This window comes from Muscardinus avellanarius, assembly GCF_963383645.1.
Source record: "Muscardinus avellanarius genome assembly, chromosome: 1".
Lineage (NCBI taxonomy): Eukaryota > Metazoa > Chordata > Mammalia > Rodentia > Gliridae > Muscardinus > Muscardinus avellanarius.
Window position 1 is genome coordinate 186,046,195 of NC_137786.1, and position 288,358 is coordinate 186,334,552.

General features: G+C 44.6%; 4 protein-coding genes across 6 annotated transcripts in view; 1 reads left to right on the forward strand and 3 right to left on the reverse strand.

Moving 5' to 3' along the window:
* LYVE1 (lymphatic vessel endothelial hyaluronan receptor 1) overlaps window positions 1–11,817 on the reverse strand; it is a gene marked incomplete at its 3' end in the record, with an annotated part of 15,316 nt that extends 3,499 nt beyond the window's left edge. The window contains exons 1-3 of the mRNA XM_080705962.1: window positions 11,724–11,817; window positions 7,679–7,850; window positions 7,418–7,557 (exon numbers count right to left, since the gene is read on the reverse strand). Coding sequence (XP_080562088.1) covers window positions 7,418–7,557; window positions 7,679–7,850; window positions 11,724–11,808 — 397 coding nt within the window. The 5' untranslated portion in view covers window positions 11,809–11,817. The remainder of the gene's footprint in view (window positions 1–7,417; window positions 7,558–7,678; window positions 7,851–11,723) is intronic.
* Window positions 11,818–21,570: 9,753 nt separating this feature from the next.
* Window positions 21,571–141,824, reverse strand: IRAG1 (inositol 1,4,5-triphosphate receptor associated 1; the record flags this gene model as incomplete). Of its 3 annotated transcripts, none has more annotated exons than XM_080711860.1 (21): window positions 21,571–21,805; window positions 25,998–26,138; window positions 27,834–27,953; window positions 36,721–36,785; window positions 37,811–37,918; window positions 38,469–38,518; window positions 45,130–45,271; window positions 47,598–47,729; window positions 48,498–48,638; window positions 51,263–51,293; window positions 55,224–55,347; window positions 71,252–71,330; window positions 73,339–73,962; window positions 75,575–75,619; window positions 75,805–75,857; window positions 76,994–77,071; window positions 78,098–78,271; window positions 80,582–80,652; window positions 82,061–82,161; window positions 99,998–100,155; window positions 141,758–141,824. In XM_080711860.1, 21 exons carry the CDS (start codon window positions 141,822–141,824, stop codon window positions 21,571–21,573), a joined length of 2,739 nt encoding a protein of 912 aa, XP_080567986.1. The 3 variants fall into 3 exon arrangements, with proteins under 3 accessions (XP_080567986.1, XP_080567985.1, XP_080567987.1); XM_080711859.1 differs by having other exon boundaries at window positions 75,575–75,622; XM_080711861.1 differs by lacking the exon at window positions 73,339–73,962.
* A 48,649-nt stretch (window positions 141,825–190,473) lies between these two features.
* On the forward strand, window positions 190,474–222,616 carry CTR9 (CTR9 homolog, Paf1/RNA polymerase II complex component; the record flags this gene model as incomplete). Its single annotated transcript, XM_080705487.1, has 25 exons — window positions 190,474–190,518; window positions 191,948–192,046; window positions 194,493–194,732; window positions 195,128–195,245; window positions 195,700–195,789; window positions 200,137–200,285; window positions 202,452–202,559; window positions 204,050–204,157; window positions 204,256–204,492; window positions 204,702–204,791; window positions 204,902–205,030; window positions 205,134–205,317; window positions 208,702–208,790; window positions 209,730–209,915; window positions 210,229–210,316; window positions 210,496–210,644; window positions 212,976–213,092; window positions 213,242–213,387; window positions 214,583–214,654; window positions 215,956–216,091; window positions 216,235–216,381; window positions 217,418–217,575; window positions 218,798–218,894; window positions 219,101–219,213; window positions 222,172–222,616. 25 exons carry the CDS (start codon window positions 190,474–190,476, stop codon window positions 222,614–222,616), a joined length of 3,540 nt encoding a protein of 1,179 aa, XP_080561613.1.
* Window positions 222,617–247,063: 24,447 nt separating this feature from the next.
* Window positions 247,064–257,193, reverse strand: EIF4G2 (eukaryotic translation initiation factor 4 gamma 2; the record flags this gene model as incomplete). The annotated part of the gene is made up of 23 exons (XM_080690191.1): window positions 247,064–247,129; window positions 247,956–248,077; window positions 248,170–248,381; window positions 248,507–248,711; window positions 249,263–249,521; window positions 249,604–249,819; window positions 249,911–250,015; window positions 250,155–250,280; window positions 250,859–250,972; window positions 251,332–251,492; window positions 251,581–251,722; window positions 251,946–252,044; window positions 252,134–252,217; window positions 252,366–252,476; window positions 252,965–253,116; window positions 253,407–253,473; window positions 253,556–253,687; window positions 254,645–254,747; window positions 255,308–255,448; window positions 256,031–256,096; window positions 256,367–256,493; window positions 256,587–256,628; window positions 256,854–257,193. 23 exons carry the CDS (start codon window positions 257,191–257,193, stop codon window positions 247,064–247,066), a joined length of 3,192 nt encoding a protein of 1,063 aa, XP_080546317.1.
* Between the last annotated feature and the right edge of the window lie 31,165 nt (window positions 257,194–288,358).

The following is a 288,358-nucleotide window of genomic DNA, read 5'->3' on the forward strand; positions in this document are numbered from 1 at the left end:
TGCTTAATGAATATTTGATAAAGGGAGGAAGAAAGGAAGGAAGGAGGGAGTAGATAGGGAAACCAAAGTATGCATGTGATGCCACTCAGGAGAGATCTGACAAAACCAAATGTCTCTGTTGTTATCAACAAGACGAAATCAAAACAGGCAGGGGGCGGGGGCCAAGGGAGGGATGCACTCTTGTTTTTTCAATTTGCTAATGGTGGTGGAGAAGAAATTAATATTTATTTAGCCTCTTACTCTGAGTCAACCATGGCACTAAGTGTTTAAATAGGTATCTCATTTAACGATTTTATCAAACCCTTGTTTACACAGGAGGATACTGAGGTTCAGAAAACTCAAATAACTGACTCAAAGTCACAAAGTTTGTAAATGGCAGAGCCATGCAATATATTAAAATATATATTTGCATCTATTTTAAATCTCTGATTATTAGTGATGGTGGGTAGCTTTGGTTGTAAGGTTAGCTATGAATAAAATGTTATTGCATTAATGTGACTTGCTTTTAAAAATTAAATAAATTATAGTCAAGGCTATGAATACTACAAGTGAAACATTTTGATGATACATGCATTAAATTGAATGATATACTCTATTAATTCTGTGTTGAAAATACTCTTATTCAAACAGATATCACCCTTGATTTAACCTTCTCTTCCCTGAATTTTTAATCATATTCCCATTCTGTAGCACATACAATATTCTTCTCATAGAAAATGAACATTTTTTAATATCAGGAGGGAAAAAGACACTGAGCTCAATAGATTGTGTGAGGCACTAAAAATAGAAATAAGGTGTGGTTCCTGCTTCCAGGACAGACAAAGCATTTTCATAAAGGTTGGGGGTGCTGGCCGAGGGTTTAGAGGAGAAGGAGTTTGTGTGGAGTGTGGAGAACTTTATACATGTTTGTGTGAATGTGTTCACTCAACACATATTAATGGAGCGCCAACTCTATGCCAGGCACTGGTCTAGGTGCTAGGGACACCAAATGAGATAAAATCCCTGCTCTTAAGGGACTTCCATGTTATTGGAAGGAGATTTTATATTTTATAAAAATATAAACAAATAGCTAGAAATTTCAGAGGCTGATAAATGAAAAATGTCCAACAGGGTGTGGATTAAACTGGTAAGGGTGGAGGATGAGGAACAGATATTTTGGGTAAGGTGATAAGAGAAGGCCTCTGAGGGAGGTGATACTTAAGCTGAGACCTGAATGATGAAAAGCAGGCAGTCACTGAAGATGTAGGGCAAAGACACTCGAAGTACAGGGGACAAAAAGCACAAGAGCCAGGAGCTGAATGAACTCAGCTCATTTGGTGAATAAGAAGGCCAGGCTGGCTGGAACAGAGCAGTATCTCATCTAGTGTAAGAGAGAACAGGATATCCCATGATCCAAGGAGTATGATCCAAGGAGCCAGTTATATTAGACAAGGAGCCCAGTGTGGCTAGTATATATGGTGTGTGTGTGTGTGTGTGTGTGTGTGTGTGTGTGAAACCAGGAATATGAAAGACTGCAGGCAGGAGATTATACAGGTTGGGGCCATGGTATCAAGATTTCTAATTGCCATTTTCAATAATTTGGAGTGTATTCTGTAGGTGAGGGAATTTTCAACTGGGGTCCATAAGCATCCTAAATTATAGACAGATTTTCTTATATATGTCCACTTTTATATGCAAAAGACCTCACAACTAGCCAGGTGAGGGGGAAGAAGCTTGTAATTTCAGTACTTGGGAGGCTGAGACAGGAGAATTGCAGGTTTGTGGCCAGCCTCAGCTACTTAGTAAGGCCCTCTGCAACTTAATGAGTCTCTGGTTTGAAATAAAAAGAATAAAAAATCAGGCTAGGAGTGTAGCTCGGAGGTAGAATGCTTCTGGGTTCAGTTCCCAGAACCACACACACACACACACACACAAGGGCCTCACAAGTCATATTCTCAAACAGAAAGTCATGCATGGCTGTGGAACAGAGGAAGGTGTGGAGGATGAAACTCAGAGGGAGGGAGTGCAATCTGGGAGCAAAGAAGGAGGTTACTGCATTTTCACAGAAATAAGAGAATCCAGGAATATCTGGCTACCTAAACTTAGAAAGACTAGAAACTGCCCCAAAGTCCATCAATAGGAGGCTGGTTGAATAAGCTACAATGGAACCGTCCAATGAAGAACTGTACAGCCATTAGAGTGAGAAATATCTCTGAAAACATATGAAGTAATTTCTAGGATTTAAGTGGAAAAGCTCAGGCAAAAGTACTGTACATGGTATGCTAGTTTTTTGTAAGAAAGGAAAATAAAATAACACACCTTTTTATACATATAACTGCATGCAGGGATAAAGTAGAAATGAATAAAAATGCTAAGTAGAAACAGTAGAAACAGGGTTAGGAGTAAGATTTCTCTGAGTAAAAACTAACTTCAGACCATTGAATCATGTAAGTGTTCTACCTATTCAAAAAAGTAAAAACAGAACAAAAAAATCAAACTTAAAATTGATCACAAACAGGAGTAAATGAACCTAACTAATTAAAAAATGATAATACAACTACAATAGTATACTGATTTTTTTTTTCAGTACTGGGGATGGAACCCCGGGGCATTCTACCTCCAAGCTATACCCCCAGCCCTATTTTTTATTCTTTATTTTTGAAACAGGGTCTTACTGAGTTGCAAATGGCCTAAGTAGCTGGCGCTGTCTGCAAACTGCGATCCTCCTGTCTCAGCCTCCCAACTGTTGGGATTACAAGTGTGCACCCAGCCTGGATTAGTGATTTTTGAAAGTTACTTTTGTACACAACTCCCTGACTGTACATCCTTGCAAGGATCTCTTCTAAGGACTAAGAAGTTTGCAAAGAGAGCCGGGTGTGGTGGCTCACGCTTGTAATCCTAACATTCGGGAGTTAGAGACCAGAGGATTGCGGTTCACAGGCAGCCTCAGCTACTTAATGAGGTCCTTCTCAACTCAGTGAGATCCTGTTTCAAAAATAAAAAGACTAGAGCCGGGTGTGGTGGCTCATGCTTGTAATCCCAGCATTCAGGAGGCAGAGACCAGAGGATCACGGTTCGCGGACAGCCTCAGCTACTTAGTGTGGCCCTCCACAATTTAGTGAGACCCTGTTTCAAAATAAAGAATAAAAAATAGGCAGGGGGTGTAGCTCAGAGGTCAAATGCCCCTGATTTCCATACCCAGACCTGCAAAATAAATAAATTAATTTAATTAAATTAAAAGACTAAAAAATAGGGTTGGTGGTGTTACTTGGAAGTACAATGCCCCTGGGTTCCATCCCTGGTACTGCAAAACAAAACAAAACAAAACAAAACAAAACAAAACAAAACAAAGCAAAACAAAACAAACAAAAAAAAAAAAAGAAAAGAAAAAAGAAGAAGTTTGCAAAGAAATCTTAAATTTTACTTAAATTTTACTTAAATGTTATTCCTAATGATTTTCATCTCATAATTTTGGGACTGTTGTAGGATAAGAAAATATATTGTTTACAGGGACCTAAGATTTTCAAGATAGAAGAAAAAAGATAAAAATATTAAAAACTAAAAATGAATGGTTAAACTTGAGTTAGAAATATCAATATAAGCTCATAATTTATACACATATTTGCACATGCGCGCGCACACACACACACACACACACACACACACACACACACGCATACACACAGACTATTGAAAAGGACTGAGAAGCAGTGAAACCCCAGTAGTATTGAGAACAACTTGTATGTAGATCTTGGATTCTAATTCACAATCTCTATTAAAAAAAAAAAAAAAAACAGGGCTCCTTGGAGAAATCAGTAGCTGTTCTTACATTTGGAACAGAGACAGTACAAAGTGAGTCTGGAATGTGTTTTAGAGCTAAGAAGCAAGCAATGACTAAAAGTGAAATAGGATAAAGAACATAATAGTCAACTAGAATGTGCTCCCACTTGCCATTTTAGAGACAATTCAAGCATAAAAAGAATAATAATTGTAAGATTGACTACAACATACTCAATTGAACACACTGAATGAGTGAAATGTCATGAGTCATGGTAGTATAGAACGGAGAGATAAAGAGTGCGTGCGTGTGCGTGGGGGGGAGAGAGGTTAGTTAGAGCCCGGTGTGGTGATGCAGGCCTGTAATCCCAGTACTCGGAAAGCTGAGGCAGGAAGATTCCATATTTAAGGAAAGCCTCAGCAAGTAGTAAGACTCTTATCTCATCTCAGTTTTATCGAAACTCTGTTTCCAAATAAAAATAAAATAGGGCTTAGATGTTGCTCAGTGGCAAAGTGCTTGCCTGGCAAATGCACTTCCCTGGGTTCGATTCCTACTCCAAAAAGATAAAAATAAAAAACAAAATAAAAATATAAAATAGGGCTAGGAGTATAGCTTGGAGGTAGAATGCCCCTGGGTTCAATCCCCAGTGCCAAAAAAAAAAAAAAAGCCAGCTATTAAATATAGAAGGAAAGACAGATTTAGACAAATCGCCATTTTGCAGCTCCCCATATAATCACTGATTCTAGGAAGGATCATCAATGGCTGCTTAAACTGTTAGGTAAAAGGTAGTTTTGAGTCCAGATATTTGCATGGTACTGACAAATCACATATAGCTTACTAATTGCAAAGGGAAGACATATCATTATAATTTCATTAGAGGGAGCCAGCAGTCACCACCTTAGTCAAATGATCAAAGTTATCATGATTAATAACAGTATATATGGACATTTGTGCCTTTTATTATGATGTGATTAAAGGACACAATATCATCTACAAAATATTCCTGCCCCAAATACTGAACATGAGTCTTATCAAGCCTCTTGACTTTCAGTCTGCAGAAATTACAGAGGATGAGAGGACAAGTCAAACGAAACCACGAGGAAACAGACAAATCCAAGTCCTCTTTCCTTTCTGCTTACTTGGTAGGGTTGGGTAGCATATCATCACCCGGATAGCTGGCAGGAAGGCCAGGCAGCTAAAAGGCAGGGCCACCTGACAGCTAGGGGTTGGTTATGAGCCAAGTAAACAGGTGAATCTCCATGCCCCAGCTCCAGATGGCAGCCTGAAGAGGCAGAGAGGAGGAGGGTGGTGAGTAATGCGGGAAGAAGCTCTGCATTGCAGTACTGACCCTGCCACTGATCCACTACAGGACTCATACGAGCTAATCCCCCACCTGAACTACAGTTGTTTCACCCACCAAGTGAGGAAATCGGACAAGCACTCCCTAATGGCCTTTCCTATGCCAAATCTGCTGGCTGAGAGAATGCCTGGCTCCTGTACTGCCTTTCTGGGTTGCTTTTTACTCTTGTCGACTGGTGAACACATCTCCTGCATCTTAGAGAATGATTTTGAAGTCTATCTTGTGTGTGATGCTCAGCACCTCATCTTTTAGATTTACACATAAATCTGTGTAAAAGAAATGAATCAGACAGTGGTTCCTGTGGCAAACTGAAAGCAACTGAGTACTTAAAGAAAACTCTTCTAAGAAATTACTTAGGTAAATCACTTGAGCCAAGGCAGCCAATGCCTGCAGGCAAGTTAGTGGGATGACTGCATGACCATGCGCGATCAGTTCTACTACGTTGCATTCCGTTTCTTCCTTTGTGAAATGGAGATTGGGCCCTGCTTTTAAAAAAATGTCAAATGTGGCATCCGAGTTTCCTCTCCTATAAAGGTATGTGGGTCAGTGCAGAGCATGGTGTCAGAGTTAGAGCTGACTTTGAACCTTTATACTAACGAACTGCTCTGGTTTGGATATGGTTCAAATGTATCCTTTAAGAGGTGGAGCCTAGTGGGATGTCCTACTGGGTGCTGCCCTCTGAAGGAGTTACTGCAGCTCTCCAGAGAGGGCTGTCATCCTGAATCACTCTGGCTTCCTGTCTCACCGTTTGATTTCTGCCTCTTGCAGGCATTCCCACCTTTGTGATGCTGACGTCTTTCCAGAGCTGAGTTCATGCTGGTGTTGTCCTTGAACCCACAGAACTATGAGCTAAATAACATTGCCCCTTTTCTTTCTATAATACTTGGTCTTGGGTATTCCATTATAGTAATGGAAAAATGGATAAATATAAAGAGTTTAGGCATGCGATTACATTCTCTGAGCTAAATTTCTGTATCTGTGAACTAGGGGTGATAAAGTGCACTTCACAGGCAGTTGTCAAGGTTCAGGGAGGTGGCTGCCTACATGTTGTTCATCCACAGCAGATGTGTCACATACACAAGTACATTTGCTCCCTCCCTTTCTTCCTGTTTATCCTATAGGAAATGGGGGTGATGGAAGTGGTAACTGAGCCTCTTGGGGAACCCAGGGGCATTCAACCTCCAAGATACATCCCCTGCCCTGTTTTTTATTCTTTATTTTGAAACAGGGTCTCACTAAGTTGTAGAGGGCCTCACTAACTGGCTGAGGCTGTCCAAGAACTGCGATCCTCGGGTCTCAGCCTCCCGAATGCTGGGATTACAAGCGTGCGCCACCACGCCCAGCTTTGGAATGCCCTCTTTTTAAACTGTCATTCAGTCATATTTTCCCTACCTTTTTGCTCCAAGGGACACATTGCCCCCCGCCCCCAGCCTTGTCAGAAACAGTCTTGGGAGAATTAGATGATCATTGTTGTGATTGCTTTTGCTGCTGCTCGGGGTAACTCTTCCCAGACAGGTCACAGTGCTAGAGACATCCAGAGAGGACTTGAAATGTGAAGAGGCTACAGGTCTAGTGCCGGTATTGGGAAGAGGCATCAAAATGTACTAAGGTGCTGGTATTGGAAAATTGCTTTGATAATTTCCAAAGTGTAAAATATAGTCAGAGCCTAGGTGCTGTGCAGGCACTCAGGCAGGGAGGGGGCTGCAGAGTTCCTCTCTGTCTTTGCCCTTCATTCTAATCATTAACCTATAGTAAAAGCCTTAAGAATCAACTGAAGCCATTAGCCCTAAAATTACAAGAGAGGCAACCGGTGCCTCTGTTTACCTCCTCTCCTCTGGGATCCGGCTTGGGCATAGGAAAGGTAAACTTTGTGTGCTGCTTCAAAGCACCCTAGTTGATGAGCAACCAATACTGCCCAATACAATAGACCCGAGGGCCAGGTAGATTCTTGACCCTTGCACTTAGGAAGTGCACTGTCTGGAGACAAAGAGGCACCACCTGGCTAAGGAATAAGTAACTAGCCCATTGCCTTGGTAATGCTGATGAGAAAGATACCAATACAAAATCTATTTAAGGGTTGGGGTCCCCAAAAGGGGCCGGAGTTCCATTTTCGGGCTCCCCAGCATGTGGGTCAGCATGCTGCTTTTTCTCCTATTTCCTACTGATCTATTTCCTACTAATTTTGTAATAAAGATTTGTTAAAGCTGCACTGAGCTGCCTGTTCATTTTTCTATTCAACTAACCATAGTTGAATAAGAAAAAGAACCCCACCATTTCAAACCGTAACAGGTCTGACTCACCAGATGAGTTGTAGCAGTAGGCCCTGAACATTTGGTGGACTGGAGCATTCCATCTCAGCAAGCCTACCCCATTCTTTCCACATTTGGGGTTCGCGAGGATCCGAGGGATGACAGTGTACCCTTCTTTAACCCATCCGTAACTGTGAAAGAATACACACTAGGTGAACAGACAAATGATGAGAAGACACCCTGTCTACTGCAGAACAAGAACACAGAGACCAACTTGCTCCCGGAGCTTTGGGGAAGCCAGTTGTTTCTCACCTGCAAGTTTCAAAGCCAAACTTTAAGGATGCTTCAACCTGGTCTTTGCTGGCCAAAGTCAGTCCCAGCAGCCTACAGGCATCCCTGGCTTCTGTGAAATTCAGCTGCTGGTGTGCCCTTTTGCTCACGAGGGTGACCCCCAGAATTCTGCATGGCACCGAGATGGAAAGCTCTGCAAAGAAATCACACAGGGCCTCAGCTTGTTGCGGTCTTTGTTCCGGACCTCAGGCTCTCCTTCCTTGCGGATCGTAACTGTCTTTATGTGGCCGTGGGGAACATGTGCTTGGGACAGAATGTAGAAATACAGGACACGGGCCAGGAATTTTCCACAAAGACAGCTTACTGGGTAAAATAGATGTTTGCTGGGCTCAAACTGTAAATCTCACCAGATCAAAGTCCATCTTATCTGTGATAAGGTACCTTGCTCATTACACAAGGGCTTTGGCTACCAGTTCCTGGGGTGGAGTCTAAGGGATAGAGTTGCCATCCTTCTTGGAGTCTGTAAAATGAATCACCTGAGACTTTGAGAAATAGTATTCAGGGTTCTGGTTAATAAACTAGTTAGCAAAATCAGTAATACTCCCAACCAATGTGGTTGGGGACAGCATTATTTCTGAAATGGGCTGAAAAGTGTTGGTTATAACAAAATGTGAGCTTTCTGGGTTTCAGGTCTTCTCTGACCATTGGGGGGCAGGCTTACTCAGAAATTCCTGGATTTCCTGGACAGTCAATCTTGCATGGCAATGAAACAAAATAAAGGAAAGAGAAATTTAGAATTAGACCTGGGCTTGGATCTAGACTATGCTGCTTGGTAACTTTGTTTCCTCAGGCTACTTTATCTCTTTGAGCCTCACTTTTCTTTCTTTCTTTCTTTCTTTCTTTCTTTCTTTCTTTCTTTCTTTCTTACTTTCTTTTTTTTTTTTTTTTTTTTTTTTTTTTTTTTGGCGGGTCTGGGGATGGAACCCAGGGGCATTCGACCTCCGAGCTACAACCCCTGCCCTATTTTTGGTGGTACTGGGGTTCCTGGAAGCCCTTCTACCTCTGGGCTACACTCCCAGACCTATTTTTTTTTTTTTTTTACATTTTTATTTGGAAACAGGGTCTCCTAAGCCAGTGTGTGTGGCTGGCTTCAAACCTGCGCGATCCTCTTGTCTCTGCCTCCCAAGCGCGGGGATTACAAGCGTGCACCACCATGCCCAGCTCCTATTTTTTATTCTTTATTTTGAAACCAGGTAAGGATAGACCCATTCTGTGTGAATAGACCTAGCTGTAGATATTTCTATTTCTTCTATTGCTAACTGGCTGGTAGAACATTGCAAAGGTCAGTGCTGTTATCTGTAAAAAAGAAATGGTTATTTATTTCCAGGATTTTTATTTGGAATTAAATTAGATAATTTGTATCTAACAGAGGCTAGATTCATTGAAGACAGTCAACAAATATTAATTCTATGCTTTCCATTTATTATTTATTTATTTATTATTGTGGTGCCAGGGATTGAACCCAGGGGAACTCCACCTCAGAGCTATACCCTCAGCCCTATTTTATTTTTATTTTGCAACTGGGTCTCACTAAGTTTCTGGGGTCCTTGCTAAGTTGCTGAGGCTGGCCCCAAAGCTGTAATTTTCCTGTCTCCGCCTCCCAAGTACTGGGAGTACAGATAAGTACCACTGCATCCTATTTCATTCAGAGATAAAATTAGGGAGCTGGAATCCAAGGGTGCATTCTAGTAACCCCTTCCTTAAGATTTCTTAGCAAACAGCAAGTTGGAAGTATCCACCTAGGAATCACACGGAGCTAAATGCAACCCCAAGTTTTAGTATTTACCACGTACCTAACATTGGATACGTCATTTGTACTGAGCCTATTTTTCATCTTTAAAATGTTTTCTTGAGAGGATTAAATGACACCATATATATATATATATATATACTCACATTCAACTCTATATCTCTACATAATGAAGCATGTAAAAATTTCCAGTCCTTACCCACTTCATCACCACCTGATTTCACAATCATGATTATGTTTATGGTAACTTTCAGCTGTTTCCAAAAATTTAATTCCCTTAGGAAATTTTTGCCATTATTGAGGATGGTGCAAAGAGTGTGGTAGTTATTGTCAAAGGACAATTTCTAAGATAGTTTGAATAATGGCAGCATTGCGGGGAAAATTGAATAGTTTCCCCAGGGTGATTTCAAAGAGCTCTAAGCTTATTGAAAAGTAATCGTTTGGAGCTTGGTGTGATGTGCCTGCCTATAAACCCAGTACTTGGGAGGCTGAGGCCGGAGGATTGCAGGTTTGAGGTCAGCCTCAGCAACTTGACAAGGCCCTCAGCAATTTAGTGAGACGCTGTTTCAAAATAAAAAAAAAATAATAAAATAAAAAGGGTTAGGGGTGTAGCTCAGAGATAGAATGCTCTTGGGTTCAATCTCCTATACAGCTGGGTGTGGTGGCACACGTTTGTAATCCTCACGCTTGGAAGGCTGAGATAGGAGGATCGTACAGGTTCGAGGCCAGCCTCAGCTACTTAGTGAGGCTCTCAGCAACTTAGTGAGACCCTGTTTCCAAATAAAATATAAAATAGGTCTGGGAGTATAGCCTGGAGTAGAAAGCCCCTGGTTCCATCCCCAGTACAAAAAACAAAAAACAAAAAACAAACCAAAAAAACCAAACAAAAAAACCCTCTAATAAAAAAAAAAAAAAGATGACAGTTTAATATTTGAGGGGGGGAACCAATCATACAACTCCTATTTCCCTTATAAAATTAAAAAATTAAAATACAAAGTATGTGAATCAACTCTACGCATCAGTTCTTTTTTTTTTTTTTTTTGGTGTGTATTGTGGATGAAACCTAGGGGCCTTCTACCTCCGGGCTACACTCCCAGACCTGCTTTATATTTTATTTGGGAACAGAGTCTCACTGAGTTGCTGAGAGCCTCAGAGGCTGGCTTCGAACCTGTGCGATCCTCCTGTCTCAGCCTTCCAAGTACTAGCATTACAGGCGTGCGCCACCATGCCCGGCTAGCATCTGTTCTTGACATATTTTTATGCCTCAGGACATCTTCCAATAGAGGAACAAAATTTCCCTTAATAAAAACTGCTCAGATTTTCATTTGCCCGGAGCTGTAATAAGTAATTTGTGGTTATAATATTTATTTTTTGCCTACAGTGCAGAATGAGGTTTCCATTTAGGCATCTCAAAAGACCAGAAATCACTGTAAGTCATTTCTTTGGTAGCGAGCTGATGGTGAGTTTTCTTTTCTTTTCTTTTCTTTTTTTTCTTTTTCTTTTTCTTTTTTTTTGTACTGGGGATGGAACCCAGAGGCCTTCTACCTCTGAGCGACACCCCCAGCCATAATTTTTTATTCTTAATTTTTTGAAACCGGGTTTCACTGAGTTGCAGAGGGCCTCGCTAAGTAGGTGAGGCTGTCCGCGAACCACGACCCTCTGGTCTCTACCTCCCGCATGCTGGGATTATAAGCGTGCGCCACCACGCCCGGCTCTGATGGTGAATATTCAAACTTATACTTTCACATATCTTTTTTTTTACCTGATATGCTGCATATAAAATTTACTATGTATTAAAACATTCCATTCCATTTAGAGTATAATAAACGTGAAATTAAAATAATCATGCAGAGACTTCTAAAAAATTAAGCAGGTCAATATTTAGTGACATTTACACACTTTTCCCAGGCTTAGACATTACCTGGAATTTTTCTTATAGTTTTGTTGGTTGCATGAAACACTTCTAAAGAATTCCAAATTATTTCTCCTTGATATTTTATGTCAACATATTATTGTTTAAAATTCCATGACAAAAAAATAAAAAAATCAAAGTGATAAAATGATAAACAAGAATCATTCTTGGTTAAGTTGACAGATGGTGAAAACATTTCTGGCTGGGCAATGCTATCAAGTAGCTATTCCATTAACTTGAGGGTTGCCCCTCTTTTCAGCAATCCATAGTCAAGAACACAGTGGGTTTAGGACAGCTTCCAAGACCTTGATTATCTCAGTGCGTGAATATGGTAAGAAACCTACCTTGGACTCGGACAGAGCCTTGGACCAGGAGCCTCATGGTCCAGATGGAGACAAGAAGCAACACCAGGCTGAGGCACTTGGCCATCGTGCAAACCCCTCGGAGTCAGGGAAGCACTGCAGAGGGCCACCGGCAGTGAGGAGGGCAGATGCTCACTCACCAGGCTGGATGGAGAGTTCTGGAATACGCTGAGGCCACTGCTCCACTTGGTAACTGAGACATCCGGATTTCCCTGCTTTCAAGCTCCTGACTTGCCAAGGCCACTGGGGGAAATGAGTGACGTCCTTTGAACGCCCAGGCTGTACTCTGTGGATGGCTTTCTGGAAAATTTAGCTAATGCTGACTCAGAAAAACACACAATTGAGGAAGGCAGATAGCACAGTGTGAGCTGCTGAAGGTTTTCCTAATTCCCATACCCCCTGCCACTCACCACCCCACAGCCCCCGCTTGGTTCTCACATCATTCTTTCTTTTTTTTTTTAAGTTTTATTTCCTTTTTTTAACTTTTTATTGGTGCATTGTAGCCATACTTCTTAATGGAGTGCGAGATGGTGGAGGCATACGCGCACACATCACCCAATCTCACACCATTCATTGCTACTGCCTGTGGAGCCCATTCACGCGCATATTCTCAGGAATGCCTTTGTCTCCACAGGAGACTGGGCTTGGGTTGTGCTTCTCTCCTTCCACGATCAGTGATTTCCACCCCCACCCCCCTGCAGCTGCATTGCCTTGTAATAAGCAGAGGAAATGATGGAGAGGCTCATCAAAGTAAATGCTCATTTCAATACCATGCCTCCTTTGGAACTTCTTATCAACACCGCTAGAGGAGATTCCTTCTTTCAAGAAAGGAGACACACAGAAACATTCATATCCACAAAATGCAACTGGGGGGCAATCGACACCATTAGTCATCTTACACGTTATAAAAGGGCTCGTGACTTTGCAGTAGTCATCATCATAGCAGGTTTTTGGTTTGGTGTAGTTTGTTTTAGATACTGAGGACTGAGCCCAGAGGTGTTCTACCTCTGATCTAGACCTCTAGCCCTTTTGATTTCTTACTTTGAAACAGGCTCTTTCTGATTTCTGAGGGTCTTGCTAAGTTGCCGCTGGCTTTGAACCTGCCATCCTTCTGTCTCAGCCTTCCAAGTAGTGATATTACGGATAGGCACCACCATCCCTGGCACAGCAGTTCTCTATATAGCTTCCTCTTTAATAACTTATATTATGGTCTGTTGGACTAAAATTCAATTTAGACTCCCTCTTTCTCATTTGAGGAATGTGAAGAATATTTGTACTGTGTATAAGCAGAATGCATTCTGTTTTCCCAGGTGGATTTTCAGTGGTTTACCCTTCATGGTAATTATGAAGTTCTGGTTCACAAATGATGTCTTGAACAAAGATTTATAAGTCTCCTCTAAAGTGAATGTCTTTTATAGGAAGAGTATGGGGATAACTAGTTCTTTTCTATAAAAGTGGTATTGGCCATAAAGTTATATATTCATGCATAAAAAACCCCACCAATAATGAAAAGAAAATTGGTTCTGCACAAACACAGAGAATTGTTAAGAGACCAGGAGGAAATAGCCCCTAAATATCTCCCATGCAGACTTGTTAACTTGGGTGAGTACAAGCCCTAGGCTCCTAATACCTCAAACCATATGTGACTCATCACAGCACCAGGGAGGCCGACAGGCAGGAACCATGCCCTCTTCATAACTGTCCTTAAGGCCTAGCCCCATGCCTGAAAGAAAGCTTGTTTATTTGGGAGGCTGAGACAAGAGGACCATATGTTCAAGGTCAGCCTTGGTAACTTAGAAAGACCCTATTTCAAAATAAAACTGAAATAGGTCTTAGGGTATAACTCAGAGGTAGAATGCCACTGAGTCCAATCCCTAGTATCACACATAAAAAGCTAATCTTTAAGAATTCGTTAACTTAATAAAAAAAAAAAAAAAGAAAGACGCAAGGAAGATAGGGAGAAAAAGATCAATCATGTAAGGCAGGCATGGAAGAAATAAATTATGAAAAATGAGAAGACACTTGATTTTGGAAACAAATGGCCAGAAGGGGAATTATTGGATAAAAGTATGATTGTGCTGGTGCATAATAGTGAGTTTCTGGAAGAGAAAATAGTTTGTTTTTTTTTTTTTTCCTGCTGGGGATTGAACCCAGGGGCATTCTATCTCTGAGCTTTCCTTACATTACTTTTTAAAATTTTTATCTTGAAACAGGGTCTTGCTAATTTGCCGAGGCTCCTGACTCAGCCTCTCAAGTACTGAGATTATAGCCATGTACCACCACACCCAGCTTCGAGTGCCACAGCTGTACTTGACAGGGAAGACTGAGCATAACTCAGAGATCATTGATTTTGAGCTGGATAAGACCTTAGACTGCCTATTTAATCTGGCATATGGAAATACAAATGTAAATAGATATTTTGAAATGTAGCAAGGAGAAAGGGAAAAAATGGTATAATCTACAGTATCGGACTGAGGGTAATGTCTAAATTTTAGTTTAAATTCTAACACTAATAATCTGTTTAACCTTTAATAAGTCATTTAAATTCTCTAGATCTTAGTGTCATCATCTGTCAAAGAAAGAAAGCATTGAATTATATGAACTTAAAAATAACATAGCAACATAATTCTACGATACCTGATATTATGAAGATATTTTAAAATATATATAGGTGAGCAAATGTATTAGCATAGTCTGGCTGCTATAAGCAACAACCCCAAATCTCAATGACTTGATAAATTTAAAAAATTATCTCATGTTACAATCCAATGGAGGTGATGGTGCTGCGTCCCTATTGGGGAGATTCTCCCACATGCAGTTATTCAGAGATGGGGACTCTTTCCAAAAGTCTCGGTGTAGCTCTACTATCACCTAGTTAGTAGGTGATCTTGGGTTCCCTCCAAGATCTTCATGTTGAGTCAGCAACCGAAGAAAGAAAGTATAGAGGCTGGGGCTAGGGATTGTTTTAGGAGCCAGATCTGGAGTATATCCACTGTCCATTGGTTAGAACTTTGTCACATGTTCTTATCTAACTGCAAGAGTCATAATCTGCCACATGTCCCAGAGTAAAAGGAAAAATGATTTTTGTGAACACAGAGTGGTCTCTGCCACAGTTTACCATTTTTTGTCACCCTATATTGGGTTCACTGTTCTTCCCACATGTTGTGCACAATATCCTCATCTCAAGGGAGGTTGTCCAAGGTTTTACCCAGCTCAAAGTCCATAATCTCTGACTTATACTCATTCTCCCTATGAGATCCAGCTATGGCACTTTGTGGTCTAGTGACCTATGAACTAAAAAAGTTGAACACTATTCCCAAATGTAATGGTGAAGCAGGATTTGGATGACCTCAATAAAAAATTCCCATGCATACAGGGAAAAAAGTCACAGCGATGCTCCATAGTTATCTGGAGTATCAGTGAAGAGATTCTGCAAAGATCGCTGCTATGGACTGGGTGTGGTTTGAGTGTCCAGCCATGGTCCATTATGATTAAAGGCTTGGTCTCCACGGTGGTGCTGTGTTGGGAGAAGGTGGCACCTTTGAAGTGAGAGATCTTTAGGCTATTGGAGGCGTGAGGTATTTCTGATGCAGCCCCTTTGGTAGTTCTTGTGGAGAGAGTTGTTACACAAGGAGAAAGCCTAGCACTGCCTGTCCTCCCTCTGGCTGCTTTTTGGCTTGACATGTGATTATTTGCTCCAACACACATGCCTGCTATTGCCACCCATTATTTACCATGAGGTGCTCACTAGAACGGAGACAATGTAAACACCATGCCCTTGAACCTCTACCACTGTCAGCTCAATAAGCTCCTTTGTAAAGTTGGGCATGGTGGCAAATGCCTATAATCTCAGTACTTGGGAGGATGGGACAGAAGGATTGCAGGTTCGAAGCTAACCTCAGCAACTTAGCAAGCCCCTGTTTCAAAATAAAGATTAAAATAGGACTGGGGATGTATCTTGAAGGTAGACTGCTCCTGGGTTTAATCCCCGGTACCAAACATAGACAAAAACCAAATCAAAACAAAACAAAACCCCCCAAACTCTTTCATAAATAATCTGCATCAGGTATTTCATTATAAAGATGAAAAGCTAATAACAGCCATTGTATTGGCTTTTTATTACTACACAACACATTTTCACAGACTGAGTGGTTTGAAACAATACCCATTTATAATCTCATAATCCTTGTGCCTCAGAAGTCTGGGTGGGCTAAAGCTGATCTTTGCTCTGGTCTCTCCTTGATTCAAATCAAGGTGTCAGCTGGGGTAGGCTCTTAGCTGAAGGCTCTGGAGAAGAATCTACTTCCAAATTCATTCAGGTGGATGGCAGTATTCATTATTCATGGTTGTGGAAATGAGGTCTCTGCTTCCCAGAGGCTCCTTCATTTTCAAAACAGTATGACATAGAGTCTTTTTTTTTGGTGGTGGTACTGGGGTTCCTGGAAATCCTTCTACCTCCAGGCTACACTCATATATATATATATATATATATATATATATATATATATATGTAAATTTTTTTTGGAAACAGGGTCTCCTAAGCCAGCGAGGCTGGCTTTGAACCTATGCAATCCTCCTGTCTCCGCCTCCCAAGCACGGGGATTACAAGCGTGCACCAGCACAGCCGGTGACACACAGTCTTTCTAATATTGCACATCTCTTCTACTTCTACTGCCGGTCAGAGCAAGCCTTTGCATTTAAAGGCTAATGCAACTATAATGAGCCCACCTGAATAATCTGTTAAGGTCAACTGTACCATAAAATGTAACATAATAATTGGAGCAATATCACATATTCAAAGGTTTCAGGGTAGGGATGGGGCATCTTTGGGGGACTATTTTAGAAATTCTGCCCATCACAGTCACCTACCCTTGATTAGATCCTGATTCTGCTTTTTTGGAGAAGCCTCCATGCCAACTGTTCTCTGTGGCCCTTGTCCCCCTCTAGGAAGTAGAGGCATGGGGTTTCATTGTATAAAATCTTCCTTGTTCACATTTAAAACAGATATTAGGGAGTACACCCTCCTTGTAGGGAGCACAGCTTTTGTGGTTTGCATCCCGTGGGTATAAGCAGAGAATCCCAAAAGTTGTTTTCCAACTTGAACAATCAAAAGAGATTTTAGTCTTGGCTTGTGTTGCTTTGTAAATACCATTCCCTCACAAACTTAAATTTATATTTGTTTCCACGTACCAATAGTCATACCTTGAATTTTCCGTCATCATTCTGAGGCGTGTTTCTTTGCTTTCCCTGCCCCATGCTTTTCTAAATGGTGGCGACACTAGGTTCATTTGGAACCACAAATAGAAGGGCTACGTCCTCAAAGAAATCTATTCTTTGCCATAGGATGAGTTGATCTGTTCAGCTGAGAAATTTGACCAATTATCTCAAAGTTCGTTGGCTCTGTTTGGGACTTATTTATTTTTTATATTGGGAGCTGAATCCAGGGACATTTTTCCTCCAGACCACATCCCCAGCCCTGTTTTATTATATAAATTTTAGAACAGGGTCTTGCTAAGTTTCTGAAAGTCTCACCAAGTTGCTGAGGCTGGCCTTGAACCTGTAAACCTCCTGTCTCTCAGGTTTTCTAACCCTTCAATCCCTAAATATTCTGATTTTATATCCTTTTCCATTTCTGGTGCAAAATAGCCAATTCTATCCCAAGGGTTGCTTTTTCTTGTAGTATCTTGTCAAAGACAGTCAATAGAGGTTCACATACCCCAACACTTCATTCCTTCCAACCACTTTTCAAGTTATGAACTACCCAGGGGGTGCCTTTCAAATTATCACAGGTGGGGTTGGGCATGGTGGTGCACACTTGTAATCCCAGCATTTGGGAGGCTGAGACAGGAGGATTATAGTCCGCAGCCAGCTTCAGCTATTTGGTGAGACCCTTAGAAACTTAGCAACTTAATGAGGCCCTTTGCAGCTCAGAGAGACCCTGTTTCAAAATAAAGAATAAAAAGCAGAGCTGGGGTGTAGCTTGGGGGTAGAATGCCCCTGGGTTCTATCCCCAGTACTACCAAAAAAAAAAAAAAATCACAGGTAAGATTCTACGAAATGTTTTTGTTTTATTCACAGCATGAATCATTATCTTTCTAGCCCCTAATATTTGTTTTTGATACTTGACTCCTAAGGCACTTCCTCATAGTGTGAAATTTTATTATTAAGGCATACAATTTCCAGTGCATATGTGTGTGTTAATCCAGGTAGACTAGCAACTGTAATAAACATTCCTGAACCTCAGTGGCTTAACACACTAAACGTTTACTTCTTCCTTGTGCCACAGTTTGATGTTGTGTGTACCTATCAAAGACCTGCTCTACCCAGTGGTTCTATCATCTTCTCAGGCTTCAGCAATTGTAACAGAATCCTCTGTTCTTGGTAGGCAGAAAAGGGAATAAAAAGAGTGTGGGATATCAGGTGGGTGTTCCATATTCCCTTGCACCTAGCTGTAAGACTAAAAAATTTAGGCAAGGCTATGGAAAAGAGGGATGGTAAAAACAAAAACAAAAATGAGTCTTTATCATTGCAAACTATATTAATTTTAAAAAAGCATAGACCAGGAAGTTATAGGAAACTAGGATCAGGAACCAGCAAGGAATGAAGGAGGAAATGATTCGGCCTGTTCGTGCCCCATGGTACAGGGATCCAATGGCCAGGGACCTCTGGCTTGGTTCTGGGAAGCATTCCTATCCAAAGCTATCTCACTCTAGGTTGGAATAAGATTGTGGCTTAGCTCCACAGAATGAAGAGGCATTTGGCCACTGCCAAAAGTTTAGAAATGTGCTTTTATTTTCAAACTCAGGCATGTGACACTCTACAGTTCAATGCTAGCACACCTGTGTGAGGCTTAACAACACTAGGAATTGGCAGCCAGTGATACACAAACTCAGCATCTCCCCTTCCATTCTCTGTTGGGCCGTTCATGGGAGCAATATGTATAGTTTTGTGGCCGCCATAAGTGAAGGTCGTTTCAAGAGGTGAAGTTGAACACATAGGAGCAAATAACACATCACTCTGCAGCTGAAGGTGGGCAGCCAGACCTATAGCACTGAGCAGAAATGTCAGATTTCAAAAGCATCTTGAGGGGAACTTTATTTCAGATCCATATCATGTTGGAAATACAGGGTCTGTTTTCATTTCACTTCAGCAGTTACTCTTTCGCTTCTTTTTAGAGCATCCTTTCCCTCTACTTTTCTTACTCACAAATGGTGTAGTGTGGGCAAGCACCTGTGCCTGAAGTTCCCTCGCAGGCTTTTCTGTGGAGCAGCTGGAAGTGTAGGAGCCCCTGACACCTGCTCTTCTTGCCTCATCTCACCTGGAAACAGGGTTGGGAACCCTGTGGGCAGTGGACATTGAGCCAACTCAACCTGGTCCTTCTTTCAGGTAGGCTGAGACTGGATATTGGCTACTTGGAGTCCTACTCGCAGCCGCTCTCTCTAGATCTCCATTCACAGCTTCTCTGTGGCTCTGAGGGGCTTGTATGGCTAAAGCTTCTTGTCCCCTCACCCACCAGAAGAGGGGAAACCATTTGCCCATCCCCCAAAGTCCCTCTGCCTTGCTTTGCACCTCTTTACCTTAACGGCACATCCTTGGTCAATGCTGGTTAGGGCTTCTGTCTCTGTCACTCTCCAGCCACTGTAAAGGATGCCCCCTATGAGGTTTCAAAGTGGGGTCTGCTCTAGGGGGGTCTATTTGAAGGGAGTGATTGTATTGCACCCAGTCCTTGAGCTTGGAAACGATGTGGCTGCTGGTCTAGTTTCATTCCCACTCATTCTCAGTGTAGACTGAGAAATAATAAAACAAGCTGAGGTCATCAAAGACATGATTTTTCTCTTGGAGATGGGGAGTGGCAATGGTGCTGGGAAAACTGCAAAATATTAGTGTCCCGGGCTGCTTCTCACCACCTTGAATGTTCGATTCTTCTTTTGACCAGCATTTAATGACACCTTCCTAAGCATCAGCCACCATGTTACCCAAGAGATGGGTAAGACATGGTTCTTGTCTCTGAGGGAAAAAAAATGCTTGGAGAGACAGACACATAAATAAATAATGATGAGAGACCGCAGGTACAAGTCAATAATGAAAATACCGAACAAGTGCCAGCAAGCACAGAGGAGGGTGTGCCCCATTATGTTGGGTATGATGGAAGTGGGGAGAAGGAGGTTATCCAAGCCTCTATGGAGGGGAGATTTTTGCACTTGTTCCTCAAGAGTGACCAGAACAAAGGAAAACAGCAGGAGAATAACTAGCAAGTGGAGGTACGGAGCAGCCACTGAAAGTTTAGTTTGGGAACCAGAGATGGTTTGTAGTAGTTGAATAGGGAGTGAAACTGACATGGGAAGCATCCAGCGAGGGTCAGGAGCACAGCCCTGGAGCAGGCCACCGGGTCTGAGTACCAGCTCCATGATTTACTAGCTACGTGTCCTTGGCAAATTGTTTCTTTTGTGCTTCAGTTTCCCTGTCTGAAAAAGGAGAGAGCAATATCCATACCAGATTATTTTTCCCTTGAGGAACTAAAATGAACCTATCTAATACTGAGAACAGTACTTAACACATAGAAAGTTCTATAAGAGCACCAGCAACAAAACCAAACAATTGACAATACAAAGCCAAAAACAACCACAAGAGAACCTGTGCAGAAACCAATATCCCTCGCCCCCAAATGATGAGGACCAAAGAAAGCAGAAGCTAAAACGGGCGGGGGGGGGGGACATCACTGGAGATGGGATGCACTCCTTCAGTTTTATGTCGAACAACTGGGAATGCTCTGAAGCATATGTTTGGGTCAGAATCTCATTTGCACTGAAGCTCTAAGGTGCAACTGCGCCCCTGCATATAGAGTGAGAGGCGGGAGCAAAAAGCACTTCTCCTTGTTCCCTCGAGAGGGGGGTTAACTGCTTTCCAAGGGAGAGGACACAAAGGAGACAGACTGTGCTATATAGCAGCTTGGAACTGCCATCTGAACTGGAGACCAGCACATCTGTCACTGAAGCCATGAGTTTTCAGTGTTTTCCACGTTTCCCTAGCCCACGTGGGTAGCTCACTGTACAGGCGCCTACTGACTGTCCCACATCCAGTGAAAACCTGTGAGTTGGCTGGACATGCATCCTATTTATCCAGAACACACATCCGAAGCACACTTTTGGAGGGCTGTTGGCTTTGTGCACATGTGTGTTGTATGTGTTGTGTGTGTTGTGTGTGTATGTGTATAGAGATACGTATTAATTCACATCTTCCCATTTCATTTCAAGAACTCAATGAGCTCAATTTGGCTTACACATTTTTCTGAGAAATCATTCATATTCTGTGAAAAGTAACTCTGATTCCAAAGGTCAGAAGGGGAAGCTGAAGGATCGTCATGGAAAATGAGATGGGAATTGGAAAGACAATTCATGTTGTGACTCCAAATTTCAGGTCTGATCCTCAAGGTCAGTATCAGCCATTAAGCACAATTCTTCCTGATAACCTACTGCAGAGAGGACAAAGGGGAGAGCGAGCTTCTTACTGTCCCTTGGTGACAATGTTTTAGTTCTCCCCAGCCACTGCGTGAGGGGCAGGAGCCCTTTTCTTTGACTAAGGTTTCTTGAGAAAGTCACTTCTTCATCTACTGGATGCTTTCCTAGGGCAGTTTTGTTGATTCTTCAAGACCACCAAGGTTCTGTGTATGAACAGCTCCCACGGAGTTATCAAGCAGGGAACGAAGCCCTCTTCTTCCCCTAATGGGATGCGTGGCAGGGTATCCACACCTGGGCCTGGCACACTACACTGGGGGATGAGGTGGTGAGCTGGATGGACTGGAGCAGGGCACTGGCGAGGAGTCAGCTTCCTATTGCTCTGTAGGCTGCTGGTGCTGGAGTCCCGAGCTCCACCAGGAGTCCCTCTGGGCTGCTGAGCAGGTGGATTTTCCATCGGCCTGCTCTACACAAGAGTCATAGGAACTGTAGAGCCCCAGCACGACAGTCAGGACCAGCATCACTGCAGCCATCATCCAGATCACTTGCCAGTGCCGACACAGCTTGGGGTACAGGACTTGTAGGAAGTGGACCAACTCGTCAAGTTTGCTGTCAGTGAAAAAATAGGCAGAGGGTTTAGTATTCTGGGTGCACGTATGATGCCTAGACCCATACTTATCTGTCTGGAGATAGATACCTGCAGTGCCGTTAGAGCAGAGGTTCACAAACTTAGCTGTGCATAGGATCACTTGGAAACAATTATTCAAACTACCCCAGGCCTGCTGAATGAGCACCTCTAAAGTTATGGTCTAGGAGTCCATGGTCAAATCTCCCTCGGGGTCTCGATGCCTCTATTCCCCAGCCTTGATCCTGGGAACTGCTGGCCTAGAACACTCTTACTGGATCAATCATTCATCCATTCACACATGGCCTCCCCTGTTCATGGGGAATCACTAATAACCACACTCTCCTAAGCCTCAAGGTGCAAACTGGCTGATCCACACTCTCGTAGAGCCAGAGAGGACCAGTGTGCCGCCATACTTAGCTACAGGTGCGATCACTTCCAAGTTCTAACCTGTCCCCTGCATCAGTACCCAGGTGCACAATGTGTTGCTCTCAGTTCCACCCCTACCTTATACTTCATGTCCAGAGTGAATAAACTGTGCTAAACTCTCAGAAGCAGCTTGATTGGCAGTGACAAATGACAAACGGCTGGATCAACCTCAGCAGTTCACTTCTAACTACCCCAAAGTCAAACAGAAGATTCTGGCAATCTCTGGGTGATTCTTCTTCCTCCTTTTCTCTCCTCACTCCCAATCTCATCATTTCTTCTGTTCTCCCCTTTTATCTCTCTGTCCTTTGTGCCTCTCACCCTCCATCTTTGGCACTTTTCCCTCTTGCTTCTTTCCCATCTGCCTTTCAATCTGTCCTCTCTCTTTCTGGTTTAGTGAAAAGAAATCTGGTCCAAGATCTATTTCATAGCTCTTGGTAAAAGCCCTGGATGCCCTTTTCAAGCTAGAATCTCCTCCTGTTTTTAATCCCAGATCTATTTTTGAATGAAAATACCGAGGATTATCAAACCAAAGGGGTGAGGAAAATGCAGAAGGGCTTCCTGAAGACCCCAAGTCTCACACCAATACTGTGGTACCCAGGCCCATGCTGGAAAGTGGGGCACTCTAATACAGAGTCAGTAGAGAATGGATAACTTGCCATTGGTTGAAAAACTCAAAAAATACGCTTCTCAGAAAGGGGCCAAGCCAGGTGTGGTGGTGCATGCTTGTAATCCCAGGAGGATCGTGCAGGTTCGAAGCCAGCCTCAGCTACTTAGTGAGGCTCTCAGCAACTTAGTGAGACCCTGTTTACAAATTAAAAAAAAATACAAAACTAGGTCTGGGAGTATAGGCCAGAGATAGAAAGCCTCTGGGTTCTACCCCCAGTACCACAAAAAAAAAAAAAAAAAGAGAAAAAGAAAAAGAAAAAGAAAGAAAGAGCCAGATGCTCAGAGTGCTTGTCTCAGGTGCAAAGATCACATGGAACAGTGTCTGGTTTCTCGTCCATGTGAGAACCCCAACAGGTCATTTCAGGCACAATTTAACAAAGCAAAAAAAAAAAAAAATCACATTAGCTGATATGAATGTCACTGGCTATTTTCACAACTGTGGGGAAGAGATTGCTTAGAAACAAAAGCTTATTTCCTTTTGGTCCTATTTAGAGTCTTCAGATTCTATTTAGATATAATTGGATGTCATAATGGAGTCATTCTTTGGAGTCATTTCCATGCTCCAGAACAGGCAGCTGAGTGGGAAGAGTCCCACTCTAACCCCACTTGCATATATATATATATATATATTCATTATAATTATACATTATAGTGGTGTTCAAAGTGATACAAACATACACACATATAGCACTTGTATGTCTCTCTTTGAATCCTACCCTGTTTCCCCCCTGCCCTGGACATGTTAGTAAGGTTGGTAGTGACACCTTCATATATAGACATAAAGTTATATGAATTGCTTTTTTAATCAGTTCTCCTCCCCCCCCCCGTCCTCAACTCCCACCCCTCACCCCCTTCCACGAACTCTCCTAGTCTCCCTCCACATCTATCTCAACTCCTTTTTGTTTCCTGTTTTCTCTTTAGATCCCATAAAACATATGACCCTTGACTTTCTGAGACTGGTTGATCTCTCTTGGTCCTAACCCTACTCTTAAGTGAGACTACAAGGAAGAGATCAAGATCTGGTTTTGTGACCTTTCGCTTATCATCCATTTGTAGCCTGTAAGAGAGGTTACAAATGAATTAGGTTAGATTGATCAAATCATGTTGAACCAATGGTAGGAGAAAAGACAAAGGTTTATGTCACAACTTATGGATCTCACTGGTTCAATGTATTATATAAATGTCAGAAGACTATGTACTTTAATATTATTAAAATATTGTGTTGATTCACTCAAAGTTCCTTTAAACAAATCCTCCAGAGAGCAATATTTATAACAGATTACATTATTACATGTAACAGAGAAAAAAACTAAGACTCAAAAAAACCCCACTAGTATTTGATATTGTGTCTTAAATAAAGTACAAGCTGCTGGGCTTAGCTCCATGTTTTAAAACTACATTATAAAGAGCCAGCATGGTGGTGCATGCTTATAATCTCAGTACTTGAGAGGCTGAAACAGAAGGATCAGGTTTGTAGCCAGCCTCAGCTACTTAGTGAGGCACTCCACAACTTAGTGAGACCCTGTTTCAAAATAAAGACAGCAACACACATCTAAGAGACTCAGATGGATAAGGAGTGCCTGGCATTGTAGACTACAGCTCTTGAGGCCAGTCTGGCTTGGGTTACAGGTAGGGAAGAGATCTTATCAGCCTGACCGGGCAGTTTATATGATAGGAATGTCAGCCCTCATGGAGAAGATGATGCCACACTGCTGAGCTTAAAAGGTGAAGTGATACTCCTGTGCAGAAGGGCAGAGGACTCTTCTGATGGCTCACGCCTGGTATCTGTCACTCCAGGAAAGAATACATTTGAGGTGTGTTCACAAAACCAAAAAGTCAATCCAAGAGGGAGCAAACAAGGCAGAATAGGGCCTCTCAGGAGCAGCAGGGCCAAGAGGGCACTCTTGAGAGATGGAGGCACCACCAAGTGCCAACAACAGCTGGACAGAAAGGACCCTGGCAAAGCCTTGTTTTCCTCCACGTTTCATGAAATGGGAGGGAGCTGCCAGTTGCCTAAGATCAAATTACCTAGATAAGTCCTGTGCTTTGTAAACCAGACTGTTTATACTCCACATACTCTCTGTTTATTTCTCCTTTGTTCTTTCTCAGTGTTTGGAAATGTTAGAAGTTCTAGCCTGTCTTAGCTGTATTCAGGGTGCCAAAGGAAGGGCTTTTGTCAGGCCTGGGCTTGACATTAATGGGGAGGAAGGCAGTGTGGTGGTCTGATAAATAAGATTCCCCCAGGAGGGAGACAAGACGTGAAGAGAACAGGATCCAACTGCTTAGAGTAAGGATTGTGCTTTTATTGTGAAGCTTGGAAGTTCTCTCCTTAGGAGAGGCAGTGTACACCAGCACAGGCATATTTTCAGGGGAAAAGCCTTTTGCCCAGCTCTCCTAGATGGCTCTTCCCTTGAACCTGACAGGCTGAGACCTCTCCCTCTCATTGAATCCTCCCTTGGTCTTGGCTTATTCCTGGCAATGGTTGGGAATGGAGTGAGTCCTCTCTTCTTTTTCTCTCTTTCTCTTTTTTTCTTTTCTCCTTTTATCTTTTTCTTTTTCTCTTCTCTTCTCTCTCTCTCCCCTCCTCTTCTCTCTCTCCCCTCCTCTTCTCTTCTCTTCTCTTCTCTTCTCTTCTCTTCTCTTCTCTTCTCTTCTCTTCTCTTCTCTCTCTCCTCCTCTTCTCTCTCTCCTCCCTCCTTTCTCTCTCCTCCCTCCTTTCTCTCTCCTCCCTCCTTTCTCTCTCCTCCCTCCTTTCTCTCTCCTCCCTCCTCTCTCTCTCTCTCTCTCTCTCTCTCTCTCTCTCTCTCTCTCTCTCTCTCTTTCTCTCTCTCTTTCCCCTCCCCCTCTACAAGCCCTTGATTGTCCTCTTCCCTGTCCATGACCACCTCTGACTCTCATGGCTCACAAGTGTCCCACAGCAATTCATTCACTCTACCTCCTCCCAGTATAAGTTCCCTCTTGGTTCCTGTGGTCACCAGACCTACCATTGCCCTGATTGGCATTTACAGAGATTTTAGGCAATTCAATGATTAAATAAATTGTAACTCATTTTAGCAAGGGCTCCACACGCAGGTTTCCCACCTGCTTCTCTGGCCCTTTTCCTCTTCCTCAGTCTCTTCTGCCTCTTCAGGTTCCTCTGGACCGTCCCTCTTCTGCTCTTCCTCCTCCTCCTCCTCCTTTAGGTCTTGAAGTTCTTTGGTCTTCTTTAGACCTTCCTGGTATCTGGAGGACAAAAAGGAACCACTGAGTCTGGAAGAGACATGGAGCATCCTCTCCTGATTCCTAGGGGAGGACTTGAGCACCTCCAAGATGACGCACTTCCTATGGTCCACACAACAGGAAAAAGCTGGAGCTCCACTGAACCCCAACGCAGCTCATGTCAGTACAATTTCCCCTCACTCCTCAGTCATCCTTCCTGTTTATGTGACAGTATGACAAACTGACAGGGAAAAAAATGTGGGCACAGGGTCTCCTGGGTTCTCATCCTGCAAAACATGCTGCAGAGATAAGATTGCATTTGTTCTCTGTGTAACCCTGGAACCTTAGCTTTTCATCTGTAAAATGAAGAGGGTAAACCCCGGCTCACAGGACATCAAATGGTTTTTTTGGAAGCGTCAGGGATTAACCTAGGGAAGTACTCAGAAAATGGTCACAAAGGCCGGGCGTGGTGGCGCACGCTTGTGATCCCAGCATTCGGGAGGCTGAGACCGGAGGATCGAGGATCACGGTTCGGGGACACCCTCAGCTGCTTAGTGAGGCCCTCTGCAACTCAGTGAGACCCGGTTTCAAAAAAAAAAAAAAAATAGGGCAGGGGGTATAGCTCGGAGGTCGAATGCCCCTGGGTTCCATCCCCAGACCTGCAAAAAAAAAAAAAAAAAAAAAAAAAAGGTCACAAAGCCAATGGGGGACTTGCCCACAAGCATTCTGAGGTCAGATGGACTTTTAGCTGGGCGTGGTGGTGCGTTCCTGTAATCCTAGTAGTGCTAGTGCAGAGGCTGAAACAGTAGAATCACAGGTTCAAGGCCAGTCTCAGAACTTATCAAGGGTCTTAGCAATTTAGAAAGACCCTGTTTCAAAATAAAAATAGAAATAAATAGGGCTGAGGGTGTGGCTCAGAGGTAGAATTCCCCTGGGTTCAATTTCTAATAATACACACACACACACACACACACACACACACACACACACACACACACCAGTCTTTCCAAGAGACACCTTTCCAATTTCCTTCTCCCAGGTTCAGTATTACCCTGAATGTGCACTATTTAGTTGTCCTGCAGCATGGCATTTAACTTCAGCAATCTGGCTGGAGCAACCTCACCGCTGTGACTATCACACAGGAGCCCCTGGGTTCTGGTCTTTAGGAAGCTGCATCTCCCTTGGGAGCCATGGGGGCACCATGCCAGTTTGGCGGTGCTTCTCTGCTTCAGGGCCTGGGCTCAGTGCTCAGTGCTATCTTCCTGGTGACTAAAAGTTACCCATAGGTTCTCCTGAAGCTCAGTCAGAGAAGGTGATGGTTGGATGTGGAGGGGACTCAGTTTACAGGAGAAGGAGATGACCAAGGGAGTTCTAGGAAGCAGAGTTGTGCCTCCCTGGGGCATTGCTGGCAACAACATGGCCTCTCCTTGCCACCCAGAGGAACCTAGCCCAGGCCCTGACTTCCAGACCATCCCCTGTAGTAGTGTTGGTGGTTAAGAAGAGAGCAGTCGAATTAGTGTCTAATCACACCTTCTGACCCGGCTTCCTTCTGTCCTTCCTGTTCAACAGTCTTGTTCTTTCCTATGTCACTCCTTCCTGGGGCCAGGGGGCCCTGGGGCCACTGGTTGCCTCCCTAAAACCACTAAGAAACTGGAAAGGCCGTGGGAAGGTGTCTGCTGAGACCTGCCAGGTGCCCTCTGTGGCCAAGGTCTGACTCACCCCTTGTTGTAGGCTTCTTCCTCCACCCTGGCCTTGGTCTCTTGGCTCATTTCCTCCAGGCAGCTCGGGGGCGGCATAGGGGCAGAGGCTTCACAATCTGGCTCCCCACTCGGCTTTCCACTAGTGAGAAGAGGAAAGTTCAGGGAGTCATTTCAGGGAGAGGTTGAGAGTCTGCAAACAATACCATGGTTTTGGCCTGACTGCTGATTAGAAGTGAGGAAATCCAGGTTTTTTCAGTAGCCTGAAGGTTTTTAAAGATCTTTCTAGAGCCGGGCATGATGGCGCGCACTTGTAATCCCAGCATTTGGGAGGCTGAGACCTGAGGTTCGTGGACAGCCTCAGCTACTTAGTGAGGCCCTCCGCAACTCAGTTAGACCCAGTTTCAAAATAAAGAATAAAAAAATAAGGCAGGGGGTGTAGCTCGGCAGTCGAATGCCCCTGGGTTCCATCCCCAGACCCGCAAGACAAAAACAAAAACAAAAACAAAGACAAAGACAAAGACAAAGACAAAAACAAAAACAAACAAACAAACAAAAAAGATCTATCCTGAGACAAGATTTTATGAAGTCTTTACTCCATGAGTCTTCCCTAGACCATTTATACCACACCAGCTCCCTTCTCCCCTTGCTTCCCAATCCACCTTTATTCTGATTTCAGGAGGTTCTGTGAGGGGACAGACAAGCATTAGAAGCTTCACAGAGCTTAGTTGAAGAAAATAAGGGTGGACATTTTGCCTTGCTCCTTTTCCTATAGTTTATTTTGGTGCATGACTGCCACTCATTCTTTTGAATATCTACCAAAAATGACTAAGTCACAGGCACATCACAACGTGCTGGGGACACATTAGAAAATAAAGTGTTTTGAGCCAATATGGAGATTAGCAGAAGAGTAAGATCCCTCCCTCAGCTGCCCTCCCCCCCAGAAAAAAGGGAAAAGAAAAAAAATGTAATGATTACAAATTACAATGCTTATGGAAATAAGCTGTGTAATTACAGAAAATAATGAGAAAATATGTTTAGGGTGCCTGGGGTTCCAAAACTGAAGCATGGCATGAAAGACGAGAGGTCAGCTGTGTCTTAGCACAGAAGACCACCCCACATAGAGGATGCAAGATGTGTAAAGACTCTGAGGCAAAAAGGAGTTGGGATGTCCAAGGAGCTGAAAGCATGGTGGGCCAATTTTGGACAGGATGAATTTGCTGTGCATGTGAGGTATCCAAGCATAGGTATTAAGTATCACAGCTGGATACACCAAAGCGAGACAGAGAAGAGATCTCAGCTAGAGATATTCATTAGATACCATTGGAACATAGATGATATTGCCAGATGTGGTGGTGCATGCCTATAATCCCAGTATTTAGTACTCGGGAGGCTGAGACAGGAGGATAACAGGTGTGATGCCAACCTCAGCAAGTTAGTGAGACCCTGTTTAAAAATTGAAAAAAAAAATAAAAGGATTATGAGTATGAATACGAGGTAGAATGCCCCTGTGTTCAATCCCTACTAATGCAAAATAAATTAATTAATTAAATTTAAAAAAACATAGATGATATTGAAAACAAGGAGAATGGGAGATGAATGAATGACAAGAAAATAATAATATTATGAATGATAAGATTGCCTAGGAAGACAGCATGAAGAAAGACAAAAAGAGGACCCAGGTCCAAGGGGGAGCCTCCAGAAAGGACAGAGAATTAGCAGGCAGAGAGGTCAGAGGAAAACAGGGGAGCCAGGAGCCAGGGGAGGAGAAGGCTTGGGGAGGAGGAGTTCATTTGACTCTGTTTTCTGAGAGTGGGAATCACACGGGGAAAAGGTGACTATTAGACTCGACAGTGCTGACATCAAAAGGGACCGTGAGGGGACGTGGGAGCCTAGCGTGGACTGAATGGACTTAGTGAAGAAAGAGAGGTGCAAAGGGGGGGAGAAGTATTGGAGGGAACACCTGGCTAGCAATGGGTGGAGGGATAAAGCCACGTTTGAACAACATAAAAATGAACTGCTAGAGAGATGAGAGGAAGGGGATGACCAAAGTCATTGACAGGAAGTCTTTTAAAGGAACAAAGAAAGACACCTGTCCTTGGTCCCAACAAAGGGAAGGAGAAAGTGAAGGTAGCTGGGAGTTTGGCGAAAGAAGGCAAGAGGCTCCCATCTGACTGACAACTGAACGTTTCTCTGTAAGGTGGAAGCCAATATCATCTGCTAGAGTGAGAGGTAGAGGGGCCTACGAAGCTTTGAGGAGAGAGTAGAAAGTGTAAGCGTCTTGCGGGGAAAGCTGGAAAATAAACATACTAGAAGATTAGAGTTAAGTTGGCTAGACAGTACAGGGAGCCCATGGTATGGGTGGTATCATGAATTTAAAGGAAATGTCCTAGCCCAGCTTGGTGGTCATGCCAGTAGTCCCAGGACTTGAGAGGATGAAACAGGAAGATCACAGATTCCAGGACAGCCTCATCAGCGTAGTGAGACTCTCAGCAATCTTATGAACGACCTGTTTCAAAATAAAACCGAAAAAAGCCTTGGGAGTACAGCTAAGAGGTAGAATGTTGCTGGGTCCAATCCCTAGTATGGGGTTGGGTGGGGGAGAGTGGTAGTGCACACCTGTAATCCTAATACTCGGGAGGCTGAGATATGAGGCTCACAGGTTTTTAAGGCCACCCTTAGCAATTCAGCAAGACCCTTGGAAACTTAGTGAGAACTTGTTTCAAAATTAAAAAAACAAAAAACACAGCTGGGCGTGGTGGTGCACACTTGTAATCCCAGCATTTGGGAGGCTGAGACCAGAGGATTACAGTTCATGGACAGCCTCAGCTACTTAGTGAGACCCTCTGCAACTCAGCCGGTTTCAAAATAAAGAATTTAAAAAAAATAGGGCTGGGGGTGTTACTTGGAGGTTTAATGCCCCAGGGTTCCACCCCCAAACCTGCAAAAAAAGTTTAAAAAAAAAAAGGTAAAAAAGAATAAAAAACACTAGGGGTACAGCTGAGGGGGTAGAACACCCCTGGGTTCTATCTCAGTACCACTAAAGAAAAAGAAAAAAAGAGAGAAAAGGAAGTGCCCCAATGGCATGCCTTTCCCACAGATCCTACCACCCACCCAGACATCCAGGATCCGGGTGGGAGGGATGCTGTCACGGAGGAGCGCTCAACAGGCTCAACTGCGAGCAGGGCTTCCCAGCCAGGACTTAGCGCACAGCTGCCAGCCCTCCTGGCCTTGCAGCCAGGGCTGAGGAGCGACCTCACTACCTGCTCCTCCTTCTTGGCATCGGTCTCGCATCTCTGAGTTTTCCCTCAGACCTTGTAGAATTTACATTTCATCAGGCTGGAAACCAGAACCCATTGTGGACGAGAAAGATAACACTAAAAATACCATCTATTCATAACACTTCTCTTTTTGCAAATTGCATTATCCACTCCCTTCCATGTGACCTTAGCCTAACATGCAGTTTCCTATTTGTCCAAACGACTGGAGCAAGAGAAGAAAAACATAGCTACAGCCAAGGGCAGGGTCAGTAATTCTTTTCTGAAACATATTTATATATTGGAAATGAAATATTGTTATCACACTTTTAATTTCTTTCCTTTACAGCTGTCGACCTTAGAGGCTCCTTAATGTTAAACAAGTATGACGGAGGACAGGCAGCAGAGAGGGAAGGACTTGCCCAGGGCAAAGCTGGGTTCCAATCCCAGCTCTAGCACCTGCAAATTGCTTAACCTCCCTGAACTTCAGATGCCTCCACTACAAAATCCGGGATAATACATACTTGATGCTAGTGGTATAGGAACTACTGAGGAAACATAAATAGACTTTGTGGATTATGGTACACAACAAATGATATATATTGTTATTGTTGTTGTTGTTACTGTTATGTAACAAATGTATTGGTAAACATTGGGAGTAATGTGAGCTTCCTTCAAACCTGATTAATGGGAAAAAAAATCCAAGCTGATACATCACCAGGCAATTATATCTTCAAGGGTGAACTTGATGTAGATGATCCTAAAACTTCAGAGTCAGAGGGACCATAAATGTGAACTCAAGTATGGTATGATTTGCATGAAATGTACATAAATTACTTTTTATTTTTCTCAGTGCATGTCTATTATGTACCTAAACACTTAAGCACCTTAGAGTTTTGCCGATCACGTGACCATAAACACAACTTGCATGGTCTTTGAGTCTCTGCTCTCTACACTAACACTTTTCTGTGGTAGAGCCAGAGAGCTCATTTTATCCACACTTCTACACATGGACCTTCCGCCCATTGCAGCTCTCCTGTGGGGCTCTGGCATACATTTTTTCACTAGATCTTCCCAATGACAAGAAGAGCTAACACTGAGTGAGGCTCTGTTCTAAGGTCTCCCTTAGGGCTCATGGATGATCCTATAAGGTATTACTATTCTCAGTGTGATGGGTGAGGAAATCAAGGCTCAGAGAAGTTAAATAACAAGCCCCAAACCACAAAACCACTGTGGCAGAGTTCAAGTTTGACCTGTGTATCCCAACACCCTCGCATGCTTTTGACTGCACTATCTACCACCCATGTGGGGCGTTGTATCACCTAACAGATAAACCCAAGCTCAGATTGAGTAAGTTACTTGCCTACTACTTGCTGTCTCTCTTGACTTCTAGACTGAGCTTGTAGAAAATGGTATTCAACAAATGACATCTATTATTATTATTGTTACTATTATTGTTACATATATTTTCCAAACACCTGGAAGTTTCTCCTTATATATACCTTTCAGACTCAGCTCAACATCTACTCTATGAATGAAACCTGTGCATGTTCTCCCCCTCCCACACCCTCTAGTTAAAGTTGATCTCTCCCTCTCCCTATTCTCTCCCTACACTTCTGTAACAGTATGAGTCAGAGAGAGGGCATTTATTTTTAGATACCTGCCCATTCCTGCATTCATCTGTGACCATAAGGTCACTGTGCTTGAATCAGGATGGTGCTTGGACCCAGCTGATCCTTTCAAGTGTTTGAGTTTTTCTGGCTTCACTGTAACTTTTCCAGGCTCAGCCTACCAATCTTGTGAAATGGGCTGGCCCTCTGTGTTTCCTAAGAGTCTGATGCTTGGACCTGGCTAAAGGAATCTGTTTTCATGTCTATAAATTAGAGCTGAGCACAGCCTGTGCCTGCCCCAGGAGTTTCTTTGCTAAACATTCATGGATCTTGGCAGCTATCCCCAGCCTGAAACCCTATGTGTCTTCTTTCTGGGATGATTCATTAAAATGAGGCTCATTGTTCTCACATGGCCTCCAGGTCAAAAATGTTTGTCCTTGTGCTCAGCTCCTAGTAAGTGAGGGGCTGTTTAGTCAAAATGTGTTGGACAAGGAGGCATATTAGATTCAATATTCCCCACATGGTAAATGACATTTAGGAGTGACTACAGTCCTTTCCAGTGGACAGATTTTACCTTCTTGAGCTCAGCAATATTTCTAAGTCACCCCTCATGCCATGCTCCTCCTGATAAGCCCAGCTGAGAAGACCCTGAACTTGAGGACCTTCTTTCTTCTAGAATTCAGTCCCAGATTCCTGGGTCCATGTGAGTTTAATGAGTGATAATTCACTGTAGAATACTATCAGTAAGGGGGAGGTTTCTTACTAAAAAATGTCATGTAAAATGTTTAAGGAGTTCACCCTAGCTGTTTTAAAAGTGTTGGAAGATGGTGATTTTTAGAGATAATAGTTACTACTGTCAGCTAGGCATGGTGATGCATGCTTGTAATCCCAGTACTTGGGATGCTGAGACAGGAGGATCACGCAGGTTCAAAGCCAGCCTCAGCTACTTAGTGAGGCTCTCAGCAACTTAGTGAGACCCTGTTTCCAAATAAAATATAAAATAGGTCTGAGAGTGTAGTCTGCAGGTAGAAAGCCATCCTCAGTAACACACACACACACACACACGCACACGCACACGCACACGCACACACACGCACAAAGTTATTACTGTCCCACAATGCATTAGTATAATGGCCCCTTTTATGGAACTAACCCCGTGCATCTCTCACACCCTAGCCTTGCTAATCCTTCAGTGAATGGTCCACGCGTAGCCTGCCTCCCACTCCACTCCGCTCCACTCCACTCCACTCCACTCTCCATGCCCATCCAGGTTCTTGCCAAAAATAGCTCTTCATAGTCGCACTAAACTTCCCCTGTTCTTCTAGTTGGAGGGTCTGCTAAAAGGTTAAGAGCATGCGCTACACTAGCTACAGCTGTGTGAGCTCAGCCAAGTGATGATTTCTCTGAGGACCAGTTTCTTCATCTATAAAATACGTATATTAAGAGTATTCCTCATTTGATGAGGGAAACAGTTCAAATGATGCTATGTACATATATGAACTTCTCAATTCCAATCCAATAACATGTATGGGAGGGAGAGGAGGAAGCAGGGTGAAATCTGAAGGGAAACACACCAAACACTGTGCGCATGTCTGTTTCTATCACACTGAACCTCGTTATGATATGCAATTACAATGCACCCGTAAAAGTATACTTAAAAAAAGAGTATCCTACCTCATGGGTGTAGTCTAAGGACTGAGTGAGATTCTTAGGTAAAGCAATTAGTAAAGCACTTGGCAGACAGTGGCTGTGCAGTGAAGAATAGCAATCATCACCATCATAGTTAGCATTGGTTTCATCAGTGTTATGATCACAATTCCTTGAACACCCACACTGCCTTGCTTCAGAACCTCTTATTGACCTAACGATATCATGTGTAGGTTTCACTTCAAAAGTAACATTTCCCTCTAGGATATACACTGAAAGTAAGTTCTGAGCTGACTGTGGTGGCGCACGCTTGTAACCCCAGCATTCGGGAGGCTGAGACAGGAGGATCGCAGTCCGCAGCCAGCCTCAGCTACTTAGTGAGGACCTTTGCAACTCAGTGAGACCCTGCTTCAAAATAAAGAATAAAAAATAGGGCAGGGGGTGTAGCTCGGAGATCGAATGCCTCTGGGTTCCATCCCCAAACCTGCACACACACAAAAAGAAAGTAAGAAGTTCTGGGGGGGATTCTCTGAGTCCCCACCATTCCACACCTGCACTGGGTTAGCTGCTTGTTTTCTTGGGCCTTTCTTCCTTATTGAACAGCACTCCTTACATGGTTAGGAGGAGTAGGCACTCTTCACATGCTACACTAATAGGCTTTTTCCTGTCTTTCCTACTAGACTGCAGCTCCTTGAGAACATTCTGTGTGCCTAGGCCTCGGTTATTAATTGCCAAAATAATGAAAAACAAAACTATGAAGCCCTTCCTACATGGGGAACTGCTCTTTGAGCTTTGCTCTGATTTAGTCTTTAGGGGTAACTTTAAATATCACTCTCTACCTTTCTCTCTCTGTTTCTTTAAGTCCACAGGTTCCTAGACCCTGGCTGGGTGAAGAGCAGTTTATTATGAAATGACTGACAAGAGCAAAGCTCAGAATCCTCACATTGGCTTGGTCAGCTGTCAAGTGTGTGTGGACTAGACACAGGCTATTTGATCTTCCTATCATTCTTGGCCGACCCCTTCCTGCTCAGTTACTGAGTGCTTGCAGAATCATTTTAACATGAGTTGAATACAGCCATGTAGAAAGCAATGACTATCAAATTATAACACATTATTTATTAAAATGGAGCGGGTAGTTAGGCTCTATCTGTATATGCAACAGAAGATATGAATTATTGTCACTCAGAAATATGTCTCAGTGTTTAGTTTCTTGGGAATCTATTAAATGTTTCTATTTTCATAAATTCAGATGGAAATCACTTAGCATTGTTTCTAAATCCAGAGGGAGGAACTACTGTTAGTCCTAGAGTTCTCCTCGGAGTCCTCCTTCCCTCTTCCTAAACATCTTTATATGGGTGTATTCCCAACAAGTGAGTCAGCCCATAGCAAACAATGGCGCTCTCTCTTGTCAGCCGCAGACCCTCCCCAGGAACCTCTTGGTTGACTTACCTTGATTCTCACTCTGGCCTTTTCCCTCCTTGTTCTAGATCCTTGGAGAGGTGACTTCACCAGTGATGTCACTCATTGGAACTGTAGACTTGGGGCTCCTACCTGCTGTCCCAAACTTTATACCCCATTTTTCCTACTAGAGACAGCTCATGTTCTTGATTTCCACTGCCTTGGACAGAAACTCTTGACTGGCCTGAGCACTGGTTCTAGAGTCCACAGGCCTGCTCCATTATGATTAGTGTGTTGGGGAGACAGAGGACATAGATCTTTTGTCCTGCCTGGCTCTGCAGGGCTGAAGTTGGGAATGTGGCTTTGATGAGGCCCTCTGGAGTGGGATTGGTGCACCCAAAGGGAAGAGTGACAGGAATCATTTTAGTGAGCTGCTCAGAGCATCAAGTGACCATTTCTGGACAGATTCAGAGAACATGGGCTGGGCACCATGACTCCCAGGACTTGGTAAGATTCCGTAGCATTGGTTACTTTCACGTGGTGGTTGTCATTCCTTTACCGTTTCTCTACAGCGATCATAAAGAGAGAGGAGGGGGGAGGACACACTCCACAACATGATGGGCCTGGAAGCTTGTAGAGGGAGCGGTGGTAAAGGGAGGGAATGCTGGGAAAACTTAAGAGACTAGCCTGGGGGCGGTCACTGGTGAGAAGTTGGTGATTTCAGACTGTATAGATATCTGTAGCCCAAGAACCCCAACCAACAGTAAATGCTGTCATCTCTCCTGGGCTCTTCTTAAGTTGGGTGCACTTGGCCTTCGCCATAGCATCTTCCTGCTCCAAGAATTTTGCAAAGTGAGTCTGAAATATTTGTGGATCTCAGAGTCTTACTCATTTTCTTTCTACTGAATTTTGGGATTGAGGGTGGAAGGAAAGAAGATACATGGGGAAAATTTTTCTTAGGGATTCCCACCATTAAGAGGAAAATTGACAAACTTACTTTTCCAAAAGCGCAGGCAGTGCTGGGGTGACAGGTAGGCTGCTTTTCCCACTGGATGATTCCGACTGGATGGGAAACAGGACACAGAATGGAGAATGAGCGAGGAAGACGCCAGGGCTGCTGGGCCTCAGATGACGCTGGCGAGGGAGGGATGCTGCCCTTCCCTGCCCTCCCTGCCCTCCCTGCCCTCATTCCCAGCTTTCCAATCTGCACGGTTGCTCAGGTGTCCATTCTGTCTCACAGGCCTTTCCTGACTCCTTTCCTCAGTGTCCTTTACCTCTGGGGCATCTGGAATTTGCTCCTTTTCCTTCTATTTCCTTGAGTGAAGAGTTTATATTCTGAGGCGTTATTCTGGAGCCATTGGTTTTTTCTCTATCCCATTTCCTGACTATGACTGAACACCAGTGAGTCTCCTACCAGATGTAGGTCCCAAGTTCCCTGTAATGGCCTCACACAAGCCCATCACTTCCCCTAGAAACATGGCTCCAAGGACAGCCCCCAGGAGATGCCGGCCATTATACATGCTCATATCAGCAGAAAGTGTGTATCATCAACTCCTCAGGGCTCCCACGTGGTAGTGGATGGGGTTTGAGCAGTGGCTCTCAGCTCTGGCTGTACTTTAGACCTACCTGGAATACATGTGGCCTGGCAGAGATCTTTTAAAACTACTGAGCCACTCCAGAGGCACAGGCGGGGCTGGGCATAGAGTGTTTTCGAAGTATTTTTTGTGATTTTAAGGTATAGCTCTGGTTTGTAAACCAAACATTTATACGCCTAGGTAGAGTTTGGGAAATAGGTCTGTTAAAACACATGAACAGCCACCCCCTCCCTTAAATTTTTTTTCAGGTTTCTTGGTATTAGTGATTTGGGGAACATCTTCTGAGTTGCCTACACCTCACTCAAGGGCACTGAGACCTCTTTTCAGAGCAGTGGAATGCATGTGGCCTTGTCTACATTGAGAGTTTTGAGCCTACCACCCAAATTCCTTGCTGGAAATTTTCTCTGTTGACCCTGTCCCCACCTGGGTGTCCTTCATGGTAGTGAGTTGAAGGAAAGGTTGAAGAAGGCTGGGAGGCATGGGCATACTCACCAGGGCTGGCAAGGAGGGGATGGGTGATGAGCTGGGAGACTGGCCAGGCAGGTTCAGGGCATTAAACTTGGGAACCACGGCAACGCTGACCCTCCGGCGGGGCATGTTCTATAGGAAAAGAAGGAATCAGGCTCACTTTCACGTGGGTAGCAATAGTCCTATTCTGAAAGGCATGGCAAAGCCTGCCAGTTCCTGGTGCTCTAATGACATTAGCTAGATATTTGAGCTCTGGGATGCTGACGGTGCTATGAATTGGTGTGCAGCAAGTAGCCAAACTTGACCCCAACTTTCTATTAGTGATGAGTGCTCTCTCAGCATGCTCCTACTTCAGATTATGAGATCCTGGAGAAACAGAATGGAAGTGACACCCTAGTCTCTGAGTGACATCCTAGACAGTGTGTAAAAACTGCCTGTAGCAATACCAAGGCTTATGCATCCATTCATGTCCTTTTGAAGGATGTATAGTCAGGGAAACTGCACACACACACAAAAGGTGAGATGTTGGAGGCTAAAGCTGGCAAGTGTGGAAGCTGAATAGAAACCCTCTTCAGAGGGCCTACGGAATCTAAGGATCCAAGAGTGAATGATTTCTTGGGTGGCCATGGAAATGTCTATCATACTTCCTCTGGGAGCCCCGGCATTCCTTGAACACGCGTACCTTTCCCATGGTGAGGGACATGGACCGTGCCGTGCGAGGGACTCCATCTTCTACAGCAGGAGGAAACAGAGAAAATTCATGTAAGTTTCAGACTAGTCTCCAGCAGGAAACGGGCAGCAGAAGCTGAGCCAAAGTATCTATGGGCCATAACTGGCCTTCAAGGGGTGGTATAAGGGCCTGGATGTTTGGGACACTGCGTTTGGTGCTTTGCTCTCTGAGATGATCATCTATGGAATGGGGACTCTTTGGACAAAACCTTTATTCTAACTCCACTGGATTCAGTAAGAAGCCCCAATTTTGGACCTCTGGTCTTCATTGAACCTCACTACACAGTCTCTGGTTATCACCCTGCTAGAGCATGAAATCTACTCATAGCAATACCAAGGTTTACTGGGTCATTTCACACTCATCTAAGGGCGGTATAATCAGAGAAAGTACGAGCAAGACAGGTGTGGTGTTGGGAAGAATAAAAACTTGCTAAAGAAGTAGTTTCAGTATGTCACATGCACAATGATTCAGAACCAAGGAAGCCACCACCCTAGGATTTTCTTCTTGGTCTGTATATTAAATGATATAATTTATGCAAAATGTTTAACATCATACCTGCATAATAGTGCCACCAGAAAACATCTGAATATGTACAAAGAAAGGCATTTGCAAGGTCAATTTGATTTCAGTTTGACCAATATCATTTAACCTGTGTATCCATCTCTTTCGTATCTATATATTTTAGCTACATTTCTTGAAAAGGACATAGATACATATTTTCCTGAATCTAATTTGAAATTTTCTATTAACCAACAGCCTTGCTGTGTTTATATTTCTTATGATTACTGATGTAATTTAGTTCCACCATCTAATGGTTTCTATTTACCTAGAAATTCACTGATATTTTTCCTAATTCCTCTTCCATCCAACACATTGGTTTGAAAATTATTTATTCTAGCTCTAACCTTTAATGTATTTCTTCAACTTCTGAAAATATTACTTGACTTTAAATTAAGATCAATCAAGATCTATTATTTTCCTTTTTTAGTGATATATTTTTTCACTATTTCAATTTCACCTTGTTTTATATTCCCACACTATTCATTATGATTATTATTTTCTACATTAGATGCTTATTTAGATCTACCCACATGCATACATATGTATTTATCACAAGTGTGTGTGTGTGTGTGTGTGTGTGTGTGTGTGTGTGTGTGTTACAGAGAATTGACCAGGGTCACTCGATCACCAAGAAACATCCCTGGCCCTTTTTCTTTTAAGACAGGGTCTCGCTGAGTTGCCCAGACTGGCCTAGAACTTATGATCCTCCTGCCTCAGCCCCCCAAGTATCTGGAGTTCCAGGGTGCACCATCACATTTTTCTTGTATCCTAGTCCTCTCTCTTGAACTGAGTTTCACTCTTCCCTGAGTACACCTCTTAGGTGTTCTTTCAACAAGGACCTGTGAGAGGTAAACTTTCTCATGAGTCATTTAAATGTCAGTGTCTTTACCTAGCCCTCAACCTTGCATGATAGTTTATGTCTAGCTCTTATCTCTCTATATCGACAGTTATTTTCTCTCTGCTCTTTGAAGAGGTTGCTCCATAGTCTTCTAGTGCTGTTCTTGTCTTTTAGAATTTTGCCATTTCTTTGTAAATTCTCTCTCTGGTTACTTTTTAAATTTTTAAATCTTCTCTTTTTCTTTGCTCTTCTATAGTTTTTCTTTTGTGTGTGTATGGTACTGGGGATGGAACCTAGGGGTTTTATATCTCTGGGCTACACTCCCAGACCTATTTTTTATATTTTATTGGGAAACAGGGTCTCAGTAAGTTGCTGAGAGCCTCACTGAGTAGCTGAGCCTGGCTTCGAATCCGTGTGATCCTCCTGTCTCAGCCTCCCAAGCGCTGGGATTTCAGGTGTGCGCCACCATCCCTGGCTCTACAGTTTCTCTTTCCGTGTGTTTGCATTTCTTCTGTGTGGAATTCACTGTGCTTTCTGAATTCAAAATTTAGATCTTTAGTTCTGAAAAAAAACTTACCTATTTTTCCTTTGAATATTTGGGCCCTATTTTTCTCCTTATGAATCACCTAATAAATGGATTGCAGATATTTTACATTTCATTGATTGATTGATTGGTCACTGTATCCCTCTTCATTGCATTTTGGGTAACTCACAAATCTATCTTTCAGCCAAGGTGGACCTTCTAGTATTCTGGGGCAGTGATGGTTGGCAGGTCAGGAGGAAGCAAAGCAAACAAACTGCATGCCAGTTCTTAATGTCCTCAGCTCAGATGTGGCACACCTCCTACACCAAAGCCAGCCACATAGCCCAGCCCAACCTCAGGGGTACGGGAAGTGTATCTAGAAGGAAGAGATCTGGAATACTGAGGAAATGCTTCATCTACAGTAATGACCATCTGTCACTCCTAAAGTGCTATTCCCATGACTATTTTTCATTTTGAAGAGTTCCATTTTATTTTTCAATAATTATATCTGGATATCTTCCATCACATCTTTTTTTATCCCCTTTATCATTTAAAAGGTATTTTTTCTAAATTTCAGATTATTGTCAACATGATCCACATTATGATATGGGACTATAGTGTGCCAATAAAAAATAAAAATAAATACAAAATTAAAAATTAAAAAATAAGAGTTGGGCATGGCAGTGCATGCTTGTAATCCCAGTGTTCAGGGGGCAGAGACCAGAGGATGGCAGTTTGCAGACAGCTTCAGCTACTTAGTAAGGCCCTTCACAACTCAGTGAGACCCTGTTTCAAAAAATAAAAAAAGACTAAAAAATAGGGCTGGGGGTGTAGCTCAGAGGTAGAATGCCCCTGGGTTCTATCCCCAGTACCACAAAATAAATAAATAAAATAAAATAAAAAATAAATTTTAGATTATTTTACTAGATAATGTTCTCAGGACAGTCCTAGTATTGGTGGGTCTGGTGCTCACTCATGGTATGGTTTTCTGGTGCATTTATAATTTTATATTGTGAACACGTCTTCGGTGAGGCTTCATTTAGAGGGGTACTATGTGTCCTGGGTGCAGGGTGTGTCTCTCCGGAGTGGCTGACACTGTTCCTAGAGGCACCATCTTGCTGTTCTTTTAGATTTTCCGCATATTGCATTATCGTGGCTGTCTCCCGGGGCACGTACTTTTCCTATGAGGAAGGAGAAAGTACTTTTTCCTACTAGAGTGCAGGATGAAACAGACAAACTTCCTTATTTCTCTGTTGGCTGGTGACTGTTTTTCTTGTCCAAACTTTATCTAAAGATACTTGCTCAGTGAATCTCAGGGTCAGCTCTATCACGAGTGTTTGTCTCAGATTTTAGGGGGCAAGCGCAGCCCCTCAGTAACTGTGGCTGACTCTGTCCCTAAAGCTGCTGCAGGGTGAGCGTGGTTTCAGTTCTCTTTTCTTTTCTTGTATTTGGTATTTCAATTTCTTTTCATGCGGATTCAGCTATTCTGTAAGACCGCTTGTTTTATTTTGTCCAACAGAAATTTCTAAGTATTTATGGTCAAAGGATTTTCAAGTTTTCCAGTCAGCCAAAATAGCAGAACAAGAAAATATTATTTATATATGAAAAGCTCATGCAGATTAATAAAATGCCAATCTCATACATGGGCAAAAGTTGTAATTAGAAAATTTACATGAGTAGAGGCAAGAGTGTTTATTAAATATTTGGAAAAGCACAAAAATAAAAAATAAAATTATGAGATAAAACAATTTTGGCCTATCAGAGCTATATATATATATTTGTACCACTGGCACAGTGAATAGAGCATAATGGTAATCTATCAAGTGGAAATATCAATGAGTTGTTTGAAAATAAGTTGTTTTAAGAGTCTTATTTTGCCAGGCGTGGTGGCGCACTCTTGAAATACCAGCATTTGGGAGGTGGAGACTGGAGGACTGCAGTTCATGGACAGCCTCAGCTATTTAGTGAGGCCCTTTGCAACTCAGTGAGACCTGTTTCAAAAATAAAAAGTCTGCCGGGAGTGGTGGCGCACACTTGTAATCCCAGTACTTGGGAGGCTGAGACAGGAAGATCACACAGGTTCAAAGCCAGCCTCAGCAATTTAGTGAGGCTATCAGTAACTCAATGAGACCCTGTTTCCAAATAAAATATAAAATAGGTCTGGGAGTGTGGCCTGGAGGTAGAAGGCCTCTGGGTTTCACCCCAATACCACAAATAAATAAAGAAAGAAATAGTCCAAAAAATAAGGCTGGGGTGTAGCTCAGAGGTAGAATGCCCCTGGGTTGCATCCCAGAACTGCAAATAAATACAAAAATAAATAAATAAAATAACAAACAAACAAATAATTTACTAAGAGTCTTATTTTTTTCTGAGCCAGTATTCATACTGCTAGATATCTGTCTTAAAGGAAGAATAAAAATATAGATAATCTGCATATTGCATATTCAGAAGAAAAAATTTTTTTTTGGTGGTACTGGAGTTCCTCGAAACACTTCTACCTCTGGGCTACACTCCCAGACCTATTTTTTATACTTTTTAATTTGGAAACAGGGTCTCTTAAGCCAGCGCACGCAGCTGGCTTCAAACCTGCGCAATCCTCCTGTCTCCGCCTCCCAAGCGCGGGGATTACAAGCGTGTGCCACCACACCCAGCTTAGAAAAACATTTTTTAAGGTGTAACATCTTTTTTGTAACCAGAAATAATTATTTTCTAACTGTGGTTGCCCAAGTCTTAGCCATAGACAAAGATCGCCAAAAGTCATGTAAAGGCTTAAAAAGCAAGCACTCTGAGGGAGTGGTTACTGTGCATCTAATCTCTATTTATTCTTCTGATGTTGGTATATGTGCTGCCAGAGCAAGCACTGGTCATAGCATAGCTTATGGACACATCTGCTGGGTGAGTGCTGGCCCTCTGCACCAGCCCAAGTGGTGGAAGAGCTTAAAAAAAAAAAACAACTGAAGTGGGGCCAAATGTCCCCAAACCACTTATTCATCTGTCAAGACTCATCCATCATGTCCTTTCCTATTGTAAACACTTTCTCATCCCCCCGGAGCAGATGCGGGACTCTGCATCCTGCTCCCCACGGGTCTGCTTACTTCTGCCGCAGCACAGGACACACCGCCCTGACCTCCCCACAGGCTGGGAGCTCCTTTGCATCTGGGACTGTGTGCCTTTTAACCGTATGCTCCATTATCATGTGGAACACTCTGAAGATGCTCCCTAAGTGTCTGGAGAACGGATGAATGCATGAATGAATGAAAGCTGGGTAACCGTTATCTCAGGAGTCCCGGATAAGTCACACTGCCCGAGACCTTGAACCTTGTAAGGTAATTAATTTGAGAAGCCAGGTACTAGGATTCCTTGGTGGCCTCTTCCTCTACTTTCAACACTGGCCCAAAGTGGTTCCTTAGAGGCCCAGATGCCCATGGGTCAGGAGCCTTGCTGCAAGATCTAAAGCAGGCAGCCCAGAGCTTGTGTACACTGCCATTGGACTCTGGGAAGTGTCACTGTTGTTCCCCAGGAAACTTGTGAAACCTCCTGTTTATAAAGGTTTCTCCATCTGTTATGCTTTTTGTACTCTCCCCTCTCATGCTCTTCGTAACACGGATGTTTGCATTCCACAGGGATTCCTGGCGCTAAAAAGTCTGTTTTCTCTGCCTAGCCACCCTCATCCGCCAGAGTCCAAGGTCTGGAAGCATCCTAGGAGAGATCCCGACCCAAGGCACTGTCCTCTCAAGGCACTGTGACAAATTTCATTGTCACACAATGAAATTTAAATCGGCCATAAATAAGAACATGATGTCTGTTGCAGGGAAAAAGGTGGAATTAGAGAATATAAGGCTAAGTGAGGTTAGCCAGTCTCAAAAAGTTAAGGATCATATGTTTTCTCTCATTTGTGGGAACTAGATGAAAATAGAAAACAAAAGAGACTGTAATCGAATGAGGAGAAAGAACAATGGAATAGTGGAAGAGGATAGGGGGAGAGATGTGGGGAGGGTAAAAACAAGCCTTGAGGAGGGGAACAGTTCAAATAATACTATGTCCATACATGAAGGCTTTACTACCAATCTCACTAACATATATGGGGAGGGGGGAAGGGGGATCTGGTGGGATATGGATGAAATACACCAAGCAATGTGTGTGCATGTATTAATATACCACTCTGAATCTAAGGTGTATAATTACAGTGCATCTCAGACTCTGCCCTCGCTTGGACTGTTGCGATAGCATCTCTGTGGGACTCCTTGGCTCTGGTTTGCCCCGCTAATGTAACTGGAAGGACGGAACCCTCCTAAACACATATACGATCATGCTGTTTCCCCTATTAAAATCCTTGGTTGAATCCCTAATGCTTTCCAGAATAAAGTTTAAATTTTGTACCAGGTGCTGCCTTAAAGGGAGTCCCAAAGCACAAGGACTTATGGGGCCTGGGGTCGCTCTCACAAAGTAGAGGAAGCTCTTGCAGATACTCTGGGAGTCCGGAGGTCACTTTAGGGCATTCCCATTTTCTGTTTCCAGGGCCCCAGGCTCTCTGAAGCATGCTGTAAGAGCCTTTGGGTGGCACTGGACAGGGACAGAGAGCTTCACCCATCCAGAAATAGGTCCAGGGACAGCTGTCCTCATCCCCCTGCCCAGAGCCATGGGGCGGGGGACTATAGGGCCAAGATGGAGGCAGAAGCCTAGTTTCCTACCAGAGGGGCCACAACTGCGGCTGGAGTTCTGATTTGCGAGTTTCTTAAACTCCATGAGCTCTGCATGGTCCTTCTCGTACGTCCTCTTCAGATTCTCTACATACTGCATCATCACTTCTGTAGCTTTGGACATGCGCTTTTCCTGCAAGGATGGAGAACATGAGTGCCGGGGCAGGAGGAAGAAAGGTGCTGTCACACTTGTCTGCTCTGAGCTAGGCTCTGGGCTGCGAGAAGGCAAGATGCAGGGGCCATCACACTTGGCGTTGCCCTTTACGAGACCACTGCTCACGATGTGAGCCGAGGGTGGACCGACTCAGCCGCCTGCGCCCAAGCAGAATGAGAAAGGTGCAGCCATGGGATGCAGGAGAGGAAGAGGGGCTTTGTTTTTATCTGCAGAGAATGGGTCAGGGGAGGATCCATGGAGATGGGACAAAGTCATGGATGTGGGTATGCGCAGCACCCGGACACACAGACACAGGCAAGGGGGACAAAGAGTGTCCAGGGCTTGTATGTAAGTGAGGATTTATCCTGCAGACAGGAAGCCTCTGGAGAGTGAAATGGGTATCGGTACAAATTGTCCTGGGACAATAGGCATATCCAGGGCTGTCCAGCAAACCAGGACAGTGTGGTCGTCCTATTTATGAGGAATCTGTAAACAGTTGGATTTATTTGTAAGAACAGTTGGATTGGGACTGGGTATATATGATCTTGAATGCTTAATGAAGAAATATGGACCTATTCTGAAGAAAAGGGGGAGCCCTGGATGTATTTAAGTGAGGGGTGACATCAGGTCAGGATTAGAGATGGGATTAAAGGGCGTGAGGCTGAGAACAACGGGGAGAGACAGGACACGTGCCTGAATGAGTCCAGTGAAACCGGAGAGGAAGACCAAGCCGCAGAAGCCAGGACGGGGAGCCAATAAAGAGGGGTGAAGATGGGAAGAGCAACGCAGCAGATGAGGAACACACTTGGGAGGGCTGCACGCCGTGAGGATGGTTTTCCTCTGCTCGTCCCCACCTTGGGTCCCTCAGAGGGCCTAGCCCAGGCCTGTCAGGCCCCACATGATTTCCCTGAAAAAGGACCTCAGAGCCACAGAGAGCTGAAACCAGCCACTTCCCCAGCATCCTCTCAGCGTTGCTGCTCCCAGCTGGGTGGCTTCCTGGGCCACACTGCTGAGTCGGGAGCTCTTTCCCCAGAAGGACACCAGGGTGGGTCAGCCCAGTGGCTTGTCTTTCTTCTCATAGGCGGTATTCAGGGCCACACCCCAGGAACATCCTCACACAACCAGTGCAGAAGGACGTGGGTCCACCATTAAAGCAAGAGTAATAACACCTAAGTAGTTTACCCGTATTACAGTAACCCTATGGCAGACTCCATAATCACCCTCATCTTACAGCTGCAGAAGCTGAAGGGTAGCGAGTTCGGCTCAAGGTCACACAGCAGGCCAGGGTGGAGCCAGGACTAGAACGCGGGCAGTGTGCTCTCTGACACCGTGCTGGACAAGGGCAGAGCTCAGTGTGCAGGAGGACTTCAGCGTGGCCGAGAGGGAGCCCGCCTGGACCTCATCCCAGCTTTGCTACTTGCTGGTGCTACGACAGGCTGAGTGCTCATTATCTGAAATGCCAGGGACCAGAAGTGTTTTGGATTGGAATTTTCCCCAGATTTTGGAATATTTGCATATACATAATGAGGTTTTACAGGACAGGACACAAGTTGAAACATGGACAGGACACAAGTTGAAACATGAAATTCATTTATGTATATATATATAATCTTATAGGCAGAGCCTGAAGGTAGGTTTATGCAATTATTTTTAGTGTGCCCACACTGTGCCTGTGATTTGTCATGTAAAGTTGGGTATGGAATTGCCCATTTGTGGCATCATAGTAGTTGCTCAAAAACATGGGACTATTTCAGGTTTTGGATTTTAGGGCTAGGGATGCTCAACCTGTACTTTTCTAAGCCTCTGTGTCTTCATTTAGGGACAGGACAATTACTTTACAGGACAGGATAATTACTTTACATAATTACTTTACAGGTTAATTAAATGAAATGGAGCAGGTTTTCCTAAAGCTTTTTTTTTTTTTGCCCAATCCGAGTTCCCCGGGACTTCAACAGGTATTTTGTAAGAAAAATACATTTCCGTTAAATACATTTTAAGAAATCCATAGGCAAAGTTGAATAGACTTCTTTTCTACAAAACTTCTCAAAACCAATATGCTTAAAAATCTCCAAGGACAGAAGACAGCACATAGTCATCCCAAAATATACGTGTGCACAGAAATCTTTTTCCAAGAATCATCTCAAAGGTTTAGTGGGTCACCCCAAATACCCTAAAGAATACCTCTCAGCTTACATAGGACTTCGACCCGTCACTGGGTGACATCTGCAGTTGCCCCAGCTCTCATCACGCTAGTGACCGTGTGTAGGGCAGAGCCCATCAGTAAGGCTGGGGCTGGCAGGCTCACCTGGCGGACGGCGCCCACCACTTCCGCGCGGCTGGAGAGGCGGGCAGCCAGGCGGTGCAGGACAGCGATGTCCTCCAGCAGCTTCTGGTAGGTCTCGCGGTGTTCACAGTGATGCCAGAGTGACGCTGAGGACTGAGGAACAAGGAGGACATTAACTGGAGGCCTCGTGCAGTGCTAGGGACTCAGTGTCTGTGCCCCCACATCACATATGCTGGGACCCTCATCCCCACTGTGGGGGCATTAGGAAGTGGGATCCCCAGGGCATGATGAGGTCACCAGGTGCAGCCCTCAGGAATGGGATTAGTGTCCTTATAATGCGGGCCCCAGAGAATCCTCTTGCATTCTTTCCACCATGTCAGGATGCAGTGAGAAGTAGGCGAGCCCAAAACCTTACCATGCTGGCACCCTCACCTTGGGCTTCCGGCCTCCATGAGATATAAATATGTGTTGTTTAAGCCACCCACTCCACGGGCCTTTTTTATAGCAGCCTGAGCTAACCAAGACACACACTGAGCCTGCACTTGCCTCTCATGGCCGAGACAAGAAGCCTCCGCAGGGCCAGGGCCAGGGCCACAGCATCTTCTGGAGATTGAAGAAGCCCAATGTGGACACTGTCTACCTGGCTGCCTTGAAAAAAGGAACCACGTCCAGGCATCTAAAGCCCCCCACCCCAAGAAGCTCCCAAGGGCTCCGAGGCCTTGCCCACAGCCCTGAGGTCACAAGGTCTTCATGATGACTGCCTCACTTTCCTCCAACTCTCTGAAAGAGACCCTGTCGGGATCTTAGTTTACTTTCTCATGTCAGGAGACTTCACTTGGTGACAGAGCTGCGTGACATTTGGCAAGGCCCTTGGAGACAGTTCCTGTTGCAACAATTTCTTAAATCATACTGCACAATTACCGTAATGGAAGCTTTAAAGTTTTCCAGTTCCTTCTCCGTGTTCTCCTCTGTCAGATTGCGTTCCCTTTCAGCCTGGTTGATTCTAGATTCCAGGGTGTAACTGTCATTTCTAAAGGCCAAGGACAGTTGTACAAACACGTTCTGTTGGGAACAAGAGTGTGAGAGAGGCGCTAGCAGGAGTTATTGCAGGGTTGCGGCTGCAGGTGTGTTTCTTGCTTGAGCATCTTACCACAGCCCCTGGAACCAACCACCCAGGCTTCCATGTGCAATCAAAACTCTCACTCACAGTAAACTACACAAAAGATGGAAAATAGTATACCAAAGTTCACACTAGGCTCTTCCCAGAATTAGAAAACCAAACACGTTACCCAAAAAATAAGAGAACAACACTCTGCTCTCTCCTGAATTTGAAGAAAATAACATCCTGTATTTGGGTTTAAATTCAGGCCATTGCAGTTGATTGTATAAGCTGTTTGGATTTATGCTGGGATTTATTGCATTAGGGATTTGGGAGAGTTTTGCATGAAACCTCTATATTTAAAGAAACTCCATTTGAGATTTTAACATTGTTGACTTAAAGCAAACTTCAACAAGCATCTAGCCTGTGTATGCCAAATCCTAAATCAGTAGTAGCTTTAAGTATCTGTCAGGAGATTAAATAAGGCCAGGTATAATTCTGTTGGAATAAGATTTCTGAAATAAATATTCTATGCCAAAAATGTGCATGGCATTCATGAATACGTTTTTAAAGGTAGTATTGATTAGATATGGAATTCCTAGAGCAATAGGAAACCACTGTGGAAGAGAAATAGACTGGCAGACTCCACATAGGAAGGAAGGAAGGAAGGGTCTTCAACTTTACAGCCTTCCTCTATCTTTCCTGTCAAAGTCCAGTGGTAGCAGATTTATGTCCCGTGGTCACTAACTCTCTGGGAGCTTCCAAAGTCCATGTCACACTGGCCCATGACAGGCAGACATCTCCAGACAGAGAACTGAAGGCACTGAACTGACCCCACATGATGAGGATGGCAATATTGAAAACTACTCCTTATTGGACATTTACTAGACACCAGCACTGCGATGAATTGTATGAACCTCACTTCATTTAATCCTACAACAATCCCCTGGGGGGTAGGAATGATGAGCCCATCTGTGGGTGGAGAAACTGAGACCATTCACTTGAGAGGTCCATTAACATAAGAGAGACCATTAATATAAGAGAGGCCATTAACTTGTTCAAGAGGATAGAGCGGGTGACAAATCCAGGGCTTAATCTTGGGCCACCTGATTCCAAAGCCTGCTTTATTTCCACCATGCTGAGAACTGTCAGTAATTATCTAAGGACTAGTTCCAGCCACTGAGCAACCGCTCGTGACCGAGGTTCACAAGTGTCACTGAGTAGGCTTTGAACTCACAGCTCAGTGGTGGGGATTTCCCATCCTACCCAGCCTCCAAGTTTATAAATAACGCTCAATGCTTAGTTCTCCATGCCCTTAAAGGCGGTATGACATAGGGTCCTGAATTCAGTTAGAACACTTGGATCCAAACCTTGGCATTGCTGATATTGGATCTGGGACCTTGGGTAAGTAATTTGATCACTCAGTTTTCTCCTTTACTTCTGCTCCCCCGGCTTTTCAGCTGGAGAGTCAGCTGCCAGGATGGCCACACACATGCTGCCTGTGGCTACACATGCAACCTCTAGTGCAAGGTCACCATGCTCCGTGACAGACATTCTGCACTGTCTGATCCACATCAGTGGTTCTCACTGTTTCACCTCTGATAGGTTCTCTTTTTGCTTCTACCCCTTCACCAGAAATGCAAGGCACGTTCATCTCAGCTCACTCACCACCCATGTTGGGACGAGGTGGCCCCAAGGGCGGATGGCAAAATCGAGGGGGCCATCACCTGAGCTGGCTTTCTCAGAGCTGAAGCCTTCAGCAAGTGGGCACCTTTCCCTTCTAGACCAACATTTAAAACTTGAAATCCAACCACAGTTCAATCTTTTAAAAAATAAATTTGATGCAATTCTACAGCCTCCCAGCTGATATTATACATAAAGTATACATTTAAGAAAATAGGCCGGGTGTGGTGGCACACACTTGTAATCCCGGCATATGGGGGGCAGAGACTGGAGGATCACAGTTCGCAGACAGCCTCGGGTACTTAGTGAGCCCCCCTCCTCTGTAACTCAGTGAGACCCTGTTTCAAAACTAAAGAATAGGGCGTGGTGGCGCACGCTTGTAATCCCCGCGCCTGGGAGGCAGAGACGGGAGGATCGCGCGGGTTCGAAGCCAGCCACGTGTGCTGGCTTAGGAGACCCTGTTTCCAAATAAAAATGTAAAAATAGGTCTGGGAGTGTAGCCCGGAGGTAGAAGGGCTTCCAGGAACCCCAGTACCACACACACACACACACACAAAACTAAAGAATAAAAAATTAGGGCTGGGGGTGTCACTCAGAGGTAGAATGCCCCTGAGTTTCATCCCCAGTACCACACACACACACACACACAAAAGTCTTTGGAGAAATATGGAATTTCCAACTACCTTCTTACCTCTGACCAAATGTATCAAAATCCTCCATTAACTGAGGCAGGAGTGGGAATCTCAGTGGTTCAGTGGGTGTGTGTGAATGTGTACATTATCCCACACTTGCTCCTTCTCATTTTTTGTGTAAAAATGTCAGGGCCGGGGCTGGAGGAAGGAATGTTTTGAATAAACCCAGTGGAGCACAGATGCTAAATTTTACACAGCGCCCCGTCACTTACCTCAACTTCCTTTTCAGTGAGTGGAGGGGTGCTGCGGAGAAGAAAAAGACACAGGTGAACTCAACCCAACTAAGCCAACAAGGGAAGGAGGGACGGGGAGGGAATGGGGTGGGAACTGGGTAGGGGTTAAATCGGTGATGTGTACAGGTATGTACACACAAGTTTTTTACCCCAATATGATGTAAGAATATAATGCACCAATAAAAAATTTAAAAAATAACCAAAAGTGACTCTGAGTGAACAGTAGACCCACACATTTTCAGGAATGGAGTAGGCTGAGTTGGTAGAGTAGAAATGATATGGAGTCCCTTTGTGTTCTCCATCGCCTGTGAGATATTGACCCTTACGGAGGTAACATGCAGAAAAATATTAGCTCCTGGGCCGGTCCGTCAGCAGTATCACTACTCTCTCTGTGACTTTGGGCAAGTTATGTAATCTAAGTCCTGGCTTGCTCATCTATAAACTGAGAATAGCATCATCTACCTTGCAGAAGTCTTACAAGGATTATATGTAGGTGTGTATGTATGAATGTGTGCAGGCATGTATAAATACAGCCAGCCCTCTATATCTCCAGGTTCCATATATCTAGATTTGATCAAATGCAGATTGAAAAGATTCAGGAAAACTGTGTCTGTACTCAACAAGTAGAGATCTTTTGGGGGGTCAAATTCTCTAAAAAATGCAGTATCATATTTATTCACATAGCATTTACATAATATTGGATATTATAAGTCATCTAGAGATGGTTTAAAGTACACAGAAGGATGATGTAGGTCACATGTAAATGCTATGCCATTTATACAAGGGACTTAATGTTTGCAGATTATGATATTCATGCAGAGCTGGGTGGGTCCTGAAACCAATTTCTCCATGAATACTGAGATACAACAATTTATGACATCCACATTTGCCCAGGAAACATTAGTTATTATTCTCTTCACTCACAGGCTTGCACTGAGGAATTAATAAGAAAATGTGTAGTTGATTGTGGTAGCACACACCTGTAATCCCAGTATTTGGGGGCTGAGACAGGAGGATCACAGGTTCAAGGACAGCCTGAGTAACTTAGTGAGGCCCTCAGCAACTCAGTGAGACCCTATTTCAAAATAAAAAATAAAATAGGACTGGGAATATAGCTTAGAGGTAGAGCATCCCTGCATTCAGTCCCTAGTACAAAGAGAGAGAGGGAGGGAGGGAGGGAGGGAGGGAGGGAGGGAGAGAGAGAGAGAAGAGAGAGAGAGAGAGAGAGAGAGAGAGAGAGAGAGAGAGAGAGAGAGAGAGAATGAACGTATGTCATTATAGCTTTTCTGGGGCTACCCAGGTCTGCAAAGGCTGACCCTCCCCCATCTCCGAAGGCTGTGACAAAATCCCATGTGACCACAGAATAAGAGATAGAAAATAGTGTTCAAGTTCTTCTCCACAATGATGGTTGAGTTCAGAGGTGCAAAAGAGCCCCAGCTGGCACAGAGGAGTCCTTCTGAGGGGTTCCTCACTGTGAACAGTTCCCACGGCCTGTCCCCAGTAAGCAGTCTATCTGCACGCCTTTCTGTGTGGCTGCCGCCACTGCTCTTACTGGTAACTAAAGCTGGCCCCATTCTGCAGCCCAGATAATGTAAATAACGCACAGGCCTTTTCCTGTGCTGGGTGGGGAGACTGGGAGGGGTCCAACCAGCGTCACAGGACTTGGCAAGAGAGCGTGCCATCAATAAGCTTCGCAGGAAACACAGCTTCCTCCCTTGGACGGGTGCAGAGAGACCCCCAAGAGCAAAGGTAGGGGTCAGCCATCTCTGCAAAGGCTGGTTCTCACCCTTGCTGAGAGGCTGTGAGAATCTTCCTGTCAGGATGAGGCAGCCAGTCAGCAGAGAGCAGAACATGGGATAAACAGCCGCAAAGATGTTCAGTGCTTACAACCCTCCCCACAGCCCCACCCCGCCAGCCCTTTCCTCAGATGACCAAGTATTCTTCTCCATCCTGTGGAGGATCACAGACTGTCTCATGTCGAAACTCATGGAATGTGCTTCTGGCTCCAAGCCTGTTTGGATATTTTGTGAAATTTACCTGTTTTCACAAATCATTAACCAAACTTCAATGACTCACATTCTGCTTTTCTACTATTAAACACACCCAACCTTTTTTTTTTTTTTTTTTGCAGTATTGGGGATGGAACCCAGGGCCATCTGACCACCAAGCTACACCCCCTGCCCTATTTTTCATTCTTTATTTTGAAACAGGGTCTCACTGAGTTGCAGAGGGCCTCACTAAGTAGCTGAGGCTGTCTTTGAAGTGCGATCCTCCTGTCTCAGCCTCCCAAATGCTGGAATTACAAGCGTGTGCCACCACGCCTGGCTCAACTTTATATATATATAAAATTTGAAAACTGAGAGGACTCAGAAAAGTGTGATTTAGGCAAAGAAGACACATGACACAGCCAGTTCTTGATTCGGAGCTTGAAAACTTGTATGGGCAGCTAGGAGACAGCGCTCCAAAAAGACAGTCTTTTTTTATGAGCCCCTGTGTATCTTCTTTGAAGATTATTTAAATTCTTTGCCCACTTTGAGAAATTGGTTATTATTATTATTATTGTCATCTTTTTTGTGGTACTGAGGTTTGAACCCAGAGGCAATCTACCTCTGAGTTACATCCTCAGCCACTTTTCTGTTTTGTCTTTGAAACAGCATTTTACTAGGTTGCTGAAAGTCTTGCTACATTGCTGAGGCTGTCTTCAAATCTGCACTCCTCCAGTCTCAGCCTCCCAACTACTGCGGTTACAGGTATGCAGCACCACACCAGCACTGTTATCTTTTTATTGAGTTATAAGATTTTGTATATTCTAGAAACAAGTTCCTTAGCAGATAAATGACTTGCAAATATTTCCTCCCATTCTGTGGGTTGCCTTTCATTTTCTTGATGGCAGTGTTAGCAACACAGAAGAATTTGTTATTTTGATGAAGTACTATTCATCTATTTTTTTCCTTGTTCCTAATACTTTTGGTATCATGTCTTAAAAACCATGAACTAACTCAGAAGTCATAAAATATTTTTTCCTCTAAGAGTTTTATAGTGCTATCTCTTATATTTAGGTCTATAGCCATTTTGAGCTAATTTTTGTGCATCATATGAGTTATAAGTTTACTCTTTTGCATGTGACTATCCAGTTGTCCCAATACCATTAATTGAAATGACTATTCTTTTTGTTTGGGAATCTCTTCACCAAAATCTTTGCCTGAATGGTCTGCCTAAGCCATTTGTATACCTCAGATTAATTATTACATTATCGCAGAGGCCTTCCTTGACTCCTCATCCTGTACTTCACTCCCATGTCATTCTCTATACATACTCTGCTTCACGGTCTTCCTAGCAACTTCTCTTTCTCAAGTATCCAAACCATTCACTTTTTCTTTCAGTGATTAAGCGTCTGTTATGTACTAACACTTTCCAAAGTCCTGATCACACAAGGATCTCATTTAGCCAGTGCCACACCCTACCAATGACAGAGCACTGAGGACTCCTATTGACAGGTGATAGAGATGAGGTTCTGAAAGCAAAGGTACTGTCCCCCATGCGTGGAACAGTTCTGGGGGAGTTTACAAGTAATTCTACTTCATGTGACTCTAAATGTTCTACATCTCTGTCTATACAGATATCAGACATAGACTGTCCCAGTTGTAGGTAAGTGGTATCTGGAGCGAAACCTGTATCTCCTATCCCAAAACCCTGCAGTGAGGCTCTTGTGACCTTCCTGTCCTCAAAGGCTACACCCATCGGTGAACCCCACCTGCTCTTGGAGTTGGAAACACCCAACTTGGCCCTTGCTTGTTCTTTTTGGTTTGGGTGTATTACACTTGCCTGGACTACTGTCCTTGGGCTCTTCTGGGATTAAGAACTAGACTGGCTCTCCTCTGTCACACCTAGAACACAGAAGCCACCCATGGGTCTTCTCCAATCCATGTTCTGATTTTACCTTCCAGGGAGAGACTTGTGGACTCGCAGTTTGCGCAGCAGCACATCAGAAATATTGGGCATGACATCCAGACCGCTCTTGGACTCTTCTTCCTCAGTAGTTGGAGAGAGTTCAGAAGGGACCCCTGAAAAACAAAAGTGCTTCCTTATAAATTGTCTGAAATCACAATGCTGCTATTGGCAATTACTTTCAGGAGGCCAGGAAAAGCTTTAACACAAACACCTAGCTTTGTGCCATGAGCTTCAATAATTGGCATCTTACTTCATCGCAATGATCCAATGATCTGTAATTTAATCATCCTGTCTCTTACTGGTAGGTAATTCAAGGCTCTGCAAGGTTAAGTAATTTGCACAAGATTATAAACTTAGTAAGTGGCATAGCCAGACTTCCTAGTATTTGTTGCTCTCTGATACTTCCATGTGACAGATGGCAAACCTTGTGTTACGTCTGACCTCATTGCACACTTATATATCCCCACCACACCCAGAGGGAACCAAATAAGCAGGGGCTCCTGAGAACTCTGTATGATTGATCGATTGATTGATTGAACCCTGTGAAGTCTATGATGTTATGCCAGATTATTTTGTCTAGAAAAGTCTCATATGTTGAGAGAAAAAAATAAGAAAAATAAGAGGAAAGGAAACAAAATTGTGGGAAAGTAACTAGTTATGAATTCTAGCCCTTGTTAAAATAGTTCCCTGAGGGGGTGATTCTAGAATTGGTAGATCCCAGAACCAACTACCCTCCTTCTGAATGCAACAAAATTAACACGAAATTAAAAGCTAACCAAAATTATACCAGCAGTGGTCCAATACATTGAAAAAGCAATGCTCTTTAAAAAATAATGACTAGAGACATTACTATAAATAAATGTCGAGTTTCCATTCTTGATAACTCTTTCTTCCTCCCCCAAAGAATGAGCTGTGAAAGGAAGATGTGAGAGGAAATTCTGGCAAAGACTTCAGTGACAGAATGGGAAGGGAGATGGATGAAGGGCTGGAGAAGGCCGCCTGTGGGGGACAGGCAGAAAGTTTCTCTAGATAGAAGGTTCACCATTCTACCACACTAACCCTTTGAAGGGAGGAAAAAGAGAGAAAAATCCATGTGTGCTTCCATTTAGCTTTTCTTACTGGGTAGAAGAGAGGAAAATCAGAATGATTGTAGTTTTCTCTTAAAGTCGATTATCTTAAACAATCTGGAAAGGTTTACCAGAAAAGGAGAGCAAAAATAAAATAAGCCTCTCTGGAGTCGGGTGTGGTGGCACATGCTTGTAATCCCAGCATTCGGGAGGCTGAGACTGGAGGATCACAGTTCGTGGACAACCTCAGCTACTTAGTGAGATCCTCTGCAACGCAGTGAGACCCTGTTTCAAAATAAAGAATTAAAAAAAGGGCAGGAACTGTAGCTTGGAGGTCAAATGCCCCTGAGTTCCATCTCCAGACCCACAAAAAAAAAATAAAAATAAAAATAAATAAATAAAATAAAATAAGCCTCTCTGAAGGAGTGTCAGGAGACACATAGGAAGCCCCAAGTGAAGCCATCCCTCTCCCCTCTTCTAAAAATGGCAGAGTAACCAAATGCCTTGTATTTTGACTATCTTTCCTTCCCTTTTCCCAGCAGAAGAATAAGTGGCTCCTGGAAAGAGTTGGGTTAAGTATGGAAAATTAACGCCTTGGCAGGTTATCTCTAGCCTTCCATGGAGAAACAATCTAAAAGTCACTACTGCCCACCCAAGGAAACAGGTATACCCTCATTTGATATAATAAGCTCAAGTTTGGACTATAAACCAAGTTATAGAAAAGAGCAGAAACCAGTTCTACAAATACTACCACTTATAGCTCTATCTGAACTTCCCCTTTTCTCCACCATCTAAACAATGAAAAAGCAAACTCAAATACCCAATCTTCAGCTAAAGTGCTAAAGGGTGGATGAAGAGATTTTGGACAAAGAGTCAATGAAAATTAAACTACACAATACATTTGGGTAAAGAGAAAATCCAATCAGAAATAAACAATTTAGAAAAAAATAAAATGAAACAAATGGTATGACAGCTCTACGAAAATATTAAAGTCAAAAGAGGAAGGACAGAAGAAAGGAAGGTGGAAAGGAAGAAAAAAGGGAAATATGTAGGAGACAGATGTCAGGATGGAAACATAGCTGTAAGAAACACGTCAAAAAATGCAAAAGTGCATTTCTGGGCAAATATATACCACAAATGCGTTGACTCTAGGAGAACTTACAACCTGAAAAAAATAAAAGTAAGAAGTAGGAGCAAGATGAAAAGATCATACAGAGATGGAAGACAATTTCTATTTAAGGAAATAAGTCAAAGACCAAAATAACAGAAATAACCAAGAAATTAAAAAATATAGAACTAGCCAATATGTTGGAAAATTAAGAAATATAACATATAGAGCTTTGAATTGAATTGGTAAGCAGGGTGGAAGAGATTGTTCACAAGGGATGCAAAGAATAAAGGAAAGAATGAAGTGTATAGAGATAGAATATGGACCTGGAGTTGAGACGCTGTTGACAAGTCTATGGATTATGTTGTCTGTGAATCCACGAGCCAAACAAATGAGGGAAAGAATAATGAAAATAAAAGTAAGAAGTAGGAGCAAGATGAAAAGATCATAAAGAGATGGAAAAGGATTTCTATTTAAGGAAATAAGTCAAAGACCAAAATAACAGAAATAACTAAGAAATTAGAAAATATAGAACTAGCCAATATGTTGGAAAATTAAGAAATATAACTTTTATACTCAAAGATACAATAGGAGAAAAAATTTTCCTAAAAGTGAGAAGAGAGTTGAACTTATAAGTTGACCCAGTATACTATATTTTTTAAAAACATAGGCAGATAAAGAAATGCTTCTATAACTACCTTCACAGAAATAGTAAGATACCTGATGGGAAGTGCATGCTAAGGGGTGCAGGGAGCCAGCTGGTCTCAGACTTCCCTACAATACTGAATACAGTGGAGCAACATCTTGGAGTTCTAAGAAAAAGAATTTTCCAAGAATTTTTATGACTATATAAGCTGTCCTTCAAGAACAGATAATGTTTTCAAACATATTAAAACTCAGGAAACATAGCATTTCTAATCCCTCCTAGAATAACTATTAGATAATGAAATCCAGATAAAGAAGTTTTAAATCTTATTCATAATAAGCCCAGGAATGATGAGCTATGATGAAGGGACCAGTGATGAGCAGGAAGCCCTTTCACATACAAGTGTGAGACTAAACAACTGTGGAAATTATGGTGGCCGAATGGAATGGAATGCTATAACCTTGACGATATATAAATAAGAATCCAGCATTTGTATAGGGGAAGAAGGAAAGCAGGAAGAAATATGAATAAGGGGAGAAATACCGCCATTCTTATCTTTTCCTGCAGGAAGCCTGTAGGTACCATAGTAGTGATAAAGTTAGTGACCTGTGTTATCCATGCTCTGGTATTTGGAGCCTTAATCCTGGAGAGACTGCCTCTTTCAAGGCTAACTAATTCCTGAAGATAGGAAGTGACTCTCCTTAAAGTGTGCCTTCAACATTCAAACCAATCCAGAATTTCCATCCTCAGTATCTTCTTTAACAACCTCTCACACACTAAGCCAATCATCTCTCCACTCTAAATCACTCCGTTGCCAGATTCTGGACAACTAGATACCTCCTTCTAGCCCAGAGCCTGCCCAAATTATTCAAGTCATCTGATCCTAAACTCACTTAGCATACTTGCTCTGCCTCACCCATTTGTTCCCATGAAAACACTAATAAAGGTTCTGGGATAGGCTCCTCATCCTGCCTCTGCATCATCCTGATCATCCCTGGCCTTTCTCTGGGGGCCCCTGCATGGCATACTGTGCCTCCCGTTTTTAGAGATCTCTAAGTATCAATTTCTTCCTTCATGACAGTCATTTCCAGGCCTGTGTGCCTTTCCATACCTAATTAAAACAAGTGCCATGTACAAAGTTAGAACAACCAACCATATTTAAATCATGCAATGCAAAAGAAAAAAAATTCCGCAATGACTTCAGACCCTTAATGAATTTCTTAATACAATTTCAAAAACTTTTAGAAACTAATTTCTCTTCTTTGGAGGAAGCAATTACCAAAATTCAGCAAGTCCTACAGTTTCACTTCACTTTAATTCAAACTCAATTAAATTATAATGCTTTTTTACTTTGAAAAAGTACATCTTGTCTAATCTCCCTCCTCCTTCCTTCCTTCCTTTTGTATGTGTAAAGAAAGGGTGTTTGGCATAAGCTTTTTTTTTCTTTCTTCTCTGCATTTATCATTATCAGTTGAAATTTTTTATAATGAACATGAACATTTTTTAATCAAAACAATATGCCTGTACTTGTTCATTCCAATAAAAACATTTATTTCTGGCCATCTCTGGGACTTTAAAAAGTAACTCTTGGGGATCTGGTTAAAGATATGCTGAAGACAGGACCGACTCCAAAAAACTTACTGGTTGAGACAAACTTTCTTCACATCTCTCTTCTCAGGAAGAGCTCTTCCCTGTGTAAGATCCCAGCTCTGAGCCCAGACTGTATATCTGGAAGAACTGCCCATTCAAAGTACTTCTCTGCCTCAGCCCACGCCTCTCTCAAGATCCAAGTCCACATACCCACCCATCTTTTAGTCATGGCCACTGGGATAAGAAGCATAAAAACTATTTCAAAAGCCACCATGTATTGAACATCAACTCTAAATGCTCTTTTTTGTTTATTTCTTATAGTACCCTTGCAAAGTAAATGTGGCTAAGCTCATTTCCTGGGGAAACTGCAGCTTAGCAAGTTTTGTACATTCCCTGGGACCCAGCTACTTAACAGTAAAGCCAAGACGCAAGAGCAGATCTGTTGGAGTGTTGCAACCCAGCTGTATGCTATGGCCGCTCAACACACCCAAACACGTTGTCTTCTTCTCAAGCCAGCTCCCCTTCCCGTGTTCCCAGGACTAACGTCACTATTGCCTATACAGCCGTGTATGTATTCCCCTGTGGTCTACCTAGTGACCCTCTCAACTCCACCCCTTCACCAAGTCCAGCCACGCTCGCCTCCAAATGGCTACCAAACTGTCCTCCCGACTCTCTCCCATCTCATCACACTTCTTCAGGCTGGTTCAATCCCCTCCTACGTGGTGCCTCTGTCTCCAGCCTCTCCTGCACCAAGCCAGCTTCTGTAATCTGTCTAAAACCCAGACTGGACCCTGAGGCTTCCTTAGCTGCAGAGTTCTCTGGCTTTCTAAAGTGTCCTAAATGAAATCCGGGCTCATGAATTGGCCCTCAACACCTCCCTCCTCCCCGATCCCAGCCCACTGGTCCAGCCTTGCTGCCTGCCTCTCAGGAACACACTGCCCACACTTGGTCCCCGTGGGATTCCTTCTGTCCCCGGAACATGCCAAGCACCAGGATATACCTACATGCCTTTGTTTCTGCCGCTCCCCCTGCCTGGGATGACTTTCCCTCCCTTAGACCAAAGCTGCCCTTTCAGAAACCTTCTCTGACTCACTCCTACTGAGCAGGCTGCTTCTTCCTCTTTGTTCTTAAGTACTTTATGTTCTGGTAAAGTCATCACAATGTATTGCAGTGATTTGTGTTTCCTCTCTTAGACAGGGAAGGTGAGCTTATTCATTCAAGGAATTTACTTAAGATTTATTGACTGCTTTACTATGTCCCAGGTGATGGAGCTAAGGATGCAGTGGTAAGCAAAACTGGCATGCCACTGTCCTCTGGGAGCTCATTATCTAAGGGGACAGAGATTAATCTGAGGAAAAATGCAAACATTTCATTTTACACTGTGATAGATTTCACAAAGGAGGAGGAATCTGGGGCTGCCAGAAAAGTTTTTCATAGAAAAGTGACATCTGAACCAGGCATGGTGGCACATGCCTGTAATCCCAGTATTTGGAGGGCTGGAACAGGAGGATTGCAGGTTCGTGGCTAGCCTTAGCAACTAAGTGAGGCCCTGTTTCCAAAAAATAGGAACTGAAATAAAATAGGGCTGGGAGTGTAACTCAGAGGTAGAATTTGGGTGTGTTGAGCGTCCATGGCATACATCTTTCTTTCAATCCCAGAAAGAAAGACAGAAAGAAAGGCAAAAAGAGAGAAAGAAAAAAGGAAAAAAGGTAAAAGGTGATATCTGTGCTGGGTATGGTGGTGCACACCACACTCCTAGTACTTGAAAGGCTGAGACAGGAGTATCACAGGTTTGAGGCCAGCCTCAGCAATGTAGCCAAACCCTCAGCAACTTAGAGAGAGACCCCGTTCTATAACAAAATATAAAATAGGGCTGGGGGTGTTGATCAGATGTAGAATGCCTCTGGGTTCAATCTCAGTACCACAACACACACACACACACACACACACACACACACACACACACACACACCGAAAAGTGACATCTGGGAAGATAACTTATGATTAAATGGGAATTCATGAGGGAAAGAGAAAGAACATTCCATGCAGAGGGAATAGCATGTGCCAAGCCTAAAAAGGGGGAGGAATGAGCTCCTGAAAGAAGGCCAAGATGTTAACAGGGAGGGGAGAGTGGTCCCAGAAACCGCTGGGGGAGGTGGGTGGGGTTGACCACACAGGGCCTTGTAGGTCCTACTAAGGACCCAAGTGCTCATCCTAAGAATACAATAAAGACTCTGAAGACCAAAACAGCTTTGTATTTCACAGATTCCTCTTGGCTGCTGTTGGTCACAGTTTGAGGTGGGGGCTGGGAGCGCAGGCTGACGGATTGCTTAGGAAGTTGCTGAGCTGACTAACAATGGCAGCTGGAACAAGGCCCTCTTGATAGTAGGGCCTGAGCATATTTCATATAATACTTTTCCAGCATACATCATGGGAACTGGCCCTTGTCAGCTTCACATCTTTGTCTTGAAATGACGTACAGAAGATCCAAGAGCTAAATGGTGTGTGACGTGGTCTTAGAGAAGGGGACTGGTAGGATTGTTGGAAAGATCAGATAGAGCAGGCAAAAGAGCCTCCCGGTTCTTGCAAACTGAAGGAAAGCCAACGTTCTGAAGAGTCTAGAATATTCTGATAAGGATTTTGATAAGGATCTGTGCCATTTATTTCTCAAAGGAACAGCCAACAAATGTCATAAGAGACTCGAGTTTTCCCCATGAGCTCATAAGCACTGTTGAATTTAGAACCTGTGAATACGCTCTGGGCCAGCACTGAGAGTGTTCCCAAAGCCTTTTGGCATGGAGACTGGAGTGGAAGAGGCTTTCAGAAAGTAAGAGAAGGAAGGTGTAACTCTGCAGATAACAACCCAACATGTATAGTTGTTCGCCACGCCTCCCTCACTGTCCTATGCACTGTGAAATGTCCTACTCGATCAACAGGACAGAGTTCCACAACTTCAGTGATAAAAATTAAAATGAATGTCAGGCTCCTGTTGAACAAGAGACTAGAATCACAGAAAACATTCCACCAGCTCAGTAAGTCGGTGCCGTTATAATCCCTATCTTATAGATGAGCAGACTGAGACACCATAAGGCTAAGAAACTTGCCCAACGCGATGCAGCTGGTAAATGATGAAGTTTGAGCTCTTCGTCATCCACACTCTACGAAATAAAATAGGAAGGAGTGTACATTTTTGAAAGACCTACTATGATTTTCTTTTTTAAATTTGGTGCTTATAGGAGTCAAATTCACTTACCTGATAGTTTTACCTTTATGATCTTGCTTATTCTCTATTAATTTTAGATAATGAAGTTTAGCTATAAGTAGTGGATATCTAAATTGGCATAATTTTTATAAGCTAACTTGGCAGTATGTATATAAATTTGAGTGTAAACACTTTGGGGTCAATCACACTTACAGAATCATATTCCTTGGAAAATTTTGTATTTCAATACACCAAGTGATGGGTGCATTTACATTGTGTTACTTGGAATCTGACCATGGTGTAAAATCGCATTGCACCTATGAGTATGAAAGTAATGTGGAAGAAGAAAAAAATAAGCATTTTTATAAAGATACATGTAGGAAAATGTTCATTATACTACGACTTGTAATAGAGAAAAAGTGGAAACAAGATAAATATTAAGAAATGAGTGGGAAGATATTATCAGTTTCTTATATAATACTACACAACTACTTAAAAAATTTAAAGTTCCATATGTGTTCAATGAGAAATTAAGTATAGTTTTAAGTTTAAAAGGCAGCATGAGAAGGACCCAATCATCCACCAAAATCTGTCCACGTGAATGGAGTCGAAGCTGGGCAAGGGGCCAGCTGTGCAGCCAGCGGCCACGCTTCTCAGCTCTCCTCACTGCTGGCTATGGCCACATGACCATATCAGCACCCATATATTTATAGCTAAAGGGATGTATGCACTTTCCACCCTACTTTTTGCTTATTTGCTTTCTTTTTTTAAGTCTGCTCTGGACTTTCATTCTCCTTCCTTCCCTCTGGTGGGAGCCCAGGAGTGCCCATGGTCCAGCTTTGACCCTGTAGCTCATCTAAAGCTCCGAGTGTGGCAAAATTGCAACAGGGAAGAAACCAGGGTCCCCAAAAGCTTGCCCAGACCAGGGATGGTGGGTATTCCCTTTGAATTTGTTACTAGGGAGCAAAACAATCCTCTCTTTCCTATACCTTATTGTACTGGGTTGGGGTGGGGTCTCCATGTTACAGTAATTTAGATTTTATCTAATCCATGAAAGTTGCAGAATACTTTATTTTTTTTTTTAAGGACCAAAAAAATTAGAGTCTTTATTTTAAAGAGGAATCTACCTTTGGGTCTTTTCTCAGGGAATCCAGAATATATCAAGTCCTAGGCTTTCTAGAACTGGCTTCCTGCTGCCTCTTGACCAGATTTAAATCTTGCCACCAGACAAATGTTTGCTCCTTCTTCCTAATGACAGAGAGATATCGAATGCTCCTAAAGATGGTTCGTTCACATCGGCCTAAGGAGTGTGTTTTAGAAAGGGCTAAAGCATCTGCTAGTGTAGACTGGAGACAAATGCTGGGGTGGGACCCTCCACCCTGTGCAGGGTCTCTTTCAGTCAGATCAAAAGATACTTTGGGGCTCTGTGGGCGGAGTGACCTCAGATTCCTCAGGTTCCCATTGAGTGACTGTTCCACATGGCCTGCAGTGAGGATTCCCTCAGGAGAGAGAGACAGCCTGACCCTGCATGAATTTTTAAGTTTATTGGTGGCACATGTGAAGCAGGGAGCTTAGGGATAAACAAAGAACTCACAGACTGAGAGCCCAAGTCCCTTGGTTGGTAGGACTCGCCTCAAGGTCGAAGCCCAGCTCTCTAATGGCCAGTGACCATGCTGGATATAACCTGTGACCAGGTGCTTGGCCTGCGCTGGAACTGGTCAGAGGAGCCCATTCCTGCTGGACTGTTTATCAGTGCACCTGAAGCCTTATGTGCCCAGGGGCACATGGCCAGATGACCTGAACTAGGGCATGAAGAGCGGCAGCAGGATTGGGACCGCTCTTGAGAGAAAACCTTCCCCTGCAAGGGGGCATACAGGCAGAAAAGGGATCAGTTCCTCCTCAGAAGGGAGGCTGAGGCAAGAGAATACTTTAAAAGATATCGATACACAAAATTTGGCATTACATGTAAAAGAAAATACTCTATGACAAAATTAGTTTATTCCACACCCAGAAACAAGAAACCCAGAAAAGAAAGGATTATTTCTACTTATGGAAAGTTATAAAATAAATTAATTATATAATATACAGGGTTTTTCCTTCCTTCTTTTTTCTTGGGAGGGGGGGCTGGAGATTTAACCCAGAGGCATTCTACCTCTGAGCTACACCCTCAGCCCTATTTTATTTTTAACTCTGAAACAGTCTCACTAATTTGTGGAGGGCCTTGCTATAAGTTGCTGAGGCTGGTAGTGAGTGAACTTGTGATTTTCTGATCTCAGCCTCCCAGATACCGGAATTATAAACATGTGCCACTATGCACAACTTTATTTTTTTTTTCAGTATTGGGTATGGAAAACAGGGCATTCTACTTCTGAGCTACACCCCTATCCCTATTTTTTATCCTATATTTTGAAACAAGGCCTAAGTTTCAGAGGGTTTTACCACTAAGTAGCTGAGGCTATCTGAGAACCTGTAATCCTCCTGTCTCAGCCTCCCAAGTACAGAGATTACAAGTGGGCGCCACCACATCCAGCTCCAGTTTGACTTTTTTCAATAGATATCTAAAGCATTCTTTATAAAATTCATCACAAGTCTTGAAACTTGGAAGGGAAAATGTCTCTGCTTGGGAGGCAGAGACAGGAGGATCACGCAGGTTCGAAGCCAGCCACGCACGCTGTCTTAGGAGACCCTGTTTCCAAATAAAAATGTAAAAATAGGTCTGGGAGTGTAGCCCGGAGGTAGAAGGCTTCCAGGAACCCCAGTACCACCACTAATAATAATAATAATAATAATAATAATAATAATAATAATATCAAATATGAAATGCCATATTTTGTTATTTTAATTTTATAATAAAATTAATGTAAAACAAAAATAAAAATTTACATTTATTGAATAAGACATATTTTTTAAAGAAAAAACAAAACGCCCCTCAATTCAGTTAAAAAGGGAAAGAAGAAAATGTTCTTCTTATTACCATTATCAGAGAACGTTATCAAAGTAATAAAACAAGGCTTGTAATCACAGCATTCAGAGGCTGAGACAGGAGGATCATGGTTCACCAACAGCCTCAGCTACTTAGTGAAGCCCTCCACAACTTAGTGAGACCCTGTTTCAAAATAAAGAATAAAACATCAGGCTAGGGTTGTAGCTAGGAGGTAGAATGCCCCTGGGTTCAATTCCTAGTACCACAAAAAAAGTAATAAAACATACAGGTACACAGAGATAAATGTGTGCATGCACGCACGTGCACACACACACACACACACACACACACACACACTCATACAACTAAGACAAATGGTGAGTTGAATGGTTTGATTGTAAATTTGAGAAATAAAGTCGTTCTGCAAAGTGGTCAAGAGCTTTTGAAGTTAGACACTTCTGGGTTGCAATCCTGGCTTCAGCAATTAAAATCACATGACTTTAAACCTTCCTAAGCCTCATTTCCCTCGTTCATAGAGTATAAATATAAGGTCATTTCTTGAGGTTAGTGTTAGCATTAAATACTGTCAAGTGTTTAGTTTAATATCTGGCTTAGAGTAATAATTCTAGTTAAGAGTAATCACACTAATCACTGTAGAAATTGCTCTATGACTTGTTAATATTTACCATAGAAGAACTATAGAATAAATAATAGCATTCATCTACGCCACTAATCATCAACTAGAAAATCTAGTGAGCCGGGCGTGGTGGCGCACGCTTGTAATCCCAGCATTTGGGAGGCTGAGACCGGAGGATCGAGGTTCGCGGACAGCCTCAGCTACTACTTAGTGAGACCCTCTGCAACTTAGTGAGACCCTGTTTCAGAATAAAAAATAAAAAATAGGGCAGTGGGTGTAGCTCGGAGGTTGAATGCCCCTGGGTTCCATCCCCAGACCTGCCAAAAAAAAGAAAGAAAAAAAAAGAAAATCTAATGAAAAAAAGAATCTTCTTCATAAATAAATAAGCAAAACTCCCACTCACATAGAATGTGCCTCCATAAGAAAAACAAGATCTGCATACCAAGAACCTTAAATCTTTTAGAAGCAAAACAAAAACACCTAAATTGATAGGATAAATCATGTGCCTGAATGAGAATTAAATGCTTGAGAATTAAGTAAATTAAAGGTCTGTAGGTAAACTAGACAAAATTTGGGCAGTTCTTCTGAACCTAATGTGTAGGTTTAGAGCAACTCCAGTTAAAATGAACAAAATGGTACAAATTTCAAATGTGAATGGAGGCCTAGAGAGGCCAAGGGGCAGAGTCAAAGATCCATTCATTGGTTTCTGGGCTTGGTCCTAAACTCAAATGTCCTGGGTTCTTGTCCAGATGCTCTTGCTATTATTTTGTGCCAAATCTCTGTATCTAGAATATTGACGAATATCCTGGAAAAGAAGATTAAAGAAAGAGAGAAGCCTGATGCACAGTAGGACATATTATCATTACAACAGCAAGAAAAAATGGATCTGAATAAAACATAATCAGGAGACCAAGGCTAGTCTGTGGTATGACAAGAATGTAGCATATGACCATATAAGCCACAAAGGAAATATGCACTTTAAAGTTTTATTGCAGTAGCAAGATCTTGTCTTAAAGACCTATATCTTAAAATGAGGTTCAGCAGGATTCACAAAGTAAATATAAGAAAACCAAACTATAGATGAACTAGTAGAAAATAGATGCATTTTCCCATACAGGAAGAATAAATTTTTATAATGATTGGCATAGTGGAGGAATTCTCAAAGGAAAAGATAAGCCAAAATGATTATATAAAAACTTCACAACTTCTCTAAAATAACATACACCTCATTAAGAAGCAAAAAAAAAATAGAATAAAAATAACGAGAAAAATAATGAGTGGAGATCATGTATATAGAGTTCCCATATGTTACTAACAACAACAACAACAACAATAACAACAACAAAAGTTAGGTGTGGTGGCGCACGCTTGTAATTCCAGCATTTGGGAGGCTGAGACAGGAGGATCACAGTTCGTGGAAAGGCTCAGCTACTTACTCAGCCTCAGTTGCTACCTTTGCAACTCAGTGAGACCCTGTTTCAATATAAAGAATAAGAAATAGGGCTCGGGATGTAGCTCAAAGTAGAATGCCCCTGGGTTCCATCCCCAGTACTGAAAAAAAAAAATTCTAGGACCCAAATGGATACATGGGCAAAGAAATGAGTAACTCATTCACCCAAAAAGAAAAAGAAAACATTTAAAATTTTTAAGTTTGAGTTTGCTAATAAACTAATTAAAAACAGTGAAGCCAGGCATGGTGGCACACGCTTGTAAACCCAGTACTTGGGAGGCCGAGAGAGGAGGATCATAGTTTATGCCAGCCTCGACAACTTAGTGAAGCCCTCTGAAACTTAATTAGACCCTGTTTTCAAAAAAAATAAGGATGGGGGTGTAGTTCAGAGGTAGAACACCCCTGAGCTCAATCCCCAGTACCACCAAAAAAGAAAAAGAAAAAAGAGAGAAAGGATATTTCATATTAATAATATATCATAATTATCATTCTTATTATTGATAACTGATTCTTACTACACAATATTCTGGCCAATTAGGATAAAAAAAAACCCCAAATCCAGGGCTGGTCATGCTCAGAAGAAACACATATGTATACACTATACACTGGAGGTAGCTTAATGCATTGGAGGCAGTTTGGTAAATGCAAATGTTTCTTTTGACCCAGTCTCAAGTCTGAGAATATCCGAAGGGGGTAACTTAAAGAAAAAAAAAGCTACAGGTACAAAATTGCTTGTAACAGAGTTTTTAATCAGAGTAAGAGAATTATAAACACCTGAAATACCCAACGATAGATATATCACTACCAATGGAAATATGCTCCCATTAAGTGATAAATACAGAACAAGTCAGAACCTGTAGAATTAGTTATAAAATAGCCTATGAGCAAAAAGGAGGAGGAAGTTATGTCTACACCAAGCCAACTTATGAAAAAAAACTATATAAATACGGATAAATATTGGAAATATAAAAATGTGTTGCCTTTTCAGAATTTATGGGATTGTGGGTGAGATTTTAAGGTAAGTTTTTCCTGTTTTTTAAAATCTGCTTAAAAAATTTTAAAATTAAAAATACAGATACATTCATTTAAAAAAATAATTTCTTTAAAAAAAAAAAAAAAACTTGGGCTGGGCGTGGTGGCACACGCTTGTAATCCCCGCGCTTGGGAGGATCACGCAGGTTCGAAGCCAGCCGCGCTGGCGTAAAAGACCCTGTTTCAAAAATATAAAATAGGTCTGGGAGTGTAGCCCGGAGGTAGAAGGGCTTCAAGGAACCCCAGTACCACCAAAAAATAAATAAATAATAAATAATAAAAAAAACATAAAATAAACTTGGTCCTTTTAAAAAAACGTTGTTGGAAATTTTACATCTGGGAACTTTCTTGTTAATGTTGATAGGTATTTGTTACTGTATTTCAGACCAGGGCTTCCATCTCATGGGTAACCCCCAGGACGCTCGCCTACAGCAGACACTGACTCTGACCACAGATAGCAAGGAGTGGGTGCTCTGTGCAGCCTGGGGCCCCCTGGGTGCCTCAGCACCACCACTGAAAGACAGAGGATTTCAGAAGGCATCTGTACATCCACAGGAGCCCCACTGACCTCTCCCCAATCTAGCCTTACCTAGATTAGTTTGTCTAAAATCTGCATCTTAAAAAATGTTTCAGAGTTGCTCATGTGATGGCAAAACCATGAGATGTGGAGTCAGGCACTCTGTAGGTCTCGCTTTTCTCAACTGTAAGCCGAGGGCAGGGAGCCCTGCTTCTCACGCTTATTGAGAGTCAGTGAAATGAAAGCAGGGTGGGTACAAAATGATCTATACTCTGGAAAATACTATACTATAGAATAATATGCTATAGAAAATTTCATTCTGATTGCATTAAAAGGAGTAGGATAAAATATTGCATGGTTTCATTTATAGGAGGGCCAGAGAATAGTCAAATACAGAGACAGAAAGCAGACCTATGGCTGCCAGGTGTTGGGGGCAGCAGGAAAGGGGAGTTAGTGTTTAATGGCGGCTGAGTTCAACTTGGAAGGATGAAATGGTAGCACAGCACTGTGAATGCTTCATGCCAATAGGAATATACTCACAATGATTAAAATTGTCAACTGTGTGTGTGTGTGTGTGTGTGTGTGTGTGTGTGTGTGTGTCCCACAACAAAAAACTAATCAGTGCAAGTAAAGGAGTCAGGTCTAGACAACGAGACAGGAAGGGGAAAGAGAACAAGAAAAGGCCACTTTCAAGGCTGGTAGGACTGACCCACTGCTTTAAGTGACAGGTGTGAGATGACTCAGAGAGGAGGGGGATGGCCAGGCAGCAGGAACTTGGACAGAGGTGGAGAGGGAAGCGGGTGAGCGATCCCTGGGAGGAGGTCTGGGAACAGGGAAGGATTGCGAGCCTGGCTGGCTGGAGTCCCTTGTCCCTTGGAGGACACCCTCGTTCCTCCTCCCCACCACACAGCACTGCGGCTATAGTGATTTTTATGCACCTGCCTCAATAGCTCCCCTGCTGTGTCTTTTGTCACATCTTGCACAATTCTATTCATTTGTTCACTAAATACAGTGCCAGGCATCGTTAAAGCACTGAGCAGTGGAACTACACGCAGGGAGGTCCAGACAAACACACCAGATTTGGAGGCTCCCAACCTAGGAAGGACACCAGCTGATGCCCAGACAACACCACACACAGGCACGGTTCCAAGGTCTCTACAAGCAGAGCTTATTGACCCCTCCCCCCCCCACAATGGCCTCTGAAGCCACTATGGCAAACCCACTGTACACATGGTGGAGAGGGAGATCGGGTAGCCTGCCCAGGCCAGGTGGCTGGTCAGTGACACCGCAGGGGCTTAAGCTGGGCTGTCCCGAGTCGCAGTGGGGATGAGTGCATTTGTGCAGAGGAATGGGCCTGAGGACCTGAGCAGGGCTGGGTCCCTCAGGCCAGTGGAGGAGGGTAAGGACTCCACCGAGGGAGGCAGGCAGGCAGGCGGGAGGGAGGCAGGCTGGTTTTCAGATGAATGTGGCAGGGTGGCAGGGTGGCAGGGGGTGGGTGGGGTGGAGGAGAAAAGGAGGCTTGGAGGAAGGTACTTGCAGGACCCAGAAGGGCGGGGCTGGGGTACAGACTTGTGGGGACAGCAGATTAGAAAGTAAGCGATGGCTCTGGTATCTGGAAAGGGGAACTGGTCTATCTGGGTGGCTTCCTGGGTGTGAGGGAAAGGCAGTGTCAAAAGTTCAGGCCTGGGGCACGCTTCCTGAACCCCTGCTGCTCACAGGGCTCCTATAAGCAAATGCAGAGTGAGGGTCTGTTCCGGGTGTGGCCACCTGGCCCCTGGGCTGGACGGCAGGACACATGTGTCCTCCTTCCTGTGGGCAGGGACGGGGCGCTGCCCGCTCACCTACCTTTCTCCTGCTCAGCTGCTTCACTCAGTTCAGGAAGCTTGAGCCCCACGAGGTTCTGATTTCTCATCAGGATGTGCTCCTGCACGGGGAGAGAATCAGTGTGTTTCAGACATAGTGTCAGGCTGGACTCCTCTCTTGGTTGCCTCTGGGCTTGTGACCACTCAGCCTTGGGTGGGAAACAGGGGCAGAGGCAAAGGCGGTTGGACGGGGTGAGGGGCGCGGCATGATGAGATCTGAGGGGCATGGGCTCCTCTCCCAGTCCACAAAGGAGCCTGCAACCCCACTGTGAGTGCCACATTCTGTGGGTCTTAAACTACCCTTGGTATAGGATCTGCTTTTCAAAGAAGTCTGAGGGCCTCTGGGCAAGGGAAGAGCTCAGCCACGCTGGAGGATTGATGGGCTCTCCAGGCTCAGGGACAGGAGGGTCCCCTGGGTGTACATGTGGCTGCTCCTGGAAATACTCCTTGGTGACTTCATGGCTGGCTGCATCTTCTGGGCAGAAGAAGCCCCCTTCCCCTCCCCTCAGTTCCTCACAGACTGTTATGGTACCTGCAGACAGAGGAGGCCTGAGAAGTACTGCCCTGGGGCCTTAGCAGGCAGAGCCAGGCAGAGGTGAGGGTAACCCTGGGTATATGACTAGTCCAGCCCACATCTGCTCTGAGACACTGAGCATGAAAACTAAATGGAAATGCCGCAGGGCGCCTTCCCCGTGACTGTGTCATCAATGGACTTTTAGCCTCCTGGGTGGCAGAAGCCACTTGAGGGGTTGGCCCCTGGTGAGGGAGGAAAGAAAGGGGCCAGCAGAGGGTGCTCATGATCCAAGCAGGAGTCGTAGGCGAGGCTCCACCAGTTTCCTCTCCCCAGGCCCATAGCCCATCAGCTCTGAACACTCTAGACTGGGGTGAGGAGTGGGGTGCTCGGCTGTCAGGGTATTGGCTGGTAGCAGGAGGCCTCCGGGTTCTCTGTAACTTTTTTTGTTGCTGAGTGAGAGCATGTAGGGAGCTGGGGTGGTGTGTGGCCTAGGACTTTGAAGGTCATGAAGGCAAATCCTGGCTGTCTGGTCCTTTCAGTTCCACCTTCCCTGAGAGATGTGGGATTATGGCCCAGCATGAGTAGCTCCTTCAGGCCCTCCAGGTAGGGTTTTCTATGTAAAGGGCTCACATCAGCAGCGAGACTCCAAAGGTCCCTGTGCTTCCAATATAAAGCATCACGAAGGATGTCTGAATGGGACAACACCAGCATCAGAATGTGTCCTTGTTAGCCCAGAAGCATCCTGGCTGAGCTATCAGGTTCTTCACCTCTTTTCCTGTCCCCCACTCTCCTCTGTAGGGGACCCCTGTCCAGCCCCAGCCCCCACCCGATGGAATCCCAGTTGCCTTGGCCTGTATCTGGGTTGGCCTTCTGGGAAAGAGAACTGGGTAGGCATTTGTCCTGTTAACCCTTCTCTTCTTCACACTCTGACCTCTCTCTCCTACATCTCTGAACATCCCCAATCACCTCTGCATAGCTTGGCTGCCCCATGGGTGACCATTATGCCTAGTTTGATGGTCAGAGGGAGGTGGGGATGCCATCTATGTTGGAAGAAATTTACCAAGGGGAAGCAGCCATTCATGGTCCACATCAAACTTTACTAAGGGCCTCAGATCCATGTGCAAAAGGCATCCGAAGAAGGCTGGGAGCCATTACAAAATAAAGTCCTATTTTATCCTGGATTTACCAGGTCCTAGGCATATCAGGAGCTCCTGTTTCTGAAAAAAAACAGCTCCAGCTGGAGAAGGAAAACAGCTCAGGACCAAGGGACCATGTGTCTTTCCATACACTCTTTTTCCCCTGAAATATGGCTTTGCTTAGCAACTATATTCTAGACTGACTTCTGCATATTAACGTGCAGAAAGCACCTGAAACTCATGCTATGAAAGACGTCACACAAATGGACCTGGCTTCTCTGAGTAGGGAGACTTAGGGCCCTGTGAGATCAAAATTAAGACCACAGCTGCCCTGCTCAGGATCCAGCCTCAGCATGGAGGTTTTTGGCCCAAGAGGGACCTGGCGTGTACACCCAGCCCAGCTGCCCCCTAGGAACACACCTCACGGAGCTTGGTCAGTTTCTGCATCCGCACAGGCTGCACTTGTATCTGGAAGTCTTTGAGCCCAGGCACCTTGGCCAGCTTGCCACTGGCTTTGCCTGAAAACCGCTTCTCTTCCTCGGCCAGTGGCAGCTTGGCCAGAACTTGCTGCAGCCGGGGCCCAGGTTCTTCAGGGCCACTGTCCCAGGAGACCCCCCGCATCAGAGGGGGCCGGGATACAGGGGGCCGCAGCTGAGCTTTGGAAGAAGCCTTGGGGCTTCCCAGAGGCTCTCCAGCTGAGCCTTTTCCTCCATGGGGGGCTGGTGGAGACACCCCTCCAGGGCCCGGGACTGCACTTCTTGGCAAAGGGTTGCCCTCCCTGGCTGTCTTCAGGAGCTGTTTCCCCAGCTCACTCTCAGCAGGGTCAGGCTGGGGGCTGTTCAGGGCCATTTTCCCACTGCTGCTTATGCCAGAAGCTGGGCTCTTGGGTGCGGCCTCTGGGTGCTGGAGGGGATCGAAGTTTTCTTTTTGTTCTATTGTAAGCTCTTTGGACTTCTCAACTGTGGGAGAGCGAGGAGCCAGCCTTCCCTGGGACACTTTCCTCTGGTCATTCTGCTTCCGGTCAGCTAGTCCTTTGGGGACATTCTGAAAGAGACAAAGTAGAATTGGGACCCTGGAGGCAGGCTAAAGAGGAGAGACTCAGGCCCTGCCAAGTGGCTTATTTATTTATTTGTGTATTTATTTGTTTTATGATATTGAGGATTAAACCCAGGGGCATTCTACCTCTAAGCTATACCTCTGGTCCATTTATTTTATTATTTATTTATTCATTCATTTTTTGTGGTACTGGGGATAGAACTCAGGGGCATTCTATCTCAGAGATATACCCCTAGCCCTATTTTATATTCTTTTTTTTTTTTTTTTTTACACAGGGTGTCACTGAGTTAAAGGACCTCACTAAATAGCTGAGGCTGTCTGCAAACTGGGATCCTTCTGTCTCAGCCTCCCAATGCTGGGATTACAAGCGTGCACCACCATGCCTGGCTTTATTTCTTATTTTGAAACAGGACCTCACTAAGTTGCTAGGGGTCTCACTAAGTTGCAGAGGCTGGCTTCAAGCCAGCATCCTCTTGTCTTAGCCTCCCAAGTATTGGGTTTGTAGGCCTGTGCCACCATGCCTGGCTCCAGTGGCACATCTGTGTATGTGGGGAGGGGTGCCAGAAATAAGGGAATGGCTTCTCAGTCAAGTATGGGCCTGCAAAAAGGACCCACAACAAGCCTGGGGTTTGTAAAACAGAAAGGACAAAGGGACCTGCAATTTAAAGCCAGCCAAGAAAATCCAGAGGGCTAGGAGTTAGGGAGGAAAGTGAAATACAGAGAAGCTTTGGCATCAGTTCAGTTGCCCCAGATTCAAGTCCTGGATCTGCCAGGCAAGGCCCTTCACTCTTAGGGACACATTTCCCACCAGGTTTGTAAACTCTCTGAAATTATGGGCAAATGTGTATGTATGTGTGTAAGCATCATAGATATTTTTGGGGAAATAATTTTCAATAACTTCTCGAAGAGTGTTCCATGATCCAAAAGAGGGGAAAGATCTTTGGGCCAAGTGATCCTTGCAAATGTGGTATGGTAGAGCTCCAAGGTTCTGTACTCTCTTCTTGTTGCCCTGCCTTGTGAGGAACGCGAGGGTCTGTGGCTAGGTCCTGTCTTATGTAAGTGCTGAAACTCTTCCAGAAGACCCTATCTTAGACCCAGTTCCAGGTGAGTTGCTTAGGCTGTCCTCACACCAGTGATCCTTCTGTCTCAGCCTCCCATATACTGGGATTACAGGTATGCACCACCATGTCCGGGAGGATTGTACTCTAACTTGCCCTCCACACCAACTGGAGGGCTAAGGCACTTTGCTCTGAGCAGGTCATCAACATAGGTTTCCTGTCTGCCTCCAGCAGAATCCCAGCCCAGACTGGAGCTGAGAGAAGCCATAGTCTTGGCTGGGCCTGGAGTTTCCCTATCTCTGACCAGCAGCCTGACTGGGAGTGCAGGGCTATGGGCATGACCTCCAGAGAGGTCACCCCCTCCAGCTCCGACTTCTAGCTCCTGGTAGGACAGAGGAATCTGCTGGTGTGCCTAGTGTCCACCCACCACTCACATGCCCAGGCACCCACACACTTGCACCCTGCTCAGGAGCAGCCTAGGCTTCTAGAAGACTGTGTCTCCTATACCCACATTATCCACCTCGGGCAGAGCTTGGACTCACGGGCTCTCCAAGGTGAGGTGAAGAGACATTGGCTTCGTCCCCTTTCTGCTGAAAGAAAGAAACTCAGGTCAATCCACAATGAGAAGAGCCCGCCTTCTTCTTCACAAACCCTCCAGGATGTGTTCCCCACCCAGCACCCTCTCTCAGGGCACCATGGCAGGTTCCCAAGTGTTAAAAGGCGAGGGGAGAGACCTGTTGTCATAGAAACAGTACAACACGTGGGCCATTACCTGTGGTGGAGATCCTGGCAGAGGGGACTGTGGGCCACTGCACACATCTGAACCTGGAAGGGTCCAGACACTGACTAGTAAGTGATATCCAGCACCCCAGACCCTCAGTTACCCCTGTTGCAAAAGTACGCCCCTCCCAGGATGTCCTCCCATAGCCATTATAGGCCTGGGACCATTTACTGTTACCCACATGCCAGCCAGAACCTGAGGGGCCCCTCACTGACTCTCCACAGAAACTGAGGGCTGGGCACCTCGAGGTCACATGGGCAAAAGGCATCAGTGCAAAAGGATGCAGACCCAGGCTGTAGACCTGAGCCTCAGCTTGCTCCATAGCACTGACGAGGGCAGGCTGCTCTTCCTGGCATCCTGCCCCTGTGGCCCCAGGGGTGTGGCTCTGGACTCCGGTCCAAGGCAAAGGAAGAAATCAAAACCCAGAGTGGTTGAGCTTGGTGGCGCACACTTGTAATCCCAGCATTTGGGAGGCTGAAACAGGAGGATCTCAGTTTGCAGACAGCCTCAGCTACTTAGTGAGGCCCTTTGCAACTCAGTGAGTGCCTGTTTCGAAATAAAAAATAAAAATATAGGGCTGGGGGTGTAGCTCAAAGGTAGAATGTCCTGGGTTCCATCCCCAGTAACACACACACACACACACACACAGAGCCAAGCATGGTGGCGCACTTGTAATTCCTGCACTTGAGACAGGAGGATCGCACAGGTTTGAAGCCAGCCTCAGCTACTTAGTGAGGCTCTCATCAACTTAGTGAAACCCTGTTTCCAAAAAAAATATATAAAATAGGTCTGGGAGTATAAGCCCGGAGGTAGAAAAGCCCCTGGGTTCCATCCCCAGTACCAACCCCCCCAAAAAAAACCAGAGTGGCCCACATAGGGGGCCTTTCCAAATAAGTTGTAAAAGGGCTTCTCTCTGAACCCTCTAGGCAGAGGGAGCCCATCATAGACACCTTCCCCTGTCCTCCCCCATCCTGGGTGTTAACCAGGCTATTCCTGCCTCCCTCAATAGCCCCAAACTCCAATAGACAGTACATCTGCCTCCTTTGGGGCAGCCCAGCCCAGAGCCCCCCCCCCCCCCCCGGAGGGGCACAGCAGGAGTCCTGACTGGGAAGGTTGCTGAGGAGGAAGGTCTTGGAAGCAGCGGGAGAGGCAGGGCAGGGAGTGCTGGAGGAGGCCTCACCTGGCGGGGCAGGGACAGTGAGAGGGCTGCTCCTCGAGGGTGCAGGAGAAGCTCCGGGACTGAGGTTCAGGGAAGCAGCTGCGGAGACAGACATGGACGGCCTGGCACTGGTGAAGGGTGAACACGCCCCTAACAGCAGCATTCCCTCAGGTGCTTCTCACCCCTCGGATCTGGTCCTGCTTGGGCGGATACTAGACTGCCATAGAAGGCTCCTATTTTACAGCACCACCATCCCTGCTGCCCTCCTGGCTCAGGGGCCCTGAGTCATGTGGGGGGCGGGGAGATCACACTCTTCAATTCGCTGGGCCTGACCTCATCACTTTCCAGAAACTGCCACTGCTCAGCAGGTAAAGCTCCAAAGGCTGTACTCCTAGATGAGCCAGACGTCCTAGATTTCAAATGCCCCCCCACCCACCCACTCAAGCCCCGACCCACTCAAGTTCATTCAGACTTGCTGGAAGAAGAGGGACTCTAGCATAGAGGTAAGAAGAGAGCCCCGGAGAACATTCTTTCAACCCCCAGAAATTCTCCCAAAGACTGCCTGTCCTCCCTCAGTGCCCAAGTCCTTCCAGGCCACAGCTGGAGGTCAGGGGAGGGAGCCCAGAGCAGCCTCCTCAGACCTTTGCAGAGGAGGTGCCCATGGAGCAGGGCCTCAGGAAGAAGGTGGGGATGCCACGCAGGCCCTGCCCATGCAGGGCGACTGGGGGTCTGTGCATGCACAGGATTTCCTTTCATGCAGGACTGAGGGAGGTGGAAGCTGGGGAAGGAATAGAGGGAGCCCAGTTGAGTTCATGGGTATCATGAGAACTGATGTTCTTTGGCAAAAGAGGTACCATGATGGTCATACACAGGACCAAAAAGCAGGGAAGTTTTCTGGGCTGGCATTTTAAGGCCTCTGAAAGTGGGCAAGGTGCATTCTTGGAGGATTCTCCACAAAGCTTTGGCCTCTGGAAGCCTACAGGACTGGGCGCAGCAGGTCAAAGCCCTCCCTTTGGGAAGCAGGGCTCCCGCTGCAACGGGGGCCTGGTTTTTCCCCTCCCTAATCAGCCCATAGCACCCTGGAGGGGCTCAGGGCAGGCCCCCGGGGCCCCCGGCTCTGCCTACCTGACAGGGCATCTCCAGGGCTGCTCCTGGACTTCCTCCCACGGCGTGTCAGGAATCGCTCACTCACCGACTTGGCTTCTTCCAGCAGCGCCAGGTTTTTCTTCTTGTCCTCTTCTGAGATGCTGATATCTGGCAGCTGGTCATTCACCAGGTCAATGATGTGCCCCGCAGGGTCTGCAGAGGGAGGGTGAGATTGGAGTGAGGGCCTCTGCAGCAGTGGCCTCAGCCCAGGCATGCTGACCAGGCCTGCAGAACCTCGGACAGGGTTGCACGGGGACAGACGGTGCTTCCTCATCAGGCCCGGCCCCTCTGGCTTGTAGCCTGTGGCTGCAGCAAGTTACATGTGGCCATGAAGCCACCTTCGGTTCCCAGAGCTGCCCTAAACTCTGCTGTTAACAAAAGGCCATTCGAGAGCCCTCCTCCATGATGTCCACTCCCCTGGTGCGTTCTTCCTTCTGGATTCTCTTTCTTTAACAAACTGTGAGCTGAAGGTGTGGATAAAGAAAGAAGCCCAAAGATTATAGGCCCCAGATGCAAAGCCATGGCTGCCTTCCTCAACTCACAGAGTCTATCACATCCTTCCCCCAAATTGCCCCCTGTCCTGAACCTGGTAGGTCAGGTGGGTAAATGACACCCTGTCTCACCCAGCTGCCCAGGAACACAGGCCTCACTCTACACCTCCTTTGTTTTAACACCCCCATGTTCAACCATCTGGCCAAGACCTGGCTTTTACCTATAAACACCACTGAGCCTACCGACCACTGAGCCTACCAACCTCTATGTACATCTTTATCTGTATACCTGCACCAGCCACCCAAAGGCCCCGGCCTGCAGGCCGTTCCCACCATCTCTCCCTCACTGCCTATCAGAGTGACCTTTCTAAGCAGCCGTGTCTGACCACGCCATTCTCCCACCACATCTCCTGGGGACATCTCATGGTTTTCAAAGTAACATCCCAACTTCAAACTGGGCCCTGTTAAATTCACAGTCTCCACATGTTCCTGTTGGGGCCCCTTGGCTCCAGCCTCTCTCCAGCTCCCATCTTGACTCCTCAGCCTTTATTCCCACATTTTTTTTTTTTTTTTGGTACTAGGAATTGAACCCGGAGGCATTTGACCTCTGAGCTACACCCCCAGCCCTATTTTATTGTTTATTTTGAAACAGGGCCTCACTAAGTAGCTGAGGCTGGCCACGAACCCGGATCCTCCTGTCTCAGCCTCTCAAGTACGGGGATTATAAGCATGCGCCACCACGCCTGGCTCTCCATTCCCACTTCTGCCTCCTCATTTGGGTTGAGTGGAAGCTCTCTGATTCCCCATACATTAGTTAGGAAGGAACCACCTGCACCCACAGCCCCACCCCGAGTGCCAAGAGTAAGAGTGGGAACATGGACCAGGCTTGGCCAATCAGAGAATTCAACTCAGGTGTCCACAGGGGTTGGCTCAGGGATGGACACGTGGGGCCAGTGAAAGGACATCCTGGGAATTGCGTGGGTGTGTGGGAAGAGGACTCTCTTTCCTCTGATAAGATGAAAGCTTAGAACTCCTTTACCTCATTTGTTGCCAAATATGAAGGGCCTGCCCAAGAAAAAGTTAATGCAACAGAAAGGAAACTCTGAGGGATAGAACAGGACAATGACTGATACCCCCATGTGAGCACCTGCATTCAGCACCGCCTAAAACCACAAGCCCTGGCTTTTATTATTATATCACAATGATTACTTTGGTGTAAGCTGGTGTGAATTGGGTTTCTATCATTTGAAAAAGAATCCTGACTAATGCACACAGCAGAGTCAGCAGTTGGCAGCCTAGTGCCCCGCATGGCTTCTGCTTCCTACCATGTCTCTCCATCCACTTGCAATGCCTTTCTTCCCTCCTGTCTATCTGTCCAGGTCTCTAAGGGGGCAACTCAAGTGGCATTCCCTCCGGAATACCTATGTAATGTTCCATATCCTGGGAAGAACTGGCCTTGTTCTTTCTTGCCTTGGTTTCCCTAGCTCTTCTGCAGGGGCCACTGTAAGATGATTATGTCTGCTCACTTTTGAGTCTCCTCATAGACTGTGACCCACACAGAGGCAGGGCCCAGGTTTGTACGGTATCTGGGATCCAGTGGTCCAGGAAAGGTGATGAGACCCCTCTGGGGAAGGAGCAGTGGCTGAACAGCCAGCCCGCACTCACTCTGACCTGGATGTGGCCTTTCTAGAAGGGCTGAAGGACTCTGCCCCCTCAACCCCAGGATTTAGCTTCCCCCAGCTGTTTCCTCTGGGACTTCTTCATCTTCCTCTTCATGTCCCAGTCTTTTTTACCAGAAGAAAGTGAAATTAGGTATCATACTTCTGGATCCAAACACGGGGGCTGATCTACCCTTCTCTTGGGGCTTACAGGGGTGGGCCACCTTGAGCAGAGGGGAAGGAGTCGAGCCCGGCCAAGCTGCCAAAGCTCAATCTTGCTATTCGAACACAACTTCAAGTGGCCTAGCCCTTACCCACAGAAGTCAGCGACGCGGTGGACACCTTCAAGTGTCGGTGGGAGAGCCTCCGGTGGGGACTGTGGGCTCTGGAAGGCACAAGAGTCATCACGTTAGGAAACAGGCAGAAAGAGGCCACTCTATTCTTTCAGGGTCATCCCAGAGCATCCCCCAGGAGTCCTCTGACTCTCATCTTGGGAAGTTTTTAGAAATGTAATTTTGAGGCCCCAGCTCAGCCATATTGGATCACAGACCCCGGGAATGGCCCCTGGGGCTGTGACTAAACAGCCCGTAGTAACCCTGATGCACACTCAACTTTTCCAACCACTGCTCTAAGAGAATACAACCTTACTACAGTATTTACTTTTGAGACAGAATCTCGCTCTGTTGCCAAGCCTGGCCTCCAACTAAAGTGCCTCCTGTCTCACCCCTCCCGAGTAGCTGGGATTATAGGTATGTGCCCCCATGCCCAATTTACACTATTTAGCTTCTATTAGGGACCCAGGTTCTAAGTTAATATATAATTTGTAGAAGCATCAGAACATAGAATTGTGGTATGTGGTAATTTTTGTATGGAAGAAAAGATAAAAGTATGGTTCATTGTCCTGTAGAACATTGACCTATTTTGTATCTATCTTCACAATTTTATCCCATTATTCCTTTCTCCCCCACTGATATATATGTCTGTCCACTTCTCCCATTCTCCCTTGAATCCATTCTGCTATTTGCTCTCCTGATGCTTTCCTTGTTAGTGAGTGTGTTTGTGTGATAATCCTCTCTTGACCTTTTTGGAAATTACACTCAGATAATCTTGTTCCATCTAGACCAATGCATGGATCAGTGTTGTGTAAAATAGAGACAGCCCTGGGCGTGGTGGCACACGCTTGAAATCCCAGTGCTTGGGAGGTTGAGATAGGAGGATTGCAGGTTTGCAGCCAGCCTCAGCTACTTAGTGAGGCCCTGTTTCAAAATAAAGAATGAAAAAAAATAGGGTTAGGACTAGGGGTATAGCTCAGAGGTAGAATGCCCCTGGGCTCAATCCTCAATACTGAAAAAAAAAAAGAAGAAGGAGACAGTGCGCATGTAAGCCAGTGCTCCTCCCAAGAGACCAGCTTCCATACAGGGCCCACTTTGACCAGGGGTAAGGATTCTACCATCAGAGACTCTCCCTTTTCAGGTTTGTCTGCAAAATCTGGACAGTTATAAGAAACTTCCCTGCTGTGGTTGGTACTTCCCTTAAGGGTTAGCAGAGTGCAGAGGGTCAAATTCAGAAAGAAAAATTCATTTTGGTGGGATGATAATGGAAAAACTCTAAGCTTCCTCTCCCATTTTGAAAACCTATTTTTAAAAACACACCATTTTGAAAACCTGCTTAATAGTATTTTCATCAATAAGTGATACCAGAAAGTTTTATAAAAGAAAACATTGCTATCTGATCCCACATTCTAGAAAATACTGCCCACCATAGCACAAGGTTCAGGCACCTGGGATGTGTACCTGTTGGCCAGGTTTTTGTCGGTTTCTTCTTCTGGTGAGCTGGCATCCCCAGTCAGGACGATCGCAGGTGGACTGTGAGATATTCCTGCGGAGGCGAGGACCTGGTAGTTGAGAACAAAAATAGATGGAATTAGGCTTGGGCTGGTGGGAGGTTCCATGGTCCACAACTGCCACATTAAGAGCCGTTCTGATCAGGGAACCAGTGCAGTGTATGTTTTCTTCAGCTTAACTGAGGTATATGGATACATATATTCAAGGTGTGTAGTGTGATGTTTCAATATATGTGCACATTGTGAATGGTTTTTAATTAGCATATGTACCACCTCAGTTATCTGTTTGTGTGTGTTGAGGATACTTAGCAAGTTTCAAGTACATAAAGCCTTAACTGTAGTAACCATGTTGTACATTAGATCTCCAGAACCATCATTTCCTCCACCTCCTGGCCCCAGGAAACCACTATTTTATTCTATTGCCATGAATTCAAGGTTTTCAAAGATTCCATGTATCAGTGAAATGATGTGATATTTGTCCTCCTGTGTCTGGCTGATTACACTTAGCATCATGTCCTACAGGTTCATCCGTGTGGTGGCAAGTGACAGGATTTCATCCATTTTTAAGGCTGAATAACATTCCACTGTGTGTATGTGTGTGTGTGTGTGTGTGTGTGTGTGTGTATGCATGTGTGTATTTGTATATATGTACATATATTTCACATTTTAGCCCATTGACAGACACAGGTTGTTTCCATATCTTGGCTGTTATAATGCACAGGTAACGTTTATTTGGATTATTCAGAAAAAAAGAAAAGCCAGGCAGTGTCTCCTTCATTTCCCAGCAGGCATTCCCTGGACATTGACCTGGTCCACTTTTCACTCACTAAGATTAACTTCACCAGAAGCCTCCTTCATAAGGTCTCACTGACAACACAGGAGAACGGCTCAGAGTCCCCAGACCTTGGCCAATGAGAAGAGGCGGTGGCCCCCATACATGCCTGCCAGTCAGTGGCAGTCCTGCCTTTGGGTAATCTTGACCTTTCATTCAAGATTTGTTCAGTGGATAATGGAATGCAGTTTAATTTTTCTTACTTTGTAAGAATGTTTATCTGAACAAATATATATTTATGAAGTGAGAATACAGGTTATTGGCTAGAAGTCTGAGGTACTGCTTCACAACTACTGAGCGTATAACAGAGTGAACGCTGTCACATTCTGGGTTGGCAGAGCTGGAATTTGTACGCTCACATGCTGCGGGTAGATGTGTGAATTGTAAAAATCATGTCAGGGGTATAATAAGTATTTGTTGCATGAACAAATAAATAAATGAAATGAAAGCAACGTGGGATATACAAGAAGATTCAGAAGGATGAACCACAACCAGTATTTCCCAGGTCTAAGTGGACTGGGGGTAAAAGCAGGGCCGTGTTCACGGTAATATGCAGTGTCTTTCTGCTTCTTTTACCACCTGCTATTGCAATATTTTCACCTCAGCGTTGTTCCCAGGTGTGTCTGGGAGACTCTGCATTCTCTAGTAGGTCCCTTCATCAACTTAAGGTGACTCCGGGCTTTTGCCTTCTCTTTCTGTTCCTTGACTGGCCTGTACTGCCAGGGCACTCTGTGAATGCCCGCCCTCCTGCCCACGCGGAGGCCTGTCTCCAAATGCTCCCACCGTGTCGCCACCACCTCCCGCTCATGATGCGGCTGCCTGATCCATCAGTGCGGCGGGTGCCAGTTGTCCTCACTGTCACTTTTCCTGGGGAGAGGGTGTCATTTCTGGAGCCCCTGGGTGCTGAGTGGCCTGTCAGAGACCCTCCCTTTTCAGGTTTGTCTGCAAAATCTGGACAGTTATAAGAAACTTCCCTGCTGTGGTTGGTACTTCCCTTAAGGGTTAGCAGAGTGCAGAGGGTCAAATTCAGAAAGAAAAATTCATTTTGGTGGGATGATAATGGAAAAACTCTAAGCTTCTTCTCCCATTTTGAAAACCTATTTTTAAAAACACACCATTTTGAAAACCTGCTTAATAGTATTTTCATCAATAAGTGATACCAGAAAGTTTTATAAAAGAAAACATTGCTATCTGATCCCACATTCTTCTTTGCAATGTCGTCTTTGCAGTCACAGCCTAGAGGCTGCAGTGCTCTGTACTGGAGGGAGGGCTCCTCTGCAGCCCTGGGTAGGCTCCCCTGCGGACACACAGTGAGACAGAACCTAGGGGAGCTGCTGGGGTCAAGAAGGTGAAGCAGTGTCCAAATGGAGGTGCAGAAGGCAGGGCCAGGGGCGAGTGTTAAGCTAAATGGGAAAGCCAGGGAAGAGGAAGGAGTGGGGGTTCTACTGTGTGGATTCTCTGGTGAGTGAGGCAGGAAGGCTGATATTATTTTCTATCATTAAAAGAATGCATGGCTGTGTGGTCATGAGCTTCCACTGAATCATCTCTCCGAGCTTAAAGAGGCAAACTAGAGACCTGTGGGCCCTTTTGCTAGCAGAAATGTTCAAAAGGTTTTTTTGGTTTTTTGGTTTTTGGGTTTTTTGCGGGTTTTGGGATGGAACCCAGGGGCATTTGACCTCCGAGCTACACCCCCCACCCCATTTTTTATTCTTTTATTTTGAAACAGGGTCTCACTGAGTTGCAGAGGGCCTCACTCAGTAGCTGAGGCTGTCCATGAACTGCGATCCTCCAGTCTCAGCCTCCCAAATGCTGGGATTACAAGCGTGCGCCTGCACGCCCGGCTAAAAGTTTTTAAATTAGTTACCAGCCAGGCATGGTGGTGTACACCTATAATCTCAGTAATTGGAAAGCTGAGACAGAAGGATTACAGGTTCGAGGCCAGCCTCAGCAACTTAGTGAGACCCAACTGCAAAATAAATAAGGCTGGAGGTATAGCTCAGAGGTAGAATGCCTCTGGGTTCAATACCCAGAGCCCAAAATATATACAGTAAGTTATCAACATTTCCTAATTGAAAGAATGTCCTGGTTTTCTTAAAACTGAAAGATCAAGCAATCCAGGTTCATGTTTCTGCAGAGTAACTGTTGGTTTGAATTATCCTAAAGTGGCCCTTTGCATACATCATGGTAACTGGCCCCAAAGGCATCTGACTTACTGCCCCTGGGGTCAAGTGAGTCTGATTCTGATCTGTCTTTCTGGGGCACAGAGATTGTGCTTACAGCTCCCCACTCATATCATCTGGATGGCTCATGCCTGACTCTTACCATAGAACTGCCAATTAAAACTGCTGATAGCATGCGTGGGATTCCTTCCCTAGGTGGGTTTTATCCCAACTGTGAACATTTGAGCTCTGAAAACTGCCTTTTTTATGTTTGCCATATTTTTAGAGAGTTTCTTCCCTTTATGAGTCCTCTAGTAAACAAGAAGAAATTCATGTTGGTTGAAATCTCATTTTGAAATCGTAAACTGTGTTTTTTTTTTTTCTTTTTAGTATTGGGGATTGAAACCAGGGGCATTCTGCCTCCGAGGCTCACCCCCACAACCCTTTTTATTTTTTATTTTGAAACACAGTCTTACTAAGTTTCCGAGGGTCTTGCTAAATTGCTGAGGCTGGCCTTGAACCTGCAGTCTTCCTATCTCAGCCTCCAAAGTGCTGGGATTACAGGTGTGAGCCACCACACCCAGCTTACATACATTATGTCATATGGTTCCTACATCAATAAAACATACATTGTATCAAATGAAAGCCCCATGGTGGGGCTTTCACAAATTCCCAGCATGTGTTGATGGGGATGAACTACATCGATGGAAAGAGGTGGAAGGGACCAATCGTGAACTTAATTCTTCATGTTGTGTCGCAGAAAAATAACTGTGTGGTAGTGGTATGTATCTGTTTCCAAGAATTTAATAGATTAGAGTTCTGAATAAGAAGCATACAGATTTTATTTTAATTTATTGACATACTGCCTGCTTCCCAAAGCAGTTTAAAACAGCCAACAACAAAATAGAAGATATAAAAACATGAGGTCATAAAAATGGTCTGATAAGTTTGACAAATATAAATAGCCATAGAAGACAAAGAGAAACGCTTGCTCCTTCTAACCATCTCTGAGGTGAAACTGTTTGACCTGAAACCCCATTCAGCTGTGGCCCGCATGGTCCAGGCTCTTAGAAGGATTGCTTTAAAGAACTGTTCAACAGACCAAATAAATCAACAGCAAAGGAACTTCAGTCTTTACTATCATCTCTCAAAAGACATAAAAGGGGAGCAAATCTTAACCCCCATCTCTACCTCCCTTCTCCCTCCTCCCTTTTTTCTTTCTTATCTTGTTTCATACCCCATACTTTGATGACTCTTCACTTGCTTACTCTTTCCACCCAAAATCTATCCATCCATCTATCCATCCATCCATCCATCCATCCATCCATCCATCCATCCATCCATCTCTGTATTTAACTACTGTACCTTTCTTTCCAGTGTTTACTCCCTCAGCTCCACTTAAGTAATTGTGCGGACTGTCTTGGCCTCTGTGGGATGATGTCTGATCATCCCACAAAAGTTTATCAGAGAGTCTTGCAAAGGAAGGACCAACCATCTCTGAGAGGAGAGAGTCACCATGCTGGTGATAAGATTCTCTCTGGGCTCCAGGGAAGGGATGAAGTCTGCCACTTCCGTGTTCTCAATCCTAATTTTATCCATTCGTCTGGCAAACACTTGCTGAATGCCTATTGTGGCCAGTGTCTGCGCCATGGCCCAGGAGGCCCTTGTGATGCTCCTCGTCAGTGTGACAGAAGAGTGGAGGCCCCCGTAGCCCCTCTTTCACTTGGAGAAGGGTTGAGGCAGAGGTGCCCCCACAGAAAGACAGACCCACACCATGGTGGTGAGTGACGTGCATGTACCAAAGACACACATGATTTCAAGCTGCTCAAAACCCAGGAGGCATGGAGCAGTCAGAGGAAATCTGTAATCCCCTGTTGGAACATTCTAGAAGGATCTCCCAGATAGCTCGTACAGGCAATTGTGTCCTGGATATAGACTTTGCCAGAAAAGTTTCTGGCTTCGGAACTTCAAGAGCCTCGGGCTCAGAGCCACACTAGTATAAGACAGCTTCTCACTTACTAGCTATGCTACCCCAGCAAGTTCCCTTCCCTCTCTGTGTCTCGGTCCCCTCGCCTACACAAGAGCTGTCTCACAAAGCAGTTACAAAAATCAAACAAACTGGTAGAGAAATAGGGCTCCCCCCAAAAATATAGGGTGCTGGATTTCAAATGAACAAGGCGTAGCCTTTTAGTTCAACTGGTCCCCATGGCACACGGGCCTCGCTAATTCTTCGTTGGCTCGATCAGGCGGCCCTGGATAGAGAGCCTGGGGAGAAGCGCCCTGCACAAGTCCTCAAGTGTTATGGATGCTGTTACTTTGGGGGTTGATTGCTTTGGAATTAGGCTCCCAGGAAACTGTTTTGGTTCTGGGTCTGATCAACCACTTGGAGCTAAGTTAGAAGTTCAGTCCGGTCCTGAGCCCTGGGGCATCTGGCCACCCAAGCTGAAGAGGTCAGTACTCTCAGGAAGCCCACCCCACCCCAGCCCCTGGCACCTGGCTCCACCCTCCACCTCTGCTTCTCACACATTGTGGACACAGAGGTGCACAGAGAAACAAAGGTGGGCAGAAGGAAGTGGTGGATACGCAGCCCTACTGTGTACCCGGCCCTGTCCAGGTGCTCCCATGGTTCCAGCAGGGCCCTCTGCTCCGGGGCTGTCATCTGGGTTCTCTCGTTTAATCCTCCCATCAATTCTGTGACTGAACCTCAGGACACCCACCTACAAATTAGAGGTGATAATCCTGCTCGACCTCGAGAATCACGATGAAGCGAGAAGAAGGAGGTGAGGTGTGAGCATGGCACTAACGATGGAGACATGTCTCTTCTCTCTCCTCTGTTCCTTTTTTTTCTTTTTTTTTCTTTTTTTATGGAACCGGGAATGGAACCCAGGGGCATTCTACCTCTGAGCTACAGCCCCAGCCCTATTTTTGTTTCTTCTTCCTTCTTTCCTTCTTTCCTTCCTTCTTTCCTTTCTTCCTTCCTTCCTTTTTTTATTGTAATACTAGGGAAGAAACCCATGGGCATTGTACGTACAAGCTACACCCCAGACCTATTTTTTAGTCTTCTTATTTTTTTTTTTTTTTTTTTGGTGGTACTGGGGTTCCTGGAAGCCCTTCTACCTCCGGGCTACACTCCCAGACCTATTTTTACATTTTTATTTGGAAACAGGGTCTCCTAAGCCAGCGCGCGTCTGGCTTCGAACCTGCGCGATCCTCCTGTCTCTGCCTCCCAAGCGCGGGGATTACAAGCGTGCGCCACCACGCCCAGCTTCTTATTTTTTTTTTTATTGGTGCACTGTATTCATACATCATAGTGGGATACAAACTTTTGTAGACATACATGCACACATCGCCCAGTCAGCCCCCACCCCATTCTCTCCCCATCCCTCCCTCCCATGCTTGGCTTAGTGGTTGACATCTAGTATTATAGCAATTTATCCAAAATTAAAAATGATAATCTCACATAACAGTTTCATTTGTCTGATACCAAGCTTTTGATGACTTAAAGATAACATTTCAATATTTCTTTTTACTTTCTTTCTTACCAGAGAATATTTTTTTTCTATTTTTTTAGGTGAAACTATCATATATTTATATATTGATTTTTCAGAAAAAAACTCTATCCTAATATGGAATATGGACTCTAGATACCCAAAACGATCTTGAAAAAGAACAAAGCTAGAAGATATATATTTTCTGATTTCAAACCATATAAAGCTACAATAATTGAAACAGTGTAGTACTATTCTAAAGGCAGATATATAAACCATTGGAGTTAAATAAAAGCCTAGAGCTAAATTCTTCCCTATATTGTCAAGTTATTTTTGACAAGGTTTCCACGAACATTTGGTGGTAGAAATAATAATATTTTAACTAAATATTGTTGAAACATAATAATTACATGGAAAAGAATAAAGTTGGACCCTTACCTAATCCCATATACAAATATTAACTCAAAATAGATAAAAGACCTAAATATAAATCTTAAGACTATAAACTTTTAGGAGAAAATCTGGGTCATAAAACCTCACGACACTGAAATTGGCAGTGATTTCTTGGATATGATTTCAATGGCACAGGCAACCGAAGAGTATACAAACTCCCTAAAAAATAAAAAAAAATATTGTATATCCAAAGACAATGTAAACAGAGCTAACAGTTACTAATAGAATGGGATAAAATATTTCCAAATGCTATATCTGAAGGTATATTAATATTCCAACTAGAAATCCTAAAAATTAACAACAATAAAGGCAAACAATACCATTTAGAGATAGGTAAAAGACTAACATAAGTAATGAATCTCCACAGATAACCAATCTTAGTTGACTGTTGGATGGAAACTCTTGTTTCTCTGGTTCTGGTGTGTGTTACCTATTTCTTCTTTGTAGTTAATCTGAGTATTTTCTCTAGTGCTGGTTTTGAAGACATAAATTCCTTCAGTTTCTGTTTGTCATGGAAGCTTCTTATTTCTCCATCTAATTTGATAGAAAGTTTTGCTGGATAGGAAATTTTTGGCTGGAAGTTGTTTTCTTTCAAAATTGGGAATATGTTACTCCAAGCCCTTCTGGCTCTCATGACTTGGTTTGGGAAGTCTGGAGTGATTCTAATTGGTTTGCCTCTGAATGTCACTTGGCCCTTTGTTTTTGTTGCCTTTAAGATTCTCTGCTTGGCTTCCACATTGGTCATTTTGACAATTATGTGGCATGGGGATCCTCTTCTCCGATCCTGTCTAAAGGGAGTTCTATAAGTTTCCTGGACCTGTGTATCAACCTCTTGCTCTATGTTTGGAAAATTTTCTGCTATTACTTCCTTGAAGAGATTGTTGATCCCTTTGGTTTCATTTTCTTTTCCCTCCTCTATTCCAATTATCCTTAGGTTAGCTCTCTTAAAATGGGCCCATATTTCTTCAATATCAGATTCCTGCTGTTGGATATTTTTTTCTAGATTAGAAACTATGCGTTCATTTTTGGAATGATCATCTTCTAAGAGCAAGATTCTGTTCTCCATGTGGTCTAATCGATTGTTCATGCTTTGAATTGAGGCCTTTACTTCATTAATTGCATTCTTTATCTCTTTTTGGCTCTCTCTGAGTTCTTTTTGAAGCACCTCTATTATTTCTACAGTTATTTTCCTGATTTGATCTTCTAGAAATCTCTGATTTTCTGTTTTATCGGGTTCTGATGTTGTGGGGTTGTGGGCATTCATTGCTCCAGTATTATTCCTCTTTCCCATGATTTCGGAAGTTTGTGCCTTCTCTGGGTTCTTCCCTTGGGTCACTATGACTTCACTTAAGGTGTTCTGAATCTCGAGTCAGTAGTATCTCAGACCCCACTACTCCTTTGCTGGGTTGTATCACAGAGTCTCCGACCCAGAGAGTCGATAGAGGCTGCTTTAGACTGTGGGGGGTGCCAGGTTGCACGTTCTCCTATGGTGTGATATCTCTGCCACCGCCACTCCCCCACTGGGTCAAGTCCCAGGGAGTACAGTACTGGGATTTCTCCTCTGTGGCCTGCAATTTGACTCACTGTTCTTGAGTACACAGATGTAGGTGTACTGGATTCGGTGAATTCTCTGCTGCTGCCGCCGGTGGCAATATGGCGCCGCTGCTACGCCCTCGGCCATGAGGCTGGCTTATTTCTTCTTGGTTTTGATTTCCACTCTGAATCCCTGCGGCGTGTGCTGAGCTCAGCCACTGGGAGCTTTAGATTTTACCTGTGCCGAGAAATCCCGCCTGGCTGTTCTGCAGCAGCTCACCTCGGCTTGCTGTAGCCGTCCGGTGAAGTCACCGCTGCTGCCGGCAGTATGGCTCTGCTGCCGCATCCTCGGGCGTCTCAGCCTCCTGAATGCTGAAATTACAAGGGTGCACCACCATGCCTGGCTTATTTTTTATTCTTTATTTTGAAACAGGGTCTCACTGAGTTGCAAAGAGCCTCACTAAGTAGTAGCTGAGGCTGTCCACAAACCGCGATCCTCCTGTCCCAGCCTCCCAAATGCTGGGATTACAAGCAAGCATGTGCCACCACACCTGGCTCCTCTGTTTCTATTTTGATCCCCACTTTCTCAGTGAAAAAAACTGACCTGTCCCAGGGCTGTGCCACTTATAAATAGTGGAGGAAAGCCATGCACAGTGGTACACACCTGGAGTCCCAGGACTTGGGCGGCTGGGACAGGAGGATTGCTGGTTTGAGGCCAGCCCCAGTAAGGCCCTGTTTCAAAATAAACAATAAAAGGGACTGGGGATGGAGGTCAGAGGTAGAGTGCCCCTGGATTCAATTGCCAGCACCAAATACATGGCCATGGTGGAGCTGGCCCAGCACAGGCTGTGTCCTTTCTTCCAGCTGGCTCCCTCTCCTGTTTCACTCTCAACTCCCCTGGTTCCTGTGTCCAGCTCGCCTCTGATACTCTTCTGATTTTCCCAGGCTGCATACTTCCTCACAGAAGGTGCCTCTTCCTCCAGGAAGCCCTTGAGATGGCAGGGGCAGGGGGTGGCCATGCCACAGGGCCCCTCTCACTGGTCCATGGGCAGAGGCTCCCCAGGGGTTCATTTCTCTTTCCTGGAGTCAGGCAAGTGCTGTGGAACTGGACCATCTCCCAGCAAACTCCCCCAACAATAAGCCAGCAGGTCACATTTTGTTCCCCTTAAATAAATCTTATAGAAACATTTAAATGTTTATTTCCCTCATAAATTCCCAGGAATGCACAACAGTTTCCGAAGCGCCTGAGCACAGGGATAAATATAGGCCACTGTCATAGATGGGAATATTAGCCTCGAATCCCCAGCATCACATGACTAGGCCTGGGCTCAGGAGACTCGAAGGAACAGCCCTAGCCCTGGCCCAGGCGAGTGGCAGCATTTAGCACCTCAAGGGGCCGCCATGACAGCCCTGGAGCAGAGGGCCCCTCTAAAAACCAGTATGAAGTAGACCTAGATTGATATCCTACCGGGTCACCTCCAGCAAGTTACTTAATCCCTCTGACTCCTATGTTCTCCAAAATTATATGGAGCTAATAATGCCCATTTCCCAGACTTGTTTTAAAGATAACGATGAATAAAGCAATGATAGTAATAATGCTGGTGAAGGCGGTTGGGGTGGGTGCACCCTGCCTAGCTGTATCCCCAATTCCCACTCCTATAGCCAAAGGGCAAGCAGGGGCTGCCTCAGTAGAGAGGGCCCAACCCCAGAAAGAAATTAGCACTGTTATGAGAGAATAAAAGGACTCTCAGGAGACTTGCAAGGAAATGGTGATTTCAACAGTAAGGCCTAAGGCCATGGCAGGGAGTGGAGCCTTCACCCAGATTTGCTGGCCGTGGGGCTCCTTGCTGCCAGACCCTGAGGACCAGGTCCCCACTCCCTGAGGCTCCCCGGGCTCCACCCTGTGGATCCTCCCATGCGTTCACACCTGCCCTGCCTCTGGGGACCCTCTCTCCTAGATGTCAGGACCAATCATCACCAGCGTATCTTGCTCTCTGCAACACTGTTTTTACTCTCAGGCCAACTTCAGGAGCGTGGGGGCGGACACAATGGCATTCAGCCTTATTCCATGGAAAGCCAGCCGGGCAGCCCTCATCCATCATCATCTTCTGTTCTCCCCTCCACATGCTATTCTGTCTTCCTTTTTTTTTTTCTTTCTTCCCCTTAATCCAGCTATTTAACAATTCGGCAGGTCAATTATCCACTCAATCCATTATATAACCATCCCATCATCCAGCCATCACCCACCCATTCTTCCTATTAAGTGCCTACCGTGTGCTAGGATCTATGCTGAGGATGACTTTTACCCAAGTCAAGACCCCTGACTCCTTCCTGGGTTCCGAGTATTTTACATGTATTATCAATTTCACCTTCATCTCACTCCTGACAGAGTCTTTGGGTCATAAACCTCACACACAGTTTGACCAGAGAGAGGAAAAAAACAGAATGATAAGCTACTCCATTACTCACAAATGGAACTAGGGACAAATAATTGTGATACGCATTCCTGACTGTCTGTAGACACCATTTCTGAAACACTTTCCCCTTTGACCTAGGCACTTCTCAAAGTTCTTCCTCTGGATGGTCCTCTTGACACTTCCCTAGTTTCCTGTCCATAAAGAGCGGGGCATCAAGCACCTGCTCTTCATGCCTGGGACCTCCAGGGCCCAAGACACTGGCTTTACTGCTGAGAACATCAGAAGGAGGCAAAGTTGGCAGGAAACTATGACACATTATGTGACAATACGTAAGCTCTCAGACTCTCTTCATCTATGAAATAGAAATGATATCTATTACTTCAAACTATATTATTTCTATAACTATATATCTATAATTATATCTATTATTTCTATTTCATAGATGGAGCACAGAGCAGGTGTCCACATATGTTTCCAGGATCTCATATTACAAAGGGTGTGATGAGGTAAGTGGAACTATCTCAAGGAAGATGAATTCAAAATCCTAGATCATAGCATTCAAGCACTTCCTTCCAGTTTCTGGTTATCAGAGTACACTCATTTGTCTCCGCCTCAGTTTTCTCACCTGTAAAATGGGATGATGCTAACTGCACCCACCTCCTGGGGTTAAGTGCTAAGAGCAATGCCTGGCTGCAGGAAACGTACCTTGAGGGTTCTGGACTTTGGATGGGAGGGGAGAGGTTCTTATTCTACACAGTCTTTCCTAGGTCCTAAGTATTTTACGTGTATGATCTAGTTCACCTTCTTGGATCATGAATCTCTTCCCTGCTGAAGGGAGTGCTTTCTTCCTAAGGAGTCTCCAGGGAGGTGTAGACAGAACCTGTTTGCTGGCCATTGAAGGCAGGGCCTGAACACCCCAGGGGAGGTGGCATGGAAAGACACTGGCCGTCTGCCATAAGTAGTAAGGTTGCAGTTGAGCTCTACAGAATCCCAGGAGCCACAGAGCAAGGAGCCTCCAGTTCTGGATCAGAGAAGGTCACAAGGGGACACAGAGCAAATAAGATCAGAGAGAAATTGACACCCAGTGGCAAAGCCACCAGGATATGAGCTTTCTGAAAGCAGGGCTTGGTTACTGAATGCTCAACAAACATTTATTGAACAAATCTAATACACATTTATTGAGTAAATGCACCTTATTTATGAATTTATGGAGTGTCTGACACGAGAAACTAATAGGCGCTATTTCCTATGCGTTCCCATACCACTGCAGTATAATGGGATATTTTGTAGAGTAGATGAATGAAATAGTGAACTGGAGTTTCATTTCTTTGGCTTACAGCGGTGAGACACTAGAATCCCCGGCCTGCGACTTCCTTGTTATGTGGCTTTGGACAGTTGGTTTAATTTTCCCAATCCTAGCTCCCTGGTCTATAAAATGGGCACGGTTACTGCTTCCTGATAGCAGTGTCATAAAGTTTACTGAGATCACAGGTGTGAAGAGTTTAGTCTAGAAAGCACCAGGAGCCCATTGGCGTGTTCCTTTCTTATCCTTCATTTGAGTAAGATCCCATTGCTCTGAACTTCTGCTTTTCTGGGAAGATTTCTTTCCCCTGCCTCTCAGTGGTAATGGATCATGCAATTGATACATGAGAAGCTTTTTTTATCTATTTATTTATTTTATTTTTTTCAGTACTGGGGATGGAACCCAGGGGCATTCTACCTCCGAGCTACACCTCCAGCCCTATTTTTTAGTCTTTATTTTGAAACAGGATCTCACTGAGTTGCAAAGGGCCTCATTAAGTAGCTGAGGCTGTCCTTGAACCACAATCCTCAGGTCTCAGACTCCGAAGTGCTGGGATTACTAGCGTGCATCACCACACCTGGCTTTGTGGGAGCTTTTTGCAAACCATTTTGTACTGCGTTAGGAATTAAACACCTAGTATGAGCTATTCGCTTTGCTTAGCAATTCTGGTAAGTGAGGTCAAGCTGCCTAGATTTGAATTTAATCTGAACCTGGGCTGGGTTATCTAGTGTGAACCACTTTTCTTTGTTCTGTGTTTAAATTCTTCTTCTCTAAATGGGAATGAGTGGCTTTGGGAGCACAGGACAATGTGCCCTGGACCCGGGTCCCAGAGCTGTCATGGAGGAAGGACTCAGAGGCAGAGTCAGCTGTGCTCAGTGTAGTCTTTGAGGCCAAACTGCCAGGATTCAAATCCTGGACCTGCCTCTTGCTGGCTGTGTAGCCTTGGAGGAAGGTAATTGACTTCTTTGTGTCTCTGTTTAAGTACAAAATGGGAATGAAAACCCCTACCTCAAAAGGCTGAGTGTAAGTTCTATGTGTTTCTACCATAGGATAGTACCTGGCGCCCGGTCAGCTGTCCTTACTCTTAGTAAGTGCTCTTGTGAGCAATGGACATGAGGGGCAGGAGGGAGGCAACTGGGGAGTGCTGGAGCAGATGATGTGAAGAGGTGAGTTCTGCCCATGAGCTCATGTTGACCTGCTCCTCAGGGCTTCTAGAAACCCTTGAAGGAGAACAGGGTTATTCAGGTAGAAGCCAGAGATGGTGTAAACCAGATTCTTACAGCTAACATGAGCCTCTCTGTACCTTGGGTTTGCAAGATACCTCCGAGGATGTCACGCTCTCCCTTGAGCTAGCTTCCTAAAAAATGTGCTGGTCACAGGCTGAGAAACCCCTGATTCCCTGGTCAGGCCACCTCCAGGGAGGTCTGGGGCTGTACCATGAAGGGGGATACACTAGCATGTATTCTGGGAGACTGAGGAATTATAAGAAAGGAGACTCTGGGGAGATCCAGAATGGCCTCTCTTCATCTGTAGGATTTTACCTGCTACAGGCTGCTGGGGGAGGGGAGGGCAGAACCCAGGAAGGGGGTGAGGAGGTGGATGCCAACCACGGCACAGGTGTCCTTGTGGGGTGGTGAGCTTCTGTGCTTCTGTCATGGAACTATTCCTTCAGTACATCTGGGGTGGCTCAGAAATCTGAGATTCCACAAATTCCTAAGGTGACTAATTTGGGGCTTGAATTATAGAGGGCTTTGTGTTGGGCGGGGAGCAGCTTAGATGTGATCTGGGTTCCCCTTGGCTCTGGCAGTTTGTCATTCTGTGATCCCCTAAGCTCCCAGGCTTGTGTCTTGACAGCTTTTCTTGCTACAGAGCCCCCTGGCTACAAATTCTTCCCTCTGAGTCCCTCCCAATTCACATGGGCCAACCCAACAAACAGTGCTGAGAACACAGCCTCAGCACACAGGGCACAGCATGCCGGGAACCTCTGCTTCTTTGATTATAGATTCTGATCAGAGACCTAAAGAGTTTGTACATGTATGCAAGTGTGCAAGTGTGTGTGTGTGTGTGTGTGTGTATGTGTGTGTGTGTGTGTGTGTGTGTGTGTGTGTGTGTGTATTGGGAGAGAGAGAGAGAGAGAGAGAGAGAGAGAGAGAGAGAGAGAAACAGAGCCAGCTCACATGTGCATCTACACAAAAAGAAAGCTAAAATCTAGCCTGCAGCTTCTGTGTTTTTGTGTGTGAAGGCCTCAGCTTGCACTCATGCCAGCGATGGGAACTGGGAGCTGGGGCCAGAGCAAGTAGAACTAGGGCTGGACCCCGGGGAGCTGTAAAGCCCGAAGGATGCTCTGTTCTTTGCCTGCTTCGCAGAGTGGGAGTTCACACGGTACCGAGACTTCCGACTGCATCTTCATGGCCAGCCCCGCTTCCCTGGCTGCCTGGCTTCCTCTGCTCCAGCCCCTGGAGGCTCTGGCCCAGCTCAGGAGGCCTGACCTTCCCCTGAGGCCAAGGCTGCCTGAGAAGCCCAACATGGGTTGTCTGATGGATGCAACAGAAGCAGAAGCTCTTTACGGACCATGTCCTGTTGGCTTCTGGAGAGCTCGGGGAAGCCCAGAGCCTGGCAGGAAGGACAGAGAGCAAAAGAACACTGAATCTCATGTGGGCCAATAAACTGGGGGTCTAAACTGTCATAGCTCTGTGGTGCTCAGGTGCACAGGGCTGGACTGAAGAGGCAGAGCCTAGGAGGCGGCAGCTACTGCTTGTCCTGGGTAACACAGGAAGGACCACAGGCATGAAAAAACTAACAGATTTGTTCTCCAGATCTCTGCACCAGAATGTAGAGGAGCTGGGCTTCAAGGCTAGCTCAGTCTGATTGCAGAACCCATACTCTTTTTTTTTTTTTTCTGTATTGGGGATTAAACCCAGGGGCATTCTATCTCTCAGCTACACCCCCTAGTCTTTTTAATTTTTTTAAATTTTATTTTGAAATAGGGTCTCACTAAGTTGCTGGGGCTGGCCTTAAACCTGAAATCCTCCTGTCTCAGCCTCTGAAATACAGAGTCCCTACTCTAAAATCTTATACTTTAGTGTCTTCCCTGGTGGAGTCTGAGCTTCCTGGCTTCTGGCTCATCTGAATTCTTCAAGAATCCTACTGCTGGGTTCCAGCAGTATAGAAACCATTGACACCTGCAAAAATCCTCTTTATAGTCTCAATTTTCTACGAGCCCCAGGGACAGAATCACAGCACTGGAAGGGCCTTCAGGACTTCTCGGCACTCACCCCATCATTTTGTAGACGCTTTGTTCTGGCTCAAGGTCACAGAGACACTGAGCTTGCCAGGAACTGGGATCCAGAGATCTTGCCTTGACCAATAGTCTCCTACCCTTGACTTTGCAATGAACTCATGGATTCCTTCCCCTGCTGGGCACCCCTAGAAACTCACTTCACCCTGTCCTAATGAAGCTGTAGCCATGTGCAGCTTGCAGCTGTGATGGTTAGAAGGGCCAACAGGTGCCGGGCATGGTGGCACACGTTTGTAATCCCCGCTCTTGGGAGGCGGAGGCAGGAGGATCGTGCTGGTTCGGAGCCAGCCTCGCTGGCTTAAGAGACCCTGTTTCCAAATAAAAATATAAAAATGGGTCTGGGAGTGTAGCCCGGAGGTAGAAGGGCTTCCAGGAACCCCAGTACCACCAAGAAGAAGAAGAAGAAGAAGAAGAAGAAGAAGAAGAAGAAGAAGAAGAAGAAGAGCCAATAGGTTTTTGTATATTCTTGTTTTTTTTCTCCTGAGGACATGGTTTGAAAGAACTTTTAAAAAGAAGTCTAGAAGTCTGGTGTGGTGGCACATGCTTATAATCCCTGCATTTGGGAGGCTGAGACAGGAGAATCATGGTGCATGGACAGCCTTAGCTACTTAGTGAGGCCCTTTGCAACTCTGTGAGACCCTGTTTCAAAATAAAGAATAAAAAATAGTGCTAGGGGTGTAGCTTGGAGGTAGAATGCCCCTGGGTTCCATCCCCAGTACTGAAAAAAAAGAGGTCTAGAACCAGGAAGACCTGAACTCAATTTAAAAGCCTATCTTCACTAAGAATGGAGTTACAGCTCTGCTGATCGCTTATTATTATTGTGTTTTTAAAAATGCTTTTATTTTCGGACAGCTGTTAGGGAAAGTTGCCCAGGGATTAGGAGCTAGCTTTTACATGAGAATCTATTTCAAGGGCATTCCTATTGTTAGTAAAGTGGAAAGGGTCAGGGGTAGCTATAGAGGAGTCCAGGGCTGGGGAGTGAGATGAAATCCATAAAAAATTATGACCTGAGGACCTGGGAGTTGGGTTTTGCTCCATGTTGTCATTCCTTTCTCAATCCCCAGCCTCTCAGAACTTGGCAGCCTTGAGGGTTGCTGGCAAGCAGCACCCACTCTGACCCAAGGCATCCTAGGGTGGGTATGGCGTACTCAGCAAAACTCTGAGCTTCAGTCTGCTGATAAAGAGATGGGGGCTTGGCCCACTGTCATTTAGACATTCAAGGAAAGGGCATCCCACACTCCCAAGGCTGCCAAGTTCTGTAACATCTCAAACCCATGAACTTGGGATGTGGAGCTACCAGGGGGCCGTTCTTTTCTAAGTATTTGTTATCTGAGTTCCCACAGCCCCGATGTGTACGAAAGCAAATGTCATCATAACATGAAAATATTCGCTAGGAATCTGCCCATTTGGAAAAATAATGCTCACTCATACATTCTCCTCTCACATAGCCAAGTGTCCATCCCATCTGGCACTAACCACTCTGGACGACTGTCAAAACAGAATGATACAAGTGAAGTACAGGCAACTGCGAAGTTCACAGGGTCAAAGGAACAGCGCTGGGGATTTCATACGCGGGGTCTCTGACCAATGAGGGCCAGGTGGAGTTGGATCTGAATCAGTTAGCAAATGAGGAAAGAGTGATAAGGATGGTGGTGAGATATATTCTTCCAAAGAGAATGATCTGCATAGCAAAGGATTTAAAGAGATCGTTGGAAAAATGGACGAAACCCTTACATATTAAACAATCACTTAGTGGGTTTGCTGTGAAGCAAATCGCGACACATGTGGCGACACTTGATTGTTTGTTCAATCTAAATATTAACATATAACCTATATTTCACAATTTGTATACCTAAAAATAATTTGTTTTCATTTGCTTAATCTTAACTAATTTAACTAATTGTTTAACTAATTTAATTTGCTCCCTCTTATCTTATTTCCATCAATTCCTAAAGATAGAATTTTACTGAAGACCCCCTTCACCATTCACTATGCCATTGTGGGTCTTCATTTTCAGCACATTCCTGAGAAGTGGCCTTAGGCTGGTGCCCGCTGCCCTGACATGGCCGGGCTATCTGTGCTTCGAGGTCTCCTCTCAGCATTTTTCTATTTTAGGGGGGAACCTGCAGGTTTAGGGTGTTTTGACTTCCTATGAAGCCTCAGTCAGAAACAGCTTAGATGCTTCCACACTCAGGATATGCAGGACCTTGTCAAGATCACTTCAAACAAACTCAGCGTAATGTACTATGCATCGGTGTAGAAGCCACACACTTTCCCCAGGCGCCCCTGCAGCCTGCACAGGCTGTCAGCAAACCCTCTGGCCAGCTTAGGAGCTGTAGCCTCAGCCTGGGGCCCTTGGCTAGGTCCCAAGCCAGGCTAGCCATGGGCAGAGAGGGGCACTTACTTGGCCGGTGGGGTTCTGGGCTGCCTGTGGCTCTCCGGGGGGCTCCTCGTCCTCTGGAGTGTGGGGCATGGCAGCCTTCTGGCTGGAGTGGCCGCGTGTGCCCGGAACCTCCGCTGCGTCTGCCCCAAAGATGCTCCAAGAGGCCTGGGCTCCGCAGGCTGGGGAGACGCCAAAAGGACAAGTCAATCCTTTCCCATCCCTGTCCCAAGCTGGGTTCCATTTCCAGGAGCCAAGAGCCACAGAGAGAGCCTGCTTGAGTTTGCATCAACGCTGGAGGTCAAACTAGGCCAGGAACGGGCATTTGGAATTGCACTTCCTCCAGCTTTCTGGCTTTGTTTACAAAGTCAAGGGTGACCTTTTGCATCTAATTTGGTCCTTACTGTAAACATAGCTATTCTAGAAGGAAGAGCGGTACTTCAAACTCCTCAAAGCCATAGCTAATGGAGGGATGAGCTATCGGGATCGCATTGGTATTTGTATAGCATTTATTGCGCACCTACTGTGTGTTGCCACTATCCTAGGAGCATTACTAACATCATCTAATTGAATCTTCATACGGACCTCTGACACAGGCATCCATAGTTCAATTCAAAGAAGCCACTTGCCCCAAATCACATAAAGACCCAAGCATTTGCACCTTTCAGATCTCTGAGAAGAAACTGTACTTCTCCCTGCACCTTCTCTTGTCCAGGCTAAAGATCTCTAGTTCTTTAATAACAAATTCTTGTCCCATTCCTAATATCCCACTTCCCCTTTTCTGAATATATCATAATTTGTCTGAAGCTTTCCTAGAATGTAGAGGATAACACACTGTTTATGGTTGTTGCCCGCAAAGGACAAGTGCATGGCCAGTGATAGAAAGGTCAGAGAAGGAAGCAAAATGAAGGTGAAACAGCACTCTTTAAGGTGGAGAGCTCCTGAGTCCCGAGAAAGTTCCAGTAAAGGCTAGAACAAGGGCCACAGAGTTCCTAACTGCTGTAGGGGCCTTTCCAACCCTGAAATCCCGGATTCTTCCTAATCACAAGCCACTGACATGATGATCCCATTCCAGAATTCTGGAATCAATGGTATTCCAAAGTTGTATCAGAAACACCCCATTTTCTAACCTCTACTTTCCTTCCCCACTCCCCTCTCTTCAAGAAAGACCTTAGTCCAGTCCCTCGTCAGCAAATCAGACAGCAGCAAATGAACCCAGACAAACGTTCACGTGGTCGCTGCTGCAGGAGGACGGCAGAGTGGATGCTGGCTGAGGTCCCACCCGTGACAAGATGGAACCCCAAGCTCCTGTGAGGGGACCCCCACAGCTCTGCCTGCAGGGCCATACCCACGCTGAGCCTGCCCTGTTTACTTTCTCTCCCATCCATTATTATAAACTCACTGCTTAAAATAGCAAGGTAGAAGCTGAGTTCCTCCCCCAGGGTGACATCTGGGTTCCGCGGAAGCTCATGGGCACGCGGACCTCACATCCATCACAGCAGAGCTTGGAATCCAATCTCCAGGAAGTGGTGATCTAGAGCACCGGCCCATAAAAGGAAAAAACATTTAGTAATGTTTGGTCTCCCAGCGGCTCCTTCTTTAACCGCTTCCAGGCCCTTCCTGCTGCTTCTCCTTCAGTGTGGTCAGGAAAGGGTTAGGTGGGTTGATCCCAAGAGCCAGTCAGCTGTCTGGATTCCACTCACCCTGCCTCTAGATACTGCTTAAGCAGAACCTGGACCATTTTCCAGGAAGGAAAACGGAGGTAGAGAGAGGAGAATTGACTGTGTCCAGTAACCTTGGTATCTGGTGCAAATTACCCAAGACCCTCTGCTGAGGTGTCTGTCTGTCCTTTGTGTAACTAAAAAGGCCAGAAGTCCCTAAGCCACCCTTAAACAGCTTACCTGCCCGTGCTCGTGGGAGACACTTTTGTCCATGGTCCCACGCCTCAGATAGTTCTAGGTTGCCTACTGAGTACAGAACACTATACTACATTCAACACTATGAACATTTCAAGTGCTATTTTGTTTAATCCCCATGAAATATGTGTTAGTGTTCCCAGTTAATATTTTAAAGAAGTAAGACTCAGAGAGGCCCTGCAGCTTGCTCAAGATCACCCAGCTAGCAGATGGCAGGTCCAGTTATAACCCAGGTGAATCTGACTCTAGGGCCCGTCATCTTTCCCTTCTTTCACCAGGAGTTCCACTAGAGTGTGGCAGAAGAGCCTAGCATTAGGGTTCTGCCCCCCAGGGAAGAACCGGGGTGTGAACTCCCGGAGGAAGGAGGAGGAGGCAACTTGGACACCTTGGTTGTCAGGCCCGGGACCTTCTGAGGTCGCATGACCCCCATGTGTGGAGTGGCAAGAACATTTGTTGCTCCTTCTGTTCTCTGTGTGTCTGCCCCCCAGGAGAGCTGCTGTCGATCCTGGGAACCATGGGGGCAGGAGAGTGCTGCCTGGACAGAGTGGCCACGTGGACACAGGCGTGCCCAGCAGCACCCCCATCCTGCCCTCTGCAGCCTGTGATCATCACTGTGCGGAGGCTGCCGCAACAGGACGTAGAGAGGCTCAGCCTGCCTTGGAGGCCCCAGCAGGCTCAGGGCCATCATTAGAAGCCAGGGTGAAGAAGTGGCCTCTGCAGAGGCTGCCCCCTCAGTGCCCTCAGCCACCTGGGAGGTGGCAACACGAGTACTACTGCTGTCAACGTTGTGACTAGTCCTGTTTTACAGAGAGGAAACCGAGGCTGGAAGACTTGCCCAGTATCACATTGCCTCTGAACGGTGAGGCTGGGAGCCCACTGCATAGCTGTCTGACTCTGGGGCTCCTTGGGGGCCCCCTGCCTCACGGGGGGCATTCTTGGCAGGCAGTGGCCTCTCCCAAAGCCTCACTGAGACCTGCTCAGAAGAGATCAAAGCCCTCTTTGAAAGCACCGTGTCCCAGTGTCCAGCCCCTGCACTGTGTAAGCTCTTTGTCTCTCTGTTAATCTCTGGGTGTTGCAGGAAAAGTAGAATGGCCCCTCTGGGAAATCAGGGGTTAACCCGGGCTCCACTGACCTTTGTGGAGTGACTCAGTCTGCTCTGAGGGAGGGCTTTGTTCTCCTGCTTGGGATTTTTGCTTTCATTTAGCACACAAAGAATGTGAGCAAGATTAGGCTGCTATTAATACTCGGGGTCCAGCCTCTCCCTGGATGAAGAGCGGAGGCATAGGACTGCCTGGGTGACAGCCCATCTGCAAATACAGAGGAGATAGGAAGAGCCCATGAATATGGGCCAGCATACCCCTACTCCCACCTTTGCAGATGGGGAACTGAGGTCTAGACGGTGCATAGGCTTGACCAAGGCCACGTCTGGGAGAAGCAGCATTAGAAGAGACCCCAGAGTCTGCACACTTGTAATCCCAGAGTTCAGGAAGCTGAGACTGGAGCATTGCAGTTTGCAAAGAGCCTCAGCTACTTAGCAAGGTCCTTCACGACTCAGTGAGACCGGTTCAAAACTAAAAAAAATAAAATTAAAAAAAAAATAGGGCTGGGAGTGTAGCTCAGAGGTATGTAGCTCAGAGGTAGAATGAGCCTGGGTTCCATTCCCAGTAGCACACACACACAAAAGAAAAAAACAAACAGAAGAGGCCCCAGGACCTCTGCTCCCTGGTCCTTGCTACCCACTGCAGCTTTCTGGAGTCTGATTCTGGAGGCACGGCTTGAAGCAGAGAATAAGCAAATCTTTGCATATCTGAGAATGGCGCTCTCCATTTTCCTGCTCCTCTGGTCTGGCTCACTCTCACAAAAGAGAGGATGCCCCCAACCCCTGCTCTCGCCCGGGGCAGCCTTGGAGATCCTCCTCGAGCATCAGACACCAGCTTGAGGTGCTGAGATCCCTGGGCCATGCACTCACAAACACCCCCTAGGAGGGGAAGACTTCAGGGTCCCACCCCTCTTCCTCATCCTCATGCTGCAAGAGGGCTTAGAGCAGGGTGGGCTGAGCCGCGGCGCTACCTCTGCCTCCTCCTTACCAAACCCATATCTCCCAGCCTCAGTTTCCTCATAAAATTGAGGTAACAGAACCTACCTTCTAGGGTTATCGTGAGGACTAAATTAGGAAATAAAGGTGAGGTGCTGGCACACAGATGTGCTTTGTACGTTGCTTCCCATGCTCTGGACTGGCGGCTGGCTTCTTCCGGCCATGGCATCAAAACCCCAGCACGGCCCCGATGCCCTGCTCTTCATTCCAGGTGGCTCAGAATCCCCAGGCGGGGCTCTTGCAAGTCTAGGATACACAGCATTGGTCTGGCCAGGGCTTCTCCTCTGTACGGACAAACAGATAAAACATTACCAGAAATCCCAGCGCTTGGGAGGCTGAGACAGGAGGATTGCACAGGTTCAAAGCCAGCCTCAGCTACTGAGTGAGACCCTCCCTCAGCAACTTAGTGAGACCCTGTTTCCAAATAAAGTATAAAAAATAGGTCTGGAAGTATAGCCTGAAGGTAGAAAAGCCCCTGGTTTCCACCCCTAGTACCACAAACAAACAAACAAAAAACCATTATCAGACATGGCTAGAATTAAACCCATTGGGGCCATACCCTCTGGTGATAACCTGCAGCCACCCTACCAGTGGACAGCCAGCAGCTGCAGGAAGTGGGCTGAGGGTCATTCTACAAACATCTTTGGGCTGAGAGGGGGCACAGGATTGTGGACACCTTGGGTCACTGTGGTGGTCATCCCAGGTGTGCTCTGCGGTTAACTCATGTCTGTGCTGTGGTCATCCTAGATTGGTCTGGTTTCAAAGCCCTGGTTCTTTCTACCACCCCCGTGGTGATGGAACGTCTCAGAGGACAGAGTGAGAGGTGCGGCTGAGTAAGGGTCCTCTCCTGGAAGAGCCCTCCCGCACAGGTTCTCCAGCTGCTATGCTCTCAGCGACGGGTGGGGGCAGTTTGTCCCCGCAAGCAGATTTAGATTGTAGAGCAAAGCAGAGTTGTAGAAATGGGTGGAGAAGCTAGAGTTGTGGGGAGAAAGCCTCATGGACAACAGAGAGAGAAAGAGGAGGAACTGGAAGACATGTCCTCCAGGGCTTGCCCCACACACTCTGGTCCCCTGGCTGGGAGCACAGAGCATTGGCTTAGCTACGCTTTGGGGACCTCCTTTGGGCACTGCCTCAGGACCCCAAGTCTGTGGCCATGCTCCCCACTCCTGCAGATCTCCACAGGATCTGTGGGCGGGGGAAGCACTGGAGATGCCAGCACCTGCTTAGACCATGGCCAGACACAAGAGGAGGGACTGGACCAGCTCCCAGGGGAGGCCAGGAGTGATCAGCTGCACAGGTAGCGGGGAAGGGTGAAGTGGCTGCCCAGGACCCCCTGTCCCCCACCTCCTATTCCCCTGTGGCCCTTCTCTCAGGTTTATGAGAACAGGGCTGTGCTCCTAGCCTTGGGGAGGCTGTAGCACAACAGGAGGTAAGGGAGGGGCTGCCCTGTCAGTCTCAAAGGGACAGAGGGAAAAAAAAGATTTGGGAGTAAGCATCCCAAGTAAGGGCATGTCCCTCCTCTAGGACTAGTGTAGGAGTTAGGGGGTGAGGTAGACAGGAAAGCTTGAAACATTGACAGCATAGACACTAGAGAGTCCCCAAAGGACCCTGGGGAGGCAGGAGACCCCAAGTCTGAAAGCAGAGAAGTTGTGGGTCGCATTCCAGGCAGAACATTTGGGAGAAGACCCCAAGGGAGGAAGCGGCCTAGGGGGTGGGGTGTAGATAGACCAGGCGGTGAGCCATCCCCGCAGGGTCCTCGATGGGCCCTCACATCCCAGGGGAGGGGACAGCACTCCGGTGGACTCGAAGCAGAGTTGCCAGACCATAGGTGCCTTGGAGGGCTGACGGAAAGCCTGAGGGACACGTTGTCCAATGCTCGGCAGAGCAGATGACGCAACCAGGGCAAGGAAGCCCCTTGGAATGTAGATGCTGCTCTGAAGAAAGAGGAGGGTCAAGGAAACCCTGAAACGTCTGAGATCCAAGTCCTACTCCCCTTGAAAAATAGTCAAAGCAGGGCAGGCCCTCCCTCCCTCACCAGCCAAGACAGGAAATAAGCTGAAACCTCTCCCCAGGTTTCCTCTCCAGCTTGTTCGCTTCAGCAATTCTTTTTTTAAAAATAAGTCCACTTAAAAACATTTTTTTTTGTCTTGGAAATATGCACAATTGCTCAATCGGAGGCAGTTCAAAGGCGTCAGGAACAGCAGAAAAGTCTCTGAGCCTCCCATTTAGCTCCAAGCAGAAATAAATCTTGCCCAGTTTTCTGGGTTCCAGGCCGTCCGGCAGCCTCTTCCCTGACTCACTCCCTCACTGCCGGGTGACATGAATCATCATCTCAGGGGTCAAGGACCACACGGCATTCTTGGGTTTGTGAGATCCCATAAAGGGCATGGCTCGGGGGGTCACCAGGCACACAGGGAGGATCCGGACCTCTCTCAGGTCTGCCCTGGCCCTGCCCTCCCCAAATGTGACCTTGGCAGTCACTGTGAATGGCTGAGAGGAAGGTAGATCTCTAGGTCTCTCTACCTTAGGGTTGGAGGGACCCTTCCTAGTGGGGTGCACAGGGGCTGCTTGTACAGTTCACAAGGATCTAAGGTAAAGTTTCCAAAAATTTTATGAAGCCAGGTGTGGTGGTGCACACATGTAATACTGGTACTTGGGAGTTTGAGATAGGAGAATCACAGGTTCTTGGCCAGCCTCAGCAACTTAGCTAGGCTCTCAGCAACCTAGCAAGGCCCTATGTCTTTTCTTTTGGGGGGTATTGAACCCAGGGGCATTCTACCTCTGAGTTATACCCCCAAGCCCTATTTTATTTTTATTTCAAAATAGACTTTCACTAGATTAATGAGTCTCACTACTTGCTGAGACTGTCCTTGAACCACAATCCTCCTGTCTTAGCCTCCCAAGTGCTGGAATTACAGACCCCTGTTTCAAAACAAAACAAAACAAAACAAAAATAGAAAGGGCTGGAGATGAAGCTCAGAGGTAGATGCCCTAGGTTCAATCCCCAGTAACGCTGGGTGTGGTGGCGCATGCTTGTAATCCCCGCGCTTGGGAGGCAGAGACCGGAGGATTGCGCAGGTTCAAAGCCAGCGGCGCTGGCTCAAGAGACCCTGTTTCAAAAAAAAAAAAAAGAAAGAAAGAAAAAAGAAAAAAAGATGTAAAAATGGGTCTGGGAGTGTAGCCAGAAGGTAGAAGGGCTTCCAGGAACCCCAGTACCACCAACAAACAAACAAACAAACAAACAATCCCCAGTAACAAGGATAACAAGGAAAGGAAGGAAGAAAGGAAGCAAGGAAGGAAAGAAGGAAGGAAAGAAAGAGAAAAAAGAAAAAAATTATGAGATCATCATTAAACATGTTAAAAATCAAAGAACACAAAATTAAACAAGTTACACTTAAAACAAAGAAAATAAACACTCAAATCAACCACTCTCTTCTTAGTCTCCTGGTTTTACTCTGACCTAGCTCTTGAGATGACTGACCCCTAGAAAGAGCACACTGTCTGGAGACCTGTCACTGCCTAGCTTTTCTCAGCTCCATCATTGGGCACGTAGACTTTGTAGCTTAAGGTTGGTCATCATGGGAGCAGCAGTTACATACGGAAAGAAGCAAATGCTACATGTTGGGGTCCCTCCATTCTCCCAAGAGCTGGCTGTTAGAGATTCACCAGCATACCACCCAGCCAGGCAGCCCCAGGTCCTCTGCTTCCTGCTTCTGCCAAGGTGCAGATGGAGCGCAGGTGACTTCACTCTCACCCTGCGGCAGCATAGTGATGGAGATGTGTTGGCCAGCTGCCTTTGGACAACTCTTTCCCAGTGTCCCACAGGTTCCTCCTGTTCCTCATGTCCTAGGCAGAGCCCACAGCTTCCTCCTCTCCCCAGCCCATACTCTGGGTGCCCTAGTGAATGGTGCCCTAGCAAATGGCACCCAAGCCAGAAATGCATGACTCCTCTACCTCTGTCGAACCTCCACAGTCTTGGGGCACTTCCCTTGTTCCCATCCATCCCTGCCACCCTGCCATGGCTATGACCTGAGTCGCTGAGGAGCCTCGTTGGTCTCCTCATCTCTGGTCTGGTCCCTTCCAACCACCCTATCCAGTGATGGCAGAGAAGTCTCTCTAAAATGTACATCTGATGGTCCTGCCCATTCTTCAAATCTTTGAATATTCCATCTTTCCATGGACCATTTCTGAGCCATGCTCTAAGCCTCTCTCTCTCTTTCTCTGTCCTTATTCCTCTTTCAGCCTTCTACACCTTATGCTCCAACCACAATGGACCAGTAACTAACCTTCAAATAGGCCCTTTTCTGTATACCCTTTGAGCATCTCCTCTTCCCTCTGCTTGGGCTACCTTCCACCCCTTTCCGTACCTAAAGAGTTCCTTACTATTTTCAAGACCCAATTTAAATATATCCTCCTTCAGAAATCCATTTCTCCTCCTCACTCCAGAAAGTTATTCCTTTCCTGTACTTTTTTTCTACTGCTATTGTAACCCCATAAACTTTATAGGCTAAAACAACACAAGTTTATTATCTTACAATTCTGGAGGTCAGAAGTTCAAAGTTGGTTTCAGTGGGCTAAAATCTAAACATCAAAAGGGCTGTGTTCCTCACAGAGGCTCAAGGGGAGAACCTGTTCCCTGCCTTTTCCCATTGCTAGAGGCTACCACATGCCCTGGCTGGAAGCTCCTTCCCCCACATTCTGAGCAGGAGAAAGACTAGTATCTTCTCTCTCCTCTGACCTCCATATTTCCTTCTCCGACCTTGACCATCCATCTCCGTTATAAAAGAACTATTGTGATTACACTGAGCCCAGCCAGACTTAGCATCTTCAGTTTAATAATTTCTACAAAGGCCCTTTCACTATTTAAAGTAACATATTCATAGGTTCTAGAGTTGGAACACCTTGAGAGCAGGGACTATGCCTTATTCATATTTTTCTGAATAACTTTATAAATATTCATATTTTCATGATATGTATCCAGTACAGGGCCAAACAGAATAGCCACTCTCTAAATGTTTATTGAACTAATGAATGGATGGCAGCATATCTATAACCAACAGATAAAAAGTCTTGCTTTATTTATTTATTTACTTACTTACTTTATACTTACTTATTTACAGTACTGGGGATTGAACTCAGGGACATTCTACTGCTGAGCTATACCCCCAGCCCTATTTTTTTCTTTATTTTGCAACAGGATATCATAAGTTGCAGAGGGCCTCACTAAGTAGCTGAGGCTAGCTATGAACCTACGATCTGCCTGTCTCAGCCTCCCAAGTACTGGGATTACAAGCTTTCACCACCACACCTGGTTTGAAGTCTTTTCTTTAATTGACAAACAGCTTCTAAGGAAAGCTGATTGATGCAGAGGTATCACACCCAATCCTTCCAGGGCCAGACAGGTAAGATTAATGTCAGAGTCCTCATGAGAGATGGGACTGTAGTGGACCAGAGGGTAAAAGTGCTACTTAACTGGGACAGCTACGGTTCAGTTTGGGAGTCATAAAAAATACTTTTGTTGACCAGATCTCCCAATTTTCTAAGACAAGCCCAAACCCTAGATGTTAAAAATAAAAATCACCCAATTTATAAATGTTGAAGCTAATATAATAAGTTAGCGAAAAGCCACAAAGGCCAAGCACACACATCTCTGGGGAATTCATTCTACAGCCACCAGTTGCCACCTCTGATTTATACCCTGAAAATATCCCTCTGGGCCTTCTTTCCTAATGAATCTACTTCAAATCAACTATAATAGGCAGGGATGACCACCCAGTGAGCTGAGCAGAGACTGGCCCTTCCTCACGATGGACAGTGCCCCACTCCGCCCATGTGGCCCCTGTTCTCTGTGTGGTTTGCCATCATCTGGGTCTCTCCTCATTGTCTGGTCCCCCAAAAGATGTCCCTTTCCATATGTCTGCCTCATTCCTTCATGGGAGGCCAAGCCTCCTCCAAGCAAACTACCTCTCCAGCCCAAATGCCATGCCTCTGCAAATGTCATCCATCCAAACACAGCAGCTGAGGTGACATAGCACTGTGACCCCTGGGGAGCAGCAGCTTCCATCCCAGCTCCATCCCTTACAGCTCAGAGACCTTTGACTGAGCAATAAACTTCTCAGGGCTTGCCAGGCGTGGTGGCGTGCGCTTGGGAGGCTGAGACAGGAGGATCGCGCGGGTTCGAAGCCAGCCTCCGCTGGTTTAAGAGACCCTGTTTCCAAACAAAATATAAAATAGGTCTGGGAGTGTAGCCCGGAGGTAGAAGACCCCTGGGTTCATCCCCAGTAACACCAAAAAAAAAAAAAAAAAAAAAAAAAAACCCTTCTCAGGGCTCAGTCTTGCCATTTGTAAAGCAGGAGTCTGATACTTCTTAGGAATACTAGGAGGCTTAGATAAGATAACTCCCATGGAGGGTGAAGCACATCATAGACACCTAAGAAATGTTCCTCATATCTGCCTCTGAAATGGAGCACATGATAGCGCCAGTCACTTGCGCTTCATCTACAGGGGACTGCAGTTAGAACCCAGGTGCTCTCCTCCCCATGCACGTCAAAGCAGCCTGTAGCACAGAAGGAGAAACAAGAAAGGACAGGTGACCACAAGCAAGAACATGGCAGCACGGTGAAAAGTGGATACAGAGCCGGGCGTGATGGCGCACGCTTGTAATCCCAGTGCTGGGGAGGCTGAGAAAGGGGGATCACGGTTCACAGCCAGCCTCAGCTACTTAGTGAGGCCCTCCACAATTTAGTGAGAGCCTGTTTCAAGATAGAGAATAAAAAAACAGGGCTGAGCTGGGAGTGGTGGTGCACACTTTTAATCCCAGCGCTTGGGAGGTTGAGACAGGAGGATCGCACAGACAGGCTGGTTCGAAGTCAGCCTCAGCTACTTAGTGAGGCTCTCAGCAACTTAGTGAGACCCTGTTTCCAATAAAGTATAAAAAAATAGGTCTGGGAGTATAGCCCAGAAGTAGAAAAGCTCCTGGGTTCCACTTCCAGTACCACCAAAAGCAAACAAACAAACAAACAACAACAACAACAAAAATGAAAAGCAGATACAGAGCTTAGTGTAGCTGACTCTGCCCGGGCAGCCCAGGGCAACTCTGCCTCTGCTCCATCCTAGCCATGGAGCCCATCCCTGAGCCACAGCCCAGCACAGAGAGGGTGAAGCATAAGTGAAGGGGCCTTCTACCTCCAGGCTACACTCCCAGACCTAATATATATATATATAGATATTATATGTATATATAATATCTATATATATATTTTATATATATACACATTTTTTTTTTAATTTGGAAACAGGATCTCTTAAGCCAGCGGAGGCTGGCTTGTGCAATCCTCCTCTGCCTTTCAAGCGCAGGGAGGGGATTAGAAGCCTGTGCCACCACTCCTGGCCCTCCAGCATGGATCTTATTGTTCAGAATTGCTTTGACTATTCTGGCCCTTTTGTTCTTCTTCTTCTTTTTTTTTTTTTTTTTTTTTTTTTTTTTTTTTTTTTTTTGCGGGTTTGGGGATAGAACCCTGGAGCATTCTACCTCTGAGCTACACCTCCAGCCCTATTTTTTATTCTTTATCTTGAAACAGGATCTCACTGAGTTGCAAAGGGCCTCACTAAGCTGAGGCTGGCTGTAAAACCATCCTCCTGTCTCAGCCTCCCAAATGCTGGGATGACAAGCGTGCACCACCACACCTGGCTCCTTTGGTTCTTGAATATGAATTTTAGGGCTGAGTTTTCTAGTTCTGTGAACAATGTCATCAGTATTTCACTGAATCTGTAGTCTGTCAACAGATGAATGGATAAAGAAAATGTGGTCTATACAGACAAGGAAGTTTTACTCAGGCGTAAAGAAAAAAAGTTATGTCATTTGTAGGAAAATAGATAGAACTGGATAGCATCAGGCTAAGTGAGACCATCCTGACTCAGAAAATGAAGGGCAACGTGTTTTCTTTCATATGTGGAAGCTAGGTATAAAAAAGGAAAAAAAAGAGACTTCATAAAAATTAGAAAAGAGACTAGGAGATTAATGAAGGGGATTGAGGGAAGGAGGCGGAGAGAGAAGGGAGAGATTTAGGGAAAGAAACAGGTCAAATAGCATTATGTGCATATGTAAATCTCACGATGATGTACCATTTGAATTTCACTACAATGCACCAATAAAATTTTACTTTTTGTTTTTTTGGTGGTACTGGGGTTCCTGGAAGCCCTTCTACCTCCGGGCTACACTCCCAGACCTATTTTTACATTTTTATTTGGAAACAGGGTTTCCTAAGCCAGCGCGCGCGGCTGGCTTCGAACCTGCGCGATCCTCCTGTCTCTGCCTCCCAAGCGCGGGGATTACAAGCGTGCGCCACCACGCCCGGCTTGCACCAATAAATTTTTAGAAAATAAAAATAAAATAACTATATTACAAAAAAGAAGTTTTCATGTCAGGTAGTGAGCACATGGGTGGCAGGGTTAGTATATAATCTATATCCGAGAATTTCTTGAACAGATGAATAAATAAGTGATAGAAAGAAAATATATCACATATAGTTATGCCACGAAACAGAGAAGTTAAGAATACAAACTCTGGCCGGGCACGGCACATGCTTGTAATCTCAGTGCTTGGGAGGCTGAGACAGGAGGATCACAGGTTTGCGGCCAGCCTCAGCTACTTGGTGAGGCCCTCCGTAACTTAGTGAAACCCTGATACCAAATAAAAGATAAAAAATAGGCCTGGGGTGTAGCTCAGAGGCGAGAATGCCCCTGGGTTCAATTCCTAGTACCATAAAAAGAATACAAACCCTGGCTTTTGAGGAAGCCTTGGAAGCCTGCAACCCCTCCAGGCTGACTTTGTGTTTGGTCTCTGTCACACAAGGGCCTCCAGCAGCGGGCCGCTCTACACACAGGTGGGTGTCTTTGCCCACCTCATTCCCATTGAGCTTCCCCAGGTTAACAGCAGAGTTGTCCTCTTGATGATGTAACCTGGCTTCTGGTTTTGTCTGCCACATGAATGTGTAAATTGCCCCCTAAAGTATTTCCTCAACATACTTTTTTTAGTGCATCATAATCATCTGTCATAGTACAGTTCAAAATGATACAAACACGTGCACATAGCACTCGGTGTGATTCCCTCCAGGTCCCGCCCCATAGCATTCGACCTGAAACCTCCCAAGGGGCAGGGCCTCCGCCTCCGACACCTCTGTGCCTCTGTTCTACCACCCAGGAGTCCTTTGCAAAGTGACTTTTACTATTAACTTATCAGTGGAGCTTCCAGCTTTAGCCTCAACCAGCAGGGGGCCACAGAGCAGCCTCATTGGCCCCTGAACCCCCACTGGGGATCCGTGCCACAGCACCTCCAGCAGCCGGGGTCAGTACCTATCCAAAGGAGGCAGCAGCCACATGTCCCCTGCCAGGTACTCCTTCCTGACAGAGCAGAAGCCATGGCCTCTGAACCCTAACCCAGACATGCGGTCCAGCCCCTGCTCTATAAGGGGACAGAGTCCCAGCACCTGGAGTCACCTTTGCTGCAGGCAAACCACTGTCCTCATTTCAAGGAGAAGGCTAGAGCCCGCACACCCCCTCGGCAGGTCCCCCTTCTTCTCCCGCTCCCTTTCCAGTTTCATTCTGGAAAGTGTCCATCAAGGTCTCTATCAAGAACTGGTTTGGGAAAGTCAGAAGGAAAAGATGACCTCCACAGTGCCTGGCTAAGTCATCCGTCCACTCAGGCAAGACACGCTTGCTCAGTGCCTTCCCCGTGTCAGGCACTGTGCCGGGTACCAAGGCTTTGGAGTGAGTCTTTCAAGGCTGCTTCCTCCAGAAGTCTTCTCTGACCTCCCCCATATGCTGTGTACTTTTGACCAATAATAGCACCGTGTGGCTGCCCCAATCTGCCATGCATTGGTTTCTGTTTCCTCCTCATTCGTCTTATTGGCCAAGCCTGAGGGCAGAGAGCTGTGTTTTGTGCCCTCCCTCACCTTGGGGACACAGCACAGATCCAGAGCAAACTGCTCAACACTTGGTGGGTACCACCTTTGTGGACTCTTCGAATCAAGCCTCAGTTTTTCTATGGCCCGCTACACACCCAGCACTCACAGATTAGCTTTTGGACGCTCTCAGCTCTGTGAGGAAGGTGTTATACCTCCATTTTACAGATGAGGAACCTGAGTCTCAGAGGGGCAAAGGGCACTCTGTCAAGAACCAGCAAGCCAGGCGTGGTGGCGCACGCTTGTAATCCCAGCGCTTGGGAGGCTGAGACAGGAGGATCGCACGGGTTCGAAGCCAGCCTCAGCTACTTAGTGAGGCTCTCAGCAACTTAGTGAGATCCTGTTTCTAAATAAATTATAAAATAGGGCTGCAGGTGTAGCCCGGGTTCTACCACCCAGTACCAGAAAGAAAGAAAGAAAGAAAGAAAGAAAGAAAGAAAGAAAGAAAGAAAGAAAGAAAGAAAGAAAGAAAGAGAGAAAAGAAGGAAGGGAGCCAGAGGTCAGGTTTGGTGGCTCACGCTTGTAATCCCAGCATTCGGGAGGCAGAGACAGCTCAGCTACTTAGCAAGGCCCTTCACAGCTCAGTGAGATCCTGTTTCAAAAATAAAAGGACTAGCTGGGTGTGGTGGAGCATACTTGTAATCTCAGCATTTGGGAGGCTGAGACAAGAGGATCACAGTTCAAGGACAGCCTCAGCTACTTAGGCCCTTTGCAACCCAGTGAGACCCTGGTTCAAATTAAAGAATAAAAAATAGGGCTGAAGGTGTCGCTCAGAGGTAGAATACCCCTGGATTCCATCCCCAGCACCGCAAAAAATAAAATAAAATAAAATAAAATAAAATAAAATAAAATAAAACAAAGAATAAAAAGACTAAAATATAGGGCTGGGGCCATGTTCAGAAGTGCCATCCCTGGCACCACAAAAACAAACAAACAAAAAGAGATAAAGAAAAAAAAAAAAGAAAAAGAAACAGAGCCAGGATTAAAACTGGGTCTCCTATGCCCAGTATGGGGTCTTGGGCTTGTCCTAGAGAGGGGTTATTCTGTTCCTCTCTAATCTCAGGAGGGACAGACAAAGAGAAGGCACTGGGAGATGTTTCCTGACGGGGAACTTGATCATTCCAGATCCCAGCCATAGCTCAGGGCCATCACAGACAACCTGGACCACCCCAGGTGAGGTGCAGCCCATCTGTGAGAAACTGAAAGTCCTTCCACAGCATCCCCCAGGTCCACAGGGAACAGCCGAGATCCTGAGACAAAAAATAGAAGAGGTTGCTCTTTCCAGGCAGGATGGAGCATCCCAGCTCAGGTGTTTCTCTCTCACCTTCATCTCCACAGGGAATCCCAGTTCCCAGAAACCATGGCAATGGGCCCAATAACCTGGGGCTGGGCTGAAGACCGAGTCTGGTCCAATCTTTGCTTCAAGAAGCTAAAGGCAGGATTGGAACAGGGCCTGCCAGGGAATGAAAAGCAGACTGCTATGTGCCCTGTGGGAATGAGTTCTCCAGCTTGGGGATCTCAATCTCCCCAGCTCTACAGTGCAGGGTTGGCTAAGATGCCAGGCTGTGCCCAAGCAAGCGGCATAGCCGGCACCCCTGGGGCTGGAGAAAGCCTTCAGACATCTTTACATCACACACTCCTGGTCACAGTGATTGGCTGGAGGGTAAGCAACACAGCGAAGAGTCAAAACTAGGTCCTGGGGCTGGCCTCTAGGGCTCTGAAGTCTGGCTTTTCCTGTTTTGAAAACCAGTGAACACATACCGCCCCCCCCCCTTGCTTTTTGTTTCAAGCTGGCTTGGGTTGGCCTTTTTGGCTCTTGCAATAAAGAGTTCCAACTGGTGCAAACAGCCTGACTTTCATAAAGCTGACTGCGCAGGGTCTTTCTCAGCACTAAAGACTTCTCTCGCCTCTTTGCTCTGCTGCTTACATGAGAGTGAAAGTCAGAAAACTCAGATCTAGAGCCAATGAGCTTGCCCTGAGCTAGTCCCTTAACTGATGGTCTGACCAGGCACCTGTCCCCAGAACCTGCCCCTCCTCCTGGCTCCCTGCTTGTTATCAACAGACTCTGCATCCTGCCAGAAACCCCAGCCCAAACCACTGGGCCTCAGCATGCTCCCCCCTCCCCATTCCACACACATGCACCTAAACCTGAGTCCCCGAGGAGGGACTGAGTTTGATAACTTCCATGTCCCTGCCTAAGAGATATCCTGGAGAACATCAAGACATGTCCACTTAGTCGAATTTCAATCTTCGAGTGATTTTCTAACATCATTGCTTCTTGGGAGTGACCACTCCGCCTATCCCTCAGCTCAGTGTGAGATGGACTCTGAATCCCGACCCTCTTCAGTGTGAGATGGGCTCTGAATCCCGACCCTCTTCAGAAAAGCCGACCCCGAGGTGACACCCCGGCGGCATGATCAGCTGTGGGAACAGGCTCCTAGCCCTCTGCTTGGGACCCCCGCCCTCGCAGTCCAGGGTGGTGACTCCAGTGTGTGGGGCAAGAAGGGAGCTCACACCTTGCTCACTGAGGCCCATGGTGGGGTGTGAGCAGTGTGCATCTTGGCTAGTGTCTTTTCTTCTCCCTGAGCAGAACTTGGGACAGGGGCTGTGTGAACACGAAGCCATGCATTCAGGTAAAACCAAGCCATCCTCCTGGTTATCCAGATCTATGCAAAGCATGGCAGATGTGAGCAAGGACCAAGATAAACCAGAAATGGCAGAGCTGGGAGCGGTGGAGCCTGGGAAGGACCCCTACAGCTCACTCTGCGTCTTGTTACTTAAATGGACCTGTTGAACTGTGGCTCCTTGGTGATATGAGACAGGCAGGAACCACAGGGAATTTCCCTCTGGGGGTGTTTTTGCAGCATGGAGGGTTGGGAAGGAATAGGAGGAATTCCCAGGCATCGGCAGGAGAGAAACAATACTTACCAGACAAGGTATGCTACCTGACTCTTCAGGTCCTTTGTCTTATTCAGGCCTTATAACCCCACATGGTCCCACCATGTTGCCCATTTTATAGGCAAGAAAACCAAAGCTCAAAAAAGTGAAGTAATATACTCCAGGTATCATGATTCCAGGTATAGACCATAAACAAGCTTCAAGTCAGAGTAGACTGACTCTGCACCCAGGGTCCTGCTCAGTACCCCTGGATGAGGTGTCTAGGGAGAGAGAGGACCAAGCAACATCATCGTCAATGACAACTTCAACAACCACCACCACCACCAAAGAGTCACTGATGGAGGAGCAGAAGCCACTCAGCTGGCTAAGCCCTTTCCAGCTGACCATGGAGAAGGTACTGTCCTTGACAACTGGATCCACATCTGTTCTGTCTGTTAAACTGCAGTTCATTAGCTGCGCACAGCTCAGCTTGAATTAACTGTTTGGTGAGCAGCATGCGGCTAATCCTGGGGGTTAAACTGAGTCGTCCTCATGAAGCTTGGCCTCATCTCTATAAAGTCTTCGTTATGAGCGCTTTGAGAACAGGTTCCGGTCAGGGTGAGCAGAGAGATGCCTCAGTCTGCCTGCAGGGCCATGCCAACAGGAGAGAGCCGGCAAGGGGTGGGCAGAACTCCTTCCGGCTGGGCTTCAGCATGAGGGGCACAGGCTCTGGGAAATCACTGGCATTTGACAGTGTCTTATTTATCTGGATACTGGGGATTGAACCCAGGGGCCTTCTACCTCTAAGCTATACCTATAGCTTTTTTTTTTTTTTGGAAAACAGGGTCTTGCTAAGTTGCTGAGGCTGGACTCAAACCTGTGATCCTCCCATATCAGCCTCCCAAGTACTGGGATTACAGGTTTGTACCGCCATGCCCAGCTGTAGAGGGCTTTAAAAGATGACCCCCCACCAACATGCCCAATGCCCCAGTAGACAGCCCTGGGAGCTCCCACCCCTTGGGGAGCACTTGCTCAGTGTGGCCCCAGCCTTGTCTACCTGCACAGGCTCCCCTCTTTCCTGTGCCACACAGCCGATGTTTCCTAATTTTCCAATGCTCCTTTTCATTAATGATATGATAGAATTGGAAAGAGTGTGAATATTCATAATACAAGAAGGAAAAGTTATTAAACAGAAGTTTAAGAAAAACAACAAATCCAGGGTCACCTTTGATCCCAAAGACCCAGGGACATTGTTCTCCTGGCCCTGAGCCCTTTCCCCTAATCCCTCCTCTGGTGTCCCTGCAAAGGGCTCTTTCTCTATCTCTAGAGTTGGCAAGTTTGGGGACCCACAAGGCCCCCTAAGAGCTTGGATTGAACTGGGGAATGGCTGGCAGATTTCAGGGCTAGAGCAGGCCTGGGGAGTAGCTCTGCTCAAATCGGGAAGGGATAGGTGTAGACAGCCCACGAGGTCCAGGAGCCCCAGAGCAGGAGGCAGGGGCCAGCACAGGCAGATACGGGCCTCCATCTCGTGCTTTCCAGATAACTCTTGCTGCCTTGGCTACACCAATTCCCTCCTCATCACACTCTAGTGTCCTGCGGCTCCTTCCCTCTGATGAGAGGAGCTGACAACTAACCAGGAAATGTACCAAGGGAGGCTTGCTTCTCCTAGTGAAGTAGTTGGCCGTCCACGTAGATGAAATGGCTAAGTCAACTGGCCATGATTCTCCCCCAATTAAAACATTTCAGTAGCTTCCCTGCGTACTGACTCTCAAATCTGGCTGCCTGCTAGAATGATCTCAGGGGCTCAAACAATATCCAGATTCCTGGGCCCTTCCCAGATCCACTAAATCAGAATATGAAAATGAGGGCCTGGGAATCTGGCTCACATCTCTCAGGGGAGGTTGACACAGCTCACCATGGAAGTTCGAGCTGGCTTTAGAGACTGAACCCAGGGGGTATTCTTCTTTCTGAACTACACCCCCAACCTTATTTTATTTTATTTTCATTTTGAAACAAGGTCTCAGTATGTTGCAAGAGCCTTCTTAAGTTGTTCAAAGTGGCCATGAACCTGTGATCTTCCTGTCTCAGCCTCGCAAGTGCTGGGATTACAAGCATGAGCCACTACACCCAGCTCCTATTGCCCTTTCTTGAGGTTTACTGAAGATAATTTAGCCCTGAAAAACAGATCCTCGGAAAATAAGAAAACCACAGATACGGAAAACTCTGAGCTGGGTGAAATGGAAACAGCACGCTCTCCCTTGAGGACAGAAAAGTGGGTGGAGGGAGGCCAAAGTCCATCCTGGCCTCCAGCCTCCATCAGCGTAGCCCTCTCCCTTTTTCAGAAGCAATGCCCCCACCCTCTGCCCTCTTGAAGTACTGAGCCTGCAGGATCCTGGTTATCTGGGGGCAAATCAGTCTTACTGTAGATGGAACTGGCTTTTACTTTCCCTCTGGGTGATTTATAACTGCAAGCTTCCTAAAAGAGCTTGTGGCCAGATGCCAATGAAAACACTCAGAGGCCAAGAGAGTTAGAAATAATGGCTGGAAAAGGGAACAGAAGAAAGATGGGTGATGCGGGATGCCTCCTGAGCTCTAGGTCTGGAGGGAGATCTGGAATCTCAGTTCCTACTCACATAACCAGTTGAGGCCAACAGCATCTTTCTCCTCCTGGCTACTGCAAGAATCGCAGGGCAAGAAATGATTACATCTTGAACTTCCAAACTGACCCTTAGCTCAAAAGAGAGGAACATAAGAGTGAGTTTTTGCATTTCAGAACCTCACTGTTCACTTCACAGAAAGACTCCTCGCCCAAACACGTTCCCTGCTTTTCACACGACAGGATCTGGATGGTTTCTGCTTTGATTTTAAAGCCGGCAGTGTAAATAGGAACTTACATGTAGTGTGCACGCCTGAGCCTGGTGGCTACTCACTGATCCTCCCTGATTGGCACTGGGGTAGACCTTGACTCCAGTGAGCTCCAGGAACATGCACAGGCAAAGCCACACCAAGGGCCCTTTAGCTCAAGGACAAAAGCAGTGCCTTTTAATTCTGGCTGCAGGCCACTGCCGTTTGGTGGCCATGGTAAATGGGTTATTTTCCAAATTCTACAACTAACCAGAGATCTTTCAGAATTACTGTGAAGGCTATTGTTACGAGCTGAACTGTGCTCCCGCCATCCCGAATTCTTATATGGAAATACTAAAACCCCAATACTCCAGAATATGAGTGTATTTGGAGAGGGGCCTTTTCAGAGGTAAGTTAAAGCAAGGCCCTTACGGTGGTCCCCAATCCAGTTTGACTGGTGCCCTTATAAGAAAAGAACATTTGAATGCCCACAGATGCCAAGGATGCACACACAGAGAAAAGACATGTGAGGCCCTGGAAGGAAGGAGGCCATCGATAAGCCAAGGAGAGACCCACAAAGAGGTCAAGCCTACGGGCACTGCAATCTGGGGCTTTTCCAAAAGTGTTAAAAAATACATTTTCGTGGCTTAGGCCACCCAGTCTATGTTGTGATGGTAGCCTTAACAAATTAATACAGCTATTGATATAATTTCTCAGCCATATCAGATTTAAATTCAAGTCTGTTTCAAGCACTTAATCTTTGAAATGTAGCTCAATAATTTATTATTTATTTATTTATTTATTTATTTATTTGTGGTTGGAGATTTTAACCCGGGGGATTCTACCTCTAGCTACAATCTTAGCTTTTTTTTTTTTTTTTAGCCAGAATCTCCCTAAATTGCTGAGAGTCTCACTAAGTTGCTGAGACTGGCTGCAAATCTATATGGATCTTCTTATCTCAGCCTTCAAAGTACTGAGATTACAGGCATGCATCATCACATGTGGCTAAGATCAGTGAATTTTGAAAAATAATTGTTTAGTGTTTTTCCAGGTCAACCATAAAGTTTCTTTCAGAACCTTTTCAATGAAATAAAAATGCTCGACTTCCAGGAAGATGGCGACCGAGAAAAGCGGGGCTTAAGAGCCCCGCTAACAACCAATCTCCATTACCACAAAATCAGCGCCTTTCATAGCCAGAAAACACCATCACCAGAGAAACAAAAAAATCACCAGGCTCCAGAGAAAAAGCGGACTGAGAACAGAGCTCAGAGCCACAGAGGAGATACACCGGCCTCACACCCGAGGGCGTGGCAGCAGCGCCATACTACTGGCAGCAGCGGCGAATTCACCGGATGGCTACAGCAAGCCGAGGTGAGCCACTGTGGAACAGCCAGGCGGGATTTTTTCAGCGCAGGGAGCATCTAAAGCTCCCAGTGGCTGAGTTCAGCACACGCTGCAGGGACTCAGAGTGGAACTCAAAACCAAGAAGAAATAAGCCAGCCTCACGGCCGAGGGCATAGCAGCGGCGCCATATTGCCACCTGCGGCAGCAGCAGCAAATTCACCGAGTCCAGTACAGGTACATCTGCGTATTCAACAACAGTGAGTCAAATTGCGGGCCACAGAGGAGAAATCCCAGTACTTTACTCCCTGGGACTTGACCCAGTGAGGGAGTGGCGGTGGCAGAGATATCACACCATAGGAGAACGTGCAACCTGGCACCCCCCATAGTTTAAAGCAGCCTCTATCGACTCCCTGGGTCGAAGACTCTGTGATACAACCCAGTAAAGGAGTAGTGGGGTCTGAGATACTACAGACTCAAGATCCAGAGCACCTTAAGTGAAGCCGTAGTGACCCAGGGAAGAACCCAGAGAAGGCAAACTTCCGAAATCATGGGAAAGAGGAATAATACTGGAGCAATGAATGCCCACAACCCCACAACATCAGAACCCGATAAAACAGAAAATCAGAGATTTCTAGAAGATCAAATCAGGAAAATAACTGTAGAAATAATAGAGGTGCTTCAAAAAGAACTCAGAGAGAGCCAAAAAGAGATAAAGGATGCAATTAATGAAGTAAAGGCCTCAATTCAAAGCACAAACAACCGATTAGACCACATGGAGAACAGAATCTCGCTCTTAGAAGATGATCATTCAAAAAATGAACGCATAGTTTCTAATCTAGGAAAAAATATCCAACAGCAGGAATCTGATATTGAAGAAATATGGGCCCATTTTAAGAGAGCTAACCTAAGAATAATTGGAATAGAGGAGGGGAAAGAAAGTGAAACCAAAGGGATCAACAATCTCTTCAAGGAAGTAATAGCAGAAAATTTTCCAAACACAGAGCAAGAGGTTGATACACAGATCCAGGAAACTTATAGAACTCCCTTTAGACAGGATCAGAGAAGAGGATCCCCACGCCACACCATTGTCAAAATGACCAATGTGGAAGCCAAGCAGAGAATCTTAAAGGCAACAAAAACAAAGGGCCAAGTGACATTCAGAGGCAAACCAATTAGAATCACTCCAGACTTGCCAAACCAAGTCATGAGAGCCAGAAGGGCTTGGAGTAACATATTCCAAACTCTGAAAGAAAACAACTTCCAGCCAAAAATTTTCTACCCAGCAAATCTTTCTATCAAATTAGATGAAAAAATAAGAAGCTTCCGTGACAAACAGAAACTGAAGGAATTTATGTCTTCAAAACCAGCACTAGAGAAAATACTCAGAGATTAACTACAAAGAAGAAATAGGTAACACACACCAGAACCAGAGAAACAAGATTTTCCATCCAACAGACAACTAAGATTGGTTATCTGTGGATATTCATTATTTATGTTAGTCTTTTACCTATCTCTAAATGGTATTGTTTGCCTTTATCGTTAATTTTTAGGATTTCTAGTTGGAATATTAATATACCTTCAGATATAGCATTTGGAAATATTGTATCCAATTCTATTAGTAACTTTTAACTCTGTTTACATTGTCTTTGGATATACAATATTTTTTTATTTTTTAGGGAGTTTGTATACTCTTTTGTTGCCTGTGCCATTGAAATCATATCCAAGAAATCACTGCCAATTTCAATGTTGTGAGGTTTTATGACCCAGATTTTCTTCTAAAAGTTTATAGTCTTAAGATTTATATTTAGGTTTTTTATATATTTTGAGTTAATACTTGTATATGGGATTAGGTAAGGGTCCAATTTTATTCTTTTCCATGTAATTATTATTTTTCAACAATATTTAGTTAAAAGATTATTATTTCCGCCACCAAATGTTCGTGGAAACCTTGTCAAAAATAACTTGACAATATAGGGAAGAATTTAGCTCTAGGCTTGTATTTAACTCCAATGGTTTATATATCTGCCTTTAGAATAGTACTACACTGTTTCAATTATTGTAGCTTTATATGGTTTGAAATCAGAAAATATTTATCTTCTAGCTTTGTTCTTTTTCAAGATCGTTTTGGGTATCTAGAATCCATATTCCATATTAGGATAGATTTTTTTCTGAAAAATAAATATAAAAATATATGATAGTTTCACCTAAAAAAAATAGGAAAAAAATATTCTCTGGTAAGAAAGAAAGCAAAAAGAAATATTGAAATGTTATCTTTAAGTCATCAAAAGCTTGGTATCAGACAAATGAAACTGTTATGTGAGATTATCATTTTTAGTTTTGGATAAATTGCTATAATACTAGATGTCAACCACTAAGCCAAGCATGGGAAGGAGGGATGGGGAGGGAGTGGGGTGGGGATTGGGTGGCGGCTGACTGGGTGATGTGTGCATGTATGTCTACAAAAGTTTGTATCCCACTATGATGTATGAATACAGTGCACCAATAAAAAATTTTTAAAAATGCTCTGGACAGCTGGGTGTGGTGGCACACACCTGTTACCCAGTACCTGGAGGCTGAGACAGGAAAATTACAGATTCAAGGCCAGCCTCAACACAACTTAGCAAAAATAAAAGTAAAAAGTAAAAAAAGCTAGAGATATAGGTCAGAGGTAGAATGCCCTTGGGTTCAATCTCTAGTCCCCAAATAAATAAATCCCTGTTAAATGCCAATGGTTTTCCAGTGCTTGTGTCCCTCGTGGCTAAAACCCGGCCTAGGAGGGGTTCTACTCCCCTTCCAGACCCCTCCCACTGGGATGGCCCCTGAAGAACTGCTGTGGCATCTCCCACCTGGCCCCTGAGGCCAGCCTCACCAACTTAGTGGCACCCTCAGCAACTTAGAGAGACTCTGCTTCAAAATAAAAAATAAAATAGGGCCAGGTGTATAGTTTAGAGGTAGAATGCTCTGGATATAACACCCAGTTCCGCAGGGGGAAAAATGGTCTGGACTAGGCCCAAAGAATTCTACCTTTGAAGAAGTAAAATTATCTCTACTGTGAGGTGATAGGATGATAGAATTCACACAAATCTATTAGAATTAATAAATGAGCCAGTCTGATGGCTCATGCCTGTAATCCCAGTACTTAGGAGGCTGAAACAGGAGGATTGCAGGTTCAAGGACAACCTTAGTAACTAGTGAGACTCTCACCAACCTAGAAGACTGTTTCAAAATAAAAAGTAAATAAAATAGGACTAGGAGTGTAACTTAGGGGTAGAATGCCCCTAGGTTCATTCTCCAGTACCACAAAAATAAATTTATTAATAAGTTCAGTAAGATTTCAGGATATAAGACCCAAATTAATTATATTTCTGTAGGCTAGCAATAGATAATCTGAAAATGACATTAAGAAAAAAATTTCATTCAAGTAGCATCACAAAACATTAAATACTTAGGAATACACTCAATGAAATAAATGCAGAAGTTATATCATGGAAGCTACAAAATACTTTGGTTGAAGAAAGCAAAGAAGACCTAAATAGGTGGAATGCCACCCCATGTTCAGCATAATCCCTATCAAAATCCTAGCTGCCTTTTTCAAGCAAAATTTAATATATTTGCAAAATTTGGCAAGCAGAAATTTCTAATTTTGTGTGAAAATACAAGGGACCAAGAATATGGCCCTAGAACAACTAGTCACATGCAAAAAAATAAATAAAGTTGGATCCCTTCCTATACCATTCACAAAAATTATCTCCAAAGAGATGAAATACCAAATGAAAGAACTAAAACTATAAAATTTTTGTATGAAAATATATGACCTAATCTTTGTTCATTGGGTTAGCCAATATCTTCTTAGATATAACATCATGAGCACCAGAACCAAAAGAAAAAATAAATCTGACTTTATTCTGGATGTGGTGGCACACACTTGTAATCCCAGTACTTGAGAGGCTGAGATAAGAAGATCACAGGTTCAAGGCCAGCCTCAGCTATTTAGTGAGGCCCTCCACAACTTAGTGAGACCCTGTTTCAAAATAAAGAATAAAAAATGGGACCGGGGGCATAGCTCAGAGGTAGAATGCCCCTGGGTTCAATCCCCAATACTGAAAAAAAAAAAAATAGAAAACATTTGCATTGCGAATGGTACTATCAAGGAAGTAAAAAGATAACCTGCAAAATAGAAAAAAAAAAACCAACATTTTCAAGGAGTATATTTAATAAAGAACTAATATCTAGAACAAAGAATTTACAACTCAGTAATAAAAGACAATTTTTAAATGTTGGAAATGTTTGAATAGTCATATCTCCAAAGAATATATACCTCAGTAGCCATCAGAGAACAAGTAAAAACATTAACTAGCTATCATTTCACCTCCATTAGGGTAGCTAAAATTAAAACGCCAGATTACAAGAGTTGACAAGGATGTGGAGAAATTAGAACCCTTACATGTTGCTGATAGAAACATAAAGTGGTGCAATCCCTTTAGAATACAGTTTCCCATTTTCTGAAAAGTTTAGACAGAGTTAACAATTCTCCTAAGTATATGCCCAAGAAGAAATGAAAAACCATGTATACAGTGCTAACAGCAACATTTTTTAAATTGCCAAAAGGCAGACACAAACTAAATGTACATCAATTAATGGATTAACAAAATGTGATATGTGCATACAATGGAATATTAAAAAGCCATGAAAAGAAATAAATTACTGATAGATGCTAAAATATAAACCTTGAAATGAATGAAAAGATGAACCTTGAAAATGGTATGCTAAGCCGCCAGGCGTGGTGGCGCACGCTTGTAATCCCCCCACTTGGGAGGCTGAGAGAGGAGAATCCCACAGATTCGAAGCCAGCCTCAGGTACTTAGTGAGGCTCTCAGCAACTGAGACCATGTTTCCAAATAAAATAGAAAATAGGTCTGGGAGTATAGCCCAAAGGTAGAAAGCATCTGGGTTCCACCCCCAGTACCACACACACAAAAAAAGAATAAATAAACAGCCGGGTGTGGTGGCGCACGCTTGTAATCCCAGCATTTGGGAGGTTGAGACTGGAGGATCGCGGTTCACAGACAGCCTCAGCTACTTAGTGAGGCCCTCTGCAACTTAGTGAGACCCTGTTTCAAATTAAAGAATAAAAAATAGGGCAGGGGTGTACCTCAGAGGTCGAATGCTCCTGGGTTCCACCCCCAGACCCGCAAAAAAAAGAATAAATAAATAAATAAGTTAATAAATAAATAGGGCTGGGGTAGAGCTCAGAGGTAGGATGCCCCAAAGTTCAATCCCCCACACAAGAAAAAAAGAAAGAAAGAAAGAAAGAAAGAAAGAAAGAAAGAAAGAAAGAAAGAAAGAAAACTGTATACAGAAAGTAAGTTGGTAGCTACTTAGGTCTGGAAGGATAGAGGATGGGGATGAGGAGTGGCTATTAATAGCTATGAGATTTCTTTTGGGATGATGGAAATATTCTAGAATTAGATAATAATAATAGCTGCATAACTCTCTGAGTATACTAAAAACAGTGAATTCTATACTCTAGATGGGTGAAATGTACTATGTATTCACTATATCACAATAAAACTCTTAAAAATGAAAAAAAAAAACCTTCCATCAGAGAGACAGAGAGAGAAGCTAGCTTTGGTGCTCAGCACATTGTAACCTCCATGGACACAAGCTAGCTGGGATGTAGTAGCTTACAAAGTTCCAGAAGTACACAGCAGCACGAATGTACACATGCACACACACACACACACACACACACACACACACACACACACTCACAATACAATATTATCACTTCTGTGGGGCACACCACTTCTCAACTGAGGCACTTCGAACTCTGCTAGCAAAGACATTCAAATAGATGCTGTGGCCGTGTGTGGTGGCGCACGCTTGTAATCCCAGTACTTGGGAGGCTGAGACAGGAGGACCACAGGTTTGTGGCCAGCCTCAGCTACTTAAAGAGGCCCTTTGCAACTTAGCAAGACCCTGTTTCAAAATAAAGAATAAATAAATAGGACTGGGGTGGGGGTGGGGGTGCAGCTTGGAGGTAGAATGCTCCTGGGTTCCATCCCCAGTACCACCAAAAAAAAAAAAAAGATACTGTGTTTTCACAAGGATGGGCATGAACAGGGATGGCTTCTTGTAGTTGTCACCCTGGGGTTTTTATGAAATGAGGTTCAAGGACAGGATTTGTCCCCCGAGTGCAGAGAACTCAGTCCTCTGTAAGGACTCCACCCTCAGTAAGGACTTGCTGTGGGAACAGAGAGCAGCGTGACCTACCTCAAGCACACCAGCACTGTCCTCTGGGCACATTCTGTTCCACTGTCCGTTCCTCCCCCTCCAGGAAGGCCCAGGAAGGGCACTTGTGTCTCCCCTGTCTTGTGGCTCCTCTTGTGGCCGATGGGCATGTGAAAGGGAATTTGAGCACAGCAGAAGTAGCCCCGCTTCTGCTCAGAGTGGGCTCCTTGCCAACCCAGCCAACTCTGTGGAGCGAGGGCCAGGGAGGTTTCTGGATATGTCTTGCTCTGGTCCCTCGGCTACCTCTAGATTTAGCCAGAATCCAACCTGCACACTGAAACCGCCTTGACTCCCATCCTGCAACATGCGGCGCTCCCCCATGTATTAGTTCACGGGGCTCTTTGGAGCGGTTGGCGTCAGCAAGGGGCAGGCATGGCCTGGACTCTGGCCTGCGAATTCTGGGAAGACTGCACCAGCACTGGGCTGGGAAACAGCCCTTGGGCTCCTGAAGGTCTCTCTGGCCACCCACCCTTTAGTGAGTTAATATAATTCAGCCTCTCCAAAAATAGTAGTCAGAGCATCTAAAATTGCCTTCCATCCTGGGCTGGGCCAGTCCCCTGAGAATGTCAGCATTTCTAAAATGTCCCTGTTTTTACCCAATGTGCCTATGTCAGACCCCAGCTTTGATCGGGGCCACTGTGACGCTCTCCAGGCCCTGCTTGCTCCTGCCCCGCCTCCACCCAGCATCGGTGCAGCCTCCCAAATAGGAAACGCTCCAGATCGACGCCTGCCTCACCAAGTCGTAGGCCTTTACCCCGGCGCACCGCCAGGTTAGATGGGTGGAAATGGCCCCTTGGAAAAGTGGCCCATGGACTCTCTGCCACTGAGTTATGGCTTAAAAATGAAGACTTCTAAAAGTGGAAGCACCCGGGGAGCCCTGAGCCTGTGGCCCGCTGCTGATGCTGAAAGAAGCCATTCTCCTGGGGGAAGGCCCTTCTTTGCTAACATTATTCTGGGATGCCTAGAGATTTTAGCTTCATGAAGACTTCTCACTCCAAGCATACCTCAGTGCCTTTGTACATTCTATGCTCCAGGCATGGGATGCCCTTTCCTTCTTCTCCCCTCCTCCAACTAACCAATGTACCTTCACCCTCTTGATGGATACCTTCCCAGGGGGGAGAGGGGAGGGAAGCAAAGGTGTTCGTTAAGTTTATCTGCAGTAAATGCTTTTGGGTGGCCACCTTTGTCCAGATCATACTCCCTAGAGATTCACGCCCCTTGCCACTTTCTCATGGGCCATGATTCCCAGTTGCCTTGATCTTAGGGCAGGCATGATACCAAGAATGAGCACCCCCTGCCTCTCAGAGACCAAATTTCAAACTTCTAATAATTAAGTAGACCGGATCTATCACCCCTGGAGGGGCTTTCTAATTTAAATGCAGTTCAGGCATCTCTAGCCTAAAGAGAAGTGATCTGATCCTTAGAATCGTGTGCTTTAGTTCTTATTTTCTTAACCGTATCCCTCTCAGTAGCCTCCCTAAAAGATGCCAGTAGCATAGGACAGAAAGTGCTAGGGTGGATGGATGGGGCAAGTTAGTCTTTACCTGTTTCTTTCTTTGCAAATAATAATAATCTCTACTTTGGGATGGTGGAGAGGGTGGATGAAATGTGGAAACTACTGCACAGAGTTGATGCCTTGGGGGAAAAGCTGCAGTTTTTGCCCACCTGGTACCCATAATTCCTGCTGCTACCTGCAACATCTTTGTTCTGGAGCTGGGGATAGAGGAGGCTGATCTCCTCTCTCATTGGGAGTGGGTCTGTAACACAGGACTGGCCCATCTGTACACCCCAGGCCTTGTCTTTGGTAATTAAAGATGAGCATATGACCAATGCAGTACATTCAATGTGATGCCTTTGGTGGGAACCACTGGGGCAGTTCTTGCTGCTGGGGCTGCCAAGAGTGTAGGACCCAAGTGGGGAACTCTAAGTAGCATGATGCCACCACGAGAGAGAGGCCGGCTGAACATGCATTCGATGCTGAGCACAGTTGAGAGAGAGGAGATGAGCCCACGATCCGGCCAAATTGACAACTGCCCTAAACTTCTCAATTATATGATCCGGAAAATTCTGATAACTGTCTAACCTAATTTGCAGCAGTTTCTAGTCCATGCAAACAAGAATCCTGGCAATTGCACAGCTCAGCAGAGCTGCCCCACGTTCCCCCTGCCCACTGCCCTTGCTCTGGCGGGACCTCCCTCACCCTGCAGAGGTCATGTCTCCCAGTCCTCTGTCTCTGCTCCTTCAGTCCATCTCTGTTGCACTGCTTTCTCTCAAACACAGGCTCAGAGGGCTCCTTGACTTTGCACTTACCATATCTCAAGTACTGGCTTCCTCAGCTCCACTTCCAAAGCCCCACACAATCTGACTTTAACTGCCCCTTTGAGCATCTCTCTCAGGACCCTCTCTGCTGCTCCGTGCACACTGTGCCTTGTTTATACCAACCTATTCCCACTCTGAAACGCTCTCGCCACACTCCTGCCCCTCAATCTTTCCCTCTAAGACCTGCCCAGATCCCACCTACCCAACAATCTTCTCTTCACACATAGCCCCCGACTGAAGAAACGTCTCCTAGTCTGAACTTATTCCCCCATATATAGTACTTCTCAGTCTGTCTTACGGGAGAGCCATGCATACACATTTCGAAAGCGGGGAGCAAGTCGCACTTAATTTCAGTCCCCTTGGGGCCTTTGCACAAGGTCGCCCACATAAGCCCTTGGTGAGTTTGTTGACACGGACCTTAGCTTCCGGCTAACAAATGCTGCATCCCCTCTCCGTTCCCTCAAGCACACTCTAGGAGAGAGAGCCTAAACTTGGGCTCAAGTTTCCTCTTCACCAGGAAACTTAAAAAAAATGATGACAACACATATGTGACATAAAGCTTATTATGTTAACCATGTCAGCGTGGACAACTCAGCGGCGCTGTGCATACTCAACAATTTGTACACCTGTCAGCACAATCTAGTTCCAGAACTTTTACACCGCCCTAAACAGAAACCTCATACCCATCAAGCAATCACTCCCCCTTCCTCCCTCCTCTCATTCTTTCTATATAGAATCACCTGTTCTGGATAATTTATATAAATAACATCATATGATAGGTGATATTTTTGTGTATCTGGCTTCTTTCATTTAGATAATGTTTTGGGGTTCATCCACCTCGTAGCGTGTTTTAGAATGCCATTTCTTCTTACAGCTGGATAACATTCCTTTGTAAAGGTACACGATTCATCATCTAATAGACATTTGGTCGTTTCTGCCTTTCAGCTATTGTGAATAGTGCTACTATTCACATTATTAACATTATTATACAAGTTTTGTTCAACCCCTTGCTTTCAACTCTTTGGGGTGTAATTTCTGGGTCACGTGGAGACCCTGTTTACCAGGAAGCTGCTTTTTCTTGCCATCTCTTGTTCTCACCATCACACTGGGTCTGCTGAGCTGACGTCACCTGGGAGTGCAAGCCTTTTTCGGGGGAACTATTTTATCTGGATTGCTATCTTCTCGTAGCAAGCCTTAAAGGGTGTTTCTGGTCTTCAAAACTAACTCCTTGCTGTTTAAAGCTTCCCAATGCCCAAGCTATTTCATATTCACTATTTAATTTACTCTCACACATACGTCAAGGTAGCTGCTATGGTACCTGTTTCAGATGCAGGGGCCACGATTCAGTGCGGGAGAGGGCGAATGACTTGACAAGGTCACAGAGTCATTAGGAATCTCACCAAGACTGATACCCAACCAGCCCTCCTATGCACACCACCTCAGGGGCCCTCTCAATTGCCTCTCTTTCCAAGGTAACTTTATTTTATTTATTTATTTGTTTGTTTATTTTTATAGTACTGAGGATGGAACCCAAGGGCATTCTACCTCTGAGATACACCCCTAGCCCTATAGATATATATTTTTGGTGGTACTGAGGTGGAACCCAGGAGCTTTTCTACCTCTGGGCTATACTTCCAGACCATTTTATACTTTATTTGGAAACAGGGTCTCACTAAGTTGCTGAGAGCCTAAGTAGCTGAGGCTGGCTTTGAACCTATGAGATCCTCCTGTCTCAGCCTCCCAAGCGCGGGGATTACAAGCTTGCACCACCATGCCCGGCCCTATTTTTTATTCTTTGTTTTGAAGGAGGGTCCCACTGAATTGCAAAGGGCCTCACTAAGTAGCTGAGGCTGTCTGTGAACCATGATCTTTCTGTCTCAGCCTCCTGAATGCTAGGATTACAAGCATGCGCCACCACACCTGGCCCCAGGTCACTTTAAAATAATAATGTTATGAAATGTATTTGGATCCACCATTGTTTAGAAATGGCCCTTTCTGGGCTACTGGGCAATGCTGCCACCACCTTCTGCATACAATCTGCCTGCTGGCATCTCGTTTATAACCAAAACTTTTTTCCTGGGGCAGATTCTGCCTATAACACAGAGACTTTTACCTTTGCTGGTTTTCTTTCGCCTTCTGGAATCCTGGGGTAATGTATCCTTTTGACATTGATGTGAAGGGAATCTAAATGTGTCCCACAAGCTCAACCTCAGCTCTCTGAGGCTCCTCCCTATTCTTTTGTTCATTCCAAGAGTGTTCCATTCCCTTCTTGGAAGAAAATGATCCCTTAGACTGAGGATCCTCCTCCTGACCTCCTACAGCCTGACCTGTTGGAGGTGTGTCCAGCCTGCACATTAGAGACTCCCAATCCTAGATTTGCCCGGAACCCAGAAGACTGTAAAGAATAAGACAAACCAAAGAGCCAAGAGGTAATGATAGCAGCATTCATCAGTGGCATGCCATATGCCGGATGCTCCAGGTGTGTTTACTTACTCAACCCCCCACTTTCCTGTGAGCTAGATGTAGATAAGGAAACAGCCTCAATGAGATGCTGTGACTTCTCCAAAGTAACAGAGTTGCTGGGAGGCTGAACAGAGACTGAAACCCATCAGGGCCTCTGCTTTCCCCACTTTGACCCATAGAGGCCTCCTAAAGAGAAGAGAAGCTTTTTGGGCTGAGCTGGCCCACTCAGAGCCTTCCCTGGCAAGGGGCGAGGACTCTGAGATCCACCCCATGTCCACTCAAGTGTGAATGCCCCTAGCAATCTTTTCCCAAAGCCTGTTTCAGACGTGCCTCATTCTGGGCAATGTTGCTAGGAACTCTAAGAATAAAGGTTTCATGTGTCACTACATCTGGGGATATCAGTGTGATACAGATTTCTGTCCTGCAGGACATCTCAAGCTTCTAGGAAGCAAATGTGCAATTAACACTTCCCAACCTCATTTGACCACATAAAATTTTTTCAAGGAATATCATAAAGTGTCATCTCCAAAACATTAGTTTGGGATGCTCTATTCCCCTTTGACTAGGGGAGTCGGGAAGTAAAAGGATAGTGTGGTTTTTGAGTAGTAGCTTAGAGCCATGTGACCAGCTCTGGCTCATAGGCACCGAGAACTGATGCCTCCTGCACCCCTCTCCTCCTCTGCAGAGATGTCTCTGGAGGCCAAGAACATCATGGGAAAGCTTAGAGAATTAACTGGGAGTCAAATTAGCTCCTGCCCCTGGGTGTCATTTCTCCACTGGGGTTGGAGAGAGAGAGAACATCCACTGGGTAAAGGAGGAGCAGGGCTGGGGGGGACAGTGCCAGCAATTCTTGGCACCTACATAGCCACTTAATTCAGGGTGCATCCTCCATGTAGGACTCTCTGTCATGAACCTGCTATAATTCGAAGGGACCGTCTATGTCCTGCAATCCAAGTACTCCCATTGTATCAGGGCACAGCGTGGAAGCAGACCATCCTTGGCTATAAGATGCAGACAATCAGCTGCGGTCTGGTTAAGGTGCAGAGGGTGATAGAGTAGGTCTGAGGCAGCTCTCAGGATTCTGTATCTCTAACCAGCTTCCGGGTGATGCTGATGCTGCTGGTCCCTACATCATACTCTGGAAAGGAAGGTGGCAGAGACAGGGCCAGCCAGCCATTGGCTACAGTAGGAACAGGGCTGAGGGCCCATGAAAATGCTTCAGTTGCAAAATTATAAGGAAAAAAATATGAAGTTTTAGGTCAAAGAAAATATTTTAATAGGTAACAGTAGTATATTTCTCTTTCTACCTGCATAGTCATAAAATAAAAATCTTAATCTTTTCTTAAGGAGGAAGGGACCCATGAAGGCAAAAGTGCCTGGAGTCCACAAAAATGTTCATGGGGGCCTCCCATGTTCATGTGGGATGTGGAATGGGGGTTATGCTGCTTCCAGTGCATAAAACTGTAAAATCTGGAGAATTCATGAAAGGCTACCTAGATAATGGCACTGTGGTCCTAGGGGAAGATCCGTGAGATTCAGTCAGAGAAAGCACTGTACAGATACTAGTTAGCTGCTCAAATGTTTTCTGGGTCTCCTCAAGTTCACCAGATCTCGTACACTTGGGGAGCTCACAAGGGATGCTCAAGGCCTCCTGGAGCTCCCCCACCAGATTTTGATGCCTATGAGGTTCTTTGTCAACAGTCTTCTCTCCTGCTCACCAAAGGCACATACAAATGCTCCCAGAGCTGGAAGCCCAGGGAGCTGGTCTTGTACCACAAGGGGAGTGGACCAGTCTCTAGCAGCTGCCTTTGTTAGTGACAAAAATAAGACTATCATTTCTGATCTGAACAGTAAATGTCTAAAGCATGAGGGAAGACCCTTGTTAACAAGAAAGAGAATGGATAGGCATTCCCTTCAGCAGGAAATGCATTCTTAAAAACACAGTCTTCCTTTTTTTTTTTAGGTATTGAGGATGGAACCCAGAGGCATTCTGCCTCTGAGCTACACCTTAAGCCCTACTTTTTATTCTTTATTTGAAACAGGGTCTCACTGAGTTGCAAAGGGCCTCACTAAGTAGCTAAGGCTGTGTATGAACCACAATCCTCCTATCCCAGCCTCCCAAATGTTGGGATTACAAGCATGCACCATCACGCCCAGCCACAGCTTTCCATTTGCCTTGGGCCTGATGCCAGGTCCAGTTGTCTCCAATTCTTAGAGAATGAAGACGACAGCAGAGTCCCCTGACCTTGATCTCCAACTTGTCACAGTGTCTGGCAAAGTTATTGCTCTGGATGGTCTCAGTCATGTGACCATGAGGGTGATTCCCTGGATCACCGGGAATGGTTCACAGATGAGGAAACTCAGGCCCCAGAAAGGAGAACTAATTTGCTTGAGAGCACAGCATGAGTTGGAGGCAGAGCCTGGCCTTGAACTCCTGCATGGTGGTAGCTTCCTTCAATACTTCTCTGAAGACCCGTAATGCACTATCTTTTTTTTTTTTTTTTTTTTTGGTGGTACTTGGGATGGAACCCAGAGGCTTTCTACTCCAGGCTATACTCCCAGACCTATTTTATATTTTATTTGGAAACAGGGTCTCACTAAGTTGCTGAGAGCCTCACTAAGTAGCTGAGGCTGGCTTCGAACCTGTGCAATCCTCCTGCCTCAGCCTCCCAAGCACGGGGATTACAAGCATGCGCCACCACGCCCATCTTAGATAGAACTTCTGCAGGGAAAAAAATCATTCCAGATATATCTAGATACTTGTGTTGTCCAGGGAAGGCTTGAACCAAGCAAGTCCCCTTCCTGCATCTCCAGAGGAGACAGGGTGAGGCTCCATCAAGTGGAAAGGGTGGGAGCTGGGGTGCCCACTCTCACGGGACCACATGGTGGCCCTTGTAGAGTCAACATTTCTTCACTAGGGCACGGCACAGGTCCCATGAGACACATGTCAACTGAGAGGCCAGCTCCATAGCCAGGCTTTGGCGTGGCCCTCACCGCAGCACCCAAGAGCGTGATAAGCCTGGCTCCACTCAGGTACTAAGGCCTATGGAGTGTCAGCACCAACAGCTCAGTTTCCCAAGAGTGGTGCCTAGAAGACCTGTATGGTGCTGCTCTGCTCCCCCATGCTCTGGGGCTCCAAAGCCTCCACCCCAGTGTGCCACAGACGGCTAGGGTAAGTCTGCCTAACTCACTGTCAGAAAGCCTGCTCGCCAGCCGGTGTCATCCACAGTCTCCAACTCCAGCTCCCTCAGTCATGCTGGGGATATTAGTCTCTGAATCCTGATGGGCCTCAGCACTCAAGGGAAGGAAGAAGGGGATATATGTTGGACCTCCTTAGAGACTCCACCAGGTGCTGAAGGCCGATCCTCTGGCCAATAAGTCTGCCACTCTCCTTGGGTGTCTCTAGAGGTGAGAATAGGAGCCAGGATTGTGGATACTCAGAGGCTCAAACCAGAGCAGAAGTCTCCTCAATGGGGTCTCTGGAGAGGGACAGGTGGATGGAAGAAATGGTAATAGTTGATGTATCGTGGGTGCCAAGAATAGACCCTGGACTGAGATTTAACTCTGCAAAGTGGACACTGTCATTATTACAGGGGGGAAACTGAAGTTCATAGAATTGGCAGAGCTTGAGATATATATAGCTAATAGAGCCAGATGGTCAGTCCAGGGCCCACACGTTCCACCAGGGCGCTGCTCGGCCTCCAGCGTGAGGCACCATCTCCCCACCACGGTAATGAGGGAAAGCTGGCTGCACCGTGCCTACCTCCCACCCAGGGCCAGCATGCTTTTGACCACGCCAGTATGAGTGAGTCAAGGGCGTCTTCAGGCCTGCTCTCCTTAGGATGAACTGGGAGCCTTGCTCTCTGGAAACGTCCTCCTGGCTGGTGTATCGGCAGCAGAAGTCTCTGCAGCCTCTGTGTGTCTCTCCCCAAGAGCCCACTCTGGGAAGCACACCCTGCCCTTATAGACAGGTGGTGAGCAGTGTGTGGCTGCATCCCCCCAGCCTCTCCCACGGGCCCATGGATCCCTAACTTCCCTTGGTTTTACTGGGCTGGCTCAGGTTCCCCCACACCCTGCTCACTGATACCCCGATTCTACCAAGCCAGTGCTCCCTAAACTTGGGTTATTTGAACACCACTCTCATAATGTCAGCCGTGTCTGTGTCCCTCTTGTATGTTTATTTACTGAATGCTCTTTAGTCTCACAAAGCATTGGGCCAGAAAGCCAAGATTGAAATCGCAGCTTTGCTATTGACTAGCTTTGTGTTCTTGGGCAGTTTCCTTAAACTCTCCGGGCCTCAGTTTCCCTATCTGTATACTGAGGACAATGTTGGTAATCATTTTGGAGGGTTGCTGTGAGGACTAAATGAGCAAATTGCAGGTAAAACAGTAGAATGGCACCTACCCCCTAGCACCTAGCAAGCACTTGTGTTAACCACCATCACCACTACCTTTATTTAAAAGGGAAACTTGGGGCAGAGGGTGTAGCCCATGGTACAACGCTTGGGTAGCAGGCCCTGGGTTTACTCCTTGGCACACACACAAAATTTTTTAGAGAAAACTTTATGTCCCTATCTTAAACGGAAGACTCATTACCACTTACCACAAATAGAGAGTTATGTATGGTAAAAATAAATGTAATGAAAACAATTGTTAAATTCTAGCTATTGCCTACCAGACGCTCCCTGCCAAAACCTGCTCTCGTCTTGTTGAGAAGGGAGACAAGCAAGTGTCAGAAAGGTGTTGAAGGCACACTGGGCTCAAAGAAGGTAACCAACTCCCCAAACCCATCCTTTTTTTTTTTTTTTTTTTTGGCACTGAATGTCCCATGTCAGCTCTCATTCCCATTAAAATCCCACTGGACTGGACCTCAAAGGAAGGACCGCTCCTTGATAAAAAGAACTAAAGAGAACAGAAAGTGAATAATGTCTCATGGTGTGATTTGTGATGTGGGAGGCCGTGGCTGGGTCTAGATCCCACTTACCATCATCTAATGGAAGCTTGTACTGTGGGTCACACGGCACAAGCCCTCCTCTGACAGCTGAGTCCCCCAAATGCTACAAATGTGTGGAAAAGCTGCTGTGTGTGTGTGTGTGTGTGTGTGTGTGTGTGTGTGTGTGTGTGTCCCTGCGATAGTCCTCAAAGGAAACCCATATTCATCAATGCCAATGGCAGGAAGGGTGATTAAACTGTTGCACAGCTAAATTACTCTATATTATGCAAGTATTAAAAAATCATGTTTCGAAGATTTTTTTTTTTTTTTTTTTTTGTGGTACTGGGGTTCCTGGAAGCCCTTCTACCTCCAGGATACACTCCCACAGGCCACACTCCCAGACCTATTTTTTTAACTTTTTTATGTGGAAACAGGGTCTCTTAAGCCAGTGAGGCTGGCTCCGAACCAGTGCGATCCTCCTGTCTCCGCCTCCTAAGCGTGGGGATTACAAGCGTGCACCACCACGCCTGGCTCGAAGAATTTCTAATGACATGAAAAAATGACTCTGACTGGATATTCAGTTAAAAAAGCAGACAAAGTCACATTGCCAATAAGGTCTGAGTTTTATAAAGTGTAGAGAAAGATAAAGAAAACACATTGCAAGCATGTGGTAGTGCACACTTATATCCCAGTACTTGGGAGGCTGAGATGAGAATTGCATGTTCACGGCCAGCCTCAGCTACTTAGGCCCTCTGCAACTTAATGAGACCCAGTTTCAAAAATAAAGAACAAAAAATAGGGCTGGGGGTGTAGCTTGGAGGTAGAATGCCCCTGGTTTCAACCCCCAGTACTGCAAAAAAAAAAAAAACCCACTATAATATTAACAATATTATGAGTAATAGGATTCTGGGGAATTTTTATCTTTATATTTATTCTGAATTTCTTATTTATGCTCATTTCTATATTTCCCAAGAAAGTTTCACAAGAAGCACATCATTTTATTTTAAAAATGAATAAAAAATTAGAAATTTTAAAAAAATACTAGGAAGAAAGTAACCAGAGTCAATTAACCCCAGCTTTAGCAAGCTTTTGTACATCTGTTGCGGACTGGGAAAAGTTTTTCTTTCTGTCTCCCTTAGAGAAGGCTTCGGCAGAGATATTGGGCCTTGAACAAGGTCATGGGCAGGTGTCGCTTTGCTAAGGCTCTGGGTCTGAAGACTCACCGGGTGAGGCTGGCTTGGGCTGTCACTTGAGCCCATAGTCTGATCTCCAAGGTCTTTGGGGTAGACATGATATCCCCTTTCCGCCACTCTTAATTTTTTCATGGTCTAGACTGTGGCATTTGACAACTACCCCTGAGACCCGAATTACTCACTAGAGGTGGGTGACCACCTTTAATGCCCACTTTGGATGGAGGCAGCCCCTGTTCACCACCCACAGCTGTGTGCCTCTCTTTGAGCCATGGCATGAGTATTAAATTAAATAACAGGTCTGGCCCAGATCCTGACACACTGTAGGAGTTCAGTGAATATCAGTTTTCTCCCCTCTTTCCTTGTGCATATACTATATCAGAACTCAGTTCTCATCTCCTTCCCCCTGACTCAAATAGTTCCCCAAGGTGATGGGTCAAGTCGGGGGCTACAAATTCTATTCTTTCCATCTACCCATGCCTCGCTTCTCTTTGGGCAGCAAATAATCCTTCTGTTGACTAAGAGGATGCCAGGGGGTGGCCCAGTGGTTCATGGGGCAATCCAGGAGAGGCAGCAGGGTGGGGAGGAGGTGGATAACTGGAGACCCCCACCTTGCATCCTTTCAAGCCAGACTATTAAGAATCTGATCACCAGGAATGTGTGCTTGATGAACCCGGGGCCTTGTGTAAGCACACATTTTATAAGTATTATATCCTTTTACTCATTCCAAAATAATTGATCTCGAGTACTTAGTAGGTCCCCAGAATCACTCTGGGTGCTGGACACAGTGGGGGACCCTTTCTCGCTAGGTTCAGTCTCACTCCTGATGGAGGTATGTGACAAACCCATCTTCACGACAAAGGGTCAGAGGAAAGAGGCAATGGCTGCTTGGGAAATATAGAAATGAGTATAAATAAGAAATTCAGAATAAATATAAAGATAAAAATCCCTCTAGAATCCCATTACTCATAATGTTGTTAATATTAGAGTGTGGGTGTTTTGTTTTTTTTTGTTTTTGTTTTTGTTTTTGTTTTTGTTTTGCAGTACTGGGGGTTGAAACCAGGGGCATTCTACCTCCAAAGTAGGCCTGCAACCTATTTTTTATTCTTTATTTTTGAAACAGAGCCTCACTAAGTAGCTGAGGCTGGCCGTGAACCTGCAGTTCTTGTCTCAGCCTCCCAAGTACTGTGGAGCTCAGCCCATCAGAAAAGGAGCCTACCTTCCTCTCATGGACTTAGAGAACCCCTCGCCCCCAAGCCATGAGCTCTCTGGGCCCCTTGGAAATTCAATTTTAAATAGAAAATGTCATAGGGTCCTAACCAAACTTACCCAAGATGCTACTTAAATCAGCTCTGTCGCTTGGTGGCTGGGTGAACTTGGAAAAGTCACTCAACACCCTCTAGCCCCAGTGGCATCACCTGTAAATGGAGGTAAAGATACAGCCCTCCTCGAACTGCCGTAAGGGCATAAGACGCCACAAGCCACTGCCCTGGATGCAGCCTGCGGGAGAAAACCAAAGCTTCCCCCGCCGTCCAAGTGTAGGTATCAGGCTCAAGAACAAGGACCCAGAGATGAGCCACCTGGTGTCAAATGCCACCTGTCGGAACTCTCTGTGGTGCAAGACAGGGATGGTGGTAATAATCCTTGCTTCATAGGGCTGTGGGAACAGAGAGTTACTATAGGGAAGGATATGGAGTCACTACATGGGTGAGTACATGGGTATATATAGTATACATATACATACTATATATGTATATATACAGTGTTCAATACATTGAACTACATGTTTGCCTTTTATTTCTCCTTAGAAAAAAAATTTGGGGTGTGTGGTACTGGGGATGGAGCCCAGGGGCCTTCTACCTCCAGGCTATACTCCCAGACCTATTTTATATGTTATTTGGAAACAGGGTCTCACTAAGTTGCTGAGAGACTCACTAAGTAGCTGAGGCTGGCTTTGAACCCGCGCGATCCTCCTGTCGCAGCCTCCCAAACACTGGGATTACAAGCGTGCGCCACCACACCCAGCTCCCCTTAGAAAATGTTTATGGGGATAATTAATGATGTTATAGCAGTTAGCACATAGTTATCCTTCCCAAATGATCTCCGAGGGCGCGTAGGAACTCCTCACTTACCACCAAGCATAGAGGAAGGGAGGTCAGCTGTGAATACAAATGGCCACCCCAATACACATGTGCGTTTGCACCTGTACCCGAACACACACACACACACACACACACACACACACACACACACACACAACCACTGCCGTCACCGAGCCGCACCACTGAATCATGGACCAGACAAATGTGATACCATCTGCTTTATCCATGAAGTCAAAAACCACAAGACACTCTTAGTGACACTCCCTGTTGTGTTGAGGGGCAGGAGCCCTGGAGTTGGAATCAGAGGGACCTGGGTTCAAGTCCTACTTCTGCTCCTTGGTGGTCTGATGTTAGGCAAGCCACTGATCCTGAATTTCCCCCTTCACAAAAGTGTTGAAGTGAAGTGTGGGTAATTTCACCTGCCTCACAGGCCTGCCATCACTCCTGATGGGGGTAACACAATCCTTGGCAGGTCCCACCTCCCACGGGGCCCCCAGCCTAGCAGTCCTGGATGCCTCCCTCCTTCTCCCTTGCAGACAATCCCACACAGACCAGCTCTGTGGCTGCTTTGCTTCCCCTGCCACCCCAGACAGCTGCCTGAGAACTGCAAGAGACTGCGTGCCAGCCAGGGGTCCCAGACCCAGGCTGCTGTTTACACAAACTGCAGAGCCTCTCCAGCTTTTACAACTGTTTACTGCGCAGGAGGGAGCAGCAGCTGGGCCTGCCTCCGGTCTCTGGCTTCCTCTGCCTTTCCCTTTAGAGAAAGCCAGTCTGCGTGCAGCTCACTCTAGGAATTGCTTCAACAGGGACCCCTGGAAGGGAGCAGGGCACCAGCCCAGACACATGTGCCCCCTCTAAGAAGCAGGGAAAGGGCACAGGGTCGGCGGAACTGGATGAGAAAGGAGAGATGAGGACAGAGATAAAAAACAGGGGTCGTGACCAGAACACAGGACACCTCATCATGGACAGAAATAGCGGCAGAGTCTAGGATGGCCAAGGCTGGTCCAGCACAAGGCTCACGCAGGTAGGAGTAGGGGCGCAGGGGGCAGAAGGAGAGACACAGGAAGCAGGATGGGAGAAAGCCCTGCCTGGCAGGCTTGCATAATCTCAGGACCCCTCTACTGCCACAAAGGGACACTTGTGAAAGCTAGGGGTGGGGATCCCCAGTAAGAGCCACATCTTCACCCCAATGTGTGCATGATTTCCAACAGCGAGCCAAAGGGGCAGGCTTTAGTTAAATAAGGACCGACAATATTCACTTATTTAAAACTTAAGACAGCAACAATAAAAAGACTCAGCCAAAATGCCATCCAACAGAGCCAACTACCCTGGAAAGTTCAAGCTCGACGCCCCCTCCCAGCACCCTGTACCTTTAAGGAGGAGAAGAGTTCGCTCTGCTTCCCTTTGGGCTGAAGAGGCAGGTTATTCTAGGATATAGCGATGACTTACCTAAAACTGAGTTATTCCCCTTTCCTCTGCTGGCCAGCCACTCTTCACTCTGGGGAGCTTTTACCATTTAAGGTCAATGTTACATCTGGCTCCGGAGCTTGCTTGCTCGGAGCTGAGAAGCCTCTGGCTGCAGAGCCTCGGCTGCCCGCCTCTTCTGAGCAGGGCTGGGACTTGGAGCCAGAACTCCTCTGGGAGCCCCCTGCAGCCTGGCTCCAGGAGCTAAAGGTAGGGAAGCCCACCAGGCAGCCCCAGGACTCGGGCAAGCCCCAGGTAGCCACCCATGTCCCTCCCGGGCCCCTCCCACGGTACCCACACAGCAGATAGCAGCGGGCAGCTCCTGCCACTGGATGTTGTCCTGCTTAGCCTAGGACACAGACCCGCCTCTCAGCCTGGAGTCTCCAGCAAGCATGTGAGCCCGGATAATACGCTGGCCCAGTGCCAGGAGAGACTGGGAATGTTTCCTATCCTGGGGGGGGGGGGGGCGCTCCCACCTTAAACCCTTGGAATTACCAGAGAAAAGGGCCTAGGAGGTTCAGCTAAGCCCAGACCTGACGCCAGCCTGGGACTCAGTCCCTGCTCCTCCACTTAGCAGCCCTGTGGTTTTAACATCATCTGGTCTCAGTTTCTTCTTCTCTAAAGTGGGAGTGATCGTGATAATACTTACTCACTGGGTCACTAGGGGAATGAAATGAATAATATTCAAGTGCTCTGCACAGGGCCAGCATCTCATGAGTGCTTGATCAGTGTGAACGAGCTTCCTACCCCTCCCCAGACACGGGGAAGAAGGGCTGCCTGCTCCTGGAAGTCCCACGGCCTGTCTACACTCGCTCTGTACCCTCCTCAGGTGCAGTGCCCATCCAAGGCCAAGCTCAAGGCAATGACCCCTTCCGAGGTTAGAGGCAGCACAGGGAAACCCTGGGTCAGGTTGCCAGAGAGTGGCAGGTCACCCACTTAAATTTTAATTTCACATGAACAACACATAATTACTTCAGCTTAAGTATGTCCCAAACATTGCACGGCACATACTTTTAATAAAAGATGAAATTCTTGAAAGATGAACCTCTGAAGTTCAAGTTGAACTGGGTATCCTGTATTTTTGCTTGCTAAATCTGGGAATCCCAGACCTGAGTCATCACTTATGATCCCAGGGAACATTCACAAGTCATGGCCAAGAGCAGTAGTGATTGGAACTTTAAGGCCGGTCTTGGGCCCCCCTGAAGTCCTCCAGGACTAGTATAGTCCGTCTCCAGCTCTTAGCCACAGGCCAGTCTCCCCAGCAGGTGCTCTCCCCAGTCCTCCACCCAGGCCCCTTCCTCCCATGTGTAGTCCTGGTTGTCACTCCTTCTGGGTAATATAAGAGCGATCCCTGGTAGAGTTGCAGTCATACTATCTGTTACCCTCATTACTGACTAATTTTTCCTGGTGAAACCAAGGGTACTAGCGATGCTTTCTCTCAGGCATCAACACCTGTCCATCTACTGGTACAGGCTCCCGTTGGCAAAGCCATTTGGTGAGAACTACTAGAAACGCAAGCAGAAGAACGAAAAGGATTATCCAAGCTTGTTAGCACTGCCTTACCGACTACTTCAATATGCATTAGAATTGCCAGGTGTGAAGCTCCTTGGACTCCTCTCCATATTCATATTCCTTGGATCTGAAGCAGCACCCAGGAATCTGCATTTGAATTACAGCCCTGAATTAACTCTTATGTGGTTGGTCCCAAGAACCCTACTTTGGGGAATGTTGCTCCAAAGGTTAATCTGGAAACCAGAAGTTGAAATGGAATTTAAGGCTTTGTGTGCTTGTGAGCATGTGCACATGCACATAGATATACAAATCCATATATTAAACTCCTACTATGCTTCTAGTACTATATTAGATGCTTTTCATAAAAGCATGTGTGAGCCGGGCGTGGTGGCGATCACTTGTAATCCAAGCATTTGAGGGGCTGAGACAGGAAGATCGTGGTTTGCAGCCAGCCTCAGCTACTACTTAGGCCCTTTGCAACTCAGTGAGACCCTGTTTCAAAATAAAGAATAAAAAATAGGGCTGGGGGTATAGCTCAGAAGTAGAATGTCCCTGGGTTCCACCCCCAGTAGTAAATAAATAAATAAGTATGTGTGTATCTCACATGTCCTATGAAATAGAATTATATCTTTCCTTCAAAAAAGAAGCTGAGAATATCGAAGCCAACCACTAAGCCAAGCAAGGGAAGGAGGGACGGGGAGGGAATGGGGTGGGAATCAGGTAGAGGTTAAATCAGTGATGTGTACATGTGTACACACGTTTTTTTTACCCCAATATTATGTATGAATATAATGCACCAATAAAAAATTAAACAAACAAACAAATAAATAAATAAATAAATAAATAAATAGAAGCTGAGGCTCAAGTAGAAAAAATTGACTGATGATCTACAGCTATGAGTGTTAGAACTGAGATGTAAATTTAGGTTAGTTCTAAAACTCTTTCCTCTTTACCATATTGATACCCCCTCGGTCATGTTTCTTCACCTGGGGTTCATGGATGGCCTTTGTGGGTCTCTGGGCCAACTGAAATTGTACGCAAAACATTGTGTGATTTGTGTTTTTCTTGGGTAAAACACATAGCTTTCACCAGATTCACAGAGTCATCATTAAATAATTTTTTTTTTTTTAGTATTGGGGATTGAGCCCAGGGGTATTCTAACTCTGAGTTATATCCCCAGCCCTATTTTATTTTATTTTTATCTTTTATTTTTTAGTGAAACAGGGTCTCACTAAATTGTGAAGGGCCTCGCTAAGTTGCTAAGACTGGCTGCAAACCTGTGATCCTCCCGTCTCAGCCTCCCAAGTACTAGGATTACAGGCATGTGCCACCGTGCCCAGCTGCCAAATAACATTTTTAGATTTCTGCAATCATACAAGCATTTTATAAGGCATATTACTGGTGGGTGTGTAAAATGGTACAACTCTACAGAGGACAATTTAGCACTATCAAGATGCTAAGGATCCAGGTATGGTAGTGCACACCTATAATCCAATACTTGGAAGGCTGAGACAAGAGGATCGCAGGTCCGTGGCTGGCCTCAGCTACTTAGTGAGGCCCTCTACACCATATTAACAACCTGTTTTAAAATAAAGAATAAAAAATAGAACTGGGGGTGTAGCTCAGAGGTAGGATGCCTCTGGGTTCCATCTCCAGTACTGCTAAAAAATAAAAAACAAAAATAAATAAAATAAAATAGGGCTGTGGGTATAGCTTGGAAGTAGAAGGGCCCTGCATTTAATCCCTAGGACAGATAAAAAGTAAGAAAGAAAGAAAGAAAGAAAGAAAGAAAGAAAGAAAGAAAGAAAGAAAGAAAGAAAGAAAGAAAGAAAGAAAGAGAGAGAAAGAGAGAAAGAGAGAAAGAAGGAGAAAGAGAGAAAAGTAAGATTTATACCCTTTAACCCAATTCTACTTCTAGGAATTTATTCTACAAACATACTCTCACACTTGGAAAATGACAGATGAACACGATTATTCATTGCAGCATAGTTTATAAGAATGAGAGGATTAGAAATGACATAAATGTCCACTAATGGGGGGCCATAAAAAGATGGGGTGCAGCTACAACAAAGGACCAGAAGCTCTTGATCAGTGTAGGAGAAGCCTCCAGGATACACTGTTATGTGGGAAAAGGAAGCTAAAAGAACACTGCCTGCCAGATGTTACCATCTGAGTGAACGGTGTGTGCAAGTGTATACATATTTACATATATACAGTATACTTATATTCATGCTCACACTCAACATGTATGTACATACAATCACACTAAAATTAGCACCAAAAATGTGTATATTAATGTTGGTTGCCCAGGAGGAGAACTTAGTGGCTGGGGTATGGATTACCCACTGCATCCAGGTATAAATGTAGTCCTCATTTAGACATTTAATGTCTTGAACCACATGAATAAATCATGTGTTTCTGTTCAACAATAATAGTAAAAATCACACAAATTGCCATAAATAAGATTTAATCCATTCATCATCTGGCACCTTCTCCTCCAAGTATCAAGAATGTTGGATGATCCTGACTAAAGGTTATTAGCGGGTTTTTTTCCTAAGTCTGTTATTTTGGAATAACTACAGGCACACAGGAAGTTATAAAAATAGTACAGAGTCCCATGTACCCTTCACCCGGCTTCCCTCAAGAGTGACATCTTACATTGCTATTATACGATATATTTTAAAACCAGGAAATTGGCATTGGGACGTTACTGTCAACTAGACTATAAATCTTATTCTAAAGGTTATTTTTAAAAAGTGTCTCACCGTTCATTCATTCATTTAAAAGTGTTTATTGAGCACTGTTGGTGAGTCAGATCCATGGGCTGTGGCAGGAGTGCCTGGGCCCGTACCTGCCCTCATGGGGGTAAGAGTGGAGTTCGACCCCATTAGCTGAGTGGGAGCAGTGTCAGGGAGGCCTGGGCCCGGGACGCACAGGGAGTGCTAACCACAGCTCTAAAAAAGGAGCTGTGTCCCTTGCTGTCCTGCTCATGGAACCTCACAGCTTGCCCGAAAGCTGACTTTTAATCCTTAAAAGAGCATGAGCAATTACACCGCTATATTTATCCTTGTTCCGGGAGCCACACAGGGATTTGGCCTCACTCTACCCAAACCTTCTAGCTCATCACTCATCCCATCAAGGACAATCATGTGTCCTAGCAAAAGAGCAGTGGGGCCAGCAGAGGCACGCAGCTTGGGGAGGCTCTTGGAGGGCCATCTGACCTGAGGCTGGAGAAGTGGTTTTAAAGGCCCAGGCAAAAAGCATATCCTGGCACTGAGGGAGGCTGCGAGAGGAGACGCAGCCCCTTGCCAAGAACACTGCCAGCTTTGGGGCTCATTGCTGGATGGCCTCCCTGGGAGTTTTGTCTCTTATGCAAAGGGACTCTCTGTCATGCTCAGCACTGAGAGGGCCTGAGCGAGTATGTGAATAACTGAGAGACCAAACCGGTAGGAAAGGCACCCAGGCAACAGTGACAAGTATCACTGACCCAACCCTAGAATCACACAAAGACTAGAGGCCTCAGTCTTCCAAAGACCCTGATTCCTTTTTTATTGGAGGATGGTGTGATGCCTGGCTAAGCATCTTTAAACACATGGGCTAATCCATTCATCATCTGGCACCTTCTCCTCCAAGCATCAAGATGTGGAGATGTGGGGCTCCTCGCCTCCATGTCCTAGATGAGGAAACTGAGGCTTGGACAGGTCAAGGAGTTTGTCAAGGTCTTGAGGCTTGTAAACCCAAATCTTTCTACTTCTATAGTCCCCAGGTGCCAAGTTTAGGCATCAGACTGGAAACATAGGTTCTCAGTCTCCCTTTCCCTTCTGGAAGGAAGATATCTTCCTCTGTCTCCTATGATCCTCATAAAATAGCAAAGGACACCTTAAAAGGGAATATATCTTTAGCCACAAAAAGGATGGGAAGGAGGGACGTGAGTGGACATCTCTGGAAGCTGGCAAGGGATGGAGGAGAGGTGTTGAGTGCAGCGAGCAGGGAGAGGAGGCTGGCCCTGGACAACATGGAGAGAGGGCGATTGCTGAGGAGGTGCTCACCAGCCCTGAGGTCCCAAGAGGCTCCAGACCTGACAGAGCCAAGGGCAGGAATGAGCTACAGGCCCAGAAAAGGGATGAGGACAAGGCTATGAACAGAGGGGCAGAAAGGGATTGAATCCAATAACTTTTGTATTATATTTAGACTAGAGGCCTTGGGTTAAAGTAAAAAAGATCCGTAAACAAATATTGAGTAGGTTGTTTTTTTTTCACAGAAACATGGGGTAGCAACTCTAAAAATACTTTCTGTACATTCTAGGATGGAGCAAAAATATTATGGCTAATGAGAGCCAAGTTTTTCTCTGTCAAATATGAAAATGAGGGAAAATAGAATGAAGCACACAGTGTTGTGTTGGAATCATAGGTAGTGGAGTTAACCAGACAGATGGCAGGAGATAGATAATAGATAAAGTATGTATATGTAAACATATGCAGATGCCTTGAGTTGTGATGGGGTTATAGCCAAATAAGCCCATTGTAAGTTGAAAATATTACTAGTTGAAAATGTACTTAATACACCTAACTTACCAAACATGATAGCTTAGCCTACCCTGTTATAAGTGCTCAGAACACTTATATTAGCCTAGAGTTGGGGAAAAGTCCAACACATAACCTATTTTATCATAAAATGTGGAATATCTCATAGAACTTACTGAGTACCTGAATCCATAAAACATGGCAACATAGTACATTGCAAAGTATAGATTGTTTACCCTGATGTTTGTGTGGCTGACTGGGAGCCATGGCTCACTGCCACTACCCAGCATCGTGATACAAATACTGCACACTGCAGCCTGGAGAAAGATCAAATACAAAAATTCAAACTCGGGCTTCTACTGAACATGCATTGTTTTTGTACCATTGTGACATCAAGAAACTATTAATCGAACTATCATAAAATATGCTCAGTCTGTATATATACTCAGATACATACATACATTCATACATACATACATACATGCATACATACTTATGTGTGCATATTCAGTCATCTATTTTCTAGGTCTGGCCACTGAGAAGGCCTGGAAGGGATGATGCTCCAATAGCCATGAGCACACTTTGTGTCAAGAATTTAGTATATAAATATCATTCTCCAATAAAAAGGAACAAGGTCTTTGGAAAAATGGATGATCTAGGGTTGGAACAGGAGAAGTACAAGATGAACCTGGAGCATCTTGTTGCGCCACAAAATAAACATTATGAAGACAGGTCAAAAGGTCACCGGACCGCTTGAAGAGGTTCCCGCTGGCCAAATCAGAGGCAATATGAACGTCAAAATAACTAATGATAGTAAAGGATCCATTGAATAAAATAAGAATCTATGGATCTATGTGGATATAAAGAAATGAATTAACAGAAGGGAAGGCTTGACTTTATAAGTGCTGCCTTTAATCCATGTAGAAGAATGACAGAATAGAAAATCACAATTTGGCAGTCATGTTAGTCATTCGTTGGGGCAAAAAATAATTAGTGAATGCTAAAACTTCTGGTTGGAAGTTTTAAGGAGTAACAGACTGCTACACTAACAGGCCATATAACAGATACTTGTATAGTCTCAAGCTATTTCCCCAGGGTACTAATTAATAATAAAGGGATATGTAATAACTTTACATGGTGAAACTTGGCAGACACCACTACAACCAAGTGAACAAGATTAGCATCACCAGTAGGAAACTGATCCACTGCGCCTCCTGATCTACCATCTACGATGCGAACAGAGCACTGCTTCTGTGATGTTCCTGCCAAAACTGTGTAATCTGAAGCCAGTCATAAGCACACAATTCAAATCCAACAAAACAACAACGTGTACTCTTCAAAAGTACCAGTGCTGTTATCTCAGTCCATACAAAAGGAGACCGAAGATACATGACAATTGACTGCAACAGATGAGCAGCGATTTTCTTTTGCTCTAGAGTACATTACAAAGACCGCGGGCAAAATCTGATTAAAATCTGTAGATAGTTTCAAGGATAAAGATGATAGATAGATAGATAGATACAGAGAAAGCAAATGTAACAAAAGATCAATGTTTGGGGTATATATGTGGAGGCTGTGCCATAATTATTTGTACTATTCTTGCCATTCTTCTGGAAGTAAAATTATGGTCATGAGGAGGGAGTTTATAAGGAAAGCTTTTATAAAATCCGTTTTTTTTTTTTAAATGGATATAATATCAGTCTCCCCTTTCTTCTCACCCTCCACTTCAGCTCAGCAAGCAGAAGACTAATTTGTCTGTGAGACCTCTGATCTGAAGATATAGTTAAAGGGGCTCCCTCCAGCAACAGAATCTGGGGCGGGGGAAACCAGGACTTTTTCTTTTAAGGTTTTCTCAACCATCTGATTCTTTTAGAAATCCATCCGAAGGTACTACTTTGATTTAGAAATTATTTTAAATTTTTAAAAGAAGTTGTTAGTGCTCTCACCAGTAGACACAGGCCTAGGAGTAGGCTGGGGGCTTAAAAAAGGGAGAACCAGGGTCCCAGCATCGTGACTACAAGGAACAAACGCAGGAACAACCGTCACCCACGTTCCCACTATGCCTAGAGCATGACTTGCCCACCTGCTCCAGGATGTGCGCTGCGCATATTACCAAATCCCAGTGTTTCCCCCTCTTTGCCAAACAAATCAAATAATTGGGACAAGGCTTCAAGAAGAAAGAAAAAGAAATGTACTGATTTGCTAGCAAATTGGAGAAACCAGTGACCTTAGCATTTAGGAACATGCCCTTGATTCTTTCTCCCCAAACAAAGAAAATCAAGTTCTTTTAAGAGTTAGCTCTTCAGTGTCATACTGATATTATAGTCATTTCTGTACCTGGTCATACAGTTCATGTCTGAGTCTTCCTTGAGTCAGTTCTTATTCAGATCCACAGCAGCCAGGTCTCTCCTCCTCCTTCCATCAACAAACAGATAAGAACATGTTATCTGTTAACAGGGGTGAAGGAAAGGGGCAAATGAAGGAGGGAAAATGTCAGCTTTGAAGCAGGCTGTTTAGGTGTCAGGGGCAGGAGCAGGCCCTCATTACCTGCACACACCTCGTCCTGGGGCCTCTGCTCGGCAGGGAGTTTACAGAGATGAGCAAGACGTGACTCCTACCTCCAGGAGCTGAAGTTTGAAGACACATGGGCATCTGCAGTCCAGGGAGTGTGAAAATGATGTGCAAACTCTTTGTCAGTGTGCTGACGGTAGAGGCTATTAGTAAATCTATAGGGAAGAATGTGGTCCATACCATGGTGGGCTGGGGTTGGGCTCAGTGAGCTTGAACAGGGTGCTGCAGGAGTTCCAGCAAAAAAAAAAAAAAAAAAAAAAAGTGAGGTGCTGGGAAGATTTGCTTCCTAGAGGAAGTGGCATTTGAGGAAGTCATGAGCTCAAACTGGTCAAGGTTTCCAAAGGCATCGAGTGGCTGGGGCAGGTAGGGGTCCAAATTGTTCAGGAGCATAGTGGCAGGGACTCTCTGTCTTGGAGCTGGCCGATTATGAAGGATCCTTGAACTCCAGGTTTAAGAGTAAGAACTTAGCTGCATGTGGGCTGGGAGCCCCAGGATGTTTCTAAGCAGAGGAAGATTAGAAGACAGCTGGGCTTTGGAAGGATTCTCTAGAGCAAGAAGGTCAGTGATGAGGGAGGTTTTGCAAAATATCCTGGAAAAACAGCAGGCTTTGTAGCCAACAGATTCCAAAGAACTGTGGGGAAATTAATTAAAATTTCCAGTATCACCTTTCTCTTCTTCCAAATGAATAGAACTGGGGGTTGCCTTTAAAACTGGCAACAGCCATTATGGCCCAGGTACCCATCAGCTGGAATGGGACCAATGCCTTTTCTGCTGGCACCAGGTCCCGGAGGTCCTCTGCAGTACCAGGCATCCACCTTATAGCTGCCAAGTCCTGGGGAGGTCCAGGGAATCCCAAGGGAGAGGCTATGATGACTGGGATGGCGGGGGAACAGTCAGGGGTCTCAGGGAAGCAGCTATTTACCATTTGGCAGGAAAGCTCCTCAATGTTTGAATAATGTGCGACCAAGGTGAAGAGGCTAGGTTCAATTTTAGCTTGGGTTTTCCTGAAATGCCCCAGAAAGATGTGACCCTTAGCCGGACATGGTGGGGCACTTTTGTAATCCCAGTACTTGGGAGGCTGAGACAGGAGGATTTCAGGTTCAAGGCCAACCTCAGCATCTTAGTGAGGCAACTTAGTAAGACCCTGTTTCAAAATAACTAAAATAGAGTTGGGAGTTATGGGCCCCTAACAATGCTCAGAAGGTCTGCCGTAGCCAGTCTCTCTCAGCCATAAGACAGTTTGGCCTGTGACCTTCTTAGACCAAGTCCAGTGGTCCTTACTGGCTCTGGAGTCACCAGCTTCCAGGTACAGTGTTCCTGTAGAAACAGTGGTGGCTTTGTAGTTGGACAAGCTTCAGTTTAAATTCCAGCTCATCTACTTTCTAATTCAGCAAATTGTTTACCTTCTTCTAACTTTAGTGTCTTCCTTTGTACAGTAGAAATAATAAAACTGATCTCATGAGGCCGTCAGATCACGTGATGCACCCAGCACAGTGCCCGACTCATGGCAGGAGTTTGATAGACGTGAGGTCCTTTGCTCTCTCCTTTTCTGTGACATATTTCATTGCCTGTTCCACCCACAGTCTCTGAACAGGATCACCTAATTATCACATGGCTGTGACTATTGGATCAGAGAGGCAGCTGCCCCCAAGGCAGCTAATGATTCGTGAGACCTGATCAACAGTAGGATCTGAAACAAGAGAGGGTTTTCAGGTGGTTGTGGGGAGGAGAGGGCTGGAACTGTGAGGCCCTGCTGGGCCCAACATGTCCACAGTGTACCTGTTGAGGCCACTGCTCCTGAGTCCCCAGTCCGCTTTCCCATCTCACTACACACCCAGTTGCTCAACCTGGTCATCCTACACACCTACCACTCTTTCAAGGGTCACATGTGTGTGTGTGTGTGTGTGTGTGTGTGTGTGTGTGTGTGTGTGTGTGTGTTACTAGGGATGGAACCCAGGGGCATTCTACTTTCAAGCTACACCCTCAGCCCTATTTTTTATTCTTTATTTTTGAAACAGGGTCTCACTGAGATGCAAATGGCCTCACTAAGTAGCTGTCTATCTACAAACCACAATCCTCCTGTCTCAGCCTCCCCAGTACTGGAATTACAAGCGTGCGCCACCTCCCCCATGCCAGAACCCTATCTTGATTTTAATTTTTAAAACAGAGTCTCACTAAGTTGCAGAGGGTCTTGCTAAATTGCTGAGGCTAGCCTTGAACCTGTGACCCTCCTGTCTCAGCCTCTCCAGTACTGGAATTACAGAAGTGCTCCACCATGCCTGGCTCAGTTGTGCTTTCTGAGGCTCACCCACGGGCCCCTCCCGAAAGTGCTCACTCTACGGCATCCCTGATGTGGTTACCTACCCCTGTGCTTGACCTTCTGAGGGACAGCGAGCTCATCACTCTACACAGCAGCTCACTCCGACAATAAAAAGTTCAATGTCATTCCTCTTTAGTCCTCCCTGTGGAGAGATAGAAAACCCATCTCACCCATGCCCTGGAAGCCCTTGGAATACCTGAAGACAGCAACTGTGGTTTACCCACAGCTCCAGCCAAGGCCAGAATCCTGCTGTTTATTAAACCCCATAGTGGTCTCTCTCTATTGAACACCACACACTGCCGAGACCCCTCTCACAATGCAATGCCCAGAATAACATAAGGGGCAGCTAGTGTCCTCCACCCAGCAGGCTCTTTATTCAGGGAATTCTGATTTCCTATGGCTGGGACACTAGACTTCTTTGATTGTGCTGGCTCTTGAAACAGCTGTGTTATTATTTGTCACACAGAAAGCCTGTGGTCCACTGAGACTCTCAGATCTTTATCACAGGGGTCGAGCTAGCCTTACTCTGTCCCCCTTAAACTATTTAGAGTAACACCGTAGTCTCAGCCTGTCCTTCTGATGCCACATTCCTATGGTGGTGCCTTGACACAACAGATTGTTAGTCTCACCAACAGAAGAGTCAGTCCTTTCTCAGATTCTCCCTTCTGGCTTCACATAGCTTTTCCATTGGGTGGAAAAGGAAAAGAGATGTGAAGCAGAAGAGGATTCTTGAGGTTTTCAAGTTGACATTCCAGCCTCAGATGAATGCTAACAAAAGCTCGATTTCATTAATCCTGAAAGGATGTGCCGGCCTTGCTGGTTCAATGCCTGCACCACGAGGCCCTCCCGGCCCAAGTTTGGTGCTTTTTCTTTTTAAAAGCCTTTGAAGCTGCAAAGAGCACATCTCACTTTTTAAGAGCAAACCCTGGAGAAGTTGTGTAAGCTTTGTTCAAGTGAAGGCTAACTGAAATAAACAGAATGCTATTTTTCAGAGTGATAACAGAAGAAAAAGGAGGAGTGGAGGAAGAGGAGAAAAAGAAAGAGGAGGAGAAGGTGTATTTGTTCCTTCTTGTCTCTCTGATGTGTAACCACTGGATTGCTAGAGGGCTCAATCCTCAGACCTAGACTCTCCTGTCTATGCTTGCTCCCAAGATTATCTTACTCACTCTCCTGATTCTAAACACCATCTATACTCTAAAAACTCTCAAATGTTTATGTCCAGCCTGGACCTCTCCCCCTGACTCCAAAGTCATAAAACCAGCTGCCCACTCAGCACCTCTTCCTGGATGTCCCGTAGACACCCCCACTAACACATGCAACCTCTATTCCCTGCTCCTCCCTCGGTCTTCTCCATCGCATTAAGCAGCATGTCCACCCTCCAAGCTGCATCTTAAACAAAGCATCATTCATGATTCCCTTTCTGCTCCCCACACGTTCCTCAGGAAACCCAGCAGAAGGTTCTGTCGACTCTACCTTTGACATGGGTCCAGAATCTATTTCTTACCACTGTCCCCACCACAACCTTGATCTAAGCCAGAATAATTTCTTGCAGTATAATCAACCCAATTACTTTTTTGGGGGGGGTTACTGGGGATTGAACCCAGGGGGATTCTGCCCCTGAGTTACACTCCCACATCTTTTTATTTTTTATTTTGAAACAAGGTCTTGCCAGGTGTGGTGGCGCACGCTTGCAATCCCAGCATTTGGGAGGCTGAGACCGGAGGATTGCCGTTCGCAGACAGCCTCAGCTGCTTAGCGAGGCCCTCTGCAACTCAGTGAGATCCGGTTTCAAAATAAAGAATAAAAAAATAGGGCAGGGGGTGTAGCTCAGAGGTCAAATTCCCCTGGGTTCCATCCCTAGACCCACAATAAATAAATAAATAAATAAATAAATAAATAAATAAATAAATAAATAAATGAAACAAGGTCTCATCTCTCTCTTGTTCCATTCCAGCACTTGTCACTAATATATGTTTATTTGTCTGTTTTCTATATCCTGACCCAAAAATATGAAAGCAGGAAATTAGTTCTGGCCGCTTTTGCACCCCTGTTACCTCTGACAGTGTCTGGCGCATGGGGGAGCACTCAGTAAATACCGCTCTGCTAACAGGGCATGGTGGTACAAACCTGTAATCCCAGTAGTTGAGAGGCTGAGATGGAAAGATTGCAGGTTCAAGGGCAGCCTCAGTTTAGTAAGACCCTCAGCAATCTAGCAAGATCTTGTTTCAAAATAAAAATAAACCAGGCGTGGTGGCTCACGCTTGTAATCCCTGCGCTTGGGAGGCTGAGACAGGAGGATCGCACAGGTTCAAAGCCAGCCTCAGCTACTTAGTGAGGCTCTCAGCAACTTAGCCCTGTTTCCAAAAAAAATATTTAAAAAATAAGTCTAGGAGTATAGCCCGGAGGTAGAAAGCCTCCGGGTTCCACCCCCAGTAACACACACACACACACACACAATAATAATAATAATAATAATAATAATAATAATAATAATAAATAAATAAATAAAAATGGGCCAAGAATGTAGCTTGGAGGTATAATGCCCCAATACCCACCCACACACACAATTATTGATTGGCTGAACATTTATTGAATACCTACCAAGTGCTATTATGACTCACATTTTACAAATAAGTCAGCTAAAGCTCAAGGATCTCATAGGTGGTAAGAGGCAAGATCTGAACCCAGATCTCAGGATGATAACTGTTGAGCATGTGAAATAGGGAGAAAAGCCGAGGTGTAAAGGAAGGCAAACCATCAGGTATCAAAGACTTACCAGGCACCATCTGTCATTCGTCCTCAAAGCATATTCACTGAAAGTGTGTGGTCTGCATCTTCCAGTTATGACAGTAAAGTTTAGAGAGATGAGACACTTACCCATATTCCACAGCTGCTACACAGCCAAGCAGCTTGCACACACACTCATCTCTTCTCTACAACCTGAAGCAGAATTCAGTTTTCCCCTAACTCCTAGGAAGTCCATTTTCAAAACCTGCTTGATCAAGCCGGGCGTGGTGGCGCACGCTTGTAATCCCCGTGCTTGGGAGGCTGAGACAGGAGGATCGCACAGGTTCAAAGCCAGCCTCAGCTACTTAGTGAGGCTCTCAGCAACTTAGTGAGACCCTGTTTCCAAATAAAATATAAAATAGATCTGGGAGTATAAGCCCAGAGGTAGAAAGCCCTGGGTTCCATCCTCAATAACACACACACACACACACACACGCACACACACACACACACACGCGCGCACACACACACACACACACACACACACACACACACACACACCTGCCTGATCAAATCAATGCAATCTAAAGCCAAGTTCATAGAATGAGATTTTAACAAAATCAAGAATGCAAGGCTGGAGGAAAGGCAGGAACACCATTCTGCAGATTAGTCTTAGCAGCAACATACCTGGCTAATTTATCCTGTTCAATCAGTAAATCATCCAACTTATGGTTTGGTGCTTGACAAACAAGTTTTTCAACAAGATGTCCTGGCACCATCCAGGGTCATATTTTTTTCTCTCCTTTCTCTATTTGGATTTCTGGACCCTGTACTATCATTATTTATTTTTCGTATCATCCTGGGTGCAATGTTCTGCAGCCCTGGTACCTCTTTTATTTCAACAATGGCAAAAATCACACAAATAAATATGTGAGCACATCCTCTAAACATGGAAAAATGTCTGCTTCACAATTCATAAATGCCCTATCCAAAACATTTGTTTTTGTAACCTTGAACTTTCATATTTAAAATAAACCATGTACTAGACCAAAAAAAAAAAATTCACTTTGGATCTGAGCCTTCCTTTGTGATATTCCTTTCCTCCTCTGGATTAAAAGATCTTTTTTTTTTTTTTTTTCTTGCGGGTCTGGGGATGGAACACAGGGGCATTCTACCTCTGAGCTACACTCCCTGCCCTATTTTTTTATTCTTTATTTTGAAACAGAATCTCATTAAGTTGTGGAGGGCCTCACTAAGTAGCTGAGGCTGTCTATGAACCACGATCCTCCAGTCTTAGCCTCCTGAATGCTGGGATTACAAGCATGCGCCACCATGCCCGGCTTAAAAGATCTTCTTAAAGCATCTAAGCCTATTTTGGAGTCTCCAAAAGCTAGTTTTGAGGGTCACTAGGGACCTCCCCCATCTTTCTTGGATAGAAATGATTCCCTTCGTGTTTTCCTGAAGGTTGCAGCCAGCCTGGTATTGAAAGCTGCAAGGCAGAACCCTGGGATCATACACGTGGATGATGGGTTCCCCAAGAGCACCAAGGGCCTGAGCAGGGTGCACCCCAGCAGGTACAGAGCCTTTGGCAGCCACCTGGGCTCCACACGTGACCTGTCATCTCCTGGCTGAGGGATTACCAGCTTCTGCTTTGAAAGTGAGAATGGGGTGTTGCGGACCCTGGTGGGCTAACAACAGTGCAAACCAGACAGGTTATAAGAGCAGGTGGGTCTGTGATTATGCAAGAGACAGCACAGACCATAGAAGTGGAGTTCACCAGGGCATGGAACGAGGCTCAATGCCTGCTGTGGATGAGCTCCAAACCTACCAGAGAACACAGAAAACAAACAAACCAAAAAGCCAGATGAGCATCTTAGGACTATAGCCAAAAGGACTTCTCAAGAAAGAAAAGGTGGGGGCCTATTATCAATGCAAGAGATCGGAGAGAAAGGTTTTACTCTTCCAGAAGTCTAAAGACTTCTTATCCTTAGGGAACATGGTGCAATCTGTGGAGAATAGACTTTGGCAGGACAGGGACCCAAAGCTACATCTTAACAGGTCCCTTTCTCTACTTTCTCCTAGCTATTCTTTTTGTTTGTTTTTTTCAGTACTGGGAATGGAACCCAGGGGCATTCTACCTCTGAGATATACCCCCAGCCCTATTTTTTATTCTTTATTTTTGAAATAGGGTCTTACTGAGTCGCAAAGGTCCTGAATAGTAGCTGAGGGTGGCTGTGAACCGCGATTCTCCTGTCTCAGCCTCTCAAATGCTGGAATTACAAGCATGCACCAGCAGCCACGCCCGGCTCGAACTAGTCTTATTGCTTGTTTTTGTTAAAGCCAATCTCCCCATAAAAGCCAGAGAAGCAATTTTACACCATTTGAGTGAGTGTTCTCACCACTGTGGTCTACATACCTGACACACTTACAGGAAGAACTGTTTCTTTGTTTATGCGGCTGGAGATTTCACTCCATTTATACAGCCCGTTTACACAGGCTGCCAAACAGGAGCCAGAACATAATAGTGGGAAGTAGAAAGAGCAAGGAGAGGGGACGGGGTGAGGGACATATATAGACCCCAAGGCCACAAGCCCAGGGACCCCTCCAGCCACTCCCTGCCCTCAGTGGCCACACTCCCAGGCACCCACCTTGGAGCAGGGCTCCTACCAGAGCCGGAAACCTGAGGAACATTTGACATTCAATCCATAACATACACCTTCGTGCTTACACCCACTGACAGAGGAAACTAAATACCAGCAACTGAAAAGATTCAACCCCCTGTACTTCCCTTCCATGCATTTGCTTTCTCTTTATACATTTCCTCTGCTGCTGCTGTAAAGTTGTGACTCTTCTCCAAAAAGAAAATGGTCCCCTCACCCTATCTCCACACCTGAAAGTCAAAACTTCCAGGCACCCTGTTCCATCTCCAAAGGTCACGTCTACTATGGAGTGCCCTCGATTCATTGCCCCTCCCTCACCTGCCAAGAAGACCACCTTCCATCTCTGCTGTCTCTCCCCGTCCCCAGGGCTTCCCGCTGAGCTAGTAAAGGTGTAAGAGGGGCAGAGCCCCCAAGGCAGCAAGCGCAGGGCACAGTGCTAACTTGCTCTCATTCTCAAGAGAGCACCCCACTTGTAGAAGAAGCAAACGTATTCAACACAAACAACCCAGGGAGTTTAAAACTTAGAATATTCTAAGTGCCCAAGTCTTTCCTTTATAGGCCCAGGCTGGTCAAGGTCTTAAGCAGCCCAGCTCTTGGCATTTGGAAAGTAAGCACTTGCCATTTAATGTGAATAAATAGTATCTAAAGTGCAGTTAGGAAGACTGTTTGGTGAGAGATTGCTTATCTGAGTTGTAAATTTACAAATCTTCTAGTGATCTAAAATTCATCTTACACTCAGTTTTACATTTAGCAAATCTTCTGTATAAATAAAATACAACTTAGTGAAACCAGAATAGTCACACACACACACACACACACACACACACACACACACACACACTTAACCTGTCAAGGCATGGTTAAACTCAGACGTCCTCTCTTAAAGCCTGAGTGTGTCTGACCATGTGGTCACATTTAAGGCACACCTTAAGTAAACGTTCTTGAATTCTACTTCAGATTGAAGGCAGGGAAGGGGAGGAAATGACATTCTTTCATTTGTATCAAGCTTTCTAAAAAAATTCTTACTGAAATGAGAGCCATTATCCTAACTAGTGAAAAGCAAAAAATTAATAAAAAAATTTTTTAAAGACTCTAAGGAGCACATGTGAAATGGAAGTTCTGGAATCCTTCAAATGCCTATTATTTCTCTCCAATAAGACCCCATGCAATTACCTGCAAATAACTGCTAATATATTCTAAACAAAGAAACAAAGATTAAAATGCTAATTCTGCAAAACATTAAGAGTCACTTATTCCAGGAAGGAGATGCCTGACCCTCGATCCAGGGTGGGAACAGAGATTACCAGGCTTGACAGGTTTCCTCTCTGACGGCTGAAAACAGACTGGGGCTCAGTGGGGAGGAGCAACCAGCCATTTGACTGGGCAGGAGGATGAGCAGCCGGAGTGTTGAGGGGCACCCCTGTTTTGTTGGGATATCCTCCTACTCCACACAGCCAGGCCATGCTTCGGCACCCTATACCAGTAGGGATGGTTCCTGCTCAATTTAAGTCAGTCACAGATCCCTGTCCCTTTTTGACCAAGGGCTTCACTAAGCACATGACCAAATTTGGCCAATGAGATAGGTAGGCAGTGTCTACCAAGGGGTTTCTGGGAAAAGCCTCTTCCCTACAAAGAAAGAGGAAGGGGGAGAGACTGCCCCTTCTTGCTCTGCACATTGTGGGGTCCAGCTGTGATGCCTGGACCTGCAGCGGCCATATTGCTACTAGTCTGAGACTGAGCGTGGAGCAGAACCAAGAGATAAAGAGAGAACCACCACCACCTACTGCTTAGGGTAAAAGGAGCAAAATAAGCTGGCGTGATCACATACACCTATAATCCCAGTCTTTGGGAGGCTGAGACAGGAAGATCTCAGGTTCAAGGATAGTGTCAGCAAGTAGTGAGACTCATCAACCTAGCAAGATCCTATTTTCAAATAAAAATAGGGCTGGGGGTATAGCATGGAGATAGAACGCCCCTGGGTTCAATCCCCAGTGCCACAAAAAAAATAAAAAATAAAAAGGAGCAAAACAACCTTTTCAAGACTGGACTTCTACACATTAACTTGGAGGCTCATAGGGCCATCCACAAACCTGCTACTTCCAGTGTGACCCATACACCAGGTAGCTCAAGTCAGATGCAGCCCACCAATGAGGTCGCCTGGTTACCACTGAATTTCATGCAAATCCCATCAGTAGCAAGGGATTTATTAAATCCCTTTAATAATTCTTGCCATAAACCATGCTTCCTTGTCTCAGTTATCTTTCAACAACTCAACAATTTAGGTCATTATATATCCTCCGTGTCCTAAGGAGGACTCAGGCTCTGAAAGGTCAAGAAACCTGGTTGGACACTAAGGTTCCAAGCCACTGTTTGAACTCTGCTGCTGAATTCTAAAGTCCCTGCCCCTCTCTGCACCTCCCGTCACTGCCTTGGGCAGAAAGAGATGCTCTTAGAGTAAATCTGTTGCATGTCATGGGCTCGAGTGAGCTACACCCCGCAGTCACACTCCATGAGCCCAGGCTCACTGCATGGCTCCTGTCAACACAAATGGGCTTCCTGATCACGTTGCCTTAGCACAGGAAGCATGTGGCAGCTCCCAGATGGCCACACGGGAGCTGGGGTGGCTGACGGGCCAGCCAGGGGTGACAGTGGTGGCCCATCAGGCCAAAGGAATTGAGGTGAGGCCAGTTTTCTTGGGCCTGGAGGGCACGGTCACAGGTACAGTGAGTGGTCCTGGGCACTGAGAAAGCCCATGAGAGTCCAGCATAGGCAGGAAACAGTTATGTTGAAGGGGTTCTGGGGAGGGATAGGGTTAAACAGAGGGGCGTAAGTGCAGAATCGGAGGCCTACAGGTACCAGGGAAGATGCAGTTCCAGGTGAGAGTGACCCCAGCACTGGCCAGAAGGTGGGGTGGAGAGAGGAACCCCTCAGGGCCACCCCAAGCTGACATCCGTCTCAGAGGCTGATTTGTTTGGATCTGACTTTGGCAGGAATGAGGTAAGGAGGAAAAGGGGCTTCTTATAAAACTGCCAGAAAAAATAACTACTTTTGTATGAATGAAGCAAAGTGGGGATTCTTGTGCGAAGTGGCTGAGCCAACTTCAGGCACGGAGTTCCTCTGGTTCTCCATCTGAGTGCCTCTGGTTCACACCCAAGGATCATGAAAGGCCTTTAGCAGCTGCTGGTCAAGGCACGCCGGCTTCAGGGCTCTTCTGATCCCAGGGCCTGACTTCCTGCAGATAGCAGACCAGCAGCCAGCAGATCTGCCCCAGCCTCTTCCCAGAGGTCTCCAGCCATTATCGGCTGGCCACCATTGCTTCCCCAGTGTCTGCGGCCTCAGATACAGACCTGCAGGGTCACCAGATGGGGCCGCAGCCAGCTTTAGGAAGTCTGTGCAGCGGGTCTGCTTTCCCCTTCTTTCCAACATACCATGGCTTTCTCAAGGATGCAGGCCCACCTTTGGCGGGCACGAGTATGCATTTTAAATAGCATCAGTCATATATTCTAATGTACAGCATGAAAAAGAGTATACCAGTAATGCCAGTACTTGGGAGGCTGAGACAGAAGGGTTGTAGGTTCAAGACCAGTCTCAGCAACTTAGTGAGAGTCTCAGCAACCTAGCAAGATCCTGTTTCAAAACAAACAAACAAACAAACAAACAAAAATTAAAAGGGCTGGGGGTATAGCTCAGAGGTAGGATGCTCCTGAATTTAATTTCCCAGTACCAAAAAAAAAAAAAAAAAAAAAAAAAAAAAAAGCTTTGTGAAAAAGGCAAAATTTCTAAAACCCATTTTAAATTGAGCCGTTAGCAGGGAGGGCAAATAGGTTCCAATTACTTGGCTGGGAGCCAAGGTGAGCACCTGAGGCTGGCCACCCTCCTGGGCATCAGAATGGTACCCAGGGTCTGGCACAGAACAGTCCAGATGTGCCATGCTGATGTGCTGACCTGTCAGACTTCAGGAAGATTGGCTCAGTTCTCATATTCTAGAAAAGTGCACCCTCAACTGGGGTTTCTTTCCAACTCCCCACTCAGAGAAACATTGTTAAGTAGCAGCATAATTCTTCCAGGTCATTAGGATAACAGCTTCACAAACAATGTCTCAAGAGCCAGGGAGAAATCCCCACCCTCCAACCCAGCAATAGCATCTTTGTGATGGTATTCTACAGAAATTCTTCCAAAGCTGAGGACCATGTCCACTGCATGAACTTGGCACACTTGCTGAAGACATGCGGGCTCGGGGGAGGCTCATGTTGCGGGCTCTCCTGTTCCATCTTGCCAGCAGCCTCGGACACTCCCCTTCTCCCTCTGCTCCAAAGTGCCACATGCCTCCCCTCTATTCTACAGTGGCCCAGCTCATCTGCAGGCCCCATCCTAACCTCTCCTAACAGAGGCTCTCCACCAAAAAGTACCGAAAGGGCTAATTCCCAGCACTGCTTCTTCCTTTCACAAATACTATGGAATATCAGGCAGCCGCCAGCAAACAGAGTGCGTGAGAGCTGTATGTCCTGACATGGGGGGAAAGTGTCCATTTACCCATGAACGTATTTTTAAAAATGTTTAAATAATTATCCAAAATATATCAAGAAATTTCTGTCATTAGCTAATTTGTAAATATCCTCGCATCTACATTATAAAAATTCATGGAGAAGTGCCGTGCTCACACCAAGAGCTGTGTGCATGTATGTTTGTATCACACTGAGCCTCACTATGATGTTTAATCGCAGCACACTAAATGGAAGTATATTTTTAAAAGGTGTTCATGATTTATCATCAAGTAAAAAAAAAACCAACCATGTTGCAGAGCAAAATATAAATTAGCATGACACCTACATATTTGTGAAGTCTGGCAGACTACATATCAAAGAGTCAGCCACAGTTGTTAGCTATAGGGGAAAAGAGAAAAGGGCAGTAGGTTGTGAAGAACACTGGAGGTTTTAATATATATATATATATATATATGCTGTGTGTGTGTGTGTGTGTGTGTGTGTGTGTGTGTGTGTGTTACTGGGGATTGAACACAGAAGAATTCTAGCTCTAAGCTACACTCCCAGTCACATTTTTAAATTTCTTTTTTTTTTTTATTTCTTTTTAAATTATGAAACAAGGTCTCACTAAGTTTCTGAGGTTGGCCTGGAACCTACAATCCTCCTGTCTCAGCCTCCCTGGTACTGGTATTACAGGCGTGTACCATCATGCCAGGCTTATATAACTGTGTTATTTGCATTTTTATAATGAAAATATATTAATTGTGCAATTTTTTTTAAATGTGCAAGATTCCATCTTTTAAGCTAGGCCCAGGAATGCCAAAACCCCACCTCCTGGAAGAAGGAAAGCTGAACCGCCAGCTCCTCACTTACCCCTAACCGCTTCCAGAAGCAGAGAATGGCGGGATGGGGCAGGGGCTCCCTGGTGGAGGATTGCTGGGAGAGCCTGCTAACGTTCCTGTGTTCAGTCCTCACGCATTACTGCGGCATGACGTCCCTTCTCCCTCTGCGCGGTGCGGCCTCTCCAGACCTCCTGCTCGCTCCTTGCCGGGCTGTCCTTCCTTAGGCAGGGGCCATGCCAGAGGCTCTGGGGTTCTCCAGGACCACAGCCTCCTCTCTGATGAGGATCTGAACTGCCAGTGTCCTTCCTCACCTTCTTTGGGCTTGGCCAAAGCACAACCAGTGACCATGAGTGAAAACAGAGAAGTCCTAGCCTTGGTCCTACCCCAACCACCCTCGGCTCCCTCTCCCTCTGCCCACCACACCTCAACTCATGGGGAGCAGAGGATGAGTCACGGGCTGTGGTTTTTAACCACTCTAATAGATCAGAGGAAGCAAGACACTGTCCTCCTACACCAGATAAGAGTTTCCCCCCATGGGGAAGAAAGGCTTGGCAAGTTAGGGCTGATGGTTGGCTGGTGAGAGGCCTCAGCTCCTTGCAATGTGGATTGTCCTACGGGGCTCCTTGAGCCTCCTTGCAGCATGGTGGCTAGCTCTCCCAGAGCCTGCAATGCAAGAGAGATCAAGCCATGACTTCTATAACCAATCTCAGAAATTAAACAATATTTCCATCCCAGTCTATGCATTATAAGTGAGATAGTAAGTCCAGCCCAAACTCAAAGGAGGGGAACTAACCAGCCAGCCTGCCTTCCTTCCTCACTTGGTACTGGGGATTGAACCCAGGGACATTCTTCTGAGCTATACTCCCAGCTCTTTTTATTTATTTTTATTTTTTTGAAACATGGTCTTACTAAGTTCTGAGGGTCTCTCTTAAGTTGCTGAGGCTGTCCTTGAACCTGTGATCCTCCTGTCTCAGCCTTCCAGGTACTGGTATTACAGGTGTGTGCCACCATGCTAGCAGGCTCTACTTTTTGAAGAAAAAAGTACCCAAGAATGTGTGCGTGTATTTTAAAACCACCACACTTGTTACCTATGAAGGTTATACTAGATGCTAGTGACATTAGAAATGAGTCATACAAAATCCCTCCCTCAAGAATCTCTCAGCTTAACAAAGGAGATTGATACGTTTTCTTAGACTACAATTAACTGAGGATCACAAAGGAGAGGAAGAAGTTTTTTTAACAGGAATGAGAGGAGAGTGGGAGAAGAGTATCAGAGAGGAGAGCTTGACTTGGGCCTTGGAGTAGGAGTAGGAGTGTGTGAGGTAAGCTGAACTGATGCTCAATACCCATTCCAACCTCCTCTAATGTTCTTTCCTATATTGCAGAAGCCGGTAAGAAAAAAATTATGTTTCCCAAACTCTAGACAGGCAGCAGCACTCTGGATAGGGTCTAGGTTCCTCCAGGAAGAGGCATAATAGCAAGACTTGGAGGAGAGAAGTCAGGTGAGGGCCGGGCTCCGCCCCCCTGCTGTTTCTGCAGATTAACTCTGCTACGGAGGTGTTGGCTTTTTCTGCAGCACGGGTGGCTGTGGTCCCAGTGTACAGACACTGGCTGTTGGTGTCCAGAGAAAGGTGAACGTCCTGGTGCTATGAGATCATGCTGGTGCCATGGTTCCCTGGTAGCAGCGGCACAGATTGACAGGTGACTTTCTGAGAGTAGAAATGTCATGGCCTTCCAAAAGCCCATCTCCAGTCAGTGGGGAAACTCTGAGCACATGGACAGCTTCCCTCCGTCTCCTCCTCCTGGCCACCTCCTCGGCAGGTATTTCGTAGGTTTAATTGGGTGAGGCACTGCCACACCTGAGCGTTCATGGGAGACTTTATTTTGGAAAGTGTTAGGGACTTTGGAGCCTCAGCATCAACTGAGAGTCAAACATCCACCGTTTTTTTTGTTTGTTTGTTTGTTTGTTTTGTTTTGTTTTGTTTTGTTTCAGTACTGGGGATGGAACCCAGGGACATTCTACCTCTGAGCTACACACCCTGCCCTATTTTTTATTTTTTATTCTTTATTTTGAAACAGGGTCTCACTGAATTGCAAAGGGCCTCACTATGCACTTGCTGAGGCTGTCCACAAACCACGATCCTTCTGTCTCAGCCTCCCAAATGCTGGTATTACAAGCGTGCACCACCACGCCCAGCTTATCAAACGTCCACTTTAACAACCAATGACTCCAAGTTAAAAGCCATAAAATGCCAACAACAACAATAAAAAATAGCTGGCCCTCTTCAGTCTTTTATTATCTCCCCTGCTGAACCATCACACCCCCACAAGCAATGCTATCAGCCAAATGAACATGTTGCTGGATTAATTTATTTTTTTATTTTTTATTTTTATTTTTATTTTGGTGGTACTGGGGTTCCTGGAAGCCCTTCTACCTCCGGGCTACGCTCCCAGACCTATTTTTATAATTTTTTTAAATTTGGAAACAGGGTCTCTTAAACCAGCATGGCTGGCTTCGAACCTGCGCGATCCTCCTGTCTTTGCCTCCCAAGTGTGGGGATTATAAGCGTGAGCCACCACGCCCGGCCGTTGCTGGATTAATTTAAGAGATAAAATATGGGAGCCTGGGAAGGTGACGAACCCAGCAGTCGTTGGGAACATAGCTTTGCTGTATTGCTATTTGGTGGTTGCTGGGCCCAGATGTGCGGGTTAGAGGGAGATGTGGAGACACAGACTCATGATGGGTTTTTACTGCTCTTGTCTTCAGTTAAAGCATCACCATCACGTGTCAGCTGCCATGAGCTCTTCCTCCAGCAGGCCCCCCACCCTGGACACTCCTCAGAGCCTGACATCTCCACATTCACTTCGTAAATATTTACAGTTTAAGAGACAGCAGGCTGGAAGGCACACACAGCCACAGAACCCACCCACCGTGAGAGTAGCTTGCTGTCGGCTTGGCTTGTAAACCTCTGTGTGCAGGGCAAGGCGTCCTGGGGATGAAGCGATAAACATGCACTGCCTGACCAAGCCCCTGATGAACAGGATCTTAAAACTAGAGAAAGATGTAATCCCAGTTCTTGGAAGGCTGAGATAGGAGGATTGCAAGTTCAAGGACAGCCTTAGCAACATAGTGAGACCCTCAGCAAGAGCGTTTCAAAACAAAAATAAAAAGGACTGGGGGTGCAGTTTGGAAAAAGAATGGCCCTGGATTCAATCCTTCAGTATTATTAAAAACAAAGCAAACAAACAACCAAAAACACCAGAAATGGATTCCAGGTTTGCAACCTATCCCATGCATTTTATGTTGTTTATTTATTTTATACTTTTATTAGTGCACTGTGATTATACATTAAGAGTGAGAATCTCATGTGTTTTAGATCACTGTGGCTGCACAGCTTCGAAGACTTGCATGAGAACAAGATGGATTTGGCTTTTGAGAATCACTTTTTTTTTTTTGCATGTAAGTAAAGGATTACTGTCCAGATGTCCCCCCAAAAGGATCCCCTCATGCAGCTTCTAAACATTTTCTAGGCCCTGGACTCCTTTTTGAGAACATGGTCTAAGTTCTGAGTTCTGTCTCCAGAAAAATGCACGAAAGCACATGCCTACAACACTTGCACGTAAAGACTTCAGAGATCAAAAGAGAAGTTAAACCCAGGCCTCTGCCTTCCAGGAACCGAGGGTCTTGCAGAGAGGCTGACAACAGTGTGCATGTAAGTAGGGAAGAGAAGGAGGCCAGCACCTGAAGCTTTGAGGGACTGGAGTTGTAAGGTGAAGAGCCAAGCAGGGCATGACGGGATCAGTCTCCCGCACACACGTGCACAACCCAGGTGTGTGCTGAGAGCCCTGCTCTCGCTCTCAGCCAATGAGATGGCCTTGGACTTCCGAATCCCATGGACTGAGGAATTCAACATCCTTCCCAGTACTTCTGCTGGTCCTCTGGGCGTGAGCCAGGGGCCACCATAGGGACAAAGGGCAAATACTCTTCTGGGCTTCAGCTCCTGGCATGACCGCCGTCCCAGGAGGCTGGACACGGGCCACCCCATGTTCAAGTGTATGCTCTTGAACAGAGCAGCAGCTTCTCATCAGCACAAGACTTGAGGTGAACACACCTGAAGCCAATTCACAGCTCCATCCCACAAGTAACCAATGAAACGTGCTCCCTTCTGACATCTTGTGAGAGCTGTGTCTCCCTTCCCACAAGGAAGCCCCGACACACGCCTTGCCTGCGTGTTCACTCGCCTGACTCGACTTCATTTCCACCATCACGGGTTCCAAAGATGCCGGTGTCCGGCATCGGAAGGACCCACGGTCTCCCGGCTTTTCTACTTCTCAGAACCCTGGTCTCCTTGCACACCACTTCTGTCCCCAGACTGTGTTCTCCCGAGATGAAATTCAGTCACTCCTTTAGATTCAATGACAAAAAAAAAAAAAAAAAAAGTGAATCACACCAAGCATTTACACAGGCTTTGTGGAAAATATGGTGGAAGGAGTTCTGGAAAAGGGTCTCTACTTGGCCCTCTGTTATTCACTGAGGTGCTTTCTCCCTGAATTTCTATCTCTTTTTCCCCCCCTTTTCAGAACCAAGTCCAAAAGTTCTAAAGATTTAGGGAAAGCTGGTGCCTAGGCTGGGTGTAGAGGGGGTTGGGTGAGGGGCTCTGACCTCTCTCTAAGCACTTACCTTTGCATCCTTCTAAAACACAACACACACAGCATTTTCTCTAAGAGGAACCCAGCAATAAAAAAATAAAATAAAAAAACCCTCTTAGATTAGTTTGTAAAAGAGAACAAAATCTACTCTGGCTAAATTAGGCAAGATTTATGACAGGGTATTAAGTGTCTTAGAGAACTACAAGGAGGGATTTAGAAAAGACCAGACTGAGCTTCCAGCAGGCCTCCCCGAAGGAGACCTGGGCCACCAAGAAAGCTGCAGGGTCACCTCTGATGGGAAGCTGCCTGCTCTAGAACCAACAGTGCTCCTGACAGGAGGCCCCAGCAGAGTGGCTGCCCTTCATTTGCTAATGACTCTGAGGCTAGTGACAGGAGTCCTGGATGTCTACTTGTGCTCCCAGAAAAAAACTCAGCCTTTTCACTGAGAGGCCAGAGCAGAAGACTGGTGCTTGCCCAAATCTCCCACAATGCATCTGAACCACTTGGAGCCCCAGCTGCATGGGGGTCTGGGAAATGTAGTTTTACCTTTACAGCCTTTGTAACACTAGATGGTCTGCTAGAAGGCAGGTGCAATGAATGTTGATCATCGGTCTGCTGTGTAAATATAAACCACGCCATATCGTTTTGAATTGGAGGAGGAAGAAAAGAGAGAAAAGATACTTCATTAGGTACCTACTATATATTTTTTTAAATTTTTTCAGACCTGGGGGTTGAACCCAGGAGCATTCTACTTCCAAACTACACCCTCAGCCTATTTTTTATTCTTAATTTTAAAACAGGGTCTCACTAAGTTGTGCAGGGCCTCACTAAGTAGCTGAGATTGGCCGCGAACCTGTGATCCTCCTTTCTCAGCCTCCCAAGCACTGGAATTACAAGCGTGTGCCACCATGTCTGGCTAGGTACCTACTATATACCAGGTAATTTATATCTGTTACTTATTTAATTCCTGTAACACACTCCAAGTAGGTATTATCATCCATATTAAAGGTGGGGGAACCAAGGCTTGTGGTGGCCAAATTATTTGCTCCAGGTTACATCAGGACAGATGCATCCTAGGACAGCAGGGAGGATACCTGCCCCCGCCTCCCAGAGATCATACAAACTAAGGGCAGGTGTACCTCATAGACATCCAAAGGGTGTCCACTTTGATGTCCTCCCCACAGGAGCTCCTCCTCTTCTGACCACCTGATCATGCCAGGAACCACCCCATCTGCCGGCTCCAGCTTGAGGCCATAAGTAATCCAGGTGAGGTTCTGCAGGCTGACATGCCCAGGGCCACCCTGCTGGAAGCACACGGGCTGCCTCTCAGATGGCCTCCTCCTCTAGAAGCCTTTTGCTGTGTCCTCCGTTGTGAGGCAATGGTGGAACACCAGTGTGCATCGCTTTGTGAATCTAATCCCAGCCTCAGCCCCTGGAGAGCTGTCCTGGCAACTTCATCACAGTGGCCCCTTCACTTGTCAGGAGAGCAGTGTCCTTCCCAACCAAGTGGAGGCTTGGGCTCTGTAATCGGCTCATCTGTCGGTTACCAGCCACACGCTATGCTACACACTTGATTAATCTCTGAGTTCCAGCCTCAGGGACCCGCCAGAGCTCCTCAGAGCTCCCAGACTTGTCCTCCTCAAATTTATGTGGGTTTCCCGAATGGCCTTCAACTCCTCAAAAACCTTCCTTGTCTTTTTGTGTGTGAAGGATAACTGAGGCCAGCCTTCTCCCATGCCTGTTGTGGGGACTTAACAGCTCCTGCCACTGTTGGACCTCAAAGCATCCCAGTTGCTACTTCTACTCCCTTCCTGTGGTGGGCCACTCCTGAAATGGCCCTGGTGATTGGGTCTCTGGGTAGACACACTCTGTGTAATCCCTTCCTGGGTATAGTGAGTTGCTTCTAACAAACAAAATGTGACAAAAGTGATGAATGTTGCTACCAAGATTAAACGAGGACCATGACTGCCATCTTTCTTGCATTCTCTTTCTTAGCTTGCTGACTTTGATGAAGAGAGTGCCCATGCTGTAGAGGCCAACATGGCAGGGAGCTGAGGTCACAGTACTGCTGATATATCACGGCCCCAGGACTTGAACCCCATCTAGCTGGGCTCTGCACCTGGGTACCCAGCTATTCTGCTACATTGCCCCCCTGGCAGAAGTCCACTTTCCAATGTCCTCTTTGCTTCTTGTTCCTACCAGGATCAGAAACTGGCATAAGGTTCTCACTTATCCCTAGTCCCTCTACCACTCCCATGAAAGTTAAATAAACACACTAGGATAGCTATCCCTTTCTCCCAGGAGGTAGCCATGGGTGTGCTAGACGGCATTCTACCCTGGAAAGCAACCAGAGCTTTAGAGTCTAAAAGTTCTGAGCTGGAAACTAGAAGCCCTTTGTGGCTGAGGGGGTGACTCTCTCTCTGAGACTTGATCATCTATAAAATGAGGTAAGTAATGTTCACTTTTCTGAGTAGTAAGAGGGATTTCATGAGTGTGTGTGTGTGTGTGCGCACGCGTGCACGCATGTGTATATTGCCCATATCAGCCAAGGTTTCCTGCCCTTTGTAATTCAAAAACATTGGCTTGAATCTCATTGCATTCTCTGCAAGAAACAAGATCCATTTAGAGATTTCTCCACAGATTTGAATTATCTCACTTTCCTTATAAGGCAAAGAAGCTACACTTGGTCCTGATTTCGGATACCATTTTCTCCTTCTTTCTTATATGTGTGAAGCTTCACGTACTCTGCCAGGTACACTGTAGTCACATGGAGGACCAAGAGGTCAGAGGCAGGGACAGCCCTCCTTCTTAAAGCAAAGGTTGGGCCACCCAGGCCTTCCCATAAGAGAGCTCTGGAAAGGAGTCCATCCACTTTGAGCTTTTCAGCTTTAAGAAACAGAAAATCTGACTTTCCCAGAAACCAGATGATGAAGTAGAAATCTTAAAAATTAAAAAAAAAATAACCAAACAAGCCAGGCATGGTGGTACACACTTGTAATTGTAATCCCAGTGCTTGGGAGGCTGAGATAGGAGGATCACAGGTTCATGACCAGCTTCAGCTACTTAGTGAGGCCCTCTGCAACTTAGTGAGATCTTGTTTCAAAATAAAGAATAAAAAGTGAGGCTGGAGGTGTAGCTCGGAGGTAGAATTCCCCAGGGTTCCATCCCAGGATGGGGAAAAAAAATACAAGCAAAAAACTTTACTAGCAAAAAAGGAAAACAGAAACCAAACCAATCTAGACAGCATAAAAAACATACTTCTGACAATGTATGTCACAGGCCAGCAATTACCCAAAGTGCTGTCTTCCTCCAGGAGGCTCATCCCTTGCAACCAAAGCCAAAATCTCACTTATACTCACCATTGCACCTCTCACCTCCACAGGGCACTACCTAGCCCAGTCCTGGAGGAAATATTTATTTTGTCCTTTGCAACAAGGGCACCACGGGAAGAAGCTTCCAGGTTCTGTGTTAGGAATGAGCACGAAGGAGGCTGCCTCCAGCGCCCCCTCCTGGCACTTCAGTGTCCTGCCAAGATGGGCAAGTCATCTCAGCCCATTCGGGCCCTGACTGCCCCAATCCCAGTACCTTAGCCTCTGCTGCCCTCTGGTGGGCCTGGACCGCACCGGCGGTCCGGCCTACCAGCTACAGTCAGCTGCCCTGCTGAGCCTCCCGGTTTGGTCTAAGGCTGGAACGAGGCTCACCGACATTTTCACACACTTGCCACCTCTCACTGTGCTGGGACTTCTGGACAGCCACCCACTTGTTCCGAGCCTCATTTCCTCAACTGCTTTCTTTAAAGGGGACAAAAGGGTTAAAACTACCTTACAGAGTCACGGTGGGATTAAAAGGGCCCGTGGATCCCTGAGTCATGTGTTTACTGCATGCCTACTGTTTGTTAGATACTGTATTGGAACTAGGGAAACAAAGGGAATATAAAAGAAACAAGCCCCGCCTCGTGGACCTTATTGCCCTGTATAAACAAATATTTAGCAATGAGTCACGCACGATTGATGGTGCCTGGACGTGTTGGGGAGACTGCCGGGTGAGGAGGTGGCTTGAGGGGGCGTCTGAGTCACAGTCCAGAGACTTTGGCAAGGGACTAAAAACACTGAGGCTGGGAGTCCGGAGGGGCTGAAGCAGGAGCAGACGCCCCCAAGACCCGGGCCTTGCAAAGGTGGGAAGAGGTTTGGCCTCTGCGCTCAGAACATTGGGAGCCACTGAAGCGGTGGAGGGGGTCCGGAGAGGGCGCCCTGCAGTCGGCCTGCGTTGACTCTGCTGCTCCTCAGCCTCCGCTGGCTCCTTCCTCTCCCCATCTCTAAACGCTGGTGTCCCTCTCCCGGCTCTCCCCTCTCTCCTCTCTCCACACTCTTCCCCTCTGTCATCTCACCAATTGATGCGATCCCAGTAACACTCATATGTGGGTTGGTGTCTCCACTGGGTCTCTCCTTCCGACTCCAGATCCACGCACGCCCTAATGGCTGTTCGCTCTCTGCCTGTGGGCTCCCCACGCACCTCCCCATCACCTCCCAACCCGCACTCCTGATAGAACCCCGGCCCCCTCTCCACTCCAAAATCTACTTCTTCGCGTCTTCCCTAACTCAGCAAATGGTACCACCTGCTGATACTAAGAATATTAACAAGCCCAAATACGGCTTATTTTAAAGCTCCTGAACCCTCCCAAACCACTTCCATCTTTCCATTTTAAAATGCTAGGAATCACACTCACATAATCCCAGTACTTGGGAGGCTGAGACAGAAGGATCGTAGATTCAAAGCCAGCCTCAGCAATTTAGTGAGCCTCTATTTCAAAATGAAAAATAAAATAGGGCTGGGGTGTAGCTTGGAGGTAGGATGTCCCTGGGCTCAATCCCCAGTACCAAAATACATACATACATACATACATACATACATACATACACACACACATACATAAAATGGGTAAATGTAAATGGTCCAAAAAGGACAAAATACAAAGGGGGCCCTTGGAAATCAACCATGGTTCCATCCTATTCCTTACACGACACCCAAGCTACCAACTAGTCTTGTTGAGTCCTCCTGGCTGTGTCTAGACTTCCCACTCCTCCCCTTTCTGCCGCCCACACCAGAGCTGCCCAGCACCATGCCTGGCCTGGAGAACTGCCACTGCGTCTGAAGTGGCCTCCTTGTGCAACTCTCCTCCCACTCCTCCTTTGTGTAACAGCCAGAGTGACACTGTTATATCTGAGAAACTGGAGCGTGCCACTTGCCTACTTCAAATTCATCAACTGCTGCTCTTTGTGCTGGGGACAATACCGAGCTCTTGCAGGGTCTATGATGTCCTATAAAAGCCAGCCTATCTGTCCAAACCCATCTCTTGTCCTCTCCCTTTTTTAATGTGTTCACCATACTGGGCTTTTTTTAGCTTCTAAAAAACACATTAAGCTGTTTTCTGCCTCCCAGCTTGTATCCTGCTCCCCTGATCTGGAATGATCCTGCCCCACCTCCACCAGGCTGGTTACCTCTGTTCAGTAGAGGCCAGCCCATATGTCCCTGAGTCTGCAAGATCTTCTCTGTCCACTGCTTCCTCTATCTCAGTACCAAAGCAGATTTGGAGGCTTCAATCAATAAAGCAGTTTTATATACGGAAAAAGAGTAATGTAATTTTAAAAAATCAGAAACAGACTCCAAGCTTGATGTGGCGGTGCATGCTTAAAATCCCAGTACTTGGGAGGCTGACACAGGAGGACTGCAGGTTCACCGCCAGCCTCAGCTACTTAGGCCCTCACAAGTAGTGAGAGAAACCCTGTTTCAAAATAAAGAATAAAAAATAGGACTGGAGATATAGCTCGTGGGTAGAACGCCCCTAAGTTCAATTCCTCATATCACCAAAAAAACAAGTGAGAAACCTTAAGAAGAAAAGTTAATAAATTTGTCTAAATATTAACCTAACTTCTGTATGAAAACAGGGAAAAAAGCATGGTGGCACACGCTTGTAATCCCAATACTGGGGAGGGTAAGGCAGGAGGATTGTGGTTCGTGGACAACCTCAGCTACTTAGTGAGGCCCTTTGCAACCAGTAAAGACCCTGTTTCAAAAATAAAGAATAAAAAATTGGGTTGGGGGTGTAGTTCAGAGCTAGAATGCCCCATGGGTTCCATTCCCAGTAAAACACACACACACACACACACACACACACACACACACACACACACACAGAACTAAATAAAAAGATTAAGTTTAAAAACACGAGAAACCTGTTCTGGGCGGGGGTCGCGGGCTGGGCACGCCAGATGGGGCCCGGGTCGCGGGACTCTGGGCCCCAGACCGAACTGCGCATAGCACGCCAGACCCCTGGAGAAACCAGGCCAAGTAAGACGCTGGGTTCTGGGCTGGGGTCGCGGGCTGGGCACGCCAGATGGGGCCCGGGTCGCGGGACTCTGGGCCCCAGGCAGAACTGCGAGTAGCACGCCAGATCCCTGGAGAAACCAGGCCCAGTAAGACGCTGGGTTCTGGGCAGGGGTCGCGCGCGGCGCACAAAAGCCGGGGCCTGGGTCGCGGGACCCTGGGCCCCAGGCCGAACTGCGCGTAGCACGCCAGACCCCTGGAGAAACCAGACCCAGTAAGACGCTGGGTTCTGGGCGGGGGTCGCGGGCTGGGCACGCCAGATGGGGCCCGGGTCGCGGGACTCTGGGCCCCAGGCCGAACTGCAAGTAGCACGCCAGACCCCTGGAGAAACAAGGCCCAGTAAGACGCTGGGTTCTGGGCGGGGGTCGAGTACAGGGCACGCCAGCCGGGGCCTGGATCGCGGGACTCTGGGTCCCGGCCGAACTGCGAGTAGCACGCCAGACCCCTGGAGAAACCGGGCCCAGAACAGAAAAAGATAAAGAAAAATATCGGAGAGGTGGTAAGAAAGCCGTTATGGATGCCAGGACACTGCAGATGCAGACAAAACTTATCTAAATGCACTGGAACTTATGGAAAAATTCGCCGTGAAAGAGGACTGCTATTTCTCTATATTGTTAAGAATCTCAGACATCACATATAAGGAGAGAGTTTAGCGGAGACCAAGGAGAAATGCGGTGTTGAAAGAGTTCTTCGCGATGGTGGTAGAGACTTGTATTCAGGAGAAGCAGAAACCGGATCTTACCAACTTTATTTTTTTGGAGAAATTACACCAAATGTCGAATGCTACCATCACGCATGCTTAGGAACACTGGACAACATTCAGAGTGGAAAAAGAGCCTGGGAAGGATTTGAAACGGTGGAGGCAGTGGCAATGCCAGTGGCCAATATTCGGGGGAGGCAGAGATCTGATACATTACAACTGGAACCTTTGAAATACTAACCACAGAGACAGTGATCGGAACCTGCTGAGGGGTTAGGCGGGCGCCGGGGCCAGTGGCCGACATCGGAGCTTGCTGTGAGGCAGGGCCACTACTGAGGCCTCCGTGGCCGGGATTGGAACCTGCAGAGGGGTTAGACCGATGCTGGGGCCAGCGAGGCCGGCATTGGAGCCTGCCATGATGCAAGGCTTGTGCTAGGGCCTCCGAGGTCGGGTCCGGAACTCGCTGAGGGGTTAGGCCGGTGCTGGGGTCAGCGAGGCCGGCATCGGAGCCTGCCGTGAGGCAAGGCCAGTGTTGGGGCCCCCGAGGATGGGACCGGAGCCTGCTGAGGGGTTAGGCCGGTGCTGGGGCCAGCGAGGCTGGCATCAGAGCCTGCCATGAGGCAAGGCCGGTACTTGGGCCTCCGAGGCCAGGATAAGAGCCTGCCGAGGGGTTAGGCCGGTGCTGGGGCCTCCGAGGCCAGGATAAGAGCCTGCTGAGGGGTTAGGCCGGTGCTGGGGCCAGCGAGGCCGGCATCGGAGCCTGCCTTGAGGCAAGGCCGGTACTGGGGCCTCCGAGGCCAGGACAAGAGCCTGCCGAGGGGTTAGGCCGGTGCTGGGGCCAGCGAGGCCGGCATCGGAGCCTGCCTTGAGGCAAGGCCGGTACTGGGGCCTCCGAGGCCAGGACAAGAGCCTGCCGAGGGGTTAGGCCGGTGCTGGGGCCAGCGAGGCCGGCATCGGAGCCTGCCTTGAGGCATGACCAGTGCTGGGGCCTCCGAGGCCGGGATCGGAGACTGCCGAGGGGTTAGGCCGCTGCTGGGGCCAGCGAGGCCGGCATCGGAGCCTGCCTTGAGGCAAGGCCGGTACTGGGGCCTCTGAGGCCGGGATCGGAGCCTGCCGAGGGGTTAGGCCGCTGCTGGGGCCAGTGAGGCCGGCATCGGAGCCTGCCGTGAGGCAAGGCCGGTACTGGGGCCTCCGAGGCCAGGATAAGAGCCTGCTGAGGGGTTAGGCCGGTGCTGGGGCCAGCGAGGCCGGCATCGGAGCCTGCCTTGAGGCATGACCAGTGCTGGGGCCTCGAGGCCAGGATAAGAGCCTGCCGAGGGGTTAGGCCAGTGCTGGGGCCAGCGAGGCCGGCATCGGAGCCTGCCGTGAGGCAAGGCCGGTACTGGGGCCTCCGAGGCCAGGATAAGAGCTTGCCGAGGGGTTAGGCCGGTGCTGGGGCCAGCGAGGCCGGCATCGGAGCCTGCCTTGAGGCATGACCAGTGCTGGGGCCTCCGAGGTCGGGATCGGAGCCTGCTGAGGGGTTAGGCCGGTGCTGGGGCCAGCGAGGCCGGCATCGGAGCCTGCCGTGAGGCAAGGCCGGTACTGGGGCCTCCGAGGCCAGGATAAGAGCCTGCCAAGGGGCTAGGCCGGTGCTGGGGCCAGCGAGGCCGGCATCGGAGCCTGCCTTGAGGCATGACCAGTGCTGGGGCCTCCGAGGCCGGGATCGGAGACTGCCGAGGGGTTAGGCCGCTGCTGGGGCCAGCGAGGCCGGCATCGGAGCCTGCCGTGAGGCAAGGCCAGTACTGGGGCCTCCGAGGCCAGGACAAGAGCCTGCCGAGGGGTTAGGCCGGTGCTGGGGCCAGCGAGGCCGGCATCGGAGCCTGCCTCGAGGCATGACCAGTGCTGGGGCCTCCGAGGCTGGGATCGGAGCCTGCCGAGGGGTTAGGCCGCTGCTGGGGCCAGCGAGGCCGGCATCGGAGCCTGCCGTGAGGCAAGGCTGGTACTGGGGCCTCCGAGGCCAGGATAAGAGCCTGCCGAGGGGTTAGGCCAGTGCTGGGGCCAGTGAGGCCGGCATCGGAGCCTGCCTTGAGGCAAGGCCGGTACTGGGGCCTCTAGGCCAGGATAAGAGCCTGCCGAGGGGTTAGGCCGGTGCTGGGGCCAGTGAGGCCGGCATCGGAGCCTGCCGTGAGGCAAGGCCAGTACTGGGGCCTCCGAGGCCAGGATAAGAGCTTGCCGAGGGGTTAGGCCGGTGCTGGGGCCAGCGAGGCCGGTATCGGAGCCTGCCGTAAGGCAAGGCCAGTACTGGGGCCTCCGAGGCCAGGATAAGAGCCTGCCAAGGGGTTAGGCCGGTGCTGGGGCCAGCGAGGCCGGCATCGGAGCCTGCCTTGAGGCATGACCAGTGCTGGGGCCTCCGAGGCCGGGATCGGAGCCTGCCGAGGGGTTAGGCCGCTGCTGGGGCCAGCGAGGCCGGCATCGGAGCCTGCCTTGAGGCATGACCAGTACTGGGGCCTCCGAGGCCGGGATCGGAGCCTGCCGAGGGGTTAGGCCGCTGCTGGGGCCAGCGAGGCCGGCATCGGAGCCTGCCGTGAGGCAAGGCCAGTACTGGGGCCTCCGAGGCCAGGACAAGAGCCTGCCGAGGGGTTAGGCCGGTGCTGGGGCCAGCGAGGCCGGCATCGGAGCCTGCCGTGAGGCAAGGCCGGTACTGGGGCCTCCGAGGCCAGGATAAGAGCTTGCCGAGGGGTTAGGCCGGTGCTGGAGCCAACGAGGCCGGCAGCGGAGCCTCCCGTGAGGCATGACCAGTGCTGGGGCCTCCGAGGCCGGGATCGGAGCATGCCGAGGGGTTAGGCCGGTGCTGGGGCCAGCGAGGCCGGCATCGGAGCCTGCCGTGAGGCAAGGCCAGTACTGGGGCCTCCGAGGCCAGGATAAGAGCCTGCCAAGGGGTTAGGCCGGTGCTGGGGCCATCGAGGCCGGCATCGGAGCCTGCCTTGAGGCAAGGCCGGTACTGGGGCCTCTGAGGCCGGGATCGGAGCCTGCCGAGGGGTTAGGCCGCTGCTGGGGCCAGTGAGGCCGGCATCGGAGCCTGCCGTGAGGCAAGGCCGGTACTGGTGCCTCCAAGGCCAGGATAAGAGCCTGCTGAGGGGTTAGGCCGGTGCTGGGGCCAGCGAGGCCGGCATCGGAGCCTGCCTTGAGGCAAGGCCGGTACTGGGGCCTCCGAGGCCAGGATAAGAGCTTGCCGAGAGGTTAGGCCGGTGCTGGGGCCAATGAGGCCGGCAGCGGAGCCTGCCGTGAGGCATGACCAGTCCTGGGGCCTCCGAGGCCGGGATCGGAGCATGCCGAGGGGTTAGGCCGGTGCTGGGGCCAGCGAGGCCGGCATCGGAGCCTGCCGTGAGGCAAGGCCGGTACTGGGGCCTCCGAGGCCAGGATAAGAGCCTGCCGTGAGGCAAGGCCGGTACTGGGGCCTCCGAGGCCAGGATAAGAGCCTGCCGAGGGGTTAGGCCGGTGCTGGGGCCAGTGAGGCCGGCATCGGAGCCTGCCATGAGGCAAGGCCGGTACTGGGGCCTCTGAGGCCAGGATAAGAGCCTGTCAAGGGGTTAGGCCGGTGCTGGGGCCAGTGAGGCCGGCATCGGAGCCTGCCTTGAGGCATTACCAGTGCTGGGGCCTCCGAGACCGGGATTGGAATCCTGCCAAGGGGTTAGACCGGTGCAGGGTCCAATGGTCAGCATCGGAGCCTGGCGTTAGGCAAGTTCACTCCTGCGGCCTCCAAGGTCGGGACCAAAGCCAGCTTAGGGGTTTGACCGGTTCAGGGGCCAGCGAGACCAGAACTGGGTCCTCCCATGAGGCAAGGCCGCTGCGTGAGCCAGCGAGGTCTGGATCAGTCCACTGAGTAGCCAGGCCACTACTGGGACCATCAAGAGTGGGATTGGTACTTGCAACGCAGCATGCACAGAGAAATATCGCAGAAAATATAAATCAGACGCTTCTCTTAATCAGCAATAACTAGGAGGAAAAGGGCAACAGGAAGAGGTTGAGCTATAGAAAGGGCCCTATAGTGAAGCAACTAATGTGATCAATCAGAGGGTATGTAATACTGGAGGACGGAGCCTCTTTAAAATGCAGGAGGTACATAAACAAATGTATCAAAGTAAATCACCAAAGAAGTGTGGGATGGAGGGAGGGGGAGGGAATGGGACGGGGGCTGGAGGAGGGCTAATTGGATGATGTGTGCTTGTATATCCTCTCAAGTCTTGTACTCCAATGTGATTGATATATGACTACAATGCACCAATTTAAAAAATAAATTAATTAAAAAAAAAAATAAAATAAAATTCTGAAACAGGGAAAAAAAAAAAAAAAAAAAACACGAGAAACACATTTAAAATATATTTATTAGAGTTCTTTTTTTTTTTTTTTTTTTTTTTTGCGTGTGTGTGTGTGTTACTGGAGATTGAGCCTGGGCAGCCTCAGCATACCCATAACCTTTCCATAGCCCTCTCAACAAAAACTAGTTTCCGCTGTTGTTCCCCAGGCTCTGAAGGGCTCTTGCCAAGCCGGTGCCCTGATTGTCCTACTACCAGGTGCTGAGGGCCTGCGCCCCTACCCACATTCCAGGGATTGGCCTGCACTTGTCCCGCAACTCCAGACCAGGTATCTATATGCCAAGCAGAGCTCTCTGCTCTCCGGTGGGTGAACCGCAGCTCCTCCAATGAGATCCGAATTCCTTCCCAAGCCATGCTTCGTGGGATACACGCTCTCAGCCCATGGGTACTAAATGGAGTGCTCTTACATTTAGAGTGAACTGGTTTGTGATACTTTATAATTCCTTATATTAAGCCTCCTCTGTTTGACTTTCTATGTGGTTTACAGCTCCTGACTAGATTCTGTGATTTTGTGATTTAATAACAAATATCTATTTAGTTTCTGACCCCAGTTCCTGGCACAGGGCATCTAAAACCCTTGTCATTACCTAAGCAATAGTGGTGCTAAGTGAGTTGCTTGTTCTAATATTTGGTCATGGGGGGGGTAGTACTGGAAATTGAACCCAGGGGCATTCTCTGAGCTACGCCCCCAGTTCTATTTCATTTCATTTTTTAATTTCTAAACAGGGTCTCAGTTGTGGAGGGCCTCGCTAAGTTGTGGAGGCTGGTTGTGAACCTGCGATCCTCCTGTCTCAGCCGCCTGTGCACTGGATTGCAGGTGGATACCACCATGAGCAGCTTCATATTTGGTCTTTGACCACAGTTCCTGACATAGAACTCCTAACCCCTTGGAATTTCCTGGGTGCTAGAGGTACCTTTTGTTCTAATGAAATGACTCTTGGTGGGCTCCACCATGAGGGCTAGTCACCAGAAAGATGACTGGAGGCTTAGGACTTTCATCCCTATCCCTATCTCTCAGGAAGGGGAGAGGGGTTGGAGACTGAGTTGATAATTAATTGCAGGATGATGGCTCCACAAAAGTCTCTAAACTATTGGGCTCCTAGAGACTCCTGAATATATGGAGCTACCAAGAGGGCAGTGTACCTGGGAGAGCACGGGGGGCCTGAGTCCCTTCCCCCATGCCCTGCCCTATATAGCTCTTCATCTGGCTTGTCATCTCTCTCCTTTATCATGTACTTTACTGAATAAGAAACCAATAAGTAGTGTTTCTCTTATTTCCCTATGCTAGCAAATTAATGGAACTGGAAGAGAGAGTCATGCCAACCTCCAGTTTACAGACAGTTGGTGTGTTAGACCTCATCACTGTGATCAAAATGCCCAGTAAGAACTACTCAGAGGGGGAATAGTATTTGGCTCACAGTTTCAAATGTTTAGACCTTTAGGCTTCAAGGCAGAAGTATCATGGTGCCAGGGTGTGGACGAGGAGAGCTGCGCAGCTCATGGCACCTGGGAATTAGAGAGGGAGAGGAACGAACCAGGGCAAGATTCAGTCCTCAAGACTATGCCCCAGGCCCCACTTCTTCCAGCCAGGCTCCACAGGAAACTTAGTGCCCTTGGGGCGTGATTCAGCACCCGATCTAGACCACAACAGCTGGTCAGTAGTACAGTCACATCCTGAGTTTACAGCTGGCATCTGAAGGGGTAGAAGGGGATAGTCTTGGGGGACTGAGCCCTTAATCTGTGGGATCTGATTTTATCTCCAAGTAGATGGTGTCCAAATTGAATTACATTTTAGAACATCTGGCTGGTCTCCACTATAGAATTGCTTAATGTGTAGAAAATAGCCTACATACATTTTGGTAACTAAAAGTACCCGTGTTGAGGGGTAAGTATGAGAATTTGAAGAGGTGGCACAAGCTTGTGATCCCAGTACTTGGGAGGCTGATACAGGAGCATCACAGGTTCAAGGATAGCCTCAACAACAGAGTGAGATTCTCAGCAACCTACAAAGACTCTGTTTCAAAACAAAACTAAATAAATAAATAAATAAATAAGGACTGGAGTAGAATGCGTGTAGAATTCCCCTGGGTTCAATACCCAGGACCACACACACAAAAAGAGAGAGAATAGAAGGGGGAAAACTTTTTTTTTTTTTTTTTACATATCCATAGTACTTTACCAGTTTCCTATTTATCCCATAGCAGTTATTGTAATTTGTAATTATTTTATTTCTTTCACTTATTTACTTATAAGTCATATGTCTCTTGCTAGGCAATACCCTGCACTAAGACGAGGACCATTTGTGTCTTTGGCACCTCGTCACCCAGTGCACAGTAGGTGCTCAATAAAGCCATGTGGACTGAGTGGGTAGTAGTTAGCAGAGATTCAGAGTGCAGATTTGGAGCAATACTCTGTGACCTAACTATACCCTGGGCAGGGTATAAAATTGAGCCTCCACTTCCTCACCTGCAAAATAGGAGTTAGACTAGTGCCTACCTCATAGGACTCCTGTGAGGATAAAATTAACTGCTATACCTAAAGCATTTAGAAAAGCTCCTGACACATAACTGTGCTATGAAAATGAGGTTATAGGAAGAAATTCCAGGTAGAATGAAGGCAGTCAGGAGACTGATGAAACGATCGTCATCTTGCACCCTCTGAGGGACTGTCACATTCAAGACCCTACTACACATAACAACAGCAGATGTGCAAGACCATAAGAAGGATGGTTTGGCCATGATAACAGATTCAGAATGGGTAGAGCTACCCTAGAATATTCCCAGTTTGTCCTTGACTGTCCTGGTTCTAAAGCTGAAAGCCTCACCCTAGGAAACCACAATCCCAGAAAATGGGGCCAACAGATGGCTCCATCTGTGATCAACAGCTGGTCACTCCAGCTGTCCCCCGACCAAGGACTCTTTCATGAAGCTGCCAGTGCCCATCTCTGATGGGGGAAGCAAAAGCCAAAGAGCCATGGTTTGAGGATGCTAGCGAAGTTGTTCCAGCATGCTGAAGGAAACAGGACTATGTGAACTTTAATTCAGATAAATAAGCACATTTTAATGGAAATAGCTTGGGTCTGGAGAGAGGGGGGGGGAAAAAAGTTTAAAAGCTGGCTCTAAAGTCATGCATGGTGGCACACTCACACTTGTAATCCCAGCATTCAGGAAGCTGAGACCGGAGGATAGAGGTTCGCAAACAGCCTCAGCTACTTAGTGAGGCCCTCTGTAACTTAGTGAGACCCTGTTTCAAAATAAAGAATAAAATATAGGGTAGGGGGTGTAGCTCGGAGGTCGAATGACCCTGGGTTTCATCCCCAGACCTGAAAAAAAAGAAAGCTGGCTCTAAAGCTGGGCATGGTGGCACACGCTTAGGAGGCTCAGACAAGAGGATTGCACAGGTTCCAAGCCAGCCTCAGCAACTTAGTGAGGCCCTGTTTCCAAATAAAGTATATTAAAAACAAAAGGTCTGGGAGTATAGCCCAGAGGTAGAAAAGCCCCTGGGTTCCACCCCCAGTACCACAAAAAATTTTTTAATAAAAATAAATAAATAAAAGCTAGCTCTAGCTATGTAAGTTGGATGATTCAACTAACTTTCTGAGCTTCAGTTCCTTGATCTGTAAAGTAGGACTAATCATTCCCAACTTGAAGGGTTGTTATGTGGATTTAACAGAATGTGTGTAAAGATTCTTGCATGATGCCTGGGGTATGTAAATATCCAAAAATGGTAACTTCTTTAAGGTCTAACTCTAGGCTCTCTAAGCAGTGGCTCTCAAGTATGGTCCCTGGACCACCACCACCACCACCACCAGCAGCAGCATCACCTGAAAACTCAGTAGAAATATGAATTATATGATGCAATCCATGACTCCTGAATTAGACACTGAGGCTGGGGCCGGAAATATGAGTTAAAACAAAATTAGATAATGCCCTTTACCATAAAAAAATTTGAAAAGCACTGCTTTAAGGAACAATCCTGTCTCTGAAACAGATATCTACCTGGGTGTGATGGCACAGGTCTGCAATCCCAGTACTTGGAAGGCTGAGACAAGAGGATGACAGGCTTGAAGGCAGCCTCAGCAACTTAGTGAGCCCCTGTTTCAAAATAAAAAATAAAATAGGGGGCCCGGGGTGTAGCTTAGTGGCAAAGCACCTACTTTGCAGGTGTGGCTCTCTGGGCTCAATCTCCAGTCCCAAAATGACAAAAAAAAAAAAAAAAAAAACCCTGGAGTGGGGGGAATAGGGCTAGAGGGCTGGAGGTATAGCTCAAAGGCAGAATGCCCCTAGGTTTAATTCCCAGTTAAAAATACATATATAAGTAAAAATAAAGAATAAGTGCTACTAACAATTGAAAATCATTTTCTCAAACAAAACATAGTGAATTAAATCAAATAGAATCCTGAATTTTTATCCCAGTTAGCCTCTCACCCTTTACTGCAATTACCTCTGTAACTAGGTCTCTAGTATGCTAGCAGCCTGCCCTCTGGGGCAGGTATGTCAGTGTGACCTGGCCTTGACACCTCCTGAGTCAGACACTGAAAAGTCGGCTAAGTTTAGGTACACTGTTTAAACCATTAATTTGACCAACCATGAACTACACAGTCAAATTGATATTTTACACTAATTGAAGGGGTAAGATAATATAGTTCGGGAAAATATTCCTAAATTGTTATACTTCTTTAGGCAAAAAAAAAAAAAAATCACCCAGAAGTAATTAAAAAAAATTCTCCTTAGAGTAAAAGTTAATTTTTTCTCTGTCTTAGCAAGTCGGAGAACACAGTGATATGCTTATAACATGCATAAAGATAACCGGGTGTGGTGACACAAGCTTGTAATCCCAGCATTTGGGAGGCTGAGACAGGAGGATCGAGGTTTACGGACAGCCTCAGCTACTTAATGAGGCCCTTTGCAACTCAGTGAGACCCTGTTTCAAAATAAAGAATAGAGCTAGAGATGTAGCTCTGAGGTAGAATTCCCCTGGGTTCCATCCCCAGTACTGGAAAAAAAAAAAAAAAAAAAAAAGATAGACAAAGAATCAGGAAAAATATTTTTAAACAGTTCTAAATTCATTTTATAAACAAAGATCTTTTTTTTTTTTTTTGCAGTACTGGGGATGGAATCCAGGGACATTCTACCTCTAAGATACACCCCCACCCCTTTATTATTATTATTATTATTATTATTATTATTATTATTATTATTATTATTATTTGGTGGTACTGGGGTTCCTGGAGGCCCTTCTACCTCCAGGCTACACTCCCATACCTATTTTATATTTTTGAAACAGGGTCTTTTATGCCAGCACAGCTGACTTTGAACCTGCGCGATCCTCCTGTCTCCGCCTCCCAAGCGCGGGGATTACAAGTATGCACCACCACACCCAGCCCCTTTTTTTTTATTATTATTTTGAAACAAGGTCTCACTAAGTTGCTGAAGGCCTCACTAAGTAGCTGAGGCTGTTTTTGAACCATGAGCCTCCTTTCTCAGCCTCCAAAGTACTGGGATTAGAAGCAAGCACCACCACCAAGCCCATTTTAAACAAAGATCTTTTAATATACAAAATCTAAGATAATTCAATCAAAATAACCCATCTGCCCTTATTTTTGAAATGCTTATTGTAACTTTTAGAACTGAATGTGGAAGGCAACCTTCCCTTTTCAAGGTCCTGAAAATACCGTCAAATATTTACTTAAACACTTAAGCAGAAATCTTTATCTACACAAAGCAATAGCATGCACATTCCACATGTGTACTTGCTTTTGGAAGCAAAGTCCTTTGTTTTGCTTTTAATTGTAGTTTTTATAAAGCAATTTCAAACTTATTTTGTCCTGACTACCCCTTAGGCTCCTTATGCCGGGGGAAGGGAGTATTAAGAAAGTTTTATCTTCTTTATTTTTTTTATTTATTTTTTATTTTTTCCAGTACTGGGGATAGAACCCAGGGGCATTCTACCTTTGAGCTACACCCACAGCCCTATGCTTTTTTCTTTTTTCTTTAATTTGAAATAGGGTCTTACTAACTTGCAAAGGACCTCAACAAGTAGCTGAGGCTGGCTGTGAACTGCGATCCTCCTGCCTCAGCCTCCCAAATGCTGGTATTACAAGTGTGAGCCACCACGCCCAACTAGAAAGTTTCTCTTCTACAAGATCAGAGTCCGAGGGAAAGGAAAGACAGCACACACATACACATAAGTGTATTTTAGAAAGAAAAGGGTAAATATACTGTGATATATAACAATCTCCCAAACTAAATATAATTCAATGCCAGGCTATTTTTGGAGATATGAAAAACATGAAGGAAAGAGATTATTATGGAAGTATAACATGGGAGTATGTTAGTCGGCTTTCCATCACTATCACAAAATAGGAGAAATAACCTATAAAGAGGTAAGTCTTGAGCTGGACATGGTGGCTTACTCTTGTAATCCCAGTACTTGGAAGGCTGAAACAGGAGGATCGTACAGGTTCAAAGTCAGCTTCGGCTACTTTGTGAGGCTCTCAGCAACTTAGTGAGACTCTGTTTCTAAATAAAATATAAAATAGGTCTGGGAGTGTAGCCCAGAGGTAGAAAGCCCCTGAGTTCCATCCCTAGTACCACAATAAATAAATAATGTCTTCTTTTGGCTCAATATTTGGAGATTTTAGTCAGTGGCTGGCTGACCTCATTGCTTAGGGCCTGTGGCAGAGGAGCACATAGGGATGGGAAAACTTGATGGTCAAAAACACTTCTGTTACAAGCCAGAGAGAAAAGGGAGAAAGGAAGGTGGTCCACAGTGCCCCTGGAGGGCACATCCCCAGTGACCTAAGGGCCTCCCATGAAGCCCCCACCTCTCAGTGGTTCCACCACCTCCCAGTGGTGCTACTCTGGGAACCAAGCTTTGAACACAGGCGCTTTTGGGGGGGGGGGGGTATTCACAGACAGCCTCAGCTACTTAGTGAGGCCCTTTGCAACTCAGTGAGATCATGTTTCAAAATTAAGAATAAAAAAAGTAGGGCTGGGGGTGTAGCTCAAAGGTCCCCAGTACCGAAAAAGAGAGAGAGAGAGAGAGAGAGAGAGAGAGAGAGAGAGAGAGAGAGAGAGAGAGAGAGAAAAGAAAAAAGAAAGAAAGAAAGAAAGAAAGAAAGAAAGAAAGAAAGAAAGAAAGAAAGAAAGAAAGAAAGAAAAGAAAAGAAAAATAGGCCTCGGGAGAAACCAACCCCCTAAACATTTGATTTCAAACTTCTGGCCTCCAGAATTGTGAGGAAACTCATTTCTGTTTTTTAAGTCAGATACCTATCTGTGCTACTTTGTTATGAAAACTCTGCAAACAAATCATAGCTTTGTATTCCTTAATAATTTATACAATCTTCTTAAAACACATTTCCATTTATGTTGCATGATTTAAGAGATATCTAACTGAAGATCTGGAATATTCTTTGTTAAGATCAAATATTCCTCACACCTTTTTTTTTTTTTTTTTTTTTTTTTTTTTTACAGTACTGGGGATGGAATCCAGGCGTATTCCATCTTCAAGCTACACCCCCAACCGTATTTTTTTTATTCTTTATTTTGAAACAGGGTATCACTAAGTTGCAAAGGGGCTCACTAAGTATTCTGTGATCCTCCTGTCTCAGCCTCCCAAAGGCTGGGATTACAAGCATGCGCCACCATGCCAGGGTTCCTCACACCTTTTCTAGTAATTAGTTATCAATACATAATAATATTTTATCTAGTAATATTTTACTAGTAATAGTTTATCAATACATAAAAAGCTCACTTTTCAGACTGGCTAACTCTGTATTTATCAACACCACAACCAACCACATGTTGGCAAGAGAAAACTAAGCATCTTCACAATCTGTTCTGAATATGGAGAATGGGAATTGCACGGTCACACCAGTTGAAATAAAATGCTTAAAATCACTCCAAAACTATATCTACAACTTTGAATCAGCTGATTGAAGCAGTGTGTGTGTGTGTGTGTGTGTGTGTGTGTGTGTGTGTGTGTTTATTGAGTCCCTCAGCAACTTAGACCTTGTTTCAAAATAAAAAATAAAAAGGCTGGGGGTGTAGGTCAGAGGTAGAATACCCATGGGTTCAGTCCCAGCACACACACACACACACACACACACACACACACCAGAAAGGAAGGAAATCTCATTGTCAAAAGTATTTAAAATAAAAAAGTTTATTTACAAGAACGCTTGTGAAAGTTTATAAGTGAGTTCAGGCATTAGAAGGATTGATTCATCAAATGTACACACACCAAGGTTACAAGGTTTCTAATTAGTTGGTTCATAGTAGCAGGAAGACAGTTCTGTCATATGATTGCCCTCTGCCCCCAAATTATTTCATATCTTCAGACTTTTGCATTTAAAATGTCAGCAATTAGTGGGGCATGGTGCATGCTTTGAATCCCAGTTTCGGAAGGCTGAAGCAGGGGGCTCAGGAGTTCAAAGGCAGCCTCGGCAGTTAGCAAGGTGCCCAGCAACTTAGGGAGACCCTGTTTCCAAATAAAAAATAAAATAGGGCTGGAAGTGTAGGCCAGAGATAGCAGGCCCCTGGGTTCCATTCCCAGTACCACAGAAATAAAGAAAAGGAGAAAGAAAGAAAAATAAATAAAGAAAGAAAGAAAGGAAGGAAAGAAGGACAGCAATTAAATTGTTTTTGTTAGGGAGTCTGTAACATATGGGAACGCTTACTTTGGAGACTACAGATAGTGCAACACTGTTCTTTTATGGCTTATTTCAGAGCACCAAGTGTTCTGTGTTCCTAACTGTAGGGTGTGATAGCTGTACTTACTTAATGTTGTGAACAGGACAAGATGGCAATTTTGCTTTATGGGGAAAGCCAGGGGAAAGCCGGGCATGATCGCAGTACTTCTCGTTTTATTTGTTTGTTTGTTTATTTATGTATTTATTTATTTATGTGGTACCACGGATGGAACCCAGAGGCATTCTACCTCCAAGCCACACCCCAGCCCTATTTTTTAATCTTATTTATTTACTTTTTTTTATTTGATGTGACTACTAGAAAATTTTAAATTACACATGTTGTTAGCATTATATTTGTATTGGACAGCACTGCCTCAAACATTGAAACAGTTACACACCAATAAATCCAATAAATTAAAATATAAATGTAACAAGATTTCCACTTAAGGGTCCAAAAGAAGAAGAAAAACAAAATCAAATTTTTTTTTGTTTTTTTGTTTTTTGGGGTTTTTTTTTTTGCAGGTCTGGATGTAACCCAGGGGCATTCGACCTCTGAGTTATCACCCTGCCCTATTTTTTTATTCCTTATTTTGAAACAGGGTCTCATTAAGTTGCAGAAGACCTCAATAAGTATCTGAGGCTGTCTTAGAACTTCAGTCTTCCAGTCTCAGCCTCCTGAATGCTGGGATTACAAGTATGGGCCACCACGTTTGACTCAAATTGGTATTTTTTAAACATAAGCATGTAGCATGACTGTAACTTGGGGCCAGAGTGCATAAAGAATTGTGTAAAAACAGAAAGCTACTTTAGTAAGCCAGGTGAGTGGTGATAGTGGTTTGGACTCAAGGAAGTGGTAGAGATGAAGATAGAGAGATGAAGGCATGCATCTGAGAAAACCTTGACTAGTCAAACTCACTTTTTTTTTTTTTTTTTCCGGTACTGGGATGGAGTGCAGGGACATTCTACCTCCAAGCTACACCCCATCCCTAATTTTTGTTCTTTTTTTTTTTTTTTTTTTTTTTTGGTGGTACTGGGGTTCCTGGAAGCCCTTCTACCTCCGGGTTCTTATTTTGAAACAAGGTCTCACTACATTTCAGAGGGCCTCCCTGAGGCTGTCTGAGAACCTTGATCCTCTGTCTCAGCCTCCTAAGTACTGGGATTACAAGCGTGCGCCACCACGCCCGTCAAAACTCACACTCTTTACAAGTTTATTGATTGTGGTTCTCTGATTTAGTCAAAACACTAACAAATTAATCATATGATTAGGCCGCTAATTAAATTTTAATCAAAATGCATTACTTACCTATTTTGGTACTGGGGTTGAATCCAGTGGCATTCTACCCTTGAGCTACACCCCCAGTCTTATTTTATTTATATTTTGAAAAAGGATGTCACTAGGTTGATGAGAGAGAGTCTATTTGCTGAGGTTGTCCTCGAACCTGCGATCCTCCTGTCTCAGCCTCCCAAGTACTGGTTTTACAAACGTGCGCTATCGCGCCCGTCAAATTCCATAATTTAACCAAAACATTGATTACAGGTTTAATCCCATTCTTTCAAAATTTTGTTAAAATCACAAATTCAATAGACCCTCTGTTTCCAAGAACTATTGAAAAAAAAGAAGATACATGCCTTATCAACAGGATTATAAAATTTATTGTAACATCTATTTAAACTGGTTACAAAGATAATGCCGAGACGGCTTGCGTATAATAGCTGCCAGAGGATGGACCAATGATTGGAGTTGAGAAACTGATGAATGACTGAATTGAATTATCCGCAACACTCTCCAGGAGATAACCAGACAGCGCAGGCCCCGCCCATAGATTTACGTCATCGGAGGCCCCGCCCACAGCCTCGGGGCAACCCCGCCTTCCTTGCTGAGGTTTGGGCCGGCGCGGGCGCGGGCGCTGGGCTAGGACCCCGAGGCCGCACTGCCTCCTGAGGTCCGGCAGCTCTGCCGCCCGCGGCCGACGCCCCGACAACTCCGGGACAGTCCTTCCAGGAGCGAAACTCCGGAGCCGCAGGCGGAGCGCGGCCGGCCCCGCCCTCCGCGGGCAGTGCTTCCGGGTCAGGGGGCGGGGCCTCCGGAAGTGGCCGGCCTCCGTCCGCTGCTCGTTGTTTCAGCGGCTGACGGGAAGGAGAGGCCCGAGCTCCGGCGGCGCCGCGGGGCGGCAGTCACGACCAGATCCCGAGTGGTCGCTCCAGTCCGGAGGAGCCCGAAGCCAGGACTGCCGGCTGCGGAGCGGCGGGGCGAGACGCCCGCCAGCCTCCCGATCGCATCATGTCGCGGGGCTCCATCGAGATTCCCCTCCGGGACACTGACGAGGTAGGTGGAGGGTGGGGGTCGTGAACTTTGGCGATGCCCCCGCCGACTTCGCTCGACTTGGATTCCGCGGAGAGCACACCCGCTCGCCGCAGGAGCCGGGATCCGAACCCCGGGCCAGAGCTGCGATCACCTGCTGCCCGCCCGGTGCCCTCCCAGGCTGGCCACGCTCGCTCCGCAGCCGCGAGACCACTCCGAGGAGTTCTTGAAAGTTCTCTTGCAGCTTTTTCGCATTTGACAGTACTCTGGTCTCTTCCTAATTCACGGGGCTCAGGGGCGCGAGAGTGCGGGATAAGCCGCGAAGCACCTCACAGATTTACAGAGGTGGGCGCTGATGTCACCGGGGTCTACCTGCTGCTCGAATTCCATGTCTTTCATTGGGAATACGTAGGAGGTCGCCACGTCTGCCGGGGAAACTCTTAAGTCTGTCATGGTACACTCTGTTAACACAAAACTCCAGCCAGCGAGATAAGGAGCCCAAGAGGTACCTGCTACTGCGTGCCGATGGAATCAACCCCCTCTCCTTAACAGCACCATTTCATGGGTGCCCTGTCTTTTGCCCGAATAAAGCTTTGATGTTCATTCTTCTTGAATATTTCATACTCTTGATTTTGTTCGTTTGAGACATAATATTGAGATAGAATTCACTTATAGAATCCAGTAGCCTTTAGTATATTTCAAAGTGGTTTATATTACTTTTATCTGGTTCCAGAACATTTTTCTATTATTATTTTGTGCCCGCATTCAGGAATGTCTGTGACACACAAATGCAGCCTCCATGATTTATGTGTTCAGTGGTATTCAACTTTGCGGGGCCTCTAGGGTCATGTTTCTCAAGGTGTCAGACCTATGGCTTCAGTCTCCAGATCGCTCTTATCAGCACTTTATTTGGACAGTAGATTAAGCAGGGTTTTATTTTGTAACTTTTTAATAAGCAAAGTTTATAGCATTTTGCATTCCTGGTGATGTGGGGACAACTAGCAAAATTTATTTGCTTCTCTATGCTTTTACTTTAATATTACAGTACAATCTATTTGTCAAGCACTCCCTAAATATTAACATGTATTGGCTCAAACACAAAGACAGGTATCACATGTTTTAGTCTCATGTGTGGAAACTAAAAATACAACAACAAAAGATGACCTGAAAGTAGAAGAAGAATTATTAGGGAATGAGAAGGGACCTGGAAGTAGGGGAAGGCAGAAGGTACAAGGGAAGGGAAGCATGATCAGTGCATGATATATACATGTATGGAAATGTCACAGTGAAACCTGTTAATATGTGTTAACAATATTGGATCAACCCTGTTGAAAGTGAGTACATACCCTCTGTATATGCCTGTTGATACATATTCAGGAAAGGCAACAGGTGGAGAAAAATTGTGAATTTTAAAAGAGGAAATAGGAGATAAAACCTACATTTTATGTTTTAGGTCATTGAACTTGACTTCGATCAGTTACCGGAGGGGGATGAAGTTATCAGTATTCTGAAACAGGAACACACTCAACTGCACATATGGATTGCTTTGGCGGTCAGTATTCATGTAGCAAATTTTTTTTTGTTGTTGTTATATGTTGGCTATACAGTTTTTGTTTTCTCATCTAGTAATAGCCAGCTTGGGTATGTAATAAATAAATCAATTCTACCATGTGTATGGAAATTAATTGCACTATCATTTAGGGAACAGTAAGGCCAGTTTTCTAAGTGATATGATAATCTGCTGGTAAATTAGTATATACTCATAAGGGAAAATTCATCTAAGTTAAATTGTACTTTGTGTTGTGTATTTTGATTATTCAGTGATTATTCAATGGACACTGGCTTATGTACAGATATGCTGAAAAGAAACAATGTTCCACTATTTAAACATTGCCACTTAACATTGCTTCCCATTAACAGTAAAATCGTTCCAATAAAATGCTCTAGAAGGTAATTAAGTTCCAGGCTAGCCCACAAATGCTACTTGAGTGAAGTTTATCTTGGGCTTTTTTTTTTTTTAATCCTCTTTGGACCCTTCCATAATATGAATGTTACTGGAAATGCTCAAGAAAATCCAATCAGAGCCAGGCATGGTGGCGCATGCTTGTAATCCCAGCGCTTGGGAGGCTGACAGGAGAATTGCACAGATTCAAAGCCAGCCTCAGCTACTTAGACTCTCAGCAACTTAGTGAGACCCTATTTCTAAATAAAGTATAAAATAGGTCTGGGAATATAGCCCAGAGGTAGAAAAGCCCCTGGGTTCCACCTCCAATACCACAAAAAAAAAAAAAAAAAAGAAAGAAAGAAAGAAAGAAAGAAAGAAAGAAAGAAAGAAAGTCCAATCAGAAAGCCTAAAATTCTATATCACTCATCCCCTGGCCCATATTTCCTTTTTATGGGAATAGGTAATGTAAATACTATAATCGGTATTCTTAAGCAAGTGTGCCACAAATTGCTTTCATATAAAGACATTTAAGAGGCTCCTAATATTGATGGATCAGAGAAGGTTTGGAAATGGGCTTATATCCAATATTCAAACCTTTGGATGTATAGAAAAGTACTTTTTATTGAGAAACAGTGCCTTCTTGATAAGAAGTGCCAAGTTTCATATTCTGCGAAGACTAAGCTATGGATCATTTTCCCAGTTTTTTAAAAACCAGAAGGGAACCTAGGTTTTGGTTTTGTTTGGTTTTGATTTGGATAGATTTTGCTTTGTACATATGTCTTGTTTACCAGCACTTATCCAAAACTTGTAACATTGGAAGATTAGAATGATACATGTGGTAGAATAAATTGATAAAAGATTGTGTGATATAGTTTGTTATCAAGGGAAAGAGCATGGTCATTAAGATTAGAAAAACCTGTTTAAGACCTACCTTGATGGCTATCAGTGTGATCATAGACAAATGAGCTCACCTTGAGCTCATCTAAAATATGGGGATGCTAATACCCACTTCATAGGGTGGTTGTATAGATTAGAGAAAATGTTTGGAGGTTCTCAGCATGACGTATAACCCATAGTAGGTAGCTAATAAATGGTAGATGTTTCTTTTGTACTTATAAATTAAATAGATGTCCAGGGAAGTTTTGTTTTGTTTTGTTTTGTTCCAGTACTGGGGATGGAACCCAGGGGCATTCCACATCTGATCTACACCCTCAGCCATATTTTTTATTCTTTATTTTGAAACAATCTCACTGAGTTGCAAAGGGCCACACTAAGTAGCTGAGGCTGTCCGCGAGCTGCCATCCTCCTGTCTCAGCCTCCCAAAGCTGGGATTACAAGTGTTCACCACCATACTTGACTCCAGGGAAGTTTTTTAACAGGTTCAAAGTCACAGACAGTTTTTGGTAGACTAGAACCAGAAACCAATTTCTTTTTAATTTAGACTTCTTTATTTTTCCCATCATTGCTTTCTCTCTTAGGATCTGCTTGTTTGTATATTTTAGTTTGAAGTCAACTATTATTAGGTCAGAAGCAGATTGGAAACATTTTTAGTGATTAGAATTTTCTTAACTGCTTATTAAAGTTTAGTTGACCTGTAACAAACTGTATATGCACCTCCAGAACCATCACCACATTCAAGGTTAGTGAATATATCCATTGCCTCAATGTTTGTTCACTGTTGCTCTTCTTCTTCCCAGTGCCAGGCAACCACTGATCTAGTTTTTGTTGCTAAATGTTGGTATGCATTTTCTAGAGTTTTATATAAATAGAAACACATAATATGTACTCTTGTTTTTGGTCTAAATTCTTTCTCTCAGCATAATTATTTTGAGATGTATCCATATTGTACAATGTATCAAAAATCACTCCTTTCTATTGTGGAGTAGTATCCATTTTATGTCGATAGCACAACTAATTAATTCATTCACCTGTTAATCAGCGATTGGATTGCCTCTAGTTTGCTGTTACAAGTAAAGCTGCTATAAACATTTGTGTACAGTTTTTTATAAGGACACAGGCATTAATGATTCTAACTTGATTCTTTACCTTATAGTTGGAATACTACAAGCAAGGGAAGACAGAAGAGTTTGTAAAGTTGTTGGAAGCAGCACGTATAGATGGCAATTTGGATTATAGAGACCATGAAAAAGACCAGATGACTTGCTTGGATACATTGGCTGCCTATTATGTACAGCAGGCTCGGAAGGAAAAGAATAAGGACAATAAGAAGGATCTTATTACACAGGCAACCTTGCTGTATACAATGGCTGACAAAATTATCATGTATGATCAGGTAAAATAATTCATATTTCTTTCAACTTATGAAAGAAAAAAGTACCACATGAAAGCAAAATGTGTATGATAGGTAACAAATTGTTTTAAGTGAAATTAATATTGTTGATGTAGTCGTTACAATTGGAATTCCTTTTGATTAATTTCAGCCATATTTTAAGGAATCTGACCTTTTCTTCTCATCATTGTTACTGGCATAGAAGATTTGCGTTGCAGGATAATTTCTCATTTTGTAATTCAGAGTTGCTTATTGGTAGCTTGAACACATACTTGGTAGACGACACATATTTTGTTATACTCTACTTCCTTTCTGTATGGTTTTTATGTTAGTTTGACATGTTCATGGTAAATTATAATTAGTTGTGGTAAAGTCTAAAACAATTTATTACTTTACAGAACCATTTGTTGGGAAGAGCCTGCTTCTGCCTACTTGAAGGTGACAAAATGGATCAAGCTGATGCCCAGTTTCATTTTGTACTCAACCAGTCTCCAAATAATATTCCAGCCCTTCTTGGTGAGTGATCATTGGAAACATCTTAGGAACCTAATTTTTTCAGCGTATTCCTACACTCTCTCTCTTTGTAATGACTCCTTAATAATTCAGCTAGACAGCAAAGTATAAAAGCTCTATCTTGTTAAAATTAAAACTTCTACGACAGATTATTATTGAAATTGCAGAAATAAAACACATACCAGTTAAGAATAATTTATTTGCTTCTAAAGAGTCACTAAGCAATCTCTACTTAAAGAACTGTAAGCTATTTCAACTGTTGCTTTATGCCATTTAATATAACGGTAGGATGTTTTGATTTAAGCATAAATTAAAATAATCTTAGGAAAAAAGATTTTAGAAAAATGTGTTCACTATTTTCAAGTATTCTTACTGAGAGATGTATTTCATAGAGTGTAAAGCATAGCTGATTTATGTTCTTTAACCAGAGAGTGCATGTTTTTTAAAATCACCACAGGTAAAGCTTGCATTTCATTCAACAAGAAGGATTACAGAGGAGCTCTTGCTTATTATAAGAAAGCATTGCGTACTAATCCAGGATGTCCAGGTAAAAGAATATCTTCATTTTAGGTCTAAGCTGTGTATTACCCAACTTAAAATATTCAAACTTTGTCAGTTACATATGAAGTCAGTTATGAAAAGATAATGTTGGCATGTTGAAATGACAGAATCAAGATATGTTTGATATTGTTATGTTTGATTTAAAAGCTGGATAATAGATCTTGTCCTATACTATTTTTCTTTCCAAAATGTCATTCATTTAGCAAATTTCTATTGAGTACCAACTATGTACCAGTTACTCTTCTAAACCTAGGAATGCAACAATGAATCAAAGAGAAAAAAAGTTTCTGCTTTTTTGTAATTCACTTTCCAGAAAGTAAGTGAGAAGTACATATACTGTGTAAGATACTGGCAAGGGCTAAGAAGATGGATAAGATAAAATTTTTTAAAAAGCTATGAGAGGCCGGGCGTGGTGGCACACGCTTGTAATCCCCGCGCTTGGGAGGCAGAGACAGGAGGATCACGCAGGTTCGAAGCCAGCCACGCGTGCTGGCTTAAGAGACCCTGTTTCCAAATAAAAATGTAAAAATAGGTCTGGGAGTGTAGCCCGGAGGTAGAAGGGCTTCCAGGAACCCCAGTACCACCCAAAAATAAATTAATTAATTAATAAAAAATTTTTTAAAAAAAGCTATGAAAAGCATTAGGAGTCTCCTAGAAGGGATGGCCAGGGAGATCCATCAGAGATCATAACATCTGTGTAAAGACTTAAAATATACTAAGAACCATGGACATATTAAGAGAATATCATTCCCAGAGAGAGAGAGCATAGGAAGTACAAAGATCCTGAGGAAAGATTATTCTTGGCAAGTTTGAAAAACAGAAGGCCAGTGTATCTCAAGTGTTGGTGGTAGGGGTAAAAAATGGGATAAAAGATAATGGGCCAGTACTAAAGCATGTAGGCCATCCTGAATTATTATAAGGACTTAGCTGTTATAGAGAGAGGAAACCATTAGAGAGCTTTGGGCAGAGGAATGACATAAGCTGACATATTTGAGAGGATCATTTGAGCTTCTGAGTTGACACCAGAGGGGGATGTGGAGTAAAGGGACAAGGAGAGAAGTGAGCAGACTAGGGAAAGGCTGTCAGAGTCATTCAGGTCACCCATGATTGTGGCCACATAGGGTGGTTCTAGTAGAAATGGAGCAAATGATCAGATTCTAGGTAGATTTTGAAGGGGGAGTCGACAGAGTAAATGTGATGTGTGAGTGAAAGACAGTAGTTAAAGGCAAATTTTGTTTTGTTGCTGTTGTTTTTTGTGGTACTGGGGATGGAACCCAGGGGCTTTCTACTTCTGGGCTACACTCCCAGACCTTTCTTATATTTTATTTGAAAACAAGGTCTCACTAAGTTGCTGAGGCTGGCTTCAATCCTGTGTGATTCTCCTATCTCAGCCTCCTAAGCACTGGGATTACAAGTGTGCGCCAACATGCCCAGTTTAAAGACAATTTTTTTTTTTCTTTTGTGGTACTGGGGGTGGAATCCTTCTCCGGACTACACTCCCAGACCTATTTTATATTTTTATTTGGAAACAGGGTCTCTTAAGCCAGCAAGGCTGGCTTTGAACCTGCATGATCCTCCTGTCTCTGCCTCCCAAGCGCGGGGATTACAAGCGTGCGCCACCACGCCCGGCTTAAAGGCAAATTTTTAAAAAGCAATTGAAAGAGTGGGGTTATAATCTTTTACATTTGCAAAATAGTTCCAAGAGGAAAGAGTTTTATTTATATTTTTGATATTGGGGATGAAACTAGAGGCTTTGTACATCCAAGCTGTGCTCTCCAGCCTGATTTTATTTCTTATTTAGAAATAAGGCCTCTGAGCTGGGCGTGGTGGCACACGCTTGTAATCCCAGCATTTGGGAGGCTGAGACTGGAGGATCGCGGTTCGCAGACAGCCTCAGCTACTTAGTGAGGCCCTCTGCAACTTAGTGAGACCCTGTTTCAAAATAAAAGAATAAAAAATTGGTCAGGGGGTGTAGCTCGGAGGTCAAATGCCTCTGGGTTCCATCCCTAGACCTGGAAAAGAAAATAATAATAAGGTCTCACTAGGTTGCTGAGAACCTTGCTAAGTTGCAAAGGCTGGCTTTGAACCTGTGATCCTCCTCTCTGTTTCTCAGCACTGGGATTATAAACCTATGCCTCCATATTGAGCAAGAATGAGTTTAGAGGCAGTAAGTACAGCAATCAGAGTTTATTCAAGAGGTCTGGGTTGAAATAAGGAATTTGGAAGTTATCAACATAAAGATGGTATACACCATGAAACTCCATGAAGTCATTAGGAAGTGAATGTAGATGGAAGAGGTCCAGGAATGGAGCCCTAGAGCACTCTGATATTTAGAGGTTAGAAAAATGAGGAAGAATCAGCAGAGGCACCTGAGAAGGAGTAGCTAGGGCTGTAGGAGAAAAACATGGTAAGTACAGTGACCTTGAAGCCAAATGTATGTTTCTAGAGGGAACTGATGTGTTGCTACCAAGTAAAATAGGGACAGGGGATGATTGATTTAGCAGCATGCAAGTCATTGGTGACTGATAAGAGTAGTTTTACTGGAATAATGAGAGGGAGTACCTCACTGGAGTGGATTTAAGAGAAAGTGATGAAAGGAAGGGAAATAGAGGCCACAGGGTTAGATCTCTTAAGGAGATTTTTTTTTTTTTTTTTTTTTTTTTTTTTTTTGGTGGTACTGGGGTTCCTGGGAGCCCTTCTACCTCCGGGCTACACTCCCAGACCTATTTTTTATACTTTTTTATTTGGAAACAGGGTCTCATAAGCCAGCGCGCGCGGCTGGCTTCGAACCTGCGCGATCCTCCTGTCTCTGCCTCCCAAGCGCGGGGATTACAAGCGTGCGCCACCACACCCGGCAAGGAGATTTATTTTTAAGGGAAGAACCAGAATAAGTTGACAGCTAGAAAGGGAAGTAGAATTAAGAAAAGATTTTTATAAGATGGGGGTGAGTGGTTTAATGTGGATGAGAATGATCCAGTAGAGGAAACATTTTATGATGCAGGGAATAAAAAAAGGGAGGGTTGCTGGATCAGTGTCCTCAAATAGTTTAGAAGGGCTCCAGGGACCAGAAGAGAGGTTGGCCTTAGATAGAGACAGGTCTGCCTTCTGATACAGCCTTGAATTGAGGTTGCATGTATAGGCATAGCTCTGGTGAATGATGGCATGTGCATATAATTAGATGCAATATTAAGGTCTTAATGAAAATTTTGTAACATGATTAAAGATTGCTCCTTTAGAATTAGAAATTAAGTGGTGGCATATGCTTGTGATCCTGACATTTGGGAGGCTGAGACAGGAAGATCGTGGTTCGAGGACAGCCTCAGCTATTACTTAGTGAGGTCCTTTGCAACTCAGTGAGGCCCTGTTTCAAATAAAGAATAAAAATTAGGGGGAAAAAGATGAAAAAGTTTCTTCTAAAAAAAAATTAGAAATTAAGCTGGGCATGGTGGCATACACTTGTAATCCCAGCATTTGGGAGGCTGAGACAGGAGGATCGTGTCATAGACATCCTCAGCTACTTAGTGAGGTCCTCTGCAACTCAGTGAGACCCTGTTTCAAAATAAAGAATAAATTGCTGGGTGTGGTGATGCACACTTGTAATCCCAGCATTTGGGAGACTGAGACAGGAAGATCGCGGTTGGCGGATAGCCTCAGCTACACCTTGAGCCCTTTGCAATTCAGTGAGACCCTGTTTCAAAATAAAGAATAAAACTAGGGCTGGGGGTGTAGCTTGGAGGTAGAATACCCTTGAGTTCCACCCCCAGTACTGGAAAAAATAAAGAATAAAAAAAATAGGGCTGGGGAAGCTGGGCGTGGTGGCGCACGCTTGTAATCCCGGCATTCCAGAGGCAAGTTCGCAGACAGCCTCAGCTAAAGCTCTCTGCAACTTACCAAGAACCTGTTTCCAAATAAAATATAAAAAAATAGGTCTGGGAGTATAGCCTGGAGGTAGAAGGCCTCTGAGTTCAATCCCCAGTACCACCAAAAAAAAAAAAAAAATTAGAAATTAAGCCAGGTATGGTGATGAAGGTATAGTTTAGCAGGGATGTTGAAAGACAAGAAAAATATCAGTATTATTGGTGTTTTGTTCCATGTGGGAGGAGAGCCATGATAGGGGAGAGGGGTAGAATTTGATCTAACTAACTCTAACCTCTAGTAAAACCAAGTTTATGGGAGTCCAAGAGATTTTGTAGGGTAGTTATACTAAGGCTAATTTGGGGGATTTTGCAGCTCATAAATAAAAAATGTTCAAACATTTTGTAACTGTACCCTAAAAATGCCCTAGTTTGACAGATTAAATGACTTAATTTTATTTTTTATTTATTTATTTTAGCTGAAGTTCGTTTAGGAATGGGCCATTGCTTTGTAAAACTTAACAAACTAGAGAAGGCTCGTCTAGCATTCAGCAGAGCCCTGGAACTTAATTCCAAATGTGTGGGAGCACTCGTTGGACTGGCTGTTCTAGAACTCAACAATAAAGAGGTATGTGAGGGAGAAAGTACCTCGTTTCTGACTGATTTGTCTAGCCTGCAGTTCCATATCTAAAACTCTTGGGGCCAGATATGTCTTAGAAATCAAGATTTTTGATCCTGGAAAGGTAATATGATGCCCATACTGCATAATATATGACACTCTAGTTTGGGATACCACCCCAAAAGCAGCCATTTTTGTGCTACGTAATAAGTGCTATTTCATACTAATAGCCTTACAATGCAGGAAAATGTTATTACCAAATGAATTTGCTCCAAGATTACAAAAAACACCCCAAAACCTTGTTTTATTAGAACTTTGTGGATTTCAGAATCTCAAAAAAGGATTGCAGATCTGTTTATCATTTGAAAGTAAGAACACACTACACAGACTTAAACACAGGGTTTAAGGAAGGAGGAAAAGGATAAAAGGCTTTTCCTTAGATAAGCGCTGTCTTATATTGAGAAGGTGTTCCTCGGCATGCCTCTTAAATATAATCATCTCAAACAGGATTGCCAGTTTTCTCAGCATCAGCACTAGTGGCATTTTGGGTTAGAATTCTTCATTGTGAATAACTATCCCATCCATTGTAGGGTATTGAACAGGATTCTTGAAATCTACCTACTAACTACCCGGTTGTGATAACCAGAAATGACATTGTCCTCAGTTGAAAACCTTCATCTGAAGCCAGTCTCCAGATGAGAGGAATAGATTATCTTGATTGGTTTAAATCAGCCATCATTCATCCTGTGGGGCTAAGGAGGAGAGGAAGGGAGCTTTTCTTCCTGAACTCAAAAGATCTCCATAAACCGGGCATGGCGTCCCATGCTTGTAATCCCAGTACTTGGGAGGCTGAGGATCGTAGGTTTGAAGCCAGCCTTGACAACTTAGGAGGTCCTCCACAATTTAGTGAGACCCTGTTTCCAAATAAGAAATAAAATGGGGCTGGGGTTTAGCTCAGAGGTAAAATGCCTCCAGGTTCAATCCCTAGTGCCACCAAAAAAAAAAAGATCTTCATACACTATAAGATCTCCTTTCTGTTAGTAGGATAAGAGGTATTTTACATCAGGAAGACAGCTGAGGCAGGGACTAAAAAGTAGAAAATTCTCAAGCAAGAACTGAACAAGAGAAAATAACAAGAGGAAAAAAGCGACACTCGCCCCTCAAGAAAAATCAATTTCAAGGATTAAAAGGCAATGTAAATACTAAAAAACTGCAAGACGCTTCTAGTTCCTGTCACAATGATGAAGCGGCACACAGGTCGCTGTCTCCATCAACTTAGCACATACCAATCACTCAAAGTGTATCATTCAATCAAACTCAAATAAAGCTGTTGAAAATACAGTTTTTTGTAATGTTTTTCTATTATTTGCCCTAGGATTCATTATACTCTATATAAGACTGATCTCAAATATATTTATTATAGGAACCCAATATCAAAGAGTAGGGAATTCTTTACAGTGGGGGTGCTTCTATAATTAAGGGGTTTTGTTTTCACAGTGCTTGAGATTGAACACAGGACCTGTCCATGCTAGGCAAGCATTCAACCAATGAGCTATATCACTTGCCCGTTTGTGTGTGTGTGTTTGTTTGTTTGTTTGTATGTGTACTGAACTCAATGGTACATCCCCAGCCCTTTTAAAATTTTTATTTTGAACAAGGTCTCACTAAATTTCCTAGGCTATTCTCAAATTTGTGATGCACGTGCCTCAGCTTCCCTAATGGCTGAGATTACTAGCATGTGTCATTGTGTCTAGCTTATAATTAAGTTTTGTTAATAAAACTAAATTCTAACAATTTGGTGACTCATTATTTGAATTTTTTATTGTTGGTGAAAACAAAAGGTATGAGCCAGGCATGGTGGCACATACTTGTAATCCCAGCTTTTGGGAGGCTGAGACAGGAGGATCGTGGTTCATGGAAAGCCTCAGCTACTTAATGAGACCATTTGCAACTCAGTGAGACCATGAAAAATCGGGCTGGAGGTGTAGCTAGGAGGTAGAATGCCCCGGTTTCCATCCCCAGCACCACAAAATAAATAAATAAACAAATAAGAGGTATGTCTTGGTATGTGAACTTAGAGTTATACAACCTTATTTCTTGAAACTGTAAAGAAAACTTTGAAAAGTGCTAAATAAGTAATGCTTTTACTTACTCTGTTGCAATGTTTTCTTTTAGGCTGATTCTATCAAAAATGGTGTCCAACTTCTTTCCAGAGCTTATACCATTGATCCTAGCAACCCTATGGTATTGAATCACTTGGCAAATCACTTTTTCTTCAAAAAAGTAGGTGTCATTTATTTTAAAATTCTGTTTTTTATTTTCTTGAATGCAATCAAATCCTTTTTTTTTAATTTTTTTAGCTTGAAAATATCAGAGTTTTTTTTATCCACAAACTGGAGTTTTTATTACCTGGGATGGATACATTTATTCATTCACTTAATATTTACTGACCTTCATACTGTGTCCAGCACTGCAATAAGATGTGCATGTGAGCAAGACATGGTCTCTGCACTCAAGGAGTTCAATTTCATAGAAAACACAGACAAATAAGCAAATGTGGATATAAAAATAAAGGTCTCTGCCCATTTATGGTAGAGAAATGAGGAAGTGATTAAGGAAAGTTTTCACCATAACAGAAAGGCTCATTTGTTAGGTTTTTAGGAAGCAGTCACCAGGTGGTTGAAAAGGGAAAGGCATAGATACATGAAATATGCTTAGCAGTTTGGTTTAGTAAAAGCATAACATCTGGTGGGCTTATGATAGGCAACGCATTGGATCCAGACAGTCAAGCACCTATGTCATAGAATTTGAGTGTACTTATATAGGCAAAAAGAGTTGATATTTTTTTTGCATGATGATCATGATTTTTTAAATAGTATTGGAGATTGAACCCAGAGGTATTCTACCTCTGAGCTACATCCCCAGCCCTATTTAAAGTTGCTGCTGATTCTGTAGAAGCAATGGTATTTTAGATTTCTTAGAATACTAAATCTAAGCCGGGCGTGGTGGCACACGCTTGTAATCCCCATGCTTGGGAGGCTGAGACAGAAGGATCACACGGGTTCGAAGCCAGCCTCAGCTACTTAGTGAGGCTCTCAGCAACTTAGTGAGACCCTGTTTCCAAATAAAATATATATTAAAAAAAAAAAGGTCTGGGAGTATAGCCCAGACGTAGAAAGCCTCTGGGTTCCACCCCCAGTACCACCAAAAAAAAAAAAAAGAATACTAAATCTAAGATTTCATTGACAAAATTTTTATGCACTAAACTTAAAAGTTTAATCTGCCATATTGGAGTCTGATAATAAACTGTACAAAGAACTCTAAATAGTTACATAGTAATTTAAATTAAAGTTCAAAAAAATATCACTGGTCTTATTAATAAGAGCTACTATGTTGTTACTGTTGTTAGTATGCATCAATGCTTACTAAATCCTAAACACTGTTAAAAGTGCCTTTCAAATATTCTATAATCTTCACAACACTTCTCCATGGTAAGTAATCTTATCCTCATTCTGTGGATTAGTCATTTGAAGCAGAGTTTATAGCCTAAGTCCACATAGCAAACCACACTGCTTTACTCTTTGACTATAGAAGCACATTTCTCTTTCATGCTGAGTTACTTTTAGGCCATAACTGTTACAGTACTAAAGGGCAAATATTTAGGGAGCAGAAGTGTATCTTTCCGCTAAAGAAGTGTTAACTGTTTACAAAGCAGCTGTCCAAGCTAATCTTTAGACACCAATCGACTGATTTTTCTGGTCTCCGTTATTCAGGATTATAGTAAAGTCCAGCACCTGGCTCTCCATGCATTCCATAATACGGAAGTGGAGGCCATGCAGGCAGAAAGCTGCTATCAGCTGGCTAGATCATTCCATGTTCAGGTAAGGTGATTCTTTAACTTCTCTAAATATCTAGTTCTTTTTCTTGGTAGTTTTTCAAGTCTCTTTAACACTTTTGTACATGTTGTTACCATTTTCAGGAAGATTATGACCAAGCTTTTCAGTACTACTATCAAGCCACACAGTTTGCCTCGTCCTCTTTTGTGCTGCCATTTTTTGGTTTGGGACAGATGTATATTTATCGAGGTGACAAAGAAAATGCATCTCAGTGCTTTGAGAAAGTTCTGAAAGCTTATCCTAATAATTATGAAACTATGAAAATTCTTGGCTCTCTATATGCTGCCTCAGAAGATCAGGAAAAACGGGATATTGCCAAGGTACATTTTTCTAAATCTTAGCTCTTTTCTGTTAGCAATCCCAAGACTCCCAACCTTCATTTATTATTGCTAGTAGATCTTTAGTTGAAGCAGTTTTGTTAGCTGAGCTTATTCCACTTGATAGCAAAACGGTTGACTTCTCAAGCAGGTTCAAATAGCTACCATTTCTTACTTTGAAAGCATTAGTATAATGATTTATTTTGTCCCAGGGCCATTTGAAGAAGGTCACAGAACAATATCCCGATGATGTTGAAGCTTGGATCGAATTGGCACAAATTTTAGAACAGACTGATATACAGGTCTTGTAGTCATGCTTTTTTTCTCCTATATGATGTGTTTTTTGTAATTTTGGTGTAGTATTTCTCTTTGATTCGCACATGTACCTTATTTTTTCCACCATAAAAAATAGGGTGCCCTTTCAGCTTACGGAACAGCAACACGAATCCTTCAGGAGAAAGTACAGGCTGATGTTCCCCCTGAGATTCTAAATAATGTTGGTGCCCTCCATTTTAGACTTGGAAACCTAGGGGAGGCAAAGGTAGGGAAATCGAAATCTTTTCTTCATTTATGTTTGATCAGGTTGAATCCATACTTTTTTAGATATATCAAATCTTTTAATAATGTAATTTTCTTTCTCCTAGAAATATTTTTTGGCATCATTGGATCGTGCAAAGGCAGAAGCTGAGCACGATGAACACTATTATAATGCCATTTCTGTTACCACATCATACAATTTAGCCAGGCTGTATGAGGCGATGTGTGAATTTCATGAAGCAGAAAAACTGTATAAAAATATCTTACGAGAACATCCTAATTATGTTGACTGTGAGTATCTTAAACTTGTATTATGTAATGAAATTTACAAACTCCCGCAATAGCAGCAAAAACTTAGTTGGAAAAAAAAAATTTTCTTAGAGCCAATAGTAATAAATTTTGAAGGTTCTGATGTCCTCTTTTCAGATCTGTGGCCTTAAAAGAAAATGCAGCTTAGCCGGGTATGGTGGCGCACTCTTATAATTCCAGAGCTTGGGAGGCTGAGACAGAAGAATCGCTCAGGTTTGAAGCCAGTCTCAGCTATTGAGCGAAGCTCTCAGCAACTTAGTGAGACCCTGTTTCCAAATAAAGTATAAAATGGGTCTGGGAGTATAGCCCGGAGGTAGAAGAGCCCCTGTGTTCCACCCCAAGTACCATAAAAATAAAACGAAAGAAAAGGAAGGAAGGAAGGAAGGAAGGAAGGAAGGAAGGAAGGAAGGAAGGAAGATGCAGCTTTACTTATATCATAGAAAATAAAAGACATAAAATCCACTTAGACCATATTCAGTGATTAGTCCATGTTCATTATGTTTTTAACAACTCCTTGGCATATTTAAATGGATTTACCTTTGTAATTGTCCTGCTTTGATTTCATATCAACATTTTTACAATGTTTATAATAGAGAATAGGTTTCCCTGAAACAATTATTACTAAAATGTTCTATTTGGATTTTTTTTTTTTTCAGTACTGAGGATGGAACCCAGGAGCCTTCTACCTCTGGGCTATACTCCCAAACCTATTTTATATTTTATTTGGAAATAGTCTCAGTGAGTTGCTGAGAGCCTCACCAAGTAGCTAAGGCTGGCCTATGCAATCGTCCTGTCTCAGCCTCCCAAGTACTGGGATTACAAGCATGTGCCAACACGCCCAGCTCTATTTGAATTTTAACAACCTGAACATTGTAAAACATGGAAAGTTTATAATTAAAAAATTATTTACTAGCCGGGCATGGTGATTTGTAATTCCCAGTACTTGAGAGGCTGAGTCAGAAGGATCACAGTTCATGGTCAGCCTCAGCTACTCAGTGAGACCTTCTACAACTTAGACCTTGTTTCAAAATAAAGAATAATAAAAAAGAAAAAAAATACAGTTGAGGTGGAGGAAGTAGCTCGGAGGTAGAATGCCACTGGGTTTCATCCCCAGTACCACAAAAAAATAATAATAATAATTTACTTAGGCAGTAATTCCTCATCTTCAGTTTCATGCTTCACAGTTCCATTTATCCCTGCTCAACTTTGGTCCCAAAATATTAAATATTTCAGAAATAAGCAATTCATAAGTTTTAAATTACATGCCATTCTAAGTAGTATGATGAAATCTCATGCTGTCCCACTCCATCTAGCTCAGGATATGAATCATCCCTTTGTCCAATATATCCATGCTGTATACGCTACCAGCCTGTTGGTGATTTAGTAGCTCTCACAGTTATCAGATTTAATACTGGGATATAACAATACTTGTATTAAAATGACCTTTATTTTACTTTATTATATATATATATATAGTTATAATTGTCTTATTTTATTTTTATTATTTTTTGGCGGTACTAGGGATGAAACCCAGGGACATTCTACCTCTAAGCAACACCCCAGCCCTATTTTTTTATTCTTTATTATGAAATGGTGTCACTGAGTTGCAAAGGACCTCACTAAGTAGCCGATACTATCCTCGAATCTCGATCCTCCTATCTCAGCCTCTCAAATGCTGGGATTATAAAGCGTGCGCCACCACACCTGGCTTTACTTGTTTATTTACTTGTTTTATTATTAGTTAATGTTAATCTATTGTTGTGTCTAGTTTATAAATTAAATTATCATAGGTATATATATCTCGGGGGGAAAAACCAATATGTAGGGTTGAGTACTACCTGCAATTTCAGGTATTTACTAGGGGTTTTGGAATTTATCTCCCAAAGATAATGGGAAACTACTTTATTTAGAATAATGTAAGCTGGGCATGGTGGCACACACTTGTAATCCCAGCATTTGGGAGGCTGAGACCAGAGGATCACAGTTCACAGCCTGAGCTACTTAGTGATGCCCTTTGCAATTCAGTGAGACCCTGTTTCAAAATAAAGAATAAAAAATAGGGCTGGGAGTGTAGCTCAGAGAATGCCCCTGAGTTTCATCCCCAGTACTGAAATAAATAAATAAATAAATAAATAAATAAATAAATAAATAAATAAATACCATGATGTGCTTTTTCTGTCTGTCTCCTACACCCCCCCAATCTGTGTCTGTCTGTCTGCCTCTCTCTCTCTCTCTCTCTCTCTCTCTCTCTCTCTCTCTCTCTCTCTCTCTCTCTCTCTCTTCTCTATTTCTTTGTACTGGAGATTAAACCCAGGGGCATTATACCTCTGAGCTATACCCCCAGCTCTTTTTATGTTTTGTTTTGAAACAGAGTCTTACTCGATTGCTAAAAGTCTCACTTCTTGCTACTTGCTGAGGCTATCTTCTAACCTACAATCCTCCTGTCTCAGCCTCCAAGTTTTGGTATTACAGATGTGCCCCACCACACCCAGCTTAACCATGATGTCTTGACTGAGTCAAATCAGAAGCTTTTAACATAGTATCTGTCATGCCACTAGGGATACAAAAGTGATTTACAATAAATAAAATTTGAATTGAATATCAGCCTGAAATTAAATTTATTTGCTAGGTAGTAGTGAGGTATTGGTTTCTTGAGAAGACATTTTCCAGAGAAAACAAGTTAAATCTGTGTGGTGCTATATTGTTATTTAAATGGAAAAGCCACAGAACTCAGATCTTATAACTCAGGGTCCCTAATAGTCTGTGCTTTCACTGTTGTCATATGACAAACAGCTTTTTAAGAAAAATAGCTGGGTGTGTTGGGACATACTTGTAATCCCAGTACTTGGAAAGCTGAGACAGAAGGTTTGCAGGTTCAAGGACAGCTTCAGCAAATAGTGAGACTCTCATCAACATACTGAGACCCTATTTCCAAACAAAAAAATAAAAATTGGGCTGGGGTGTAGCTCAGAGGCAGAATGCCCCTTGCTCAATCCCACTACCACCAAAAAAAGGAGGGAGGGAGAAAAGAAACACTGACAGTAATGTACATTGGAGAAAAGTTAGCTAAACTTTTTAAATAGCTTGAAATAACTTGGAACAAGGTACTAGCATTCAGATTCTTTTACTAAAGAGGTGAATCTTAGATTCCAAATATGAGGCTTGATGGTTAAAAAAAAAAGCTTGATGGTGAAAATTACTCTAACTTGCTACATTGATGTTTGATGTTTCTTTACTTGTGAAATTTTTCTGTTCTTTGTTATATTTATATGTTAATAAAACAATTGTTTTAAAAGTATTACTTTAAAATTGCTACCTTAAAAGCTAGTATTATGAATATAAAATCGTTTAAATGTATGTTTTTAGGCTATTTGCGCCTAGGAGCCATGGCCAGAGATAAAGGAAACTTTTATGAGGCTTCAGATTGGTTTAAGGAAGCTCTTCAGATTAATCAGGTTGGTAATAGTTCAGAGAAATAACTATTTTCACTTTATATCCCCTAAAATAAATTTTTATTTATGCATGCATGCAAAGCTGGGGGAATTTAGTCCAGGGCCTAGGCAAGTGTTCTCCCACTCATCTATCCCCAGACTTGTTTATTTTTGAGATAGAGTCTTGCTAAGTTGTTCAAGCCTGTCTGGAACTTGGGATTCTCTTGCCTTCCCTCCCAAGTAGAGAGAAATACAGGCGTGTACCACTATGCCTGACCCAGTTTTTCTCTTAATGGCTATCAGGTTCTAGTAACCTTGACATCTCTGTTTTTTTGTGGGTTTCTTTTTTTCCCTTATTAAAGGTAATGGGGAGGATAGTAGGTTGCATTATTAATCATGTAACAATAGGGACCATGTTGTTTACATAGATGTCTTCTATTTCCTTCCTTCTTCCTTTCTCTCATCCTATCATTTTACCTACATATCAACTGTATGACCTGGCTTGTGTGTCTTTTATTAATACTTTCACTTGGAATTTAGTTAGTACCGTGGGAAAAGTTTGTAGAGTCATAAACTCTTAGCATTTTTAATGGAACTGTAGACATCATCTACATTTCTTAAATGTAGCTCAAAGTAAAAAATAGATTTCACATTATAGGTCTAGTACACGCTTATTGTTTGTGTGTATGTGTATACAAACAGCCAAAAGGAAAGTTTTGCAAATCATTATTTGCTCTTGCCAATGGGTAATACAATCGTATCTTTATTTGGTTCTGTTACATTTTATATGCTGATAATTAATCACTAAATTGATTTTGCACCTCACTAATGGGTCTCAGCTCTCAATTTGAAAACCACTGTTGTATTCTGTCAACCCTTCAATTGTCAGTTATTGTAGAAAGGTCATTAACCTCTCTTTATCTAAACTTATAGATTTTGTTTCTTTTTACATGTATATTTCAGGATCATCCAGATGCCTGGTCTTTGATTGGTAATCTCCATTTGGCAAAACAAGAATGGGGTCCAGGCCAGAAGAAATTCGAGAGGATATTAAAACAGCCATCCACGCAGAGTGACACTTACTCTATGCTAGCCCTTGGCAACGTGTGGCTCCAGACTTTGCATCAACCCACCCGAGACCGAGAAAAGGTAATCTCTTTTTGACTTAAAAAAATAAAATAAAAAAAGATAAGCTGGTGTGGTGGTGCACACTCTTATTCCTAGTACTTGGGAGGCTTAGACAGGAGGATCACAGGTTCAAGGCCAACCCTCATCTACTTAGTGAGACCCTCTGCAACTTAGTGAGACCTTGTTTCAAAATAAAGAATAAATTGTTGGGCATAGAGGTAGAATGCCCTTGGCTTCTATTCCCAGTACTGAAAAAAAAAAAAAAAAAACAACAACAACCACCTGATATTATGTGTTGTTTAGATTTTTTAACAATACTTGTTTCTGTTTATAGGAAAAGCGTCATCAGGATCGCGCTCTGGCCATCTACAAACAAGTGCTTAGAAATGATGCCAAGAACCTGTATGCTGCTAATGGCATAGGTGATTATAAGACTTCAGTATCCATAAGGATTTGTGAAGTGACAGCTTTTGGAGGAATGCTTGTAGATCAGATTTTTTTCTACACATATAATCAATGTAGTTGTTTTAAGTTGGGCTTTTAGTTGTTTTTCTGGCTGCAGTTAGAAAATTATTAAATGTGAGCCTTTTTATAACTTTAGGAGCTGTTTTGGCCCACAAAGGATATTTCCGAGAAGCTCGTGATGTATTTGCCCAAGTAAGAGAAGCAACAGCAGATATCAGTGATGTGTGGTTGAACTTAGCACACATCTACGTGGAGCAAAAGCAGTATATCAGCGCTGTTCAGATGGTAATGTCTTGTCTTTCAAGATATCTTTATGTCACATTTGTTAATGACCACATATTTTCTTTACCATTCTGGCCCTGTTGTGGAGCTGCATGCCATCTCTTCTGATACTGTGTCTATTCACAGGTTTATAATTATATAATGATAAGGTCAGGCTTTGGTGTCCGGACAGATGTGAGTCCTGGTTCCACCACTAATTACATGCCTTGGGCGAAGAACATCTTTGACCCACTTTTCCTATATAAGGGAGATAATTGTACCTTAACCCCAGAGAATTTTGTGAGGATCCAATATGAGAATTACTTGGCACTACCATGCCTCGCACATTAGTAAGTACCCAGAAAATAGTAGGATTTAATGTTTTTTTTCATTCAATTTCTGGAACTGAACTAAGTTTCAAAAAGGTAAATCAATTACTTTATTCATTTATTTATGTGTTTTTTGAAATGTGGTCTCTCTGTGTTGTCTAGGTTAATCTCAAATTCTAGGCTCAAGTGATGCCCCTACTTTAGCCTCCCGGGTAGCTGGGACTACATGCATGCACCACTGTACCTGTCTTAAATGACTTATTTTTAAAAAGAAAAAGCAATCTCCGGGGGATAAGATTTCCTGCTTGCAGAGTTTTGTCATACTTATTATATCTGTTGAGTGCTTGAACTTAAACTAAGAGTTGTACTCAACTCAGCATCTATAATATATTAAAAAGTAGAAAGGCAATTATGCTCTGTGGGATATATTACAGTCAGAAGGAACAAGCTTCTTACAAAAGGTAGAAGAAAAGTGTAGTCCAGACTTTGAGAAATGTATCTTTTTTCTAAAAACAGTTTGAAACCTTGGAAAGGCAATAGTCACCGAAATAGTTGCAAATGGTAACCTCAAAGGTTGTATTGAGATGAAACTTCCTGGTCAGCAGAATGATAATACTGCCTTTAGAAATGCAAATTAATCACTGGGGAGATATAGGGAAAAACTTTCATCTAACTATTTTCCATGAAATTGTCTTATCAATTACCCATGACAAGTTGTATTCCATAGTCAAAAAGTACCATGTTCACATCAGAGTGAACACTATCACCATGTTGGTTTTACACTGTATCACCATGTTGGTTTTACAAGTTAACAGATTTACAACTGTAAGACTTCTTTTGCTCCTTGCCAGTAGGTTCCACAAATCCTAAAGAAAGGTGCTGGAGACTGTATGATTTCTAGTTAGTGGTCAATGCTATTTTTAGGTAGTATTGCTAAAGATATGAGGAGTTTCCAGGGCTGGGGTATAGCTCAGTGGTACAGCACTCGCATGTGCAAGGTCCTGAATTTGATACCACCAGTATCACAAAAAAGAAAAAGAGACTATATATTTCTAGTCTCTATGCTTTCATTATTTTTTTAAATTTCTTTTTTTTTTTTCTTTTTTTTTTTTTGACGGTACTGGGGGTAGAACCCAGAGGCTTTCTACCTCCGGGCTACACTCCTAGACCTTTTTTTATATTTTACTTGGAAACAGGGTTTCACTAAGTTGCTGAAAGCCTCACTAAGTAGCTGAGGCTGGCTTCGAACCTGTGCGATCCTCCTGTCTCAGCCTCCCAAGCATGGGGATTACAAGTGTGCACCACCACGCCTGGCTTTTAAATTTCAAATGAAAAAAACTATATAGAATATCTAGTTTTATTTTGTGAACAGATTTTTACATTGTGAAAATATATCCTGATGAATATCAAAAATAATTTCTCAGCTGGGCGTGGTGGTGCATGCTTGTAATCTCAGCATTTGGGAGGCTGAGACAGAAGGATCGTGGTTCAAGTACAGCCTCAGCTACTTCGGCCCTTTGGAAGTCAGTGGACCCTGTTTCAAAATAAAGAATAATAAATAGGGCTGGGGGTGTAGCTTGAAGGTAGAATGCCCCCCTGGGTTCCATCCTCAGTACAAAATAATAATCATAACAACAACAATAATAATTTCTCAAATTATTCTCTGAAATTAACCAAAGAATAAAATACCTTTTCACAGAACTTTAAAAAATATTTGCTATAGCCGGGTGTGGTGGTGCACGCTTGTAATCCCAGTATTTGGGAGGCTGAGACAGGAGGATCGCTGTTCACAGACAGCTTCAGCTACTTAGTGAGGCCCTTTGCAATTCAGTGAGAACCTGTTTCAAAATAAAGAATTAAAGATAGGGCAGGGGGTGGTAGCACAGAGGTAGAAAGCCCCTGGGTTCCATCCCCAGTGTCACAAAAATAAAAATAAATAAATAAATAAGAGTATTTGCTATAAAATGAAAATAATCATTAATCAGTCACTTAATCTCTGTGGCATTTTAATTAATTTTTTTGACAGTATGAAAACTGCCTCAGAAAGTTCTATAAGCACCAAAATACCGAAGTTGTTCTCTATTTGGCCCGGGCCCTCTTCAAGTGTGGCAAGTTACAAGAATGCAAGCAAACTTTGCTGAAGGTAATGAGGAGAACTCACTGTTATCCTTGTCCCTTCCTCTTTTTTGTAGTTTTTATTTTATGTGTGTGTTCACTTAACCTACTAGCACTCTTATTTGACTGAAAATATCATTAGATCATGTGAAATATATACTTTTCTTTTGTTTACAGGCCAGACATGTAGCACCCAGTGACACAGTTCTTATGTTCAATGTGGCCTTAGTCTTACAAAGATTAGCTACCTCTGTCCTGAAAGATGAGAAAAGTAATCTGAAGGAAGTACTTAATGCTGTGAAAGAACTGGAGCTCGCACATAGGTAAGGAATTTCTAGGAACAACCTTTGAAATCATTTGTTTCTTTAGAACTCATTGTCTGCCGGGCGTGGTGGCGCACTCTTGTAATCCCCACGCTTGGGAGGAGGAGACAGGAGGATCGCGCAGGTTCAAAGCTAGCCACTGGCTTAAGAGACCCTGTTTCCAAATTTAAAAATATATAAAAATAGGTCTGGGAGTGTAGCCTGGAGGTAGAAGGGTTCCATCCTCGGCACCACCAAAAAAATAAAACTCATTGTCTTGCTGGGAACAGTGATACATGCCTATAATCCTGGCTCAGGAGGCTGAGGCAGAAGGATTACAAGTTTGAGGCCAGCCTGGGCGATTTAGCAAGGCACTGTCTTAAAATCAAAGTTGTTAAAGGCCTGGGGTTATGCTTGAGTGGCAGAGTGCTTGCTGGCATGTACAAGACCCAGGGTTCAATCCCTAGTTCTACAAAACTTTCTCATGCCCCTTAAAAAACAACTCAATTAGAATCATTGTAGCAGTGTTTAAGCAAAAGGAGATAGTTGCCACCAGGTGGCACCAAACTATAGCTATATCCTGCCAGACATGGATTTTGTAGCCTGGGCCATAGATCTGGCTGGCTAACTTTTGCAAGCTTGCTTTACATTTTTTTATTAATCTGACAATAATGTTATCCCATATTTTATCTGGGTGTGGTGGCATATGCTTGTAATCCCAGAATTTGGGAGGGTGAGATGAGAGGATCGTGGTTCTCAGACAGCCTCAGCTACTTAGTGAGACCCTCCCCAACTTAGTGAGACCTTTTTTCAAAATAAAGAATAAAAAATAGGGCTGAAGCCAGGCATGGTGGCACACTCTTGTAATCTCAGCATTCAGAAGGCTGAGACCGGAGGATTGCAGTTCACTGACAGCTTCAGCTACTTAGTGAGGCCCTCCGCAACTTAGTGAGACCCTGTTTCAAAATAAAGAATAAAGAAAATAGGGCAGGGGGTGTAGCTTGGAGATCAAATGCCCCTGGGTTCCATCCCCAGACCCGAAAAAAAAGTTAAAAATTAAAAAATAATAAAATGAGTTGTATATCCTATTGGATAATAACTCTTTATTCATTAAATTCATCTAAGTCAGGAAATAAGCCTTTTCTCAGTCTATTTTTATAGAATAGATTATAAAAATCTAAAAGGTTAACATATTTTATTTTCTCATTCCATTTAGATACTTCAGTTACTTGAGTAAAGTGGGAGATAAAATGAGATTTGACTTGGCTCTTGCTGCTACAGAGGCCAGGTAATGTTACTGTCTGTGGAAGGTGACTGGGGGGGAGGGGGGGACGGCAGTAGTACTGGTGTGGACTCAAAAGTATCACTTTAGTAAACAGGGACTCCTGGCCTTGCACACTCCTCTTGGGGACTTCCTGACCTTTAAAAAAGTACCAAGACCTTTTCCTTGCAGGGAATTTGGCAAAATAGGTTTAGTATTGCCAGATATGGCGGCACACACCTATAATCCTAGTACTGGAGAGGCTGAAACAGGAGCATCTCAGATTCATAGCCAGCCTTGGCAACTTAGACTGTTTCAAAATTAAAATTAGCTGGGCGTGGTGGCACATGTTTGTAATCCCAGAATTTGGGAGACTGAGACAGGAAGATTGCAGGTTTGTGGCCAGCCTTGACTACTTAGTGAGGTCCTCCACAACTTAGTGAGACCATGTTTCAAAATTAAGAATAAGCCGGACGTGGTGGCACACGCTTGTAATCCCCGCTCTTGGGAGGCTGAGACAGGAGGATTGCACAGGTTCGAAGCCAGCCTCAGCTACTTAGTGAGGCTCTTAGCAACTTCGTGAGACCCTATTTCCAAATAAAGGATAAAATAGGTCTGGGAGTATAGCCTGGAGGTAGAAAGCCCCTGTTTTCCATCCCCAGTACCACCAAAACAAAAAAACAAAACAAAAATTAAGAATAAAAAATAGGAATCCCAGCATTTGAGAGACTGAGACCAGAAGATCATGGTTCGCAGACAGCCTCAGCTACTTAGCGAGGCCCTCTGCAACTCAGTGAGACCCGGTTTCAAAATAAAGAATAAAAAAAATAGGGCAGGGGGTGTAGCTCAGAGGTCAAATGCCCCTGGGTTCCATCCCTAGACCCGCAAAAAAAATAAATAAATAAATAAAAAATAGGGCTAGGGGTCTAGCTCGGAGATAGAATACCCTGAATTCAATCTCAGTACTGAATAAATAAATAAATATAATTAAATGGGGCTAGGAGTGTAGCTCAGAGGCAGAATGCCCCTGGGTTCAATCACTAGTGCCACAAACACACACACACACACACACACACACACACACACACACACACACACATATGGTTTAGTACAAGTAGTTAGATTGTGGGGGGAAAATGCTTTTCTGTTTCACTATGTTACTAGCTCTTGTCACTGATAAACTAAGTTGATTTTGCTAATTGAGTTAATTTACTTATCACCTAATCATCCTGCTTCAAATTTTTTCAATGTGTGTATGGGAAACAGATGCTTTGAATTTTGAACAAATTATTCTGTGTTCATGTTTCTCTAAATCTAAAATGTTCTAGGCAGTGCTCTGACTTACTGAGCCAGGCACAGTACCACGTGGCCCGGGCTCGAAAACAGGATGAGGAGGAACGGGAGCTTCGGGCCAAGCAAGAACAGGAAAAGGAGCTACTGAGGCAGAAACTTCTAAAAGAACAGGTATCTACTGTTCAGTTATACTAGAATTAAGGGACTCTGATATACTTTCTATGTTAGGAAGAAAAGTCTTCTACCTAGGGTTATCACTGTGAGTTTTTTCATCTTAAGAACACTTGGTTGGTTCTTTTCTTTTTTTCTCATAGGAAGAGAAACGTCTCAGAGAAAAGGAAGAACAAAAGAAACTTTTGGAACAGCGGGCCCAGTATGTAGAGAAGACCAAAAATATTCTTATGTTTACTGGAGAGACAGAAGCAACAAAAGAGAAGAAAAGAGGAGGTGGTGGTGGACGGGTAAGACAGGATCTGCCATCGCTGATGACCTTAGTCTCTGTCTTTGGCTTTCAGAAGTGAAGATAATTGGTTAAGTTACTTTGTACTCAACTCTTAATTTTGCCATCTTCATTTACTAACAGAGACTTCTCACATAGAATTATTTAAATGGTATTCAGTATAGACATTGCATCTCCCCACCCTACCCTGCCAATGCTAGGGATTGGACCCAGGGCCTCATGATATGCTGATAATCAAGTGCTCTATACTGAGCCATACTCCCTGCCCAGATGGTCCTGAACTTAATGGTGGTATAAAAATGACAAACATTTAGTAGGAGTCATACTTTGAATGGGAAAAGATATGTGGTATGAGCTGGGCCTGGTGGCACATGCTTGTAATCCCAGAACTTAGGAGGCTGAGACAGGAGGATCGTGGTTCATGGACAGTCTCAGCTACTTAGGCCCTTTGCAACTCAGTGAGACTCTGTTTCAAAATAAAGAATAAAAAATAGGACTGGAAGTGTGGCTTGGAGGTAGAATGCCCCTGGGTTCTATCCTTAGTACCATTAAAAAAAAAAAGATATATGGTATGATAGTCTCTGATGATGCTAGGCCATAGCAGTGAACCACAGCTCCCAGACAGCCGCATGGTCACTAGGGTAAACAATCAACACTCTATAGTATACCTTGTTGCTAAGCTGTGAGGTTTGCTTGGCGAGGTATATTAAATGCATTTAACTTGTGATGTATTTGTAAGGACCTAATCTATCCTGAGTGGATATTATATATATATCCTATTTAGAAATGCTTTCCAGGTTTGCTAGATGCCTTTTACCTTGTAATGACCTCTTAAGTAGTTGATTTTTTTTTCAAAGTTTTAACCAATTGAGACATAAGAAATCTTTAAATATGGGCCTAACCATGCTCTTTTTCCATGTGACTTAGTAAGAGATCCCTCTTTTGTCAAATGAATGGTAGAATACTTCCTACATCTTAGTAGTCCAGCCCCACATTACACCAGCCTGAAACTGATTATAGTCTTGTTTGGATTTTAGCGTTCTAAGAAAGGAGGAGAATTTGATGAGTTTGTCAATGATGACACCGATGATGACCTACCTATATCCAAAAAGAAGAAGAGACGAAAGGGCAGTGGCAGTGAGCAAGAAGGCGAAGAGGAGGAGGGCGGTGAGAGAAAGAAGAAAAAGAGGAGACGGTAGTATCATCATACTGTTTTAAGTAACATTAGAAAAGTAGCAAAAGGCCTTTCGCCTTCTGAATCTTTGTGTTTAGAATTTATAAACCACAGCTGGGCGTGGTGGCGCACGCTTGTAATCCCAGCATTTGGGAGGCGGAGATGGGAGGATTGGGGTTCGAGGACAGTCTCAGCTACTACTTAGGCCCTTTGTAACTCAGTGAGACCCTGTTTCAAAATAAGAACAAAAAATAGGGCTGGGAGTGTTGCTCGGAGGTAGAGTGCTCCTGAGTTCCAGCCCCAGTACTGCAAAAAAAAAAAAAAAAAAAGAATTTACAAACCACTTGATCTTACTGAACAGTGATGACTTTTTGTGCCCTCCACTTTCAACTTTAATCCTAATATAGACCCCAACACAAATCCCTTGAGTACTTAATTTCCATACATCTCAACAGCTTTCCTTCTGAGAGCTTCAAGTTAGTCACCTCTGCCTTTTTTGTGTCTTCAAAATTGTAATGTTTATTGGAAAATGTATGTGATGTAGAATGAGAAGTTGTAAATTGTGTCCACTCTCATTGCGCAGGTGCGTTCTTGGCAAATCACTGAGCCTCAGTTTCCTGTCTTTACAACAATAATAGTGATACCTATCTCATGATCTCACTCACTATGCAAAATGTGAATATGTATGTATGAAAGCACCCATTGTCATCTGCTGTAAGATAAGGGTGCCCTGCCCATCTGCCACATGGAGGTGCCTCCCAAGTAGTCCTGTCCCTGTCTTGTGGTGCTTTCCTGTCCAGAAACCTTCATTCAGCTGTCTTACCTAGACCTGCCCTTTACAACCCTTGGCCAACTACCTGGGAAAGAACCTGGCAAAATCATTCAGACACAGACCTGTGCCATTGGAATGTGATGAGGACATGAGTAGCAGGCCTGGAGTCAGTTGTTAGAAGGAAGAGGAGGGACAAATGTGGAGATCTGGAGCCTGGATCTTTTCTCACATTGGCAACCACTCTGCTGAGCACAGATTCAAGTGTAGATTAGTGATGGGAGCTATGCAACAACATGGTTTCCGCAGACTCCTAAGACTTGTGTAGCAAGAGTAAGTTTGGCCTCTGCCCTTGGGGAGTGTACAGTGTGGCCGAGGTCAGCACCCATACACAGGGTGACATTTTTGATGGTAAAGCAGTCTTAGACTTTCTAGGCACGAGAGGCTCTTGACAACTCCTTGATGTCTTCACAGACCTCTGAAGGGAGAAGAAGGATCTGATGATGATGAAACAGAAAATGGCCCCAAACCGAAAAAGCGCCGTCCACCAAGAGCAGAGAAGAAAAAGGCTGTAAGTCTAGGACAGTATTTTTTCTGTCCCCAATAGACAGAAAAGATTGTAGTGCACTAAACTTACTCTTTCCCTGCAGCTTCTTCAAGCCCAAGTGCTTGTTTTCATAGTTTATTGGATCATTATAATGCAAACTCAATTTAATAAGATGTTCTAATTAATATAGAGACTTGACTCTTCTATTATGTTTGACATTCTCTCTTTAGCCCAAGCCAGAACGTCTGCCTCCTTCAATGAAGGGAAAAATAAAATCCAAAGCCATAATATCATCAAGTGATGATTCTTCAGATGAGGATAAACTGAAAATTGCCGATGAAGGGTAGGAATTTTTCCCCTGGTAAATTCTTCTAATGATGTGGGTAAACCAAAAGTGATCGTTAAGGAACTTGTCTGGACTAGGAAAAACATATTTTCTTTTTTTTAATATGAGGGAAAACAGACATTTGAAAATTAGAGGAAGAGGGAACAGAGAACGGGGAGAATCACTGTGCCAAAATGTATTTTCAGCTTCTTGCAATCTTATAGCTGGAAGAAACCTCAGCAAACATATTGTTCTAACCCTGTCATTTGACCTACTACATCTACCTCTTTCAAAGGAAAAGTCCTGTTTTGAAATCTTCTTTCTTTATACATATCAGCTGAGATTTCCTAGGTGACATCCTCCTAAATGAAGTGTGTCATTTTGCTGCCCCACCACTGACTGACTAAAAGTACTAGGAATAGCCTGGTCCTGGCTGTGAGGAGACAGGGAATTTCATGGTCATATCCTCCTTGCTGGGCAGTGGTGATTCACCACTGTCTGCTCCCTATGGGCTTACCCTAGACTGCCCCTGCAGGACTCTTAGCTCATAGCCAAGTGGCTGAGTTGTGTTTGTCCCAACTGGCCCCTCAAGCTCTGTTGCTCCCCATTTGGATTCCTAGACCAAGACACATAGGACCATACTTTACCATATTCCTCAGTGGCCAGTCAACATTTTCAGTCAACATTTTCATTCATTCATTCAATCAACACTTGGATCTCTATTCTAAGAGATCGTGTGTTCAGTGCTGGGGATACAAAGACATACAGACCCTTAAGTTCCCCCAAGGAATTCTTCTCTAGAGTCAGCAGAGAATAACAAATAGACCAGAACTACATTATAGTGTGAGAAGTGTTGTCACTTGGGTTTTGCATTAACTTCTCTAGGGACCAGGGCTGATCTGAAGTTGGTGATGGTGGAAGTTGTTAAGAGATGTTTTCAATAAGAGAAAAGTTATTTGAGTTGAATCTTAGAGGAGAATGGTAGTCCTTGTTGGGTAGAGGTGATGAACAGGTCTAACGGGATGAGGGTAGGGAACTGGCATCCTGCATTGGAGGTATGTAGGAAACTGCCTATGCAGATTTGCCATTCTCTTTTGCTGTGAAGGCATTAGCAGACACAAACAAATGCAGATTGCTTTTCCCTAAAACTGCTTTGCTTTGCCCTACAGCATTACCCACTCTGCTGGTTAGAGGAACACATGATAAGTGGGAAGAAATGTGTGGTTTTCAAAGAGTGAGTCCTACTAAACTGTAAAGGTTGGCAGGTTCAATGTGGGCTGAGCCGTAGCCACAACTGTGCCTGAGTCAAGGCCAAGTTTATTTGAGCCATTTGCATCAGTTAAACTGTGTTCTGACTGGGCATGGTAGCCCATGCTTATAATCCCAGTACTTGCGAGGCTGAGACAGGATTGCAGGTTCAAAGCCAACCACAACAACTTTGAGGTTTTCAGCAACCTAGTGTGACCCTTTTTCCAAATATGATATAAAATTGGGCTGGGAGTATAGCTTGGAGGTAAAATGCTTCTAGGTTCAATTCCTAGTACCAAAAAATTTTTTTTAAAAACTGCTAGAGCCGGGCATGGTGGCTCATGCTTGTAATCCTCATGCTTGAGAGGCTGAGACAGTAGGATTGCACAGGTTCAAAGCCAGCCTCAGCTACTTATTGAGGCGTTCAGCAACTTAGTGAGACCCTGTTTCCAAATAAAATATTAAATAGGTCTCGGAGTATAGCCAGAGGTAGAAAGCCTCTGGGTTCCATAGCCAGTACCACCAAAAATAAATAAATAAAAAAATAATAAACTGTGTGCTGACCCCCATGGAATGTGCTTCAGTTAGAATGATGCAAGTTGGCAGCAAAGGACCCACTGACCTTTAAGGTATAAACAATGAATATGCAGTATCCCCTCATAAGTCTCTCTTCTTCAGCTTCTCTCAGAGGAACCGAGGTTACATAATGTGTGTCTGGTTTCTTCCTTCAGCTTTAGACACAAAGAGCCTTTCTTCAGTCATTCACCTCCCTTCCCAGACTGAACTCTGTAGGACTCCATGTTTCTTTCTTAGACTGTGTCATGGAAACCAAAACTGTGGAAGATGCCAGAGAAGGACACATGCTCCAAAGCAGCTATCTCCACGGTTAGGGGTGGGCTCTTGCCTCCAGAGCCTCCAGGAAGCCAAGACTCCCTGGGAGCTGCCACCATGCTGCACACAAGCACAACTTCCCTTTCACATATCAGCTGATGATAGGGAAGATCCGGGCAGAAGTAGACAAGCTGAAGGACCCTGTTAACACAGCCATCATGAGTCTCGTCATGGCACAGGGACCTAGCGCAGTAGCAGATCCCAGGAGAGAAATAGTGACATCAGTGCTCTTCAGGTGTCTGTTAGCATAGACAGCTCATAGGTAGACAATACATAGGAAGGCGATGCATACGACTGGGCATCCTGGGACTCCAGTCCCCATAGCCATTTGAGATCCTGACTTTACCTTCATTGCTATTACTTTGCTTATAGGAATAAATAGGGCCAGAATTATAGCTCAGTGGTAAAGCACCTGCCTAGCCCACAGAAGGCCCTGGGTTCCATCCCCAGCACCACCAGGAAAAAAAAAAGAATAAATAAATGTATCCCTTCCTTTTCCTAATTTTGAATATGAAATTGGGAAATGCTTCATTCTGATGAACAGTTATTCCTGACATCAGCATTTATTTGTGACATTTATTCGTGACAGTCATCCTGTCCCATTTATATTCTGACTTGTAGCTGAAGTACCTTATTTTTTCCTTTTTAATTCCTTTTTTATGGTGAGATACCTCACATTTACAGAGGAGCACATAAAACAGATACACTACATGAACACCATCACCCAGGTGGAGACATAGTGCATTAAGTGCCCTTAGGTTTTCAGAGTGTACTCTGCTCAGCAGAGCGCGTGGTTTTCCGAGTCCTCAGCATGTAACTCACGCTTATCTCTGCCAGACATCCCAGGAACAGCAACAGCAACAGCGACTCGGATGAGGATGAAGGGCCAAAGAGACGTGCCTCCTCAGAGAGTGACTCCGATGACAACCAGAACAAGTCTGGCAGCGAGGCCGGCAGTCCCCGGAGGCCCCAAAGACAGCAGTCAGATGAGGATTCTGACAGCGACCAGCCATCCAGAAAGAGAAGGCCCTCTGGCTCTGAGCAGTCGGACAATGAGTCAGTGCAGTCCGCGCAGTCCGGGAGAAGCCCCTCGGCAGGCTCAGCCGGCTCAGAGAATGACTCCCGTCCGGCCTCCCCGAGTGCAGAGTCTGATGGCGAGTCGGAGCGCGGCTCTGATAACGAGGGTTCTGGCCAAGGCTCTGGCAACGAGTCGGAGCCAGAGGCATCCAACAATGAGGCCTCGGATCGAGGCTCAGAACATGGGTCAGATGATAGCGACTAGGTTTTATTTTATAAAGGAGTTTCATCTCTGGAGGAGACTTTTTTAATATATGAAAGCTGTGATTAAAACGTTTCAGATGTTTGGTCAAACAATGGTGAAATTTTTAAGGCAATTTTTTTTCTATCCGTTTGTATATTACTAAGCCCCAAGAGACATTTCTTGTGCTAGAGTCCAATATCTGAACCTCTTGTGCAAATGAGACTATTCTTCATTGTGGTACAATTCCACCTGTCATATGTGAAAATGCAGTAAAAATAAGCCCAGATGCTAAATCATTCCTACAAAGGTTTGACTGTAACTGTAGCAGGTATCTCTTCTTTGTTTGTTAAGCAGTATACTGTTTTGACTTTTATTGCTATCTTTTGCCAAGTGGTGCAGAAACCTTAAATTGTTTATTTTTAATGTCTTTGTTCCCTTTTGAGTTTCAGTTGAGAATATTTTTATTTTCTGGAGGAAGAGGTATCTACTGTATAATTGCACCAAAGTACATAGGAAAAGCAGGCGTTCTTCCTGGTATAGTACTGCAGCGTGCAGGTGAGCAGGTAAGGTCATGTATAGACACGTTGTTAGGTTGACTAAGGTGTGGAAAAATGCTTTTCGGTTAGTAGAATGCAAAGACCTCCCCAAGCCATGTAATAAAATTCTTTTACCAACTTTTGTGGGTAACTTTGTGTTTTTTTTTTTTCTTGATGACATTTGTATATGACAATTTAGTATGAATAAACTCTGCAGATATTTGCAAAAATTGCATTAAGCCTGTTTCCTGAGGCTTTTGTAATTCTTTGCAGATTTATGGAGGGTTTTTTTTCCCTTTAAACATACAAGAACACTAAATTTAAATTTGTTTTCAAAACTCACTGTAAAGCATTGAGAATGCAAAGTAAAAGCCCGTTTGTCCTCGAAACCTAGTGAGAGAAGCTGCCCTGTGCTGTAAGGACCAGCACTGGTGCTGTCACAGGGGGTGGGAGCTTGAGGGGGGCAGGTGGGGACAGCCAAGGCAAGGTGTTCCTACAGGGCAGGAGTCCCGAGGGGGCTCAGCCCAGCCAAGGGCAGGATTGCCAGCAGAGTCTTAAGGCAGAGGGAGACACACCTCAGGGCCACTGTAGTGACATGTGAGAGGACCGTGGAGAACCCGCAGGGAAAGGGAGAGGCTGGGAGCAGGTTGTGTGGCTGGTCCTGACAACATCCAGACATGGATGGGGATCCCGACCTCTGCCACCTCTCTCCTGCGTTCCCAGTATGCCTGTGTGCCTTAAGGTGAATAGTTAATCCCCAGGTGACAAGAATCCATCTGAATTAAAAAGCATTTCCCAACTCCAATCCCTTCAAGCAGTAACTACATGAAAGTAGTTCACAGCCAGTCCTCGGGGGCCATCCTAACCGCAGAGATTCTCCAGCGAGTCGCCTGGTTTGCAGTTTTGGAGTCAATTACTCCTTTGTGTGAATACTTCTCCCAGATGTGTCTCCGCCTAAGGGAAATGCAATATTCTCCCCCAGCTGCACTCCCCACATCAGAAGACATGGTGAGGTTTCTTCAGGTGCAGCTTCCTTGTGTGGCTGCAGTTTAGAGCCTGGCCGCTACAGGAATGACCCAGGAGTGGGCAGTGCTCCACCAAGGGAGGGGTAGGCCCTCTGACCAAGGGAACTGGACTGGCCTGCTGCCCTCGCCCTGTACCCATTACCTCTGGGAATTCAGAGAAATCCAGCCTCTGTTGCCCCAGAGCTGGGGGCTCTGCCTGCACCTCAGGATGGGCCTTCTGTCTTTTAGTGGGATGTCTACAGGAGAAGGTGGAGTAGAATAGTCAGTTAAGAGCAGGGATAGCCAGGCGTGGTGGCCCACGCTTGTAATCCCCGTGCTTGGGAGGCTGAGACAGGAGGATCGCACAGGTTTGAAGACAGCATGGCATAAGAAACCCTATTTCCAAATTAAAATTAAAGTTATTTCCCTAGACTGGCCACTTTCCCTCACCTGAATCAAGCCATTTCTCCTACACTTTAAGTTTTTATGACTTCAGTTGATTCTGTCACAATTAGAGAATATAATTTATGCCATCTTTTTTTTTTTTTTTTTTTTGCGGGTCTGGGGATGGAACCCAGGACCCAGGGGCATTTGACCTCTGAGCTTAACCCCCTGCCCTATTTTTTATTCTTTATTTTGAAAAAGAGTCTCACTAAGTTGCGGAGGGCCTAAGTAGCTGAGGCTGTCTGTGAACCTTGATCCTCCGGTCTCAGTCTCTAGAATGCTGGGATTACAAGTGTCTTCCACCACATCCAGCTGATTTATATCATCTTTGATATTAATTCAGAACTAGACCAATAACTTCAACCATGAAATCAGAACTATTGAATTATAAAAAAAAAAAATTTTTCTGTGTGGTGCTGGAGATTGACCCCAGGGACATTCTAACTCTGAGCTACACTCCTAGCCCTATTTTATTTTTATTTTGTGACAGGATCTCTCTAGGTTGAGAAGAGTCTCACTACTTGCTGAGGCTGTTCTTGAACTTGCGATCCTTCTGTCTCAGCCTCCTCAGCACAGGAATTACGAGCATGTACCACTACACCTGGCTAAAAATAAATTTTATTGAAATTTACACAAGGAAAAACATTTTATTATGAATCTGAAATCCTAAAACTCTCTCTCCCTGAAATTATATTTATAAGAAGTGTTTTAAGCAGACAATTACTCCATTAGAGCAAAGCATTATGCTTAACACATAGGAATGGTGCAAGGAATTACAAGGTTGATTATGAGGTAAGGTTGATCAATTTATAATGCATTATACGTTCCCAATAAAGTTACTCAAATCATTGAATCAGTTCTGGATCACACTACTCATCACACTTGGCTTGTCTGAACCAAATGAGGACTGGGTCCGTTATTTTTTCATAGGTTATTTTTTTCCTGTGTGTGGTACTGGGGGTGGAACCCAGGGGCTACCTCTGGGCTATACCCCCAGTCCTACTTTTATAATTTATTTGGAAGCAGGATCTCACTTAAGTTGCCGAGAGCCTCACTCAGTAGCTGAATAGCTCCGAACCTGTGCGATCCTCCTGTCTCAGCCTCCCAAGCACTGGAATTACAAGTGCGCACCACCATGCCCCACCCATAGGTTATTTTTTTTTTTTTTAATTCTTGTTTCTTCCTAGTTCCGTTTGAGAAAACTATTTTTAGCCTTCAGGAAATAAGACTTTTTCTGTTACTTTCAAAGTATCCCTTGTTTTGATTTTATTAATGAGCAGTTTCCATCCCTGGGAGTGTATGTAGTCAGTGGAGGGGGAAACGGCCTTTTAAAGGAGAATAATATCATTAAATTGGGATTTGTAGAATATAACCAGTGCAGCTTTTTCCTCAAAGCAGTTCCTGTGGCTCTGGTCCTCGGGTTGTGCTAGATCAGGGCAGTGGGAATGCTTCTTGTGCAACCTTAGGTGCAGGGGAAAGGACGGGTGCTTGCTCAGGCAGACCAAGTGCAAGGTCCCGCGCCACCTCTGCTGTGGGTGGAGGACACGAGCAAACTCCAGCTTCCCTCGGAGCATCTCCCTTGGCATCCGCTTTGGTGACAGGAAGGCTGCCCTGGCTTTTAGCCGGGCTCTCGGAGGTCGACGGGACAAAAATGTTGCAGTTCTCAGCCTCATATCCCCATTTATATAAAATAAGGTTGTTAGCAACTTCTGCTTTCCAGGGGTTTTGTAGAGAATTTCAATATGATGTCTGTATTTCAGCTGCATTAGTAACTTGTGTTCTTGTTTTGAGCAAAGACATGTCTGTTATTTTAGGCTGCAACTTAATGAGACTCCTAGCAACTTAGTGAGATCCTGTTTCAAAATAAAAAATAAAGCCAGGTGTGGTACGCACACTTATAATCCCAGCATTTGGGAGGCTGAGACAGATGGATCGCAGTTCATGACCAGCCTCAGCTACTTAGTGAGGCCCTTGCAACTCAGTGAGACCCTGTTTCAAACTGAAGAATAAAAAATAGGGCTGGGTGTCGCTCGGAAGTAGAATACCCCTGGGTTCCATCCCCAGTACCGCAAAAAAAAAAAAAAAAAAGAAGCCCATAATCAGGTAAGCTACGGAAATGCTGCTTCCTATAGCCCTAGGGAATTAAAAAGCATTTGTCATTGGTGACAAATGACAGAAACTGTTCCTAACTGATTTGACAAGAAAAGATGACTGTGTTCCTGTGACTGCAAGTGTAAGGGATTGGAGAGAGGAGGGCACATTTCAACCAGAAGGCTCAGTATGATCAAAGACTCAGTTTCATTCTCTATCACAGGGATTGAAGATGTGATTAATACTAGAGGACAGTGTCCCGTGTGCGCTTTTTCAATCTCACTGCTCGCCCGGCCCACGGATAATACTTCTAATTGAAGTGTTTGCTCCTACCTGGAAATTTCACCCTCTTTCACAGATGCAGGGTTATAATTCAGAGGTTGGTTATGGTCATTGCTGCCATAGGAACAGAAGCTTGTTGAGCTCCTGGCCCCTGTCCTGTGTGCCCCCCCCCACTATTGATAGAAATGATCTGTTTATATTCCCCCAGCAGACAGTGAGCTCGGGGACAGGACTTACATCTTTATCTATTTTCCAAGGGCCAATCATAAGGCTTGGCAAAAGAAGGTGCTAATTCCTATTTTGTTCTTAAAAATGGAGGTTGTAGGGAGGACTGGACTCTGGCAGCTTCGCCCTCTCCTCCTGTGTTTTTCAGCAAACTCGGTCTGTTGTAGCCACGTTTACACCGGAGCCACTGATGGCAGCTGTGTGGTGCGAGTCCAGGGGCCCTCACAGAAATGGCGGCCATCAGCAAACGCACTGGCTCCATCTCCACACACCTGTGGATTCAGGTTTGGTTGCTTACTGTCTTAGAAAGTGCCCTGCTGCCCATCAGATTTGGTTCTCATTTTGAGAATACCAAGTGTTAGTCGAACTACTGAATGATCACTGCCCTTGAGCATAATCCTAATAAGTGAACCTGGGTGTGAGTCGGCCTTTAGTCCCAGGCAGCCTGGATTCATGTAGGTGGGGTGCCAGGTCTATGATAGTATCCCCCCAGAGAGGGCTCCATGCCAAAAGTTTTGTTCTCTTCTGAACTGCTTTGTTCTTTGAAACAATACAGCTTTGATTTCTCCCACGGGAGCTGGTGCTCCACCTTCCTTAACTGGAAAGCAAGGGAGACTCTGCTTCCTGCCTTCCCTGCTGTGCATTGTCCCTGGCCGGCACAAACTGCAGGTTTATCTACCCTTCTCCTCCCAGGGGAGTGGCGGCCAGGGCAGCGTGAGGAGCATCCTGGGCCAAGGAGGTGGGAGAAGGGAGCACTGCCACATTTCTTGACCATGAGAGACAAATGCTGGGCCTGAATTTTTGTTTGTGTTGTTTTGTGGTATTGGGGATTAAACCCAGTGTCATTCTACCTCTGAGCCATACCCTCAGCCCTGTTTAACTTTTTATTTGGTAACAGAATTTCCCTAAATTGCTGAGAGCCTCGCTACATTGCTGAGACTGGCTTCAAAACTATGATCCTTCCTTCTCCCTCAGTCTCCCAAGTCCTGGGATTACAGGGCTGGCTTAATGGATGTTAAATTGCTGCTTTGGCAGCCCACACACCTCTTATTGGCTCTTGTCTGAATTCTCTAGCAGTAGAACCATACACAGCCTTTTTCATGGTTCATACAAATTATGGAACTCAAGAGCCGGGCATAGTGGCGCACGCTTGTAATCCCAGCATTTGGGAGGCTCAGACAGGAGGATCACAATTTGCAGTCAGCCTCAGCTAATTAGTGAGGATTTTTGCAACTCAATGAGACCCTGTTTCAAAGTAAAGAATAAAAACATAGGGCTTGGGGTATAGCTCGGAGGTAGAATGCCCCTGGGCTCCATCCCCAGTACCTACCAAAAAAAAAAGAAAACAATTTACAGAATCAGCATTCCATCCTTTTTTGTTTTGTTTTGTTCTTGGTACTGGGGATTGAATCCAGAAGCATTCTACCTCCATGCTACATTGTCAGCCCCTTTTATATTTCATTTTGAAACAGGGTCTTGCTAAATTCCTGAGAGTCTCACTAAGTTGCTGAGGCTGGCCTCAATCCTGTCTCAGCCTCCAAGTGCCAGGATCACAGGTGTGTGCCACCACTTGGGGTTGCTTTCCATCCTCTTGATCCTCCAAGAAGAACCAGGGACTCTTTCTTCCTTCTGGAAGCTCACATTGAAAACAGCTGATCTTGTTCAAAAGCCCTATTCTGGTTGTTTCACGCTGGCGATGTGGTTCCCAGAACAGCTGTGCAGTGGCCAGCGCGTCCTGGTTCTCTGTGTGGGAATGACAAATGCTTTGCAGTTATGTGGCCCTGAAGTGCACGTGTGAGGTTTGGCCTTTGGAAAGAGCTCAGCCCAGAATCCACATGAAAGGAAAGGAGTCACGCTTCGGTGCAAGCGTTGGCAGTTCAGTAGTTAGATGGTAGAAGATACAGGGAGATCGAACTGCTTCTCAATTGAAGTAAAGCTGAGGCCCAGGGTCACCATAGCTCAGAAGACAGCACAACCCTTGGGGGTCAGCAAGGAGTCTAGATTGAGCGTTGTGTATCAGGGCTCATCAAACTCATCACCTAGTGGTTTCAGTTCAGAAGGTGTGGAGTAAGACTAGCTATTCTGCACTTTTTTTGTGTGAGTCTGGGGGTGGAACCCAGGGGCATTTGACCTCCGAGCTATATACCCCCTGCCCTATTTTGTATTTTTATTTTGCAACAGGGTCTCACTGAGTTGCAAGGGACCTCACTAAGTACCTGAGGCTGTCTGCCAACCGAGATTCTCTGGTCTCAGCCTCCCGAATGCTGGGATTGCACTCGTGAGCCACCACGCCCGGCTCTATTCTGCACTTCGAATAAGTTTTTAGGTATACTGGATCAAAGACTTCAGGTCAAGTAGCAACGTTATATAGTATTGCAGCTGGGCATGGTGGTACATGCCTGTAATCCCAATACTTGGGAGGCTGAGAAAGGAGGATCAAAAGTTCAAGGCCAGCCTCAGCAACTTAGTGAGACCCAGTTACAAAATAAAATCAGCCGGGCATGGTAGTGCACGCTTGTAATCCCAGCGCTTGGGAGGCAGAGACAGGAGGATCACGCAGGTTCTTAGACAGCCGCACTGGCTTAAGAGACCCTGTTTCCAAATAAATAAAAAATATAAAATAGGTCTGGAAGTGTAGCCTGGAGGTAGAAGGGCTTCCAGGAACCCCAGTACCACCAAAATAATAATAATAATAATTAATAATAATAATAATAAATAGTAATAATAATAAAATCAGCAGGCTATGATGACGCTCTGTGGCAACATGCTTGCCTTGCAAATGCAATGCTCTGGGTTCAATCCCCAGTCCAAAAAGACAAAAGTAAACAAAAGACAAAAAATATTTAAGCTGAGTGTGGTGGTGCACGCTTGTAATCCCAGTACCTCAGAGGCTGAGACAGGAGGATCCTAGGTTTCCAGCCAGCCTCAGCTACTTAGGCCCAATACAACTTAGTGAGACCTTGTTTCAAAATAAAAAAAAATAGCTGGCTTTAGTGGCACTCAAAATTAAAAAAAAAAAAAATAGCTGGGCGTGGTGGTGCAGGCTTGTAATCCCAGCATTCGGGAGGCTGAGACCGGAGGATCACGGTTCACGGACAGCCTCAGCTACTTAGTGAGGCCCTCTGCAATTTAGTGAGACCCTGTTTCAAAATAAAAAATAAAAAATAGGGCAGGGGGTGTAGCTTGGAGATTGAATGCCTCTGGGTTCCATCCCCAGAGCTGCAAAATTAATTAATTAATTACTTAAAAATAAAATAGGGCTGGGAGTGTAGCTCAGCGGTAGAATGTCCCTTGAGTTCAATCCTTAGGAATAAAAAATAAAATAATAGCAGGATGAGGTGTAGTTCAAAGGCAGAATAGTTCTGAGTTCAATCCCCAATACCACTAAATAAGTAAATAGTATTACAATGTGCCTTTGCTGGGGGAATATCCACAAATTCTTTTTTTTTAATGTGTGTGTGTGTGTGTGTGTGTGTGTATGTGTGTGTGTTACTGGGGATTGGACCCAGAGTCATTCTACCTCGGAGCTACATCCCTAGCCCTATTTTTTTTATTCTTTATTTTGAACAGGGTCTCACTAAATTGCAGGAGGCCTCACTAAGTAACTGAGACTGGCTTTGAACTGCGCGATCCTCCTGTCTAAGCCTCCCATGTATTGGGATTACAAGTGTGCACCACCACCCCCAGCCACAAATTATTTTATTTATAATAAGACAATTTCACCAACTAGGGGAAGGGAGTGCAGAGGCAGGGCACATCAAGGGCAGGAAGGAGGGAGGAGCCAGAGGAGGAGATGTGAGGTGGGTGTGGTTTTGTTTTATGTTTGTTGGTTTGGTACTGGGAATGAAACTGGGGTGGGGGGAGGATTCTACTTCCAAGCTACATCTCCAATTCTTTTAATTTTTTTTATTTTGAAACAAGGCCTCCCTAAATTGCTGAGGCTGGCCTTGGACCTGTGATCCTCCTGTTTCAGCCTCTCAAGTACTGGAATTACAGGCCTGTGCCACTGCGTCTACCTGTGAAATCACCTTTCAAGCGGAAAGTGAGCAGCGCCGGAGGCAGTAATGATGGTACAGATGTCAGAGGATCTGAGTCTGGAAGAAAGAAGTGGCCACAGGGTGCCGGTGGGTGGCAAAATGCGCACTGCCCTGCTCCGAGGCCATGGGCGCGAGAGGGAAGCTGGCGAAGCTGGCAGGGAAGTGACAGCTGCAGGGGACGAGTGGCCAAGTTTTCTTTAGAGCAAGTAGATTGACAGGAGGGAAAGCGCAGAGAAGAGATTGAAGATCGGGAAACTCGCTGATGGTCGGCTGTGGGGCCCAGAGGGTGTGGCAGGAGGGCCGAGGAGGTGGGCAGCAGGTGTGTGGAAAGGTCCATGGTGCCCGTGCAGGTGGGTGGACCGGGCTGAGTGAGGCATGATGGGAAGGTGCTGCCCAGGGCGGGGCCGTGGGGGGCTCTCTCGGCAGGCAGCCGTGCAATGTCTTTTTTGGGGGAGGCCAGGGTCAGGAGGCAGAAGGCCTTCAGGAGAGGCCTCGCTGCGGGGCTGGGGGATGGGGCGCCCTCTTCAGGGCCTGTTGCATTGCGGCCTGGAGGATGAGGTGTGTGGATGTTAACTTGTCTCTCATGGCGGGTTGTCACTGTTATTTCCTTTTTTATGTTTATTTTTGGTACTGGGAATTAAACCCAGGGATGTTCTACCTCCAAGCTGCACCCCCAAGCCGATTTTATTTTATTTATTTGTTTGTTTGTTTGTTTGTTTTTTGTTTTTTTTTCTTTTCTTTTTTTTATTAATTTATTTTTTAAATTGGTGCATTAAGTCATATATCAATCACATCGGAGTACAAGACTTGAGAGGATATACAAGCACATATCATCCAATTAGCCCTCCTCCAGCCCCCATCCCATTCCCTCCCCCTCCCTCCATCCCAGGCTTCTTTGGTGATTTACTTTGATACATTTGTTTATGTACCTCCTGCGTTTTAAAGAGGCTCCGTCCTCCAGTATTACATACCCTCTGATTGGTCACATTAGTTGCTTCACTATAGGGCCCTTTCTATAGCTCAACCTCTTCCTGTTGCCCTTTTCCTCCTAGTTATTGCTGATTAAGAGAAGCGTCTGATTTATATTTTCTGCGATATTTCTCTGTGCATGCTGCGTTGCAAGTACCGATCCCACTCTTGATGGTCCCAGTAGTGGCCTGGCTACTCAGTGGACTGATCCAGACCTCACTGGCTCAAGCAGCGGCCTTGCCTCATGGGAGGCCCCAGTTCTGGTCTCGCTGGCCCCTGCACCGGTCTAACCCCTAAGCTGGCTTTGGTCCCGGCCTTGGAGGCCGCAGGAGTGAACTTGCCTCACGCCAGGCTCCGATGCTGACCATTGGCCCCTGCACCGGCCTAACCCCTTGGCAGGATTCCAATCTCGGCCTCGGAGGCCCCAGCACCGGCCTAACCCCTCGACAGGTTCCATTCCTGGCCTAGGAGGCCCCAGCACTGGCCACGTCTCACTGCAGGCTCCGATGCTGGCCTCGCCTCACGGCAGGCTCCGATGCCAGCCTCACTGGCCCCAGCACCGGTCTAGCCCTTCGGCAGGTTGTTATCCTGGCCTTGGAGGCCCCAGTACCGGCCTTGCCTCACGGCAGGCTCCGATGCCGGCCTCGCTGGCCCCAGCACCGGCCTAACCCCTCGGCAGGCTCTTATCCCGGCCTCGGAGGTCCCAGTACCGGCCTTGCCTCAAGGCAGGCTCCGATGCTGGCCTCGCTGGCCCCAGCACCAGCCTAACCCCTCGGCAGGCTCTTATCCTGGCCTCAGAGGCCCCAGTACCGGCCTTGCCTTATGGCAGGCTCCGATGCCGGCCTTGCTGGCCCCAGCACCGGCCTAACCCCTCGGCCGGCTCCGATACTGGCCTCGGAGGTCCCAGCACCGGCCATGCCACACGGCAGGCTGCGATGCTGGCCTCACTGGCTCCAGCACCGGCCTAACACCTCAGCAGGCTCTTATCCTGGCCTCGGAGGCCCCAGTACCGGCCTTGCCTCATGGCAGGCCCCGGTGCCGACCTCGCTGGCCCCAGCACCGGCCTAACCCCTCGGCAGGCTCTTATCCCGGCCTCAGATGCCCCAGTACCAGCCTTGCCTCAAGGCAGGCTCTGATCCCGGCCTCGGAGGCCCCAGCACCGGCCTTGCCTTACAGCAGGCTCCGATACCGGCCTTGCTGGCCCCAGCACCGGCCTAACCCCTTGGCAGGCTCTTATCCTGACCTCGGAGGCCCCAGCACCGGCCATGCCTCACTGCAGGCTGCGATGCCGGCCTCACTGGCCCCAGCACCAGCCTAACCCCTCGGCAGGCTCTTATCCTGACCGCGGAGGCCCCAGTATCGGCCCTGCCTCAAGGCAGGCTCTGATGCCGGCCTCGCTGGCCCCAGCACCGGCCTAACCCCTCAGCAGGCTCTTATCCCGGCCTCGGAGGCCCTAGCACCGGCTTTGCCTCACGGCAGGCTCTGATGCCGGCCTCGCTGGCCCCAGCACCGGCCTAACCCCTCGGCAGGCTCTTATCCCAGCCTCGGAAGCCCCAGTACCGGCCTTGCCTCATGGCAGGCTCCGATGCCGGCCTCACTGGCCCCAGCACCGGCCTAAACCCTCGGCAGGCTCTTATCCAGACCTCGGAAGCCCCAGTACCGGCCTTGCCTCATGGCAGGCTCCGATGCCGGCCTCACTGGCCCCAGCACCGGCCTAAACCCTCGGCAGGCTCTTATCCTGACCGCGGGGGCTCCAGTATCGGCCCTGCCTCAAGGCAGGCTCTGATGCCGGCCTCGCTGGCCCCAGCACCGGCCTAACCCCTCGGCAGGCTCTTATCCCAGCCTCGGAAGCCCCAGTACCGGCCTTGCCTCATGGCAGGCTCCGATGCCGGCCTCACTGGCCCCAGCACCGGCCTAAACCCTCGGCAGGCTCTTATCCAGACCTCGGAAGCCCCAGTACCGGCCTTGCCTCATGGCAGGCTCCGATGCCGGCCTCACTGGCCCCAGCACCGGCCTAAACCCTCAGCAGGCTCTTATCCTGACCGCGGGGGCCCCAGTATCGGCCCTGCCTCAAGGCAGGCTCTGATGCCGGCCTCACTGGCCCCAGCACTGGCCTAACCCCTCGGCAGGCTCTTATCCCAGCCTCGGAGGCCCCAGCACCGGCCTTGCCTCAAGGCAGGCTCTGATGCCGGCCTCGCTGGCCCCAGCACCGGCCTAACCCCTCGGCAGGCTCTTATCCCAGCCTCGGAAGCCCCAGTACCGGCCTTGCCTCATGGCAGGCTCCGATGCCGGCCTCACTGGCCCCAGCACCGGCCTAAACCCTCGGCAGGCTCTTATCCAGACCTCGGAAGCCCCAGTACCGGCCTTGCCTCATGGCAGGCTCCGATGCCGGCCTCACTGGCCCCAGCACCGGCCTAAACCCTCGGCAGGCTCTTATCCAGACCTCGGAAGCCCCAGTACCGGCCTTGCCTCATGGCAGGCTCCGATGCCGGCCTCACTGGCCCCAGCACCGGCCTAAACCCTCGGCAGGCTCTTATCCAGACCTCGGAGGCCCCAGTACCGGCCTTGCCTCATGGCAGGCTCTGATGCCAGCCTCGCTGGCCCCAGCACCAGCCTAACCCCTCAGGAGGCTCCGGTCCCATCGTCGGAGGCCCCAGCACCAGCCTTGCCTCATGGCAGGCTCCGATGCCGGCCTCGCTGACCCCAGCACCGGCCTAACCCCTCGGCAGGCTCTTATCCTGGCCTCGGAGGCCCCAGTACCGGCTTTGCCTCATGGCAGGCTCCGATGCTGGCCTCGCTGGCCCCAGCATCGATCTAACCCCTTGGCAGGTTCCAATCCCGGCCACGGAGGCCTCAGTAGTGGCCTTGCCTCACAGCAAGCTCCAATGTCGGCCACTGGCCCCGGCGCCCGCCTAACCCCTCAGCAGGTTCCAATCACTGTCTCTGTGGTTATTATTTCAAAGGTTCCAGGTGTAATGTATCAGATCTCTGCCTCCCCCGAATATTGGCCACTGGCATTGCCACTACCTCCACCGTTTCAAATCCTTCCCAGGCTCTTTTTCCACTCTGAATGTTGTCCAGTGTTCCTAAGCATGCGTGATGGTAGCATTCGACATTTGGTGTAATTTCTCCAAAAAAATAAAGTTGGTAGGATCCGGTTTCTGCTTCTCCTGAATACAAGTCTCCACCACCATTGCAGAGAACTCTTTCAACACCACATTTCTCCTTGGTCTTCGCTAAACTCTCTCCTTACAGGTGATGTCTGAGATTCTTAACAGTATAGAGAAATAGCAGTCCTCTTTCACGGCGAATTTTTCCATAAGTTCCAGTGCATTTAGATAAGTTTTGTCTGCATCTCCAGTGTCCTGGCATCCATAACAGCTTTCTTACCTCCTCTCCGATATTTTTCTTTATCTTTTTCTGTTCTGGGCCCGGTTTCTCCAGGGGTCTGGCGTGCTACGCGTAGTTCAGCCCGGGGCCCAGAGTCCTGCGACCCGGGCCCGGCTGGTGTGCGCCGCCTGCGACCCCTGCCCAGAACCCAGCGTCTTACTGGGCCCGGTTTCTCCAGGGGTCTGGCGTGCTACTCGCAGTTCGGCCCGGGGCCCAGGGCCCGGCGATCCGGGCCCGGCTGGTGTGCGCTGCGTGCGACCCCCGCCCAGAACCCAGCATCTTACTGGGCCCGGTTTCTCCAGGGGTCTGGCGTGCTACGCTCCGTTCGGCCCGGGGCCCAGGGTCCCGCGACCCGGGCCCCGGCTGGTGTGCGCCGCGTGCGACCCCTGCCCAGAACCCAGCGTCTTACTGCTGATTTTATTTTATTTTGAAACAGAGTCTAGCTAAGTTGCTGAGGCTGGCCTCGAACATGCAATTCTCCTGTCTCAACCTCCCTAGTGCTGGGATTTCAGGCATGTGCCAGCTTGCTACTGCTTCTTTAAAGTAATGCAACCACATTTCAGTTCCCACACAATACTGGGACTTAGTATTCACTCCTCAGCATTTCTCAAAAATGTTCTCAGCTGTAAACACAATATACACCCAGTATATGGTATCTTGAATTTAACAGGATGCAGCATATGCTGTGAAGATTCTGTGTCCAAAGGCTTGATTAACTTGATAAATGTATGAGATAGAGGTGAATTAGTTCAATATCTACTAATAATATTTCACTTCTTAAGCTAATTTAAAATGCACACATCACCGGGGCGTGGTGGTGCACACTTGTAATCCCCGCGCTTGGGAGGCTGAGACAGGAGGATCGCACAGGTTCGACAAGCCAGCCTCGGCTACTTAGTGAGGCTCTCAGCAACTTAGAGAGACCCTGTTTCCAAATAAAATATATTTTTAAAACTGCACATATAAGCCAGGCATGGTGGCATATGCTTATAATCTCAGTGTTTAGGAGGCTGAGACAGGAGGATTGTGGTTAACAGACAACCTCAGCTACTACTTAGGCCCTCTGCAACTCAGCGAGACTCTATTTCAAAAAAACCAGGTGTGGTAGCACACGCTTGTAATCCCCGCACTTGGGAGGCTGAGACAGGAGGATCGTGCAGGTTCAGAGTCAGCCTCAGCTACTTAGTGAGGCTCTCAGCAACTTAGTGAGACCCTGTTTCCAAATAAATTATTTATTTTTGTTTGTGTGTGGGTCTGGGGATGGAACCCAGGGGTATTTGACCTCCGAGCTACACCCCCTGCCCAATTTTTTATTCTTTATTTTTGAAACAGGGTCTCACACTGAGTTGCGGAGGGCCTCACTAAGTAGGTAAGGCTGTCCCCGAACCATGATCCTCCGGTCTCAGCCTCCCAACAAATACTGAGATTACAAGCATGCGCCACCATGCCCGGCTTCAAATAAATTATTAAATAGGTCTGGGAGTATAGCCCAGAGGTAGAAAAACCCCTGGGTTCTACCCAGTACCAAAAAAAAAAAAAAAAAAAAAAGTTTTGTTTTATGTAATCTTTTTTCCAGGACTGGGAACTGAGCCCAGGGGGGCTTTATCACTGAGCTACATACCCAGCCCCCCTCCCCTTTTTTTTGTACTGAGGATTGAACCTGGGGACATTCTGCCTTCAAGGTATGTTCCCGGACCTCTTTGTTTTTTGTTTTAGAAACAGGATCTCACTGGGTTGCTGAGGCTGTCCTCAAACCTGCAATACTCTTATCTCAGCCTCCCAAGTACTGGGATTATAGGCATGTGCTACCATGCCTAGCTTAACTGTGCACTGTTATACTATGTTATGTTATTTATTTAATTGTGTGTTGGGGGGTATTGGAGATTGAATACAAAGCATTCTATCTCCAAACTACACTCTCAGTCCTTTTATGTTTATTTATTTATTTGGTGGTGCTGGGGGTAGAACCCAGAGGCTTTCTACCTCAGGGCTATACTCCCAGACCTATTTTTTAAAAATATTTTATTTGGAAACAGGGTCTCACTAAGTTGCTGAGAGCCTTACTAAGTAGCTGAGGCTGGCTTTGAACCTGTGCAATCCTCCTGCCTCAGCCTCCCAAGCGCTGGGATTACAAGGGTGTGCCACCACGCCCAGCTTATGTTTATTTTGAAACAGAAGCTTGCTAGGTTGATAAGAGTCTCACTTCTTGCTGAGGCTGTCTTTGAACCTGTGATCCTCCTTTCTCAGCCTCCCAAGTATTGGAAGTACAAGTGTATGCCACTAGGCCAACTAGATGTGCATTGTTTATTTTTTATTTTTGTAGTGCTGGGAATGAAATCCAGGGGCCTTCTACCTCTGAGCTATACTCCCAGACCTATTTTATATTTTATTTGGAAACAGGGTCTCACTAAGTTGCTGAGAGCCTCACTAAGTAGCTGAGGCTGGCTTGTCGAACCTGTGCGATCCTCCTGTCTCAGCCTCCCAAGCGCGGGGATTACAAGTGTGCGCCACCACACCCAGCTCATTTATTTATTTATTTATTTAATTCATTCTTTGCAGTACTAGGGATGGAACCCAGGGGCATTCTACTTCTGAGCAACACCCCCAGCCCTAATTTTTATTATTTATTTATTTATTTATTTATTTAATTTTGGTGGTACTGGGCTTCCTGGAAGCCCTTCTACCTCTGGGCTCCACTCCCAGACCTATTTTATACTTTTTAAAAAATGTTTGGAAACAGGGTCTCTTAAGCCAGTGTGGCTGGCTTTGAACCTGCGCGATCCTTCTGTCTCAGCCTCCCAAGCGCGGGGTTACAAGCGTGCGCCACCACGCCCGGCTCAAAACAAAACTTTTAAGAACTAGTGTTATCCTCCATTCACATTTCATCAAATAATTTCATTCAAATTCAACCCAAAATCTTAGCTTGCTCTTGAGCCAGTTTTCACATCTGGAACACAGTTTTCAAGAGACTGTCACCTTCCTGCCCATCACTCGAGGTCCAGGCCTTGGGAATCTGCTCAGCTGAAAACGTTTTCCTGAGCTACTGTCCTTTAAATGTCTCCTGAAGACAGCTGGCCTTCTCATTTGTGCAGTAGGTGGGGACTTTCCATCTATTTAATGTGCCACTCTTCCTTGTTTTATTTTCCCAGTGCTGGGATAGAATCCAGAGTCTTGTGCATGGCAAGCACTCTACCACCAGTCCCTTAATGCACCACTTTTCAAAGTAATCCTTAAAATGTTTGCTCATCGTTTTTGCTAACTCTTGAGAATGTACAATCCTGTGCCCAGGAGTCATAGTTACATCTGTGTTTACTTTCTTTAACAACAAATTAATCCTTCAGGAGCCTCCATAAAAACTAGCACTGGTCATGTTAATGTGTCTCAAACAGAACAAAGTTGTTTCAAAATAGTAACTGTAAGGGTCTCGTGTAATTGGAAAGAAATTGTTAAAAAGTCTTTCAGCCCTTTACTGAGGGGTAATTTGGGGATTAAAAACTGTGCAGGGCTGAGGTGTAGCTTGGTGGTAGAGTGGCCCTGGGTTCAATCTGTGGAGCCTCCCCACTCATCCCGCATGCGTGTGAGCCCTCCAAATTACATCAACTTTAAACTCCAGGAACTTTAAAATCGGGAACTTCCAGCTAGCTGTGGTGGGGTATGCCTATAATCCTAGCACATAGAAGGCTAAGCCAGGAGGCTCACAGTTTTGAGGCCAGTATGCTGTAGCTTAGCAAGATTCTCTTTTAAAATAAAAAGGGCTGGGAGTATAGTTTAGAAGTAGAAAGTCCCTATGTTCAATACCCAGTAGCACACGCACACACACACACACATACACATTATTCTGGAACTTCCTCTGATATTGTACTTAAGGCCACTCTAACTCAAATTATGGACAGTGTTACTATGATTATATCTTTTCTAATTTGGTTAATTTCTATTTTCTTTTCTTTTTTCTTTTTCTTTTTGTATGTGGCAGTACTGGGGTTGAAACCCAGGGGCATTCTATCTCCGAGCTACACACCCAGCCCTATTTTTTATTCTTTATTTTGAAGCAGGGTCTCACTGAGTTGCAAAGGGCCTCACTAAGTAGCTGAGGCAGACTGTGAATCCGGATCCTCCTGTCTCAGCTTCCCAAGTACTGGGATTACAAGTGTGTGCCATCACGCCCGGCTTAAATTCTATTTTCTAATGTTTCACTGCTATATGAGTAGTGCAGCGAGTTTCTTCAAAGAATTCCTCCCAGAACTAAATAAAGCTCTGTCATGCATTCATTCATTCATTCATTCATTCATTGGCTGGTCTAAGGTCTTCCCTTCCCACTTTGCTCCCAGCTGAGCTGTGAAGCCAGCCACTCCTGAGTTCTGGGAGGAGGGAGAGAACTGGGAGGCCTGGAGGCCCAGTGGCCCAAGATGTTAAAGGTGCTGGGGGGAGGGGGAGGTGTGTTGGCTTCCTAGGGCTGCAGCAACAAAGGACCACACACTGGGTGACTTAAAACAATTCGTGTTAGTTTATTCTGAGTGAGAAATCCAAAAGCTGTTCCATGACTTTCCTTTAGCTTCTGGTGTTGACAGTGTGAGGTGTTCCTTGACCTGTGGTGACATCACTTCAGTCTCTGGCTCTGTTGTCAAATGGTGTTCTTCCTGCGTGTCTGTGTTTCTTGTAAGGACATCATCATATTAGATTAGGGCCCCTCCTAATACTTCACATTCACAGATAGCTTGAGTGAGGACTTCAGCATATGTCTTGGGGTTGGGGGATACAATTTCCCTCGTCACAGGGGTTTGGAGGTGTAGTGTTCATCTCAGGTCCTATGACCTGGCCCTCAGAAGCCCCTGAGCCCCTGTGTGCTCACCCTGCTTGTCACTGGATTCTGTGCAGGAGGAACTCATAGCTCCTGAAATGGTCCTTTCCTCTCTTTTCTCTTTTTCTGTCCTCAACTTTAACATGCAATTTGGTGTATTGGTCATAAGCACTAGCTCTTGAATTGCAATGCAAGGCCTCGATCACAACCTGGGATGTATTATCTGTGTGAACTCACTGTCAAAAGAGTACGCAGGTGTCCTTTTTCTTGTTAAGTACATGAAAGAGCTTGGGTATGTGTTCCATGACTGTGACAAAAGGCCTGAGAATCGACCCAAATGAGAAAGGATTCATTTTGGCTCACGGTTTCAGAGGTTTTGGTTCGTGTTTGGTTGGGCCTGTGGTGAGGGAGAACAACCTGGTGGGGAGGATATGTGCAGTAATTTGCTCACCTCATGGCGGCTAGGAAGGAGAGAGAGAGAGAGAGAGAGAGAGAGAGAGAGAGAGAGAGAGAGAGAGAGAGAGCGAGCGCACGCAAGATGTCCCCCTTTAGGTACACACACCCACTGACCTACTTCCTCCAACCAGGACCCACCTCCTAAAGGTCACACCACCTCCTAATAGAGCCGGGGGCTGGCTGCCAAGTCTTTAGCATATGGCCTTTGTGAGACATTTCAGATCCAAACCATACATTGGGCGAGGTGAGTAACTTCTCTGAACCTTGATTTCCTCATCAGTAAAATGGAGATGGTAAAGTACCTGCCTCCGGTGTGCCAGGAAAATTAAATGGGATGATGCCTCTTGTACTTTGTCCAACCTGGCATATTTTTATTTTTTTGCGGTACTGGGGATAAAACCCAGGGGCATTCTATCTCTGAGCTACATCCCCAGCCCTATTTTTATTCTTTATTTTGAAACAGGGTCTCACTAAGTTGCAGAGGGCCTAAGTAGCTGAGGCTGGCTGTGAACCTGGGATTACAAGCATGCACCGCTATGCCTGTCCCAGCCTGCCATATACTAAATGTGCAGTCAACATCAGCTCGCACAATTGTAGTCACATGCCACAAGACACAGTAGAGGCACTGCACAGTCTTAGTGATAAATATTATGACTAAATAAAAACAATACGTCTCCAAGGACAGCCCATAGAATAAAAGCCTGTTTTCACTAGGTCTGGCTGGTTCACTGTTGCCAGGCTAATCTCCAGCCTCAGACCCCTGGACTCTGCTTGGCCTCGTGGGCCTCCTTGTTCTCAGACATGCTATGTGTGTTGCCATCCCAGGGTTCGAGGCTTTCCTTCCCTCTGCCGAAGCTCTTCCTCCATAGTGGCTCCCCTGCTCGCGGAGGTCTCTGCCCCAAGGTCACCCCCTCATGCCTTCCCTGTCCCCTGGACCCTGTTTCAGGTGGCGCTTGCATCACCCCCTCTCTAAAAACAGCACTTTTCCCTACCTGACAATATACATTTACCGTCTCTCTCGCCTGTTCCACAGCTGATGGAGTAGCCCTCGAGGATTCACTGCTTCTCAGTCACATCACTGTGTCATCCACAGCTAAGGAGGACCAGGCTGAGGAAAAAGACCTCACTTCCTGCTCAATGAGCGCGTCCACCAAGTCTTGGTCTTGCTTTCCTGTGGGTTGTCCAGGATACAAACACCCTGCCGGGATGGTTTCTGAGTGGGCGGAGGGAGCAGGCTCCTGCTGATGTGCTTGGGGAGGCCGGGTGAGGGAGGGTCAGGCAGCCAGTGGAGCTCCATGTCCACTCACTCTCTGCTCAGGTGTCTTGGGGCTTTTGCTTTCTTTCCCTTGGAAGGTTGTCTCTAAACTCGCGATACACGTGGAAGAGCCTTGGAAATCCTGCTCTGTCCCCTGGCCTTTCTGGACAGCCAAGAGCCACAGTTGGCTTCCAGAGGTTTGAAGGATCCTCCGTCATTTTACAGCTGTTGGAGGGTCTCTGTCCTGGTGGGAGAGTAGAGGGGAGATGGTGCTCCATGGGGGCTGGAAGAAGGTGAGGTGGGCCACCAGGCAGGACAGCCCCCGCACCGATGTTTTCTGGGAAAACTCTTCTTGAAGTCTCCACTTCTCTGGGATGTCTCCTCCTCTCAGCTCGTCTGGTGCCTGGCCACATCTCCACATGGCTGCTCACCTCGGTGCTGTTCCTGTACAAACCGTCCCAGTGTCTTGTCTGGCCACTGGAAGAGATGGAGCTCATCCTCCCAGAGGTGGCTCTCACTTTGAGTGCACACGAGAAAATGATGGTTCTGAGGGGGAGCTGTGTACTTTGTCATCAAATTGGAAGCATTGGAGAAACGGTCAGACTGAGGTGATCACATATAAGGAGAGTTTATCATTTCAACCGTCATTCACTGATAACAACTTTGTTTTTAATTTCTGTGTAGTGGGTGAGGGAAGACTTTGATTGATTGATTGATTGACAGTACTGGGGATGGAACCCAGGAGCATTCTACCTCCAAACTACACCCCCAGCCCTATTTTTTAGTTTTTATTTTGAAACAGGGTCTCACTGAGTTGCAAAGGACCTGAGTAGCTGAGGCTGGCTGTGAACCGCGATCCTGTCTCAGCCTTCCAAATGCTGGAATTACAAGTGTGTGCCACTACGACCGGCTCCTATTTTTTCTTTATTTTGAAACAAGGTCTGAGTTGCAAAGGGCCTAAGAAGTAGCTGAGGCTGTCCTCGAATCGCCATCCTCCCGTCTCAGCCTCCCAAATGCTGGGATTACAAGTGTGCACCACCACGCCCAGCCAGACTTCAAATGATTTAGTGTATCTATAATACTCAGGGTTACCATGAAGTAGAAGTTTTAAAGCCACTCTCCTACACAGGACTTATTCTGGCTCAATTCTGTATTTTTAAAAGACCTTCCTCCTTGCAATTGCACAAGTTCATGAGACCCAAATTCACTGTTGCCTTTGACACCTACTTATTGATCCTAAGAACAGAACAATGACTAAGGTACTTGCTGCCCTCCTATAGCTCCTCAGGAAAGTGGGCAGACAGATAGTAAGTAGATGGTCAGAAGGGCTGAGATGGGGTAGTGGGCGCCATAGTATGTGGTTGTCTTTTTGTATGGCTGTCTGCCCAAATTCCTTAGATCAGATTCTCTCCTTTGCAGTGAGCCTTGGTGAAAACCGTGGCCTGCTTGGCACAGCAAGGGCTCAAAAGGCAAGGTTCTGGCTTTGCTCAGGATTCTCTGTGGAGCCCAATAAACTTCCTTTTGACTTAAACAGATTTTTTTTGCAACCAAGAAACCTGAATGGTTCAAATTCCTAACTCAGCCTTGATAGAGGGCATGCTTTCCAAGAATGGGACACTTAATACTGGAAGGATGCGCTAACAAGGTATGAAGAGATGGGAATAAGAAAAGCAGTGTTCCACACACAGGAACCGAACATGCAAAAGCCAGACAGGTGAAAACATACGTAAAAGAGCTAAATTCAGGATTTTGACTTAAAAAGTCTAGGTTGAAAGCCACTTGAGTGGTTTTGAACCTAATGGCAGATTTGTTTCTATTCTATGGTGAAAACGGACTGAGGCAGCTGGGTATGGTGGCACATGCTTGTAATCTGAGCATTCGGGAGGCTGAGACAGGAGGACTGAGGCTTGTGGTTAGCCTCAGCTCCTTAGTGAACCCCTCCCCAATTTAGTGAGACCCTTTTTCAAAATAAAGAATAAAAAATAGAGCAGGGGGTGTTGCTTGCTTGGGGGTCGAATGCCCCTTGGTTCCATTTCCAGACCCGCAAAAAACAAAAAAGACTGTGACAAGGGTTAAGCAGAGGCTAGTTAAAGGTACTGGGTATGTGAGAAATGGTGTTCATTTGTCCTTTTTTTTTTTTTTTTTTTTTTGTGGGTCTGGGGATGGAACCCAGGGGCATTCGACCTCCAAGCTACACCCCCTGCCCTAATTTTTATTCTTTATTTTGAAACTGGGGCTCACTGAGTTGCAGAAAGCCTCACTAAGTAGCTGAGGCTGTCCACGAACCGTGAACCTCCAGTCTCAGCCTCCCGAATGCTGGGATTACAAGCGTGTACCACCACGCCAGACCATCAACTTTTTTTTTCTACTGTGATACTGTAGATTGAACCCAGAGGTATTCTGAGCCACACCCCAAGCACTATTCTATATTTTAGTTTGAAACAGGCTGTCACTAGGTTGTCTTCAAGTTGCTGATGCTGTACCTGAACCTGCAATCTTGACTTAGCCTTCCCATTACTAGGATTACAGGTGTGTACCACTATGCTCTGCTGACTTGTCCAACTTCTAAATGGAAGACAAAGCCTACCACATTTGAATGGTAGACTAAATGTGGTTTGACAGCAACTGAAAAGGCAGTTAGTACAGGTCTGGGGACGGAGCCCAGGGGAACTTGACCTCTGAGCCACACCCCCCCCTATCTTTTATTCATTTTGAAACAAGATATAAGTTGCAGAGGGCCTAAGTAGCTGAGGCTGTCCATGAACCTCGACCCTCCAATCTCAGCCTCCCAAATGCTGGGATTACAAGCATGCACCACCATACCCAGCAGTTCCTGGTTAAGAGATCAGTTGGTTCCCACCAGATGGAACAGAAAGTGAGGTAGAAAACAAGGAATGAGGTATCCTGGAGATGTTAACAGCCAACTACATATAACACTGGAGTTGTTGGTGACCTTGAGAAAGCTTTAGGGGTGCAAGTATGTGCAGCCTTCCTGAAGTTTGAGATTAGGAAGAAGTTGAAGTGAATATGAGACAAGTTTCTTCAAAGAGAAAAGAAATTTGGGACAATAAAGGTATGTTTATAATAAAGACATATATTCATGCAATGTACATGCTGAGTACATTCAAATGCTGTGGTATCATGGCATGGTACGTCATAACACACTCCAGGGTCTTTGGAATCACCATTACCTGTTCTACTTTAGGAGTATTTGACATACTCAAGTATAGAGGGCAAGAGGATGAAAGCATACTTTAGTGACAAACCACAACCAGACTTAGCTCCAATAATTATTTTTGCATAATACCCTAGCTGAACTGGATGAATTCTAGCTACAAATGGAACCTAGTAGCCAATCTATCTCCTTAAACAAATGTTAACCAGGTTGCTCTTTGGTGTAAGGGTAGCAACCAGGATGTCACTACAACGTCCACATCCCCACCCATGCCAATACTAGGAGCAAGATTGTAGAGTTCCAGGGCTTGGAGGTATGGACAAATTATTATATAGCTTTTGGATATACAATTTTATTTTGTACTAGGAACGGTTGAACCTAGGGGCATTCTACCTCCAAGTTATAACGCTGGCTCTTTTTATTTTTGCAGGTCTCAGGATGGAACCTAGGGGCATTCTACCTCCAAGCTACACCCCCTGCCCTATTTTTTACTCTTTTATTTGAAAACAGGGCTTCCTAATGGTAGCTGAGGCCATCTGTGAACCATGATTCTCTGGGCCATCTCAGCCTCCCTAATACTGGGATTACAAGTGTGTGCCACCATGATCAGCAACCCTTTTTATTTTGAAACAGGGTTTCTGCTAAATTTTGGAGACTGGCCTTGAACCTGCTATCCCATCTCAAGCTCTCAAATACTGGGATTACAGCCGTCACCACTGTGCTTGGACTAAAAACGTATTTTATCATGCAGATCTTCAGTTGAATCAAGCAGCCAAAAAATTATATTGGGACATTAGGACTTGTCAAGAGGGAAAACTTTACTAGAAATAAGAGTTACTGGGAATGATGTATGCAGGACAGCTATGCTTATTAGAGATCACGAATCTACTTTAGCACAATGAGAAAATACACGTTGCAATGTTTTTGTTGCTACACAATGTTCTTTCTCCATATTCATGTAATCTTTGATTATAAAACTTGTAATATTGAAGCTAACATGATTCCATAAATTTGTGGGCTCTATTTAAAGTCACATATGACTACATCAAGTATCACAATGTTTATTGATAGATACAAGTATATAAAATCAGGGCATGAACATGACTTGATAAATTAAGTAGACTTAATTTCAATACTATAATAAGAGGGACCAATTCAAATTCTCACCATTTGTTTCACACCCACAATAACCACGTCAGGGCATTAACGATCTCTCAAAACTGATCAGTTTTGTGCAAGTAAACCATGTTTCTTTTAAAAAGACTTGTGCACTTGCCCAGGCTCAAGGATATTAAAATCTAGCACATAAAGCCCATTACTAGAGGTAGAAATACAGGCAATATACTATTACGGCAACAACCATCAATTACAGTTAAGAGTTTTTCTGTAACAACCAAATGGATAATCAAATATTGCAACAACTCAAGTATTACTGAGCAAAGTGCATTTCTACAGTATTCAGTGTTGCTATTCAGTTTTTCTAACTTAAAACAGCCTATGATAACTGGCAGCAAAGAAGGTCCTTGCAATAGACTGCCTCTGCTTGAGAACTTATGATGTAATTATTGCATGCTGCTAATATACTATCTAAACATTAAAGATACTCCTAAAATATTTGATGGTAGACTATGATTAAGACATTACACTACAAAAAAACCTTATGCAGAAGGAAATCCTAACTGACGTGCTTCTGCTTTAAATATCGTGAAAACATTACAGCGGAATGAATTTCGCAGTGGTTAGGTCAAATGCAGTTACATCATAGCAACAGTATGTTTTGCACAATTTAAGGCTTTGGCTGGTTCTTTAGTCAGCTTCTTCCTCAGATTCTTCTTCTTCAGCAGTTTCTAGCCAGGTTAGCCACTGATTCACCTACAAAGTAGAATCATAATTTAGTAATATGTATAGTAGATAAACTGGAATTGTGATTTCGAATATAACCAGAAATTCACCCAGTGAAAAATTTTAGATCACACCACACATATTTTAACAAAACCATTGTAATATACTGAAACCATTGCAAATTTTAAACTCAAGATTTGTTTGACATATATTTGTTCTCCACACTTATATATTTACTTCAGGATCATTTTAGTCTAAGACAATGACTCATACAGAATGTGGAGGAGCCTTCTAAAAAGCAAATCCTCAACTCAACTCCATTCAATTAAAGAAAATCTTTTTAAAGAAATGAGAAGCTCTCTCTCCATGGACTTATTTTTGCGGCACTGAGGATGGAACCCAGGGGCATTCTACCTCCAAGCTACACCCCTAGTCCTATTTTTTTATTTTGAAATGAGCTCACTGAGTTGCGAAAGATCTAAGTAGCTGAGGCTGTCCCACAAACCGTCCGTCTCAGTCTCCCGAATGCTGGGATTACAAGCATGCGCCAACCATACCTGACTCATGAACAACTTAAAAAGCATAACTCTAAATTTCCATAATCACCCAAACTGTTTAGGTAGTTCCAATTCTCTCCCAAATTTTGTTGAAATAACACCTAATTTAACATTTTATACACCACTAGAATTTAAGCATTTCATCTCAGCTTTATCTCAGTCTGTTTTTAAATTGGCTACTTAACCAGAGCTTCAAACAGTACAGAATGATGCACATAAAGAAGCTATTAGGATTATCTTTTGCCTGTATTTCAGTGCATGCCACCACAAAACTAAAAAAGCAGACCACACTGACTTACCTGGAACAAAGCCTTGCCTTTTCCTGGAAATTCTTGGGTTATATCTTCTTTCCAAGCCAAGAAAGCTTCTTCTTCAATAATTTCCATATCATAGAAGTGAACAAAAAAGCGAAGTAACATGCCTTAAAAAAAAAAAATCCATTTTTCAGTGCACTTCCTAACAATGTATTTCAGAACTAATCCTCACCCTCATTGCTGACATGTGCCCTCTCACCTTTTGGAAAGTTGCTGTTATAGCAGTGCACCTGTAGAGCATACAGGGCACTGACCTGTAGATCCACATGATCATGAAGGAATTTCTGCATCACTGGCTTGAAAGAAAGAAGCAACTGCTTTTCCTGCTCTAACTGTTCTTTGGAAGGAGCAGAGGAAGAATCTGTTTCATCACTGGGTGGGTTTACTTCACTAGAAATATACTGTAAGAAGCTGAACAGAAAGAAGCCTTGTTAGAGGCCCGAAGTGAGTTTTTGGTTCAAACATAAAACCGTTGGCCTTGCCACTTATTTTCTAGCAAGCTAAGCACAACTTTACTCTAAGATCACAAATTTTACCTAGTCATTAAGATGTTCACAAATCCTTTATCTACATGAAGTTTGGGAGAGATATTATCTTTAATCCACTTATATATGGTTTGAGGGGATGGATCCAACTTTATTTGCTTCAACAATTCCTTCTCCAATTTAAGAAGTGGGAATAAGAAACTCAGTCCCTTTCCTTCCAAAATCTCCAACATGCGATCCTTATTCTGATCAATTTCTGAAAAGAGAAAGCAATTTGTATCCCTGAGTTGTAGTCCCATTTATCCAGTTGGCCTATCTTCTAGAAAGTACTTTGTAAATAATCTCCCAGCACACAAGATTCACATAAAATTAAAGAACCAACCCAGCAAAATAAGCTCAAATATATCAAACAAAACCTATTAAGTCATAAAACCTTTTTTTTTTTTTTTTTGGTGGTGCTGGGGTTGGAACTCAGGGGCATTCTAACTGAGCTATACCCCCAGCCTGATTTTTTATTCTTTATCTTGAAACAGGGTCTCACTAAGTTGCGGAGGACCTCACTACGTAGTTAGTAGCTGAGGCTGTCCGCGAACCAATATCCTATCTCAGCAACCCTAAAGAAGCTGGGATTACAAGCTTGTGCCACCATTTCTGGCTTATAAAACCTTTTAAAAGGAGGACTTAAGGAATGACCCATGGCAATGATTATTGTCATTTGAACAGCCAGTCAAGTCATTTCACCCATATGAACCCACTCAAGGTTATCACTAGATTTAGTATTAACAAAACAAAGAAGCATTCTCTTACCTGGGAGCATTTTCTGCATATTGACCTTGCTTTGTTGAAAAAGTTCTGTTAACCATTCTCGATCTTGTAATTTAGCTAATTGCTGAAGACAAAGTAAAAAGAGAGGGAAATGGGTGCCACTCTCCAGTGGTTGAGCTAGTTCTGAAATGCTCACCAGCTCTGAAATGATGGCACGAGCTGCAAACTGTGCTAAATACGATTTCACCAAGGGGATGTCAACCTCCAGTTTGGGGCACTGGTCCAATACGTTCAGGAAAGCCTTAGAAAGAATAAACAAGTCAGTTTATAACTGTTTTCAATCAAACGAATGGTGAGAGTTCTTAAAATCAGCAGAGTCTCACCTGCATGAAGTTGTCACTTGTAGCTATTCCTTCCTGTTTAAGTAAACTGATCAAAGAACTTGCTTTTTCTTTATCTTCATCACTTCTATCTAGTGACAAGATGATTACTTTGCTTAACATCTCAGGAAGAAAGTGTTTAGGAGCTCTCATTTCTCTTACACCATTGACAGCCTCGTTTGCATTTCCACTATTCAGATATTCAGTCACGACAGTTTCCTGAAAAAGTACAATCCAATTACCCTTAGTGTTATTCCCTATCCCAATATATTTCAAGAACTAGAGATTTGCTGGATTACTGGAAACTTACAGTTAGTTTAAGTAGTTCTTCCTTTGATGGTGGTGGCTTTTTGCTGGTCTTGGCAGGCTTTTCCTGGATAAGTGGTGGATTTGTTTTGAGACCAAGCTGAGGTGTCTAAAAGAGAAGCAACACAACTGATAAGAGGAGCACATGGGGATAGAGGGATGAAAACACTAAATTAAAAATGTCCTCATACACCCCCCTTTTAAAGTATTAGGACAATGAAAAATGGTATTCTACTAGCGGGCTATACCTGTCCCAGAGGTGGTGTTTGAGTGCGTGGTGGTTGCGCACTAGGAGGAATCATAGTTATCTGGGGCTGAAGCTTTGGCACTTGATTTTTATTCATTAGGAACGATTGAGCAGGCCTCAAGCTAATCTGGAATTGCAAACAAATAAGACATCCAAGTCAATAATCATGCTGTTGGCTAAAATTAAATATAACACTTTAACAACCTATAATTCTAGATATTATAGGTGATAGAATTTAGGGTAGAAATACAAGTTTTCTTAACTAAAAAAGAAATTACCTCATTTTAACAAAACAAGTGTAATTTCTACAAAGAAAATTATCTGATCCACAAAGAATAACATAGTTATCTTACACTTATACTGAATCCTTCTAGGATCAACATTATCAAAATATTTGAAACACAGCAAATGTTTTGCAATTTATTCCTAAACCATTCTACATACAGGGAAACCATAAATATCTTGATAACCATTTCCCTCACTCTAACTAATAACAACTTTTCAGAGAATTGCCCTCATATCTCATAATCTTCGCTCATAGGACGCTGGACATACAAAGAAAGAAAAAGAAGTACAGAAAAGAGAGAAAAAGAGAAAGAACTCCAGCATAAGTCCTCTTAAGCGCGTCTTTTTATAATCATCGGGCAATTGATTTTCTGAATTGACAAGTCAACTACGGTATATAAATAACATAGGCAAATGTACCTCATCTGCATTAAGCTGTCCTTTCTTAGAAAACCGAGGTGGCATATCCTTCGACTGTCCTTGCAGCTGGGATAAGAGTCCCTGACTCTGGTTATGGTAGAGCTGGCTTAGCCCCTATTTCAGAAAGGGAGAAAGAAAGTCTAGATAAAAAGGGGGTCCACAAATCATGGTAATCAAGTACCAAAGGATGAGCCAAGCCATAAGGAAAGTTTAACTGAATTTGCCCAGAGAAAGTAAAGATGAAAACAGGGGAGAATAAAAATCTAACCTAACTGTCAAATTGCCAAATAAAGTGATGTGAGTTTTACTAATGTTAAGGATAAGCAATTTACTCAATTTGTACTGTCATCAAGGATGTAAATTTGGTTTGGAAAAAACATCCAAAATAGCAGCTTTTTTTTTTCAGAGCAAAATAAAGCTATGTACTGCAGTATTTAACAGTTGTTCCCTAAACACTATTACTGTCTTCTTACCTGACTTTTCATAAACTTGCCTCCCATCTCTCCAAACTGCGATTGGGTGGGAGGCATGATGTGTCCCCCATGGCCATTGAAGAGTTGATTTGAACGATGACGTCCCATGGTGGGTGAAAATCTATCCTGGATAACTCCTGGACCAGTACCAATTCCGCTACCTTAAAAATACATACAAAAAAACCTTAAAACTCTACTTTAAAACATTATTTTTTAGTTTAACCAAAACATTGCTCTGTTGAAAATTACCTGGCATTTGTCCAAACATATCAGCAAGTCCTCCAAGTGGGTCCCTATCCATTTTCATCCTGGGTGGCATGAACGGTCCCTCCAGAAAGAAGTCACTTCTCATCCCTTGAGCCATAGGAGCAGGGATAAACACTCCGAGATCCTTTGAAATAAAGCGAACACTTTCATCATATTAGGCTGATGCTTATATTCCTTCCTTAAATAACCTCATACAAAAGTGGCATATAAGATACACTGTAAGCTTCAACATGAAGACAGGAGTTTCTAGTTAAAGGGTAAGTCCCTGTGCTACTATAAAAATATTTGATTACACACACACACACACACACACACACACACACACACACACACAAAAACTATCTTACTTTTACTGCATCTTGACGGATTTGATTGATCGTCTTTGGTCCATTGTCAAGAAAAGCCTTGCGAGGAACCCAATGGTGTTCTCGCAACTCTACGGTATCCTTTAATTAAAAGGAAAAAAAAAATGGTTTTTACTATTCCCAAACAGAAAAACTTAGTTCACCAACATATCTAAAGGAACCAGTTTTACCTGCAGCAGGAAACGAATCCTCGCTGGCAATTCCTTACTTAACATCAAGGAACACATTCGGGCAAAGTACTGATCCATTAAGGACTGATAAAAAGAAAAATAATTGTAAGAGGAAGAGGGGTAAACTTTTAAATCTTTTGAGACTTTCAGACTGTAACACCAAAGTAAATGATTAAATATGGCACTCCTATATGACATAAACTACACTGCTTTCATCAAGTAACATACATACCTTGGCTCGTTCATGGTCTAATCTAGGTCCCACTGTCCTCATTATCTGACAGAGGCACTCCAAATCCTCTCCCATATCTTTGAGTTGGACTCTCTTCTTCTTTTCCAAAAGCTACAAAAATAAAAATAATTAACTAGCAATTTACCCTCTAATATATAACAAAGCAATGATAATCAACTAATTTCCCCCAAATAACTATGTTCCCATTGACTAATCTCAAGCACAGGCTCCAAAAGTGCGAGATGAGGTGAAGGGGATAACAAAATACAGGGACATTTGTCACTGACTCGGTCTAGTCACTTAGGCAGAGGGGAGAGTACTTTAGTAATTTTTTCCCCAGAAAAGGGAAAATAAGCCAAATATAAGAAACAATTTTTTTTTGGCAGCACTAGGGATGGAACCCAGGAGCATTCTACCTCCGAGCTACACCCCCAGTCCTATCTTTTAGTCTTTTTATTTCTTGAAAACAGGGCCTCAACTAAGTAGCTGAGGATGTCTGCAAACCACGATCTTCTGGTCTCCCAAAGGCTGGGATTACATGCATGTGTCATGGGCCCTGAGAACTTCTGATCTAAACCCAACTTCTCAGTCATACTTACTGTTTTGATGCACTTATGAAGGATAGATTCATGAATAAGATCAAGCTTGCCAAGTTCTCCAATGAATTTGATGTTCCCCAACATCTTGATCTTAGCAATGGCTCTCTGTTCCTCCTCCTCAGGGAGGAGGGGATTTTCACGCTTATCATAGACTGGAGGAAGAAAAAAAATATGGTCAACACAAAATCAGGATGAAAATATACATAACTAGTTTGTTTTTGTTTTATTGTGGTATTGGGGGTGGAAGCCAGGGGTCTTCTACCTCCAGGCTATGTACTCTTAGACTTACTTTACTTTTTTTTGGAAACATGGTTTTGCTAAGTTGCTGAGGCTGCCCTCAAATCTGCACTTTTCCTATTCTTCCCAAGTACTGGGGGATCACAGGTGTGTGCCACCATGCCTGGCTTCACAGAACTAGTTTGTATAAAATATAAATGCTCACCATCAACATTTCTGGTTCGGTTTTCAAATTCATCTTGTAATTTGGAAATTAGGAGGCGTCTGAATGTCTATTTGGAAACAAAATGCATAGACTTTACTAATGAAATATTTCAACAATAAAAAAACAAACCAACAAAAACTACCACTTACTGTGCTTTGCTTCTGTCCTGGTTGACCCTCTGCTGCTGGGCCATCAAAGTTTGGTGCATCTTCTGCCAATCGCAGACATAGCTGAGCATACAATGAGCTATACTTTGGCTCTTCTAGAGCTTTGTCCACAATCTACAGAAAACGTTAAATTGGAAAACTTTTCAAAGATTCCCATCTTTAAAAACTTCCAACTCTATGTGTGTGTATATGTGGGGGGTATTGGGCATGGAGCCCAAGGACATTTTACCCCCGAGCTACACCCTCAGCCCTATTTTCTATTCCTTATTTTTGAAACAGGGTCTCACTGAGTTGCAAAGGGCCTAAGTAGCTGAGACTGTCCGTGAACCACAGGCTCCCAAATGCTAGGATTACAAACACCACCAGCATACCCAGCCCTATTTTTTTTATTTTGAAACAGGGCCCCACTAAGTAGCTCAGACTACGAACTGCGATCCTCTTGTCTCAGCCTCCCAAATGCTGGGATTAACAAGTATTTGCCACCACGCCGAGCTAAAACCTCCTACTTTCACGCAGCCTCAAATCTCACAACAAAATTGTTTCCTCCTCTGACAATTTTTTCCTGCTTCATTTGTAATTTGTAAATAAACATCTCTCTTGTAAAATTTATAAGGTATGTGTGAAGTTTTTCTCATGTGTGTGGTACTGGGATTGAACCCAGGGGCACTCTATTTCCAACCTACACCCCCTGACGTATTTCATTTTAATGTTCGAAACAGGGTTTTCACTAGGTTGATCAGAGTCTTGTTGAGGCTATGCTTGAACCTGCAATTTTTCATCCAGGACTCCCAAGTAATGGGATTACAGGTTATGTGCCTGGCTCTATTATGTGAACTTAATCAGACAATGCATATAAACTGCTTAAACAGTTTAAACAACCTGGAAAATTACAACCATTTAAATGTAGGCGCTTACATAGACCTGAAAAAAAAATCTTGAATAGAAAAACTTGTATGATATTGGAAGGCTGGGGATGTAGCTTTAGTGGTAGAGAGCCTGCCTAGCCCAAATGGTTTAGTCAGCACTATGAAAAGGGGAGGAGACGTTGAATTACTTCAACATCTAACTTACCAGCAGTATGACCCCTTTAAGGATGAGTTTAGACTCTACACCCACATTGAGGAGCTCAAGGCATAGCTTGTCAAACTTTTCAGGAGTAAGCTTATTTAGTATGCTGCAAGAAAAAGAATCAAATTTGAAGTGTCAGCCAAAACAGAACAAGAGTTCTTGAAATAAACTTATTGTTATTTAGATAGTATCTTCATTGATTGGGGGCTCACAACTGTTGGACAATAAAACTTTCTCAAAACCTAGAGAACAAGGGCCTATTGTCAGGACTGGACCATGATATTCCCTACTTTACTGGGTTAGATACCAAGCCAAGTTGCAAATGCCAGCACAACAGGTTTATAGGTTGTAACACTTTGGCTAAAAGCAATGGTAAGCCCCAGGCCACAAATACTAATGTGCTACTCACTACTCTTCATTTTAGGGTAATTCTTTAAGTTGCTGAGGCTGGCTGCAAACCTTTGCTCCTCTACCCTCATCCTCCCAAGTACTGGGTTTGTAGGTGTACACCATCACACCCTCCTAAAGGCAAATTTTTAAAAAAGCCACCCAAATTAACACATCCTTTGGACATGACCTTGCCTTGTGAATAGTGCAACACACAAACCAGAGAAATGCTGTTATCTGTACTTCTTGCATTTTAGAAAAACAGATCTTGAAACTTACCCTCTTACTTTCCTGAAGATTGCATCATGTCGTTCTTTTTCATTTGCGGAGTTGTTTGCTGCGGAGTTGTCATCTCGTCTAGTGCTTCGTGCAGGAATCCATTTCTGAGCGTTTTGCCCTGGGGTTTTCCCCAGGAACTCGCTGATTAACAAAACATAAAAGCGATTCATTAGTAAAAAATACCATCCAGTCAGATATTGTCAGTGACCAAAAATTCTGCTAAACAGAAAAGGGAGGTTTAGGTTTTCTCAACTTCTCTTACAACAGAGCAACTCTGGAAATCACTGCTTTTCAAATAGCAGGGTACAACAAAATCGCCTAAAAGGCTTTTGTAAAACAGATTGGTAGGCCCACTCCCATTTTCTGCTTTAGCAGGTTTGTATTTCTAGTATGTATTTCCCAGATGTTATCAATGTTGTTGGCCCAGGAGCCACACTTCCAAGATGTCTCATGAGCACATTCCACACACAAAACTTTACGAATACCTATCTGTAAGAAAAATTGACTTCAGAAATATAAGTAAAGATAGCCTAAGAATAAGGAGAGAAAATTGCTGTTTCAGAGTCTCATTTGTGACCTGTCAAGAACCAATATTCCATACTTACTATATCTAGCAGAGACCACACCCTATACAATTGCCAAAACTATATTATATGCAGGAAAAAATTTTAATCTAAGCCTACTTTAAAAAACTTTTTTTTTTTTAACAAGTTTACACCTTACCTGTTGCCAGCAGTCTTGGGATAGTGCTGAGGTGCACCCCTACTTCCTCCTCCGCCCGAAGAAGCACTAGGAAAAAAATATCTTTTTAATACCAATCGTGTCTCATTCAAAAGGGATCTTGTATTTTAAGAATTACAACACAGATAAAAACTGAAGTTAGATCTAAGGAAAAACCAACGACATTTATTCTTCAAGTAACAATTATTAGGAAACTGATACTAAAACCTTAAAGGCTTTTAAAACTAGAGTACATTAAATAAAAATTACTCGGTATAGTGACTTTCGATTTTATGATAGGCCTTTTCAAAAGAAAACCCTTCCCAAATATCCACATACCTGAAACGAGAAGCACCCCCTTCTGCAATCGCACTCTCCACTTTGGCGGCTTGACAACGAAGAATCTTCAAAAGAATAATATTAATGGATGGGGTGGGGAAGGGAGGGGATGGGAGAAATGAAAAACCTAGAATGAAAAAGAGCAGCAAAATTAGGTACTTCTAACGCACAGATCTATAAACCTTCATTCCATTCAATTATAACTTATTTCAGATCCTACACTGCAGTTGATGAACTTTCACTGCATTGCAGATCTCCAAGACTAAAAATAGAATGTACTCAAAAACAGAGTAACAATTTACTGTGTAGCTACTTAAGAAATTCCCTGGTGCTCAAGGACGCAAAGTACAGTCTTCATAGACAATACAAAAACAGCTCAAATTGCTCAGAACAAAGTCACATTCTTCTATCTTTAAAATTCAACAGAAAACCTAGCTCTATCACACGAGCAGCATTATGTGCTGCCTCGGTGAGGTGCCGAACAGACTAGTTAGGGCCCCCAGACGGCCGGCGGGGACCTTCCCAGCCGATCCTTTCTTCCCGAGCGGGGGAGACGGGCCGAGGTCCGGCTGCGGGCTCGGCCGGCGGGAGCCCAGGGCCGCAACACGGCAGCAGGCGCCTCGCCCGTCTTCCTTCCTGGGAACAAAAGGGCAGCGGATCCTCCGCCAGGCTCGAGTTGGGGAAGTCTCCCGACCGGCGCCCCGCGAGGCCGGGGTCCGGGCCGGAGGCCGGGAGGCCCCGCCGCCGGCGCCGGCCTTTGTTCTCGGGGCGGAAGGCGGCCCGGCCCACCCGCCGCGGCCCCGCGGCCGCCCCCGCCCTCCCTCCATCCCCGGGATGACAGCGCCGCCGCGGGCCGCCCGGCCCGCGCCCAGCCCCACCGTGCCTCCCTCGGCGGCGGCTCCGTCGCCTGCGCCCCGCTGGTCCCGCGCCAACGGCCGGGCGCTGCCACCCCGACCCCGCCGCCGGCCACGCGCCCGCCGCCGAGCGCCCGCCGCCGAGCGCCCGCCGGCCCCGCGCCCACCCGGCCCGGGCTCCGCTTCTACCCCGCCAGCGACGGGGCGCGAGCGCGGAGGCCAGGGGCGCCCGGCGCCCCAAGTGCTAGAAAGCGCTAACAAGGGCCGCCCCGCCCGGCTCCGCCTGCGGCCGCCATTTTGTGCCGCTCGAGGAGCGCGGCGACGGCGGCCATCTTAGAGCGCTCCGGCAGCGGCGCCTCCGCTCACCTTCACCGAGAACTCAGCAGCCGCCACCGCAGCTGCCTCCTCAGGATCCGGTCGTCGGGGACGGGGAAGGGAGGGGGAAGGGGAACGGAAACAAAAAAGGGGGAGGGAAGGGGGAGGAAGGAGTCGGGACGGCTGGAAACGCTCAGCTCAGACGAGTCGCTGCTGCAGCCACCACCCGGTACCCGCCGCCGCCTCCATAGAGCTCCGACTCGCTGCTGGCGCCGAGGCGTGTCAGAAGCCGAACTTATCACTCTAGGGCAGCCGAACCCACCAGGGCCGCCCCGAATGGCTCCTTCGCCACCCAATCAGCAGCCCGGCTCCCGTCCGCCACCAATCCGCGCCGGGCGGCAGGGCGGAGCCTCGGGCCAAGCTCGGTTGCGGCGCAGCTCCGCCGCAGTGCGCAAAGCCGTATTCGCGAAGGCTCTGGGGCCACGCTAGTGGCGTAAGGGGAGCGCGGCGCGGCCGAGCAGCGGGCGGCGTGCGTAAAGCCGGAGCGCCCTTGCGAGCCCGCGGTGGTGTGACTGCCTCGTCTTCCCGCACACGCTCTTTTGTTCCCAGAGCCCGTCCGTACCCCGTGCTCGAGTTGCACAAGGCTCTTCTCACTCCCGCGTTTTCGCTCCTGGAACTTAGGAAGGAAATGGACCGGTTTGCCTTAGCCGACCCCTGGCCAGGCGAGGCCGAGCGCTGGTTTTCCTGGCGCCGGGGAGTGGGGTGGTCTCGCGGCCCGGCGGGCCGAGGCCGGGCGCCCCCGAGGGCAGCGCGGGGAATCTCTACCTGTCTCCAGGTCCGCGGTTCCGGCCGCTTAAAGGGATGGGACCTGGGAGACCGGGTTGAGACGAGACGTGCACCCAGTGCGGAAAGAAAGCGTCCAGCTCCTTATGCCCCCCCCCCCCCAAGAGTTAATGAAGAAGGGATGGAAGTATTGTCTTTGCACCTCAGGTTGGAAGCAGCTTCCCGTAAAGGAATGTTCAGCCTGCGGTTACGGAGGAATGCCCTAGAATATGCCAGACTTCTTTGGGATGAAGTATTTGCAAAACGCGGACATTTGAAGGATTTTAATTTGCTAACACTTTAATTTTTTCTTTAAAACACGTTCAAGTGGATTTTCATTTTATGTACAGTCTATGTAAGAAATAGGATGAGGCTTTTCAAAGCTGACAAGTTGAACTATTTGTACTTCTTAGGTAATATTTTAAAGGACTGGGTGTGTGTTCCATCGTTTGCGACATTTTAGCTCTACAAAAATGGAGTCATGTTCCTAGATACTTAACAGAAATGACCCCCCCCCCTTTTTTTTTCTTTTTGGTGGTACTGGGGGTGGAACCCAGAGGCTTCCTACCTCCGGGCTATACTCCCAGACCTTTTTGTATATTTTATTTGGAAACAGGGTCTCACTAAGTTGCTGAGAGCCTCACTAAGTAGCTGATGCTGGTTTCGAACCTGTGCGATCCTCCAGTCTCAGCCTCCCAAGCGGGGATTACAAGCGTGCACCACCATGCCCGGCTTGAAATGACCCCCTTTGAACATACAGGGTTTTGTTTGTTTGTTTGTTTGTTTTTTGTGGGTCTGGGGATGGAACCCAGGGGCATTTGACCTCGGAGCTACACCCCCTGCCCAATTTTTTATTCTTTATTTTGAAACAGAGTCTCACTAAGTTGCAGAGGACCTCACTAAGTAGCTGAGGCTGTCCGCGAAGGGGATTACAAGCGTGCGACACCACACCCGGCTGAACATACAGTTCTTGATACAATGTGTAATCAAAAGAAAGTTTGTGTGTATTTAGGCACTGGGGATGGAACCCAGGGACATTCTACCTCCGAGCTATACCGCCAGGCCTATTTTTTTAAATTCTTTATTATAAAACAGGGTCTCACTTAGTTGCAAAGGGCCTCCCTCAGTAGCTGAGACTGTCCTCGAATTGCCATCCTCCTGTCTCAACCTCCCCAATGCTGGGATTACACCTCCTGAATGCTGGGATTATAAGCATGGGGCCACCAGGCGTGTGTGTGTGTGTGTGTGTGTGTGTGTGTGTGTGTGTGTGTGTGTGTGTGTTGGGTCTGGAGATGGAACCCAAGGGCATTTGACCTCCAAGCTACACCGCCTGCTCTATTTTTTATTCTTTATTTTGAAACAGGGTCTTATTAAATTGCAGAGGGCCGAAGTAGCTGAGGCTGTCCACGAACCGGGATCCTCTGTTCTCAGCCTCCCGAATGCTGGGATTACAAGTGTGTGCCACCACACCCGGCTCCATTTGTGTGTTTTAACATGCACTTTTTTGTTTTTATTGTCTTTGGGGTTTTTTTGGTGTAGTACCGGGGGGTGGAGCCTAGGGGCTTTCTACCTCTGGGCTACACCCCCAGCCCTATTTTTATATTTATTTTGAAACAGGGTCTTACTAAATTGCTGAGAGCCTCACAAAGTAGCTGAGACTGGCTTGGAACCTGTGCAACCCTCCTGTCTCAGCCTCTCAAGTGCTGGGATTACAAGCATGTGCCACCACTCCCGGTTTAGCATGCATGATTTAAAATAAAGGAGCAGAGCCTGCATTGATGGCAAACGCATGTAAATTTGTAATCCCAGCATTCATAAGGCTGAGACCAGAGGATTGCCGTTTGTAGACCACCTCAGCTACTTAGTGAGGACCTTCGCAACTTAATGAAACTGTTTGAAAATAAAGAGAAAAAGAAAAAAGTAGTGAGATCCTGCTACAAAATAAATAATATTTTAAAAAAGTAGGTCAGGGTTTCTAGCTCAGAGGTAGAATGCCCCTGGGTTCCATCCCCAGACCTGCAAATAAATACATAAATAAATAAATAAATAAATAAATAAATAAATAAATAAATGGGCAGGATTTGAAGACCCAAACTTAGGTGTGACATGTCAAAACAGCTCTTGGTGTGGAAAGCACCTAGTCCTTATATTACAGCTTTTGGGAGAGTCCATATATATATGGACAGACACTGGGGATTAGACACTGGGGATGGAACCTAGGGGCACCATACCTCCAAGCTACATCCCCAGCCCTAGTTTCTAGTCTTTGTGTGTGTGTGTGTGTGTGTGGTCTGGGGGATGGAACCTAGGGGCCTCTACTCCAGGCTACACCCCTGACCTATTTTATATTTTATTTTGAAACAGGGTCTCAATAAGTTATTGAGAACCTCACTAAGTGGCTGAGGCTGGCTTCAAACCTGTGTGATCCTCCTATCTCAGCCTCCCAAGTGCGGGGATTATAAGCTTGCGCCACCACGACTGGATAGTCTTTTTATTTATTATTTATTATTATTATTATTATTATTATTATTATTATTAATTATTTGGTGGTACTGGGGGTGGAACCCAGAGGCTTTCTACCTCCGGGCTATACTCCCAGACCTATTTGATATTTTATTTGGAAACAGGGTCTCACTAAGTTGCTGAGAGCCTCACTAAGTAGCTGAGGCTGGCTTAGAACCTATGTGATCCTCCTGTCTCAGCCTCCCAAGCGCAGGTATTACAAGCGTGTGCACCATGCCCAGCTAGTCTTTTTATTTTTGAAACAGGGTCTAACTGAGTTGCAAGGGGCCTCAACAAGTAGCTGAGGCAGTCGTGAACTGGTCTCAGCCTCATTCTCTGGTCTCTGCCTCAATCTCTGGTTTTAGGCTCTAGCTGGGATTACAAGCATGCGCCACTAGCCTGGTTGACCTGAATATTTAAATCTAATAATAGAAGGGCGTGGTTCTGAATGTTTTTAACATAATCCCAGCATCTTTACACCTTTGCCACAGAGTAACCATCCCTCCACCTTATTACATTACTACAATTATTGCAATTACATCAATTTCGCTTGAATTTTAAGACTGGAAAAGATATTTCATCTTTTTAGACTTATGTGTAATAAAAACATTATTTTTGGGAAGTGTGCAAGTTTTGTTTTCAAAGAATAGAGGTTTCACTTTATATAAAACACTATGATAGTCTAGATGTTAAAGAGAATAGTAACTTAGCCCTAAAGCCTGGATGTTCTGATACTTAAGGAACTTGAAATTAACTGATTAAAATAAAAATATTCTGTTGGGCTTTTTGGCCCATGCTCCAATCCCAGGATTTGGAAGTCTGAAACAGGAGGATCATAGGTTGAGGACAGCCTCAGTAATTTAGTGAGACCCTGTTCAAAATAAGAGAAAAAAAAAGGGCTGGGGTATAGCTCAGAGGTAGAATACCCCTGGATTCAATCTTCAGTACCAAAATTAAAATTTTAAAATGCAAAAGTTTTATTTAGTCTTTTATTTAATCTTTGCTTAACAGTGAATCTCTCTGCTTTGGGCTTTTCAGGTAAAACATACAGATAGGAAACTAGGTCAGGAGGGAGTAACCCTAGGTAGAAAACGTAAAAATATGGATAAATATTAAGTTTTCATTTACCTTTCACCAGTGGGAGAAATAAACTTTCACAGCTTCAGACTGCTTTCATTACATCTGGGATACCTGAAAATTCAAGTCACTGTCTATAATTTAGCTTTTAGCTCATAGAAAATGAAATTTAAACATATCCATTTCAAATTGCTAAATTTGTACTTCTGATTTGTCAGTTTTCTTTAAGACTGAAAAACTCAAGAAAAATTCCTGACTTGCTAATTTATATATATTTGCATTGCTTTAACTAATCATGTCAAATATTGTTTATTATTCTAGTACATACCACTCTCAGAGCATCCGCTAGCCTCTCTGTGCTTAAGGATTTCCTATTCTTACAGCTCAAGTTTATACCTCATTTTATTTATTTATTTATTTATTTATTGAGGGTTTGGGGATGGAACCCAGGGGCATTTGAGCTCCGAGCCACACCCCCTGCCTATTTTTTTTATTTATTTGAAACAGGGTCTCACTAAGTTGCAGATGGCTTCACTGAGTAGCTGAGGCTTCTGCAAACTACGATTCTCTGGTCTCAGCCTCCTAAATGCTGGGATTACAAGTGTATGCCACCACGCCCGGCTTCATAACTCATTTTAAATCCATTTCTGAATTTCTAACAGCTTAGTGATCAGAGAAGTTTATAGCCATATTTCATTTGGACATGCAATAGTTTTTTCTTGGGAGTGTCGTAGAGGGGTAACTAGATATTGAACTCAGAGACATTCTACCTCTGAGCTATACCCCCAGACTTTTTTATTTTTTATGTTGAAACAGGGTCACTCTAAGTTGCTAAGGGCCTCACTAAGTTGCTGAGGCTGGCCTCAAACCTGTAATCCTCTTGTCTCAGCCTCCTTAGTATTGTGATTACAGGCATGCACCACCACATCTGACTCACACAGTAATTTTAAATATTTGAATTAGCCGGGCGTGGTGGCGCACACTTGTAATCCCCCCCGCGCTTGGGAGGCTGAGACAGGAGGATCGCACAGGTTCAAAGCCAGCCTCAGCTACTTAGTGAGGCTCTCAGCAACTTAGTGAGACCCTGTTTCCAAATAAAATATAAAATAGGTCTGGGAGTATAGCCCGGAGGTAGAAAGCCTCTGGGTTCCGCCTCCAGTACCACCCCCCCACCAAAAAAAAATTGAATTAGTTGACATTTGAATATTTGAATGGATATGGATTCTCCAGATTTCTATTTATTGATGAAAAATCTTAAAATATGTTAATACTGGATCTGAAATTCACATAAGGCAGCATTAAAGTATAGCATAGTAGCAACTGCCTCTACATTTTTTTTTTTTTTCCTGTTGGGGCTGGGTGTGTAGCTCAGTGGTAGAATACTTGTGTGAGGCCCTGGGTTCAATCCTCAGCACTGAAGAAAAAATATTTTTCTCTGTAGTTAAATCTGATTTGCACTCTTTTGTGTTCTTGTCTTGCCTTTGTAGCCATTTTGACTTTTTTGAGTCATTCAAATCAGCAGATTTAGTATATAACCAATAATTTTCCTATTATAAGGAAAAGGAGTCCACCCAGTTAAGATATCTTCTCTACCATTTACCATATAACTTTGGGCAAATTATTTAATTGCTCTCTCTTCTTGGTTTTTGAATCTGTAAAATAGAAACGATAATGGAACTTATATACTTGTAAAGATTAATGAGATAATATATGTAAAGCACCTAGCATAGACCAACATAGTAGTTAATTTTGGTTACTAGATTATTCATAACTTTAACCAGCTGTTTCACAACAACTTGAGTTTTGCAAAGGATCCCACTATATTATACTAGAAACTTTTCATTAATTAATTCTCTCTTTCTTTAGTACTAAGAATTAAACCTAGGGGCAGGCCTCTGAGCTAGATCCCTAGCCCTATTTGTTTGTTTGTTTGTTTATTTATTTACTTGAAGTACTGGGAATTGAACCCAGGGGCATTCTACCTCCAAGCTATACCCCCAACATTATTTTTTATTCTTTATTTTGAAACAGGGTCTAACTAAATTGTGGAGACCCTCACTAAGTAGCTGAGGCTGGCAGCAAACCTGGATCCTCCTGTCTCAGCCTCCCAAGTACTGGGATTACAAGCCTGTGCCACCATGCCTGGCTTTTATTTTTTATTTTGAAACAGGGTCTCTCTTAGTATGTTGATGGGAGTCTTGCTAAGTTGCTGAGACACTTTCTATCTCAGCCTCTCAAGTACTGGGATTACAGGCATATGCTATCATGTCCAGCTTTTCTTTCCTTTTGATATTCTTTCCTTTTTAATATTTTGTCAGCTATTGAGTCCTGGTGTTACTTCTCTCTAAATGTTTCTTGCATTCATCTTCTTCCCTACTTTCTCATGCATACTAACCCAGGCCTTAGTAAGTTTTCCTCCTGAATTATTGAGAAATCCTAGTTGGTTTTCTACAGTCTTTCCTTCTGGCCTATAAACATTAGTTTTCCTTAAAACATACCCTCCCTTCCCCCAAACATATTATTACCATGCTTAAGAATCTCAGTGCTTCACCATTTTCTACATCTCTTGATATCAACCTTGGCTCTAGAAGAGAACCTCCTGTGGATCTTTTACATATTTTAAAGTGCAAGTTGCATCCAAGACCAGATAAATGCAAATTTCTAGGAGTGGAATCCAGACATCGATCATATTTAAAGCTCTCCTTGTATTTCAAATGTGCCGTCAAGGTTTGAGAGCCACTATGGCAAGTCATAGCATTCTAGTAAATTACAATATTTATAGCTGAAGAAAGTGAAACTGCATCCTAGAAAAAATAAGGGAGCACACTTGTAATCCCGGCATTTGGGAGGCTGAGATAGGGGGATCGTGGTTCGCGGACAGCCTCAGCTACTTAGTCCCTATGCAACTCAGTGAGACCGTTTCAAAAATAAAGAATAAAAAATAGGACTGGGGGTTTAGCTCGAAGGTAGAATGCCTCTGGGTTCAATCCCTAGGATCACATACAAATAAAGTATGAAAATAGGAAACTAGAGCCCAGGGATCTCTGGTCATATCTTTTGCCTGGCTTTCAAGTCCTGTTTTCTAGCCCTACCCTACCTCTTTCATTGGCCTTATTTTTCACCACTCCCATACACCCAGTCTTCTCTCAGAGAGCCAGTTAGACTGGTATTGCTGCCCCTAAAAATTCATTCCTATGAATGTCCCATTGCTTGTAATTTTGACACCACCCTCATTTATTCCCTCATTAGTACAACCCTAACAGAATGAAATCTGTACTCCTTAGTTTGGCATAAAAAGGCCCTTTTATTTGGCTTTGAAGACTATGTCTCTATTTGTAGATATATTCCTCTTTCATCCCTATCGTTAGCGCTAATCTAGTTCTGTGGTACTCAAATTTTACTCCATTACAACACCAGTATTCTATATTATGTGATTGAAAATTGGTGACCTTTGTCTATTTGGCAGAAAAATAAAACTAGTGAGTTAATATGCTAAGTTTTTGTGTAATCTGTTTTTCTAGGAGCTTACTAGATAAAGATAAATATTCCAATTACAAAAAAGGTCAGTAAAGTATAGAATTGGACAGCCATAAGAGCATAATAGGAGGTGAAGTGTGGCCATCCTTCCTTGAGTGCCAGAATGAAGAGTGAGTGCTTGACTACATAAACAACATTCTTACATATCAGAACTCAGATCAGTTTTATTTAAAGCTGATAACCTTGAATTGATCAGAATGCTGTTTTAGGCAAGCTAACCTTGTGGCTTTTTAGAACAAGGCAGACTGGAGAAGGGAGACCAATTCAAAGGCTATATGCTGGATTATTTTTATGAGATTTATTTTGTCTTCTTTCCAAAATCATTAGGCTCTTGAGACGGTACTTCTCTTGCATTACCAGTGGAGTTCTATGCAAATACAGAAGCTAAGAAAATATTTGTGAGCTGGGTGTGGTGGCGCACGCTTGTAATCCAGTACTTGGGAGGCTGAGACAGGAGGATTGCGTAGGTTTGAAGCCAGCCTCAGAATTTCACTGTTTCTGAGAGTTTCACTAAGTTGCTGAGGCTGTCCTAAACTTTCAATCCTCCTGTCTCAGCCTCCCAAGTATTGAGATTATAGGTGTGCAACACAATGCCCAGCTTGAATCATTCTTAATCCTACTTTTTCATCTTTTACATCCAATCCACCAGAAGTTCTATTGGCTTTATCTCCAAAATATCTAAAACTTGTCTACTTCTCTACTTCCCTTAATTTACATTGCTATCACCTTAATGTAATCATTATTATCTCTAGCCTGAGTTACTACAATAATCTCCTTGAACTGGTCCTTCAACTTCATTTCTTGCTCTTCAATACATTATCTACCCAGAAGCCAGTAATCTTTTAAGAAATACATCAGATAACGCCACTTCCATGCTCACAACCCTCTAATCATGTATACATACATACATACATACATACATACATACTATTCACTATAAAATCCAAACTCCTTATTATGACCTACTTGCCCTTACATGGTTTGATCCTTAACTATCACTCTGATCTCATCTCTTACCATGTTTCTCTTGCTCTCTATAATTTAATCACACTGACCCTTTCCCTATTCTTTAAACATGTCAAGCTCATAAAAAGCTTTCTATTCCTCAAACATGAAAAAGTGATGGCTAATATTTCAAGTTCTACTCCCCCAAAAGGTTTTATCTCAGTTTATTACATGGCTTTTTTTTTTCCTCCATAATTTAGTTTTCAGTTTTAATAGCCACCTCTTTTGAAAAGTCTTCCCTGATCACCCTATGTAATGTCGTTCCCATCTCCAGGCCCCATTTAATTTTTCATAGAGTTTATTATCTGAAATGAGTTTTTGCATCTTTCTTGCATATTGTCTGTAGACTGCATTAGGATGTGAGCTCAGTGACAGCAGGAACTATGCCTGTTATGTTGTATCCCTTCAAGTTTTCCATGACTGGCTTCTCAGTAGACAACATGTTAGAAAGAGATTAAGAGCTTAGAATAGCTGGGTGTGGTGGCACATGCTTGTAATCCTAGTATTTGGGAGGCTGAGACAGGAGAACCACAGTTCACAGACAGCTTCAGCTACTTAGTGAGGCCTTTTGCAACTCAGTTCGACCCTGTTTCAAAATAAAGAATAAAAAATAAGGCTGGGAATATAGCTCAGAGGTAGAATGCCTCTGGGTTCCATCCCCGGTACCGAAAAAAAAAAAAAAAAAAAAGAACTTAGAATAGTTCCTGGAATATACCAGGCATCAATTAATATTTATTGAATAGAGAATATACATTCTTTCAATTGAGTCTCAATAAAACCATTTTGGAGTATGCAGGGATGTGCATTTTTCTCATTTTACAGATATAAGATTGAAAAGTAATTTTTTTCAACATAATTCAGTTAATATGTGATAGAACATATTTTCCCAAGTGTGCCAAGTGCTCCCCTTCAGTGACATGAATAACCATAATGAGGCTACTTCTTTTTTAAAATCACTTTTGCATGAAATATGTAAGATAATTGTAATTTATTTCATTTAGTTCCCTCAGGCTGCCATAACAAATTGCCATAAAATGGGTGGCTTAAAACAATAGAAATGCCTCACTTCTATGTATCACAAAACCTTCTCTGCTTACTCTTATAAGAATACACATAATTTGCTGGGCGTGGTGGCGCACACTTGTAATCCCTGCGCTTGGGAGGCTGAGACAGGATCACACAGGTTTGAAGCCAGCCTCAGCTACTGAGTGAGGCTCTCAGCAACTTAGTGAGACCCTGTTTCCAAATAAAGTATAAAATAGGTCTGGGAGTATAGCCCAGAGGTAGAACGCCCCTGGGTTCCACCCCTAGTACCACCAAAAAAAAAAAAAAAAAAAAAAAAAAAAAGAATACACATAATTAGCTGGGCTCAGTGGTACACACCTGTAAACTCAGAACTTGGGAGGCTGAGACAGGAGGATCATAGTGTGGAATAACTTAGTGAGATCCTATTTTAAAATAAGGAAATAAAGAGGGTTGGGGATGTGTTTGGAGGTGGAATTCCCAGAACTCCCCTGGGTTCAATCCTTAATGCCAATAAAATAAGTAAATAAAAAGGGATTTGGGTATAGTTTAGTGGTAGAATGTCCCTGAGTTCAATCCTCAGTTCAAAAACAAACAACAAAACATGTGATTGCACTTTATTACAGAATAAACTCCTCTTAGGACTTTTAATCATATGTTTTGCCATATAAGTAATATTCACAGGTTCCAAGATTTAGGCATGAACATATCTTTTTTGGGTCTCGTCAGTCAGCTCACCAAAGTACTCATAGAACTGGGAACAGGTCTCTGGTGATTTGACTATGGAGAACCTGGACTAGGACACAGGACTCCTATACAGGAGTTTTGTGTTTGTATCTCAACCTTACAAATGTTTGTAAAAATATAAAAACTATACTATGTCTTAAAACAACTTAGTGCAGAACTAAGTTATTAGAAGTCTATTTGATGGGCCAGTCTCCTTTGATATGGATTATCATATATATAGTTAATAGATAATGAGTACCTAGTCATGCCATGTATAGTACTAAAAATTTGTTATATGTTGATAAACAATAAGTGCTTTATGCTTGAGGTGGAAAGGGTACTATTAATAATTACATTAGGAGCTGGGCATGGTGGTGTACGCTTGTAATCCCAGCATTTGGGAGCCTAAGACAGGAGAATCGTGGTTCTCCGTCAGCCTCAGCTACTTAGTGAGGCCATCTGCAACTTAGTGAGACCCTGTTTCAAAATAAAGAATAAAAAAATAAGACTGAGGGTATAGTTTGGAGGTAGACTGCCCCTGGGTTCAATCCCAAGCACCACACACACACACACACACACACACACACACACACACACAAATACATTATATACCATTGAATATTAGGCTCAAACCTGAAGGCTCATTTCAGGGCAAAATTTCTATAGTAGATAGATTAGAGATACATTTGAGCCTTAAGTAAAAAAGAGTAACTGATATTTCAATTATCAATTTATTTTATTTAGAAAAAGTAAAGTTAGAGAATGATGTTCATCTATAAGAAACACTCCTGAAAGGTGGCAGCAACTAAAATGAGATATGTTTCAAGTTGTGTGAAATTCCTAGTGTTCCTTTATTCCTCAAAGTAATAAAACATATATGCATACAGGTCACTTAGAGTATTATTATAAAGATAGCATTGAACCCATTCTCATTTACTAAAAAATTGTTTGCAGCTGGGCTTGGTGGTACATGCCTGTAATCCCAGTACTTGGGAGGCTGAGACAGAAGGATCACAGGTTTGATGACATCCTCAGCAAGTAGTGAGACGCTCATCAACCTAGTGAGACCCTATTTCAAAACAAAAAAATAAAAAAGGGCTGGGGTTATAGTTTGAAGGTGAATGCCCCTGGATTCAATCCCCAGTAACAACAACAACAACAAAAAATCTTTGCAAAGAATAGTACTTTATAATTTTTATTAGCAACAATACTTACTTATAATACCTCTCATAACCAAATGTGACCAAAATGTACTAAAATCATCCAACTAAGGAATTATTGTTTTAGAAAATGCAAGTTATTAAATCTCGTACCAACCAAGTACTTTGGTATGCCTTGAAGGGTAAAATATACATGTTCAGAGCACAGATTTTTTTTTATCTTTTTTGGTGGTACTGGGGTGGAACCCAGAGGCTTTCTAACCTCCGGGCTATACTCCCAGACCCATTTTATATTTTATTTGGAAACAGGGTCTCAACAAGTTGCTGAGAGCCTCACTAAGTGGCTGAGGCTGGCTTCAAACCTGTGCGATCCTCCTGTCTCAGCCTCCCAAGCGCGGGGATTACAAGCGTACGCCACCATGCCCGGCTCAGAGCACAGATTATATATACAAGGAATAACATGTAAGATACTCATTTACATTTTGCAGAATATTTTTGGATTCTGGGGGAAAAAATGAGAGGGTGCTAGGAATTGAACCTAAGGCCTCACACATGTTAAGCAACCTAGTGAGACCCTGTTTCAAAAACAAAAAATTAAAAGGGCTAGGGGTATAGCTCAGAGATTTCCAGGAGGTAGGACAATTGTGGGGAGGGAGATTTTGGAGAAATTTTGTTTAAAAGATACAAAATTTCAGTGGAGAAATAAGTTTAAGAATTCTGTTGTAAGCCAGGCATGGTGGCACAAGCTTGTATTCCCAGCATTCGGGAGCTGAGACAGGAGGGTTGCAGGCTCGCAGATAGCCTTGCTATTTAGTGAGGCTCTTTGCAACTCAGTGAGACCCTGTTTCAAAATAAAAAATAAAAAATAAGGGCTGGTGGTGTAGCTCAGATGTAGAATGCCCCTGGGTTCCATCCCCAGTACCGCAAAATAAAAATAAATAAATAAATAAATAAGCCAGGTGCACACTTGTTATCCCAGCATTCAGGAGGCAGAGACTGGAGGATCATGGTTCATGGACAGCCTCAGGTAATTAGCGAAGCCCTTTGCAACTCAATGAGACCTTGTTTTTTTTTTTTGTTTTGTTTTGTTTTTTTTTTTGGTGGTACTGAGGGTGGAACCCAGGAGCATTCTACCTCCAGGCTATACTCCCAGACCTATTTTATACTTTATTTGGAAACAGGGTCTCACTAAGTTGCTGAAAGCCTCACTAAGTAGCTGAGGCTGGCTTCGAACCTGTGCAATCCTCCTGTCTCGGCCTCCCAAGCGTGGGGATTACAAGCGTGCACCACCACACCTGGCCTGAGAACCTGTTTTAAAAAAATAAAAAGCCGCTAAAAAATAATGCTGTAGGGCTGGGAGTACAGCTTAGAGGTAGAGTGCCCCTGGGTTTTAGCCCCAGTACTGCAAAAATAGTGCACCACCACACCTGGCCTGAGAACCTGTTTAAAAAAAATAAAAAGCGGCTAAAAAATAATGCTGTAGGGCTGGGAGTATAGCTTAGAGGTAGAGTGCCCCTGGGTTTTAGCCCCAGTACTGCAAAAATATAAATAAATAAATTAATTAAATAAAATAGGGTTGGAGGTGTAGCTAATAGGTAGGATGCCCGTGGGTTCCATTCCCAGTACCAAAAAAGAAAAAGAACTCTATTGTAATATGGTGGCAATAGTTAATAACAATATAGTGTATTTTTGAAAAATTCTAAGAGAGTGGTTAACAATATTCTCATCACATACAAAAATAAATGTCAAGTGAGATTTAGTTAATCCACAATGTATACATACTTCAAACATCATCTTATGCATAATACATATAAAACTTTATCTGTCAGTTCTAAATATAAGAAAATACAACATTCAGAATTAAGATAATATAAAAATATGTATTTATAATTTTATAGATTAGCATCACTAAATCCTTTACCTGAGTCTGAATAATGCAATAAAAGCAGCTGTGATTATTAATTTTATGTGTCAATTTACCTGGGTCACGATGCCCAGATATTTGGTCAAATATTGTTTTGGATATGTTCTGAGATGATGTGTGTTGGATGATATTAATATTTCAATTGGATTCTGACTAAATCAGGTTAGCTTCCATACTGTGGGAGAGCCATATTCAATTAGTTGAAGGCCTTAAGAAAACAAAGACTGATCTCTTTCCAGCAAGAAGGATTTATGTCAGCTGAATATTTTTGGATTCAATCTGCAACTCCTCCTTGAGTCTCTAGCCTGCTGCGGGCCTACACCATTAGATGTTGTACTCACCAAGCCTCCATATTCATGTAAGCCAATTCTGTTTTTATTTCTATACACACACACACACACACACACACACACACACACACACACACACTCTGTTGGTTCTATTTCTGTGGAGAATTCCAATGCAATGTCTATTTGGAAAACTGTTGTGATCAGGTTGTCTTCTTAAAGAAACTGGAATTAATATCATTCTTTCATTTGCTTTGGAACATTGAGAGTTAATTTAAAAAGCTATTCATTTAAAAAGAAGGCCCGGTTGTAGGTGATTTTAAAGTAGAGGCACAGTTTTGAAAGGCTTAGTCATACAAAGACTTAATTACTAGGCAGTGAGTTTATATTCATATGTATTAGAGTGGAATTTTGGCTCTAGATCATCCACTAACTTGTTTAAAAACTTAAGCCAGTTACTTATTTGCATATTGGAATTTTAGGTTTTTCCCAGGTTTTGCCTCTCCTTATAAATATTGAGTTGCTCTGATGAAGTGAACAACAAGAATAGGTTCCAACTACTAAAGACGATGCCAATAATAATGGTAATAATACTTCAAAGCAGCCAGGTATGGCGGCGCATACTACTAATCCCAAGTATTTAGGAGGCTGAAACTGGAGGATCACAAGTTTGTGGCCAACCTCAGCTACTTAGTGAGGCCCTGTACAATTTGGCAAGAACTTGTTTAAAAATAAAGAGTACAAAATAGGGCTAGGAGTGTAGCTCAGAGGTAGAATGCTCCTAGTTCAACTCTCAGTACCACAAGAAACAAGAGAAAACAACAAAAAACTTCAAAGCAATGTAGCATTATTTTCTGAGTAGTTCAAAGAACTTTTCTTATGTCATCTTGCAGTACCCTTACTCGGGGATGGAAAAGGGAAGATAGTAGTAGCATCACAGTTCTACAGTGATGAAACTGAGGCACGCTAGCTCTATTTTTGAGGTCTTGCTCCTAAAGGTGCACAAGGCAGGATGTAGAGGCCAGGACACCAAGCTCCCTGGCCAAGTATTCTTCCTTTGAAATTTGTTTGCTTCATGTTTTTTGGGCTGGAGATTCAGGATCCCTGATTGTGATTCAGATTTAGGCAATGAGCCAGAGTTGTACTTGCTCTGTTTAGATATTCTATATTCATAGTCATTTTGCCACAAATTGTAGTGTAAACTTAATGATAGAGTTAGAATTTCAAAGATCCAGAATACAATAGAGAATTCTAACATGTCTGAACCTGGGATCTAGTACTAATCATGGCTACTAATTTTAGATATTAGTGGAAGTAGGAAGGATAATATGAGAAATGGGACGATTTTAAATGTCAGGTAAAGTAATTGGCAGTATTAAAGCTTAACCAGCTCTATTCTTTTCTAAATCTTAAAATTTGGCATTAAAATATAGAAGAGTTTTAAGCCGGGCGTGGTGGTGCACACTTGTAATCCCCGCGCTTGGGAGGCTGAGACAGGAGGATCGCACAGGTTCAAAGCCAGCCTCAGCTACTTAGTGAGGCTCTCAGCAACTTAGTGAGACCCTGTTTCCAAATAAAATAGAAAATAGGTCTGGGAGTGTAGCCTGAAGGTAAAAAGCTTCTGGGTTTCATCCCCAGCACCACACACATACACACACACAAAAAATATATATCCATATCTATATCTATATCTATCTATCTATCTAGAAGAGTTTTCTTTTTTCCCATCAAACTGAAAATAAATGGAATGCAACTGCTATGGGTCATACAAATATTGTCCAAAACACATTTATTTTTACTAATAATGTTGGTAGGATGGCTTTTGAGATCTTGAAGATTATTGAAAGATTAATGACTTACTAGAAATAACTTTCATTATCACTGGTTGAATAATGATTGGCTTTATAGAGTATAGTGAGTCAGTTCTAAAAGGGAAGATAGTGTGGTACAGTTATTCACAACAAAGTGAATTTTAGTTGCTATTGCACCAAAAACCTGCTTTTCCTTGGCTATAAACATACTGTTCTCTGGTTGACAGTTACACTTTTTTTTGGTGGCTGATTCAATAAGGGGTGGAGAGAGAGAACATTTGTGAATACCACAAAACTCAAAACAGAAAGAAAACACACCATGGTAAACAATGCTGACTCAATGCTGTCCCAGAAACTAATCTTTGCCCCACAGCACTGCACATCTCCATCTTCACATTTTTGCAACTGAACTCAGCTTGTCCATGACTCCTTGCCTCCCTTTCAAGAGATAGCGCTTGTCAGAGCATTCAAATAAAAATCTCTCCCTTTTGGGTGAGAAAGATAAACTAGAATAAAGAATTGCCTGTTGTTTTTCAGCTAATTCATTGTATCTTTTTTATCTTCTTCCCCCCCTCTCAAGAATCATTCATACCAGAAATTCCTACTTTGTTTTAGGAAGGGTTCTTTATTTATTATCTTCTACTGAGAATATTTTACAAGTTTGTCCCCTTCCTACATTCTTTTACTATTATCATAAGCCAGAGATAAATCCAGTTGGATCTGGAAAACAACTGGTGAGAAAGGACCTTAAATAAGTACACATATCAATGGTAAGTCTTACATCTTCCTTTATTTACCTTTCCACATCTCACAATAGCCAAAAGGAAAAATATATACTGACAAACTACCAAATCAAAGTCAGTGGGGTAAAAATGACCAGAATAATTTCAAAATCCAAAGTCAAGATTTCTGAGAACTTAGAGAACAGATAATTTGGGGGGAAAAAAAAGACAAAGTATTGTTTCTTTTTGATTGTCAGAAATAGGAAAAAATATAATTTTGACAATCCTTGCCAAATCTAAGGGGATCATGATCTATGACTGCAAAATGTGCTTCTAATCTTTAAAAGAAACAGAATATAATATTAATAGTCAAAAGCTAAACATTTGTTCTTACATTCAAGCCAACAAATCAATAGTGACAAGAGTATAGGACTAGCTAAAAAAACACAGCTATTCCTTTTTATTTTTTGGTCCTAGGGGTTGAACCCAAGGGCATTCTACCTCTGAGCAACACCCCCAGCCCTATTTTTTATTTTGATAATTTATTTTTTGTGTTACTGCGTATTGAATCCAGGAGTAGTCTACCTCTGAGCTACATCCCCAGTCCTATTATTTTGTGGTACTGGGGTGGAACCCAGGGGCTTTTCTACCTCTGGGCTATACTCCCAGACCTATGTTATACTTTATTTGGAAACAGAGTTTGACTAAGTTGCTGAGAGCCTCACTCTATACCTGAGGCTGGCTTTGAACCTGTGTGATCCTTCTGTCTCAGCCTCCAAAGTGCTGGGATTACAAGTGTGTGCCAGCACACCTGGCACCCAGTCCCATTTTTTATTATTTATTTTGACAGGGTCTCACTAAATCGTGGAGGGTCTCACTATGGCCAAGAACCTGTGATCTTCCTGTTTCAGCCTCCCAAGTACTAGGATTACAAGCATGTACCACCATGCCTGGCTCGCTTATTTTTTACTTTGAAATGGTCTCACTAAGTTTTGGAGGACTTCACTAAGTTCCCGAGGCTGACCAAAAATCTGTAATACTCCTGTCTCTATCTCCCAAGTATTTGGATGTGTACCACCATGTCCCACACAGCTATTCCTTTGCCATCAGTACTATCTGTAGACCAAATGAAGATCATTGATGTCAGTATTAGTTTCTACTGCATCTCTGTATTCTGCCATATACATTATTTGTCACTATGGTCATTCAATAACTATTTGGTGAGTTGTTAATGAGAGAGAATTAACAAGGATCATTTGGGCATGGTGGCACACTTTTCTGATCCCAGTAACTTGAGAGACTGAGACAGGAGAACCACAGGTTTGTGGTCAGCCTCAGAAACTTAGTGAGACTCTATTTGAAAATAAAAAATAAGGCTGGGTATGGTGGTGCATACTTGTAATTCTAGTATTTGGGAGGCTGTGACTGGAGGATAGCAGGTTCAAAGGCAGCCTCAGAAAGTAGTGAGACTCTCTACTCAGCTATAAAGAACAAAACCATGTCATTTGCAAGATGGAAAGACCTGGAGAACATTATGCTAAGTGAGATCAGCCAAGCACATAAAGAGAAGGGACATAGGTTTTCTCTAATATGCCCAAACTAGGAACTATTAGGAATACCAGAGGGACTCCAGATAATGGAGGAGAAACCTCAGCAGAGCTGAAATGGAAGGAAGGGTAGGAGACAAAGAAGGCTGAGGTTGATTAATGGAGGAGCTACATCCTAATATGTGTAAAAGTATGAATGTAGCATCGTTAATCTGGACACTCATTGTTGAGAGGGGAGATGGGGAAGTAGGGGTGGGAGAGGGCACCAAGCACGGTCTGAATGTATGCCATTTTTAATATGATCCACGTAAAAAATAAAAGAAAATAGTGAGATTCTCATCAACCTTGCAAGATCTGGTTTCCAAATAAAAATAAAAGAGAGCTGAGGGTGTAGCTCAGAGGTAGAATGCCCCTAAGTTCAATCTCCAGTACCAGAAACAAAAAAACAAAACCAATGAGTTAAGTATCTATAAGGATGTCAGGTGCAATTGTGTCAACATACAGTCGATGTTGTGTCAATATACAGGAGACAAGACATGGATGAGCTGGGGCAAGTAGAAAGGTGAAACTTCATTTTCTTTGGCTTTGAGTTTATAAGTATTATGGAGCTGGACTAGATGAACTCGTGTTCTTTACCTGTAATTTGAGGTAGGAGAAGACATTTTCATAATATTATATACCTTTTGTTAAGTATCTACTATGTGCCAGGTACTTTAATATATCTCATTTAATTTTCACAACAGACTTATGAGGAAAGTATGATAAGAGATTAATAACTTACCCAAGGGTATATAGTTAAGAGAATAAGCCAACATTCAAACCCAAACTTGGTCCCAAATCCTTGGTCTTTCTAATCACCATGCTGTCATGTGTGTGTGTGTGTGTGTGTGTGTGTGTGTGTGTGTGTGTGTGTTACTGGGGGTGGAACCCAGGGGCTTTCCTACCTCTGGGCTATACTCCCAGACCTATTTTATATTTTATTTGGGAACAGGGTCTCACTAAGTTGCTAAGAGCCTCACTAAGTAGCTGAGGCTGGCTTTGAACCTGTGTGATCCTTTGTCTCAGCCTCCCAAGCACTAGGATTACAAGCGTGCGCCACCATGCCTGGCCACTATGCTGCCTTTTAAAAGGGGGAAATGAAGTGAAGGAAATTTCTGTTTCAATAAGGGAGGCATGAGTAGGATCTGCCTGGATCATCTTCACTCTTACAAAGATTCTTAGTAAATATTGAACAAAAGTTTGTAAATTCTATTGTGTTTTATTGTGGGATTATGTTTAGGGGGCTCTGGTAAATGCAAGGGTATTCTAAATATGAATAAAACTTTGTCCTTATTTTAAAAGAACTCTCAATCTAATATAGCTAATACAATAAGCATTTCTACAGTTGAATAATAATTCTTTTTTTTTTTTTTTTTTTTGCGGGGCTGGGGATGGAACCCAGGGGCATTCGACCTCTGAGCTACACCCCCTGCCCTATTTTTTATTTTTTATTTTAAAACCGGGTCTCACTGAGTTGCAGAGGGCCTCACTATTTAGCTGAGGCTATCCGTGAACTGTGATCCTGGGGTCTCAGCCTCCTGAATGCTGGGATTACAAGCGTGCGCCAGCACGCCCAGCTTGAATAATAATTCTTGATCTAAACAAAATTTTGTGAAAGCTTTGGATTGATGTTACGATAATATTAAGAAAGCTCAACCTCTTCTAGTCTGCAAAAGCTGGAAAGCTAATGTGACATTTCCCAGATTTTTTTCAGTTAGGATTCCAGATTCAGTTTGGTGCTGCTTCTCACAAGAAGATTAGTTATGAATCCAGGTTATTAGTTATGAATTCAGAACTAAACCATATGAAGAGAGAGGAGAGATGCATGGAATCTAATATGCTGCGTAGACATCTCAGAGTGTGTGCCTCTGTGTGACTCTGGAGTGAGCAGTTTCCTTTAACAGCAGCAGGAATGTGTTAAGCAACAATGCTGGCAGGATCCTGCAATGATGGTAGTGGGAGCTTTTCTAATTATGGTAGAAATAGAGTGGTCATGAGCACTGGGGGTCATTCTAAGGAGTTGGACCAAGAACTTGCCCCTTTTGTCCTTTCAATGGTAAGCATTCATTTCCTTGTCTCAAATCCCTTTTTGCCTAAACTAACCTGGATTTTCTATTATACAACTAAATACTACAGATTGATGCTATAGTAAGATTGATGCTATAGTAAGGAAAGTGGTAAGCATCAACTTTCTAGGAAATGTGAATGTGGATGAATTATCTGAACCGGATGTATATAAAAGCAGTGAGGATCTGATTGCTATTAGAGGAAACTGGTGGTTCATGATATTAAGGAAATGGTTCCTTAAATTATCACCTGTAGATTGCTAAGCTAGTAAAATATAAGACAAAGACCTTCTCTGCTATCACATGAAGGGAGTTTTCCTGGGAATAAACACAGTAGAGAAAGATATAGTGAAGAGACAGTGACAGTGTGTGTGTGTGTGTGTGTGTGTGTGTGTGTGTGTGTGTGGTACTGGGGATTGAACACAGGGGCCTTCTACTTCTGGAGCACACCACTAGGCCAATGCTTTTTTGTGTGTGTGGGGGACTGGGAATTGAACTTGGGGTGTTCTACCTCCAAGCTAACACTCCCAGCAGCCCATTTTTTTATTTTATTTTTTTTTTTTTGTGTGTGTGTGTGTGTGGTACTGGGGATTGAACCCAGGGGCATTCTACCGTTGAGCTCAACCCCCAGCCCATTTTTTAAAATTCTTTATTTTGAAACAGGGTCTTATTGAATTATGAAGGGCCTAAGTAGCTGAGGCTGTCCACGAACTGCCATCCTCCTGTCTCAGCCTCTCAAATGCTGGGATTACAAGTGTGTGCCACCATGCCTGGCTTACTCTTTATTTGAAACAGGGTCTCACTAAGTTGCAGAGGGTCTCACTAAGTAGCTGAGGCTGGCTGAGAACCTGTTATCCTTCTGTCTCAGCCTCTCAAGTACTGGGATTACAAGTGTGTGCCACCACGCTTGGCTACCAGGCTTATTTTATTTACTTGGAAACAGTCTTGCTAAATTGCTGAGGCTGGCTTTGAACTAACAATCCTCTTGTCTCAGCCTCCTAAGTACTGGGATCACAGGCATGAGCCACTGTACCCGGCTAATAGAGTCTTACTAATATGATTTGAGTCCCTGGATCCAGGTTTTCCATAAACATTTTGGTCACACAAGAAAAATTTTTGCTATTACTTTTATTTTTTATTTTTATTTTGGTGGTACTGGGGGTGGAACCCAGAGGCTTTCTACCTTCAGGCTATACTCCCAGACCTATTTTATATTTTTTTATTTGGAAACAGAGTCTCACTAAGTTGCTGAGAGCCTCACTAAGTAGCTGAGGCTGGCTTTGAACCTGTGTGATCCTCTTGTCTCAGCCTCCCAAGTGCGGGGATTACAAGTGTGCGCCACCATGCCCAGCTTGCTTTTACTTTTAAAATGATCATCTGTGATTATCTAGAATGAACTGCCTAGTAAAGAAAGTCTTTGGTAGACCAACTGGCTGCAGTGGTGGACCATTATGGAAGGCATTAGGAACAGAAAGCTGAGGTTGTGCTGGTTGCTTCTAACTATACTATCTGTGCTGAAACAAAACAAAACAAAAAACTTAAAGGAAAATCATAGGATCAGGATTTCAAATTCTTAGTTCAGGAAATGTTCAAAAGACTAGGGGTTTTCTAGGATTGCCTTAACATTTTTTTTTTATCTCTATAGCTACAGGTCTAACACATCAAAAACTAGAAGCAGAGTCTGATTCAGCAGAATGCTGAATTATGACCAAGACAGAATTAACACTTTTACTTAACCTCCAGTGTGGAAGTTAAGGCATTGACTGGAATAATGGGACTCTAAAAATGGAGTCCTGTTCTTCCAGACCAATTGAGTTGTCCTTGCTTACTGAATCAGCCTCTTTTCATCCCTGAAGAGGCTGATTTTCCTTTCTTAAAAATTGTTGTCGTCTTATGATAGCCAGTCTCCAAGAAGGCCCCAGTAATCACCAACTCCTAGTATTAAATGTTTGAGTATAGTCCCCTCTCATATTGAATAGGGTGGACCTGTGCAACCTACAGAATACTGCAGAAATGATTCTGTGTAACTTCCAAGGCTAGGTCATAGAGATATTGCAGTTTCCAACTTTTTCATTCTCCAAACTGGAAAAAGCCAAATGCCCTATAATAAGGATAATACAGAGAAGTTCACATGATAAGATATGGGCCTCCAGCCAATAGCCAGCACTAACTCAGCAGGTATGTGAATGAGCCAATTTGGAATCTGATCCTCCAGCTATTTAGTCAAGCCTTCTGATGACTGTGGCCCCACTGACACCTTGACATCAATGTCATGGGGGAACCTAAGCCAGAACTGCCTAGCTAAGAAATTTCAGATTCCAGACCTAAAGAAACTGTATGAAATAATGCTTAAAAATTTCAGTTGCTAACTTTTAAGTAATTTGCCACTAGAGTAGATAATACAGTCTTCATCTTGCACAGGGACATAAAATTTCCTCCTCCCCTCTATCTTCTCTCACTAACTGCAGACAGAAATTGAGTCAGACCCCAGTATGCTCTAGGGAATCAATGACAAAATAAATCTGGGAAGAGAAGGATTACATGCCCCTAAAATAACATGATTTTGCTAAAGTACATGAACAAAAATCCTGGGAATATGTGTAAGAATAGACTCTGAGGGTGTAAGATCAGGGAAATAATATAATCTTCTTTTGCTTTAATTGCTGTTTTGTAATATACACTGAAACTTGACTTCAAACAAAACATGTGTATGATACTCAGTGTTTACTTAATTGAACTTTTAATGCTTCCCTCCTCCACTAAAGAACAAATCAATAAAAATAATGCAAATGGTATGAAGTTATTTCTAATTTAAATGATCAAGTGCATATACCCTGAGAGGAGAATTTACTTCACCAGCGAGGAACAAATCAGAAGATAATTTCATGGGAACACTGCTAAGCAGGGAACCTAGACAAAGCTAAATGAGTCTTCTACGATGAAAAGAAATGCCCCACAAGCCAGAAGAAACATGTATCCTTCAGTGACGAGATTTCAGGCTCTAGCTGTAAGACAAATGGAATAATCCAAAAGTTTCCCTTACTCCTAGCCTTTAATTCACCTCCCCAGAAGAAAGAGATATTAAGCTTCTTGGGTAATCTGGGACATTCTGTGTAGGCACGAATTAAGAACTTTACTTTGGTACTGAGGATTGAACACAGGGCTGTTCTACCTCCAGGCTACACCCCCATTCCTTTTTATTATTTTTTAAATTAAAAACTTTTTTTTGCAGGTATGGGGATGGAACCCAGGGACAATTGGCCTCCGAGCTATACCCCCTGCCCTATATTTTATTTTGAAACAGGGTCTCACTGAATTGCAAAGAACCTCACTAAGTAGCTGAGGCTGTCCGTGAACCGTGATCCTCCGGTCTCAGCCTCCCAAATGCTGGGATTACAAGCGTGCGCCACCATGCCTGGCTTCCTTTTTAATTTTTATGTTGAAACAAGGCCTCACTTTGTTGTTGAGGCTGGTCTAGAACCTGCAATTCTCCTGTCTTGAAGTACCATCTTGCCTGGCTGAAAACATAATTTTATATTGGGCTGAATTCAGATATACTTGCCAGATATTCTGAGTCAGATGAGTTTGGGTAGGTAGGCGTGTTCTTGTTATGCTCAGTTTGTTAATTAAAAAATAGACTCAGTTGGTGGCTGAAACTAAATAAAGTTGAGTTGCCAACATTTCTTGATAAAATGTTAAAGACAAGCTCCAAAAGTTTGGAAAGAAAACTACTCTGAAGTGGGTATCCTTAGGAACTCCTGAATGGTCTTTTAAAGATTTATTTCTAATGCCAGCAAGACGGGAATAGTTTGCAAGTTAGGGTATTGCCCTATCACAGGTATTAGCAAATTATAGTCTAAAGGCAAATATGGTGCACCCTGTTTTTGTATAGCCTTTGAGAATGGGTTTTATACTTTGTGTGTGTGTGTGTGTGTGTGTGGTACTGGGGGTGGAACCCAGAGGCTTTCTACCTCCGGGCTTTACTCCCACACCTTTTTTTTTTTTAATATTTTATTTGGAAACAGGGTCTCACTAAGTTGCTGAAAGCCTCACTAAGTAGCTGAGGCTGTCTTTGAACCCGTGTGATCCTCCTGTCTCAGCCTCCCAAGCACGGGAATTACAAGTGTGCACCACCACGCCCAGCTTTGGTTTTATACTTTTTAAAGGTTGTAAATAAAAGCAAAGAATATGTGGCAGATACCATATGTGGCCCTTACTCCTGGAATCTTTACTATTTGATTCTTTACAAGAAATGTCCGCCAACTCCTGTCCTACAGTATTAGGTGTTGTGAACCAGTAAACCCACTTAGAGTGTTGTTTCTCTCTCATCTGTAATTTATCAACTGGGAAACCCAGGAGTGAGAAAAACACCTCTCACTATTATAACTACTGACCTACTCACAAAATGTTTTGCTTTCTATTCCTACAACTCTGAGCTTTTCCTACTAGAGGTCCTTGTATTCAAGGAAGAAATGTTCTCCCAGAGAACCTCAGCATGGTTTTACTTAATTGGAAGCTTATACTATTAGTTGGTTATTTTGGATTCTTCATGACATTGGAACAATAAGAGGGAAAAGAGGTTTCTATATAAGCTTGATATCAGGGGAAATATGATTGCTGTTACATAGAAAATGCAAAGATGAGAAATATCTTGAATTTAGAGAATACTTTGGGTCATCTCTTAGTATTGCCATGAAAAGTGATAAATGTTAAAACCATAGGAGTCCAATTCAAGCAGAAACACCAAGGACTCAATTTGCAAATTACCATATCATATGAAAACTTCAACCAGCTATGGGTACTGACAAAATGAATATGAATGATTATGGAAGAACATAGCAAACAGTGGCCTCAAGACCAGTTCTAGAAATAAGGATGTATAGCTATCCACTTTCTTCATTCTACTTTGTATATACCTATACAAATTAATCATTCCCACTGACTTTTTTTTTCTGTCCTAGTTTATATAAGATATATTTGTAATTTGGTCATTATGCTAACATTAGAGGAAGTGAGGTGAAGGATATTTTTGCAACTTTTGTGTAAATCTAAATTTATTTAAAAAGAGTTTAAACCACACAATTGCCGTGAAACAAAATATATAATTTAGAATTTAGAACATTAACTTTTAGATGCAATTTTGTCATAAAAATAAGATACATTTACATGTTTCACCACTTTTAAAATGCACATGCCATTTAAGTATTTCTTATAAATTCAACTAGAAATTTTTCTTCTAACACTTACTCAATTATTTCCTTTCTAAAATATTCTCTTGACTCTCTCTTTGGAACTATAGAAAATATATCAGAATTTCTAGATTTGTCTCACATGTCTCTTATTCTTCTCCAGTCTTTTGCTCTTTTAGAATAATTCTTCAGCTTATTCTTCCAGTTTTGCTAGTTTGTTTTTCATCAAAGGGTATTCACTGTTTCATCTTTTTTTTTTTTTTCCTGGAACTGAAACCCAGGGGCATTCTACCTGTGAACTACACCCCTCAGCCATATTTTTATTCTAGATTTTGAAACAGGATCTCACTGAGTTGCAAAGGGCCTCACTAAGTAGCGGAGGCTGTCGTGAACTGCGATCCTCCTGTCTCAGCCTCCCAAATGCTGGGATTACAAGTGTGTCACTATGCCCAGCTTAATTTTAACAATTTTGCCTGGCTCTTTTTCATAAATTAGTTCTTCTTTCATAGATGCAATATTTTTATTATCTTTTTGTGGCACCAGGGCTTGAACACAAGGGTATTCTACCTCTGAGCTCCACCCCCAGCCATATTTTTTAATTTTGAGACAGGGTCTAAGTTACAGAGGGCTTCAGCAAGTAGATGAGGCTGGCCGCAAACCGAAATTCTCATCTCAGCCTCCCAAGTACTGGGATTACAAGTGTGCGCCACCATGCCCAGCTGCAATATTTTCTCATATTATTTTGGGGCTAGTCTGTATAAGGATTAAATTTTTAAAAATTCATTTAAGGTACAATGCCTGATACCACATCCAGTATGCACTAAATACATTATTTCAAAGATCCTCCTGTTTAATAACTTATTTTCTTGGGTGTTCTTTTATTTGTTGACTGGTATCATGTTTTCATGGTATGGTCTTTCTTGGGTATTTGGTGATTCTTGATTGTTCTTGCTTGGTATTTCCTGTTCTCTGTGCATGAAGCCATTTCTGTTTATCATTGTTTGCTCTGCTGATTGTGAGGAAGGGAGATGTAATCTTGAGCAAGAATGCCAGTGGCTAATATTCCGGTGGAAATGAGTCTTCCTTTTCTGGATGTAGCCATCTTGGGTACTGCTTGGCTCATCTGCTCAACATCCCAGAGTTACTATGTTTGGGATAAATACCATTCTGGAGTAACCTTGGCTTTGAAAAGAATGAATGAGGAAAACAGCCAACTCAACTAGATGTTTCAAATTATATTCTCCAACAATTACCCTTTAAGGTTATTCTAGAACAATCTGTGTCCTCCCACTCTTACTCCCCAACTCCATATTTCTTGCACCTCTGGGTTTAAAGTCTGACTTGTTTTGCCAATTTGATCCCATCTGCCCTCTTTCAGGAAGTATTCAGAAGTCTGAATCTTCTAGTAATCTTGGGCTCCAATAACCTTGGGTCATGCTTGTTTTTTTTTTTTTTTAACAACTCTGTGCCATAGTCACTTGGTAAACTTATTCATGGTTCAAGATTCAAAGTATTTTTCCGAGTTCTTCAACTCTTTTTTTTTTTTTTTTTTTTTTTTTTTTTGAGATACTAGGGATGGAACCCAGGGGCATTCTCCCTCCGAGATACACTCTCAGCCCTATTTTTTATTCTTTATTTTGAAACAGGGTCTTACTGAGTTGCAAAGGGCCTCACTAAGTAGCTGAGGCTGTCTGTGAACCATGACCCTCCTGTCTCAGCCTTCCAAATGCTGAGATTACAAGCATGCACCACCATGCCCGGCCAACTCCTACTTTTGTGTGTGTGTGTATGTGGGTGGGTACCGAGGATTGAACCTTGGAGTATTCTACTTCCAAGCTACACCTCCAGCTCTATTTTTATTTTTTATTTGGAAACAATGTCCTGCTAAATTGCTGAGCTTGGCTGAGAACCTGTGATCCTTCTGTCTTGGTCTCCCAAGTACTAGGACTAGAGGTATGTGCCATCATGCCTGGCTTTAACTCATACTTCTTTGACCATATTTCTTTTCTGAACTTAGTTCTTTGTATGCAACTTTATTGTTATTTATGTTTGTTTTTCTCTAAGCTGTGGATAAATTAACAAATGAAAGATATGCTCTCCAATAGTCTATTAATAATACATGTATGTTTACTAAATTTTTTTTCAGAGGCAACTTTTTAATATGTTTTTAAAAATGGAAATTCTGTGCTAAAAATTGGGACTTATTGCCATGGACCAAGAACAAAAAAGGTTTACTTTGCTCTAAATAATGAATTAAATGATTAGGATGAACAATTCTACAAAAAAAAATTAGGATGAAGGTAGTTTACCCTTGAGAATGAAACATTTTTTTAACATTTTAAAATTAATTAATTAATTAATTTATGGTACTTGGGGTGGAACCCAGGGGATTTTCTACCTCCAGGCTATACTCCCAGACCTATTTTATACTTTATTTGAAAACAGGGTCTCACTAAGTTCTAAGAGCCTCACTAAGTAGATGAGGTTGGCTTCTAACCTGTGTGATCTTGTCTCAGCTCCCAAGCAGTGGGATTACAAGCGTGTGCCACCATGGCTGGCTGAAACAGTTTTTAACATTTTAGAAAGATTCACTTATGTGCAAGTTTCTGCTAATGAATCATTTTTATGTATCCACTGGAAAAAGAGTGGGCTTTATTGCAGGCAGATGTGACTTAGAATCCTAGGTTTGCTACTCATTAGCTTTGTGGAACTGGATAAGCAACTTGAACATTCTCAGCCGGTTGGAGGTGCCTTCTAACTGGCTTGCAATGACCTCTGCCTCCTGGTATTCACAACTTTGTGTAATACTCTCCCTTTGAATATGGGTTGGATCCAGTGACTTACTTTTAATGAACAGACTATAACAAAAGTGATGGGATGTCAATTTCAAAATTAGGTTATAAAAGATTGACTTCAGTCTTACTGGCATTCTTTCACTTGCTCACTTTGGTATAGCCAGCTAGCATGTTGTTAGCTGCCTACAGAAGTCCACGTGTCAAGGAACTTCCAACAGCCTGTAAGAGACTGAAACCTGCCAACAGAAGTGAGCTTAGAAGATCATCTTTTCCTAGTGGAGCCTTGAAATGCTTGCAGCCCTGGCCAACATCTTCACTGCAGCTTGTGAGAGATTCTGAAGCAAAGTCTGAGGCTAAGCTGCGTTGATTCCTGACTATAGAAACTGTGAGGTAATAACTATTGATGTTTTAAACTGCTAAGTTTTGGGGCAATCTGTTATGTAACAAATGACTAAGAAAGTTTCAATTTTCTCATTTCTAAAATGGGGTCAACAGCATACCTCACAGAGTAGTTACCATAATTCAGCGAAATAACATCTAGTATCCAATATATGGTTAAAAAGAAAATAAGTTACTATTTATTGAAGTTAATAGGATCTCTACCAGGCAATATTGTGCTATAATACTGTTGGTATTAAAATAATTTTTAATAATGTAGCAGCACTTTACACAAGTAGTTTTATGTAATTAGATGATATAACTCAGAACAAGCCTGTGAGTAGAGAGAAACACACACACACACACACACACACACACACACTTGGTATTTGGTATCAATGATCAAACTCAGAGGCATTCTACCTCCAATTAGTCCCCGCCCCTCACCCAGCCCTTTTTATTTTTGAAACAGGGTATCACTAAGTTGCTGAGGCTGGCCTTGAACATGGGATCCTCCTGTCACAGTCTCCCAAGAACTGGGAATATAGGTATGCATAACCACACCTGGCTGAGTAAAATATTCTTAAAATAGATGATGCAACTGAAGGTCAGAGAACTTAAGTGTCTTGTCCAGGTTTCCACAATCAGAAAGCATTAGAGCTGAGATTCAAAACTAGACTTTTTCCCACCACTACTATGTTGACATTCAACACTTAATAAACAACTGTTAGATAACAGACATTATTCTAGGACCTGAGAATACAGAGATGGATAAGAAACCTAAAATCCTTGACCTCCTGAAACTTACCTTCTCTTTTTTTTTTTGTTGTTGAAGATTTAAAGAAGTTATTAAAAAGATAGAAATACAAGCTGGGCGTGGTGGAGCACGCTTGTAATCCCCGCACTTGGGAGGCTGAGACAGGAGGATCACATGGGTTCGAAGCCAGCCTCAGCTACTTAGTGAGGCTCTCAGCAACTTAGTGAGACTCTGTTTCCAAATAAAATATAAAAACGGTCTGGGAGTAAAGCCTGGAGGTAGAAAGCCTCTGGGTTCCACCCCCAGTACCACCAAAAAAAAAAAAAAAAAGAAATACAGAAAATAGTTACAGCCCCATGCCATAATGGCATGAGAGGGAGGGTGGCCCGGGCTAACTCACCACTTCCCTTACCTTCTTTTTTATATTCTATAAAATTGGAAAAACTTATTTAGATTTTTCAATAATTAAATTATTCCTGTGTTTAGTCTGGATTCATGATTTTAGATGTTTTATTATGTGAACTCACAACATTTACTTTATTCTCTTTTCCTTGATTCCTGAGTGCATTTCAGTAGCAGTGATGTTGTATAAGGCAGAGGCATGGTTTGTTTTCAGTATTTCACTGGCTAAATCCTAGATAAATGTTCCAAAAACCAAGCAGTATTTGTATTTCACTGATTTTGATAATAGAATTTGTGTCTTGAATTTCAGTTCCAGAAATTATATTCATATCTTATGTCCTGGATAAAGTTTAATTGCAGAAAGTGTTTTTTCTTGAGTATAAATTAAAGTAGAATAGTTCTAGTTTAGTGGTGTGGCACAATTTAAGGAATGATGGCATACATTTGTAATCCGAGTGCTTGGGAGTCTGATAAAGGAAGACTGCAGGTTCAAGACTGGTCTGGGCAACTCAGCAAGTCTCTTAGCAACCTAGTGATACCTTGTTACAAAACATAAAAATAAATAAAAGCCTTTCTAAAAGGGAGTGTTGTTTTGGCTCCTGATGATATCTGGTCAAATTATGCTTTGATAGATCATGTATATATATAAAAGTTGGGACAGGTATTTGACAAATGAGTTGCTGTAAAGGTAGATGTATTCTATAATCATAAGTTCTTAGTTGAGGGGGAAATGGTGAATGAATGTTGCTGTATGAATCTGGAAAACTCTATAAAGAACTCCAAAGCCGGGCGTGGTGGCGCATGCTTGTAATCCCAGCATTCGGGAGGCTGAGACCTGGAGGAGCGCGGTTCGCGGCCAGCCTCAGCTACTTAGTGAGGCCCTCTGCAACTCAGTGAGACCCAGTTTCAAAACAAAGAATAAAAAGTAGGGCAGGGGGTGGAGCTCGGAGGTCAAATGCCCCTGGGTTCCATCCCCAGACCCGCAAAAAAATTATATAGCTTTTTACTTCTTAAAGTATAAGAGGTGATGTCTAACCCTTTCATTTATATATCT